Raw genomic sequence first — 274519 nt, 5'->3', positions numbered from 1 at the left:
AACACAGGCTGTGAGGAGCTGAGCCATGGGAGAGAGGGACCTGCCCCTTCCACGGTGCATCCCCCCGACCCTGAGTGTGGAAAGGCTGCCGCCATAAATGAGATTGACCATGGGGTGTGCCCTGGACAGCACCTGTCTCCCTGCTTGTCTCTCAGTGGGTGCTGGCCCCGGCAATTCCCTGTGTCTGCGATCCTGTGTGCACCGGGGTCCTCTCAGGAATCCCCTCTTAGCGTTCATAATTCTTTATTTTATTTATTTATTTATTTATTTATTTATTTATTTTTAGAAGGAGTTTCATTGTTATTGCCCAGGCTGGAGTGCAATGGCATGATCTTGGCTCACTGCAACCTCTGCCTCCGGGGCTCAAGAAATTATCTTGCTTCAGCCTCCCGAGTAGCTGGGATTACAGGCTTGTGCTACCACGCTCGGCTAATTTTTGTATTTTTAGTAGAGACGGGGTTTCTCCCCGTTGCTCAGGCTGGTCGCGAACTCCCGACCTCAGGTGATCCTCCTGCCTCGGCCTCCCACAGTGCTGGGATTACAGGCGTGAGCCACCGCGCCCAGCCGGTTCATAATTCTTTACACCAAACTTCCCCATTCAGGTTGCGGTGTAGTCTCTCTCCTGATCAAGCCCTGATTCACCATTATCATGATATTTATTCTGTGATTCCTCTTACTCTTAAATAGTTGTAAGAGAACATTTTCTTGACACTCAAGTGGCCTCTTCTAAGAGGAAGAAATAACATCCTGGTGTTTCTACCAGATCAGAGGAACACATGGCCGCTGGGCCTTCACTCTCCCTGGAAGTAATGCTTCTGCCCGGTGTCCACGTGTCCAGGCAAGGGCCTGAGCACAGAACCAGGTGAGGTTTGGGATCTGGTTCTGCTTGTTCTGAGGCTAGACTTCAGGAGGGTGGGGGTTGAGAAGGAGCCAAGGGAAGCCATTCCCGGGCACCTGGCTCCCCCTGCTGGACAGACACTGAAATAACGGTATCATTGTCGATGAGACGCCTCTGTCCCTGAGGCAGCAGCAACGCCTCGGTGACCCCTCTCCAGGGACACAGAGGACCTGTCTTCAAAGAAGGGTGATGAAGGAGATTCCAGGAAGGGATGCCTCTGACCCTCAGCTGTTTTCCACCTTCCCACGGATCAAGACACAGCCTTCCATCTCCTGTTGCATTTGTTTGCTCATTTGTTTAATTGCAATAAAAAACACTTAACATCAAATCAAGCATTTTAGGATGGGTGTGGTGACTTATGCCTGTAATCCCAGCACTTTGAGATGCCGAGGTGGGCTAATTGCTTGAGCTTAGGAGTTCTAGACCAGCCTGGGCAACATGGTGAAACCCCACCTCTACAAAAAAAAATACAAAAATTAGCCGTGTGTGGTGAGGTGCGCCTGTAGTCCCAGATACTGTGGAGGCTGAGATGAATTTCCTTTTTTTTTTTTGAGACATAGTTTTGCTCTTGTCACCCAGGAGTGCAATGGTGCCATCCCGGCTCACTGCAACCTCCACCTCCTGGATTCAAGCGATTCTCCTGCCTCAGCCTCACAAGTAGCTGGGATTACAGGCACTCCCACCACGCCCAGCTAAATTTTGTATTTTTGGTAGAGATGGGGTTTCACCATGTTTGCCAGGCTGGTCTCGAACTCCTGACCTCAGGTGATGCTCCCGCCTCAGCCTCCCGAAGTGCTGGGATTACAGGTGTGAACCACCACGCCCAGCCTCCTTCCTTCTTAAGGCTGAATAATGTTCTGTTGTGTGGATAGACCACATTTCATTTATCCATTCATCTGCCATTCATTTCCTTTTTTAAGTCAATGAAGCAAGTTTACTTTCATTTTATTTTATTTTTGAAAAACCTATCAGAAAATGTCTTGAGGAAAATACATTAAAATGTTATCTGTGGTCATTTCTGGCTCTGGAAAGATTTAAAGTGGTGTTTAATTTACATTACCTTCTGCTGGTCTCTGCTTTCTCATTTTCCTACAGTGCATTTTGTGGCATGTGGTGGGTTTTATATAATGCATGTGTTGTGAGAGTTTATGTGTGTGCACTGATGAGTATATGTACCTGTGTGGGTGTGTCGTGCAGCTCACGAATGTGTGGCATGTGTGTATGGGATGTGTGTGTACATGCTGTGAGGTGATGGTGTGTGTGTGTGGTGTATGAATGGGTGTTCACGTGTGTTGTGTGTGGAGCATATATGAATCTATGTGTCTCATGATTGTGACTGTGGTGTGGGGCATAAGTGTGTGCACACGTGAGGAATGTGTGAGTGTGTTCAGGCAGAACATTGTTGGCCCCTGCTGGACAAAATAAGCACAGCCATTTCCTGGAGCACAACCTCCCCTCTCCCACCACATCATCTGACCCTAAGCATGCTGACCCCATCCCCCTCTGCCCTGCTCCCACCAGGCGACATAAGCAAAGACTCAGAGCTGGTGCCAGGGCAAGTTTGGGGCCGTGAGCATACCTCTTGGCTTCTTTGAACCTTGGGGAGCTCAAAGTTAACTGCAACCATTTAAAACACCTGTTATGATTATTTGGGGTGTGAGTTATGAGTTTTATTGCCTGCACTTGACAATAAAAACAATGTCATTTAGGAGCGGGGTTCCTGGGTTGCTAAGAAGGAAAAGTACATTGGAGACTGGAGAGCACAGTACATGTTAAGGGTCATTCTCTTAAGAACATGTTTGCCGTCTCCTCCGAGGGAGTACAGCACAGTGACAGAGGGAGGGAGGCAGGAAGCCCCTTCCCACGTGACATAGTGAAGCAAGAAACCATGAAGCCCCAAGGTGCCAGCTCTGTGCCCAGGATCACTGTCTCAGGGTGAGGCCTAAGGAAGCACTTACCCCAGAGAGCTCAGTACCATGTGCTCCCTGTTGGTTTGGAAAGCTCAGGGCCACGCACTCCATTGGTTTGGTTGTGTGTCATGACTCCCTGATGAAAAGATGAAGCTCTGGATTTCAGTAGAAGAGAGAAAGGGAAAGATCAGTATGGTTCATAGAATAACGGCCCCCAAAGATGTGCGTACCTAATCTCCAGAACCTTTGTCACCTTACCTGGTCAAAGGGTCTTTGTGGATGGATTAGTTAATTTCATGTGTCAACTTGGCTGGGCCACGGTGCCCACATACGTGCTCAGACACTATGCTGGGTGTGCTGTGAGGGTATTTTGGATGAGATTAACACTTAAATCGGTGGCCTCTGAGCAAAGTAGATTGCCCTCTTTAATGTGGGTGGGCCTCATCCAGTCAGGTAAAGACGCGAAGGTAATGAAAAGACTGACCTCCCCCAAGGAAGGAGTCCCCCCACAGATGGGCACTGGACTTAAGCGTGGGCTCTCCCCTGTGTCCCCAGCCTGCCAGCCAGCCCTGCAGATTTTGGACTTGCCAGCCTGCATAACCGCATGAGCCAATTCCTTAAAATAAATCTCTTTCTGTATATCCACACATCCTGTTGGCTCTGTTTTAGAGAACCCTGACTGATATGAACACAGAGGTGATGAAGCTCACAGACCTTGAGGCAAAGAGATGGTCCTGGATTATCTGGTGGGGGGTGGGGGGAGGCCAATTTAATCACATGAGCCCTTCAAATCAGAGAACCTTTCCTGGCTGGATCAGAGAGTTGAGACTGGGGAAGAGAAGTGAGATGTCACAGGATTCGACCTCCCATGGCTGGCTTTGAAGATGGAGGAAGGAGTCACCAGTCAAAAAATGGGGTGGCCTCTAGAGCTGGGAACAGCCCCCACTGACGGCCAGCAAGGAAGCAGGGGCCCAGGGCCTACAGCCACAGAGAATTCCTCTCCGCCAACTGCCTGAAAAAGCAAGAACACAGACTGCCCTGGAGCCCCCAGGAAGGAGCACAGCCTGCCAAAACCTTGACTTTAGCCCGGGAGACCCACGTCAGAACTGTAAGATAATACATTCGTGTAGCTTAAGGTGCTAAGTTTGTGATAAAATGTTGTGGCAGCCCTAGAAAACTGTACCACCTAATATAACCTAAAACTCATACAACTAACACACTTCACGTCTTAGTTTGGCCTCCCCCAGAGCAACCCCTGACACCGGGAATGGAGGTGGGAAAAGCACACAGGAAAATCCCGCAGTGTGGGAGGTACACCCAGCCCCGGCAGCCCTACTCGCATCACACACGGCTCCACCCAGAAGCCACCCTCCTGCTGGAGTACAGGGTCACCCTGTTGAAAAGCCAGCTTGGAGATGATGCCCTGTGAGAGTGAGGTCCCATCCTCCACAATGCAGTGTACATTTGCCATGTTGCTGTGCAGACTCCACAGGGATGGATATCAAAGAAGAAGCAGGAGGCCCCACGCCATCACTCCAGTGGCCCACGTGGGGAAGTCGTGTTGCCCATGCCCATAACTCTGACTCTGCAGGTTGGAGGTCCTGATCCTACCAGGGGGAGAACAGAGTGACCACTCTGATAGGAGGAGCTGACCCTGATCACTGGGGAAGGAAGGGCTGTGGCTTCACACCGGGGCCAGAAAGGAAGATGGAAAACCCAGGCAGTCAGTCCACTTAGGGGTCTCCGGGCCCTTCCTGGCAGTGCTTTGACAGTAAATGTGCAACAGCTGCAGCTATGGCCTGGGAGGGGCTGGTGAGACCAGGGAGAGACTGTCCAACATGCTAGCCAAGAGTCAGGGGAACCCAGGAGGGAGAGTAGAGGGCAATGATGTGAGAGCAGTGGCGAGAGCTGTAGATGACCCCACGATCTTCCTCTTCTGAGCTTCCCCAGGGAAGAGGTCAATAGAATCCTCTCCCTGGGTCCTGCATGCCCCACTACAAAGGACACATTCTGAAACCATCAACTCCCTTAGAACAGCCCGAAACCCCTCTTGTGCTGCACTGCATCCTTGAAATTAGGCCTCACTGGTCTTAATGTGTGACTACTTCAGATACTCAGTTTACCATCCAGCCTCAAACCTGATTAAAGCGGGATGATAACACCATCATCTAGCGAATGACGGATCGGATTAGAATGTATCTTAAAAGAGGAGATGGATACTCAATAATGGAAAAAGAGTTTAAATTATTGCCTGAGTCACTTCATGTTGAATTCCAAACCTCAAAACCCATCCCCAGGACTCAGGACTTTAGTGTGTAATACCAAGGAAATGGAGGCTCAGAGAGAAGGCTTTGCCCCAGGGAACCCGGCTGGACAGTCCTCAAGTCCGTCCTCCCCTCATGTGTGCTATTATTTATTCTCATTGGTCACCCTTTATTCATACCTGGGTCCTGGATGACAATCGCCCACCCACCAGGTCCCTCTCCAATGAACGCTCGACTGTGTGCTTTCTCCACAAACAGCTTGGTTCCCACAAAGCCACACGGAAGCCACTGGGGACGGGAAGGCAGTGCAACAATGGACGGTGCTGGCCGTTGTCAGCCGACGATCAGGCTCTGTGATTTTCAAATTTCAAAAGGTCTATGGAGCCCAGACTTAAGGTGAAAAACCTTCAAAGCCAAGAGAGAGGAGAATCCCTCTGGTTGCAAAAGAGTGACACAACAAAAACCCCAAGTCACCTTTTTCTAGGTGGAAACCCCTTTTTCATTTTTTAGTAATTCTGCTCAAAGAGATTCTGTCAGCCTAAAACTACTGCCAGTGACTTCTCCTGCTACCACTCTCCACTCAACACCATCTTTCTCCACACCCCACTGTTACAGAGGAGGACGAGGTGAGGTCCTCTCTGTTAGCTGGCAAGAAGGATGGAGAGAAAGTTTCTGTCCATGCTGGGCACTCATGTCTGCCCCCTGTATCGGTGCCACACTTGATCTTCCACCCACACTAACCTTCAGACACATCACAGATCCTCTACCTTCGCTTTTCTGGCCAATAGGAAGCACCAGTGGCAGATGAAAGGGCTCAATGCAGCCCTGCCAGTGGCTTCTAGACCCAGCCCCTTTCCCCTGCTCCCTCAGGCCTGGGGCTGCAGCTGGATGGCTCCCTTTCTGGTTGGCAGATGTTAGGTGTGCTTCCCCATACAGCGCTGGCTCCCTGGACACCACAGTACACAAACATTCCCTGCTTCAATCTGCTCTTTGGAGAGTATGTCCCATCTCCAGCTAGCACGCTGACTGACCTACCATCTGAACTCCACATTTGTGATAATAGACCTGATCCTTCAATAAAAAGTAATGTCATGGCTGGGAGCAGTGGCTCACACCTGTAATCCCAGTACTTTGGGAGGCTGAGGTGGCAGGATCACTTGAGCCCAGGAGTTCAAGACCAACCTGGGCAATAAAGCAAGACTCTGTCTCTACAAAAAAAAAAATTTTAAATCAGCCAGGCATGGTGGCATGAGCTTGTGGTCCCAGCTACTCAGGAGACTAAGGCTGCAGTTAGCTGTGTTCGCACCACTGAGCTCCAGCCTGGGTGAAACAGTGAGACCCTGTCTCAAATAAATAAATCAGTTAGAGACCAGCCTAGGCCACATGGCAAAACCCTATCTCTAAAAAAAAAAAAAAAAAAAAAAAAAAAAAAAATTAGCCAGGCATGGTGGCAAGCACCTGTAGTCTAGCTACTTGGGAGTCTGGGATGGAAGAATCACTTGAGCCTAGGAGGTCAAGGCTGTGTTGAGCCGTGATCGTGCCACTGCACTCCAGCCTGGGTGACACAGTGATACCCTGTCTAAATAAATAAATTTTTTTAAATAATGTAATTTTCTGATTAATTGCCTGATTTGCTTTACTTGAAGTCCCTCAGGTAGTAGTTGGGGAGCCCCTCTTGCACTCCAGTGCTGACTTCATATTGCACTCCTTTTCCCCTTCACCGGGGAAATGAAAAGACTGAGAGGAATGAATGATGTTCAAGTTTATTGTATGCCTTCCTGTGGAATGCATGCTACCTGGGGCAGGGTCCACATCTGTCTTGTTTATGATTGTAATACAGCGCCCAGAACAATGCTTAGTACAACGTGTGCGCCTGATGCATACTTGTGTAATGAGCGAATGAACAAATGCCGTCTGCAAGTTGCGCGCGTGCATCAGGAGTGTGACATCACATGGCACTTTGAGAAGCAGTGCGGAGGATCCACCGGAAGCACAAGGACACATGCCTCCGCAGGGAAAGAGATGGGGAGATGGTGAGCCGGTGAGTTTGGGGAATAGCAGGCCCAGGCCGAAGTCTCCGCTGGTCTGCCTAGGCCCTGGATGGTGGCCGGGGCCGGCTGCAGACAAGGAGCAGTAGTGGAGGGAAGGAGCCAGGCCTGACGGGCGGTGCTGTGAGGCTGCCCTGAGCTCAGAGAGAGGCGGGCTGCCGGGCTGGACCTGTGCAGAAACCCTGCAAAAGCACGGGGCTCGGCAGTCTCGACCTTCAAAGGCCAGGACAGGAGGAGAAGCCAGCCAGGCTAAGGGGCGAGCTCTGCCGTGTCTGACCTACAGGAACGCTGCTCTTCTCATGCATGAGTGCGGTTGCCGCCGAGGAGCCGAGTACGGGCTGAGCCTGGCCCGCTTCTCTGCACAGCTCAGAGCCTGGGGAAGGTGAGCCGCGTGTGTCCTCCATCCAGGATGCCCATGTACCCTCTCTGAGCTCTCAGCGGCTCACTTCTGCCTTCTGCTGGAATTAACCGGCTCCTCATTTCGCTCTGAGACCCTCCTCCTCCAGGTCAGCTCCCCCAGCTCAGTCTCCTCCTGGCTCAACTTCACCTGTCAAGATGGAGCTGCAGGGTCACCTCCTCCAAGGAGCCTTCCTTGACTCTTTTCTCACATCTGATCTCTGGGCTGGGTGCCCTCCTGCGCTCGCCCGCAATCCCCAGCTCAGGAACTGGGTTTCACCATCAAATGCCTGGGACAGAACTAAATGAACTTTCCCTCACCCAAACACTCTGTACCTTTTTGCAGTTTTGCATTTTTTATACTTATGTGTGTCTTCATTTTCTTGTTTTAAACATTGATATACTGTAGAGTGTTTGTCACTTTTTTTACATATTTATTATAAAAATATTTAATATATATTTTATTAATTTCAATTACAATATCTTTTTGATATTTTATTTAAAATTATTTTATTACAAAATGTTTTATTACAAAATAATTTTTTAGTTACGAAAGTGCTAAATGTTAACGCCTCAGTCCCACTTGTCCAGAGATAATCAGTTAAGTTTCTTTTGTGTCTTTTCTGAAGTTTTAACAATATTTCTATTACAAAATTTATTTTTATTACATAATTTTTTAAGTTTTCAGGGCATCCCCACACACAGGTAGGGCATACATGTATATACACATCTGCACATGCATCTTCTGGACACATGACATTCCCCACCTGCCTAGGAGCTTCCTGGGGCCACTGCCCAGTGTGCAAACCAATCACCTCCAACCCCCCAGCTGAGTGTAAGCTAGTCACGTGGTGTCTCCACCTCTTCTGCATGGTCAGATGGACATAATACCCAAGCTCCTGCTCAAAGTCTCCTTGCTGGGAATCTGAAATTGGGCTGAGACTTCAGTTCAGCCTGGGACCGTTTCCCGAAACTCAGGAGGAGAGAACCCTGGCACTGCCGAGAGATGCAGCCAGAGAGGAGAGGCAGAGAGAACTCCAGTGCCCATGTACTCCCGTGCTCCAGTCCTTCTTCAGATCCAGCTGTGGGGACAGCCCTCATCCGAGGCATGCACCATTTCTCGTTGGGCTTCAGGCAAAGTCTGCTGTAGGACAGCCTAGGGGGTATTCGGGGGCAGCAACAGGGCATGCTATTCCGTGCCTAAGGCCCAACTCTTGCTCATGTCTGGTCCCAGAAGCCAGTGACTGTGTGACCGCTGCCCCCTGGCCTATTGCCCAGTAGGTGGCCCACTTGCCCTCCCTTCCACAGTCATCTCTAAGTCACACCTGGGGTTCCCAGAGCATTTAGTGCTTCCAGCCTTGTCTACCTCTCCAGCCTTGTCTACCTCTCTTGCCCTTTGACCTTGCTGCCACCTCCACCCCAGCTGGCCCCAGGACAATCGTGGCCTGAGATGGAGAGGCCTGAGACACTCAGTGTAGCCCAGTGGAGCTCAGCCTGAGCCAGTCAACTCCCGTCCACCCCCTGCAGGGACTCCTTACTTGGGGATACAGCCCATCTTGCTCTGCAGTTTCCTCCCGAGCCCAGGCCCACGGCCCTGCTCCCGGCCTGCCTTCGTTCATACTGCTCAGAGCACCTGGCTCCGCTGGCTGTAAAAGCCCTTTTGCCCCATGTTGGGTACACTGCCTGATGTCCGCCAGCCCCCCAGCCTTATGCTTACGGGACAGACAATGCTGAAGAGGACACCTCAACTATAAGTTCCAGCCCTGGGTGAGCCTGGCTCCTTTCCTAGAGGTTCTTAGGCTAGCCCCATCCTAATGATGTTCAAAAGGGCCCCTCAGAGACTATGTCCGGGCAGCCCTCAGAGCCTTCCTGACTGTGTCTTAAACCTTCCTCTCCAACCACAGGGGCCCAGCCTACAGCCTCTACACCCCCCACCCCTCCCATTTGGCTTTCTGTGTGGGGTTCCCACACTCATTAGCCATAGCCCCCAGGTCTGCATCAGGTTGTCCCAAGCCTTCCAGAAGAACAGAGGCTGAGAGGACACTTCTGTAGGGTCCCTACAGCCATGGAGGAGGAAACCAAATCCAAGGGCCCCGGGTGCAGAGGCACAGCTGAGGAGCCCCAAGCCCCAGACCGGTGCTGGAGCGATCCCCAGCACAGCAGCCTCTCCCACTGTCCCAGAGATGGTGGCCCCCCCATCAGCATTCCCTGGCAAACTTTTCCCATCCTCTGGTTTTCGGTGGGTGGCCACAAATGCCAAAGTAGCTCCCATCACCTTGGAGCACAGAGCTTTTTTTTTTGACACAGGGTCTCATGCTGTCACCCAGGCTGCAGTGCAGTGGCGCCATCATTGCTCACTGCAGCCTTAACCTCCCAGGCTCAACCCATCCTCTTGCCTCAGCCTCCTGAGTAGCTGGGACTAAGGGCACATGCCACCATGCCCACCTAATTTGTTTGTTTTTTCTAAAGATGGGGTCTCACTATCTTGCCCAGATTGGAAAATATTTTCTTGAGAATGTAGCTGACGAGCCCCGCCTACCCATGCGGCCCTTGCTGCCCTCACCCAGCAGAACTGGGGGGCCCAGGACATTCCTGATCTGATTCTCCAAGACAAGCCAGCCCTCCTTGCATCAAATCATGTATTCTGGACTCTCTAGAATCAAAAATAAAAGTCTCAGCAATACTTATGCCTGCCTTATGGGTCTCTCCATTTCATTATTAAAATGGCATCTCCCCACGCCTGCAGCAGCCCAGCGGTCCTGCTGTGTGGGCAGCCTCGTAGGAGGGCTCAGCATCGCCCCACAGCTGATCCCCTCCTAGGTATGGGGTTAAGTGTTCACGTCTTGGCTTCATCACCTCCCAACTATGTCACATGGAGAAAATTACTTGGCCTTCCTAAGCCCCAGTTTCCTGGCCTGTAAAATGAGGGTAATGTCTGGTCTGGAAGGGTTTTGTGGAGATAGCTAAGATAATGATGAAGTCTAAGGCCCTGAGCACAAAGCTCAGCCCGAAGCTCAACGAAGGACAGCTGCCTGCTATCAACGGAGACCTCCCAGTCCCCCAGAGCATCAGCTGCATTCCTGTCCCTATCACTTTCCGTGGATGGCCCTGTGGCCTCCTGTACTGGGTAAAAGTTGATGTGCTCTCTGCTCCCCCGTTTCATCTTTACACGCCTCATCTTCACCCTCCCTCCACTCCAGGGATGGTATATGGGGTTCTGTTTCCAAAGCCAATTCTGCCACGTTTGCCTTACAAACCAACTCTTGGAGTATCTACCCTCCAACCATCTTTCCCGCTACTCGCCACCTTTCATCTTAACCTTTCCCTCCAGTCTTGATATTTCCTGAAAAGGCGCCACTGAAAGCTCCAAAGTACGCTCCTGGTTCCCAACCCCTGTGAACACTGCCAGACCTCATTTTCTCCAACTTTGGCAGCATTTGGCACTTGCGGCCCCCTTACCTCCCCTCCCCCATCTCCCTACTCCCTCCACCCCACCCCCCATACTTTCTCCTTCCTGGTATTCTTCAGTCACTCCTCTCAGTGTCTTTCTCTCCCTCCCTTGCCCTAAGAACACAGGCTTTCTCCAAGACTGGCCCTTGGCAGTCTCTCTCTTCTCTCAGCACCTCTTGGCAATATAATCCGTGACCATTAAGACCGTGCATTCTGCACCCTGTGCAGACAAATCTGAAATGACCCTGACCTCTCTGCCCCCAGTCTGTCCTCTACCTGTGCCTCAAACTCAACAAGCAGAAAAGCAAACAAGGGACAGCTCCCTGAACCCCACCCTCCAGATACCCTCATCTGAGGACTGGATCACTCTGCCAGATCCTTCCCACATTCAACACACCACTGTGATCTAATTTACACTAGACACACACTAGACACACCACCCCAGCAATAGGATGGGCACACACACACTCTCCCTCACACAAGTCTGGGGCATGGATTCAAGGCAAGATCCCTTTGGAATGGTTCATTCTCGCTGACCTCCTGGTCTTGGAATAGAATCAAGTCCTTGATGCCTTATAGCCACTCATCGCTCTTTCCCCTAATCCTGCTCACAAGAGCCCAGGTTCCTGTTTAATTAAGTCAAAAACAGGACAAAAAGCTGAGAAGAATGGTGAGTCTACAACTTGGAAAATGCTCACCCCGGCTCTCAGGATAGCTACAGTCACAGTCATGGCAGATGCAAAGGCAGGGGAAATATAGTAACATAAAATACAGAGCCAGGGAGGGTGTGAGCAGGAGATGGGGCAAAACTGCAGATAGTATTCCTCAGCCATATGAGAGCGGCAATCCTGTCTTACCCATCTTCAAGCCTCCGATGCCCAGTAGAGAGCCTCGCACATAGTAGAGACTCAGATTTTTGTGGGATGAATGAATCCCTGAGTCCTCTGCTTATTCCTTTATCTTTCTCAATAGGTTACACCTCTAATGAGTCAAAGTAAATGCTGTGGCTGTGAATGGGCTTTCTGACTAAGAGCTCAAGGACACTAGCCTAACGGGGTAGCCTCTCAGTGCTGACTGTGCTTACCCAAAGCCAGACTTGATATCCTGAACTGAAAAGTGGGGAGGCCTTCATCAGAGATCTGGAGGACTTGGTGAATACCAAAGATGGTCCCTGTCGGGGAGGTGAGCATTTGGCACAAGAAGTGTTGAGGAGAAATGCAAGAGACATGGGCCATGAAACTGAAGATGGCCCTTCCAGATTTTCTTGGATGCCAGGATTTTGCTTTGGGAATCTTTTAAAATAATAATAATAATAATAAGATGAAGTAGGCCAGGTGCGGTGGCTCACACCTGTAATCCTAGCATATTGGGAGGCCGAGGCGGGCAGATCACCTGAGGTCAGGAGTTCGAGACCAGCCTGGCCAACATGGCGAAACCCCAACTCTACTAAAAATACAAAAATTAGCCAGGCGTGGTGTCAGGTGCCTGTAATCCCAGCTACTCAGGAGGCTGAGGCATGAGAATCGCTTGAACCCAGGAGGTGGAGGTTGCAGTGAGCCAAGATCACGCCACTGCACTCCACCCTGGGTGACAGAGCAAGATTCTGTCTAAAAAAAAAAAAAAAAGATGAAGTATGCCAGAAGCTCTTAGTGCATAGGCACTTAATAACTTCATTTTTGTCTGTCCCAATATTACAGGGAGAAATAAGTAAATAAATGGCTATTTGCCCAGGGCCAATGGCTGACCTGGGACTCTCCTCCTTTCTGGATGTCAGAGCAGAGCAGTCCTGAACCCTCATGATAGCGAAAGATCTGAAACTGGTGTTGGTAGTTGGGGAAAGGCAGGCTTCTGGAGAGGTGGGGGGCACAGGCCCCTGTGCAGTTCACAGACTCGGAAGGCACCTTCCGGGTTTTTGTGTTTGCATTTTCTGCACTTTACAGAAGTGGTACATGTCGTTTTGGGGGAAGAAATAAAAAATGAAGTGAAACAAAAGGAAATAAAAATCATCTGTGGCATATTGACTTTAGAAAAAAAATCATAATACCTTCCAGCCTACTTTTTACGTTTTTTAGTTAGATTCACGTGAAATCACAACCCTCCAGGCTCCCCTGCTGCTGCTCTGAGAACATGCACTGGGCACCTGGAATGCCAGGTGTGAATGTGCTCTTTGGCTTCCCTGGCTTTCTCGTGTCCCTGAGTATGACCATTCTGCCAGTACTATGTCTGCCGTGACTGGAAATCCTTTATCTGTCTTCATTAGATTTTACAACAGGGAAGATACTGATTTTTTTTCTTAGTTTGTTATGACCATTTTACTATTTGGTAATAATAAAACCTTCTATAAAGTTAAAGGAGTACATGGTGGTAGCAGTAAAGAAGACAGAAATATATCAATTTAAACCTTGTGCAACACAGTAATACATAAAGTGAAAATTATTTTCTCCTCCCCTTTTCAGCCCTACTGTAAAAAGAAGGCTTCTGGTGGCTGAATAGTATTCCTTTGTGTGGATATCACAATGGACATCACCAACTTTCTAGTGTTAGATTTTCTGTACAACAAATAACAAAGTGATTTCATGGTAAAATCTTTGCACAGGCCTATGTGTTACATTCCTGGAATAAAATGGATGCAGAGTGCAAAGGCAGCCACACACACAGCTTCAGGAAGTTCTTTCCTGGAAGCCACTGTGGGGTGAGGCCCATAGTTCCCACACTCCTGCCACCTGTTGCAAATCTGAGACCCAGAGAGGGGACGGTGGTTAAGCTAGCATGGGGTCCAGTGATCCCATTACTGGGTATATACCCAAAGGATTATAAATCATGCTACTATAAAGACACATGCACATGTATGTTTATTGTGGCACTATTCACAATGGCAAAGACTTGGAACCAACCCAAATGTCCATCAATGATAGACTGGATTAAGAAAATGTGGCACATATACACCATGGAATACTATGCAGCCATAAAAAAGGATGACTTCATGTCCTTTGTAGGGACATAGATGAAGCTGGAAACCATCATTCTGAACGAACTATCGCAAGGACAGAAAACCAAACACCACATGTTCTCACTCATGGGTGGGAATTGAACAATTAGAACACTTGGACACAGGGTGGGGAACATCGCACACCGGCGCCTGTCGTGAGGTGGGGGGAGGGGGGAGGAATCGCATTAAGAGAAATACCTAATGTAAATGATGAGTTAATGGGTGCAGCACACCAACATGGCACATGTATACATATGTAACAAACCTGCACATTGTGCACATGTACCCTAGAACTTAAAGTATAATAATTAAAAAAAAAAAAAGAAACACACACACACACAAAAGAGCTAGCGTGGGGTCCAGTTTGTTGACTCAGTCAATTGTTGGCTCTTTTCATCCCATAGCACTGCCTTTCCCAAACTTCCCTTGGATCATCTCTTCCAGTGACCCAAGTAGCACCTAAAATGGCTAAAGAGTCACCTGTGTAGCAATCAGGACAGACATAGGACCTGGAGAATGGCCATACTCTGGGTGAAACAGAAGATAGGTGGAACAAGAAAGCCCGGGAGGCCAGAGGAGTATGTTCACACCTGAGATTCCATGTGTCAGAGGAGGGGCCTGGTAGAAGGTGATTGGGTCATGGGGGCAGATTTCTCCCTTGTTGTTCTCGTGATAGTGAGTGAGCTTTCACAAGACTTGATCATTTAAAAGTGTGTAGCACCTCCCCCTTCTCTCACACTCTCTCGAGAACTCTTCTCTCCTGCCACTATGAGAAGAAGGTACTCACTTCCCCTTCCGGTATGATTGTAGGTTTCCTGAGGCCTCCCCAACCATGCCTCCTGAACAGCCTGTGAAACTGTGAGTCAATTAAACCTCTTTTCTTCATAAATTATCCAGTCTCAGGTAGTTCTTTATAGCAATGTGAGAATAAACTAACACATAGTCCTTCCTTGTGTATGAAGTTTTCTGTGCATTTCTGGGCCTGTGAGGTTAAGGCCCTAAGCCTGGATGCTGTGGCGATACTACAGTACCACTGAGGTATCCCCACCTCGTGAGGCCTCTTAGAAGACAGCCTGTTGACCTTCTAGTAGCACTCAACCCCCCTGGCCTTCTTGGCTCACAGTGCTTACAAGGACTTCTAGTAACCACTATGCCCAACGTTATACAGCATGTCACAGCCCATAGGAAGTTTTCCCATTTTCTCTTTTGAGCCTCACCATAAAATGCAATCAAAGCCGGGGCAGAATGATTGTCCTCACTCTGGTGTCAAACAGACTTTGTTTCAGACCCTGGCTCCCAGGTCCTTTTCTAAAGTTCTCAGTCCATTTCCTTATCTGCAGAACATAGATGACCCTGCTCATAGGGCTGCTGTAAAGAGCAAACGAAGAAATGCTCCTCTTCCACCCCTGAGCTGGCAGGAGCAGTGGCCGCCCCACGACTCCCACTACTGCAGGGCAGTCCCACTGTGCTCCACGTTGGCCCAGCCTAATAAGATCTCAGCCTGCAGCTTTTCATGCTTCTGAGGAGTATGGTTTATACACATAGGCAAGCAGAGGACAGAGTGAGACAGGGTGGACTCAGGCAGGAAGAGACACTGTAGGAGAAGAGGTAGATGTCTGGAGAAGAGGGACCTTGTTTGGATGTTTTGATGCATGAGTCTAAGAGCTTGAGAGGAGGAGCAGCCTAAGCACCTGTGGGCAAGGATGGGGAGCAATGGGGTCCATTGATTGAAACACAGATGTCCCCTGGGCAGGGAAGACGTGGCTCAGTACAATAATTAGCCATGCAGAACAAAGGAAACCCTACTGAAACACACATTTCATTAAAAATTAAGTCAAGCCAGGCACGGTGGCTCACAGCTGTAATCCCAACACTTTGAGAGGCCAAGGCAGGAGGATCACTTGAGGCCAAGAGTTTGAGACCAGCCTGGGCAACACAGTGAGACTGTCTCTATAAAAAAATTAAAAATACAAATAAAAAATTTTCAGAGTTCGTTTGGGAGGCCAGGAATTCGAAACCAGCCTGGGCAACACAGTGAGACCCCATCCCTACAAAAAAAATTTTAGAAATTAGATGGGCATGGTCATGTGCACCTGTAGTCCCAGCTATTTGGGAGGCTGAACTAAGGGGATTGCTTGAGCCCAGGAGGATGAGGCCGCAGTGCACCATGATTGGGCCACTGCACTCCAGTCTGGGTGACAGAGTAAGACTCAAGTCACAATTCAAACTTGAAATCCCAAAAGCATGTGTAGGAAGGAGATTCTGTAAATAACTCTGGTTGTTAAGTGAAGAACTAGTGTGCTCAGCCATCCCTTCTTAGCAGTGATAAATGTCCCTTTTACTGAAATGGATTTATGGAGAGCTTTCTAGAAGTGTATATACCACATGACAGGCAGTGGGGAGCCTTTTCCACTCCTGGTGAGATCTGCCCCCTGAGAGCCATGTTTGAGGAACATACGCTACTTGAAAGTTTACTTGAAGACTAGAAGCAGGAGGCAGGAATGTTTCAGCCTACAGAATAAAGGCAGGACAGTGGCAGCATGACTGGACAGGAAGACCAGAGGAGGAGCAGGAGGCTGGGGAGACAGAGAGAGGGCGGAGGGAGAGGGCAGGCAGGGTTATCAAAGCATTAATAATCCACTGTAAACCCAACCTAGCCAGAGCCATTTTTTGGAGGAGTGGGTAAGTGTGGAGCCACTCCAGGCAGCAATGAGTAAGGAGGAGCAGGTGTTCCAGATCCAAGTCAGGGTGGCCGCAGGCAGCCCTTGGGACCCCCTGACTTCCCTCACAGCCTTGCAGGCCTAGGTGTTTTCCAGTCGACATTTTCAGGCATCGGGGTGCAGAGAGAAAGAAGACACACTCCCTGTCTAAGTTCTCAGTCCATTTCCTTATCTGCAGAACATAGATGACTCTGTTCATAGGGCTGCTGGAAAGAGCAAATGAATTCTCAGTCCATTTCCTTATCCGCAGAACGTAGATGACACTGCTCATATGGCCACTGGAAAGAGCAAAGGAAGAAATGCTCCTCCTCCACGCCCAGCTGACATGTCTATTTTCTTACATCCCCTTCTTTCCTACCTGAAGGATAACATTTTATGGATACTTGTTTGTGTTTTGCCTTTTTCACTTAAAGTATGTCTTAGAAATACCCTCACCTCAATTGTGGAGCTCTTCCTCCTTTTTTTTTTTTTTTTTTTGTTGAGACGGAGTCTCGCTCTGTCGCCTCTTCCTCCTTTTTAACAGCTAAAGAAATATGCTTCTAATAAACCATGAGCAAACGAAGAAATAAAAATGGAAATGATAAAATATTTGAACTGAAAAATAATGAAACTACCACATATTAAACTTGTGGATTATGGGCCAGTGTGGTGGCTCATGCCTGTAATCCCAGCACTTTGGGAGGCCGAGGCGGGCGGATCACCTGAGGTCAGGAGTTCAAGACCAGCCTGGGCAACACAGTGAAACCCCGCATCTACTAAAGATACAAAAATTAGCTGGGCATGGTGGCGCATGCCTGTAGTCCCAGCTACTCGAGAGTCTGAGGCAGGAGAATCATTGAACACAGGAGGTGGAGATTGCAGTGAGCCGAGATAGTGCCATTGCACTCCAGCCTGGGTGACAAGAGCGAAACTCTGTCTCAAAAAGAGAGAAGAAAATAGACATGTATGTGCTCATTTGTGCCAAAGAAATATAGAAAAGGATAAATGAGGAGCTAAAGAGATTGGTCACCAAAAGAAGGGTGGAAAAAGGGTACCCAGGGGGATGAGAACAAAGTGATAGGATGGGGAGGGGTACACTCTGCATCTCTAGCCTTTTGTGTGACTCTTAGAATTAAAGTAGAGTTCACACACTCAAAAAACAAGCAAAACCCAAAATGGAATGCAGACAGTAGCACTTGAGCTTAACAGCACTGCAAATGAACAGCACAGCTGCATTGAAGGGAGCAGGGAGGAAAAGAGCTCACCTAAGTCATTGTGGAAAACAGTACCGGGACTGGATCCTGCATGGCTAAAGGCAAAAAGAACCGCACAGAAATCCTGCGATGGGCCAGGCACGGTGGCTCACGCCTGTAATCCCAGCACTTTGGGAGGCTGACGCGGGTGGATCACCTGAGGTCAGGAGTTCAAGACGAGCCTGACCAACATGGTGAAACCCTGTCTCTACTAAAAATACAAAAATTAGCTGTGCATAGTGGCACGTGCCTGTAATCCCAGCTACTCAGAAGGCTGAGGCAGGAGAATCACTTGAACCCAGGAGGCGGAGGCTGCAGTGAGCCGAGATCGTGCCACTGCACTCCAGCCTGGGCGACAGAGCGAGACTATGTCTCAAAAAAAAAAAAAAAAAGAAATGCTGTAATGTAGCCGGTGAATGTATTTCCTCCAAGGGTGTGGCAAGCAATTCTGAAACTACTTGAGGCATGGACTAGAACTGAAAAAATTAGTAAGAATATCATAATAATGACAGCTGGGTTTCTCACTGTTGGAAAAAGAAGTTACAAGTGAGGAAAAGCTAAAGTGAGGCCCATTGTGTTGGTTTGGAATCAGAGGTATCAGTATAAACTCAGGACTTTAATCTGCATACAAACAGATAGACACAGAAATACACATGCATGTCCACACGTGGGTTAGCAGACATGCGTATATTTCCTAGCCTGTCTGCTGATGAGAGAGCCTCAACAAGGGACACCCCAGGAGCATGGACAGCTCTGCTAGGATCTCGGCTTCTAAGCACCATTCTCCAGTAAAAAGGCACCAGGATCCTTAGAAAAATGGCTTATTCCCAGGTTGAGTCAGGGAGGCTACAAGATGAGTTTGGAGCATCTTCTCATGCCAGAAAGTGAGAAAGTGCCCAAAAAAAAAGAACAGTTGTCAAAAGAACATGGGAGCCAATCTCAAGGCACTCCCAATGGCCAAAGCTGGAACAAAGTGCTAAGTAATCTAATAAATGATGGGGCAAAGAGCAGCCCTTCCTTACAGAATAATTCCAGTTAATAAGTGTAGGAGAACGAAGACAAACTACCATCAGGCAAACACCACAGTAATAAGTGGTGCAGACAAGATCCACCAACGAATGTTAAAATTAGCGGGCACAAGTTTGAAAAGAACAAGTTATTAGTATAACCTCAAATTCAACCCCCAAGATATTTGTTAACTACAAAGGGAGAGATACGCAGAGTCACTTTTCAGTGTTAAGACTTCCAGGCGAAGGCCACCAGGTTGAACAAGTTGGGTTTATTTCTTGCTGCAGTAACAAGGGAGAACACAGGCTTTGGAGAACCATAAGGCGACTTGGGGAGAGGGTATTATAAAGGCCTCATGAGATTGGGCCTTGATTTTGGGGGAGGGTTTAAGAAAACAGGGTTTTTTTCTGGGTGGGAGGCTGTCAGGCAGCAGGAGTAATTAATTCTGTGATGAAATATCTTCAGCTGAAGTTATGGTTGGTAAAGAAGCAGCAATTGCTCACATGACCCAGGAGAGGGAGCTGTTGGGCCATTTTGTGGTTAGTTGATGTTCTCCTGAGTTACACTTGATTAGGGAGCAGGCTTCTTTCTCTGAGGTCGATGTTTTGGGTAATTGTTTGTGTTCAGCAGGAGCACCCTAAGGCATGGCCCCTGGATGTCAGGGCTGCTTGTCTCTTTCTGAGCAATGGAGACGCTCGGCAAAAATTGGTCAAGATTAATATCACCAATAGACATTGCCAAAAGAAAACTGGCAGAGCTGCATTAAAAATCGGGTGAAATGTTGTCCTCTTACATCTTACTGGGCTTTGGCGTCTAGACCTCCAGTCCAAGGACAGGGCCAGAAACAAAGTTCATCTTCAGGCTAATTCCCTGGAACTGGAAATGCCTCCAGAGCAAAAGCAGCTTGGAACGTCTAGGCTCACCCCGCTGGGTTCTTGTCTTCTTCCAGATCTTGCTAGCTTTTTGATGCTTTCAGTAAGACTTTTGGGAGCTATTATTGTTCAGCTTCTTGGGTCATCCTCAGAGGGAAAGTTGATCTGGACTGCCTAGCTGCCAAAGGTCTTTCTTCTGATTCCTCAGGAGAAACCAGGGAGAGACTGAATATCAAATAGGACAATAGCCAGGCCATACATATGAGTAGAACTTGTCCCATAGTCTGCAGCAACCAGCCGGGATGCCAGCCTGCTATTCCTATGCAGCCAAAAGCATAGGAAGTCAGACCACTCTCTCTATCAACGATCCTGGAAGGCCAAACAATAACCCCTCTAATAATCAGCCCCAAATGGCCAGAACTTGATTAATAACTGGCAGCTTCCCTAATTTTTGTCCCTGCTTCCAACTTAGGACCAGCCAGAAAAAAAACAAATATGCTCTTCTAACCAATCACATAGGCAGCCCCCTTTCTAATGAGCTGCCCCAGCTTCCCCAGGCCGGCTGCCTCCATCAGGGCTCACCTGAGCCTCCCTTTTCCACTGTGAAGCTTTCCCTCCCTTTCCCTCTGCCTGCCTCTGAGTCTTGGCCAAATGCAGTGACGGCGGCCAGCCCCCTTGCTAGAGCAGCTCTAGATGAAGAGGTTTTGCCTGTTCTCATGTGGGTGGTCTTTCTGTATTCCCACACCAGAAAGCTAGCTTTTAATGGTCCTCTAATGTTAGCAAAGAAAATAAAATTGCAAAATGTCATGGGGTTAAGTAGGCTAAAGGACCGCCATGTCTGCTGAGCATGGTGGGAGCCACTGAAATCTTTCTAGTAGGCTAGAGCACCCAGCTCTGCCACCGCTAGAGAAAGGACGGCCAAGGGGGCTTCTCCCAGAAACCTCATCTCAGAACCAGGCCTCAGTAGGGCCTTAGGCCCGCTGTGGGTCTCTGACCCTGTACGACATGAGTAGTGTGGGACAGCAGTCTGGGCCACTTTTCTAAGAAGACAGAGCACGGTGGTGCTCTGACCCCCAGCCTGGCCCTGGGGCTCCAGAGGCCAAGGGTAGTCCCAGGGCCACTCCCCAATCCCAGTGTGATACTGGCAAGTCCCTGACCAAGCTGAGCTTCAAGTCCCCCAGCTGTAAAGAAGGGGGCCCCTTGGCTGGAACAGTGAAAAGCCACTCCATTCAGAGCTCATTACCTCCTCATTCTCTACCCAAGGCATTGACCTGAGCCTCAGAATCTCCCCAGGGTCAGTGTTTCTGCAGAGTAGGGGCGTCAGCTGGGAATCAAGAGTTTATGGAGATGTAGAGGCCAGGCCGGCTGCCCTCCCTTCTACAACCCCACCCCTGCTGGACTTTCCCTTCTCAGCCCAGGAGACCCAGGCCCCGGTCCCACATACCTTCCTCCCAGGCCCAGTGCCTACCTTTGTCCAGGCTCCCCCTCTCCTCTCCTCCCACCTCCCTGTCAACTGGCAAAGGGCCTTTCTAAAACGTGTCTGATCCTGCCTTGCCACCCTGACCCCTGGCCTGGCCCCCATGGCTCTCCATGGTCCAGCCCTGCCAGCCTCCCCAGCCCTCTCCCACCTCGGTGTTGGGGAAATTGACTCCCCAAAAAGACCCTGTTTCTCTGCACCTGCCAGGCTGCATGATGTCTCAGCCTAGGACCATCCATGCTCCTTGCATCCTTGTGTAGCGCTGGACTCTTCTGAAAGCTCGGGGGCGACTCCCTGTCAGAAGCCTCGCAGCTGGGGAGGAGCCTCTGTGGGTATGCACCTGGGGTCTGCATTTCATGCGCCTGTGCCCCTGGCCACACACAAGTGTTAGCAAATGGACCACAAGTGAACAAGCTGGACAGAGATGACACCATGAGGCCTTAGCCACCAGGGCTGCGCCCAGCATCCTCTGCAGCCCTGCTCTACCTGCTGTGGTCCAGGGCAGAAGCAGAGCCAGTGGGGCATCCAACCCACCTGCCAATGACCGCAGGCCCATGAGGCCCACGGTTCTGCTAGGTACAAGAGAAGGGGCAGAGGGCCCACTGCAGCCTCACAGCCTTGCAGCCCTGGAGTAGGAGGTGGCAGTAGAGCTTTGAAAGATGGGAGGAGAGAACTTTCTAAGCAGGAGCTAGAGGCAGGAGGTGCAGCCACTGTATGCAGGGACATGACTTGGTGAGACAGGAGATGTAGGAAGGGTGTCAAAGCAGACAGACCATGATGAGGGCAGAGGGCTGAGGGCAGGACCTGCACCCAGGGTTGTGACCCCTATAATGAGAGTGAGACCTTCACCGAAGGGTCATGACCCCAATGACAAGGACAGGACATTCACCCAGGAGTCCTGACTCTGATGACAAGGGCTGAGGACCTGCACCAGGGTTGTGACCCTGATGACAAGCATGAGACCTTCACGTGATCAGAGGCCATGACCCTGATTGCAAGGGCTGAAGGCAGGTCATGTACCCAGGGCCTGTGGCAGTCACCACAAGACCAGGACACACCTGTGGAATAGCATGGCCTCCTCCATCCCTGTCTTTACTCAGAGTTTTGGAGAAAATCCTGACCCAGCTGACCCCATAGGACCAGGAGTGGGGACAGTGTGCTCCAGATGACCACAACCCGGGGCCTCAGTTCCCCATCAATCCTGGGCACACAGGAGCTGCTGGGGAGTGAAAGAGCCTGTGCATCTTAGAAGATGATAGGCTGGAGCCAGGCAAGCCAGGGGCCAACAACCTTCCCCTGGGCGCAAGATGAACCCTACATTCCCTGCCTCTGGGGCTGGTGAGCCTGGAGGAACAGCATTCCTGGAACCCTCTGGCTTCTCCATTTGGCCCTGAGGGCTCTAAGGGCAGCTGTGCACCTACCCCGAACTCCTTGTCCTGCCAACACCTCTCACTCCTCCCCACTGCCCCACACCAGCCACACAGAACATGTGTTCCCTCCTGGCCCTGCGGGCCCCAGCTGCCTCTGGTAGTTGGAATAGGTCTCATTATTACCCCATTTTACAAATGAGGAAGGAGTAAGCTGCTCAAGGTCACACAACTAGCACATCCAAGACTAGATTCACACAGGCATGCACTCAAACGCTTCCTCTAGGCCACTTCATTCAAGGTCATGAAGGGCATGAATGCCACACCCCAGCATTTGGACTTCTCCCCCCAGGTAATGGGAAACCACCAAAGAGTTTCAGATGGGGTTGTGATAGGATCATGCCCAGGCGTGAAAGGCCATGCTGGACAGAGCATTGACAACTAACTGGAAAGTGGGGAGGCCTGATATAGTCTTCCCTCCCTCCGTCCCTGCCTCCTTCCCTCCCTCTCCCACTTCCTCCCTCCCTCCTCCCCTCTCTCCTTTCCTCCCTCCCTCCCTCTCCCCCTTCCTCCGTCCCTTCCTCCTTTTTTCCCTCCCTTCTTTCCCATTAAAGGCTAATGCCCCAGATGCTGCAAATGTGCTGTTCAACAAGAAGATGAGAGAGGTCCTGTGCTCTGGAGGAGGACAGTATACAGGACATCTCATGAACAAATCAGATCGTCTGTAGTCAGACAAGTGTGTTAAGGTGGTCGTTGCAGTGGCCGGTGCCACAACAGCCCATCCCAGGGCAGCAGCCCAGAAGAGCTGACAGGAACACACTCAAGAGGGTTTTGGAGGGGCATCCACCAGTGGCCCAACCTCTTGGTGACTGATTGGATGGAGAGACACAAAAGGGAGGCCCTCCAAGTCTCTGGCTGTGGGGAACCATTCCCAGGGAAAGGAGATGTGGGAGGAGGCCAAGTTCTGCATTGGCAACAGTGGGCAGATGTGGGTCCAAGGCCTCTGAAGGCTGAACAGATGGGCGTGCTCCAGACCAGGCAGGGCCCTGGTTGTGCCTGGGAGCTGCTGCGGGGATGCAGGGGTGGGGGCCAGGGCAGGGGCTCAGGGAGTGTGGGCAGATGCTTCCCACAGGATGAGGGGAGGGGAGAGCAGAGAAAGGGGATAGTGGCGGTGCCATAGACATTCCCTGAGGAGTGAGGACTATAGAGGGACAAGAAACAGGAGGGAGGCTGGGGGAGCTGGGATGCAGGGGCAGTTTGAAGGAGGACTGCAGAGGCTGGATGCCACTGAGAAGGAAAGACCCAGCCAACCTGAGCTCACAGAACTAGCAGTTACTTTACATGTAGAATAATTTTATCTGTAGGAAAACAGCCCTGGGATTTCCAACTCCATATGAAAGTAGTAGGGGATTGGCCAGGCATGGTGGCTCACGCCTGTAATCCCAGCACTTTGGGAGGCTGAGGCGAGTGGACCACCTGAGGTCAGGAGTTCAAGACCAGCCTGGCCAACATGGCAAAACCCCGTCTGTACTAAAAAATACAAAAATTAGCCGGGTGTGGTGGTGGGAGCCTGTAATCCCAGCTACTCGGGAGTCTGAGGCAGGGAGAATTGCTTGAACCCAGGAGGCAGAGGTTGCAGTGATCTGAGATTGCACCACTGCACTCCAAACCGGGTGACAGTGAGACTCTGTCTCAAAAAAAAAAGAAAGTAGTTGGGGTTGAAACAACAAGATGTTTCAGATTTAAACTCCAACAACACAAACAATAGTAACATGAGTCCGACAAAATGTTGACAAGGTTAATCTAGACCATCGGTCTGTGAGTACCTATTGAACTATTATTTTTACTTTGCTGTATGTTTAAAATTATCATAATAAAAAGTAAAAATAAAAGCCTCCACCATTACCCATCGACCTATCTACCCAGTGGGCAGGATGAGCGTGTCTGCTCGTGAGGTGTCGGGGACCAGCCCTGCATACCCAGGTGTGCCAGCAGGGACTGGGAATCGGGCCAGATGCTTGGAGGACACTTGGGCGGGGCCTCCCATGTGGGCAAAACATGGACCCTTTGGCCCAGCATCTCCGCCTCTACACTGGTACCCTGCAGAGCTCCCTGCCCACATGCCCAAAGCTGGGGTCTTCTGTGGTAGCAAAGAATCAGAAACAACCTAAATGTCCATCAATAGGAGACTAGCAATTATGTGGACACATCCATACCGAGGGGACTAAGCCGCCACTCAGAAGCAGACGTGTGTCATTAAAACCCAGCCAAACTGAGCTCACAGAACTGGCTCAGTTTGGCTGAGCTAAATGGATGTTCTCCAAATGGAAAAAAAAAAAAAAAAAAAAAAGGAGGGGGAGACAGTGTGCACATAAGTCGCATTTCTAAGGAGAACGGACCTGCACATCCATACTTGAACAGGCTTGATCATCTCTGAAGAGAGTAGGAAATCAGCCTCCAGAAACGAGAACAGGGGTTAGGGCCGAGTGGGAACGCCACTGCCCCTGCCCTGCACCGTGTGTGTTGTCATCCTTGCATGTCTGTGGCTTTTCTTCCAGAAATAGTAGTAATGAAGGGAATAAAGGAGCGCAGAAAGGGGGATGGAACTGGGCCTGACATGACTGGGGGTGCTAGTGGTGTTGGAAGCAGCCTCAAACTGGCCGCCTGGCCCAGGCAGGAGAAAGGTCATCCCCTGAACCCCGATGACAGGCAGGAGAAAGGTCATCCCTAAGTCTTCTTAAGTCTAAGAAGACTTAGTGATGAAGAAGACTAAGTCTTCCAGAGGGTGGGCACAGCCTTGCTGACAGCCTCGCCCTCCTCTCTGAAGTCAAAGTAGGCCATTTGCTGCTGGGAGTGGGAGGTGGGGACTCCAGGGCCCTGAGAGCAGGTGAAGGTCGTGGAAGAGTCCCTGGGGGAAGCGGGGAGGGGTTGGTGGGTGTGTGATGGGAGTCGTGCCCCCGGGCCCAGGCAGACTCTGAACGCAACAGCTTTGGGGCTCCATAGAGTGAACTCATCAGAAGACGGCCACTGGCCAGGCAGAGGGTGGCTGGGGAGAAAAGGGGAAGGCAGGAGCCTGGAGCCCCAAGAGGTGTGAGGGCAGAGGCGTGGATCAGGAGGGGCTGAGTTGGCTAGGAGGGGGTCAGGCTGTGGCAGGGCCTAGTCTCTGTGGGACTTGAGACGTCAGAGTTAGAGCAGAGCTGGGGAGTAGGGGCCAGGGACAGAGGGTCTTTGGGACCCCTGGGGGCAGCCAAGACAGCGGGTAAATCAGGGGCTCCAGGTGTGTGCCACTTCATGCCAGCAGCCCACACAACCACGTGTCCCTAAGCTTGGTTCAACATTCTGCTCTCATGCCTTGAAATCCTTAATATCACCTCTCAACATGTGCTAGTAAGTGAAGTCTGGTGGGACAATGGAACAAACACACATGTGACCCACATGTGCAGCAGGCCTGGCCATCCCATGTGCACAGGTCCCAGCAAGGCACAGACGGAGTGGGGCCCTGGCTTCCCGACAGGCTGGAGCCACAGAAGGATGCGACGGGCCTCTGAGAAACACGAGCAGCCCAGGAGCCCTGCCGGCCCTTTCCTGCCTGCCTTATTCCCGTAGGAGCCAGCCAGTTACTCTGAAAAGGACAGCACAGCAGGAAAGGGGAAGACAGTAGCCAAGTGCCTTCCTTGCTTTTCCGGTAGCCAGAGAAGGAGAGCCTTGGCAGGGCATGTACATGTCAACAGGTGAAATCACCAGTGCTCACAGCGGTACTCCTCACGGGGGCCAAAAGGTGGAGACAGCCCAATGTCCATCAATAGATGAATGGACCAACAGAGTGTGTGCATGCACACCAAGGAATACTATGGTACATAAACAGGGTGAAGCACCGACACGTGCTACAACATGATGAACCTCAGCAGCCACGCTCCGTGAGATAAGTCAGGCACAGCAGGTCACACGTTCTATGATTTCATCTCCATGAAATGTCCAGAATAGGCAAATCCACAGAGACAGAAAGTCAATTGGCAGTTGCCAGAGGCTGGGGACGGAGGGAAATAGAAAGTAACTGATAGTGGGTACTAGGTTTCTTTTTAGGGTGATGGAATGTTCTGGAATTAGAGGTGGAGGTTGTATGACGTTTTGGATGTACTAAAAAACATTCAGTTGTACACTTTACAATTGGGGATGAATCTTATGGCATATGAATTACATCTCAATAAAAAATTAAAATAGGGCTGGGTGCGGTGGCTCATGCCTGTAATCCCAGCACTTTGGGAGGCCGAGGTAGGCGGATCACTTGAGGTCAGGAGTTCAAGACCAGCCTGGCCAACATGGCGAAGCCCCATATCTACTAAAAATACAAAAAAAAAAAAATCAGCCAGGCTTGGTGGCAAGCACCTGTAATCCCACTACTCAGGAGACTGAGGCATGAGAATCACTTGAACCCAGGAGGCAGAGGTTGCAGTGAGCCGGAGTTGTGCCACAGCACTCCAGCCTGGGTGACAGAGCAAGACTCTGTCTCAAAAAAATTACCCTCTCCCTCTCCCTCTCCCTCTCCCTCTCCCACTCCCTCTCCCTCTCCCCCTCCCTCTCCCTCTCCCTCTCCCCACGGTCTCCCTCTCCCGCTCTTTCCACGGTCTCCCTCTGATGCCGAGCCGAAGCTGGACGGTACTGCTGCCATCTCAGCTCACTGCAACCTCCCTGCCTGATTCTCCTGCCTCAGCCTGCCGAGTGCCTGCGATTGCAGGCGCGCGCCGCCACGCCTGACGGGTTTTCGTATTTTTTTGGTGGAGACGGGGTTTCGCTGTGTTGGCCGGGCTGGTCTCCAGCTCCTAACCGCGAGTGATCGGCCAGCCTCGGCCTCCCGAGGTGCCGGGATTGCAGACGGAGTCTCGTTCACTCAGTGCTCAATGGTGCCCAGGCTGGAGTGCAGTGGCGTGATCTCCGCTTGCTACAACCTCCACCTCCCAGCCGCCTGCCTTGGCCTCCCAAAGTGCCAAGATTGCAGCCTCTGCCCGGCCGCCACCCCGTCTGGGAAGTGAGGATTGTCTCCACCTGGCCGCCCATCGTCTAGGATGTGAGGAGCCCCTCTGCCTGGCTGCCCAGTCTGGAAAGTGAGGAGCGTCTCAGCCCGGCCGCCATCCCATCTAAGAAGCGAGGAGCGCCTCTTCCCGGCCGCCATCACATCTGGGAAGTGAGGAGCGTCTCTGCCTGGCCGCCCAGGCCGCCCATCGTCTGAGATGTGGGGAGCACCTCTGCCCTGCCGCCCTGTCCGGGATGTGAGGAGCGTCTCTGCCCGGCCGCCCCGTCTGAGAAGTGAGGAGACCCTCTGCCTGGCAACCGCCCCGTCTGAGAAGTGAGGAGCCCCTCCGCCCAGCAGCCACCCCGTCTGGGAAGTGAGGAGCGTCTCCGCCCGGCAGCCACCTCGTCCGGGAGGGAGGTGGGGTGTCAGCCCCCCGCCCGGCCAGCCGCCCCGTCCGGGAGGGAGGTGGGGGGGTTAGCCCCCCGCCTGGCCAGCCGCCCCGTCCGCGAGGGAGGTGGGGGGGCCAGCCCCCGCCCGGCCAGCCGCCCCGTCCGGAAGGGAGGTGGGGGGGCCAGCCCCCGCCCGGCCAGCCGCCCCGTCCGGAAGGGAGGTGGGGGGGGTCAGCCCCCCGCCCGGCCGGCCGCCCCGTCCGGGAGGGAGGTGGGGGGTTCAGCCCCCCACCTGGCCGGCCGCCCGGTCCGGGAGGTGAGGGGCGCCTCTGCCCGGCCGCCCCTACTGGGAAGTGAGGAGCCCCTCTGCCCGGCCAGCCGCTCCGTCCGGGAGGGAGGTGGGGGGGTCAGCCCCCAGCCCGGCCAGCCGCCCCGTCCGGGAGGGAGGTGGGGGGGTCAGCCCCCCACCTGGCCAGCCGCCCCATCCGGGAGGTGAGGGGCGCCTCTGCCCGGCCGCCCCTACTGGGAAGTGAGGAGCCCCTCTGCCCGGCCAGCCGCCCCGTCCAGGAGGGAGGTGGGGGGGGTCAGTCCCCTGCCTGGCCAGCCGCCCCGTCCGGGAGGTGAGGGGCGCCTCTGCCCGGCCGCCCCTACTGGGAAGTGAGGAGCCCCTCTGCCCGGCCACCACCCCGTCTGGGAGGTGTACCCAACAGCTCATTGAGAACGGGCCATGATGACAATGGCGGTTTTGTGGAATAGAAAGGGGGGAAAGGTGGGGAAAAGATTGAAAAATCGGATGGTTGCCGTGTCTGTGTAGAAAGAGGTAGACATGGGAGACTTTTCATTTTGTTCTGTACTAAGAGGAAATTCTTCTGCCTTGGGAGCCTGTTGATCTGTGACCCTACCCCCAACCCTGTGCTCTCTGAAACCTGTGCTGTATCCACTCAGGGTTGAATGGATTAAGGGCGGTGCAAGATGTGCTTTGTTGAACAGATGCTTGAGGGCAGCATGCTCGTTAAGAGCCATCACCACTCCCTAATCCCAAGTACCCAGGGACACAAACACTGCGGAAGGCCGCAGGGTCCTCTGCCTAGGAAAACCAGAGAACTTTGTTCACTTGTTCATCTGCTGACCTTCCCTCCACTATTGTCCTGTAACCCTGCCAAATCCCCCTCTGCGAGAAACACCCAAGAATGATCAATAAAAAATAAAAAATAAAAAATAAAAAAAATTAAATTAAATTAAATATTTTTATCTTATTAAAATAAGATAAAAATAAAGAATGCAACTTTTTATCCTTATTAATATACAAGTTCATATAGATATGAATGGCCATAAGAAGCAAAGCAGACCTGGGGTGCTAAGAGTGTCTGGCCGCAACATGTGTTACAGCAGTTTTGATGTAATGGAGGGAAAGTTTAATCTGACACATTCAGTCAACCAGTTCCTTGTGTCAGAAGAGTAAAACTGCTTAAGAGGAAGCTGTTTCCTCAGAACAAGAGATGGATCCAAAAATATTAAATAAAAAGAAATGAGAAAAAAATAAGTGGAACAAAACCAATTGAGTTAGTTTTGCGCAGCGTTTGCACTGTTGTGTACGTGTGCCCATGTGAGCTACAAGGTAAGAATTGTGTGATTGGGTGATTCTGCCTAAGAGCTCAATGCTCTTGTGTTTGCCTTTGAATTGGCATTGTGCAACATAAAAATGACTGGTGATACTCAAGTTCATAATAAGAAATTTTTATTTTCATTTACTTAAATTGACACATTGTGAAAAGCATCATGACAAGTACAGAGAGACTGTGGAAGAGAAAAATACTTTTTTATTCTACTACCTTTACCAGTACTTTTTTCCCATTTGTTGAACAAGGTGCCCTGAAAATGGCATAGCTAGCTCTGGGGGCACCCTGTGGAGATGGGAGATGCTGGTGAAGGAAGTGCCCCTCTGTGCTGTCAAGGAAGAAGGGACTAGGTGTGGGGTGGGGGGGCAGGGGGAGGGCGCTCACAGTGTGAGTCTGTGGCCAGGGATCTGAGTTCTTGGGATGGATGGGTCAGCTCTCACCTCAGACCCAGCATCGGCGACAGAAGGACTCAGATCTTCTAGCCAAATCCACTCATGATGTAGGTAGGAACGGACAGAGACAGAGAAAAGGGCCACCAAGGCCTGCCAGTAAACAATCACAGCCTTGCCACCTTCACTTCCCCAAGCCCTGGACTCCACCAGGTCTCTGGTGTGTGCGTAGCTCCCTTCCCGGGAAGATGGAACAGCCTACGTGAAGCATTGGGTAAACTTCAAGCCATGGAGAGGCACAAGAGGTGGCAAGTCACCATGGCCAGAGTGTCCATGCTGGCTACCCCAGGAAGGGCCTGGGTTGAGGCCCACTGCTTTGCAGAGGGGCTATAAGGGCCGTGATGGAGCCATGTCATGCCATGGGCACATACAGAAGGCACATTACAGCTCCGCCGAAGTAGCAGGACATTCTGGGCTGGAACATCCCGATGTTCAGTAGCAGAGGGTCCCAGGGGAAGCTTTAAGGGACTCTGTGTCCAAAGCCCAGAGGCCATAGGCCTGCAATGAGGGTCCCCAGCTGGACAGGAGTGCAGCCTGGACCTGGGACTAAGCACCAGCTGTCAGCCAGCACATGGTCACCCCGGGGTCTTCAAGGCAGATGTCCAGGTTCCACAATCCCCAGGGCCCCTTCCCTGTCCAAGCCCTCCAGGCAAAAGGATCAAGAAAATGCCCCAGAGCAGAGGAGGCACAGCGCACTGGCAGCACCCGCCCCTGCTCCGTGGCACCCACTCACTTGGCACAGAAGGGTCCCTTCTGGGAAGAGGCCTTCCTGGTGTTTGCCCCGCACAGACAGCCCCTAACGTAGAGCCTGGCTCGTCCCTCATCCAGTGCCCGGCATTCTCCACAAGGAGCTTGCAGCTCATAAGCAGAAGGCATCTCCTTCTTGTCGAAAGCCCAAAAACTACAAAAAAAAAAGAAGCAAAACACCGTCTGAGAGAGCCCCTGCGCCTGCTATCTCCCTCCTATTTTGTTTCCTAGGTAACGTACAACTTTGGGACACATCATTTCTTTTGTCCCTGGGGGCCCCTATGCAACCATTTTAAAATAGCTGCTATAGCAGTGTTTGGGATAGGTCCTATTTCTTCCTTCCCCTGTCCTTAATTTTATCAATTCTCATAATAAACACACATTACTTTCAAAATGGGGAAAAACTGGTCAACCTAACTAAGGACTTTTTTTTTTTGAAACATGACTCTGATTATAGCAGCCGCCCCAGACCTCTCAGCCATTTCCCCAGGACTGGGCCTGGCCTCTCGAGGCATTCAAGGAGGAAGTGCCTCAGTCCAGTTGGGGCCATGCCAGCCTGCCCCCTGCCCCCCGCCCCGAGGCCCTCCTCCCACCCAGGTCCTTTAAATGTAACCCATGTCCTCAGGCCACCATCTGCCGCCTGCCTACCACCCGCCACCGTACGCTGTCTCTTCAGCCTGGCCCTGGCCCTGCTTGCCCTGAAAGTGACCCTTGCTGTGGCCCCAGCGTTCATCTCGCCAGGTAACCTCTCTAGGGGACACTCCCAGGAGGGTCCTCCTGCCTGATCTCTGCTTCTGGTGGAACCCAAGGCACTGCAGGTCCTGGTGGTTTGGTGACAGATATGGGGAAGAGAGAAACGGAGGAGACTCACTCCTGGAAGTGGGTGGTGGGGAGTCCAGGGATGGCAGAAAAGCAGGGCTGTATTTCCACGTGGAGGCAGCTGTCCCCAGATGAGAAGCACCTGGGCCTGAGAGCGAGCAGTGCAGCAGGGAGATGGGGAAGTGGCAGCGGAGGATGGGGGCTATCCTCAGGCCCTAGCCAGTCTGGTCAGGGTCTTAACGTCCCACCACCTGCAGTGGGCCTGTGGTCTTGCTTCCTAATTTTCTCAGCTGACTTCCCATGCTTTTGTCAAGGCTGTCACATTCCTGGTAGATTTTTTTGGCCTTCTAAGAAACAGCGTGTTAAGCTGTTAAGGGCTGCGTTGCTCATTGCCCCTACCTTGCTTTCCCTTGAGGAGCCTGGGGATGGGGCCTGGACCCCCACCCACCTGCCCATCCTGTGTGCAGAGCAGGCCGTGTGCCCCGAGGCCAGTTCCTCCGAGGAGGTGCCCTGCGTCAAAACCTGCCTCACCGACAATGACTGTCTTGGCAACAGCAAGTGCTGCCCCAGCGCCTGCGGCCGCTCCTGCAAAACCCCACCATTGGTAACACTCCACCTGGCCCTGTGCCCCATGGTGACAGCCTGGCTCCCATCTGTTGGGGGAGGGAGGAACCAGCTTTCTCAAGGATCTTCCTGAGCTGGACACTTGGGACCACCCTCTTAGCGTCCACACAACTGCCCCACACACTCGGCCCTACATGTGAGCCCCCTTCATTTGCCGGAACCTGCCTGAGGCTGACCCACCCTCATCCACCTCTGTCCTGTGGTCCAGGCCTCCAAGGATGGTGTGGAGGTTCCTGCCATGAGATCAGCAGAAAGGAGGCCCCGGTGACACATCTGACCCCAGAGCAGAACAGAGGCTCAACTTCCCCATTTATTTTTTATTTTATTTTATTTTATTTTATTTTATGTTTTTGAGACTGAGTCTCGCTGTGCTGCCCAGGCTGGAGTGCAGTGGAGCGATCTCGGCTCACTGCAACCTCTGCCATCCAGGTTCAAGCAATGCTTGTGCCTCAGCCTCCCAAGTATCTGCCACACCCAGCTAATTTTTGTATTTTTTTTTTTTTTTTTTTTTTTTTAGTAGAGACGGGGTTTCACCATGTTGGCCAGGCTGGTCTCGAACTGCTGACCTTGTGATCCTCCTTCCTTGGCTTCCCAAAGTGCTGGGATTACAGGCGTGAGCCACAGTGCCCAGCCCAACTTCCTCATTTATAAAATGGGTATTTTTGGCATCGGGGGCCCTGGGAGGTGGGCCCAGCAAGGCTGGGAAGCATAAAAGGGCTTTGGCTTATGAAGGGCTGGCCCATCTCTCCCCTAGTATCAGCCCCAAAGATTGGCAGCTGCCCCTGGGTGCAGCCCACAGTGAGCCCAGAGCTCTGCGAGGAGCCGAGTGAGTGCTCCATGGACGGCGGGTGTTAGGGAGAAAAGAAGTGCTGCTTCAGCCGCTGTGCCATGAGGTGTCTGGCCCCTGTCCTAGGTATGTGTTCCCTTTCTCCCTGAGCTTCCCCTGGCCAGCTTGGGCCTTCAGTGGGGCCTTGAAAGTGGGTGCAGTCCATGAGCAGGCCCTGGGGGCAGATAGGGCTCGGCACACCAACCCAGACTATGCCAGCTGCAGGCCCCCAGGCACTCAAGGAAGCCACTCAGGCTGGGAGTGAGTGTCAGTGAGTGAAAGTGGCCCAGGGAGGCAAATGACTGGCAGGCCCAGTGCTGCCCGACCTGTGTGCAAAGCCTGTGTCTCTCCCACTTCACTGCAAAGAGCAGCTTGCCTCCCAAATATTGGGAGAGCTCTAGGTCAGGGGTTCCAAACATGGGTTCTGGGCTAACCGTCCAAGCCCACCTATGACCTGGACTCCCTTTCTGGCATATGAGGGTGGCCTCATCCACCTGTCTGCAGGCGAGGTGAGGGCTGGGGGAAAGCCAGTGGGGTGCAGGGCTCTGCTTGCTCCCCTGCACAACAGGAAAGGGGTCAGCAGCGCAGGTCCCTGGGCCTGTGGGTGTGAACACATTAGCACATGAACAATGGACAGCGGATGACCTCCCTCCTCCCCACCACCCCCCTGGCCGGGCTCTGTACTGCATCTGAGTTCCCCGCACCCCCCTGCAGAGAACACCTCTCAGTGAGAGACCTTCCCCTGGGAGCCCCTGCTGCCAGGAGTGACCCACCCAAGTCTGCTCGACAGAAACCGTCTCTCTTGGATCCAGAGAGTGCATGATGCCTTCTACGGCTGCTAATTTAAAAATCCACTCAGCTTCATGTGTTTGTCTTTCTGTGTATCTGTCCCGGGCTCCTGAGGGAGGAACGAAGCAAACGCAGGCCTCATCCCTGGGTGCTCCAGGCAGACAAGGCAGCTGGCCGGGAACAGGGAAACCCCGTGGCAATAAGCATGTCCAGGTGGGTGGGGGAGTCCAGCCAGGTGCACTCAACAGGAGGCTGACCTCTGGTGAGAATACACAGCCATGGTGGCATCTCTGGGCCAGGAAAGGCCTCTCCACTAGGTTCTGGAGACACTGGCCAGATCTCCCGGGGCTGACCCCCTTCAGAGGTGTTGCTAGCCCTGCTCATGGGGACAAGATCAGGAGCTGAGCCTGTGGGGGTCTGGTAGCTCAGAGGTTGCCTAGGCCTGGGCCAGTTTCAGTGGCATGGCAAGGGCAAAGGTGTGGTTACAGGAAGTGCAAAGGAAGTGAGAGGAAGGGGTGGGGTGAGTGTGGATGCTGCTCTAGGTCAGGGGTGTTTAGAATATTATGTCCCTGGAAGACAGTCGCCACCCCAACAGAGACACTGAGCTCTGTGTCCACACACGGCTGCCTCACACAACAGGACATGCAGCTCTGCTGGTCATTTCAGGGTCCACGGTGTTGGCCATCAGGCACCCAAGAAGATGGCTGTGTGGGAACTCACACCTGGCCAGATCCCTGAGGCCCCAGGGAACTGCACTTGGCTTGTGCAGTGACACAGGCCTGTTGAGCGGCTGGCAGGATCGCCAATGGCCAGTGCCTGTCGGCACCCAGCTCCAGCCCCTCTGTCGCACACAGGATGCACACTTACTCTCACACAGAGGAAACAGTTCTGTCTCCATTCGTATGGTGGTTTCATCGTTCTAACCTGTACCTGTGTCTGCTCTTTGGTTTGAGCCTGATCCCTCTAGAGTTAAATTAAATCTCTTGTCCCTTGTTCACTTTGTATCTATTGTATAGAAGAGTCATGACTTTTCCCCTTCTTTGAAAATTATCTTTTAGCAACAAAAAAGATGAACATGGTACACAACGCAACTTGAAAGAAGGGGTTTTTATTCTCCTCAACTCTAGGCTGCTTTTTCACATGTTTGAGAAAATTTGTCTAAAACGCCTCTAGTGGGATTTTCTTTCTCCAAACACTTTCTACACCCTGGCTGTGCTCCTGGCTTGGGGGTCAAGAGGAATCCAGTTAGCTCACCAGGGGCCAAGGGTCTCAGCAGAAAGAAGAAAATCAAATGATTGAGCTTAAGCAGCAAGAAGAAAGGAGCTGTACTCAAAAAAACCACCAGCCTCCCCATGTTCTGTGGCTGCATTTGAGGAGTGGCTCGAATTGGATCAAGTCCAGATGAGAGCCTCGAAAACATGAGGCCACAGCCTTGGGAGAGTCCATGATAAAGCAGAGGCATTTCGAATGGGGGTCCTCTGTGTGTGTGCTCCGGCAGGACATAGGAGGCAGGCTGGGCCCTGGTCAAGCCAGAGGGAGGGGTCCACTGCCTCACCTGCCTAGGTTTCTGCAGGAGCCCAGGGGCCCCAGGCCCAGGCCTGACCTGAGGTCAGCCCCATTTGGCTCACTGACCCAGCACATAAGGTCAAGGAGATGACCCATACCATCAGGCTGGCTGAGATGAAGGTGGGACCTGGAGATATTGCTCAGCTTCCTCCATCCCTGCCTCCTCAGAGCTTGCAAGGGAGAACAACAGGGCCAGCCCAAGCAAGCCACACTCACAGCAAGCCTAGATTCTCCAGGAGCCCACACTCATGAGGAGCCCACATCCATGAGAGCCACGCTCACTGGTTATGTGACCTGGTAAGGTCACTTCCCTACGGCTTCAGTGCCCACAGAGACCTCCATCATCATGCTCTGTCAGTGAATGGAGGAGGAAGGCAGGACTGACCTTTAACCCATAAGTGCCAGGCCTTCCTGGGTGTTGCACACAGAAGGTCCAGGCTGTCCTGGCCAAGCTGCTGCCCTTGAGGTGCACAGGGGCCTCCCAGAAGAAAGAGCCTGCTCACTGCTGATGTGTACAGGAAGAGAGGAAGGCCCCCAAAAAGAGTTCCCCAGAGCCATGTGCAGAAGGACAAGAAGGGTCCCCCTAAAACAGAGCACCCAGAGCTGTCGTGAAGGCAGGGCCCAACCAGTGAAGTGGGGAGTCTGGGGCGCCAGGGGCCATCTCAGAAGACACTGGTGTCAGAGACCAGGGACCAGGAGTGCAAGGACTGTTTGAGATGCTAGGTCTTTGCATCATCTTCAGCTTTGCTGTCTCCATCATTGCCTCTCTGTGTTCACTCAATAACTCAATACATCTTTGAGTTCACATGACATGTCAGGGGCTCGGGAGATGGGATGAACCATCCCACACATGAAGGGGTTCAACTAGTGCCTGGATTTTGTTCGTGAACAATCCTCCACTGAAAGGCAGCAGGATTCCTTGGAGAAATAGATGGGCAAAGAAGGCACAAGGGGAGTGCTGGCGTCCGCCTGACCAATGATGATCTGCTGGAGGGACACGTGAGCCTGCCACACATGAGCGCCGTGAGGGTACTGACAAGGACAGAGTACAGCACGCTGAATTTCTAAAAACCCCAGAGTTGAGAGTGATACTAAGACATGGAAGAAATGTGGTGCAGGAAGGCTTACATGTGAAAAAAATTAAAAATAGGCCAGGCACGGTGGCTCACACCCGTAATCCTAGCACTTTTGGGGGCTGAGGCAGGCCTCGAGCTCAGGAGTTTGAAACCAGTCTTGGCAACATGGCAAAACCCATCTCTATCAAAAATACAAAAATTAGCCAGGTGTGGTGGTGCATGCCTGTGGACCCAGCTACCTGGGGGGGCTGAGGTGGGAGGATAGCTTGAGCCCAGGAGGTCAAGGCTGCAGTGAGCTGTGTTTGCACCACTGCACTCAGCCTGGGCTACCAAACAAGACCCTGTCTCAAAAACAAACAAACAAATAACAACAACAATCATAGAGATTAAGGAGACAAAGGTCAATTGGGGACATTCGGATGTGGACCTGAATCAGATGGCCTTATTGGATCAATGTTAATTTCTCTAGTAGGATAATTACAGTGGGGTCACATGGACAATGTTTGCTGCTAAAGTGCTTAAGGGAGAAGTTTGTGATGTCTACAGCTCACTTTCTTTCTTTCTTTCTTCTTTTTTTTTTTTTTGAGATGGAGTCTCCCTCTGTCACCCAGGCTGCAGCGCAGCGGCACAATCTTGGCTCACTGCAACCTCCACCTCTTGGGTTCAAGCAATTCTCCTGCCTCAGCCTCCTGAGTAGCTGGGACTACAGGCATGCACCACCATGCCCAGCTAATTTTTTTTTTTTTTTTTTTGTAATTTTAGTAGGGGCAGGGTTTCACCGTGTTGGCCAGGATGGTCTCGATCTTCTGACCTCGTGATCCGCCTGCCTCGGCCTCCCAAAGTGCTGGAATTACAGGCGTGAACCACTGTGTCTGGCCAGCCTACAGCTCACTTTCAAAGGATTCAGCAAGCAAACAAACCAAGAAAACTTTTGAATTGTATATATACAGTACATACACACACACATATGCATGCCTATATTCATATGCTTATAAACATACACAAATATAAACACTTACATTGCATGGTCTGAATGTTCATCCTTCCTCTTCCAAAATTCATATGTTGAAATCTTCACCACTAAGGTGAGGTGAAGGTATAACATTCGGAGGTGGGGCCTTTGGGGGATAATTAGATCATGAGAGTGGAGCCCTCACGAGTGGAAAGGGACCACAGAGAGCTCTCTCTCTGCTCTTGGCCATGTGAGAATACAACAAGAAGATGGTCACATGCACACCAGGAAGACAGCCCAGACAGCCTCTACCAGACACCACATCTACTGCCACCTTGATCTTGGACTTCCAGCCTCTAGGAATGTGAGAAATAAATTTCTGTCATTTAAGCCATGCAGTCTATAATATTCTGTCATAGCAGCCTGAGCAGACTGTGATATACATACACACACACACATGCACATACATACATGTACACACAAGACATACATATACCCACACATGTGTATACATGTATGCACAACACACACATATACATGCATGCACACATACACACAAATTCATACACACATATGTACAGTGAGAACAAGCGGGGGTGAGGCAGGGGTAGGGATAAAGAAGGAAGACGGAAGTGTGGCCAAATTCTTGCTGAATCTAGATGACAGATTTATGGATAGTCACCGTACCATGCTCTTAGCTTTTCAAAAAATTTGCAAATTCTCTAAATAAAAAGAGGGGAACCAGAAAGGGCCTGTGGGCTGCCCTCCAGGCCAGGGAGTGTTTGGGGACCAGGATTGGTGGGAGAGGGGCAGGCCCTGAATGTGGTAAAGCACAAGGTGGGAGTGTAGCACAGAAGAGAACTTCTCATCAGAGGAATAACTTGGGTGGGCTGAGGGGGCGCCACAAGGAGGCCAGATCTATGTGGAAGGAGGACCAGCAGGTAACATGGTCACCTTGTGGCACCTGGCCCAGCAGCCTGAGACACAGGTGTGGGAAAGGTGGGTCAACAGGTCCCGTGGAGACCCTGTCAATGACGCACTGTGTTGGTGGGAAGCCAGCAGCCTGCTCTCCCAGGCCAGGACCCCTGCATACTGCTGCACCAGGCCTGCCCCTCCCCATCTCAAGGAGAAGCTACCAGGAGGTCCTGCAGGCTGGAGGCCAGCGGACATACCCTTTCCCCATCCCCATCTGTCCCTGCCCACCAAGGCCCAGCGCTCAGCCTCCCATGCTGGTCAGGTGCTGGGGAGAGGCAGGGCTGAAATGGAGCCGTACCACCTCCATGCACTGCTGCTCATGCTGGGGCCCTGAGGCCAGCCTGGGCAGCTGGAACCACCCAACCTTGTCTAGCCTGCAGCTCAGAGTGCGGCTGCAGGAGACACATCCATCCCCTGATGCTGGAGGCTCCTCCCCTACAGAGAAGTCTCGCCCTGCCCTGGCCCCTGTATTGACTATGTTTCCAGCTTCTGCAAACAATGCTTTAACATCTGCCTTGTATGTATATGCTGGACAGACTTGGTTCTGCACCCTGATGATGGGCCTGAATCACCTTGCCTTGGCCTTCTGCCTCCCTCATCAGCTCCTCACCTCTCAGGAAGAGTCCTCCTCCTGGGCAGGGGACACTTTTCAAACACAAACCAACCAATCCAATGCTCACACCGTCAAACACCTCCTCTATGGGGCTCTCACACTCTGGCCACTATGGACTTGCCCTAATCACTCCAGGGCCAGGTATCAGACAATGAGGGACAGCCCTTCTGCTCCAGGCCCTGAAGTTACTCAAACCACCCAATCCTAAACTGTCGCCCTGCCTTACCTGTTCTTTCCCACAGAAACCACAGTAAAGGCTCTTGCCCACCACTCCCTGCCCCATTCCTCTGCCTCGGGGCCAACCCCAGTGTTTTCCCATGTGGCCCCTGTGGTGTGGCATGTGCCCTTCTCTCCAGAACTGAGAGTAATAAACTAGCTTCTCAATGGCAATCATCTCCTGATCCATCAGTCTTCATGAACCTCAAAATTTTTATTAATACATGATATTTTAAAATAGTCCCAGCTGGGCACAGTGGCTCACGCCTGTAATCCCAACACTTTGGGAGGCCGCCAAGGCGGGTTGATCACCTGAGGTCAGGAGTTCAAGACCAGCCTGGCCAACATGGCGAAACCCTGTCTCTACCAAAAATACAAAAAATGAGCCGAGCATGGTGGCACACACCTGTAATACCAGCTACTTGGGAGGCTGAGGCAGGAGAATCGCTTGAACCTGGGAGGCGGAGGTTGCAGTGAGCCAAGATCACACCACTGTATTCCAGCCTGGGCAACAGAGTGAGACTCTGTCTCAAAAAAAAAAAATCCCTTTCATATTTTTCCATATAAAACACTGCTTTAAGTTTTAATGTTTTTTTCCCCCCAAGACAGCCCAGCCTGTACCCTACTTGGGTAGATTTTACAAGCTGGTAAAACAGCCCCCTTTAGAGGCTGAGCATCCATGCCAGAGAGATCCATGGGGCCACTCCACCATCTCCCACTGCATTCTCATGGCAGCTGCCACCGGAGCTCCCAGGACTCTGATAAGGTGGACCACCTTGGCCCCTTCCCAGCTCCATCTGTACCCCCAGAGGCCTTCTCACCTGCACATCTGTTAGCACGGGTACTCAATGTCAATGGCCTCCAGAGAAGGAGCCCAGGTTGACTGAAAGCCAGGAATGCCTATGAGCTGGGCCCTACTGGTGCAGGACAGGGCTGGGTCCACTGGGCTGTGGCTGTCACGACCCACTCTGCACACTGTACCACACCTCTCACCACACTGCATGAGGAGGGTGCTGTGGCCTTCTTGGTGGATGAGAAGGAAGGATGGATGAGATGTTTTGTGGATTTCTGGAAGGGTTGGCAGAGGTCAGGACTGTTGGCCCTGCTGAGAGTTTCCTGCTGGGGGTGCAAAAGACCCACCACTCTGAGTCCAGCTGGGACAGAGCCCCGGGCAGGCACAGAAGCAGGGGGAGGCCTAGGGCTGGTGGCAGAAGACCTGGACACTCACTCTCCATGTGTCCTTAGGCAAGTCCTGCCCTCCCTGGGCCTCAGTTTGCCACATAGATAGCAGAGTAGGACAGGCAGTGTATGGCCAGAGCAGGGAGCCAGGCTGACCTTAGACTAGCCTTTGGGTCTGATTCCTCCTCTTATGCAGGAATCTGAAGAGACATTGATTCCGTCAGGCCCTGAAGAAGTGCCCTTCTCTGAGAAACTCCCTCAACAGGTTTGTCAGGGGTCCCCAAGACCACCCCAAGCTTCTGTGACTCTCCAGAGGAACTCACAGGACTCAGTACACAGTCATACCCTTGGCTAAGACTTATAAGAAAAGGATACAGAGCAAAATCTGCAAAGGGGAAAGGTACATGAGGTGAAGTTGGAAGAAACCAGGCATGAGCTTCCAAGAGTTCTCTCCCAGCGGAAACAAGAGGGAGTCACTACTGGATTCCCTCAACAATTAGTTGTGATGACACATGTAGAATGCTGTCTATCAGGGAAGCTCATAGAGACTTGGTGCTCAGGGTTTTTATCAGGAGCTGGTGTCTGCCTAGCATACACCAAAATTCCAAACTCCCAGAAGAAAGGCAGGTGCTTAGCATGAGCCATGTTGTTGTACAAACAGTTTAGGTGCAGGAAAGACCCCTACCCTTTATAGGAAGTTATTATCAGTATAAGAAACTGTTTGCCAGCCAAGTTTCCAGATGCCTGTCAGAAGCCAGCCTCAGGTGCTGTATCAGCTTCTGCACTCCAGAGCTCATAGCAACTGTGGTTTGATTCCAACTGGAGGGAAGGTGAATAGACAGGAGCGGACAGAAACAGGGTGGTCAAGTATCCCAGTTGGCCTGGGACTTGAGGCGAGGAAGGGTAGGGGAGCTTCCCAGCACATGAGACTTTCTATGCTAAAACCAGCATGGCAAGTGGAGAAGTTTCAACATGTGTTTTGGAGGGGTCAAGTATTCAAACCACAACAGACGCTAACTACTTAGAGTTAGCACAGACCTCACAGGTTAAGGGCTCAGTCCCACAACACTGCCCTCACTTCAGGTGCCAGTCACAAGTAGTGGGTCCCAGACTATCCACACTTCTGTTTTACTTGGCTACAAAGCAAGGTTTCCCATGACCTGCTCTTCAGGTTTAGTAATTTGCTATAAGAGCTCACAGAAGTCAGAGAAACATTTTATCTACTGCCTTATTCCATCTGGGCTGCTGGAACAAAATACCATAGACTGAGTAATTTATAAACCCTAGAAATGTATTGCTCACAGTTCTGGAGATTGGGAAGTCCAAGGTCAAGACACCAGCAGCTTCAGTGTCTGGTAAGGGCTCTCTCCCTCATAGAAGGTAACTTCTTACTGTGTCCTCACATGGCAGAAGGAGAAAGGGACAAACATGCTCCCTCGGGCCTCTTTTATAAGGGCACTAATTCCATTCACGAGGGCTCCATCCTCATGACCTAATTACCTCCCAAAGGCCCCACCTCTTAATATCAACACTTTGCGGATTAGACTTGAACATACAAATTTTGGAGGGACACAATCAGATCATAACATCTATGTTTACCAGTTTATTACAAAGCATATTTTAAAGGATACAGATGAACATCTAGATTAAAAGGGTCTTAGGTGCCGGGCACGGTGGCTCACACCTGTAATCCCAGCACTTTGGGAGGCCGAGGTGGGCGGATCACGAGATGAGGAGATCAAGACCATCCTGGCTACCACAGCGAAACCCTGTCTCTACTAAAAATACAAAAAATTAGCCAGGCATGGTGGCGTGTGCCTATAGTCCCAGCTACTCGGGAGGCTGAGGCAGGAGAATGGCATGAACCCAGGAAGCGGAGCTTGCAGTGAGCAGAGATCGCGCCACTGCACTCCAGCCTGGGCGACAGAGCGAGACTCCATCACAAAAAAAAAAAAGTCTTAGGGCCAGGTTCCAAAGGAAACTGTTCCTCTAATCACAACACTTCTGGAAGAATCTCAAGCATCAGAGCTTCTGTTCCCATAGAGTTTGGGAGGTGACACCTTCCCAGCATGTGGATGCATTCACCAACTTGGAAGCTCTCTGAACCCCATTGTTTAATAAGTTTTTATGAAGTTTCATTACCTAGGTATAATTGATAAAATCATTGGCCATTAGTAATGACAATCAAAAGAAATGTTTTTATATGAGGAATATCAGCTTCCTCTAAATTATCAGGCCCAAAAAAAGGCATGAGAAAGAGACAGCAGTCACATCTCACTTCCTCCCTCTTGCTGAATAATCATCTCTTGAAGCTGCTTGCTATGTGGACTCTAGACTGACTGCCCCCCAAGTAGCTATAAATTAACCTAACAATACTGCATGCTGCACAACATAACTCATACCCTATCATTCAACAATGTATAGCCATCACTAATCGATGTTATTTCTGTAAACCAATGAGAATTCCTGACAAACAACTTTTTATCAGCCCCATGCCTAGTCCCCTTTTTTACCTTTAAAAACCTGCTTGTAACAAAGGCTTAATGAAGCTCATATCCCAGGTTACTTGCATGTGAGTCTTCTGGGCAGCTGTCTTCATTTTGGTTCAAATGTAAACTCTCCACTTTTGTTAATTTTGCCTCAGTTTCTTCTTTTAGATAAACTGTAATCAAATCAATCTCCAGCCTCTCTCCTGTGTCTGGAGGTTGAGAGGTGGGGCTAAAAGTTTCAGCCCTCTAATCACATGGTTGGTTTCTCTGATAACCAGCTCCCATCTTCCAAAAGCCACTTCATTAGTGGCATAAACTCAGGTATGGTTAAAAGGGGCTTATGATGAATAACAAAAGATGTCACTATCATTCAAGAAGTTACAAGTGTTTTACAAATGCCCACCAGTGATAGCCTGGATAAAGAAAATGTGGTACATATACACCATGGACTACTATGCAACCATAAAAAGGAACGAAATCATGTCCTTTGCAGGGACATGGATGGAGCTGAAAGCCATTATCCTTGGCAAACTAACACAGGAACAGAAAACCAAACACTGCATGTTCTCACTTATAGGTGGGAGCTGAACAATGAGAACACATGGACACAGGGAGGGGTACAACACACACTGGGGCCTGTCCATGGGGCGGGGGGACGGGAGAGCACCAGGATAAGTAGCCAATGCATGCAGGGCTTAATACCTAGGTGATGAGTTGATAGGTGCAGCAAACCACCACGGCACACGTTTACCTATGTAACAAACCTGCACGTCCTGCACATGTATCCTGGAACTTTAAATTAAATTAAAATACACATACACAAATGAAAAACATCACGATAGCAATTAGCTGGGGTGGAGGGATAAGAAAGAAGAGGAAACTCTCAGAAAATTGCAACAATATTGGTAATATTCTATTTCTTAAGTGGAGTAATGGGTTCACGGGTTTCTTTTCATAATTCTGCTTTGTAACTTGAGCATATTTAAATTTATATATACACTATATATATTATGTATATGTAGCAAACATTTTATAAACACAAATGATATTATCTTTATAAAATGCCTTAATGAAAACCTAAAAAAAAAAGTTACAAGAGTTTTAGAAGCTCTATGCAGAGACCACATATATATTTCTTAAGTCACAGGTGGCTTTTAGTATACTCAGTGTTGTGCAACCATCCCTATTATCCAATTCCAGGACACTTTTACAGTCTCAAAAAGAAACCTCAAACCCATCAGAAGTCACTCCCTATTCTCCCCACCTCAACATCACATAGGTGACTCTATCAATTCACCTACTCTGGACATTGCAAATATAAATGGAACTATACAATATGTGGCCTCATGTGTCTAACTTCTTTCCCTTAGCATGTTTTCAAGGTTCTTTCCTCAACAAAACTCCATTAGTTTGTCTAAAGCTTTTCTTTTAACAGATCTATAAATCTGTTGTAATACTGTCTTTTGACAGACAACTTGTGAAGGATTTGGAGTAGAATTTGTGATAAATACATAGAATCTTAATTAACTGTTAACAGAAAAATCAAACTCTGTAAATTTCTTAAAGAGGTTTATTCAGAGCCAATGAGTGACCACAGCCCCAGGAAAATACAAACCCAAAAAGCCTTAAGTGTTCCCGAGGCAGTCAGATTATAGTTTGGTTTTATACATTTCAGGGAGCCAGGGGTTACAGGCAAAGACATAAATCAATGTGTGGAAGGTATACACTGGTTTGGCTCCAAAAGACAGGATGTCTTGATGTGGGGGGTTTACAAGTTATATGTGGACTCAAATACATAGATATATACACGATATATGATTGATTGATAGATAGATAGATAAATCTCTTGGTAGGGATAGATAGGGTCTCCCTATGTTGCCCAGGCTAGTCTTGAACTCTTGGCCTCAAGCGATCCTCCCACCTCAACCAGCTTGACCAAGAGATTTTTTAATTTGCAATTGGTTAAAAGAGTGAGGCTCTGTGTAAAACTTGGAGTCAGCAGAAAAGAATGTTTAAGATAGTATGCCAGAATCAGCCACAATACACTGAGTCAAAAAAGACCTCTTCAGCAAGATTGATGGTCTGCAAGCTTGACTTAACCCTTGCCTTGCACGGCCTTAGGTCTTGTTTATAATTTGGTATCTTACCACCTACCACAAAGTCTGTTAGTCTTATAATCTCTACTTTAACATTAATGTTGGTCAGTTGTCTAAATGCCAAAAGGGAGGGACTATAACAAGGGGTGTTCAACCTCCCTTTCCAGAATGGCTGGGAACTCAGTTTTTAAGGTTTCTCTGGGGTCTCCTTGGCTAAGAGGAGGTCCGTTCAGTGCTTGGGGGGCTTACAATTTTATTTTTAGTTTACAAACACAAACAAAAGTAATTATTTATTTGTATGGTTTTTGTTTTGTTTTTTGCGACAGTCTTGCTCTGTCAACCAAGCTGGAGTGCAGTGGCAAGATCGCTGCTCACTGCAACCTCCACCTCCCGGATTCAAGCGATTCTCATGCCTCAGCCTCCCTAGTAGCTGGGACTACAGGTGCGCCCTACCACGCCCGGCTAATTTTTTTGTATTTTTAGTATAGACGGGGTTTCGCCATGTTGGCCAGGCTGGTCTCGAACTCCTGAACTCAAGAGATCCGCCCACTGACGCCTGGGATTACAGGTGTGAGCCACCGTGCGTAGCCAAAGTAATTATTAACTCCACAGAAAATAAAAGGCTGTGCAGGAAGTAAAAATTAATCAAGTCCATATATAGACCTCAGATACATTTCGTTTGGGCTATCCTGCACTTTATTTTGTAATTAAACACCACTATTTAAAAATCAGGAAAACTGCACACAAAAATCCAGCTGCAAGTGGGCGCTCTGGAGTTCCCCAGTCTCCACTCACTCGTCCTCCCAGCCCCCACAGGCCTCAACGTCGCCTATCCAACTCCACCAACCCAGTCTTTCACCGCCCTAGGAACTCTCCTACGCCTACGCAAGCCGGGAGGAATGGGGTGACAGCACCGACAACAAAGGGTCGTCTCCCGCACTCCGTATGAGGATGGGGTACTGGTCGGGGGGCAACCGAAGCCTTTCTTCCTAGGTTCTTTATCTTTTCTAAGTTTCCCATAACCTATCGCTCCGCTTGAGCCCTCAGCAAAGATGTCACCCGCCGAAAGGTGTGGCCGGAAGCCGGAGGCGTGGCTTCCGGACGTGCGGGGCGAGGCTCGTCTCGTTTCCGCCGGCGCTCCGAGTGACGTGGGGAAGCGCGCCGCGCACCTCATGGTTCCGGGGACAGTTAGGGCGGCGGATGGAGGTCAGCGGTGGTGCTCGCTGCGTAGGTCTTGTGGCACGGGGAGAAGGGGCGGCTGATCGTGGGTTTCGAGTGCACAACACAGGCGTGGCTGGGAAGGTCCTGGGATGCGGTGAAACTGGGGAGCAGGCTGGGACGCGGTGGGATGCGGTGGGCCTGGCCGTCTGCTCGTTCCGTGCTGGCTTGCCAGTGCGCACGCTTCCCCTCTAGCCCGCGCGGCCAGGCCTGGAAGACGCCGCCCCTGTTGACCGTCCATGACCCCAGCGAGCCAGTTTTCGTGACTTAGTGCAAGTTGTTTTCTCTCTGCATTTTAGAACTAAAGTTTTGGATTGCTGTTTGCCTAAACCCAAGTCTGGCTCCTGGGCTTCCGTTTACTCGGCTAAACTGCTCTTAGGGCTCTTAAAAAATTGGAAAGGCGGCCGGGCGCGGTGGCTCACTCCGGTAATCCCAGCACTTTGGGAGGCCGAGGCGGGTGGATCACTTGAGGTCATGGTGAAACCCTGTCTCTACCAAAAATACAAAAATTAGCCAGGTGTGGTGGCGCGGGCCTGTAGTCCCAGCTATTTGGGAGGCTGAGGCAGGAGAATCGCTTGAATCCGGGAGGCTGAGGTTGTAGTGAGTCGAGATCGCAGCATTGCACTCCAGTCTGGGCGACAGAGCGAGACTCCGTCTCAAAAAAATAAGTCGGAAAGATTTCTCCACTGTGCTTAGGCTCAGGAAGTGGTAGATGTTGCGTTTGGGCAAATACTCCGACTCTCTGATCTTTTTTTTTTTTTCTTTAAGTGGAGTTAGGCTAAGCTTTTTACAGCTGCTTTAAGCCCCTCATATAAGAAGAAAATGTGCTGGCCATACACCAAGTTCCAGGAAGTGGAGAAAGATCAAACGTACATTCTGCTTTGGCAGAAATGAGGCCTAGGTGAACGTTTTAGCTTGCCCTTGTCGCATGTCTTCCCTGAATCATGTAATCACCGTAGGGAGCTAGACTAGCTGATAGAATTTTTTTTCTTTTTTTTTTTTTTGTGACAGAGTCTCGCTCTGCCACCCAGGCTGGAGTGCAGTGGCGCGATCTCGGCTTACTTCAAGCTCTGCTTCACCCGCCCTAGTAGCTGGGACTACAGGTGCCCGCCACCAAGCCCGGCTAATTTTTTTGTATTTTTAGTAGAGACGGTGTTTCACTGTGTTAGCCAGGATGGTCTCGATCTCCTGACCTCGTGATCTGCCTGCCTCAGCCTCCCAAAGTACTGGGATTACAGGCGTGAGCCACCGCGCCTGGCTGATAGAATTGTTAAAAGCAACATCAAGGCGATATGTAACACATTGCTGGAGATGGCAACATTGAGTTTGGCCTTGGAAGGATGAGATGTATTTTAAAGGGTCTTATAGGGGGAGGAGGAGACCCGGATAACAAGCCCTGTAAGGTGAAGTGGAAGTGCAAGGCCTGTTTAAAATGGGGCCTTGTGTTGCTTTGAGGCAGAAAAGGCTAAGACTGAGAAAATCATTCTGGGCCATGTTATGAAGTGCTTCTTATTATTGGTTCAGAATTTTTGCTGTTAGAAATTTGGTGGGGGGTGGGGGGTTAGTAGGCTAGTGATGTAATCTACCTTGGTTTCGAGAGGCTCACACCTATGTCTACAGTGTTAAAATATCCACAGAGGCTTTGGGAATGTGAATTTTTTTTTTTTTTTGAGACGGAGTCTCTCACGCAGGCTGGAGTCCAGTGGTGCAATCTCAGCTCACTGCAACCTCCGCCTCTCAGGTTCAAGCAATTCTCGTGCCTTAGCCTCCAAAGTAGCTGGGATTACAGGCATGCACCATGATGCCCAGCTAATTTTTGTATTTTTAGTAGAGATGGGGTTTCACCATGTTGGCCAGGCTGGTCTCAAACTCCTGACTTCAAGTGATCCACCCGCCTAGGCCTCCCAAAGTGCTGGGATTACAGGCATGAGCCACCACGCCTGGCCAAGCCCGTAATTTTTAATCCTGGTTACCCTTGAAATAAAAAAATTTTTAGAAATTAATGCTGTCTAGGTCATGTCTGCAGAGATGCCATCATTTAGGAGGCCTTGGGCAGGACCTGGGAATCTGAATTATTGAACCACATCCTAGGTGATTTCAAATTACAAGCAGGATGAAAACCCTCCCACCCAGGCTGTAATGTTCCTGAGTTTTGATATTTGATGGCATTCTGTACTGAAACAAAAATCCTGTGAGACTTTTGCTTTAGAAAATACTATCACATACCTATGGATTGTCAAGAAACACTTAGTCTGATTTTACAGATAGGGTGGCTTTGACTATTTCATTTCTCAAGTTTGTGAGTCAGGAACTGCCCCTGTAATAGCCCCTTCTCTCTCCTTTTTCTCTTCAGGGTTTGGAATCACTTGCTAGGAGTCTTGTCTCTCTGCCACCCAGGACATCATGGCAGCTCACCTGGTAAAGCGATGCACGTGCCTCCTGAGAGAAGCTGCTCGTCAGGCCCCTGCCATGGCTCCAGTTGGCCGACTGAGACTTGCCTGGGTAGCCCATAAGACTCTGACTTCCTCAGCCACCTCACCCATTTCCCACCTCCCAGGTTCCTTGATGGAGCCGGTGGAGAAGGAACGAGCATTTACTCCCTACGTAGAGAAGCAGGTGGACCACCTCATCAAGAAGGCCACAAGGCCAGAGGAGCTCCTGGAGCTACTTGGTGGCAGTCACGACTTGGACAGCAATCAAGCAGCAATGGTACTTATCCGGCTCTCTCACTTGCTGTCTGAGAAGCCAGAAGATAAAGGCTTGCTCATACAGGATGCCCACTTTCATCAACTTCTCTGTCTGCTCAACAGTCAGGTGGGTGCCGGAGTGTTGTCTGAGAGCATAGACAAGAGGAAAACAGCCAGAAATGCTGGGGTCTACAGCAGCCAGTGCTTACCAAGCATAGACAGGGGCCCTGCATCTCTTGTGATATTTTTTACTTTTTTATAAATTTCAAAGTGCTTTATCGTGCTTTCTCTTTGTTTATCCTTACAAGAGCCCTGTTAGGTAAATATTGCTGTGCTCGTCTTACAGACAGCCAAGACGCATAGTGATAGAAGCATGGGAAGTGAGCTTGGTTCTTCTCAGTTCTTTGGGTGCTTTCCCCCTCACCATATAGTCTTGACTTGTATTGCTCTCTGCCAGTGTCTGGCTGATGGCAAGGCACTGTTTTTGAAGCCAAAGGAGATGCAGCATGACTGATGGAAGGTCCTTGAAACTTGAGACAGACGTGGGCATGATCTAGCCATGTTCAGACCCTCCAAGGATGACCATGGAGAGAAGCAACAAGACCCATTTGTGTGGCACTGAGCAGGGCAGAACTCAGACTGCAGAAGCCAGTTCCTGCTCACTGTGAGGGACTCCCTTCTTAGAGAGTCTTCCCCTGGGCTCCACGTACAAAAAAAGCAGTACAGACTCCTGCTGTGGCTGAACTGGCCCTAAATCCCTGGTCTGCTTTGGAAGGGAAGTGCTGGGGCACTGAAACCATGTTTCCAGTTGTCAGGTGTAATGAAGAGAAAGGCACTGTCCAAGGAAGGAGTTGCACTAACTGAGTGCTTTTCAAACTGCAGGTTATAAAATCAGTGTAGTGGGATGTGGCCAGCTGATTCTTAATGAGGTAGAGTAGTATAAAAAATACCAGAATTCATCACATATAGTAAGGGGATTCACTAATGTCTCATGGAACTTCTGTTCAAGTATGTATATATATGCATGTGTTGTGTGGACTGGGGTTACAGTACATGATTATTTCTTGCTGGGGATATAATTCATAAAATGAACTTAGTTAGGCCCCCTGTTTATTTGGCTACAATTCTAATTGCTGTTTATTGACTCTTTTTACTCACATGTGATTTAAGAAAGTCTTATGATGCAAGACTGAACATTGTAACAAAATTATAAGGCAAGTATCTGTAATGTAATAACAGCTTTCTTTTCAAAGATTTTCCTGCTGTCCATGAAACCGGAAGGTAGACACCCAGATCTTCTGTAAGATTAGAATTTACTCCAGTACTTTCTCCCTCCTCCCCAGCCCTTCAGACAGCAGCTTCTCTCTTCGCAGCTCACTTCCTTGAAGGTGTGGTTTCTGCTTCTCATTCATAAGCAAAGAGACTGAACCTGAGGGTTCAGTGTTGAGAGACTTGGCCCAGGAAAGGACAGAGCCATACTTGTTTTACCATCTGCTCTCTTCTGCGAGGCTGGATTCAGGGCCAAAGGGCTCTAGAGCCACCCATGTTGACACTGTGGGCCCTGTGGACACAGTACCTGAATAGCAGTTACCCTCTTCAGAAACAAAGCAGGCACTAGCAGAGAGGACGGGCTGTGGTGCAGGTTCTGGACCCAGAACTATGTAGAAATAAGTTCACCTTTGTTTACCTGTACAGTGGGACTGATGGTTCTCATAGGATGTTGGTGTCTCATAGGGGTACGCACACAGAAGGATGCCTGGCATTTAGTAAGAGCCTGTTCAGAGGTGCTGCTGGTAGCAGCAGCAGCTTGGTCATCCCCAGGAGGCCTCTGCATTTGGGAGTGGGCAGGGCTTAGTGATACCGGGGGTCTTTTTACCCATATGTCAAAGGCTTTCCTGCAAACCTTTGTGCCTGGGGTGCTGCTCCCTTTGCAGGCAGTTGAGGGTCTGGCATGCTTGGGTGCCACGTCCCTGGAGGGTAAAGGTGGTGGTTCACTGCCTAACGCTCTGCAGGGACTCCTGCTTATTGCAGCAGTTGCATTCCTAAGAAACTGTCACGTTGCCAGAAACTGCGAGGTTGGTTTGTTAGAGAACAGTTTAGGGGTTGGAGCTTCTCTGACTCAAAAACAAATTATTTTCCTGGAGAAAAGCCAGTGTTTTTTGTTTTGTTGTTTGAGACAGAGTCTCACTCTGTCACCCAGGCTGGTGTGCAGTGGCACAATCTCAGCTCACTGCAGCCTCCACCTTCCAGGTTCAAGTGATCTTCCCACCTCAGCCTCCCAAGTAGCTGGGACTACAGGCACGTGCCACCACACCTGGCTAATTTTTGTAATTTTAATAGGCACAGGGTTTCGCCACGTTCACCAGGCTAGTCTCGAACTCCTGACCTCAGGTGATCTGCCCGGCATACCTAAAACTTTTAATGTCATTGCAAGTAAAAGTCACAAATGATAACAAAACTGATCTTAGCAAGCCTAAGTGCCACCTTCTCTGCCATCAGGTGACATCCATGAGGCTCAACTTTTTCTCTGACCTCTTGTATTGACTTGACAGCTTTACTTGCAGCTGAAGTCTACGTGCCCACTACCCAGAGCTGTAGCCAGGACCATGTAAAAGGGTGTGGTCTCTCTTTAATCAACTACATTAGGTCAAAACTTCATTGGGGAAACTTGGAGAATTTCCCTTGCCACTCTAGAGTTCTTGCTTGCAAGCAATTGCAAATGACCTCAGCCACCTTGAGCAGAAATGTGCTATTTATTGTAGCCTAGAGGATCAGGCTCAGAGGTGTACCCTTGGATCTGACCTGTGCCTGAGGGGTGCTCTGGCTCTGCAGGTGCTTGGCAGCCATGTCAAATTCAGTGCCTGCCCTGTCTATGGTAGGCACTGGCCCAGAAGACTGCCACAGAAACAGTGACTCACGGGCCCTGTTCCTGTGTCCCAGGCTCAAGGATAAATTTGGTTACAGACACCAAGCATCTAGGCCTTGAGGCTGAGCAAGGCTGTGAGGAGCAGCCAGGCACTGGGGCTCTGTTACAACGGAGTGGGGAACTGATAGTCTTCTCTGAAGAGTTGTAGTAAATGCTCATGAAACAAGGTTCAGAGAGGTAGCCTCCAGCTCACACACAGGACTGACAGTGCCACATCATTTCTTCTGTGTCCTTTCCCTGCCTAGATAGCCTCGGTCTGGCATGGTACCCTCTCGAAGCTTCTGGGAAGCCTGTATGCTCTGGGCATCCCCAAGGCCTCCAAGGAGCTGCAGTCGGTGGAGCAGGAGGTCCGCTGGCGCATGCGGAAGCTCAAGTACAAGCACCTGGCCTTCCTGGCAGAGTCCTGTGCCACCCTCTCACAGGAGCAGCACTCGCAGGAGCTGCTGGCTGAGCTGCTCATGCACCTGGAAAGGCGTTGGACAGAAATTGAAGATTCCCACACATTAGTGACCGTCATGATGAAGGTGGGACACCTCTCGGAGCCACTAATGAACCGCCTGGAAGACAAGGTACTGGGCCTGAAAGCAGGTGGCACCCAGCCTGCCTCCCCTGGGCTTTGGGCTTGTTCTTTGGGTGACAGTGGTCTGCAGAGGGTTGCATTGTGTGCACTGGGATCAGAGTCCCGGGAGCTTCTGTCTGGAGCCTCAGGCATCACATGGGGCAGGACCAGAGGGCTCGGAGCTGCAACAGGTGGTTGCCCCGTGGCTGCATTCATCAAGCACCACTTGCTCCTCCCAACACAGGCGCTTCCCTGATTGCACCTTTATCTTTCCCCCAAACCCCATCACAGCACGATCTTGAGAGGGGGGCATGGCAGGCAGCTCCTGAAGTAACACAGGTACTGCCCAGGCCTGGCTTCTGGCTAGAACTCTCCTGGAGATGTGCTAACCCCTATCGGCTGTAGCCCTGCAGTCAAGTCAAATTCAGTGCCCGTTTCTGTCATAGCGGGGGCTGGCCCAGATGGCTGCCACAGCAAGCTCCACAGCTCATGGGCCCTGGGTCACCTACCCTGGGACCTGGGGATAAGTTTGGCTGTGGACAGTGCTCCATGTCCAGGGGTTCCCTGGGGTGGACGAGGAGGCAGGCCCTGCACAGTGGTCCTGTGTTTAGTCAGCTCAGGCCCAGTCTGACAGGGGCTGTCACAGGGGCTGCACTGGATGGGACCATGGGACCCCTGCCCCCAGCTCATCTCTGCCACCCCAGGCCATTGAGCTGACCTCTGCGCGGCTGTGGTTGACAGTGCCTGGAGTTGGTGGAGCACTTTGGCCCCAGTGAGCTGCGGAAGGTGCTGGTGATGCTGGCAGCTCAGAGCCGGCGGTCCGTGCCCTTGCTGCGGGCCATCTCCTACCACCTGGTGCAGAAGCCCTTCTCTCTGACGAAAGATGTGCTCTTGGACGTGGCCTATGCCTATGGTGAGCCCTTTGGACAGAACGGTGGAGAGAGGGGAGCGCTGGCCCTGCAGATGCCTGCAGCCGTGTCAAATTCAGTACCTGTCCTATGCATGGTAGGCACTGGCCCAGAAGGCTGCCACAGAAACACTGTGACTCATGGGCCCTGTTCCTGTGTCCCAGGCTCAGGGATAAATTTGGTTACAGACATCAAGCATCTAGACCTCGAAGCTGAGGTGGGGTGGAGCTGCTGGGTGATTGCTGACTCTCTCTCCAGCTAAACCCTGTGATCTGCTCTGTCCTGAAGGCAAACTCAGCTTTCACCAGACCCAGGTGTCCCAGCGCCTGGCCACCGACCTGCTATCCCTCATGCCCAGCCTGACTTCTGGTGAGGTGGCCCACTGTGCCAAGTCCTTCGCCTTACTCAAGTGGCTCAGCCTGCCCCTGTTTGAGGCCTTTGCCCAGGTGAGCCAGGGCCTGGCCCCAACTCAGAGAAGCTGGCTTCCTGGCCATCTGCTGGGAACCATTGCCTCAGTCGGGAAAGTAAAGCCAGTCTGAAAATGCTCACTTGTGGGGGCAAATACATATTTCTTGCATTTTGGCTTATTTTGAAAGGGCTGCTATTCATTTCTCAAAAAAGTGTTTGAGAACTGTTTCCTCTGTTCTTTCACTGACCATTATAAGTGCTTCCATCCATTTTGGGGTAGCTGTAGCAGGTAGCAGCATGGCTGGTGAGGCTGAGAATCCACTCAGAACTGTCTACTGAATCACTGATCCCCCTCGCAAAGTGGAACTGTACAGAAAGATGACACCTGCAGTTACGTTTATGTGTGACTGGTCTAAACTAAGTTTACTGGTTGGAGAATATTTCTAAATCCCTTATCAGAAAGAAGCAGCTTGTAGGTGTCCCCAGCCTCTGGGTAGTTGCTGCCAGGCGAAGGAGTGTCTGGGCCTGTGTAAGTCCTTCTCTGTGCCCGGCACAGCTCGTGGGCCCTGGATGGAGGGTCCTGCCGTTGCCCCTGGCCATGCAGGCTCTCCTCAGACTCAGAGCCGGGCAGGAGGACAGCGTGCTGGGCAGAGAGCTTATTCTGTCCCTCTGCTATTTCTGACCCACCCAGCACGTCCTGAACAGAGCGCAGGACATCACCCTGCCCCACCTGTGCAGCGTACTTCTGGCTTTTGCGCGTCTGAACTTCCATCCAGACCAAGAGGATCAGTTCTTCAGCCTGGTAGGGCCTCTGGGCTCCCACTGCTCGACCTTTATCCTCCCCTTCAGCTAATGGCTCATGAACCGTCCTCCCAAGATCAGCTCGGGCTAGGCGGAGGGGGAGGGGCCACTATGTGTGGCGTGGGAGGGCAGGGGGAGCTGGTTGGAGCCAGGCGTCCTAGGGATTACTGAGAACACATGAAATCCTGCTGTCTGGTTGACTGCCCTGCCAGGCAGCGCTGGGGGGTCCTGCCTCTGGTGCTCCTTTTAATACCCTGTTGATGCTCAGAAGCTCCAGTGGGCCTTCGTGCTATGTGCGCCAGCTCAGGGCGGGAGGGGGAGCCTTCTTTATGAAGACCTTAGGACAGCCACAGATGCCAGCAGGCCAGGTGTGACCCCAGGCTCCCTGGGATTCCATCAGGGGTTTGTCTGGCACAGTCCTGAGAACAATTAGCCAGGGGCTGGGGAGTGCTGCTTCACCTCTTGGATGCTCTCATCTCTCAGAGGACCAGAGATTCCTCCTCCCTTGTCCCAGGTGCTCACTTGGAGACACTATGGGAGAAGGGATCTTGTTCCCTGCCAGTAGGTTGGTTGTAGTAAACCTAATCAAATGCCAGCATTCAGCAGCACTCTTCTGCTGTTCAGAGTGGTCTTGGGGCATGAGGAAGATTCCTGGTACCTTCAAGCCCAGGATTGCTCCAGGCCTCACCAAGGGCCAGGGTTCTGCCTATTGTTACCTAGTAGCCTCCTCTGGCCTCATCCCAACCAGGCCAAGACCACATCATGGATTGTGTCTCACCCATGGCTATTTGCAGCCCCTAAGGAGAGCCTGCTTTCTCCACCACACCCTATCCTTGCCCAGGTACATGAGAAGCTGGGGTCAGAGCTGCCAGGCCTGGAGCCAGCCCTGCAGGTGGACCTGGTGTGGGCCCTGTGTGTGCTGCAGCAGGCACGGGAAGCAGAGCTGCAAGCCGTCCTCCACCCTGAATTTCACATCCAATTTCTAGGTGAGCCCCCTGCCCCTAGTACTACTGGAACTGGGAAACTGCCTGGTCTTGTCTGCCTAGTGCCAGGTGAGAATTTGGGGCAGATGGAGGCCAGGGCTCTCCCTCCCCCTCGCTCTCCATCCTCTCCCTGTAGGTGGCCAGCAGACCGTAACTCTGCTGCCTCCTGACCCAGAAAACTGGGCTGAGACTGGGTGTAGGGGTGCACTGCCCTCTCATCCAGGGTCTCCCCATCTCTGCCGTAGGCCCACCTCCCTCTTCTTTCTCCTTGTCTCCTAGGGGGCAAGTCTCAGAAGGATCAGAACACCTTCCAGAAGCTGCTCCACATCAACGCCACTGCCCTGCTGGAGTACCCCGAGTACTCAGGTCCCCTTCTGCCTGCCTCGGCTGTGGCCCCTGGGCCCTCAGCCCTTGACAGGAAGGTGACCCCCCTGCAAAAGGAGCTGCAGGAGACGCTGAAGGGGCTGCTGGGGAGCGCCGACAAGGGCAGCCTCGAGGTGGCCACGCAGTATGGCTGGGTGCTGGGTGAGGGCTCCCCCTGGTTGGCACAGGGCCTGGCATTGCCTGAGTCTAACGGGACTCTTCTAACCCACCCCGTCTGCAGCAAGTACTGACCTAGGGAGCTGCAGGGTGTCAGCCTGGGCTCCCCACAGTGTCATCTTTGTTCATCTTTCCTGTGGGGGGGTTTCTGAGGGATGTCCCCCAACATGTTCTCATCCCACACCCCTTCCCCAGATGCTGAGGTGCTGCTGGACAGTGACGGCGAGTTTCTGCCCGTAAGGGACTTTGTGGCACCTCACCTTGCCCAGCCAACTGGGAGCCAGTCACCACCTCCAGGGTCTAAGAGGTAGGTGGCCAGGGACCTGTTGGCCATGGGGGCACCATGGCTGTTGGACTGCATATTCTTTGCTTTCCATCTTTCCCCTCCGAGGGGCTGGGAGAGTGGAAGCATGTCAGCCACCCCTTCTTCCTTCCAGGCTAGCGTTCTTGCGGTGGGAGTTCCCCAACTTCAACAGCCGAAGCAAGGACTTGCTGGGTCGCTTTGTTCTGGCCCGGCGACACATACTGGCTGCAGGCTTCCTGATAGTGGACGTGAGTACCTCTTGGGCAGGTGGTCACTGCACAGGGAGACTCCCCAACCCACGCTAGAGAGGGGATCAGGTGGAACTGAGCCAGCAGGTATAGACACATGCCCTGCCCGTGGCCCCGGGCCTCTCCCAGGAGCCCAGGGAGGGAGTTTACTGTGGATCCTAGCTGCTCCAGCCTCCCCTCTAACCTTCCCAGCATCTCACCCCATGGGTGAACCCAAAAAGGCAACCAAGCCTGCTTATTCAGCTTAAGAGGTGGGCAGGGTAGGGCCCATTCACAGATGAGCAGCTCGAAGCCCAAGAGGCTGCACAGCTGTTGGGGCTCTGAGTGCAGCTGCTCTTCCCCCTTGGTCAGCTCCTGTTGTCAGGAAAAGTAGGACCAGTGGAACTGGCAGGAGCAGAAAGATGCAGGTCTTGGGCCTGACTCTGGTTTCACACCTGGGAGACCTTGGTTAAGATCAAAGGGGGTCACCTTCCCTGGGAAGGGCCAGTGAATGAACATGTGGCTTCATGAGCCACACAAGGGTTCTGTTTGCTTCTTTGGGTTGTTGTGAGTTTTTTAACTGTTTAAAATTCAGAAGCCCTTCTTGGGCCTCCGAGTAGTTTGCAGACCCCTCCAGCACTGACAGTGCTAGCACCTCTCCCCGCCCGCACTGCCTGCAGTTCATGGGCTCTGCCTTGAAGACTTGGAGGCCAAGGGGCAAGTGTGCAGAGCTGTTGGTCACCAGAGGTGTTGGGTGAGGGGTCAACGTGAGGACAGCAGGCAAGCAGGCAGAGCCACTGGCTGGAAGGGATCTCCTTGCCCATGTGACCTGTCTCCCCTGCCTCCTTCTAGGTCCCATTCTATGAGTGGCTGGAACTCAAGTCTGAATGGCAGAAAGGCGCCTACCTCAAGGACAAGATGCGCAAAGCAGTGGCTGAGGAGCTGGCCAAGTGACTTGTGCCAGCAGCACGGACTGCATGCCTCTCCGCCGGAGGTCTAGCTGTGGGCGGGCAAGAAGGGTCACCCTTGAGGACAAACCTCTGTGCAGGACCTTGGCCAGAGTGGGGAGGGTGGCCAGCCGCTCTGAGGGACAGAACGTCCTCTTGTGTATAATAAACCTTTAATTTTGGTGTTGGACCCCTGGGGCCTTCCCAGGCTTGGTCACCCTCTGCACTGTCAGCACTTGTCTGTCTGCTTTGTTGAGCAGGGCGTGGTTCTCGAGTCCGCCCTGTGCACTCCCCCGCCACGCCCAGCCCAAGAGGGCTGCTTTAGGGACAGACCTGGGTTATTACCTGCCTGTCTCTCCCAGCTTCTTCCCTCCATGAGTGCTTATTCACATATGCCGGCCTCTTGCATAGGGGTCTGTATCAGCCCCAGCAGACAGGTGGAGTCCTAGAATTCTGAACCTCCAGGGCAGAGGAGCTTCCCAGGGAAGCTGATTGGAGATTCAGTGCATGGCTGGGGGTTCTGATGGAGCTGTGGCTACTGAACCACAGCCATCCTGGGAGGCTTTCTCCCATCAGTTGTCTCACACTTAGCTGAGTGAAAGGCACCCTGACAGCATGTGGTGACAGGTGATGTGAGGGCTGGGTGAGCACTTGGGAGGCGCTGGCTCTGGGAGAGGAGAAGATCCCACTTGGCTGACACCACGGCACCAAGAGCCAAACTCCATCGTTGTCTTCACCACCCTGACCAGAGCCTTGTGCTGTCATCTAGGAACTGGCTGCCCAAACAGGACCCTGGCGGCCTCCCTGCTGCTGCGGGGATTACCAGGTGCTGGGAGGCAACAAGCTTTCTACCTTCCAGCCTCTCCTTAGAGACACCTATTGGCAGAACCTGACTAAACAGCAGTCAGGGAACTGGGTTGCCTCCAGCCATGCAGAACAGAGAGTAGGACAGTGGGGTGGAGCTGAGAGTGGAGAGGCCCACAGCCCTCAGCACTCTAGGCTCCCCACCCTAGGCTGCTTCCCCAAAAAGAACAAGTCTAGTCACTGCTCTTCTGATGCTTGGCCACTCACCCAAGCATTGGGGTAGTTTGTGCTGGCTTCACTGGGCACCATCAGGCACAGGTGACCATGGTCCTTGTTTGCACAGGTTTTAGGGTTACCACAGGAGTGGTCCCTCACACAGTGGGAGGGGAAAGAGCTGCCGGAGATGATTTCTGAAGCGAGGAAGAGCATCCCAAAGTGAAGAGACAGCCAGGAGAAATGCCCAGGACGTGGCAGCAACTTAGTTCTTAGAGTGGGGTGCACAGAGTCTGCAGGGGTGAGACCGAGGAGCTGAAGGAGCCAGTTCAGGAGGGCCTGATGTATATCTAACCAAGGAAATAAAAGCTCATCGTCAAGGCCCCTTTTATTTTGAGATAATCACAGGTTCCTGTGCAGTTGTAAGAAATAATCCGTGATTCGCTCCATGGCAGAGTAGGGTGCAAGGTCACACCCCAATACTGACGTGAGCACAAGTCAAGCAGAGAGCATTTCCATCTCCTAAGGGCCCTTACACTGCCCTTTATACTCACCTCCTCCTTATCCTTCACAACCAACAACCACAAGTCTTTGGTCATTCTAAGAATGTCACAAAGGGAATCACAGGATGTGACTTACGGAATTGTATTTCTTGATTTGGCATAGTTCTCTGAAAATTTGAATTCTTAAATTGCATGTATCAGTAGTTTCTTTTTATTGCTGTTGCATCTGTGTTGTGCTTTATTCCGTGATGTGGCTGTGACAACCATTTGCTCCCTTAACCCTGGGGAGACATCCTGGTGGTTTCTGGGTTTTGGCTATTACTGATAAAGTAGCCAGAAAATCTGTGTCTAGGTTTTTCTCTAAGTTTTCATTTCTCTGGGATAAAGATTCCCAGGAGTGTAACTGCCAGGTCAGAAGGAATGTATGTGTTTCTCTAAAAAATTACCATCTTTTTTTCATCTCTTTCTGATAAGTTGTTGATAAATAGACATTTATTTCCCATCTCTTTGGTGAAATGTCTTCTCATGCCTTTTGCCCGTGTTGTACTTGCATTGGCTTTTTTATCAGTCTTGAGAGGACTTTGTAAGACTTAACATTGAGATATTTTTGTTTGTTTGTGCCTCTAGATGTCAGTTTATCCAGAACCATTTGTTGAAAGGCCATCCTCTCCCATTGACTCGACTTTTGCATTTTTGTAAAGTCAGTTGGGCATATTTGTGTGGGTCTGTTTCTACATTTTCTGTACTGTACTGTTAATCTATGTTATCTATCTGCCAATATCACGTTCTTGATTACTGTAGCTGTAAAGCAGGCCGCCTTATTGGGTGGAGTGATGGGTTCTCCTACTATATTTTTAGGAATTGTTTTAGCTATTCTAGTTCCTTTGCCAGTCCATGTAAATTTTTGAAAAATCTCGTCTGTGTAAAAACAAAACAAAAGTCTTACTGAGGGTTTGATAGGAATTACATTAAACCTATAGATCAGTTTGGGGAGACATGACATCTTTACTGTGTGGAATCTTCCAATTGAAATAATAGCCATCTGTATCCAAGGGTTTAACCAACCCCAGATTGCAAAAGCAAAAAATAATACCAGAATACAAATTTAAATAACAACACAGCTTTTATACTGTGTTAGGTATTTTAAGTAACCCAGAGATGGTTTAAAGTTTACAGGAGGATGTGTAGATTATATAGACATACTATGCCATTTTCTATTAGGAACTGGAGCATGTGTGGATACCAAGGGATGACTGGATGTTTATTTAGGCCTTTACTTTTATCAGTGTTTCATAGTTTGGGTTTTTTGTTTGTTTGTTTGTTTTGTTTTGTTTTGTTTTGAGATGGAGTTTGTTCCTGTTGCCCAGGCTGGAGTGCAATAGCGCAGTCTCGGCTCACTGCAACCTCCACCTCCTGGGTTCAAGTGATTCTCATGCCTCAGCCTCCTGAGTAGCTGGGATTTCAGGCGCCTGCCACCATACCTGGCTAATTTTTGTATTTTTAGTAGAGATGGGGTTTCACCATATTGGCCAGGGTGGTCTCAAACTCCTGATCTCGGGTGATCTACCCACCTCAGCCTCCCCAAGTGCTGGGATTACAGGTGTGAGCCACCGCACCCAGCCTGTAGTTTTTGTTTTATATTACCTAAGTCAGCCAGGTGTGGTGGGATCACGCCTGTAATCCCAGCACTTAGGGAGGCTGGGGCGGGTGAATCACCTGAGGCCAGGAGTTCAAGACCAACCTGGCCAACATTGTGAAACCCTGTCTCTACTAAAAATATAAAAATTAGTCGGGCATGATGACAGGCACCTGTAATCCCAGCTACTCAGGAGGCTGAGGCAGGAGAATCACTTGAACCCGGGAGGTGGAGGCTGCAGTGAGTTAAGATTGCGCCACTGCACTCCAGCCTGGGTGACAGAGCAAGACTCTGTCTCAAAAAAAATATATGTGTGTGTGTGTGTGTGTGTGTGTGTATGTACATGTGTATATAAGTATATATATGTGTATATATGTATATATACATGTATATACACACACACCCCTAAGTCATGATTTTGGAGCAATTGTAAGTGGTGTAGTGCTTAATTTTGGCAGTCACACATTGATTGTTAGCATATAGAAATGGGATTGATTTTTATGTGATCTTGCTAAACTTTATGCATTTTTTAAATTCCTTTGGATTTCCTATGTAGATATTTATGTCTTGAAAACAGGAATATATTTATCCTTTCAAATCAATATGCTTTTTATTTTGTCATTTATGACCACTTCATTAAAATATAATTCACATGCCATACACTTCACCCATTTAAAATGTATAATTAGGCCAGGTGTGGTGGCTCACGCCTGTAATCCCAGCAGTTTGGGAGGCCAAGGCCCCCAGATCTTGAGCCCAGGAGTTCAAGACCACCCTGGGCAACAGGCAAAACCCTATCTCTATTTTTTAAAATACAAGAATTAGCCGCAGTGGCACGCACCTGTCGTCCCAGCAACCCAGGAGGCTGAGGTAGGAGGATCACTTAAGCCTGGGAAGTCAAGCCTGCAGTGAACCATGATAGCACCACTGCAGTCCAGCCTGGGCGACAGAATGAGACCCATCTCGAAAACAAAAATGTATAATTCAGTGGTTTTTAGTCTCTTTGCAGATACATGCAACCATCACCACAATTTGAACATTTTCTAAGCCTCATATACTGATGTGATATTTTGGTGTTTTGTGACTGGCTTCATTTACTTAGCATATTGTTTTCATGTTTCATTCATGTCGCATGTATGAGTATTCATTCCTTTATTTGGCTGAATAATATTCCATTATAGTTTGTGCCACATTTTGTTTATCCATTCATCCATTGATGGACATGTGGATTGTTTCCACCTTCTGGATAATATGAACTGATACAGTTTGGATATTTTGTCCCCTCCAAATCTCATGAAATAGGATCACCAGTGTTGGAGAATGGGGCCTGTTAGGAAGTGTTTGGATCATAGGAACATCTGTCATAAATGGCTTGGTGCCATCCTTGTAATGAGTGAGTTCTTGCTCTATATTAGTTCACTTGAAAGCTGGTTGTTTAAAAGAGACTGGGAACTCCTGCCCTATCTCTTCTGCCCTCTCTCGTCACGTGACATGCCTGCTCCTTGTTCACCTTCTGTCATGAGTAAAAGCTCCCTAAGGCCTTCCCAGGAGCCAAGCAGATGTCGGTACCATGCTTGTACAGCCTGCAGAACTGTGAGCCAAATAAACTTCTTTATAAATTACCATCTCAGATATTCTTCCATAGCAATGCAAAATGGACTAATACATGAATAATGCTGCTATAAATATTCCTGTACAAGTTTGAGTATAAATGTATGTTTTCATTTTTCTCTTGGTTATATACCTAGGAGTGGAATTGCTGGGTCTATGGTAACTATGTTTAGTCGTTGAAGGAACTGCTAGACTGTTTTACATTCCCACCAGCAGTGTGTAAGGTTTCAGATCTCTCTACATCCTCAATGACACTTGTAATTTGAGTTTTATTTTAGCCATGTGAGTGGGTATAAAGTGATTTCTCATTGTGGTTTTTGTTATTTCCCTAATAACTAATGATTTTCAGCATTTTTCATTTACTGATTTGGCCATTTGCATGTCTTTTGGAAGAATATCTTTTTTAAGATTCAGGGAGTGGCCGGGCACGGGGGCTCACACCTGTAATCCCAGCACTTTGGGAGGCCAAGGTGGGCGGGTCATGAGGTCAGGAGACGGAGACCATCCTGGCCAACACAGTGAAACACCATCTCTACTAAAAATACAAAAAAATTGGTCGGGCGTGGTGGCGGGTGCCCGTAGTCCCAACTGCTTGGGAGGCTGAGGCAGGAGAATGGCATGAACCTGGGAGGTGGAGCTTGCAGTGAGCTGAGATCATGCCACTGCACTCCAGCCTGGGCAACAGAACCAGACTGTCTCAAAAAAAAAAATAGATTTAGGGAGTACACTAGGTGCAGGTTTGTTACATGGGTATACTGTATCATGCTGAGGTTTGGGCTTCTAATGAACCTATTACCCACGTAATGAACATAGTACCCAGTGGTAGTTTTTCAACCCTTGTCTCCCACCCTCCCCACATTTGGAGTCTCCAGTGTCTGTTATTTCCATCTTTATGTCCATGTGTACCCATCCATTGTTTAGCTCTCATTTATAAGTGAGAACATGCGATATTTGATTTTCAGTTTCTCAGTTATTTCACAAGATAATGGCCTCTAGCTCCATTCATCTTGCTGCAAAGGTGTGTGTGTATGTGTGTGCACTGGGTAATTTATAAGAAAAGAGGTTTAATTGGCATGGGGTTCTGCAAGCTGTACACGAAGCATAGTGGCATCTGTTTCTGGGGAGGCCTCAGGAGGCTCCCAATCGTGGTAGAAGGCAAAGGGGGAACAGGCATGTCACATGGTGAAGCAGGAGCAAGAGAGAGACAGAGTGTGTAGAGTGGGGAGATGCCACACACTTTTAAGTGACCAAATCTTGGTCGGGCGCGGTGGCTTATGCCTGTAATCCCAGCACTTTGGGAGGCCGAGGCGGGCAGATCACAAGGTCAGGAGATCAAGACCATCCTGGCCAACATGGTGAAACCCCATCTCTACTAAAATACAAAAAAAAAAAAAAAAATTAGCTGGGCCTAGTGGTGCATGCCTGTAGTCTCAGCTACTCAGGAGCCTGAGGCATGGGAATTGCTCAAATCTGGGAGGCAGAGGTTGCAGTGAGCCAAGGTCACACCACTGCACTCCAGCCTGGCAACAGAGCAAGACTCAGTCTCAAAAAAGACCAAATCTCAGGAGAACTCACTGTCTCAAAGACAGCACCAAACCATGAGGGGTCCGTCCCCATGGTCCAAACACCTCGCACCAGGCCCCACCTCCAGCATTGGGGATTACAATTCAACATGAGATTTGGGTGGAGACAAATACCAGACTATATCATGCTGCTACAACAGAATACTGCAAACTGAGTAATTTATAAAGAACAGAACTTGGCCAGGCATGGTGGCTCATGCCTGTAATCCCAGCATTTTGGGAGACCAAGTCGGGCAGATCATGAGGTCAGGAGTTCAAGACCAGCCTGACCAACATGGTGAAACCCTGTCTCTATTAAAAGTACAAAAATTAGCCAGGCATGGTGGCAAGTGCCTGTAATCCCAGCTACTCAAGAGGATGAGGCAGGAGAATCGCTTGAACCCAGGAGGTGGAGGTTGCAGTGAGCCAAGATCACGCCACTGCACTCCAGCCTGGGTGACAGAGTGAGACTGTGTCTCAAAAAAAAAAAAAAAGAAAAGAATTTTATGTGATTCATGGTTCTGGAGGCTGGGAAGTCTAAGAGCATGGCACCAGCATCTGGTGAGTGTCATCCTATAGCAGAAGGCATCACACAGTGAGATAGCATGCACAAGACAGAGAAAATGAGGCCAAACTTATTCTTTTATCAGGGGCCCACCCTTCAGAATCTAAACCATCCCATGTTAACAGCATTAATGATAGCCAAGACCTCATGGTCTAAATGCCTCTTAAAGGTGTCCTACCTCTTAATACTGTTGCAATGCAGTTAAATTTCAACATGAGTTTAAGAGGGCATATTCAAACCGTGGCATGGTGTGAAGTAAGTGTCAACTTTATTTTGCATGTGGCTATCCATTTGTCCCAGCACCATTTGTTGAAAAGACTGTTCTTTCCCCCTACCCCTTTCAATGATCTTGATACCCTTGTCAAAAATCAGTCTGCTTCTGGGCTCTCAGTTCTATTCCATTTATGTTTATGTCTATCCTTCTGCCAGTAGCACACTATCTCTTGATTGCTGTTGCTTTGTACTAAGTACTGAAATTGGGAGGTGGTTTTTGTTTTCAAGATTGTTTGGCTACTCTAGGTCCCTTGCAATTCCATGTGATTTTTAGAATTAACTCATCCATTTCTACAATGAAGTTAGTTGGGACTCTGATAGGGATTGGGTTGGATCTTTAGATCTTGGGGATTTTTACCATGTGAATGTTAAGTCTTCTGATCCGTGAACATGGGATACTTTCATATTTATTTAAATATTCCTTAATTCTTTCAACATTGTTTTGGAGTTTCCAGAGTATTAGTTTTGAACTACTTTTGTTAAATTTTTTCCTGAGTATGTTATTTTTTTAATGCCAGTTTGAATGGAATTGTTTGCTTATTTTTTTATTTTTAGAAACAGGGCCTTGCTGTGTTGGCCAGGGTGGCCTCAAACTCTTGGGCTCAAGCAATCCTTCTGCCTCAGCCACCCAAGTAGCTGGGACTACAGGTGTGCACCATCATGCCTGGCTCCTGGAATTTTCATAATCTCAATGTTGGATTTTCATTGCAAGTTTACAGAAAAACAATTGATTTTTATATATGGATTTTGAATCCTGCAACCTTGCTGAACTATTATAATGTGTCTGATTATAATGTGTCTGTGGGTCTATTTTCTTTTTCTTTTTTTGAGATGGAGTCTTGCTGTGTCGCCCAGGCTGGAGTGCAGTTGCATGATCTTGGCTCACTGCAACCTCTGCCGCCTGGGTTCAAGCAATTCTCCCTGCCTCAGCCTCCTGAGTAGATGGGATTACAGGCACCCACCACCACGCTTGGCTAATTTTTGTATTTTTTAGTAGAGATGGGGTTTTGCCATGTTGGCCAGGCTGGTCTTGAACTCCTGACCTCAGATGATCCACCCACCTCAGCTTCCCAAAATGCTGGGATTACAGGCATGTGGGTCTATTTTCATATATTCTTTTTTAGTTCATTGAACTTTGTGGCTGTGTAGATTATTGTTCTTCGGTAAATTTGAGAAGTTTTCAGTCATTACTATTTCATATATTTTTCTTTCTCCTTTTTCTTTTCTCTCCTTTTGGTATTCCCATTACGTGTATGTGGGTGTGCTTAATAGTGTTCACATTCTCTGGAGTTTCTGTTCATTTTTCCTTTTTTTCTGTTATTCAGTTTGTATAATCTCCATCAATCTCTAATCTCTATCAAGTTCACTAATTCTTTCTTCGCCCACTGAAATCTACTGTTCAGCCCTCTTGTGAATTTTTTCTTTCAGATATTTTACTTTTCAACTCCATAATTTGCATTTTTAAAAAATTTATATCCAGCCTGGGCAACATGGTGAGACCTCGTCTCTACAAAAAAATTTTAAAATTAGCTGGGTGTGGTGGCACATACCTCGACTATTCAGGAGGCTGAAGTGGGAAGATCACCTGAGCCCCAGAGGTGGAGGCTGCAATGAGCCATGATCACACCACCGCACTCCGGCTGGGGCAACAGAGTGACAGCCTGTCCCAAAAAAAAATTTTTTTTAATTAAAAAAATAATTTATATCTCTTTGCTGATATTCTCTATTTGATGGAATATCATCATATACCTTCCATTACTTCTTTAATCATGCTTTCCGTTATTCTACGAACATATTCGTAGTGGTTATTTTGAAATATTTTTCTGTTAAAATCTTGTTGCTTACACAGGCAGGTTCTGTTCCTGCCTTTTTTATTTTTCTGGTATACAAGTCATACTTTCATTTCTTTGCCAATTTTTTGTTGGAAAGTGGACATTTTAATAACATTAAATAAATAATTGAACAGTACCCAATAGCAACTCTGGGTACAGGTCCAAACCCCCTCCCTTCTGGAGCTTGTATTGCTGTTTGCTTGTTTATTTGCTTAGTGACTAGCTGGATTATTTTGATGAGGTCTTTCCCACTCCCCTACAATGTTCCGCCTCTGATGGTCCTCTTCAGGGAGATGCAGCTATGTGTATGCCCACAGTCACCCTGGAATGACAGTGGTTCTGGTAAGGCTCTCCTACTCTCTTTTCCTAACCATGCCCAGCTGTTAAACTCCACTAATTGCCACTCCTAAACTCCACTGATTGCTCTATTGTTTTCGACAATACTCTGGGCAGAAATTCCTCTGCAAACTCATCCAAATTGTGGCCTCTTAGCTAGAATAGTTTCAGAGGCCAGTGTTTAACATTTTCTTTAATCCCAGTAGGGCTTCACCCAAGTGTCTTATTACCCCATTTTCTCCTGCAAACTAGCCAACCTCCAGCCTAGGCTGTATCTTCATTAGATCCATGAATCTCCTTCCAGTTGCCTTTCACCATAACCTCTACTGCTGTTGAGAATACCCTTGGGTTTAAACTTCCTTGTGTTGCCTTGCAAGTAAGGTCATTTCCTCTGGGAAGAGATCATGGGCTATCTGTTTTACAACCTGCCTCTCCCCTCCAGGCAAAATCTCTTAGCTCAGTGGCAAACTTCTGAGTCACACTCCCACTCTAGGAGCTGAGCAGTCAGTGGAAGGGAGGCAGCAGCCTCTCCTGGCATGGAACTCTCACCTCATAAGCCGTGAGAAGGGCTGTCAGGACCCCAGTATTCTCAGCATGCCACACCCGAAGTAGAGTCCACTTTCCACAAGTGGGGGCTAAGTGGAAGAAGGGAGCCCCACCTCAACCAGACTCACCCAGGACTTACTTCCACAACAGGCAGCTGGGAGCAGGATGAGATACGCTGAAGTACTCCATCCTCCCAGTAAGAAAGCCCTCTGACCGGGAGATGGAAGAAAAGAAGCCTGTGTTCTTGGCAACACCAGTCTGGTGTGGAGTCCACCTCCCTTTGCTGGAGTGAGTTGTCTTGATTCAAATACCACAGACTCTCACCTTTCTTACTAAATTCTCATAGATTTTCTTGAATAGATGTTTCTTTTTTTTCTTTTTTTTGAAACAGAGTCTCACTCCATCACCCAGGCTGGAGTGCAGTGGCAGGATCTCGGCTCACTGCAACGAACCTCCGCCTCCAGGGTTCAAGCAATTCTCCTGCCTCAGCCTCCCTAGTAGGTAGGATTACAGGTGTGCATCACCATACCCAACTAATTTTTGTATTTTTTTTAAGTAGAGATGGGTTTTCACCATGTTGGCCAGGCTGGTCTTGAACTCCTGATCTCAAGTGATCCGCCCACCTTGGCCTCCCAAAATGCTGGGATTACAGGCGTGAGCCACCACATCCAGCCTTGAATAGATGTTTCTTCATTTGCTGTTTGCCCTTCAGACCATTTCCAGAAGCTTTAATTTGTTCTCTCTTTCACTTTTATTGTTTCACTTTTATTGTTGGGCCCTTTCTTTTTTTTTTTTTTTTTTTTTTTCCCAAGATGGAGTCTCACTCTGTCACCAGGCTGGAGTGCAGTGGCACGATCTCGGCTCACTGCAACCTACGCCTCCCAGGTTCAAGCAATTATCCTGCCTCAGCCTCCTGAGTAGCTGGGACTACAGGCATGCACCACCACGCCCGGCTAATTTTTGTATTTTTAGTAGAGACAGGGTTTCACCATGTTGGCCAGGAAGGTCTTGATTTCTTGACCTCATGATCTGCCCACCTCGCCCTCCCGAAGTGCTGGGATTACAGGCATGAGCCACCACGCCTGGCTTGCTGACCTTTCAACTCAGTTTTGTTTTTTTTTTTTTAATAATTTTTACCAGGCTGGGCGTGGTGGCTCACACCTGTAATCCCAACACTTTGGGAGGCCAAGGTGGGTGGATCATGAGGTCAGGAGTTCAAGACCAGCCTGGCCAACAGGGTGAAACCCCGTCTTTACTAAAAATACAAAAATTAGCCAGGCATGGTGGGACCTGTAGTCCCAGCTACTCGGGAGGCTGAGACAGTAGCATCGCTTGAACCCGGAAGACAGAGGTTGCAGTGAGCCGAGATCATGCCACTGCACTACAGACTGGTCAAAAGAGCGAGACTCCATCTCAAATTAAAAAATTAAATTTAATAATAATTTTTACCATTTTCACTGGGGAGCTGCTCAGCAGAACTCCCCATGCTTTCATTCTGGAAGTCAATCTGCCTTTTATTTCTCCTTGCTTTATTGCAAGGGTTAGAAATTCCAATAATATGTTGAAAAGAGTGGTGAGTGCGGACACCCTTGCCTTGTTCCCAATCTTAAAAAGCATTCAGTCTTTCACCATTAAGTATGATGTTAGCTGTATACGTTTTTTATATAAGATCTTAATCGTTTATTTTTAACTTGCTGAAAGTGTTTTTTTTAAATCATGAATGATGTTGGTTATGTCAAACACATTTTCTGTGTCAACGGATACCATAATTTTTCTTCTTTAGCCTGTTGGTGTTCTGGATTACTGTTGATTGATTTTCAACTGTCAAAACAGCCTTGCATACGTGGAATAAATTCCACTTGGTCGTGGTGTATTTTTTTTATACATCATTATATTTGATTTGCCAATATTGAGAATTTTTGTGCCTGAATTCATGAGAGATGCTGGTCTGCAGTTTTCGTTTTGGGGGTCTTGGGGTGTATTGACACTTTGTTAGTTTTTTTGTTTTGTTTTGTTTTGTTTTGTTTTGAGACGGAGTCTCGCTCTGTCGCCCAGGCTGGAGTGCAGTGGCGCGATCTCGGCTCACTGCAACCTCCGCTTCCCGGGTTAACGCCATTCTCCTGCCTCAGCCTCCTGAGTAGGTGGGACTACAGGAGCCCGCTACCACGCCCGGCTCATTTTCTGTATTTTTAGTAGAGACGGGGTTTCACCACGTTAGTCAGAATGGCCTCGATCTCCTGACCTCGTGATCCGCCAGCCTCGGCCTCCCAAAGTGCTGGGATTACAGGCGTGAGCCTCCGCGCCTGGCGACACATTGTTAGTTTTGACATCAGGATATTTCTTGCCTTATAAAATGAGTTAGGAAGTGTCCCCTTCTCTTTTGTTTTCTGGAAGAGATTGTTTAAAGTTGATGTTAATTCTAATGGTGTGGTGTGTCTGATTCCTGGGGTACAGCGGGGAGAGATGCCCAGCAGGCAGCCAGGTGTGTAGCACTGAGCCTTGAGGCAGGTCTGGGGAAGTCAGAGGGCAGCCCCTGGCTTCATGAGCTCAAAGTTAGAACCCACAGAAGACTGAGGATGTTGAAACCTCCCTCCCTGCCTGTGACAATGGCTACTCTGATTCCCCCCACCCCAGTCAGGGGTGATGACAATGTCTCATTCATCTGTCTCCCTGGTGCCTGGCACGGGGGAGGAGGGGTGCTCAGTGAATCTGGGTGGCGCAGTAGCCTGTGTGAAAGCAAGAGGCATTTCAGGAAATTCACGGGGCGGGCTTCCTCCTGGGAGGTGTGGCAGAGGGTGCTGCCAGGAATAGAGGGAAACACTTTCTTCCCTTTTCCTTCTACTGCCTAGTGTGGGGGTGGAGGGGAGATGATGGGACAGATCACCGAGTTGCCAAGAGACCTGGAGACCGACCCATCCGGGCCGCCTTCCCTGGTGCGCTCTCGTCGGCTCCATCCCTGGTTGCCATGGAGACAGGAGGCGGTTGCCACGGAGACCGACGACTGCCAGGACCAGCCAATCACTCCAGAGCTGCAGCTCCAGCTCACCTTTTGGATGGAGGCATCGGGCTGGGCGGGGCCCTCTCCCTCCCCAGGCCCTGCACCCTCTGCTTGGTCAGCGGGGAAGGAGGCTGCGCCGCCAACTCCACCCAAAGCGCTCCGAGCATCCCAGAATCCCAACCACCTCCCCAGTCTCCCACAACCAGGGTTCTAGGGGCGTCCCCGCCTCTTCCCGGCCACGGGCTAATGCCACCCTGAGGCAACCCAGCTTCCAATTGGCCCTGAAACCCTCCCTCGTAAATGCTGTGGAAAGGGTGGGACCGGGCGCAGGCGCCCACCCCCGCTCCCCCTCGAAACCGCCCACAGCGAGAGGGAGGCCACAGCTGGGTGGGGTGGGGGCGGGGAGGGAGCCCCCCCCACGCCCTCCGCAGTGCCTGGCGAGCCCGCGCACGCTCACTCGCTGGGACAGGCGGGCGGGGCGGCCTGACGTCACCCACTGCCCCCACCGCCCGGCCGAGGGGCGGTGGCCGCGCAGGCTCGGCGGGGCGGCGGCACGGACTGACGGAGGGTCGGAAGGACTGAGGGACGGGCGGGCGCACGGCTAGGCCATGCCTGGGGAGGCTGCCCGCGCCGAGCTGCTGCTGCCCGAGGCGGACCGACCCGGGCCCCGCACAGGTGAGGCCGTGGCCACTCTTTCCCTGCCTCCAGCGTCTCCCCTCTCCAGCCCGGGTTCTCTTTCCATCGCTCACCTTTCACCCCTCTCCCCCATCCCCCTGGCCCCCCTCGAGTCCCCTCCCCTTTCCGCGCCCTGTCCTTCCCTCCATCTGAACCCTGCTACCGCCTCTCTCGGAACTGCGAGGAAGGTGGGGCGCACGAAGTGCCCGCCGCGAGCCAGAAAGGACGTGGGGGCTTAAGCCCTTGGCTTCCGACCCAGGGATCGTGGGGCTCGCATCCCGCCCGCTGCATCCCGTTGTTTGCACCGAGCTGCCAGCCTGCTGGGGCTGGGCCGCTCTGGACAGAGGCAGCGGGTTCTGGAGGCGGGGTGTCCGGCTGATACCCCCAGTACGATCAGGTGACCACCGGGAGGGTCCTCAGTTGCACCCGGTCTGTCCTGGGCCGGCGACTGGTCATGGCTCTGGAGGGAGGAGCAGGACTGGCCAGAGCCTAGGAAGCCCGGATGGAGGGCCAGGTAGTGGAAGAAAGCCTAAGTTGGGTCTGGAAGGTGGAAGGCCTTGGGGGAGGTGGCCTGATTAGCAATGGCCCTGGGTGTGCAGACCACCTGTCCTTAGACTGGGTCAACAAATGCTGGTGGAGGCTGATGGGGTCTACCGGGGCCTAGAAAGAGCCGAGCCTGGACAGTCCTGGCGTGGAGGTCAGCCATGTGTGGGTAGGGCCAAGGGCACCTTGCTGTGGGCAAGAAGTCACCCAGAGATGGGACCAGTGCTGGGGCCTGGGGCCTGGTTTGGGGTGACACAGGCCTCTGCTCTAGGTGGGAGGCAGGGAGTGCAGGCCCAGACTTCCCAGCCCCAGGGTCTTGTGCTGGCTCTGTTCTGGCTTGCTTGGTGACCTTGAATGAGTTCTAAAAACCTTTGGCCTTTGGTTTCTGTTCCATCCCAACAGCTCAGCCGTTCCCCTGCCCTGGGGGCCACACCACGGGCCAGAACCAAGAGCCCAGCTTCAGGGCACCCAGTGATGCCCCACCAGCCACGCCCACTCCTGATGTTGGGTGTCAGGCATGCAAGAACCCAAAGGACCCCCTTGTCTCAGGACCCCCTGGATGTCCCATCACCCCAGCAGCAAAGCCCTCGGGTGACAAGTTTTGGCTGGTGGCTCAGGGCTCAGGGCTCTGATGCTGCTGAGGGGAGCTGGAGCAGCCTGGCAACAGGGTCCCCCTTCTTTCAGCTTCAACTCTAATCCTGGCTCTGCTTTGCAGATGAGAAAGCTGAGGTGCAAGAGATGTTGTCCTGGTCACCAGTGAGTGCGGGAGAGCAGGAGCCACCAGGCAGGCATCTGCAGCCTGGAGAGCTGGCCCCTGTGTGCCGCCGCTCCCCCACCTTGGGCAAGACCTGGCCTGGGCTCTGAAGGGCCTTCATTGGATGCTTCAAACAGAGGTGCCTTTGGCCTAGGTCCAAATGAGGGAGTGGACATAATGGAGACATTTAAAATAAGGCTTATGAGCATTTAGAGCACACAGGAAAATGCTTATGAGATTAGGTTGGGTGAAAACAGCTAGATTCAAAACTGAATGTGCAATGTGATCTCGCCTGTGATAAAATACAGGCCAGTAAGAGTCCAGGAGGCAGAAAACCATAGCGGTCTGGTGTGCTGCAACCTCGGAGGGGTTTTCTTCCATCTTCCTGAGTCCCCTAAGTCCTTTCTGACCCATGAGGGCTACTTCCTACGGACTCCTTTCTCAGCTGGAGGTGTGTTAGCTCACAGACGTTTACTGAGTACCAGAGCCTCCTCATACTGAAGCCTGCCCAGGGGGTTGGGGGAGTGCATCATGGGACCCAGAGAAGGCCCACAGGGCAGGGTGGGAACTCCCAGCACCCGGGAAGGAACTGGTGGTCACCCATGGGGTGGCTGCCACCAAGGAGAGGACTCAGCCAGAGGCTGCTGTTGGCCCCCTGAAGCTGTCCTGTGCTCTTGCTGGGCTCCATGGTCTCCGTTCCTGCCCACCACTGCCCTTGTGGCCAGATGCTCCAGCAAAGCCTCCACGGGACACTTCATCTCTGTTCTCCAGAAACTTGGCTGCGTGTGGTGGCCCCTGGCTTCCCCATCTCCCTGGCTGCAGGAGGGGAGCAGGGTCGGAGGGGCCTGGTGAAACCCTGACATGTTGGCCTCAAGTGTAGGTAGCAAGGACAGCAGAGAGAGGAGGCAGAGCGAGGCATGAAGCCCAGAGTGTTCGAGCTGCGCGCATCGTGCTGGTGCCGCCTGCCTCATGTGGAGCATCTATTGGGAGGTCATGGGATGGGGCTGGCCCTGCCCGGCAGATTCCCACCACCAGCCCCTCCCACTGAGCCCAGCTGAACCACACTGATTCTGTGGAATGGAAACTGCAATCCAGTCTCCCCAGAGAGGCTGAAATGCTAGTTCTTTGCTGAGGTGTCCTTGAGAAAAGCCACCGGGCAGGTCTGTTCATGACTCCCAGCAACACTTCCCTCAAAACCCCTCTCTAGGAAACCACTAGCAGCTGCTCTCTGCTGTCAAAACTCCTGGAAGTTCTCCCTCAAACGCAGCGTGCACAGGGTCTTCTCTTTTCTCTCCTGCCTTCCTGGATCCACCTTCCTCTGGGCCCTATGCAGCCGGAATTCATCTCCCCGGGCCTGGCCCTTGCCTAGGAGATGCATCCAGGGGCACCTCATGATCTTCTCTATCTCCACAGATCTGTCCTGCGATGCGGCCGCTGCCACCACCATCCTGGGAGGGGACCGGCGGGAGCCCTGTGCTCTGACCCCAGGGCCCAGCCACCTGGCCCTCACGTTCCTGCCCAGCAAGCCGGGTGCCCGGCCCCAGCCCGAGGGAGCCAGCTGGGATGCAGGGCCTGGTGGGGCACCCTCGGCCTGGGCGGACCCAGGGGAGGGCGGCCCAAGCCCCATGCTCCTCCCTGAGGGTCTGTCTTCCCAGGCTCTGTCCACAGAGGCTCCTCTCCCGGCCACCCTGGAGCCCCGGATTGTGATGGGAGAGGAGACGTGCCAGGCCCTCCTGTCACCCAGGGCTGCCCGGACAGCGCTCAGGGACCGGGAGGGTGGGCACGCAAGCCCAGACCCACCCCCCGAGCTGTGTTCTCAGGGTGATCTTTCTGTGCCTTCCCCTCCCCCAGACCCTGATTCCTTCTTCACGCCTCCCTCCACCCCCACCAAGACCACCTATGCCCTGCTTCCTGGCTGTGGGCCCCACGGGGACGCCAGGGACTCAGAGGCTGAGCTGCGGGATGAGCTGCTGGACTCGCCCCCCGCCTCACCCTCGGGCTCCTACATCACGGCCGATGGGGACAGCTGGGCCTCTTCACCCTCCTGTTCCCTCAGCCTGCTGGCTCCGGCTGAAGGGCTGGACTTCCCCTCAGGCTGGGGCCTGTCCCCGCGGGGGTCCATGGTGGATGAACGAGAGCTGCACCCTGCAGGGACCCCAGAGCCCCCGTCCTCTGAGTCCAGCCTCTCTGCAGACAGCAGCTCCTCCTGGGGCCAGGAGGGCCACTTCTTCGACCTGGACTTCCTGGCCAATGACCCGATGATCCCCGCAGCCCTCCTACCCTTCCAGGGCAGCCTCATCTTTCAGGTGGAGGCAGTGGAGGTGACACCGCTATCCCCAGAGGAAGAAGAAGAGGAGGCTGTGGCGGATCCCGACCCAGGTGGGGACCTGGCTGGGGAGGGTGAGGAGGACAGCACGTCCGCCTCCTTCCTGCAGTCACTGTCTGACCTGTCCATCACGGAGGGCATGGACGAGGCTTTTGCCTTCCGGGACGACACCTCTGCAGCCTCCTCTGATTCAGACTCAGCCTCCTACGCAGAGGCAGATGATGAGAGGCTGTACAGCGGGGAGCCCCATGCCCAGGCCACCTTGCTCCAGGACAGTGTCCAGAAGACAGAGGAGGAGAGCAGAGGTGGGGCCAAGGGGCTGCAGGCTCAGGAAGGGACTGTGTCCTGGGCCCTGGAGGCTGCTCCTCAGACCTCAGACAGAGGGGCCTATCTGTCCCAGAGACAGGAATTGATCTCAGAAGTAACAGAAGAGGGCCTTGCTTTAGGCCAGGAGTCCACTGCCACTGTGACCCCTCACACTCTGCAGGTAGCCCCAGGCCTCCAGGTGGAGGTGGCTACCAGAGTGACCCCACAGGCTGGGGAGGAAGAAGCAGACTCCACCGCTGGACAAGAATCTGCTGCCATGGCAATGCCTCAGCCCTCCCAGGAGGGCATCAGCGAGATCTTAGGCCAAGAGTCTGTCACTGCAGAAAAACTTCCAACTCCACAGGAAGAAACAAGCCTCATATTGTGTCCAGACTCTCCTCAGAACTTGAAGGAAGAAGGAGGGCTGGACCTCCCCTCTGGCGGAAAGCCTGTAGCTGCAGCCATGATTGTCCCCAGGCAGGCTGAAGAGGACCTCACCTTACCCCAGGACTCCGCTATGACACCGCCTCTGCCCCTACAAGACACAGATCTCTCGTCAGCCCCAAAACCTGTGGCTGCAGCCACACTTGTGTCCCAGGAGGCTGAAGAGGGCCTCACCTTACCCCAGGACTCCGCTACGACACCGCCTCTGCCCCTACAAGACACAGATCTCTCGTCAGCCCCAAAGCCTGTGGCTGCAGCCACGCTTGTGCCCCAGCAGGCTGAAGAGGGCCTCACCTTACCCCAGGACTCCGCTACGACACCGCCTCTGCCCCTACAAGACACAGATCTCTCGTCAGCCCCAAAACCTGTGGCTGCAGCCACGCTTGTGTCCCAGGAGGCTGAAGAGGGCCTCACCTTACCCCAGGACTCCGCTACGACACCGCCTCTGCCCCTACAAGACACAGATCTCTCGTCAGCCCCAAAACCTGTGGCTGCAGCCACGCTTGTGTCCCAGCAGGCTGAAGAGGGCCTCACCTTACCCCAGGACTCCGCTACGACACCGCCTCTGCCCCTACAAGACACAGATCTCTCGTCAGCCCCAAAGCCTGTGGCTGCAGCCACGCTTGTGCCCCAGCAGGCTGAAGAGGGCCTCACCTTACCCCAGGACTCCGCTACGACACCGCCTCTGCCCCTACAAGACACAGATCTCTCGTCAGCCCCAAAGCCTGTGGCTGCAGCCACGCTTGTGTCCCAGCAGGCTGAAGAGGGCCTCACCTTACCCCAGGACTCCGCTACGACACCGCCTCTGCCCCTACAAGACACAGATCTCTCGTCAGCCCCAAAGCCTGTGGCTGCAGCCACGCTTGTGCCCCAGCAGGCTGAAGAGGGCCTCACCTTACCCCAGGACTCCGCTACGACACCGCCTCTGCCCCTACAAGACACAGATCTCTCGTCAGCCCCAAAACCTGTGGCTGCAGCCACGCTTGTGCCCCAGGAGGCTGAAGAGGGCCTCACCTTACCCCAGGACTCCGCTACGACACCGCCTCTGCCCCTACAAGACACAGATCTCTCGTCAGCCCCAAAGCCTGTGGCTGCAGCCACGCTTGTGCCCCAGCAGGCTGAAGAGGGCCTCACCTTACCCCAGGACTCCGCTATGACAGCACCTCTGCCTCTGCAAGACACAGGCCCCACCTCAGGTCCAGAGCCTCTGGCCACCCCTCAAACCTTGCAGGCAGAAGCAGGCTGCGCCCCAGGGACAGAGCCTGTGGCCACCATGGCTCAGCAGGAAGTAGGTGCGGCCTTAGGCCCCAGGCCAGCACCTGAGGAGAAGAATGCAGCCCTCCCTACAGTCCCGGAGCCTGCAGCCTTGGACCAGGTCCAACAGGATGACCCACAGCCAGCTACAGAAGCTGGGACACCTTGGGCCGCACAGGAAGATGCGGATTCCACTTTGGGCATGGAGGCCCTCAGTCTCCCTGAGCCGGCCTCTGGTGCTGGGGAGGAAATAGCAGAAGCCCTTTCTAGGCCTGGACGGGAAGCATGTCTGGAAGCGCAAGCGCACACAGGTGATGGGGCTAAGCCTGACTCGCCCCAAAAGGAGACCCTGGAGGTTGAGAACCAGCAGGAAGGAGGCCTCAAGCCACTGGCACAGGAACATGGACCCAGGTCAGCACTTGGAGGTGCAGGGGAGGTCCCCGAGGCGCCTCCTGCTGCCTGCCCTGAGGTCAGCCAGGCCCGGCTCCTGAGCCCAGCCAGGGAGGAAAGAGGCCTGAGTGGCAAGTCCACCCCGGAGCCCACGCTTCCCTCAGCTGTGGCCACAGAGGCCAGTCTGGACTCCTGCCCAGAGTCTTCAGTAGGGGCTGTGTCCAGGCTGGACAGAGGCTGCCCTGACGCGCCTGCCCTTACATCTGCACCAACCTCCCAGCAGCCGGAGCCTGTGCTGGGAGGCTGCCCTGATGCGCCTGCCCCCACGTCTGCACCAACCTCCCAGCAGCCGGAGCCTGTACTGGGTCTGGGCAGTGTTGAGCAACCCCACAAAGTACCCAGTGTCCTTGGCACCCCCTTGCTGCAGCCCCCAGAAAACCTTGCCAAGGGTCAGCCCAGCACGCCCGCGGACAGGCTCCTGGGCCCTGACCCTTCTGCTCCTGGTACCCTTGCTGAGGCAGCCCTACCCCCACTGGAGCCCCCAGCCCCCTGCCTGTGCCAGGACCCCCAGGAAGACTCTGTGGAAGACGAGGAGCCCCCAGGCTCTCTGGGCCTCCCACCGCCCCAGGCAGGAGCCCAGCCTGCCGCTGCTGCTGTCTCAGGAACCACACAGCCTCTGGGGACTGGGCCGCGAGTCAGCCTCTCGCCTCACTCCCCACTCCTCAGCCCCAAGGTGGCCTCCATGGATGCCAAAGACCTGGCCTTGCAGATCTTGCCGCCTTGCCAAGTGCCTCCTCCCTCTGGGTCCCAGAGCCCAGCTGGCCCTCAAGGGCTCTCGGCCCCTGAGCAGCAAGAGGATGAGGACAGCCTGGAGGAAGGTAAGGCAGAGGGTGGGAGTGAAGTGCCCTGGGGCTTGGGTCAACTGGACTCCTCCTTAGAGCTGTCCTGAGCTGGAGGGACTCTGAGGTGGCGAGGTGGGGGGCCCAGACCCCACAGCCACCATGGAGAGCTGGCACTGCTTCCTCTGGCCCTGATGTGGCAGCAGGGCCAGGGTCCTGAACCCCCTTCCCCACCACCTAGAAGCAAAAGGCCATCCTCACACCTCTCCCCTTCCCCAGACTCGCCTCGGGCCCTGGGCTCGGGCCAGCATTCGGATAGCCACGGGGAGTCGTCAGCCGAGCTGGACGAGCAGGACATCTTGGCTCCTCAGACCGTGCAGTGTCCAGCCCAGGTGCCCAGTCCAGGGAAGAGGGTGGGCCTCTGGGAGGGCCCCACACCCCACCCATGGATGCTCAGCCCTCACCTTTTCCCAGGCCCCAGCAGGCGGCAGTGAGGAGACCATCGCCAAAGCCAAGCAGAGTCGCAGTGAGAAGAAAGCCCGAAAGGTGGGCTGGTGGCTCCCCCTGGGACCTCAGGCCTGGGACCATCTGTGTGGGGAACGTCCTTACCAAGACCCTCACACTCCATGGCTAATGAAATCCCATCCATCAGGGGACCTTTGGGTCCATGCCAGTAACCCACACACCTTCCCCTAAACAGCTGAGGCTGGAATGTCATGAGAGGGCCCTTATAGACTGAGGCTCATGGGGAAGGACCAACCACCAGCCCAAGGTCTTGGGGAAGTTGGCAGTGGAGACTTTGCCTTCCTGGGCACTGTGCTGCTCTCCTCCCCCGACGTGGGTCACCACCAGGTCTGAGCCCCCCTCTGCCCTCTACTCCCAGGCAATGTCAAAGCTGGGCTTGCGGCAGATTCAGGGAGTCACCAGGATCACCATCCAGAAGTCCAAGAACATCCTCTTTGTCATCGCCAAGCCTGATGTCTTCAAGAGCCCAGCCTCAGACACTTATGTGGTCTTTGGCGAGGCCAAGGTCTGGGTGGCGGCTGTGGTGGAATGGGGGATCCGAGGGATAGGGGACAAGGGGGGGGACAGGCTCTACTGACACAGCTGTCTTCCATTTTGCAGATTGAGGACCTGTCCCAGCAAGTGCACAAAGCCGCAGCTGAGAAGTTTAAGGTGCCCTCAGAGCCCTCAGCCTTGGTCCCTGAGTCAGCACCCAGGCCCCGGGTGAGGCTGGAGTGCAAGGAAGAGGAAGAGGAGGAGGAGGAAGAGGTGAAGTGCAGGGGCTCCAGGACCTCGCAGGGGGTGGTGGGAGGCGCTACATGGGGGCTCTGCCCCAGGGACCTCAAGCAGCTCCAGCCACTTCCCTGCTCCCCCAACCCCAGGTGGACGAGGCAGGGCTGGAACTGCGTGACATTGAGCTGGTGATGGCGCAGGCCAATGTGTCCAGGGCCAAGGCCGTGCGGGCTCTGAGAGACAACCACAGTGACATCGTCAACGCCATCATGGTGAGTGAGCACTGGCCCCTTTCCCTACCCCTGAGCTGTCCCCAAGGGCCTCGAGGGGTCCTAATGTTGGCTCCACTGCGGGGTGCTTCCCCCAACATGACCATCTCTTTCTGCAGGAACTGACCATGTAGCCACTGACCGGAAGCTGGAGCCATCCTACGCCTTCCCTCAGCTCTGCTACTCAATAAATCGGTGTCCCTTCATTGCCCTCTGGTGTCTCCTCCTCGCCCTCTGGAGTCCCATCATCACCATCTGGCATCCCTTCACTTCCCTCTGGTGTCCCTTCACCACCCTCTGGTGTCCCCTTACTGCCCTGTAGTGTCCACTCATTACTCTGTGGTGTCCCCTCACTGCCCTCTGGTGCCCCCTCATCACCCTCTGGTGTCCCTTCATCACCCTCTTGTGTCCCCTCACTTCCCTCTGGTGTCCCCTCACCACCCTCTGATGTCCCCTCATTACTCTCTGGTGTCACCTCAATACTCACCAGTGTCCCCTCACTGCCCTCTGGTGTCCCCTCATTACTCCCTGGTGTCCCCTCACCACCCTCTGGTGTCCCCTCAATACTCCCTGGTGTCCCTTCACCGCCCTCTGGTGTCCCCTACTCTCTGGTGTCCCCTCAATACTCTCTGGTGTCTCAATACTCTCTGGTGTCCCCTCATTACTCTCTGGTGTCCCCTCACCGCCCTCTGGTGTCCCCTCAATACTCTTTGGTGTCCCATTACTCTCTGGTGTCCCCTCACCGCCCTCTGGTGTCTCAATACTCTCTGGTGTCCCCTCACTGCCTTCTGATGTCCCCTCACCGCCTTCTGATGTCCCCTCATTACTCTCTGGTGTCCCCTCACCGCCTTCTGATGTCCCCTCATTACTCTCTGGTGTCCCCTCACCGCCTTCTGATGTCCCCTCACCACCTTCTGATGTCCCCTCATTACTCTCTGATGTCCCCTCACCACCTTCTGATGTCCCCTCATTACTCTCTGATGTCCCCTCACCACCTTCTGATGTCCCCTCATTACTCTCTGATGTCCCCTCATTACTCTCTGGTGTCCCCTCACCACCTTCTGATGTCCCATTACTCTGATGTCCCCTCACCACCTTCTGATGTCCCATTACTCTGATGTCCCCTCACCACCTTCTGTTGTCCCATTACTCTGATGTCCCCTCACCACCTTCTGATGTCCCATTACTCTGATGTCCCCTCACCACCTTCTGATGTCCCCTCTTTACTCTCTGGTGTCCCCTCACCGTCTTCTGATGTCCCCTCATTACTCTCTGATGTTCCCTCACCGCCTTCTGATGTCCCCTCATTACTCTCTGATGTCCCCTCACCGCCTTCTGATGTCCCCTCATTACTCTCTGGTGTCCCCTCACCGCCTTCTGATGTCTCCTCACCACCTTCTGATGTCCCCTCATTACTCTCTGATGTCCCCTCACCACCTTCTGATGTCCCCTTTTTACTCTCTGATGTCCCCTGATTACTCTCTGGTGTCCCCTCACCGCCTTCTGATGTCCCCTCATTACTCTCTGATGTCCCCTCACCACCTTCTGATGTCCCCTCATTACTCTCTGGTGTCCCCTCACCGCCTTCTGATGTCCCCTCACCGCCTTCTGATGTCCCATTACTCTGATGTCCCCTCACCACCTTCTGATGTCCCTTCATTACTCTCTGGTGTCCCCTCACCGCCCTCTGGTGTCCCCTCAATACTCTTTGGTGTCCCATTACTCTCTGGTGTCCCCTCACCGCCTTCTGATGTCCCCTCACCACCTTCTGATATCCCCTCATTACTCTCTGATGTCCCCTCACCACCTTCTGATGTCCCCTCATTACTCTCTGATGTCCCCTCATTACTCTCTGGTGTCCCCTCACTGCCTTCTGATGTCCCCTCACCGCCTTCTGATGTCCCCTCATTACTCTCTGGTATCCCCTCACCGCCTTCTGATGTCCCCTCACAGCCTTCTGATGTCCCATTACTCTCTGGTGTCCCCTCACAGCCTTCTGATGTCCCCTCATTACTCTCTGGTGTTCCCTCACCGCCTTCTGATGTCCCCTCACCGCCTTCTCATGTCCCCTCATTACTCTCTGATGTCCCCTCACCGCCTTATCATGTCCCCTCATTACTCTCTGGTGTCCCCTCACTGCCTTCTGATGTCCCCTCACTGCCTTCTGATGTCCCCTTACTCTCTGGTGTCCCCTCACTGCCTTCTGATGTCCCCTCATTACTCTCTGGTGTCCCCTCACTGCCTTCTGATGTCCCCTCACCGCCTTCTGATGTCCCCTCATTACTCTCTGGTGTCCCCTCACTGCCTTCTGATGTCCCATTACTCTCTGATGTCCCCTCATTACTCTCTGATGTCCCCTCACCACCTTCTGATGTCCCATTACTCTCTGGTGTCCCCTCACTGCCTTCTGATGTCCCCTCACCACCTTCTGATGTCCCCTCATTACTCTCTGGTGTCCCCTCACTGCTTTCTGATGTCCCATTACTCTCTGGTGTCCCCTCACTGCCTTCTGATGTCCCCTCATTACTCTCTGATGTCCCCTCACCACCTTCTGATGTCCCATTACTCTCTGGTGTCCCCTCACCGCCTTCTGATGTCCCATTACTCTCTGGTGTCCCCTCACTGCCTTCTGATGTCCCCTCATTACTCTCTGATGTCCCCTCACCACCTTCTGATGTCCCATTACTCTCTGGTGTCCCCTCACCGCCTTCTGATGTCCCATTACTCTCTGGTGTCCCCTCATCGCCCTCTGGTGTCCCCTCACCGCCCTCTGGTGTCCCAATACTCTCCGGTGTCCCTTCACTGTCCTCTGGTGTCCCCTCACCTTCTGGTGTCCCCATTACTCTCTGGTGTCCCCTCATCGCCCTCTGGTGTCCCCTCAATACTCTCCGGTGTCCCCTCACCTTCTGGTGTCCCCTCACCTTCTGGTGTCCCCTCATTACTCTCTGGTGTCCCCTCATTACTCTCTGGTGTCCCCTCATCACCCTCTGGTGTCCCATCACCCTCTGATGTCCCCTCACCACCCTCTCATGCCTCTCATTACTGTCTGGTGTCCCTTCACCGCCCTCTGGTGTCCCCTCACCTTCTGGTGTCCCATTACTCTCTGGTGTCCCCTCACTACTCTCTAGTGTCCCCTCACCACCCTCTGGTGTCCCATCACCCTCTGGTGTCCCCTCATCACCCTCTGATGTCCCCTCATCACTCCGATGTCCCCATTACTCCCTGGTGTCCCCTCACTGCCCTCTGGTGTCCTGTCACCACCCTCTGATGTCCCTTCATTACTCTCTGGTGTCCCCTCATTACCCTCTGGTGTCCCTTCATCTGCTCCATGTCCTCTACTCTTTCTGCTAGCAAAGACCAGTGACTGCAGCATGGGGGCCACACCTGGGATGGACCCTGGAGGGGCAGGCATGTGGTTCCTTTGACACTCCACACAGAAGGCCCATGCAAGGCCATGTTCAACCAGTGGGATGGAAGGGGGACACTGAAACTTCTGGCACAGGGTGGGCTCTGGTAGGGGGCAAGAGCCCAGGAGACTGTGTGGTTTGTCCTCAGCCTCTCCTGATGCTTCCAGGGCATGTCCATTTTCATGTAAACTTAGAGACAGTGTCAACAGTAAAGAGCCTGCTGCCTGCCCTGGCCTGGGGTCCCATGAGTAAGCAGCTCTACAACAGCCCAGTACAGTGGGAAAACTCGCCCACAAAACACTGACCAGGGCCGGCCGCGGTGGCTCACGCCTGTAATCCCAACACTTTGGGAGGCAGGCGGATCACAAAGTTAGGAGTTTGAGACCAGCCTGGCCAATATGGTGAAACCCCGTCTCTACTAAAAATACAAAAATTAGCCGGGCGTGGTGGCAGGCGCCTGTAGTCCCAGCTACTCGGGAGGCTGAGACAGGAGAATCGCTTGAACCCAGGAGGTGTAGGTTGCAGTGAGCCAAAACCACGCCACTGCACTCCAACCTGGGCAACAGAGTGAGACTCCATCTTGAGAAAAACAAAACAAAACAAACAAACAAAAAAACACCAACCAGGCCCCTTCCTGTCCAGAAGCTGTGATACCATACAAACCCGTCTACCTCATTCAGGAAGGTGCCTGAGATACTCCAGATCCTCTGGCTTGGCCTGGACACAATCAGGGTGTCCATGGAGCCCCAGAGGCTCTCCCTGCTTCCCCAAGCCTGGGCCAGAGAAGCCCTGGGGCCTGACATGCAGCCCCTCCATCCAGCAAGGCTAGGCCCCCAGCCTGGGCAGGAGGGAGATGTGACAGCCAGTCTCCTTCCTAGATGTCTGTCCCCTTGGGGGTCTCCGCAGGGTTGTGGCTGCTCTCCGGTGGAGGGAGAGGCTCCGGACAACCTGACCCAGGTCACCTCTTCACCCCTTCCCATATCCAAGGAAGCTTTGTAAGGGCCCAAAGGGTATAGGCAAGACCAAGGCCAACAGGGTTTGGGGAGAAGAGCTCATGGGACAAGGATGGAGACAGGCCCACAATGAGGGCACAGGGAGGGTCCGCAGAGTTGCACACTGGCCTCTGAAGACCCAGCCCCCAGGCTCCAAGGTGACGAGATCTCAGATAGCATTTCTGTTCCACGGGGTAGTGCAGGCTGCTTGAGGAAAAAACCTGCAGCATGGGGTTGGGGGGAGGGGGGATGCGGGGCACAGCCAGTGACCTTGAAGGATTCAGTGCACAGGATGTAAAGATCAAGGTGCCCCCAACACACGCCACACACACTACCCTCACACACGCTGCCCACGAAAGGCCTCAGAACACTCGCTCCTGCCCCACATCCACACTGCTCAAGTCCAAATCAAGTCCTTCCTGTGGCACAAGAGGCTGTTGCCTCCTCCACCCCAGCCCCCAGGGACCACTGCCGAGTCCCAGGTGCGGCAGGGCAGACGTGGACCCAGGGACAGAGGCTAGAGCGGACACCCCTCCTGGCACCGATGGCTTTCACCCAACTGGATCAGAAACATGCTTGGCAACCAGAGATTAAATTATTCACATTGCAGTAAACTTCTTTTTAAGGTCTCTGAGAGTTACAATAGGAACATCATGTGCAAAACTGACAGCCGTCCAAGGGCCCAGCCGACAGGACTGGCTCTCCCTGCCCGCTCAGCCGGGCCCTCCCCGAGCGGGGACACACTGCAGGGCTTGGCTGAGCCCTGGTGGACAAGGCAAAGAGCCTTCCACCCCGCACTGAGGCTCGTGTCCCTCGGCAGCTCCCTGCTCCTTCACAGTAGAGGACCTGGGCCGCCCGGGGCCATCTGCGCCGGGAGCCTCTCCCTGGCCACCACCAAGGGCTGACACGCAGGTCTGGGCAGCTCCTTCTGGGAAGGCCTACGATGACTGCACGGAAGGCGTGGGTGCCCCCCATCCACTGTCCATCATGCTGAGTCCTGGTCCATGCTGCAGCCCAGCGCCTCAATGTCACTGCTGATGTCCGAGATCATGCGGTCCCACTCATCCCCCTCTGAGGGCGCCGACCGGTCATCAGAGCTGCCCGTGGCCCTGTTCCCATTGGTGGTGGAACTGGATGTGGTGCTCAGGGCCCGCCGGTGCCTGCCAAAGCTGTCGGTGATGATGCCGCGGCCATCCTTCACGCCAATGGTCTCCAGGAAGTTCTCGAAGTGCTGGCTGTCCTTCTCAGGGATGAAGGGCCTCAGACCTGCAGACATACAGCACCCAGCATGGTACCTCCAGTTCGGCTCAGCCCACTCAGCAATTCTCTCAGGGCTCAAAGCCCCCTGACAGGGCCACAGCTGCCCCTGGTGCATGGCCTTGGGGACCCTGATGCCATGCTCACTGCATCTAGCATCCTGGTTAAAATCATGCTTCCTGGGGCCAGACAGTTTGGCTAAAACCTCAACTCCTGACAGACACTGCTGCTGGCCCTGACAGCTTACTGCCTCTGCCACATGCACACTCCCTGGCCTCAAGGCACCAGCACAGGCCAAGAACCTGTGGCCTCCTCTTATTCTCTATTAGTCCTCACAAAGTCCCCATTTTACAGTGGGGAAAGCTGAGGCCCAGAGCAGTGCTCAAAGCCACCTGCTGGCACCCGGCAACAAGGGTGCAGTCCTCAGAGGCAGGCCTCATGCCAAAGTCCACTGTTTCCCTGCCATGACCTAGGTGACTGCCCCAACTCAGAGGGCTGCCCTCTTATTTGGGAAGCCTAGTGTGTCTCTCAGAATCTCTACTCCCCGCTGTGGAGGGGCAGACAGAGTCCCATGCCAGGAGGCAATGCAGGGCCCAGCACAGAAGGGGCAGGCACTGCTTAGACAGAACCTATTGTACAGACAGGCTGCCCCAGCCTCCAGCCCTTCATGCTCCTCAGAGCGGGGAGCCCTGGGCAGGCAATCCACGTTTGCCACTGCCAGGTCGGTACGACGGTTAACAAACCCACCTTCCTTGGTTTGCAGGGAAAACAGGCCAGGACCCAGAAGCCTTCAACTCGCTACTAGCAACACATTACCGCAAACTTGCTGTGTTCTAGGTGTCGGCAGAGGGAAACCACAGCTAAGTCACCGCCCCGAGAGGTGTGGGGCCAACATCCAACTCTGCTGCTCAGACCACACAGCCCTCTAGCCGCACTGACCTAATGTGCCGAGCATTTTAGGGGTCTTGGCAAACGCTGGTCCTTCCGCCTTGAAGTCCTACACATTCACCAAAACCCATGCCTCTCTGGCTCCTCCAGCACTCTTCTCCTAAATCTCAGGGTTGTGTTCACTCCCAGCCCTGCTCCTGGGGGATCTCTGCTACTTCCTGGCAGGGCCCACCCAGCTCAGCTTGAGTTCCCAGGAGAATGAAGGCCTGTCGGTGGGCCCCCAACAGTACCTGGGAAAAGCCCTTCTGACTAATCACAGCAGATTCCCCGATCTCTGGACTCTGCTCTCATGCCATCTCTGGTTCAAATCTCCCATCCCTGATGGAGCCCCTGGTGCACGCACCCACTGAGGGGTCCGTGTGTACATTCCCAGGAGGGATCAGCCTCTCCAAGAGGTTTGGACAAGCCACCCTCTTTCCAGGGCCCACTCACCAAGCAGCAGGAACTTGCGGCTGTCCCCGTAGAGCTGCCGCAGGTTGATGCAGAACTCGTGGATAGAGGCCCCATTGCGGTACTCGTGCAGCAGCGCTGCAAACTGCTGGATCTCCTGTGATGACAGCTTGGTGCGCAGCTGCAAGACAGCAGAGCCAGATGGGGGGCTGGGCACAGTAGGCAAGAGTCGGCAGTCGGGCCCACCTTGCCACAGCCATTAACCCCAGCCGGAGCACCAGCTGTCTCTGGCTTCACCTCTGCACAGGCTGGGGCATCAGAATGCCCACAATGTGTCCCCATCCTACCAGACCTGGCACGGGGCCACCCAGAGGAGACCAAGGCACCCGGGCAGCTCCACTCTCCTGAGCTGGAACACAGAGTGCATGGGAGGGACAGGAGCCAGCAGGGCAGGGTGGAAGTTGGCAACCTGGCCCGGGGCCAATGCCTGTGCCCTTAGGCTACACACAGGCACACAGGCAGATCAGGAAGACTTGAGTTTGCAATGACAGAACTATATAAGATGGGGAGGATAAAAATGTCTGGCCATGTGGCCTTGCAGGGGCCACCGTTCCCTCCCCTCCCCCAGGACCCAAGCACAGGCCCACAGTCCAGCCCTGATGGCCACAGCACTCCCAACTCAGCCCTACTGACTGATGCTCTCCTAGACTATCCCCAGGAAAAGGCAGTGATGTCAGCAAAATTGACCAAGAGTGCTCTAGGTGACCTCACTCACTGCAGCCTGCCCTGCACTGCTCCTCCTCCTCCTCCCCTTCCCCCCATCCTCCCTGGGGCACCCCCTCCCTCATGTAGCCCAGCATCCCTGCGGCGGAGGCCTACCGTCAGCATGTAGTCCTGCAGCAGCTCAGTGGCGCTGGCGCTCAGCTCGCTCTCACTGATGGTCTTGCCGTGGGGTGACGCACCACCCACATCCACAGATTCAGGGAAGCAGCTGCGAACGAATGTGGTATGTGAGCGGGTGGCTTCCCCGACCCTCCATCCCACACACGTTTCAGGAAACCTAGTCCATGCCGTGTGTGTGGGTCCCTGTCCTTGAACAGAGGAATGTAAGTGATGATGATGATGAGAGGAGAGCTGACCGGGCATGCAGGGTGGTCAGCTTGGCCTGGTCCTGGGGCTCCCCGGGGGCGTGGCTCTGAGTTGGGATCTGAGTGAAGGGAGGGAGTACACAGGTCAAGGCAGTGGGCAGCATTGTTGGGCAGGGGAAGGAGCCGGGGTTGGGGAGGTGGCAGGAATGGAGAGCACGAGTGGGTGAACTACTACAGAGCCCCAGGCGGTGGCAGAGATGGGCTGGAAGGCCAGCGCCTCGGCAGGCTTGGGCAGGGGAACAGCTCCATCCAACATGCCTATTACAAGCTCACTCTTGGGAGGCCATGGGAAGGTAGGCAGAGAGAGACAAGAGGGACAGCAAGGGCTCTAGAAGTCTACGAGGAGAGGGCGGCGAGCCAGGCCTCAGCCATTCACTAAGCTGGGGACAGTAGGTCTGGGGATGGCTTAGCGAGGGTGAGCTGAGATGGGGGAGCTGACTGGCTGCAGCCTGGACAACACCAGGCAATGCACTTGGTGCGTGTCCCACCGCAGGGCTTGGTGGCATGTGCACTCACAAAGTGCTGGCTTCCACCTCGTAGGTCTCCTTAATGTCCACTTTTGTAGAAGAGTCATCTGTAAGGAAGATGCAGAAAACTAAGATGACTTTCAGGGACATAGTGGGGAGGCATTTTGAGTCCAGCCCACTGCTGTATTTACAGGAGACAGCGGCAGCCCTGGTCTTCAGGGACCCTGCTGTCCTTCACCAAGCTGCCCGCACTCTGGAATGTGCTGTGTGCCTCAGGGCAGGGCTTCCCAGACTTGAGCCCACATATACCCCTCCTGGGGATCCTGGCAAATGCAAATCCTGCTGCAGGCTGGGCTGAAGTCCACATTCACCCATGGCCAGAGCCAACAAAAGCTGTCTTTGAGGTATCGCTCATGTGCCAGGCAGGGTTACTGGGGCTTTGTCTCCTTTAACCCAGGCACATATCACCCCTGTCTTCACTTGTAGATGAGGAAGTAAGTCAGAGAGTTACGCAACTTGGCCCAGGTCACACAGCAGAAACCGCAGTCAGAGCCGGGCAGTCTGACTCCCCATCTGAACCCAGCGAAGCCACAGGATTCCCAAGACCCTCAGACCAGCAAAGGGTCTGGCACTGAGCAGCTACATTCAACAAATGACATTAGGTCCGTGTGACACAGACTGTAACTTGCTATTTCAAACCTGAGGAAGGCACATTTCACACCAGCACAGACAGTGAGTGAAAGCTTTGTGAGCGAGGCAGGTGAGTGTTGCAGTGAGGGTAAGATTTTAAATGAAGCAGAGGCAGAGGCTGGGAGATAAAAGGGACATTTCTGGCACTAGGAACAAGGTAAGTATGGAGGGCAGAATAATGACCCCCCCAAAGACGTCCACATCCTAATCCCTGGAATTGGTGAATATGTTACCAATTTCAAAGGGGAGTAAAGGATGCTAATCAGCTGACCTTGAAATAGGGAGATGACCCTGGAGAATTTGGGTGGGCTCAATGTGATTGCAAGAGTCCTGAAATGCAGAGGAAGCTGACAGTCAAAGGAAGATGTGACTGTGGAAGAGGTCACGTGGCTGGCTGTGAAGACAGAGGAAGGGCCATGAGCCAAGGCATGCAGCCGCCTTTAGGAGCTGGAAAGACAAGGAAATGGCTTCTTCTCTGGAGCCTCCAGAAGGAACCAGCCCTGTGGACGCCCCAACTTTAGCCCAGTGGGACCCACAATGGACTCTTAACGTATAGAATTATAAGAGAATATATTTCTGCTGTTTATGCTGCTATGTTTTGGCACAGCTGTAGTAGAGAGAACACAGCAAGCAAAACTCCAAGGCAGAAATAAGCAGAGAATGCATGCATGTGTGTATGGGTGTGCATAACGTGTGCACATCTGTGTGTGGATCCCACGGGGAGGTCTTGGGAAAGGCTGGCAGGGGAAGAAGCCCACTTCAGCAACCCCCAGTAGTGGTGTTACATGATGTGTTTACTTTATGAAAATTCATTCAACTGTACATGTATGACTTGTGTACTTCTCAGTAAAAAAAAGTATTAAAGAAAAAAAGGCCCTTTGGGAATTTTAAAGCGCAAGGGCCAAACCAGTCACACTAAAACTGAATGTTTAATTACAGCTCGATAAATCATCTGCTACTCATATGGTACATTCCTCTGGATAAGCTGTTGACTTCTAAGCCTCCACTTCCCCATCTCTAAAATGGGGATGAAGATTGCACCTATCTCGCTGGGCCACCGAGGACTAAATGAGATAGAGAGGATGCCTGAGAGCTCAACAGCCGTCTCTCTCTGCAGCTGCTGGGCCAACGCAAGGCGTGTGGTGCCCACAAAGGGCTCTGGCACCAGCAGCAAGAAAGGGAAGAAGGAGGCACTGAGGAGCAGCCCTCACACCAGCACAGGCTTCTCCACCATTTACTCTCTTCACTGAGATGTGCGAGTTACTGGGGAAAGGGCAGAGGGCTGGGACTTATCTCCGTAAAAAGAAGAAATTGTACTCAACAAGCCGCACTGTTTCCAACAGCCTTTTTTTTTTTCTTGGTATTTTTTAGTAGAGACAGGGTTTCTCCATGTTGGTCAGGCTGGTCTTGAACTCCCGACCTCAGGTGATCCGCCCGCCTCAGCCTCCCAAAGTGCTGGGATTACAGGCGTGAGCCACCACACCCAGCCTCCAACAGCTTTTTATGCACCTCAATTTATATAACCCATTAATCCTCAATAAGTAATACATCTGAAAAACAGATGATGTTTTTGAAGACTTAACTCAAGTGAGCTTGCTGATGAAGTGTTTTCAATGGACTAACAGACTCCTGAAAATGCTGTGTGGGCCATGCAGGAAGAGACAGCTCTGGGGTACCTTCCATTCTTCCCCATCTGCCACTGCTCCACCACTGCCAGCTGGCCTCCCAGGGCAGCCTGAGCAGCTTCCCATGGGTCTGGCCATGGTCCTGGAAGGAGTTTCACATTAACAGCAGCCATAGTCTGGGCATACTGAAAAGGAGGCTCCCCAGACCCACTCTCAGCCTCCCCAATTCCATCACAGGCCCCAATGCTAGGAGCCTTCTCCAGGCTCTTTGTTCCGAATTAAGTGAAGTGACTTTAAGCACAAATGGTTCCAAAAGTGTTCACAGACCCCAAATTTATTCCAGGAAGCCATAGTGCTGACCTGGTGCAACCCACTCAAGGACAGGTGACACTTCTGCCTTCATGAAACCCTATGGGCTAATGTGAACAGCAAAGTCTGGAAACAAAAGGCCACCATGTCACGGCAGTAACTGCGCTATTCCAGGAGTAACTCATGGGGAGCTGGGGGCCACTGCAGTAGCCCCTCCTGTCCCTGCTCCCACCCGCTGCCCACTCTCACTCAACATACCGCTGTGCAGGGACAGGTGGTGGGTGGGGGTAGAGGCCCCATCAAATATCGCTCTGTCCAGAAAGTCGATGGTGGACTCCGTGTAAACAACCTGGAAGACCTGGCCTAGCAGACAGCAAAGCTCTTCCGCAGCGACCTGCAGTGGGGGACAGCAGCTGCTGGGTCAGTCTGGCTGGAGACTGCGCCTTCCCAGGTGGCTTCCAGGATACCTGGGGCAGCCCAGATGCTCAATAAACATGAATGAAGAGTGGATACCAGAATGTGTCCCTCTGCCTTTCACTGACCCAAAGGGGTGTCAAAAGAGAGACCCAGCCAACTGCCCCAGGACTCTATCTAGGACTGCCATGTGGCCCAGGGGTGGTATTGCAAGTGTGAGGGGACTGTGCAGGGCACAAGTGTTAGCTGCCAGCCCAACGTCCTCTTTCCATTAACCTGACCTATCAACACCCTCACAACCCTATCCCAGCCCAGGAAAGAGGTGAGAGGAGATACCATCAGTATCACAGCCCACCCACCTGGAGGCGTTTCTAACAGCTATAAAACTGTTTTATAACAGTGTGCTGTCTAAAGCAGAGGCTCTCAACTGGGGCAATTTTTGTACCCCTCCCAGGGGACATGTAGCAATATCTGGAGACATTTTCAGCTGTCACAAGGGGAGAAGCTGGGATGCTGCTCAACACCCTACAATGCACAGGGCAGCCTCCCACAATGGAAAATTATCCGGCTAAAAATGACAGTAGCACCAACACTGAGAAATGCTCATTAGAGGATATTTAAGGTGGGTGGTCACTAGTATCCATTTTACAGATATGGAAATTAAACAGAAAGGTGTTAAGTGACTGCCAAGGCCCCACAGCTATTGGGTGGCTGAGGGGGCCCCAAATCCTAGCCTACAAGGGCCCAGCCCTTGGCTCTTCCAGGTTGTGAGGAATCTGCAAGCACAGTACTTAACACCAGGGAGGTCTAGGATGCAGCCCTCAGGCAGGTGACCGCCGCTGCCCGCCCATCAGCGTGGGGGCATCTTGAAGAATGATAAGCAAAAAGCTCAGTGGCCAGGTGGTCTCAGAGAAGTTGCTGGGGGTTGGAGATAGGAGGGTCAGAAGGCACAGGGGTGGGAACCGGTGGGGAGCCTGGGCCTGGGGCAGGACCTGGGATGCAGCCATGCGTAGAGGAGCTTCGGGCAGGGCCAGGATGGGGGCAATGCCTGGGGCAGGGCTGAGCAGAGAGAGGTGGGGCTGGGCGGGGACTAGGGTGAGCCAGGGACAGGCAATGGCAGAGGAAGTAGCTGGGGCACCCAGCAGTGCCCAGCACTGTGCTGGGTGTGGCCAGGGTGGGGCCATGGGTGGGGCTGGCCATGAGCAGGGTCTGGGAGGAGCCAGTTCTGAGTAAGTGGGGCGAGAAAGTCTCACCTTGCTCTCTGCAGCCAGGATGACCAGGCAGCATGCCTCCACGGGCCCAACTGCACTCTCCGACAGGGAGCCTGCACTGAGGCCTCTGGAACTTTCCGCACACAGACTCTGGCTGGGGGAGATCCCTGGGTCCTGGGCTGAGAAGTCAACACCATCTCAGTTTAGTGCAGTGGAAGGGCAGGCATGGGGGCACTTGAGGCAACAGCTGAGGCCGCCATGGAAACAGGCTGAGAGGACCTTTACCTGGCTCAGGCACCCACAGAACGACCCAGGTGAAGGGCCTGCACCAGACACACTTCGCTTCTCTAAACAAGGGTGGGAACACGCGACCCCTGAGCTCCAAGGGCACCAGAGCTGCATGTCATCCTGCAGTTTCACACGCTTCAAGTTCATATACAACAGACCACATATACAACCCTGAGAACAGTCACCTCCAGGAGGTTTCCATGTGTTCTGGGGAGTTCCCTTCTTACAGATGGGTAAACTGAGGCATGGGAAGGTGAAAGGCCTGGCCTGAGGGCGTGTGAGCTGCACTGTCCACGTGGCAATCTAGACGGTCAGACCCCAGTGCCCTTGTTTCTAACATCCTACCCATCGCCTCCCTAGACAAATGAGGTTCTCCTGAAATACATGGAGTAACTCAGTGGTTTTCCTGATGGCAGAAGTGAGGCCAATCCCCAGGAAGCAGGGCTCTCACCATCAGTTCGGACCACCCTGGGAGGACTTCAGGACTGAAAACAAAACCTAGAAGTGCCACTAGTGCCAGGGTGTCGGAGGGCAGGCCAGCCTCAGGAGGGAGAAGAAGGCCGTCCCAGGCCAGATGCAAAGTTAGCGCATGCACAGAGACAAGGGCTCCATAAGAAACTGTACCTCAAACCCCACAGTGAGACTCCTGGGGCTGCTCTGTCCCTATGGCAGCCACTGGCCACAGGACTACTGAGTATGCAAAATGTGATGAGTCCACATTGAAACGTGTGAGTGCAAACTATACACAGGGTTTCAGAGGTAGGCAAAGAAAGAATGCTATGTAGCTCAACGATTTTTATATTGATTATATACTGATGTAATAATGTTTTGGGTACAGAGGGGTAAATAAAATATATTATTGAAAATAATTGGCCAGGCGCAGTGGCTGATGGCTGTAATCCCAGCACATTGGGAGGCCAAGGCGGGTGGATCACCTGAGGTAAGGAGTTCAAGACCAGCCTGGCCAACATGGTGAAACCCCATCTCTACTAAAAATACAAAAAAATTAGCTGGGCATGGTGGTTCATGTCTATAATCCCAGCTACTCGGAGGGCAGAGATTGCAGTGAACCAAGACCACACCATTGCACTCTAGCCTGGGCAACAAGAACCAAACTTGTCTCAAAAAAAAAAAAAAAAAAGGCAGGCACAGTGGCTCATGCCTGTAATCCCAGCACTTTGGGAGGCCAAGGTGGGCAGATCACAAGGTCAGGAGATCAAGATCATCCTGGCTAACATGGTGAAATACTATCTCTACTAAAAATACAAAAAATTAGCCAGGCGTGGTGGCGGGAGCCTGTAGTCCCAGCTACTCAGGAGGCTGAGGCAGGAGAATGGCGTGAACCTGGGAGGCAGAGCTTGCAGTGAGCTGAGATCACGCCACTACACTCCAGCCTGGGCAACACAGCGAGACTCCGTCTCAAAAAAAAAAAAAAATTTACTTGTTTCCCTTTACTTTTTTTCTTTTTTTGGTATGAGTTTGGTAAGAAATCTCTACCTTTTAAACATGTTTTAAATGTTGGCTCCCTGGTGTGTGCCTGTGGTAGTTCTCAAGGAAGTAGGGTGGGCAGCCTAAGGATGCGGGCAGCGAGTTGTGTGCCTCTCCTGTATCATCCAGGAAGTGCTACCACGGGTGCACGGGTGACCCTGCCCCATTTGGCACCAACTCAAGTCACCACCCTCCAAGCAGCTCCTGCCACATGGACCCTATTGCAGCTAGACCTGGCCCCCAACTTCCCCACTCCTGTGCTATCCCAAATACCAGCGTACTTTTGGTCCAAAGAGGCACAGAGACTTGCTTGCACGTAGCAGGCACCGAGTAAATGTTAGCTATTCACCTGCTAGTCTCTTATGCTGAGAACTCTGGATGCCTAATCCTAAATAGAGCATGGCGGCCCAGTGCAGTGGCTCATGCCCATAGTCCCAACACTTTGGGAGGCTAAGGCAGGAGGATCGCTTGAGGCCAGGAGTTCAAGACCAGCGTGGGCAACACAGAGAGACCTCATCCTTACAAAAAATTTTAAAATATTTTAAAAATTAAAAAATAAACACAGCATGCCTTATGTAACACAGGGGACACACAACTGCTCTGGTGCATCCACAAAAACAAGGAAAATGGCCCCCAGGACACAGGGATTCACTCTCTTCCTTTAAATCAGAAGTTCTCTCAAAGACCAGAAGTCCTGTTTTTCATCTATTTTTGGAAAGTTTCTCCTATAGCGCTCATTCTCTCTCCATTAAAAAAAATCTGTCATCCATTTCCTTTAGCGATGTGTTCTAATAATTAAAGCTGAGAAACTGTCATGCAGCAGAAGAAATAAAGGGGGGAGCCTATCTCCTCTCCCTACCAGCTTGAAACACCTGCAAGAAGCCAGTCAGAAACCAGTCTCCTCACTCCTTGTCCCTAAGGATGTCCCAGGCCTAAGGCCTCCCGCAGGGTCCAAAAGCAGAAAAACAGGAGGGTCACCATGGTGTCAGACAGTATGGCTGGAAGTAGCCACCAACCCAGCCTTCTAAGCCAGACAGGGTGAGTAATGTACATGTGTGTAGGTGTGGTGTGTGCCTGTGTTGGGGAGGGTGTACGCAAGTCTAAGCTACTACTACACAGAGAACAAAAGAGAGCAACAGCCACCTTCATAAACCCCGCCAGTGTTCCCTGTGTAGTTTGTGACCACAGCAACCCCAAGCATCTAGACTCACAGGCTTTCTGTGGACTGCTCTCAAGAGCACACTCAAGCTGGCAGTTTCATGGCTCAAGGGGTCAATAATGAACACACTCGCCAGATTCTCAATGAACTACTGACCTTAAGTGGAACAACAACTTCCCCTCTCTGCTACCTAAAACACAGTGTGTGGTCTAGGCAGACCCACTGTGACCCCTTCACACCCTGCCACTGGCCCTCTGGAAATGAAAGGCTTTGGGATCAACCCAGTCACCAGCAGAGACCCAAGGAGCCCAGGATACTGTCCCCACTGCAACGCCAGCCTCGAAACTCAGGACTAGGAGGGGCAAAATACAGGGAGGGTGAACCATGGTCTCTCCCCTCATCCTCAGTGGCCTGAATGCCTGGGCTGGAAGCTGCTGGAAATTAATGGGCAGCTTGGGCTTGGGTCCAGTGAGGCAGCACTGTACTCACCACAGCCAAAAATAACATTCTGCCAAGTTCTATCCCATTGTGAAAGCAGCAGACGGCAAGGACACACAAAGAGTAACCTCTATGACCAAGAGCTCCTGGGAGGTCTGGGTCTCATCTTTTCTGTCCCAGGTTTGAGGACACTGTGCAGAGCTCAAAATGTCAGTCAAGCTGAGGTGAGGTCCCTATCCACTGCACTCTCTCTAGGCTCCACCACACTTGGGCAGAGGGGCAACTCCACTGTACCCAGAGGGAGTCAATAGGAGCCCCGCCGGGCAGAGGAACAGGATACCAGTCCTAAATACTGTATCCCAGTATTATTGAGTCCCCAAAGGCTCTTAGTGTGACAGTCACCCCCAGTGTCTGGTAACTGATCTCAAGCCCTCTTCTGGCTGATCTCAGAGACAGGAAAGGCAATTACTGGTCGTGACAAACAGCAGCACCCAACACGAAGCTGCAAAAACTGTCTCCAGAACTTCATAAAATTCACACATGTACTCCTTAGGACAAGGACCCTCCTGACCCCTGACCTCCTGTACCTGTCTTCAGGACCACCAGGTGTGCAGCGTCATCCCGAACATAGGAGACAGCGGCGATGTCATGGATGGGCACCCTGAGGATGATATCCTCCCCGTCCCTCCAGGCCAGCTTGACGTTGTATGCAGACAGGCTGAGCACAGCATCGTGCTCCTGAGTCAAGTGTCCCGGAAGCTGGTGGGCTCTCTGGAAGGAACCACAGGGCGTCAGAAATACAGACTCAGCTGTCAACCGGCATGGGGCGCTTCTCCTGAGAATACTGTGCTGGCCGATGTCACACATGTGACAAATGCTGAGTGAATAAGGTCAGTGTTATTCCCCTCAGAACAGTGCTTATTCCAGGGACACCAATGTGTTCAAACCATTTGGGAGATTCTTCTGGAACTGCCTTCAGATTCAGACTTACGGCACGTGGTTTGAAATATCTTCAAAGTGTAAATTTTGGAAACAGCCCAAAATCACATGGAGCAAGTGTCGAGAATCAAGTTAATGTCCATACTAAGGAATAGTCTTTATGGCCAAGAGCCAAGTGTACCCATAATGTGATGGGACTGGCTCATTCCTCACAGCCACGAGGCCAAGAGTACAGGGACCAAGGGCTGGTGGGGGCTGAGGGCTAGTGCACAGGGTTAAGAGGATAGGGTTACCTTTGCATTGTCTATGAAATGCAGGATTTCAGTCCTACTGGAGGGATTCAGGTATCCTGGTATGGACGTTAACTGACCTAAATACTGAAAGAAAGTGAAGAAAAAAATGCCATGAGAAACGGGAGCTGAGCCAACACCACCATCACTACCACCGAGAGCACAAACCAAGTGCTTCATACTCAGGCCACCAGGCCCATGGGTCTCCATTCCGGCTCGCGTGGAGGCCCAACTCTAGGAAGAGAGTCCTGGGTTCTTACAGAAATCTCTACTGGCTGAGGACAGTGCTGCCCCATCTCCTACTATTCTACAGTGAAGGTCATCATCAAAAGTTCTGCAATGGGTATCCCAAACTACTAGTACCAAAACTACTAGTTTTGGTAGAATCTGTATTCTAAAACAGGGATGGTCAGTGTTTTCTCGTCACTGCTGGGGAAACTGAAAACAATGGCATCATGCACAACTTCACTAAAAAATAAACTTCCTCAATTGCAAATGTCAACATAGCTGAGAAATGAGCATAAATAGAGAAATGAAGTGCTATGGTTTCAATGTGTCCCCCAAAAAGCATGTGCTGGAAACTTAGTCCCCACATGCAACAGTGTTAAGGGTGGGGCCTTTAAGAGGTGATTAGGCCAGGTGCGGTGGCTCATGCCTGTAATCCCAGCACTTTGGGAGGCTAAGGCGGGCAGATCACCTGAGGTTGGGAGTTCGAAACCAGCCTGACCAACATGGAGAAACCCCGTCTCTACTAAAAATACAAAATTAGCTGGACGTGGTGGTGCATGCCTGTAATCTCAGCTACTCAGGAGGCTGAGGCAGGATAATTGCTTGAACCCGGGAGGCGGAGGTTGTGGTGAGCCAAGATTGCGCCATTATACTCCAGCCTGGGCAACAAGAGCAAAACTCCATCTCAAAAAAAAAAAAAAAAAAGAAAAGAGCTGATTAGGCCACGAGAGCTCTGCCCTTGTGAGCAGATTAATGCTGTTATCCTGGGAGAGGGTTTGTTATCTTAGGAGCAGGTTCCTGATGAAAGGATGAATTTGACCCCCTTCCCTCTCCTGCCCTTCCACCTTTCGCCCTGGGATAACATAAGATGCAGATGCAGCCCCTCACCAGCTGTGCCCTTCAACCTTAAACCTCCTAGCCTCCAGAACGATACGATTTTTTTTTTTTTTTTTGAGACAGGGTCTCACTCTATCACACAGGCTGGAGTGCAGAGGCGTGATCTTGGCTCACTGCAACCTCTGCCTCTCAGGCTCAAAGCAATTGTCCCACCTTAGCCTCCTGAGTAGCTGGTACTACAGGTGTGTGCCACCATGCCTGGCTAATTTTTGTAGACAGGGTTTTGCCATGTAGCCCAGGCTGGTCTCGAACTCTTGGACTTAAGCAGTCTGCTCACCGCAGCTTCCCAAAGTGCTGGGATTACAGGTGTGAGGCACCATGCCCAGCCTAGAAATTTCTATTCATTATAAATTTCCCAGTCTGTGGTATCTGTTATAGCAGCACAAAACATTTAGTAAACAGGTTTTTTTGGTCACACATGGCCATGAGGCACTTGGCTTAGCAAACCTCCATAATGCAGGGCCTCAGGTGTAGAAGGCTATGGGCAGCAGCACTGTACCTGCTGTGCTCCTGCCTGCATCTTACCAACCACCATAACATTTTTAATGTTTCTGTTTTTTAAAATGGGTTGCTGATTCTTCCCAAGAACAGGCTTCTTGCACTCAATATTTCTCAGTTGTTCATTACCTCACACAGTTAAGTTCTCTATTAAAAAAGAATGAAATGGGACTTTCCAATTTCCTGTCCAGCTTGTAAAGGCTCAGAAGTCATCACTCCCATCCTTACAACAAGAAAGCTGGCAAACTTAAAATCAATGACTGTTCTCAGATCCATCAGATAATTGAGGTCACATGAAAAAACAATAACCCCAAAGATGGAGAGACAGATATGCAATGCTAAGAATCACAGCTCATTGCGGGGCAGAAACCCTAGAGCCAGCACCAGCAGAGAGGAAAGGGGAACTGACAAATGGCAGAGACTGAGCATGGACCAGTATGAGACAAAAACTCCAGGGGAATAGTCACTGGGGAGGTCCCCATACCAGTCTGAGTTTTACCTCCAGGAGCCCCACCAGGGTCTCAGGGTGAGACTGGAGAAACATCTCCTCATACTCTGGTAGGAGGAGGGAAAAATACATCATTTAAAAGTATAACCAGGCCAGGTGTGGTGGCTCATGCCCATAATCCCAGGACTTTGGATGGCCAAGGCGGGAGGTTTGCTTGAGGCCAGGAGTTTGAGACCAGCCTGGGAAACATGGTGAGACCCTATCTCTACAACAAGAACAACAACAGCAACAATAACAACAAAATAGTTGGGCACGGCAGTGTGCCTGTGGTGCCAGCTACCCAGGAGGCTGAGGTGGGAGGATCATTTGAGCCCAGGAGGTTGAGGCTGCAGTGAGTCATGATGGTGCCACTGCACTCCAGTTTCCCAACCAACATATAAAGGGCTCAGAGGTCATCTCAAAAAAAAAAAAGAAAGAAAGAAAGAAAAAGGCATGACCAGAGCATTCTGTTATCCTTAACAAAGGGCTTTCCTCAAGGAAAACTATTTTACCAGAGCCTAACCACCTAGGGGTAAGGAAACACCCAACTCCTGCCTCCTCTATCATTTATGTCTCTCCTAAGGGGGAGGAAAAAAACAAAACTGAGAAGCACATGTGAAGGCCACGGCCCAGGGACACAGGCTCACTAAAACACTGAGACCTAATCCCAGGACTACAGAACACTTCCTCTCCCCTGAAAGCCACATCAACAGGACCCCTGTGTAATAACAGGGATGCACACCTATAAGAACTGCAGGCCTCAGACTCTATTTAAGAAGGAATCTTGAAGAAAACCCAAAAACAATGGAAGACAAAAACAAGGACACACAGGAGATTTTTATCCCCCAGCATCTACAAGGGCAGCAAACAGTAAACACAGCCCAACTCCCAGCCAGACAAACATACCTCACACTAAGGCCTATTAACCTGACGCCTAAGTTCCTCATATCAGAACCAGACTCAGACATGGTGGAGATTTTGGAACTACCAGATTGGGAATTTAAAACAACTACGATTAATATGGTAATGGCTCTAACGGAAAAAGTAGACATCATGTAAGAACAGATAGCATAAGCAGAGATGGAAACCCTAAGCAACAATCAGTAGGAAATGCCAGAAAGCAAAAGTCCTGTAACAGCAACGGGGACTGCCTTCAACAGGCTTAAGAGGATGGACACAGCCAAGGAGAGACTCTCTGAGCTTAAGAATACGTCAACAGAAACTTCCAAGTGTGAAAAGCAAAGGGAAAAAAGAACGAAAGAAAGAAAACAGAATATGCAAGAACTGTGGGACAGTTACAAAAAGTGTAACATATGTGCAATGAGGATATCAAGAGAAAGAAAAGAACACAATAACTATTGGGAGTAATGAGAGCTGAGAAGTTCCCCAAACTAATGTCAGACACCCATCCACAGATCCAATAAGGTCAGAGAACACGAAACGGTAAAAGCAGGTAATCTACACTGAGGCAAATCACATCAAACTGCAGAAATCAAAGACAAAAAGAAAATTAGAAAGGAAGATTATCTCTTTGCAGAAATCTGGGAATTTTTTCCACAGGGAAAAAACATCCTACCTATAAAATGGCAAGAACAAGAATGACACTGGATTTCTCTTCAGGAACCATCCAAGCAAGAAGAGAGAGGAGGGAACTATTTGATTCTGTATCCAGTGAAATTATCCTTCAAAAGTGAAAGAGAAATAAAGATTTTTATCAGAAAAACAAAAACTCAGGGATTTAACATTTCAAGAAAAGTTAAAAGAACTTCTTCAGAGAGAATGAAAATGATTTGGTCAGAAACTCTGATCTATGTAAAGAAGGGGAAAAGCATCAGAGAAGAAATAAATGTAGGTAAAATTAATATTTTATTTTTCTTATTTTAATTGCTCTAACACATTAACAGTTTGTTCAAAATAAAATTTGTGTATTGGGTGACTGTAGCCTAAGGATAAACGAAATAAATGACAGCAATGTTATAAGCAGTGGGAGGAGTGAATTGGGAATACTTGGTTACAAGGTATTTGCACTATCTGTGAAGCAGCACAGCATTATTTGAAAGTGGATTTTGATTAGTTGTGAATGTATATTGCAAACCCTAAGGCAACCACTAAAATAAATATATATATATACACACATACACATTTTTGAGACAGGGTCTTGCTCTGTTGCCCAGGCTGGAGTGCAGTGGCACAAGCACAGCTCACTGCAGCGTCAACCTCCCAGGCTGAAGCGATCCTCCCACTAGTAGATGAGACTACACGCACATGCCACCAGGCCCAGCTAATTTTTGTATTTTTTGTAGAGACAAATGGGGTTTTGCCATGTTGCCCAGGCTGGTCTCGAACTCCTGAGCTCAATCGATCCACCCACCTCGGCCTTCAAAAGTGCTGGGAATACAGGCAAGAGCCACCGTGCCCAGCCTGTATTTTTTGTTTTTTCTTTCTTTTTTTTTTTTTTTTTTTTTTAACAGACAGGGTTTCGCCACATTGCCTAGGCTAGTCTCAAACTCCTAGGCTCAAATGATCCTCCTGCCTTGGCCTCCCAAAGTGCTGGGATTACAGGCATGAGCCACCATGCCTGGCCAAAACTTTTAAACAAAAAATTAGCAAATTGAATCCAATAATGTATTAATAATTATACACCACGACCAGGCAGGATTTATCCCAGGTGTGCAAGGCTGATTCAATGTTCAAATATCAATCGTAGCGGGGGCAGTGACTCATGCCTATAATCCCAGGATTTAGGGAAGCCAAGATGGGTGGATCATCTGAGGTCAGGAGTTCAAGACTAGTGTGGCCAACATGGTGAAACCCCATCTCTACTAAAAATAAGAAAATTAGGCTGGTCATGGTAGATCACACCTGTAATCCCAGCACTTTGAGAGGCCAAGGTAGATGGATCACCTGAGGTCAGGAGTTTGAGACCAGCCTGGCCAACATGGCAAAACCCCGTTTACACTAAAAATACAAAAAAAAAAAAAAAAAAAAAAATTAGCTGGGCGTGGTGGCAGGTGCCTGTAATCCCAGCTACTCAGGAGGCTGAGGCAAGATCGCGCCACTGCTTTCCAGCCTGGGTGACAGAACAAAACTCTGTCTCAAAAAAAAAAAAAAATCATTGTAATCCATCACATCAACTGGCTAAAGAAAAATCATATGATCGTAGCAATAGATGTAGAAAAAGCATTCGACAAATCTAACACCCATTCATGACAAAAACTCTCAGCAAACCAGGAATAGAGACTTCCTGAACTAATTAAAAACACCTATTTATGAAACTGGAAACCATCATTCTCAACAAACTATCGCAAGGACAAAAAAACAAACACCGCATGTTCTCACTCATAGGTGGGAATTGAACAATGACAACACATGGACACAGGAAAGGGAACATCACACACCGGGGACTGTTGTGGGGTGGGGGGAGGCGGGAGGGATAGCATTAGAAGATATACCTAATGCTAAATGATGAGTTAATGGGTGCAGCACACCAACATGGCACATGTATACATATGTAACAAACCTGCACGTTGTGCACATGTACCCTAAAACTTAAAGTATAAAAAAAAAAAAACCACCCTAAAGCAAACATCATACTTAATGGCAAAAAAGTTAAATACCTTCCCCCTAAGATCAGGAACAAGGCAAAGATGTCCCCTCTTATCACTATGATTTAACGTTATATAGAAGTCTCAGCTAATGCAATGATGCAAGAGAAGGAAACAAAAAGTATAAAGGTTGGGAAACTGTCTTTGCTGACAGATGACCTCTCTGACTGGGAACCAAGCAAGAAGGTCACTCTGGAGATTTCCGAATCCAAGCAACGTAAACACGGTGACATGAGTCAGTCTACCTGCTGCTATGCAATGTAGCCTTCTCACTGGATGGAGCAGGAAATAGGCAGAAGAGTAACTGGCTGAAGCACACTCAGGGCACGCTGGCAAATACAAGTTCATCTTGGGCTTAGTCAGATGGGCAACCTAAACTTCAGAACTGCGTGTGCTGGGCAGCTCCATAAGGAAATGTATAGTTATTCCAAGAAGTTTTATATTTCATAAGGTGAGGATGGAAGTGGGGAGGGAAGAATGCAAAAGTATGTATTGGCTTCCCCAATCTCTATAGTGCTGGTAAGACCCTTCTGATAATTAGAGCAGTTTCAGAACAAATAAGCAGCACATCCAAGTACTGGCTCATCCTTAGCTTGTCATCAGTGAACATTTTGGAATGTTTCCACAGACCTGCCCTTAGCTGAGGCCTTTCTATCCTCTTCCTATCTGCTCATGTAAACCAAATGTAGATACTGCTTACATTTATCAGTAATAAATTTCAACTATTTTCATACTTCCTGATGTCAAAACTTACTACACCACCACAGTCATGGAAAGAGTGTGATATAAAGACAGACACAGACCAATGGGTTGGAAAAGAGAGCCCAAGGCCAGGCACGGTGGCTCACACCTGTAATCCTAGCACTTTGGGAGGCCGAGGCGGGTGGATCACGAGGTCAGTATATCAAGACCATCCTGGCCAACATGGTGAAACCCCATCTCTACTAACAATACAAAACTTAGCCGGGTGTGGTGGTGCACACCTGTGGTCCCAGCTACTTGGGAGGCTGAGGCAGGGGAGCTGCTTGAACCCAAGAGGCAGAGGCTGCAGTGAGTCGAGATCATACCACTGCACTCCAGCCTGGGTAACAGTGAGACTCCATCTCAAAAAAAAAAAAGAAAGAAAGAAAGAAAGAAAAAAAGAGAGCCCAAGAAAGACCCTTGTGTATATGGTCATGGTCAGATTGTTTTCAACAAGGGTGCCATGATGAGCATTCAATGGGGAAAAGACAGTCTTTTCAACAAATGGTGCTGGGAAAACTGGATATCCACAGGCAAAAGAATGAAGTTTAGACCCTTTACCTAACAATATTTACAAAGATTAACTCAAAATGGGTCAACTATATAAATGTAAGACCTAAAACTATAAAATTCTTAGAAGAAAACACAGGAAAAGCTTCATGATATTGGATTTATCAATGATTTCTTGGCTATCACACCAAAAGCACAGGCAACAAAAGAAAAACAAATCTGGACTTCACCAAAATTAAACACTTTTGTGTGTCAAAGAATACAGTCAACAAGGTGAAAAAACCCACAGTATGGTAGAAAATGTTTCCAATCATATCTGATAAGGGATTAATATCTAAAATATATAAAGAAGTCCTAGAACTCAACAACCAAAAACCAAACAACCCAATTAAAAACTGGGCAAATGACATTTCTCTAAAGATACACAGATGGCCAGTAAGCCAAGCACGAGAAAAGATTTTCAACATCAATAGTTATTAGGGAAATGCAAATCAAAACCGTAATGAAATACCACTTCACACCCACTAGGATGGCTACTTTTTTCTTTTAATAGTGACGGGGGTGGGGTCTCACTATGTTGCCTAGGCTGGTCTTGAACTCCCGAGCTCAACTGATACTCCTGCCTCGGCCTCCCAAAGTGCTAGGATTACAGGCATGAGCCACCACACCCGGCCTAGATGGCTATTTAAAAAAGGGAAAATTACAATTGTTGGCAAAGATATGGAGATATTGAAACCCTGTGCATTACTGATGGGAATGTAAAATGATACTCCTGTGAAAAGCAATATGGTGGTTCCTCAAAAAATTAAACATGGAATTAGCATATGATTCAGTAATTCCACTTCTGGGTATATATACAAAAGAAATAAAAGCAGGGGCTTGAAAAGACATTTGTACACCCACGTTCATAGCAGCATGATTCACAATCAACTAAAGCAAGAAACAACTCAAATGTTCATTGACAGATAAATGAATAAACCAAACGTGATCTATACATACAATGAAATATTATTCAGCCTTAAAAGCAATGGAAATGCTGACACATGCTACAGCATGGAAGAACCTTGAGGGCACTGTGCTAAGAGAAATAAGCCAGTCACAAAAGGAGAAATATTGTATGATTCCACTTACATAAGATACCTAGAGTAGTCAAATCATAGAGACAAAAAGTAAAGCGGTGGTTGCCAGGGGCTGTGGGAGGGGGATGGAGAGGCATTGTCTAACAGGAACATGGTTTCAGTAAGGGCTGGTGGGAAGCTCTGGAGATGGATAGTGCTGATGGTTGCACAACAATGTGAATTGATTTTATGCCATTGAACTCTACACTTCAAAACGATTAAGACAGTAAATCTTTTTTCTGAGATGGAGTCTCGCTCTGTCACCTAGGCTGGAGTGCAGTGGTGCGATCTCAGCTCACTGCAACCTCCGCCTCCTGGGTTCAAGCAGTTATCTGCCTCAGCCTCCCAAATAGCTCGGATTACGGGCACCCGTCACCACACCCAGCTAATTTTTTTGTATTTTTAGTAGAGACGGGGTTTCACCATCTTGGCCAGGCTGGTCTTGAACTCCTGACCTCGTGATCCACCCGCCTTAGCCTCCCAAAGTGCTGGGATTACAGGCATGAGCCACCGGGCCCGGGCGATAATAAATCTTATGTATATTTTACTACAATAAAAAATTTCATCTTATTAGCTTTATTCAATTTCATTTGCTATCCCTCCTAGTTTTGTATCATCCACAAATATTATTCTCTGTTCTCAAAAGGGTAATAAAAAATATTGACTAAGATGGGGTCATATGTCAAGTGCTTTGCTGAAACAAAAGTACCCCGGAATTATGTTTACAGAATTGTACAGGAATTCTCCCTGGCCTCCCTGTGGCTGGGGTGAAACGACATCACCATCATTATCTTGCTTTTCTTTGGTGTTATCCAAAATCTGGCCATGATGCTTCAAAAACTCAGGCTTACAGATCTCTAAAGAGGATTCACGATTCTACTTTCTTCCTATAGGGATGAATCTTTACTCATTTGAGATTTTTTTCACTGTGAAATATTTATAGTAGGAAAACAACTTTTATCAATAAAGAAAAAGTACAGCTCTAATCCTTGTTCTAATATCTGAATAGGACACGGTATGTATGCCTCCTGGACAGTTCTCACAATGGGCTCCCCATCTGCCCTGGGGAACCCTGTCTCCTGGGTGTCCCCTGGCCAACACCCAGTGCCCCTATGGCAATGCCATGCCCAGCCCACACCCACTGTCCCAACAAGCCAAGAGCACAGCTACAAGAGAGAGGACCACGGTGAAGCAGTGAGAGAGCAAGGGGACATCTGACCAGCCAGCCATCAGCTCCATCAGTTCTGGGATTAGTGAAAGAAGACGGTATGGCCAGGTAGCCTCTCACACACCCTTGCCTGACTGCCAACCACACGGCTCCACGCTGGCAGGCTCACCACCTCCTCAAGCACCTTGTCTAGGGGGTGGGGTAGGGGAGTTGGCTCTAAACAGAAAGTTCTTCTAAAAATAACTTCTGACAAGATATAAGTGGTTTTTTTTTTAAATATTGATCCTAAATCAGTCTCCCCATAACTTCTCTTTACTGGCCTTGATTGATAAAGTTCCCGTGGCAGGGTCTGGGCCCTAACAGGGAAGGAACAGGATTCTGAGATTTGGGATGGGGATAGCTGGGTAAATGCCTTTGAGAACCTTAGTCCTCAAATTCTTCTTAACACTGTGCCTACAGAAGTGACCTATCCCCTTTTGTTGTACGACAGAAGCCCCCCACACACTCCTTGCTTGAATATAACACATAGGCCTCAAATGAAATGGGAATCTCATGAGATACTGCTTGCTCTCCCCAGAATCTGCCCCGTCCTCCTCCATGGCTGAGACCGGCTACGGCATGTGTCTAACGAGTTCTGACGGAGCTGGGGAATGCACCTGGGAGAGGATCTCAAGGTGCTGGATCCAAGGGGACAGAATATTAAGCTGAATGAGAGATCTTCTCTACTAGGGCATGTACTATAACACAGCATTTAACACCCTGAGAAGGGGTCCAGAGGCCATTCTCAGATACTGCTGGCAGGCTCTTCAAAGTTCAGCCAAAGTGATGGCTCATATTAAAGCAGAGATTGTGGGACTGCTGTGGCAAAGTGGATCCAGGTATCGAAAGGCTCGGGGAAGTAGACATACTATAATCGACATACAAAATGACAGGAAAGCCCACCAGTGGCCCATGTCCCTCAGGAGAACATGATGGCATTCCATCAACCACGGCATTAATGAGTGTGCAGAAGGTCTACAGGCATCACTGGGAAGCTCTGTGCCGGCCAGCCTCCGAAGGGGAAGCTAACCATCAGGTGTGTGTGTACAGAACTGGACTCCCCAGGAGCAAGGGGGTAATAAGACCTTCCCTAGCAGAAGCCAGGGAGCAGCACTGACTCGCATAGAGCGGGTGTAGGTGTCAGCCGGTAATAGGCAGCAAAGTCAAAATAGCAGCCAGGGGAGCCTGGGATCCATGCAGGGATCTATGGAGACGGCTCACAGAATGCTGGAGTTTCCATGGGCAGGACAGATAGGAAGCCAACAAGGGTGCTGCTTACTATATATAAACAAGAAAATCAAAACGGAAGAAGCAGAAGGCTAAGGTGAGCTTCTACAATGCTAGGTATCAATCCCTGACTCCGTTTCTAGATCTGGAGCAGCTCTCAGACTCAGAAACACTGACTGAAGGAGAGACCAAGCCTGCGTGGGAGTCGACCTGCAACACCAAGGCAAGTACACACCACAGTGATTTCCCCAGCTCTTCCCAAAGGGACTTCATTCACCTGGGTAAAAGTACCATAGGAACTGAAAGTCTTCAGAGGTTTTTGAAATAAAGGGTCTGAGACAATGCATATACTTAGGGACCCAAACTGTCAAAAAGGTCCTCTGCAGAGTAGGAACATATGGGAGTCAGATAATACATGAAGCCCAGCCAGGTCCACCTGAAAGTGCATCCACTGGGTAAAGACTCAACTGGTGGCCATCTGCCCACTTCCCTGAATATAAGAGACGTAATACAAGAGGAACGGACATACTTAGCACTTTGCAGAATCCTTCCATTGGTCCTTTGTCTAAAGAATAAGAGCTATAAGTAGAAAAGGCCATTTGGAAGCCCCTGAAATTTATCCGGCCCCTGACCCCTGGCCATAGTAAATCAAAAACAGTATCATTTCCCAGTGGGAAAAGCAGAGATTAATGCTGCTCTTGAAAACATAAATGATACAGGGTAGGGGCCCCCATCTCATGCCCAGTCTGGCTCCTATAGAAACTATGGTGGATAAATTGTGGTAGATGACTGTAGACTGCCACAAACTGAGCTAAATGGAATCTTTATTCAAGTGGATAAACAATCTTGGGTACATGGTTTGTAGCTACTGATGCGGTAAACACTTCTTCCTCAAACCTATCAGGAATTGCTGATGTTCATGTGGGATGGACAACAGTACATGTTCACGTTCTTACTGCAGGACTGTGCTAACAGTGCCAGCTGCAGGAACAGGTGGCCCAAACCTAAACACTTCCCAGTGGACCTGTTCTGAAGCCTCTCCCTTAAATTACACCCACAGCCTCAGAAAGGGTTCCCAATACACAGCTGACAGAAAGAAAACCCCAAGCGTGGTTCACATACTTAGGCACAAGCAAATACACTACAGCCCTTCACCGTGGCAGACCTGCCAGCAGGATACCAATTCTGCAGCCCTGATAAGGCATCATCCCCTCAAAGAGACCAACCAGTTGTCCTGTCTGCTGGCCAGCTGAATACTTCAGAACTCCTTTGATCCTGCAATAAGAAACACTTGTTTTGTTCTGGCAAAAATTAGCATGTCCTCCACATAAGGGTTTGCCTCTCCTGCCTGCAGCAGCTGCCAACCTACTCTCCAAGGGCTTGTGGGGCATGTAGTTTCCAATGTGGGACAGCAAGTACCATCATCACCTTGGATCAAGGGACTCAGTGCTAAAGGAGGTACAGCAGTAGGCACATGACCATGGAATTCAATGTCCTATGAAATACCCTCACGCCTGTAACCCCAGCACTTCGGGAGGCCGAGGCGGGTGGATCACGAGGTCAGGAGATCAAGACCATCCTGGCTAACACAGTGAAACCCCGTCTCTACTAAAAATACAAAAAATTAGCCAGGCGTGGCCAGGCGCAGTGGCTCATGCCTATAATCCCAGCACTTTGGGGGGCCGAGGTGGGCGGATCACGAGGTCAGGAGATCAAGACCATCCTGGCTAACACAGTGAAACCCCGTCTCTACTAAAAATACAAAAATACTAGCCACGCGTGGTGGCACGCGCCTGTGGTCCCAGCTACTTGGGAGGCTGAGGCAGGAGAATGGCATGAACCCGGGAGGCGGAGCTTGCAGTGAGCTGAGATCATGCCACCACTACAGCCTGGGAGACACAGCAAGACTCCATCTCACAATAAATAAATAAATTAGCCAGGCGTGGTGACGGGCGCCTGTAGTCCTGGCTACTCGGGAGGCTGAGGCAGGAGAATGGCATGAACCCGGGAGGTGGAGCTTGCAGTGAGCCGAGACCACGCCACTGCACTCCAGGCTGGGCGACAGAACGAGACTATGTCTAAAATAAATAAATAAATAAATAAATACCCAAGCATCCTGGAGCTGTCATCCTGATAGAGCTGTGCCCAGCTGGGAGATGACACCCTGAAAGGATGCCCCCTCTCCTTTAGGATGCAGTATACATCTAAACCAATAGTTGCTACATGGTGCTATGTCCCCAGTGGGTGGAATGAGGCCTTGGGACCCACTGAAGTAGTCAGGGCTGTAGTTCATCTGGAAAGGTTTCCAGAAATCATGACCAAATGCCTCTGGAGAAGCTGAGTCTGGATGGAATGAACTTAACGTGAGAAATATGTGGATGAGGGAGTGCAGGGTGGAGTGTAGTACAGGCAGTGGTGTCTCACCCAGGATCCCCCCACTGCTCTGAGTGTGGATGGGTAACACTGTGAGCTACTTCTGTCTTCACCGAGCTGTGGCATTCTAGGCTTTAGAGCACGATCAGGTTGAAATTAACCCGAGTCTATGATTTTCAGGCATCTTTCCCCTCTGCCCTACCCTACCCCCTTCACTCTTTCTCTTGAGCATGCCCTTAACAGATCAGTGGAACATGATCCCCAGTTTCAGGCTCTGCTGCAAGAGAACCAATTGAAGACAATGATGAACAAAGACAAATGACAAACTAGGTGAAAACATTTTAAACTAACTTTACAGCAGAGGACTAACTTACCCGACACACTGAGAGCTACTGCAAAGATATAAGAAAAGAAGCAACAACCCAACAGAAAAAAATGGGCAATGGATCTAGAAAGGTAGTCTGAAAGAGACCTGACTTTTGACCATTTGAAAGACACTCAACCTCACTTATAAGTACAAACTATAATGAGAAAACATTTTAAGAATATCAGACTGGCAAAGACCAAAAAGTCTGAATAAACACTGCGCTCCTCAGAGGGTGGAGAAACAGGTACAGTTGTCCCTCAGTATCTGCTGGGGCTTGGTTCCAGGAGCCTCTTGGGATACCAAAATCTGCAGATGTTCAAGTTCCTCATACAATATGGCAGTATTATTTGCACATAACCTACACTCCTCCTGTGTAACAGTCATGCATCACTCGACAACAGGGATACATTCTGAGAACTATGTCATTAGGCAATTTCATCATTGAGTGAACATCACAGAGTGTAATTACACAAACCCAGATGGTACATATAGCCCACTACACACCTAGGCTATATGGTATTGCTCCCAGGCTACAACCTGTACAGCATGTTACTGTATGAATACTGCATGCAGGCAACTGTAACACAATAGTAAGTATTTGTGACTAAATACATTCAAACACAGAAAAGGTGATGCGTTGTGCTACAATGTTAAGACAGCTATGTCACTAGGCAATGGAAATTTTTTAGCTCCCTTATAATCTCATGGGACCATTGTCATATGTGTGGTCTGTTGTTGACCAATATGTTGTTATATGGCCAAGACTGTACTTCAAATTATCTCTAGATTACTTACACCTAATACAATGTAAATGTTATGTAAATAGTTGTTACACTGTATTTTTTAAATTTGTATTATTTTTTATTGTTGTAGTGGTTTTTTTATTGTTCTTTTTTTGAATACTTTCAACCCACAGTTGCTTGACTCAGGTGAAGAACCTGCAGAGGTAGAGGGCTGCCTGTACACTCACAGAGTCCTCACGTATGCACTGACTTCAACCCTTTATGAAGAGCAATTTGGAAACGTCTGTCAAATTAAAAAGTAACCTAGCCTTAGATCTAGAAACTCCACTTTTGTAATTTATCCTATAGGTACAGTAAAACATATATAACAGTCGAAAATAAATATGTATTAATAAATCACTGGTTAAATAGAATATGACACAGCTATCTAATGGAATATCATGCAACCATTAAAATGGACGAGGCAGTTTTATGTGTGCTAATGTGAACACTCTGCGATAAATCAAGATACAACGTTCAGTGTAAAAAGCAAGGTGCAAACAGTGTATACTGTGTAATCATTTGGGAAGCAAATGCATGTGTATGCTCATATATGGACAGACTGTAAAGACACAAGAAGCTGGTGTCAGCAATTCCTCCCACGGAGGGCGCACATGATTTCTTTTCACCAAGAATCTCTGTTATCATTTGAATTTTGAACCATGTACATAAATTACATATTCAATTAGATAAAAATAAATAATAGGCCGGGCATGGTGGCTCACACTTGTAATCTATCACTTTGAGAAGCCGAGGCAGGAGGATCGCTTGAGCACAGGAGTTCGAGACCAGCCTGGGCAACATGGCAAGACCCCATCACCACAAAAAAAATACAAAAATCAGCCAGGTGTGATGGTGCAACATGTGGTCCCAGCTACTCAGGAAGCTGAGGTGAGAGGATCACCTGAGCCCAGGGAAGTTGAGGCTGCAGTGAGTCATGACTGTGTCACTACATTCCAGCCTGGGTGACAGAGTGAGACCCTGTCTCAAAAAATAATAACAAATCTGAGAAGAGCTTCTTGGGTTTGATATCACAAATGTGATTAATTACCCTGTTCCATTATTAAAACCACACAGCAAGCCTGCTATGAGTCCATTCACAGTCACTAGGTGAGCCCACGTGAGCCTTGCACTGCACCAAATCCGACTGGGGCAAATGTCAGCTTGTGATGGAAACTACAGAAAGAATTTTTTTTTTTTTTTAGACAGTCTTGCTCTGTCACCAGGCTGGAGTGCAGTGGCACAATCTCGGCTCACTGCAACCTTCGCCTCCTGGGTTCAAGCGAATCTCCTGCCTCAGCCTCCCAAGCACCTGGGACTACAGGTGCACACCACCACATCCAGCTAATCTTTGTATTTTTAGTAGAGATGGGGTTTCACCATGTTGGCCAGGATAGTCTCGATCTCTTGACCTCGTGATCGGCCTGCCTCGGCCTCCCAGAGGAATGTTTCTACTTTATGAAGGTTTTGTGAAGATTAAATGAGAAAAATATATTTAAAATGTTAAATAGTATTGCTGAACACAGTAAGCATTCCAAAACAGAAGCTAAGATTAAATTCCTCTCAACTTGTTCATTAATGTTCATTCCAAAAACAAAATACTTCCCATAAACACCACACTGGAGTATGTGGGATTAAATGTCTCTTATCACTTGTGGATTTTATTATTGTGATTGTTTTTATTTTATGAAATGTATACAGTTTAAAAAGGCAAATAAAGTTCAAAAAATTGTAAAACAAAAAAACAGCAATCTCCTTTACTAACTGGGACAACCCCATCCACAAACCACTTCCAAGAGGCAGCCACACTGAAGTCTTCTGATTCTTCTAGGATCTAGAGCCATTTTTCTAAATAATGGGCTTATATTGCTATTGCTTATCAATTTAAGATATTATTTATTGACTTCCAATTGTATCACCATTCCCACTTTCCCTCTCTTTTCTTACAACTTAGATAATTTTTCTTAATCATTACTTAGTTTTTACATCATTTTATTATCTATATTCTCTCACTGACATGCCAAGTAGTAGTCAAATTGCAATTTCTTTATAATTAAACTTTTATTTTAAGGTAATTGTAAATTCTCTTATTATAAGAAATGATACAGGGAGATCCATCGCTCCCTTTACCCTATTGCCCCCAGCAGTGACATCTTGCAGAACTACAGCACATCACACCAGGACACGGATGTAAACAGAGCCAGAGCACCCATCACTGTGAGGACCCCTCCTGTTGCCCTTTATAGGCACACCTACTTCTCTCCACCCCTAGCAAACCCTAATCTGTTCTCCACCTCAGCAACTGTGTCATTTCAAAGATGTTACAGAAAGGAACATACAGTGTGAAACCCTTCGGAACGACTTTTTTCACTCAGCATAATTCTCTGGAGGCCCATCCAGGTTGCTGTGTAGTTTGTTCCTTTGTTGTTGCTTTAAGACAGGGTCTCACTGTCATCCAGGCTGGAGCACAGTGGCGTGATCAAGGCTCACTGCAGCCTCGACTTCCTGGGCTCAAGCAATCCTCCAGCCTCAGCCTCCCCAGTAGGTGGGACTACAGGCAGGTGCCACCATGCCCAGCCCTTTGTATTATTGAATAGTCTTCCGTGGCATGGATGGACCTCATTTTGTTTAACCATTTATCCACCAAAGGACATGGAGTTGTTTCCAGTTTTGGGCTACTATGAATACAACTGTTTTGAATATTAGTAGGCAGGTTTTCATGTGAACATAAATTTTCATTTCCCTGGGATAAATGCCTAGGAGTGCAATTGCCAAGTTGTTCGTAGTTGCACGTGGAGATTTAAAGAAACTGCCAGACTGCTTTCTAGAGTGGCAGTACCATTTTACATCCCTACCAGCAATGAATGAGGGGTCCAGTTCCTCCACATCTTCTCCAGCATCTTGTGTTCTACTTTTTTTAAACATTCTGTTAGGTGTGTATTGGCAGCTCATTATGGTTTTAATGTGCATTTCCCTGATGGCTAATGATGCTGAGCATATTTTCATGTGCTTACTGCCATCTGTATATCCTCTTCATTGAAGTATCACCTCCTGTCTTTTGCTTATGTCTTAATTGGATTGTTTGTTTTACTGTTGAGTTTTGAGAGTTCTTTATATACTGTAGATACCAACCCTCTGTCAGATATGTGGTTTAAAAATATCTCCTCTCAGTCTGTAGCATATCTTTTCATTGTCTTTTATAGAGCAAAAGTTTTAAATTTTGATGAAGTCCAGTTTATCAGTTTTTTCTTTTATGAATTATGCTTTAGGTATCAAGTCTCAGAACTCTGCGTAGCCCTGCATCCTGAAGATTTTCTATGTTTTATCCTAGAAGTTGTATTTTATATTTAAGCCTATGATCCATTTTGAGTTAATTTTTGTGTTTAAGTTGTGAAATTTAGGGCAAGGTTCAATTTTTGCCTACAAATGCCCGACTGCTCCAGCACCATTTGTTAAAAGGCTATCCTATCCTTTCTCCACTGAATTGCTTGTGAACCTTTGTCAAGAATCAGCTGGGCATATATGTGTGGATCTGTTTCTAGTTCATTTTACTCCCCTGATCTCTGTGTCAGTCCCTCTGCAGATACCACACAGTCTTGATTGTGATAGCAGTATGATCTATCTTGAAATCAGGCAGGCTGACTCCTCTCATTTTCTTCTTTTTCAAAATTATTTTTAGCTATTCTACTTATTTTGCCTCTCCATTTAAATTTCAAGAATAGCTTGAAATTTAAGATCGTGCCACTGCACTTTAAGAATATCTTGTTTATATCTACAAAAAATTCTTGCTGAAATTTTGATAGGAATTGTAAAATTCACTTTTAATAGTTACAAGCTATTCAAATTATTTCATATTGCATGACTTGTAGTAGTAGTTTGTGCTTTTCAAGGAGTTGGTCCATTTATATCAACTTAGGGACAAGTAACATACTAACTAGGTTGAGTCTTCCAATCCATGAATTCAGTGTGTCTCTCCACTTATTCAGATCTTTGATTTTTTTCATCAGTGTTCTATAGTTTTCAGCATACAAATCTTATTCGTTTTGTAAGATTTATACCCGTGTTTCATTTTTTAAGTGATTGTGAATGGTATTAATTTTGATATCCACATACTCATTGTTCAAAAACATATCTTGTTTGTCTGAGTTTGCTTTTTTTTTTTTTCTTCTTTTGAGGCAAAGTCTCACTCTGTCACCCAGGCTGGAGTGCAGTGGCGTGATCTTGGCTCACTGCAAGCTCCGCCTCCCGGGTTCATGCCGTTCTCCTGCCTCAGCCTCCCGAGTAGCTGGGACTACAGGCACCCGCCACCACGCCTGGCTAATTTTTTGTATTTTTAGTAGAGACGGTGTTTCACCATGTTAGCCAGGATGGTCTTGATCTCCTGACGTTGTGATCCACCTGCCTCGGCCTCCCAAAGTGCTGGGATTACAGGCGTGAGCCACCGCAGCCGGCCCCGTTTGTCTGCGTTTTTAATCAAGAATGGGTGCTGAATTTTGTCAAATAAACTTTCTGCCACTGATTGATATAATTATGTGATTTTTCTTCTTTAGCTTGTTAATATGATGGATTACATTTTTTTAAGCAGTGATTTTTCTTTTATTTCTGCAAACATATGGTATTATTAAGCAATTCATCTAACTTCTCATTTATGGAAATCAATACAAAAGTTCCAAGGTGATTCAAGTTCCCATGCACAATAGCAGGGCCTGAATGGAAATCAGGTGCTGATTTTTCAACTGAAACTGCACAAACTACTCTAAAGAAATTGCTCTATCAGCTGTCACTTCTAGCTGCACCTAGCAGCTATAACGATAGTGGAGCAAGTGTTCAACATATATTTGTTGAATAAGTTAATGTCAGATAGAAAGAAAAGGCTAGACATATGTAAAGGTATCTGATAAGATACAAATATTGATACAGCAAGAACACAAAGACAGGCCACAAATAATTTCACCAATTTCTATTATACTTTCAGAACAGCACTATCCAAACTAGTTTTGTAAAACCAAGAGGCTTTTCTAGTTATCTTGGGGATTGGTTAGAGTTTAGTTATGAAATCTTCAAAACAAAATTTTAATAACTTTTGAATTAAAAATCAAATTATATAGGGTATACTTAAGAGGTCTAAGGAAGGAAGGAAGGAAAATAAGAATCACTGCAACAATCACAAAGTATTATGGTTCTAGGAAAATTTGGAAATAATTATATTCTCCATAGTAATTTGCCATATGAGGTCACTAATGTCTCTTCCCTACCTCTAGAAAATGGTAATTCTCTCCATAAACTAGTAAAAAATGTTTGGTGGTTCTGTGATGTAGTCTAATTCTACTGAACATAAAAAGACAGCCCAGTCAAATTGGGCTAAATCTTGAGGACCGTAAGTGTAGTTTATGCTGTAAGGAAGTCAAGAGTCAAGATGGGGAACTTACAGCAATTGGGGTTTCCCTCCTTTGAATCTCATTCTGGAGATGCCTCAGAAGCAAGTGGGCTATAGATGGAACTCAGAATGTAATATAAAAACTACAGCTGGGCCGGACGTGGTGGCTTACACCTGTAATCCCAGCACCTTTGGAGGCCGAGGCCGGAGGATCACAAGGTCAGGAGATAGAGACCATCCTGACCAACACGGTGAAACCCCATCTCTACTAAAAATACAAAAAAAAATTAGCCGGGCATGGTGGCAGGCCTCTGCAGTCCCAGCCACTCGGGAGGCTGAAGCAGGAGAACGGCGTGAACCCAGGAGGCGGAGCTTGCAGTGAGCAGAGCCTGCGCCACTGCACTCCAGCCTGGGCGACAGAGCGAGACTCCATCCCAAAACGAAACAAAACAAAACAAAAAAACTATAGCTGATATTCTGGAGGGAATGGAAAAAATAAAGAGAGATCTGTGGAACACAGACCTCAAGCACTGGAAAGGCAAGATCACAAACTAAACAACTAATTCTGGAGGGAGAAGAACTGATGAGCCAGAGAAAACAAGAATTTACAATAATCCTAATAAATATTCTCAAGGGCATGTAGGAGGGCACTGGAAACAAATAGGGACAAGGAGTTATAAAAAAGGACCAATCAGATATAGTAGAAACAAACAATTTAATTCAGGGTTGAATGAATACAGTTGAGGAATGAATTCATAAGACGGAGAGTGGTTTGAAACATTCCCAGAAGGCATCGGGAAGAGTAAAGAATAGGAAAAATGAGAGAAAAATGAAAGGGCATGAAAAATAAAATAAATATCAGTATGTGATTAATGGGAGCCCTAGAAGGAAAGAAAAAAATAAAGTTAAATATTTGAAGAACTGTTAATTAAAATTTCTCCACAATTTTTTTTTTTGGGGGGGATGGAGTCTCACCCCATCACCCAGGCTGGAGTGCAGTGGCACAATCCCAGCTCACTGCAACCTCCGCCTCCTTGGGTTCAAGTGATTCTCCTGCCAATGGATTACATTTTCAAGTATCAAACCAGACTTGCATCCTCAGAACAAACTCTACTTGTTCATGGTGTATAATTTTTTTGTTGTTTATTCTCACAGCCACAGTAGGTATAATTCTTTTTCTATATTGCTGAATATGTTACCTAATAGTTTCCTGAGGAATTTTATGTTTGTATTGGTGTCTGTTACTTCTTTTAATTTTGCACCGTTTTTTGTCTGGTTTGGTATCAGGGCAATACTGCCCTTACAAAATGAGTCAGAAAATATTCCAAGTGCAGTGGTTCATGCCTATAATTCCAGGATTTTGGGAGGCTGAGGTGGGAGGACTGCTTGAGTCTAGGAGTTCAAGACAGCCTGGTCAACACAGTGAAACCTCATCTCCACAAAATAAAAAATTAGCTGGGCATGGTGGCAGGCACCTGTAGTCTCAGCTACTCAGGAGGCTAAGGTGGGAGGGCTGCTTGAGCTTGGAAGGTCGAGGCTGCAGTGAACCAATATCATGCCGCTGCAGTGAACCAATATCATGCCACTGCACTCTAACATGGGCAACAAAGACAGACCCTATCTCAACGAAAAAAAAAAAAAGAAGAAGAAGAGAAGAGAAAGCAGAGAAGAGAAGAGAGAACAGAAGAGTTCCCTCCCTTTCTGTTTTTCTGGAAGAGTTATGTAGAATTGACATTAATTCTTTAAATGTTTAATAGAATTCTCCAGTGAAACCATTTGGGCCTGAAGACTTTTTTTAATGGGAGTTTTCAAATTAGATACTGAATTTCTTTAATAATTATGGGGTATTCAAATGATCTATTTCATATTGGATGACTGTGGGAGGAGTTTGTGCTTTTCAAGCAATTGGTCTATTTTTTGGCCCACTGTTTGTGTGTGGAGTTGCTTGTGTTCTCTCATTATCCTTTTGATTCTCAGGGTCTCTCAGAACTTGAAGAATGTCGTGCCACTGGTCCTCATTATGTGTAACAAGAAATCTGCTTTCTGTTTTCCCCTATGAGTAAAGTGTTTCTTTCTTGCCACTTTCAAGATTTTTTGTTGTTGTTGTCTTTACTTTTCAGAAATTCTACTATGATGGGCTTTAGTAGTAGATTTATCTTGTTTGGCGTTTGCTCAGCTTTCTGAATCTTTTAAGTTTGTCCTTTGCCAAACGTTTCAACCCATAAGATCTTTGAAAAGTTTTTCAGCCCTTCCCTCTTTCTCCTCTCTTTTCAGGACTTCAACAATACAAATGCTAGAAAATTTAACCTAGGCCCTCAGAGGGGAAGGGAACGGCACCTTTTGTTTTTTTTTTTTGAGATGGAAGATGGAATCTCGCTCTGTTACCCAGGCTGGAGTGCAGTGGTGAGATCTCAGCTCACTGCAATCTCCACCTTCCGGAGTCAAGCAATACTCCTGCCTCAGCCTCCTGAGATTACAGGCGTGTGCCACCACAACCGCCTAATTTTTGTATTTTTAGTAGAGATGGGGTTTCACCATGTTGGTCAGGCTGGTCTTGAACTCCTGACCTCGTGATCCGTCCGCCTCAGTCTCCCAAAGTACTGGGATTACAGGCATGGGCCATGGCGCTCGGCAACACCACCTTTTTTACCACCAAGTAGGGGTCAAAGGTCAGATTCCCTACTTGGCCTCCTGCGTGGAGGGCTCCTTCCTCGTTACTGCTGGGTATGATAAGAGTTCTGGTTCCCCATGTGGCTTCCACTGATTCTTCCCTGGTTGGAAGGAATAGGAGGGCCTCATTACTGCCCCACCCAATGTGGTCTCCACTAACACTCCAGAACCACACAAGGTTCCTTATGGGTTTGTTACTGCCCAACAGGGATAAAAGTCCATGGTCCCTATTCAACTTTCTCTGGAGGAATAAGTGGCCCTCACTTAGCCTTTGGTAGCAGGCACAGAGGTAGGACCACAGTCCTTTCTGTCATGTTTGGTTCGCACTGAGCAGTTGTCTAAATATTCTCTGTTTTGTGCTAGGCTGCCCCTTTCCTGGTCCTTTGGTCAGAATGAGCTGGCTTTGGCAGGGGGTTCTGTCTGTATCTGTTGGTGTTTCTGGGCTGCCAGCTTCTTCGGCTCATAGTCTGGGCTACATGAGGCAAAAAGACAACCTGAAGAAATCACTACTGGGTCATTTTCTGGCTCCTGGGTGGTCTGCGTTCTCTCTACCTTTCAGAGTGTTCTTATGTTATTGCATATAGTGTCCAAGGATTTTAGATTTTAGATGCACTTAACTAGAAGAATAGGGAAAAGAATGTCTACTTCATCTTCCCAGAAACAGGAGTTTCCAACATTTAAGTTTTCATTTTTAATGATTTATTATCAATTCCTCCATACCTCTATTTGCTTTGTTTCTATGTACTATTCTATTTATTCAGCAACTTCTCAATACATTATTCTACCCAAACATATAGTCTATACTTACTTATCCCAGAGCTTCTGTGGCCTGTTTCTTAGATTAATTTCCTGGGACTTCGCTTTCCTGTCATCCTGGGAATTATCTTTGTTCCTTTCCCTGGCAGACCCCTTGGGCTATGAATCCATGTCTTCCTATTCTTGGTTTGCCCTTGTGTTTTGTTTTGTTTTTGAAGACCGCATCTCACGCTGTCACCTAGGCTGGAGTGCAGGGGTGCGATCTCGGCTCACTGCAACCTCCACCTCCTGGGTTCAAGCGATTCTCGTGCCTCAGCCTCCCAAGTAGCTGGAATTACAGGCGTGTGCCACTACACCCGGCTAATTTTTCTGGCATTTTTAATAGACACAGGGTTTCACCATGTTGGCCAGGCTGATCTCAAATTCCTGGCCTCATCTGATCTGCCCCCCTTGGCCTCCCAAAGTGCTGGGATTACAGGCGTGAGCCACCATGCCCGGCCTCCCCTTATGTTTTGATGCAGCACATCCTCCAGTAACTTCTAAGAACAGGCTTCTGTGAGTTGAGGTTTTAGAGACCTCAACTCTAGTCATCATGACAGGATCCTTTCAATAGGGGGAGTCATGTCCATCAGTCAATTCTTCAAAATGTTCTTCCTTTACTGTCTTAATAACTTCTTCTCACTCTTCCCTTCATTCTTTTTTCTTGGGAGTCAGATGTTGAACTTCCTGAATTGATCATCTAATTTCATTTCTCTTTCTCATCTTTTGTTTATTAACCTTCTTTGTTTTTTGAATAATCTTTCTGGGACTTTTTTTTACTTTTTTTTTTGAGACGGAGTCTCGTTCTATTGCCCAGGCTGGAATGGCGCAATCTGGGATCACTGCAAGCTCCACCTCCTGAGTTCACGTCATTCTATGTCAGCCTCCCGAGTAGCTGGGACTACAGGTGCCCGCCACCGCGCCCGGCTAATTTTTTGTATTTTTAGTAGAGACAGGTTTTCACTGTGTTAGCCAGGATGGTCTCAATCTCCTGACCTCGTGATCGGCCTCCCAAAGTGCTGGGATTACAGGCATGAGCCACAGCACCTGGCCTTTTTTTTACTTCTATCTTTCAACACCTCTACTGAATTTTTAAAAGATATATAAATAACATAGTTGTTTTGTTTTGTTTTCTTTTGACATACAGTCTCACTCTTTCACCCAAAGCTGGAGTGCAGTGATGTGATCTTGGCTCACTGCAACCTCCACCTCCCGGGTTCAAGCAATTCTCCTGCCTCAGCCTCCCAAGTAGCTGGGATTACAGGCGCCTGCCACCACGCCTGGCTAATTTTTGTATTTTTAGTAGAGACGGGGTTTCTCCATGTTGGCCAGGCTGCTCTCGAACTCCTGACCTCAAAGTGATCCGCACACCTTGGCCTCCTAAAGTGCTGGGATTACAGGCGTGAGCCACCACACCTGGCCTAATAGTTTTAATTCCAGAAGCTCTTCCTCTCACCTTTTTATTTAAAAGTAGAATCCTGTTGTCACTGTCAACAATATTTCCTCTTATCTTTCTGAAAATATTATATACTTTTACATTTCTTCCCCTATTTTCTGCATTGTTGCTGTTTATTCACGTTTATTTTGTGTATTTGTCTTGAGCTCTGCCTTTAGGTTGAAAGTTGTCCTCAAATGTGTACTTATACTCAGCTGCCTGTGTTTGAAATGAGGCTCCAAAAAGCTGACAGACGTCGGATGCCTGGCGGGAGTCCTGACTGTTGGAGTTTATTCAGGCTGGTTGGGTGGGTAACCCCAAGGGCCAGTATGGGCTGCTTAACTTCCCCAGTGAGCACCCTTCCAAGAATTCCTTTGTGGGAAAGGCCTGGTTGCAGGCATTCTAGAAGCTTGAAAGAAAAAGGAATTGGGAATTCTCTCCATTCCACATACAGGCTTTGACTTGACTTCCTTATCTTCTATCTTGGTCTCTCCCCACCTGCCCCTGTACCAGGTTTCTGCACGTCCAAAGCCCCATCTTCCAGTGGGTGGGGATGAATTAATCATCTGGCTGGGCCAGGTGAGAGTGGAAATCCCTCCCATGGACATTCGAACTGCCCCATGCCCCTCCTGAGCCCCCTGGACTCTGTGTCCTCTGCAGGAACTCGGGTCTGGCTGCGTTAGCTCTAACTCATCTCACCCTCAGCGGTTTCCTTCTTCCATGTTTATGGACCACCTCATCCACTGTTGTCTCCTTTCCTATTCTCTCTGACCTCATGGCTTTATACCTTTTTATTCATATATTTTCATTTTAGGGGAGGGATTAAAAATCAACTTATGCACGTCACATGGTTTATGCACAGTATTTTGGCCTCAGGCCTCTGAGACCCAATGATGAGCCTCAAACACATGGTCTGAATTCTAGGCGGTGACTGTTAGACCTGCAAGGTCATGGCCTTGACCAGGTAACTCTTTTCAACTGTAAACTACAGGAGATGTGAGTTTTCTCCCAGCTCTTTAACCCTCTTCTGGTGGAGCAGCACACACTACTCACACAGCCAAGTCTTCGAGAGAAAGAAGGTGGCATTGCTACTACAGAAAAAAAAAACTGGGGTCCGCAGACAGAATCTGGGTTTTCAGTTATCCAATTATTAAATTTATCAGCATAGACAAGACAATGGGTGGGATAATCAACTACTAAGGTGTTCGTGTGGCTGTGCCTTATAAACTCAAGAGTGTCTGGTGGATACAAGCATGACCATCACTGTCGTTTGGCAGGCACGTCCTGTGGCCCATGACGACTTACCTTTACCTCCTTCTCAATATAGTCGCTCAGCAGTCTGTCTGGCTCGACGCGCTCAGGCAATGACAACACCACAGTGTGCAGAGGGCGCCTCTCTGTCACCTTCTCATGGGCTTTCTTATCTCTACTCTTTTCACCTTTTAGGAATACTCGTTTAAATGGCGAGACAATTCCAGGCTGCAGGCAGAAACGGCAATGATTGGAGTTCATTATTTACAAATGCTTTGTGTTGTACCTATGGTTAACAAACAGAAGTAGCCAAAACTACTACCATGGCCCCCATGCAACAGGGATCACTGACTGCCAGACTGGTGAGAAAGGTACCAACAGCACACAAGCCTGAGGGACCACAGCCAGCACACAAGCTGGCAGGGTGGGGCTGGGCTGCCATGCAGCCTCCGGCATGGAGGGACCTTGTTCTTCACCTGTTCCTACAACACATAGAAGGCAGGTAACCTTATCTGGCAAGACAATGATAGAAGGGGGAGATTCCCCACAGAAGATAAAACATAACATCACTCCAGCTCTTTCCAGCTCAGCTGGGACACTTCATTTCTGAGAACTCCAGGAAGGCAGGTGGAAGGTGTGGCCAGTGCTGGCATCAACAAGTGGAGCATATGTTTTTTATGCAATTCTTTCCCAAATGGAGAACACTCCAAGTGGGGACACTGAGTGTGTTGAGCTCCAATGCAGATCAACAAGGGAGAAACAGGCCAGGCACGGTGGCTCACGCCTGTAATCCCAGCACTTTGGGCGGCTGAGGCGGGTACATCACTTAAGGTCAGGAGTTCGAGACCAGCCTGGCCAACATGGTGAAACCCCATCTCTACTAAAAATACAAAAATTAGCCAGGTGTGGTGGCACATGTCTGTAATCCCAGCTACTCGGGAGGCTAAGGCAGGAGAATTGCTTGAACCCAGGAGGCGGAGGTTGCAGTGAGCCGAAATGCCACTGCACTCCAGCCTGGGCAACAGAGCAAGATACTGTCTCAAAAAAAAAAAAAAAAAAAAAAAAGTAGGGGGAGAAGCCCTGATCAGCAGCTGGCCAGCCCCTAACTCTGATGACCTCACACCCTATCCAGCATTTCATGAGGGTTCTGAAGGCTAATCCTGCAATCAAAGTCACCTTAAAGAGTGAGAATCAGTGAGAGAGCAAGAGAAGATTACAGCAAGCCTCGCCCGCAGAACCCAGGAAAAGACCTGACACTTCATTCACAATAACTCCGTAAGAAAGCTTTTCATCACCACCTTTGACAATGGTGGCGGGGGTGGGGGTCTGGGGGGAAGCAATCCCAAATTGTGCTGAGAGATCATGCTACGATCCCTATCTACAGTCACCCAAAGGAACATAAACCCGAGAAAACAAGACACTGATGTGCAGCCGCAGCAAGGAAACATCACACAGGCCTGCAAAAACCAGAGCCGTGACTAAGAGCGAGAACTTATTCCCCACCATCTCCTCCCTAACTCTCAACAGAGGAAACGCAGGAGGAGATGACAACACTCCTTTTGCAGGTGCCTGCCAGGATAGGGTGACCCAGTGCACAGATGGCAGCCGAAACCCCCACAGTAGGCCAAGCTCAGACCCTCCTTATCACCAAACACAGAAACTAACAAAACATATATACAATAAACCACCAAACTTTCATTAAAAGCTCTCATTTCTGTCTCTCTCCAGCATATGGGAAATTCACCCATATGCAAAATCCAATATAAAACGGTGTAGCAGAACCTGTGGTCCTATAAGGACACCTCCTCAAACCCACCAATTTCACAGACAATTGCAGCCAAGGACTACACTATTCAGTAACCACTCCTGACAAAAGCAGAAATTGGTCGTCCAGTGGCTCCCAGCAGGCCCTGCAGCTGCCTCCCTAATGAGGCTGGGGTTGGACCCTACCCTGTATGAGCCCCTCCCCACCACCACCATCATGCTCAGCTCTCCAGCATTAGCGGGAAAAGTAAATAAGCAAACAAAAGCCACCCCAAATAAAACAAATCCTCAAAGAGCAAAACCCAACATTTTTCCTGACCCTGCTGTCTCCTGACAGCCAAGGCTGAGCTTTCTGTTCCTCAGCTTCCTCCTTACCTTTCTTTATTTCACCCTTTCATAGCTGGGTTCTTATTCCATTCACCCACTAAAACAGATATGGAATCAGGAAGCTCTTTCAATAAAAACGAAAACAAAAAACACAACAGAAAGTCTTGCTTCCAGAGAAGTGCACGAACGCTGCCACCACACCTCTGTCACTCTGTACCCTGTGTTTCCTGCATCTCATGCACCCCTTGCCAGCTCTCTTTCTTCTACCAGTAAAGATAGATGTTCCTCAGGTCCTAGGCATGATCTCCGCTCCTGCATGCATTGGGCTGCACCACTTACTAAGCAAACTGGTTGGATGAGCTCTCACCATCTGCACAACAGGCTAACAATCCTTAGAGAAGTGCCACAGGCAATCAACACAATAATCTACATAAAGTTCTGAGCGCATGTCTGATATGTTGTGAACAAGCAAAATATATACCAGTTAATTTTATGACTGCATTTACCTTGACAATAAGTTAAAATTTATTTCTTGAACTGCTGTCTATATATATACATATATATATATATAATCAGACTGTCTCCTACTCTTCACTACCACAGACTATAATAAAGTTGGAGCAGCATCACAGCCTAAGCTCTTCATTCGTGCCTCCAACAGGTGACACACCTGTGACCCAGGCTTAAAGCCCTATAATGTGCTAAAATGCTTCCTCTCTCACTTGGGCTGACTGGACCCACCCCTGCATCCGCCTTCTTCACCTGGAATAGCTCCCCTTGCCCGACCTGGAATAGTCTTCCCTTGACCCAGAGTGGTTCCCCATTGACCTGGAATAGTCCCTCATCTACCTGAACTAGTCCTCTCATAGACCCAGAGTAGTTCCCCGTTGACTAGGAGTAGTCTCTCCCCTTTGACCTGGAATAGGCCCCCTCCCAGGTCCCATTCTCTGCTGTTCAGTACATCCGGTGGTAGGGGAGAGTATGGAGTAAGGATGACTAAAGGTCCTCAGAGCTGGTAACAGTTGGAGCCAGATGATGTATACATTAGCTTTGTTAACTTTTCTCTGTATTTTTTTAATATTTGAATTTTTAAATATTTTTTGAAAAGGATGAATATATTTTCTGCTTCCTGCTGATTACACTTAAACTGAGGCAAAATATAAAAGCATAAAAAATTAAGATCACCAATATCCTTACAAGATGATCCGCTCTAAGACGAACCACAGAGGGGACAGAAAGTGCTCCCAGACTGGGTGCAGCGGCTCACGCCTGTAATCCCAACACTTTTGGGAGGCCGAGGTGGGTAGATTGTTGAGCTCAGGGATTCAAGACCAGCCCCGGCAACCTGGTGGGACCCCATCTCTACAAAAACTACAAAAATTAGCCAGGTGTGGTGGTTCACGCATGTAGTACCAGCTACTTGGGAGGCTGAGGCAGGAGGTTGCTTGAGCCCGGTAGGTCAAGGCTGCAGTGAGCTGTGATCATGCCATTGCACTCCAGCCTGGGCAACAGAGTGAGACCTTGTCTCAAGAAAAATAAAAACTTTTTAAAAGTGCTTCCAGAAGCTGGGTGCAGTGGCTCACACCTGTAATCCCAGCACTTTGGGAGGGTGAGGCAGGCAGATCACTTGAGGTCAGGAGTTAGAGACCAGCCTGGCCAAGATGGTGAAACTTTGTCTCTACTAAAAATAACAAAAATTAGCTGGGTGTGGTGGCAGGCCCTGTAATCCCAGCTACTTGGGAGGCTGAGGCAGGAGAACTGCTTGAACCAGGGAAGCGGAGGTTGCAGTAAGCCGAGATTGTGCTATTGCACCCCAGCCTGGGCAACAAGAGTGAAACTCCATCTCAAAAAAAAAAAAAAAAAAAGGCCAGGCATGGTGGTACATGCTTATAATCCCAGCACTTTGGGAGGCCAAGACTGGCAAATCACTTGAGGTCAAGAGTTTGAGACCAGCCTGGCCAAGATGGTGAAACCCCGTCTCTACTTAAAATACCAAAAATTAGCTGGGCGTAGTGGCAGATGCTTGTAATCCCAGCTACTCAGGAGGCTGAGAAAGGAGAATCGCTTGAATCCGGGAGGCAGAGGTTGCAGTGAGCTGAGATCGCACCATTGCACTCCAGCCTGGGCAACAAGAGAGAAACTCCGTCTCAAAACAAAAAAAAAAGTGCTTCCAGAAGAGCTTGCTGGGACTGGCCTGGGCTCAGAAAGCAGGTGGCCTTGTGCTGCCCAGGCCCTGGCTCTATGACAGCAGTGAAGACAGGATGTCCCTAAGGCACTTTCGGGCTTCATTCTCCTTAATCCCTGACAAGCTTTGAGCCCCAGGACAAGTTTGGACATGACAGGTAGTTTGCAGTGCGGGGTTCTCATGGGAGAATGGTGGGAAATGGTCACCTATGATTTGTCAGCCAAGAAATCATGGTAAACTGTAAGTTAAAAACAGCCCTCAAAATTTAGTGATGCAATTTTAGCCATGCAAAAAATCATGTTTCTCTAGTCTCACTAAAAACACACCAGGCTTTGCTTGCCTGTGATTTCCTCTCTTCTGGCACTCCCAAGTGACCAGATGGCACATGAATTACTTTTCAAATGTGTATGCTTGACCACTCACTTATTCTCCCAGGCCCTATGATGTGCAAGACCCTGGCCTGGAGGTTATGGAAATACAGAGGCATGTGGCCCATGAGCCCAGCTTTTTGGAAGCTTGCATCTCCACAGACACGGATAATCTCACATCAGCCACAGGAAAATGGCTGTCCCTAAACCATTTCTGCCTGCTAACCCCCAAAGCTCATTCCTCCTAAATGATAACTAGCTGTGTGTGTCATGGACAGTGACTGACCTCTGAATCTGACAGTGTGGGCAAGCAGCCTGGCTCCATTTTTTGGCTCTTCTGAAAGCTGCCTGTTAGCCAAACTAGTTACTAATCTACCTATGGGAGCAACAGGAAACCAACTCTGAGACAGGAGATTTGCCAAGATCAACCTCTAACCAAGAAGCCCACACCAAATCAACAGGTCCCACAAACCACATGCAACCTACACTGTTATTTTAATGTTGATGTTCAGGTCATAAAATTATAGTCTCCACACAGAATTACAGTCTGCACTGGGAAGGACTCTGGGGCTCCCCCGTCCTACAATCCCACCCCTAAAGAGAGACCCTCTGCAGTTAGGCAGTGAAAAACAGTAGGAACTCTTGCAGGGCAAGGAAACCAGGACGGCCATCTGTAGATGCCTCTTATTGCCCAAGCATCACATCAATTCTTCCCTACATCGAGCCCAGCTCTGTCCTCCTCTGGCCTTTGCTTTTTTTTTTTTTTTTTTTTTTTGAGACGGAGTTTTGCTCTTGTCATCAAGGCTGGATGGAGTGCAATGGCGTGATCTTGGCTCACTGCAACGTCTGCCTCCCCGGTTCAAGCAATTCTCCTGCCTCAGCCTCTGGAGTAGCTGGGATTACAGGCACCCACCACCATGCCTGGCTAATGTTAGTATTTTTAGTAGAGATGGGGTTTCACCATGTTGGCCAGGCTGGTCTCAAACTCCCAGCCTCAGGTGATCCACCAGCCTCAGCCTCCCAAAGTGCTGGAATTACAGGCATGAGCCATTAGGCCTGGCTGCCCTTGGCTCTTACCCAGCAGCCAGCATGGCGCTTGCACAGACTGGACAGCAATAAATGCTGGTACTGACTCTTGATGGAACGCTTGGATCAGGCTAGGCATCTGGGGAGGCCCTTTGGTTAGAGGTGACACAGCCCCTGCCCTCAACGATGTCACAGTCAAGCAGAAGTAGTAAGACCAGAGTAAAGTAACTGAAATTAAATCCACAGTAAAAACAGCCAATCAACGCTGAAGACACACAGGATGCTCCAAAGGTACACTTAGGGCTCAGCCACCCTGTTCTTAAAGCTGCTGTTCTGAGCAGCAAGAGACAAGGAGAGGAATGAACAGGAGATACAACCTTCTGACTGCTCACAGACTAGCAGAGGAGGGCGACCCCGGAACACCAAAGATAGGGCATGCCAAGGTGCTTCAGAGGAACCTGCTCCTTCTACCTGGGCCTCCAAATCATGAACATTTTAACAAGCAGATTCTGTGGACTACTTGGAGGCAGGCGTCTCTCTGGCCCTAGTCCTTAGTCTTCAATAGCAGCTACCCTAAGTTTCTTTTTTTAATGTCTCAAATAATTTTAATTGATGGGTAAGCCTTCCTAGAAAGTGGAATATTAACACTATTAAGTAAAGAAATGCATCTTTGCACATCTGCTGCAGCCTCCCTCTGCCACTCCTACCCATTCAGCACGGAATACAGGGTAGCTGCTGTTCTCGCTGAGGATGATGGGGCTTTTCAGAGGTAGTGTTTGCTCAGCTCTCAGCTGCAGGGGGCGGTAGGAGGGACAGCCGGTGCTGGGGAAGAGCTCTCTGCTATTCCAGATACAAAACTGAACAAGAAGCCACCTCAGATTTTTGGAAAAGAAGTTGCTTTTGAACACAAAATTTAAGCTGATGGCTGGGCTCAGTGGCTCACACCTGTAATCCCAACACTTTGGGAGGCCAAGATGGGAGGATCACTAGAGTCAGGACTTCAAGACCAGCCTGGGCAACAGGGTGAGACCTCATCTTTTAAAAAAAAATACAAAAATTAGAACATAAAAATTAGTGGGACATGGTGATTACAGGTGTGTGCCACCTGTAGTCACAGCTACTTGGGAGGCTGAAGTGGGAGGATCACTTGAGCCTAGGAGGTCAAGGCTGCAGTGAGCTGTGATCACACCACTGCACTCCAGCCTGGGTGACAGAGCAAGACTATCTCAAAACAAATAATAATTATTAATTAAAAAGAAAAAAGCTGAGCGTGGTGGCATACGTCTGTAGTCCTAGCTACCTGAAAGACTGGGGGGAGAGAATCACTTGAACCCAGGAGCTCAAGGCTGCAGTGGGCTATGACTGCCCGCTGCACTCCAGCCTAAGTGACTAAGCAAGGCCCTCTTTTTTTTTTTTTTGACCTGGAGTCTCACTATACAGCCCAGGCTGGAGTACAGTGGTGTGATCTCAGCTCACTGCAACCTCCACCTCCCGGGCTCAAGCGATTCTCCTGCCTCAGCCTCCCGAGTATCTGGGATTACAGGTGTGCACCACCACACCTGGCTAATTTTTGTATTTTTATAGAGATGGGGTTTCGCCATGTTGGCCAGGCTGGTCTCAAACTCCTGACCTCAAGTGATCTACCCACCTCGGCCTCCCAAAGTGCTGGGATTACAGGTGTAAGCCACTGCACCTGGGCAAGGCCCTGTTCTCTTTAAATCTAAAAAAAGAAAGAAAATAAATTTAAAGGAAAGTTCTAGTTAAAAAATAAATCAAGGCCAGGTGCAGTGACTCACACCTGTAATCACAGCACTTTGGGAGGCTGAGGCGGGTGGATCAGCTGAGGTCAGATGTTCAAGACCACCCTGGCCAACATGGTGAAACCCCATCTCTACTAAAAATACAAAAATTAGCTGGGCATGGTGGTGCACACCTGTAGTCCCAGCTACTTGGGAGGCTGAGGCAGGAGAATTGCTTGAACCTGGGAGGTAGCAGTTGCAGTAAGCCAAGATCACGCCACTGCACTCCAGCCTGGGTGACAGAGCGAGACTCTGTCTCAAGAAAAAAATAAATAAAATAAATTGAGGGCAGGCACAGTGGCTCATACCTGTAATTCCAACACTTTGGGAGGCCAAGGCAAGAGGATCGCTTGAGGCCAGGAGTTCAAGACCAGCCTGGACAACATAGCGAGACCTGTCTCTAAAAAATATTAAAAATTAGCCTGTAGTTCCAGGTACTCAGGAGGCTGAGGTGGAAGGATCACTTGAGCTTGGGAGGTTGAGGCTGCAGTGAGTTGTGATCACACCACTGCACTCAGCCTAGGCAACAGAGTGAGACCCTGTCTGGAAGGAACGAGGGAAATAATTAAATGGTTTAGAATATTTTTAATGTACAGAATCAGGATTCCAGTAAACCATCACGGGTTCTTTAACTCACTAGAATGTACTATATAGATGGACACATAGAATTTAAAAGGTGGGATTAGCCCAGGCAACCATTCTTCATTCAACATGTGTTTGATTGAGTACGCCTGTTCATCACCACTAAATGATCTTGTCACCTTTGAACCTCAGAGACCAAAGGACCAATTCAGTCCCCAGAAGGAAACCAGGCTAAGTGCTATTTCTCTTCCATGAATGGAGTCCCAGCACCAAAGTGAGGTGTGGGGTCTATCCCAGCCTAAGTCTCTCCTGAAGAAACTGAGGCTGTGAGGGTTGAAGGGACCTGCCAGAGTCCACAGTACGGAGCCAGGAGGAGGGAACACAGGGATCTGAGTCACCATGCAGCGCTGTGCAAAGACATCCATATGGAATATATGCCACCTCAGATAACTGTACAGAACTTTCTAAACTCACTCTGGAAGATGCCTAGATCCTTACAAATTCTTACAAAGTTTACGTCTTAAGCTTAAAACAACTCTTAAAGTTGGAAACCTAAAATGTACTTCTGAGTTAAAAAACTAAAACTAAATCTGGCCTACTAGGGCTTATCTAGTGAGAATGCCCTCCTCACACAAAGCCAAGGCTCAGGCTCTGGGCAAGGCTGGCCCTCAGATGCCAACTGCGGGTCTTGAGTTTTGTTAGATCTGAAGCTCAACATTATCAGCTTACTTGAGTGAACAGGATCTGGAGTAACTGGGTCTACTCAACAAATTCTCAGAAACTAACTTATAAGTCAGGGCACTTCTTTATTAATTTACAAGGAAAAATGAATCCACTAAAAGAACCAGCAAAAGCAGACTCATGAGACAGTGGCCTCTACTTGGGGACCAAAGTAAATAGTATGGCTATACCTTCTAGCTGCATTCTCCATGCAAAACATTGAGCTCAGTATTACTCTGGAGAAAGTGCTAAAAAGTCTATGAAGGAAGAAAGAGAAGAACACTTAGTCACACTGAGCAGTACCCAGCATGTCTCTGCTACAGGGTTCAGGCATTTTCATTTGCGCAAATTATTTAACCCTTATGAATAAACTACAAGGTGGGTTTTATCTAATAAAACAAAACCGCCTCTGAACAAAGATGTTTAAAGTATTATAAAAAGGCCTAGGTATCCTTAAGGCCAACATTCAGTACATCTCATGAGTATTCACTATGCGCCAGACACTGGGGCTGTAGGAGCCACCGTCCCTGCCCCCAGGGAACTCCCAGTCTAAAGAGGGAGACAGACAAACCACAACTGCACAGCCACATGAGGGCCCAGCAGGAATGAGGGAGAATGACTGGAAGAGGCACCAAACTCAGTGCCTGGGTCTGAGAAGACAGTGGAACCTGGAGCGATGATTCTGTCCAGCTGGACAGTAATAGGCTATAGTCCCAGAGAGACACCTGCCATCTTCATAAATCACACTACCTAAGGTGCACATTGGAGGCACTACGACAAATCCCTCCTACAAGCTCCATGACAAAGAACTCCTCTGTGGACACCCACATTGCACCCCTGCCTATCTGAATTTCCACAAACTTCCAGCACTCCCTGCAGTGTCAGTTGACAGATTAGCTTTTTTTTTTTTTTTTTTAGTGCTTTGGTGCCTACCAATGGAAAAAGGACCTTTCCTCAGTGCTGGAGAGGCCTAAATGATGAGTATGACACAGCCGGTGTGCACCCGCATCTCAGGACACAGCTAATTTCTTTCTTTTTTTTTTGAGTCGGAGTTTCACTCTGTCACCCAGGCTGGAGTGCAGTGGCGCAATCTCGGCTGACTGCAACCTCCACCTCCCGGGTTCAAGTGATTCTCCTGCCTCAGCCTCCCAAATAGCCGGGATTACAGGTGCGTGCCACCACACCCGGCAAATTTTTTGTATTTTTAGTATAGACGGGGTTTCACCATGTTAGCCAGAATGGTCTTGATCTCCTGACCTCCTGATCCACCCACCTCCACCTCCCAAAGTGCTAGGATTACAGGCATAAGCCACTGTACCCGGCTGACAGAGTGAATTTCAAGGGGAACCAGAGCTCTGCCCACTACTGCCTGTTTGCTTCAGTGAGAAAGGCACAGGCACCTTAGTGCCCACAGGAGGCCACACTGGTGGTGGCCAGGATCCATGCTGGTGGAGTCTTAAGCAGCACCCCACTAGTGTTGCAGGCTTCGTGGATGAAATTCCAGCTTTGGGTGCTCTCTTGCTTGGCCATCTCTCTACCTCATTTTTCAGCCAAGCTCTTGGGTCCCAACTGACCACAAATCCATAGGAAAATTACTTCTCCCTGGAAGATGTAAAACCTGTGGCTTCTTCTTCCTTGAGTCAAGATGGATGAATCCAACAACCTATACACCCCACCTGGATGGAACGGCACTTCTCCATACATGCCCCTTGCCACAGGGTCTCAGACCAGGAAGCCAGCAAATGAACCCTCCACCCACCCCATCCTCCCAAAGCAGGGGTCATGGAGACTGCGCTACCCTAGCTCACAATGGGCAAGCCCTGGGAAGCAGCCATGAAAGCCACCCACAAGGGACTGACACCATCATTCTAAATGGCGCTTTCCACACTGGACTTGCACCTACCTCATTCTCCATGGAATACCCTGTGTGAAATTCTGTTTGAGGAATTTCTTTGGAGAGATTCTGGTTCCTCCTCTGCCGACAGCTACTATGTATTCTCTATTCACTTCTGAATTTGTTGAAAAATATGGCCAGATGTTAGCCCTCCCTCTGAAAAAAACATGACTGAACAGGAAGACCAGAAACCACAGCTTCCTTCTGCAAAGCCACTGAAGCTGTTTACAATTTTTTAAAAGTTGAAAAAGCAGGCAGCACCCAGAAACTGTTGGCAAAATCCAAACCGTCTGCATGCACAAAAAGACACAAAGTAAACCAGCTCATTTTCCCTACTTCCCACAGCACGCGAACCCCACAGGCAGCCTCCCTGCATTTCCAGCAGAAACTCTGCAGTCAACGGAAGGACATTAATTTCAAAGTCCACCATTCTGCACATTCAAATGCCAAAGCTAAACAAGCAGACAGAAAGCACTGTGAGGGGCTACCATTTCCTGGAGACAACAGGCCGTGCTGTTGGTGAAGACCCATGGTACCTGCCTCATATGAAGGGTGGAAACACGCGACAAGGCTGTTCCAGTCACCCCGTTTGCAGTGCTTGCTCAAAGGCAGCAAGATCTTTACAGAGATAACTCCATTCCCAGGTGGGGCTTGGGCAGGGCACACTGGGCTCTACGGGTCCTCAGCCTACAAGTGCCTCTACCTGCCTCCAGGATTCATGAGTTTGAGTCAGCAGCACTTTGAAATTAAACAGGGTGCCTCTGGCCAAGCTCACTTCTTCAAGGCAAATTTCCTAATCTAGAAAAGCAGAAGTTGGATCTGTTGCTGGTGAAGGCTCTTAGAACTCTGAAAATTCCAGAATGGCTTGCAAATAGGGAGGGCTACTTAATTAAATACTCTGGTTGGCTGGCTGCGGTGGCTCATGTCTGTAATCCCAGCACTTTAGAAGGCTGAGGCAGGTGGATCACCTGAGGTAAGAGTTCGAGACCAGCCTGGCCAACACGGTGAAACCCCGTCTCTACTAAAAGTAGAAAAATTAGCCGGGCGTGGTGGTGGGCACCTATTATCCCAGCTACTTGGGAGGCTGAGGCAGGAGAATCGCTTGAACCTGGGAGGCAGAGGTTCCAGTAAGCCAAGATAGCGCCATTGCACTCCAGCCTGGGTGACAGAGTGAGACTCCATCACAAAAAAAAAAAAAAAAAAAAAAAAAATCTGGTTAGAGTGACTATATTCACAGATCAATAAACATAACAATTACAATACAATTTTTTAAATATTAGGTTGAACCAAATCAAAGTGCTGATTTTCAACAGTGTTTTGGCTATAAAAATGGTACTTTCATACAGTTCTATTTCATTAACCTGTAACAAATAAAGTTTAATATTTCTTGATTCCAAAAAGACTGATTGCTTCAGAATAATAATTTAGTACTTCAATTATTATTCCATATACCACAGATGTAGAAACTGTCATAAAGTTGGAAAAGCAGCATCAGAACTAGATTTGAGTCAACATCCAGTATTAACTGGACTGTCACTTTCTGTCTTTAAAAACCAGAGTAGAGTCACAATTTCAGATTGCTCCTTTCTAAAAGTTGCCTATACAGGGCAGAACCAGCTGACCCTGACCTTCAGGCAGGCTCAAAGGGAAAAAGGCAAACCAGGAGTGAGATACAGAAAGAGGTGCCACTCAGCTGAGCAGCCTCACCTCTATTTTGGCTACTGCAGGGAGGGGAAGGATTCCAGGGAAACAGACATGACTAAAAAGAAAACCCACATGCTCTGAACACTAGTCAACCCCAACCTTCCCTCACAAACACAGTGATCCCCACGGTCAGCATGAGAGAGAAAAGCCAAAGAACAAATGGGAAGAGACAGGCACAGGAACCTACATTCTAGCTAGTATATTTAGAGACACTTGAGAAGAACTGCATCCATAAAATAAGACCAGACAGCTATGAAAAAGAGAAAACGGCCGGGCACAGTGGCTCCCGCCTGTAATCCCAGCGTTTTGGAAGGCTGAGGTGGGAAGATCACCTGAGGTCAGAAGTTTGAGACCAGACTGACCAATATGGAGAAACCCCATCTCTACTAAAAACACAAAATTAGCTGGGCGTGATGGCGCATGCCTGTTAATCCCAGCTATTCAGGAGGCTGAAGCATGAGAATCACTTGAACCCAGGAGGCGGAGGTTGCGGTGAGGTGAGATCATGCCATTGCACTCCAGCCTGGGCAACAAGAGTGAAACTCCATCTCAAAAAAAAGAAAAAGAAAAAGAACAGAGAACAAGAAATATATCTTAGAAATTACAAATATGACTGCCAAAATAAAAAATTCATAGAATAATAACAAGGACACAGCGGAGAGCCCAAAGAATGATGTGAAGGAGAACTGCGGGGTTGGCCAATGCCTGCCTGCTGCTGATGGCCACAGCTGCAAATGTTTTACAGATGAACATTTGCCACCAATTCGATAAAGGGAATCACCAACTTTGAACCCTGATTAAGCAAAATGTTAGCCCCCAAAAAGAATTCCATTCTCAGTAGTAGAACCATATTACAAAAAATTGTACTCAATTATTATACCTTGAATTTCATCAATAAAAAAATTTATGAAAATTTGCTTTCTCTCTTATATAAATACCTACTTAATGGCCTCAATTTTGCCCCCTGGCCCACACAGCCTGAAATATTTACTATCTGGTCCTTTACATGAAGTTTGCCAACCCTGTCTTAGAACATAAAGTGAAAAGGTAAAAAGTTTAACGTGAGAAAAATTAAAGGCCACAGAAGCTGGGTCCATCGAGTCTAACAGTTTCCTAAGAGGAGAATAAGAGCAGGCAGAATCAAAGAGGGACACAAATATCAGAAGACAACTACGATGAACTCAATTTTATGGACAGAAAAAGCACAGTAACAAGTAGGCTGAATGTAAGAGACAAACCCTAAACACTTACTCATCTTCATAAAACTGAAGAATTTCAAGAGACTCTTAGGTTTCCAATAAGAAAATGCAAAAAAAAGTACCTGTAAAAGCAGTAAGACTCAGATCAGCATCAGATGTATCATGATAAATGGGAATATGGTAATCCCTTTAAAATTCTGTGTGGAAATTAATTTAAATCTGGAAGTTAATTTAAAACCAAACTGTCAATCAAGGTGCAAAATAGTTATTTTCACACCTGAAGTGCCTTGGGATCTTTACACTCTAAAAACCCCCTTTTGAAAAACATACTAGAGGATCTACTCCCAGCAAGAGGAGGAGGATCCAAGAGAGAAAAAGATGTGGACTCCAAGAAATGGTGGAACCAACCCAGGAAGCAGAGAAAAGAAATCCCAGGGTGACAATGACAGTGTTCAGCAAGCAAACAAAGGAAAATCTAGAAGATTCCATTATGTAAACTAAGAGCCTAGAAGTTCTTGACGATAAAAACACGTTTCTTGGGCCTTGACTAAGGGCTGGCCTGGACATGCAGAGATGAAACTCCACAATGCCTACAGGTAATCATTTAATGTTTGACTGACTGCTGAATGGTGATGCCAGAAGTTATTATCAGCTGAAGAGGCTTTCCTGAACATTATAATCAGCTGAAGAGACTTTGCTGAACTGGCTACTCAGTAGAAATCCAAAAAGTCCACACTTTAGGTGTAAGGAAAACACCCAGAACTAAATTCAAAACTGATACTGAGGCCGGGTGCGGTGGCTCATGCCTGTAATCCCAGCACTTTGGAAGGCCGAGGCAGGAGGATCACCTGATGTCAGGAATTCGAGACCAGCCTGACCAGCATGGAGAAACCCCCAACTCTACTAAAAATACAAAATTAGCAGGGCGTGGTGGCACATGTCTGTAACCCCAGCTACTACGGAGACTGAGGCAGGAGGATCGCTTGAACCTGGGAGGCGGAGGTTGCCAAGATTGTGAGCCAAGATTGTGCCATTGCACTCCAGCCTGGACAACAAGAGAAAAACTCTGTCTCATAAAAAAAAAAAAAAAAAACGGATACAGAGCTATCAAAATAATGACTAAACAAAGACGCACAGGACAAAAAAAAAAAAAAGATTTCCCAGTAATCTCACTGCCTACCATAATAAAACTGAATCTCATTCACAATAACAAGGCATTCTCTAGAAAAAGGCTGAGTAAACTGTACCACACAGGCAAGCCACCTGTTTTTGTAAATAAAGTGGGGTTTTCTTGTGTTTTGTTGTTGTTGTTGTTAGTTTTGTTTTTTGAGACGGAGTCTCACTCTGTCATCCAGGCTGGAGTGCAGTGGCACGATCTCAGCTCACTGCAACCTCCACCTCCCAGGTTCAAGCGATTCTCCCGCCTCAGGCTTCCAAGTAACTGGGATTACAGACGCGCACCACCACACCCGGCTAATTTTTGTATTTTTAGTAGAGATGGGGCTTCGCCATGTTGGCCAGGCTGGTCTCGAACTCCTCACCTCAGATGATCCACCCTCCTCAGCCTCCCAAAGTGCTGGGATTACAGGCGTGAGCCACCGCGCCCAGCCGTAAATAAAGTTTTATTAGAACATTTTTAAAAAGAAGTTTGGGCCAGGCATGGTTCTCACTTATAAGCGGGAGCTAAACTATGGGTACACAAAGGCATACAGAGTGATATAATGGACACTGGAGACTTAGGGAGAAAGTGGGAGGGAGGTGAGGGATGAAAAATTATCTACTGGATACAATGTACGCTTTTTGGGTGATGGGTACACTAAAAGCCCAGACTTGCAGGGTGAGGTGGCTCATGCCTGTAATCCCAGCACTTTGGGAGGCCGAGGTGGGTAGATCACTTAAGGTCAGGAGTTTGAGACCAGCCTGGCCAACATGGTGAAACCCCGTCTCTACTAAAAATATAAAAATTAGCCAGGTGTGGTGGTGGGCACCTGTAATCCCAGCTACTCGAGAGGCTGAGGTAGGAGAATCGCTTGAGGTCGGGAGGCAGAGGTTGCAGTGAGCCGAGATCGCACCACTGCACTCCAGCCTGGGCAACAGAATGAGACTCCGTCTCAAAAAATAAAATAAAAGCCAGACTTCATCACTATACAATTCACCCATGTAACCAAAAACCACTTGTACCCCAAAAGCTACTGAAATTTTTTTTAATTTAATGTTTCTTTTGAAAGAAAAAAAAAAAGCAATTCATCAGAAACTCTAAAGAAAAGGCCAGGCGCGGTGGCTCATGCCTGTAATCCCAGCACTTTGGGAGGCCGAGGTGGGCGGATCACGAGGTCAGGAGATCGAGACCATCCTGGCTAACACGGTGAAACCCCGTCTCTACTAAAAATACAAAAAATTAGCCGGGCACGGTGGTGGGCGTCTGTAGTCCCAGCTACTCGGGAGGCTGAGACAGGAGAATGGCGTGAACCCGGGAGGCGGAGTTTGCAGTCAACCGAGATCGCACCACTGCACTCCACTCTAGCCTGGGCGACAGAGCAAGACTCCATCTCAAAAAAAAAAAAAAAAAAAAAAAAAAAAAAAGCTGGTCCAAAAAAAAATAATGATCCCCACATGAAACATACTAAAATGTGGCCTAATTCTGAACACCAACCACAGCACAAATTAATAATCTCCATTTGTTCTCATTGCTTCACATTCACCTTCCAAAGTACAGATTTTGTAGCAAAAAGCTACATCCCCTCACTTACTGTAACCACACTACTTGACATACAATTCAGACTACAATAAAGTCCTAGGTGTGCTCACTGCTATTGGACTGTCATTGCTTCTAGGTGTTTTCCATGCAGATAGCTAAGAAATACATGACAGCTCTAATTCAAAATGAATCTAGCAAAATTTTTCCTTAAGTTCTTTAACTTTATACTTGTATCCTTTAAATTCTTACATGAAAAAAAGGTTGCTACCTACATGGTTGATTTCACATGCCACTAATGAATCATAACCCACAGTGTGCAAAACTGTGAGAAGACAGCTTCAACAGCTGTCACAGCCATGCAAGGCAACAGCAGGAACAACGACTCCACCTTCCTTCCCTCTCTCATCCCTTCCCCTCTCCTCCCCTCCTCCTCCTCCCTGGCTCATCTTCCCCTGCCCCATTCTCCTCCTCAGCTCCTCCTCCTACTCCCCTGCCTCATCTCACTCACTCTGCAAACTGCACTTCCAAAGGCATACCCAGGGGACAGGGAGATGGTGCTTGATGCATAGTTTTATTTATTTATTTTTTATTTTATTTTATTTTTTTGAGAAGGAGCCTCGCTCTGTCGCCCAGATTGGAGTGCAGTGGCGCGATCTCAGCTCACTGTAACCTCTACCTTCTGGGTTCAAGCAATTCTCCCTGTCTCAGCCTCCTGAGTAGCTGGGATTACAGGCATGTGTCACCATGCTTGGCTAATTTTTGTATTTTTAGTAGAGTCGGGGGTTTTACCACGTTGGCCAGGCTGGTCTTGAACTCCTGACCTCAGGTGATCCGCCCGCCTCGGCCTCCCAAAGTGCTGAGATTACAGGCGTGAGCCACCGTGCCAGCCTATTTATTATTTTTTTTATTTTTTAGAGACAGGGTCTCGCTCTATTACCCAGGCTGCAGTGCAGTCGCATAATCATGGCTCACTGCATTCTCTAACTCCTAGGCTTAAGCCATCCTCCCACCTCAGCCTCATGAGTAGGCTGGGACTACAGGCATGTCGCCACACCTGGCTTTGGTGCAACAGCTTTAAATCCACCTGGCCTCTGCCCTTCTGACACAGCACTCGATATTCTCGACCTCATGAGCACTAAGACCACCCTCAGACAGTGAGGGAGATTCAGGCAGACAGTGAGGGAGATTCAGGCAGGCAGTGACAGCTCCCCAAAAAGCTCTTTACACAGTGGGCACTAAGCAAGTGTTTGAAATAAATACCAAGGTAATAAGACTGTATTATTACTGCTAACACAGAAAAGCGTACACAGAAAGGAAAGCAACGTGAAAGACTCTAATAACAGTTGTTTCTAGTGGGTGTGATTTTTTTCATATAATATATTTTGCTACTTTCTTCTGAGATACAAATGTATTTTTTAGTAAGAAAACTAACAAGTTCATTTTGGAAAATACTCAAAATTTTTAGCAAATACCACTTTCACCTAATAAAAACTGTTCTCTTGAGAGGTGGGTAAAGAAAAAAAGAATAAACCTTGGTTCTACCATACAGAACAATTTGTTAACATCTACTAAAATTACAAATGCACATATGTTTCCCAGCAATTGCATTTTCGGGAATTAATCCTACAGATGCATTACATACATGACAGGTTAGAAAATTAATTGCTTCATTATTTTTTAAGCAAAATGACAACCTAAAAGTCCATAGGAGGGCTGCTGTTTAAATATAGTAGCCCACAGATAAAAATGCCATTCCACCCTAAAGAAGAATAAAGAAACTATATATCTATAATGAAAGAGCTCCAAAACACACTGTCAAGGAAAAATAAACCCAAAGAAGTTCTTACTCCCTTAAGAGAGAAGTAGACTGTATCAAAATAACTTTCTCACAGACCAAGATTATGAACTCTAGATAAAATGTGAAAAACAATCTTCTAAAGACACTGGAGACAAACAAGAAATAAAAAAGAAGCTTGAAATTTATATGACCCTTGAAAGAAGGGAACATCACTGGGCAAGATCCACTTTTATATTGCTTTACTCCTGAGAGTGTGCCCCAGTCTCAGAGGAGTGGAGCAGAGAAAAAAAAGCTGCAATTTTATTGGCCTGACAGGTTAAAGGAGGATTTGAGACTGCTAAAGAAGCTGGAAATTGAGAGGGAAATATAGGAAAGGAGGAACCCACTAAAAAAGGAACCCAAAGTCTGAGTATAAGATCCCCTCAAATCTTTGGCTGAACCCTGAACTGTGTAAGTGGAGGTGAGACTCCCACAAGCCCAGAAAGGACACGATAGCTTGAAGGTTGAAGGAGCAAGCTGATGGCTGGGTGCGGGAGCTCATGCCTATAATCCCAGCACTTTGGGCGGCCAAGGCAGGAAGATCACTTGAGTTCAGGAGTTTGAAACCAGCCTGGGCAACATAGTGAGACCCCATTTCTACAAAAATAAAAATTAGCCAGATAGTGCATGCCTGTAGTCCTACCTACTTGGGAGGCTAAGGTAGGAGAACTGCTTGAGCCCAGAAGTTTAAGGTCACAGTAAACTATGATCACACCATTGCACTCTAACCTGGGTAACAGAGCAAGATCTGTCTCAAAAAAAAAAAGCTGGGATTTTAGCTCTCCCTAGCTGCAGGGTAGATAAGAGTTTGGAGTCCAAGTCCTGCCAAGTTAAAGGGGCTTAATAAGTACCTTAAACACTTGAGACTATCCATTTGAAACCCCACAAGGGCCACATCTTAGGAGTAAAACATACATTCCAGGACTAAGAAATTTACCCTAAGAGTAAGGACAAAGATCAAAACTGATCTACCAAACCAAAGTATAAAACCCAGCCAGGTGCGGAGGCAGGAGGATGGCTTGAGGCCAGGAGTTCAAGACCAGCCTGAGCAACATACTGAGATTCCATCTATATTAAAAAAAACTTTTTTCATTAGCCGGGCACAGTGGTGCATGCCTGTAGTCCCGGCTACTCAGGAGGCTGAGGCAGGAGAATCACTTGAACCCGGGAGGCAAAGGTTGCAAGGTTGCAGTGAGCCGAGATCACGCCACAGCACTCCAGCCTGGCCAACAGAGTGAGACTCTGTCTCAAAAAAAAAAAAAAAAAAAAAAGGCCAGGCGCAGTGGCTCACGCCTATAATCCCAACACTCTGGGAGGCCCAGGCAGGCGGATCATCTGAGGTCAGGAGTTCGAGATCAGCCTGGTCAACATGGCAAAACCACATTTCTATTAAAAATACAAAAATTAGCCTGGCATGGTGGTGCATGCCTGTAATCCCAGCTACTTGGGAGGCTGATGCAGGAGAATCACTTGAATCTGGGAGGCAGAGGTTGCAGTAAGCTGAGATTGTGCTACTGCACTCCAGCCTGGCGACAGAATAAGACTCCATCTCAAAAAAAAAAAAAAAGAAATTCTTAAAACTGTCAAATAAAAGAAAAGACATTCAGTACAACAAAAATGACAGGTAACTTCTCAAGAGAAAAAATGGATGCCAGAAGATAATGAGTCTTCATCTTTAAAATGCCGAAAGAAGCTGGGCATGGTGGCTCACGCCTTGGGAGGCTCAGGCAGGCAGATCACTGGAGGTCAGGAGTTGAAGACCAGCCCCATCAACATGGTGAAACCCCGTCTCTGCTAAAAATACAAAAAAAATTAGCTGGGCGTGGTGGTATGTGCCTATAATCACAGCTACCCAGGAGGCTAAGGCAGAAGAATCACTTGAACCCAGGAGGTGGAGGCTGCAGTGAGCAAGATCACGCCACTGCACTCCAGCCTGGGTGACAAAGCGAGACTCCGTCTCAAAATAAATAAATAAATAAATAAATAAAAAATGCTGAAAGAAAACAGTCAACCTAGAATTCTATATCCTGTAAAACAGAGGTCCCCAGCCCCCAGGCCACAGACTGGTCTGGGTCCATGGCCTGTTAGGAACCAGGCCGCACACAGCAGGAGGTGAGTGGAGGGCCAGCAAGCATTACCACCTGAGCCCCGCCTCCTGTGAGATCAGTGGCTGCATTAGATTCTCATAAGAGCACAAACCCTGAACTGTGTGTTGGAGGGATCTAGGTTACGCACTCCTTACGAGACTCTAATGCCTGATGATATGATATGGAACAGTTTCATCCCAAAACCTTTTCCCCACTTTGGTCTATGGAAAAACTGTCTCCCACGAAACCGGTCCCTGGTGCCAAAAAGGTTGGGGACTGCTGCTGTAAAACTATCCTTCAAAAATGAAGATGAAATGAAGGTATTTTCAGATAATAAAAGGTGAAACAATGTGTCAGACCTACACCATGAAATATTCTAAGCAAGGTCTTCAGGCTAAGAACTAAAAATAAAATCCTAAGCACCCCAACTGACTGAACAAAGCCTGTTTTGGTTCCAGCCATGACAAGATGGCTTGGGACACACCTCATTATATTCCCTCCCTTTTGTAGTTCAGGCACAACTGACCAGCATTAATGTTAAAATAGAGACCACAAAACTGACAGAATGGACTCTGTGGCAATAAAATACCAAATTACATGTGTTCATGAAGATCATGGGGAAAAAAAGACACCAAATTACAAACAAGACCTACGATCGTGCCAGGTAAGGATTCAGCCACACAGTCTGACTCTTCAAGATCAACTCTGTTCTAACTGCCACAGGGTTCTTCTTTTTCTCTAGCAGCCAAACAAGCACTGTCCTGGATAAGCAATAGGAAAACAACTGCAGCTCACCACCAGATGCCAACTGACCTCCTGTTCCACAAGCCAAAACTATAGCTGTGACTGTATAAGAGACTGACTTCAGTAACTCTCTCCTGACAAGAAGACCACCAGCCACAGACTGGTTCTAGCCAGTTTATAGAGGCTGTGCACTTGAATGCCCTGTCTCCTTGCTTCACCTTTTGAGGTATGGGGCCTGAATATAATGTTGTCTCCACCTCAAAGTGAACATGGAATGCAAAGAACATGCCTGTCTGGAAAAAATAACTGTCAGATACTACGCTTAGTACCTGGGTGATGAAATAATCTATACACCAAATCCCCATGACAGATGTTTACCTATATAACAAACCTGCACATGTACCCCTGAACCTAAAAGTTCTTTTAAAAATGTATGTTTGGGCCAGATGCAGTGGCTCACGCCTGTAATCTCAGCACTTTGGGAGGCCGAGGCAGGTGGATCACGAGGTCAGGAGATTGAGACCATCCTGGCTAACATGGTGAAACCCCGTCTCTCCTAAAAATACAAAAAAAATTAGCCAAGCGAGGTGGCTCACACCTGTAATCCTAGCACTTTGGAAGGCCGAGGCAGTCAGATCACTTGAGGCCAGGAGTTAGAGATCAGCCTGGTCAACATGGTGAAACCCTGTCTCTACCAAAAATACAAAAATTAGCCAGGCATGGTGGTAGACGCCTGTAATCCCAGCTACTTGGGAGGCTGAGGCAGAAGAATCGCTTGAACCTGGGAGGTGGAGGTTGCAGTGAGCCAGGATCGCGCCACTGCACTCCAGCCTGGGCAACAGAGCAAGACTCCATCTCAAAAAAAAAAAAAGATGCATGTTTGGGCTAGGCACAGTGGCTCATGCCTGTAATCCAGCACTTTGGGAGGCTGAGGCGAGTGGATCACCTGAGGTCAGGAGTTCGAGACCAGCCTGACCAACATGATGAAACCCCGTCTCTACTAAAAATACAAAAATTAGCCAGGCCTGGTGGCATGCGCCAGTAATCCCAGCTACTCAGGAGGCTGAGACAGGAGAATCGCTTGAACCTGGGAGGTAGAGGTTGCAATGAGCCAAGATCGCGCCATTGCACTCCAGCCTGGGCAACAAGAGTGAAACTCTGTCTCAAAAAAAATAAATAAAATAAAATAAATTGCATGTCTGTTCAGTACACATGCATCAGGACCCCCTCCATGAATATTCATAACTCCTCCTATAACCTGTTGAATATATATATACTTGGTCAACCCATTCAGCACAAATTCCTGCTCCAACCCCTCCTCCTCTGAAGTGCCTACCTTTCAGGCTCTGCCAAAGGCTACGCTTCCCAGCCTGTGGGATGGCCAGCCTACAGGTTGCAACTCTTTGTAAGAAATAAAGTATCCTTTCCAAATATGTACATTTCTTGAATTTTAAGTTGACAATGCCAAAGGTAAATTATTCCAGATGGAAATTTTCCAGAGGAAATCAAAGTGCTAAAAATGATAAACAGTGGGATAAACAGAAAATATAAATTTTCTTTCTTTTCTTCGGTCTTTTAAAAATGTCAAATTGCGGCTCTTGGATGGGGGGGTGGGGGCAGTATCAGTCTGTCAAGCTGAAAAGGGCAGAATGCCCAAGGCCCAGCAGTGGGTCAGCATGCATGTCAAGGACAAGACGGGAAGCATGTCCAGAGATGAGCTCTCTAACTGGCTTTTTATCCTGCATCTTCTCACTATCCCTTCCCCTTCATCAGGGCCACGCTTAAGGAACCAGGATGTCCTGGGCCAGCTCTGGACTGGCACACATGCCACAGGATTAGAGAAGGCATGTCTGGGACCAACTCTGGCTCAACATGCAAGACATGGGGAAAATTGAGATACCCAGGGCCCAGCTTAAGCCAATGTGTTCAGCAAGGCACAGGAACATGTTGGTCAGGGCTGAGCGGTGTAACTGACCTTTACCCTTTTTTCATCCTCACCTCCCCCTCCCTTTCATCAAACCCAAGCTTTTGGCCAGTGAATCCAGGAAGGGGAAGGGGAAGGGAATATTTCTTAGTTCAGCTTTAGGACAGCATGCCCAACAGCAAACTGTGGGGAGGGAACAGCAGCATGCCTTCAGCTGAGTTTGCCTAGCACAGCTAGGAGTGTTAACCTATGGGGAGACTGAGCAAAAAAGCAAATACACTGAAGAAAACAGGAACCAGATTTCTCACAGTTGGAAAAGCAAGGTATAAAAGTGGAAAAGGGTAAGACTGGAATAAATTCTGTGTCATGGACTGGAATTAGAGGTATCAGTGTGAACTCTAATGTTTAATACATAAATAGATCCAGAAAAAGAGCTATTTGGTTTCCAAATACCATTTCCACTAAAAGCAAGGAGGACTCCTTGGACGACTGTCTGGTTCCAGGGCTGGGACAGGAAAGAACAAGATTAGCTGAAACATCTTGTTTTAGCAAATGTAAGAAAGTGTTTAAAGAAAGACAAGGGCTTGTCAAAAAGACGCCAGATGCACAACATGAATATTCTTGGTGCTATTGAACTGTACACTTAAAAATGGTTAAGACTGGCCGGGCATGGTGGCTCACGCCTGTAATTCCAGCACTTTGGGAGGCTGAGGTGGGCCGATCAGCCGAGGTCAGGAGTTCATAGCCAGCCTGGCCAACACGGCGAAACCCCGTCTCTAATAAAAATTCAAAAATTAGATGGGCTTGGTGGTGCACGCCTGTGATCCCAGCTACTGGGGAGGCTGAGGCAGGAGAATCGCTTAAACCCAGGAGGTGGAGGTTGGATTGAGCCAAGATGGCGCCATTGCACTCCAGCCTGGGTGATAAAGCAAGACTCCACCTCAAAAAAAAAAAAAAAAAAAAAAGGTTAAGACTGGCCAGGAGTTATAGCTCAGCCCTGTAATTCCAGCACTTTGGGAGGCCGAGGTGGGAGAACAGCTTGAGCCCAGGAGTTCAAGACTAGCGTGGGCAACATGGCCAAAATTAAAAGGTTAAGATAGTAAATTTTGTTATGCGTTTGCTTTTTTACTGCAATTAAAAATTAAAATAGGCCGGGCGCGGTGGTTCATGCCTGTAATCCCAGCACTTTGGGAGGCTGAGGTGGGTGGATCACGAGGTCAGGAGATCGAGACCAGCCTGGCCAAAATGGTGAAACCCCGTCTCTACTAAAAATACAAAAATTAGCCAGGTGTGGGTGGCAGGCGCCTGAAATCCCAGCTGCTCGGGAGGCTGAGGCAGAAGAATCGCTTGAACCTGGGAGGCAGAGGTTGCAATGAGCCAAGATTGTGCCACTGCACTCCGGCCTGGGCAACAGAGTAAGACACCATCTCAAAAAAAGTAATAACAATTAAAATAAATAAAAATACAAATAAGAGACCAGAGTCAGCTTAAAGTGCTTCCTACTGGCTAAGTTTGGGACAATTTGAGCTTCAAAATAAATAAGGATACTAGAGAACTACAGTCTTGTAAGTAAAATAAGAATAAATAAGAACTTTAAAATGAAGAAACTTGGCAAGACTATCTCAACCAAGTAACCACAGTTAACATCACCAACATGGGACAAATCGACATTATTTTCCCTGATATGATGCAATGAGAAGAATACATCATCTGTGTGGCAGTCCTATCAAAAACACATAAACTCATGAGAAAAAAACAGACCCAACTGAGAGACATCCTACTAACTGATCTGTAATCTTCAAAAATATCAATCATCAGAGACAAGAAAAGACTAGGAACCATTTCAAGTTCAAAGAGCCTAAAGAGACATGCAAACCAAATGCAACACATGATCCTAAATCTATAAAATCTATGGATCCTAGAGCTATATAAAGAAAGTATCATAACAATCAGCAAGTCTGGGTGGGGTCATGAATTACGTAGCAAGATCAAATGGATGTCAATTTCCTGATTTTAATGATGTCAGAATGGTGTGGTTAGAGTGTCCTTGTACCAAGGAAGGTACAGTTGAAGTGTTAAAGGGTCATGGGGCATTATGTCTACAGTTTATTCTTAATGGTTCAGAAATGTTAACACTTGAGGGATCTGGGTGGAAGGTGTATGAGGGCTCTGTGTACTCTGTATATACTCTGTGTGCTTTAAATCTACTACGTATATATAATTAAATCATTTCGATATAAAAAGGTGAAAAGTCGATTGTTTAAAGCAAAAAAAAAAATCTAATGTAAGATTTATAACACGTATAGAAAGAAAATATATGCCAAAAAGTGTGCAAAAAACAGGAGGGAGTACAAATGGAATGATACTGCGGATAGGTTCTTACACTGTACAAGAAAGAAATGATATTAATGGATGGTAATCTGTGACAAGACATGGATATATATAGCAATATATAGAGGAGTTACAGCCAAAAAGCCAGTAGCAATAGAACAGAGTTAAAAATAATCAAAAAGGAGAAATAAAGGAAGAAAGCACAAAGGGAAAGAGAAAACAAATATCAAAATGATAGACTTAAACATGATGACATCAATTATGTAAACTTCACAATTAAAAGGCAGAAACTATCAGACTAGATAAAAAAGCAAGCTGTAACAAAATGCTCTTTATAAAGCATGCAGTTTAAAACTCCAGACTTGTTGAAAGACACACATCATGCAAACATGCAGCATAAGAAAGTGGGGTAGCCAGGTGTGGCTGGCTCAAGGCGGTAACCCCAGCTTCTCGGGAGGCTGAGGAGGATCACTGAGGCCAGGAGTTTGAGACGACCTGGGCAACGTAGTGAGACCCCATCTCTAAAAAAAAAAAAATTAGCCAGGCATGGTGGCGCACACCTGTACTCCCAGCTACCTGGGAGGCTGAGGTGGAAGATCACTTGAGCCCAGGAGTTCAAGGCTGCAGTGAGTTATGATCATACTACTGCTCTCCAGCCTCGGCGACAGAGCGAGACTCTTCGGCAGTTCCTAAAGTCCCTAAGGCAAAAAAAGAACGTGGTGTGGCTATATTAATATCAGACAAGAGATTGGGACAAGAAGTCTTACTAGAAATAAAGATGGTCATGTCATAATGAAAAAGATTCATTTCAACAAGACATTACGGGCTGGGAGCAGTGGCTCACACCTGTAATCCCAGCACTTTGGGAGGCCGAGGCGGGTGGATCACCTGAGGTCAGGAGTTCAAGACCAGGCTGGCTAACATGGCAAAACCCCGTCTCTACTAAAAATACAAAAATTAGCTGGGCATGGTGGTGCATGCCTGTAATTCCAGCTACTCGGAAGGCTGAGACAGGAGAATCACTTGAACCCAGGAGGTGGAGGCTGCAGTTAGCCAAGATCGTACCACTACACTGCAGCCTGGGTAAGAGAGAAAGACTCCATCTCAAAAAAAAAAAAAAAAAAAAAAAGCTATTATGATCCTAAATGTGTATGTACTTAACAACAGAGCTTCAAAATACACGAAGCCAAAACTAACTAAAGGGAAAAACAAATCCAAAATAATAACTAGAGAACTTAACACCCTCTCTCTCTCAATAACTGACAGGATTAGCTGGATGCAGTGGCTCATGCCTGTAATCCCAGCACTTTGGGAGGCCAAGGTGGCTTTAGGCCAGGTGTTCAAGACCACCCTGGACAACATACTAAAATACTGATACTCTACAAAAACTTCTTAAAAAGTTAGCCAGGGCAGGGCACGATGGCTCACACCTATAATCTCAGCACTTTTAGAGAGGCCAAGGCAGGCAGATCACTTGAGATCAAGAATTTGAGATCAACCTGGCCAACATATTGAAACCTCACCTCTACTAAAAATACAAAAATTAGCCAGGCATAGTGGTGGGCACCAGTAATCTCAGCTACTTGGGAGGCTGAGGTAGAAGAATTGATTGAAACCAGGAGGCAGAGGTTGCAGTGAGCCAAGATCACGCCACTGCACCCCAGCCTGGGCAACAGAGTGAGACTCCATCTCAGTAAATAAATAAATAAATAAATAAATAAATAAATAAATAAATAAAGCAACCATTAAAAAATAAAAATAAAAATTTTTTAAAATTAGCCAGGCTGGGTACAGTGGCTCACACCTATAATCCCAGCACTTTGGGAGGCCAAGGCAGCTGGATCACCTGAGGTCAGGAGTTCGAGAGGAGCCCGGCCAACATGGTGAAACCCCGTCTCTACTAAAAATACAAAAATTAGCCGGGTGTGGTGGCGGGCACCTGTAATCCCAGCTACCGGGGAGGCTGAGGCATGAGAATCGCTAGAACTTGGGAGGCAGAGGCTGCAGTGAGCTGAGATCGCACCACTACACTCCAACCTGAGCAACAAGAGTGAGACTCCATCTCAAAAAAAAAAAAAAAAATTTAGCTGGGCATAGTGGCACACACCTATGGTCCTAACTACTTGGGAGGTTGAGGCATGAGAACTGCAGGAGTTTGAGGTTATACTGAGCTCTGACTGCACCACTACACTCCAGCCTGGGTTACAGAATGAGACCCTGTCTCTGGGAAGAGAAAAAAACAAAGAATTAGGAGACAAAAATTTAGCAGAAAGTTTGGCAGTGTCTTATAAAGTTAAACATATAGTTCCCATAAAATTCAGCAATTCCATTATTAGGTATTTACCCAAAATAAATGAAAACATGTTCACATAATGACTCATTCACAAATGTTCACAGCAGCTTTTTCAAAATACAAAGTAGACTGGGAGGCCGTGGCAAGTGTATCACCTGAGGTCAGGGGTTCAAGACCAGCCTGGCCAACGTGGTGAAACCCCATCTCTACTAAAAATACAAAAATTAGCCAGGCATCGTGGCGGGCACCTATAATCCCAGCTACTCAGGAGGCTGAGGCAGGAGAATCGCTTGAACCCAGGAGGCAGAGGTTGCAGTGAGCTGAGATCACACCATTGCATTCCAGTCTGGGTGACAAGAGCAAAACTCCGCCTCAAAATATATATATATACACACACACACACACACACACAAACTAGAAAGAAACTAAATCTCCAACAAATGAATAAACAAATCACAGCATAAACATACAACAAAATATTACTCAGCAACTGAAACATGCAGCAATATATGAATAAATCTCAAAAACATTATGCTGAGTACAGTGATCCCTGCACAACACAATGTATACTGTATGAATCCATCTGTATGAAGTTCTAGAATGAACAAAACTAACCTATGGTGGAAAAAAATCAGAACAGTAGTACCTTGGGGGAAGGACTTTCTAAGGGGCATAAGGGAATTTTCTCAGTGATGGTAGGTAATGTTTTATTTCTCAGTAGGGGTTTCAGTTACGTAGGAGTATGCATTTGTCAAAATTTAGCTAATATTCACTGAAGATGTGTATATTTGGCCAGGAGCGGTGGCTCACGCCTGTAATACCAACACTTTGGCAGGCCGAGACAGAAGGATTGCTTAAGCCCAGGAATTCAAGACCAGCCTGGGCAACACAGTGAGACCTCGTCTCTACAAAAAATAAAAAAAATTAGCTGGGCATGGTGACAAACCCATTTAGTCCTAGCTACTGAGGAGACTGGGGCGGGAGGATCTCTTGAGTCTGGGAAGTCAAGGCTGCAGTGTGCCGTGATTGCACCACCGCGCTCCAGCCTCTGTGACACAGTGAGACCCTGTTTTAAAAAAAAAAAAAAAGTGTGTTTTCATTGTTACATAATTTTACATCAAAAGAAAACTGTAAGCAAATATTGAACCCTAGTTAATGACATGCATGCTAATGTATTTAGATCAAAGTGAAACAATGTCTGCAATTTATTGAGGAATGCATCAGAAAAATAAAATGAGTTGACGGGCAGGTACAGTGATAAACAAATGCTAGATATGGGATAAAACAAGTATAGCCAGGCCGGGCGGGGTGGCTCATGAGTATAATCCCAGCACTTTGGGAGGCCGAGGTGGGCGGATCATCTGAGGTCAGGAGTTCTAGACCAGGCCCACCAACATGGTGAAACCCTATCTCTACTAAATACAAAAACTTAGCCAGGCGTGATGGCACATGCCTGTAATCCCAGCTGCTGGGGAGGCTGAGGCAGGAGAATCGCTTGAACAAAGGAGGCGGAGGTTGCAATGAGCCGAAATCACGCCATTGCACTCCATCCTAGGTGACAGAGTGAGACTCCGTCTCAAAAAAAAAAAAAAAAAAAAAAAGTATAGCCAACGTTAGTGGCAGAATCTAGGCGATGGGTGTGCAAGTATTCACTGCAAAATTCTTTCAACTTTGGTGTACTCAAAAATTTTCTTTTTTTTTTTTTTTTTTTTTTTGAGACAGAGGCTCCCTCTGTCGCCCAGGCTGGAGTGCAATGGCGCAATCTCGGCTCACAGCAACCTCTGCCTCCCGGGTTCAAGCGATTCTCCCGCCTCAGCCTCTGGAGTAGCTGGGATTACAGGCACACATCACCATGCCCTGCTTATTTTTGTATTTTTGTAGAGATAGCATTTCGCCATGTTGGCCAGGCTGGTCTTGAACTTCTGACCTCAGGTGATCTGCCCGCCTTGGCCTTCTAAAGTGCTGGGATTAGAGGCGTGAGCACCGTGCCTGTCCCAGAAATTTTCATCATAAAATGCTGAGGGTGGAAGAATGTGCTGGAAAAAGCAGACACGGAGGCTGCACACACCTCTTTCAAGGAAGACGGACAATACTAAGTGAGAGGGGGAGCCTTAGAAAGGAACTTGAACTCAGCCTGACATTAGAAGTGCACAGGCAGGTGGGCTATGGTTATTGTCTATACCCAGTAACATGAAAAGTAAAAGCTATGTAAAGGTGATGTATCTAATGGCAGTAATAAATCAGCTAGACATAATCATACCTAGGGTATTTTCAGACATCTGACAGAAAGTCAACATGCACCATAACTGACACTTAGACCTGACCAAGGCATCTCATTAAGAACATGTACCCTTGGCCGGGCGTGGTGGCTCACGCCTGTAATCCCAGCACTTTGGGAGGCCAAGGTAGGTGGATCACCTGAGGTCGGGAGTTTGAGACCAGCCTGACCCACATGGAGAAACCCCGTCTCTACTAAAAATACAAAATTAGCCGGACTTGGTGGCGCATGCCTGTAATCCCAGCTACTTGGGAAGGTTGAGGCAGGAGAATCGCTTGAACCTGGGAGGTAGAGGTTGTGGTGAGCCGAGATCGCGCCACTGCACTCCAGCCTGGGCAAGAGCAAAACTCTGTCTCAAAAAAAAAAAAGAACATGTACCCTTGGCCAGGCACGGTGGCACACATTGGTCAGGACTTCGGGAGGGCGAGGCGGGTGGATCATGAGGTCAAGAGATCAAGACCATCCTTGCCAACATGGTGAAACCCCATCTCTACCAAAAATAAAAAAATTAGCCGGGCATGGCAGCACGCGCCTATAGTCCCAGCTACTCGGGAGGCTGAGGCAGAATTGCTTGAACCCGGGAGGCGGAGCCTGCAGTGAGCTGAGATCATGCAACTGCACTCCAGCCTGGGCAGCAGAGCAAGACTCCACCTCAAAAAAAAAAAAAAAAAAAAAATGTACCCCACCACATAAACCAACAAGGGAAACATTTCGGTTTCCGCACCTGACCAGAGAGCTCATGGTGACAATACACAGGAAGCAAATTTGATTTTTTGAAAAAAACCTGCATGGAATTTTAAACTATAGAATGGACATAAAGATTTAAATAAAGGCTTCTCTCTTTTTTTTCTCCAAGGTACAAAAACAACATGTGAAATGGTATCTCCCACTCCTCAACTAGGTTTCCCTTAAGAACAGTGACACCACGGGTTTAGGCTGACCAGTCTTCTCACTTTCAGAAAAGTGAAAAACCTCCTTGGGTTACAAGACACACCATCATCCTAAGCTGCTAACAAAAGCCCAAATTCCATGTTCCTATTATGCTTATTAAAGGGGATCACTTTCATTGCACATACATCTAATGCCTATGATCAAATGCCCTAATTCTTAACATAATCCAAGCAAAAAATTGTTACTGTTTGGGCACACTTGGGAGAAAAAAAAAGGTCACATTTTTGGCACAGACACAAGGCTAAGGAAAAAAGTTCTTATTTCTACAAAACAAACAAACAAAAAATCCTAGTGGTTCCATTGACAAATCCAAATGTAAACCCCCTCATACCTGTAGAATCATTTGAAGAGCAGTTGCTGTTCTTGACTGAAAGATAAAAAAGCCAAGGAGTGCGAAGCGCGCTAACAAAGATCCACTGTTCACAAGGACACAGCGATGCATGCAGAGGACATGGCTGGGTTCACTGCTCCTGCCACAGATCCCAGAACACAAAGCCTGTCCCAGATGAAATGAATGACATCCCTGACTGTGCCAGCTCCCAAAACACCATACATGTTCTCCCAACCACAAAGAGTGTGCTGTGATTTATGGTTTACATACAGCACAGTGAGGGTTGTCCTGTCACTCTGAGCAGCTCGTCCGTGGCCATGTTGACAGTATAGACTTGGTCCTCAGAACTCACCCCAGAGACCCTAAGGCAGCCAGCAGATGAGGCCAGAATAACCAGCAACATAAGGCTTGTTACTCTTCTGTCTTGATGAGTTACTACTGCACTTCTATCTACAAACTGAACTCTAGGGTTTGCTTCAAAATCACCTGGTGCATTAGCCTTCTAGGGCTGCCAGGACTAAGTATTATAGACTTGAGTGCCTTCAATAATAGAAACTTATTCTCTTAGAGTCTAGATGCTGAAAGTCCAAGATCAAGGTAAATTTAGCAGGGTGGTTTCTCCTGAGGTCTCTCCTTGGCTTGCAGATGGCTGCCTTCTCCATGAGTCCTCAAATGATCATTCCTCTATCTCTGTGTCCTAATATCTTCCTATAAGGACATCCATCAGATTGGATTACGGCCCACACAATTACCTCATTTTACCTCAATCACCTCCTTAAAGACTCCATCTTCAGGCCGGGCATGGTGGCTCAAGCCTGTAATCCCAGCACTTTGGGAGGCCGAGGTGGGTGGATCACGGGGTCAGGAGATTGAGACCATCCTGGCTAATATGGTGAAACCCCATCTCTACTAAAAATACAAAAAAATTAGCCAGGTGTGGTGGCGGGCACCTGTAGTCCTAGCTACTCAGGAGGCCGAGGCAGGAGAATGGCGGGAACCTGGGAGGCGGAGCTTGCAGTGAGCCGAGATTGCACCACTGCACTCCAGCCTGGGTGACAGAGCAACAAGACTCCGTCTAAAATAAAAAACAATAAAAAAAAAAAAAGACTCCATCTTCAAATACAGTCACATCCTGAGGTCCTGGAAATAGGGGCTTCAGCACATGACTCTGAGAGGACACTATTCGGCCCACACAGGCAGGAAGCAGGAATGAAGAGAAGGTGCACATGAAACTGACTGCCCACACATGGGCACAGGGGACTTCATTACATGATTTTTTTTCTTTACATTTGCTTTTGAAGTTTTCATAAAGGTGTTCCTGATCACTCTTACCAAAGCCTGCTCCCACCATCCATCCCCAGGCTCCACTTCCTGCTCTGCAGCCACAGGCTCACCGTACACATTTCAGTCTCCAGCATCTGTGTCTGACACCATTGGTGCTAATAAACAATAGTTTAATGGACAAGTGAATGCATGATGTGGAACACCTCCAGTGGCTTCAAGTGCATACAGAACCAACACCCAACTTCCCAGCCCAAGGACTTCCCAGGACTGGGGGGTCCTCTCCACCTCATCTCTGCTTCTGCACTGCAGGACACAGTCCCGGTCCCAACCTGGCTGGAAGTGGCTGCTGCCTGCCCCATGTCTCTTCTGACATCCTAGGTCTGCCCTTACTCTCTAATTTTAGGTGTAAGTGACCTACTTTCCAAAGTGCAATGTCCCTAACCCTCTTCTCAGTGGGCTAAGCACATAATAGGCAAGGCATGACCAAGTTATCTCACTAAAAACTTGTATCGCCACCACGTAAACCAACAAGTAAATAAGGGTGATTTAAATGCTCAGTTAGGTTTATAGGACTTAATAATGACCATTTACTTACACTGCAAAGTGACAACAAGGAGGGGGCACTGCTGACGGAAATGAAGAAACTGGAAGATCAAGAGTAGGCGCCCCAGTGGGGCAGACTGCAGACGCCCTTCTCGTCTGCAGGGAAGCCCTTCACTGCAATAATATTGCTAAGAGAAACGTTTTGCTTTATACTATCTTCCTCTGAAAGGATGCTCAGAGCAGCCCTGGAAGGTTCTGATGTGCTTTCTGAATCTAAATTACGACAGAATCTGACAATATGTTGAAAATTAACAAATACACACTATGTAAATGGTAACTCTTCAAGACAGAAAAGTAACCAGCCTTATGTTGCCGATCATTCTGGCCTCACCTACTGGCTGCCTTAGGTTCTCTGCTGAGCACCTCCTGCCTGGTTCTCCAGCCTCCTGACCCTGAGTTACCAAGTTGCCATCCAAGAATCACTGCGATAGCTACCCAAGAGGAAAAATTAAACAAAATATAGCAGCCCCAATTCACCTTCTGAACCCAAGTATGGCTTGTGACAGTTATAGAATTGGTTTAGTGGGTCATGACCATGAGCCTTTTTTTTTTGAGACGGAGTCTTACTCTTGTCGCCCGGGCTGGAGCGCAATGGCACATTCTCAGCTCACTGCAACCTCCACCTCCCGAGTTCAAGCAATTCTCCTGCCTCAGCCTCACAAGTAGCTAGGATTACAGGCCCCACCACCACACTTGGCTAATTTTTGTATTTTTAGTAGAGATGGGGTTTCACCATGGCTGGTCTCGGACTCCTGACAGGTGATCCACCCACCTCAGCCTCCCAAAGTGCTGGGATTACCAGCGTGAGCCACCGCACCTGGCCAACCACCAGTTTTAATAGAAAGAAAAAAAAAAGAATTAAAAAATCAGAGCGTTTAAGTGTGGTTCCTTTAAACTTTCACTTCAGTTATACAGACACACACATTTATGTCTGCATCAGGTCAGCATGGAGAAGGTATGGCTTCCTGGTGCCTGCAGTGACCAAATTTTAAAAGGTACTGGTCCAATCCAAGCTTTCAGTTCCTCACAGACACTGGTCCAGCAGTGACTACAGCAGCTGATAGCTCAGGGCCTGTAACCTAGAGGATCTTTTCCCCTCCACTTTTTATTATGGAAATTCTCAAAAATACATAAAAGTAGACAGAACAATACATAACCATTACCAAAGCATTCAGCTATCCCCTTTGTTTCTTCTATTTTGAGTAAAGCAAATCCCAGAAATCATATTATTTCACCTACAAATATCTCAGAATACATGCCTATCAGATCAGAACTTAATTATCATACCCAACAAAATTAATAATTCCTTATTATTTAATAACTAGTCCTACATTTCTAGGGAACTTTATAACCTTTTTTTCTTTTTCTTCTTGAGACAGGGTCTTGCTGTCACTCAGGTGGTGGCACAATCACACTCACTGCAGCCTCGACCTCCAGGGCTCAAGCGATCTTCCCTTCTCAGCACCCCAAGTAGCTGGAACTACAGGCATGCACCACCATGCTCAGCTAATTTTCTTATTTTTTGTAGAGATAGGGTCTCACTACGTTGTCCAGGCTGATCTCAAACTTCTGGGCTCAAGTGATCCTCCCACTTCAGTCTCCCAAAGTGCTGGGATTACAGGCGTAGCCACTACACTCAGCCTATAACCTTTTTCTACCTTAAACAATGCAAATAAATTAGATCAATGTAAAAATATTTAACTTTGATCAGTGTGAAATCATAGCCACCTGGTGGGGCAACCGAACACCAGAGGCAGCAGAAAAGCTGAGACCCACAAGGTTAAGGCCACAAGATGGTTTTTTTTTTTTTGGAGATGGAGTCTTGCCCTGTTGCCCAGGCTGGAGTGCAGTGGCATGATCTCAGCTCACTGCAACCTCCACCTCCCGGGTTCAAGAGATTCTCCTGCCTCAGCCTCCTGAGTAACTGGGATTATAGGCACATGCCACCACGCCCAGCTAATTTTGTATTTTTAGTAGAGACGGGGTTTCACCATGCTGGCCAGGCTGGTCTCAAACTCCTGGTGTCAAGTGATCCGCCTGCTTCGGCCTCCCAAAGTGTTAGGATTACCTACACCCGGCCCTGACAAGACAGCTTTTTTGGGCTGTGATCTGAGTATAAAAATCCACACAACCCAACTTAAGTGCATCCAAGTTTCTAATAAAAAGGAATTACTGTCAGGTGCAGTGGCTCATGCCACCCAGCACCTTGGGAGGCCAAGGTGGGTGGATCACCTGAGGTCGGGAGTTTGAGACTAGCCTGACCAACATGGAGAAACCCCGTTTCTACTAAAAATACAAAAATTAGCTGGGCATGATGGCACATGCCTGTAATCCCAGCTACTCAGGTGGCTGAGGCAAGAGAATCACCTGAACCCGGGAGGCGGAGATTGCAGTGAGCTGAGATCGTGCCATTGCACTCCAGCCTGGGCAACAAGAGCGAAACTCTATCTCAAAAAAAAAAAAAAGGAATTACATAGTGCCACAATGCACAGAACATGAGTCCATACCGTAGGTAGGAGCCTTATTCTCCAAACCCCAAAACAGAACTTGTAGGCTAAAAAGTAGACACTCTGTAGACATCAGGACAGAAGAGCAGCCCCAAGTGGTCACTTCTACTCCCCAGGCCCCACACCTTTAGTGGCCAGAGGACTTTTCTGTCAATGCACTCATTCCTTCAGACGGACCCATGAGTGATCCATCTCCCCATCAGCTCCTGGGGGCCACAAGCTCTTCCTGCAACCCCATCACCCAGTGAGTTTCATGGGACACAAGAGGGGCTCAACAGACATTTGTTAAACAAACCATGGCCCACTTGAGGAAACCCAGGTGTACAGTCATCATAACCACATGTGCTGAGGTGACTTGAGAAAGGGCAGTGAAACACTGGGGCCAAGTTTCCGTGAGACTCACTTTGGGCCATCGGTTCTCTGCCAACTCACTGATTCCTGTGTCCTGAGGAAAATGAGCCCAGGTAAAACAAGCCTGAATCACTGCTTGGCAGACACCAACACAAGTGTCTGAGATTAAAAAGAAAAAAAAAAAAAGGCCCACCTGAGCTCAGGTGATCCTCCTGCCTCAGCCTCCCAAGTAGCTGAGACTATAGGCGAGCGCTGCCGCACCTGGCTAATTTCTGTATTTTTTGTATAGATGGGGTTTTGCCATGTTGCCCAGGCTGGTCTCGAACTCCTGAGCTAAAGTGATCCAGCCTCGGCCTCCCAAAGTGCTGGATTACAGGAGCAGCTACCTTACCCAGCCTAATTCTGCATTTTTTGAAGAAGCTAACTTAGAAGAATTTAAACGTCCAAACTGTACCTTCATAAAACTATTGTCAGTACCTCTGCTACTTATGTCTGAATTTGTGTATAAGTTTAGAGCAATGCAATTTACCTTAATGAGAATGATTTAACCACCGAAGTTATTAAACTGGAGGTGTTCTCACATTGAATGTGGTAGCTGAGCAGGAAGGTTCTGCCAGCTTGCAACTGGCAGAGTACACGAGGTAGTGTTAAGTCATGACCTGGTGAAGAATCCATGCCCCAAAGCTCCTTGTCTGGCTTGTCTACAGGAAACAAGCTAAGACAAGTGGCAGAATACAGAAAAAACACAAAACCCCTGGCTTAAGCAACTACATAACAACTGATTATCTCCTCTAGTGAGAAAATGAAATTAATAATTAACCTGTTTATGCCTAAATTTTTTCATTACCCAACTGGAAAATTCTTGATAATTTTACTGTTTTTTCACTTGTACCCCAAGAACAGTCTTACTGCTCCTCTCTCTCTCTCCCTATTGCTGGGTGTTTCATGTTTCTACCAAAGCTGATAGACAGCTCTAGAAAAAAAAAATCACTCAATTCCATCCTTGCCTATCACACACAGGTAGATGGGCCAGGTACTGTAAGTGGTGCACAATGAGGTCATCAGTCCTTAGCGCGCTCTTGGATCCCGGCATTCCACAGAGCAGATGGCTCACTTTCCGCAAAGCTCAGCATCATCCACACTCGGGCCTGATGGTCCCTGCTAAGCAGCCACCGGGTTAGCACCTCTCCTTTCCAGCTAACTCCTTTTACACTGCTTGGCTCCTCCCTCTTCTGTGCGCAGCACCCATCTCTAATCTAACACCTGCAGGCTGAATCACTATCTTGAGCTATTTTCCAGACTTAAAACATCTTTGTAGATAACCGCAAATTATACTGCACCTAAATTAGACATGCATGGTGCTAACATGAAACAATGAGTTGAGAAAGTAGAGAACCAGCACCACAGGACTCCCTGAAGGCCACCTGGCTACATTCTATTTCAAACAGGACTTTTAAATGGGGCACTCTGTCAAACAAGGTGGTGAGTAGCTGTCAATTAAAGGACACTGCCCTGCAGAGTTCAGGGTAGTAAAATCATAGTTAGGAATTATCGAGGTCTGCTTTAAACTTGTGGATAAAAGTGCGCACACACACATCAAAAAGAAAATGATAGCCAAGACGTGAAGATTATAAAGCATTTATTTGAAAAAGATACATTTTATTAAAATCCATTTTCCACTTTAATGGTAGCTCAATCCACATCGTTTTTCCAGTCTTAAAATGTTTCTTTATCGACTACTATAACCCTTTAATTAAAGCCACATTTTGTAAAACTACATAAACTGGGGTTTGACTATGAACTATGTCCCAAACTATGTCCTAAACATTGAACTATGTCCTAAATCCCACTGCCAAATGTAGCGTCACTAAAATCAATCAATGGTTTTAGGTCTGAGTGATAGTGGACGAGTGAGCTGGCCATAAGGTGAAGGCCACCCTTGCTTTTACTGGATATCCAAAAACGAAGTCCAGTGAGCAGCAAACGTCTCCACGTTAACCACACAGCCCACTAGCTCCAGTTCCAGCCCTGGACAGCTTTCTGGCCCCTCGCCGGGCCCACTTCCTCTGCAGCCCCAGGTCCCGACGCGCAGGGAAGGCCGTCTGGGGCCGAGGTCGGGGCGAGCCGCTGCCCGGGCCAGAGGAAAGGCGCGGCGCTTCCTGCCCGCCCGGCCGCGAAAGCCCACCTGACCATTGTCCGGGGTCTCGCCCTGCCCCGCCCCGCCCCGCCAGCTGGCCCACTGCCCCCACCCGGGCCCCGAGCAACACCCGCCCACCCCACCCTGGCCCCTCAACCCAGCCGCCCGCCGACCACAGCAGCAGGACGCCCCCGCGCACGCTCACCTTCTTGCCCTTCTTGCCCTCCTCTTCCATATCGCCGCGTGCGGCTCCCGCGGCCCGCCCGGCCCGCCCCGGGAGCCCCGCCGCCAGCAGCCGCTACATGCTCGACCCGGGCCCACCGCCCCCGCGCTCCCGGCGCCGCCCGCCAGCCGGGCCCGAAGTCTCCGCCCCGGCCGCGCCCCGCACCCGCACTTCCGGGCCCGAGAGAGCAGGCCCCCCCTCCGCCCCGCCCAGGCCCCACCTTCCCAAGCGCAGGCCCCGCCCACGGTTGTCGCTCATCCTCACTTTCAGGCCCAAGGGAATCGGACCCGCGGCGATCAGACCCCGCCCCTTCAGGGAGAACACGGCCCGTTGGCCCCGCTCACGGCGAGAGCACCGCCCACAGGCTGAAGATCCTGCCCCTTCAGGACGGCCGAGAACGCGCCTGCCTTGCACCACCCCCCAGCCCGCCCCGCGTCCTTCAGGAGAGCCGGAAACGCTCCTACCCCCACCTCGCTTCTGCACGGCCGCGAGAACGCACCTGTCCAGCCCCCTGTTCGCTCCGCCCACTCAGCGCGCGCGGGAGCGCGCGCGGGAGCAGCTCCAACTTTTTCAATTTGCCGCCATCTTTACGGCGGCCGACTTCCCAGCCTGCCTCGCGTCCAGGGAGGCGGAGCTCAGGTCTCTGAAAAGGGGACGGGGGGCGGGGGACGGGGGCCGGCGGGACGGGATGCGGCCGGCAGATGGCGAAGGAGGGGCGGGAGGAGGCGGCCACTGTCGAGGGGCGGGGCGTCCCGCCGAGAGTCTGGGTGCGGTGCGGTTTTCTTTTTTCTTGTGTCCCACTTTATTCCCTGAGCCACAGGGAATCCGTTTTCTGGTACTTCTCTGTTCTAAAGTCTGCCTGCCTTAGACAAACACATTTGGAAAATAGAAGTGCAACCACAAGGATGTGCAGACCCTATCAGAATAAAATCGTAGAACCTTACCAGTCATCTGGTATAATTTCCACATTTTCCAGATGAGGTCCGGGGAATGAGGTGATGCGCCCAAAAGCACACTACAAATTGGAGTCACCAGTAGGTCTGCTATTTTGCCACTAAACCAATCTGCTGGTAAGAACTTTGTAGCACAGCTAGAATGTAAACTGTGTTTTTTTGGGTTTGTTTTTTTTGTTGTTGTTGAGACGGAGCCTTGCTCTGTCGCCCAGGCTGGAGTGCCAGTGGCGTGATCTCGGCTCACTGCAAGCTCTGCCTCCCGGGTTCACGCCGTTCTCCTGCCTCAGCCTCCCGAGTAGCTGGGACTACAGGCGCCAGCCACCACACCTGGCTAATTTTTGTATTTTTAGTAGAGACGGGGTTTCACCATGGTCTGGATCTCCTGACCTCGTGATCCGCCCACCTCGGCCTCCCAAAGTGCTGGGATTACAGGCGTGAGCCACCGCGCCCAGCCAGAATGTAAACTGTTAACAAAGAGAACCAGTATTTGTCTCAACTAATTTTTTTTTTTTTTGAGACAGAGCTGAGTTTCACTCTGTCGCCCAGGCTGGAGTGCAGTGGTGAGATCTCGGCTCACGGCAACCTCTGCCTCCTGGGTTCAAGCGATTCTCCTGCCTCAGCCTCCCAAGTAGCTGGGATTACAGGCATGCACCACCACGCCCAGCTAATTTTGTATTTTTAGTAGAGACAGGGTTTCTCCATGTTGAGGCTGGTCTCGAACTCCTGACCTCAAGTGATCCACCTGCCTTGGCCTCCCAAAGTGCTGGGATTACTGGTGTGAGCCACCGCGCCCGGCCTAATAATTCTTTATATTAAACTTTTCTTTACTGTGTTTCTGTCTCCTGACTGGGCCTATGTTATACTGATATTCAAAAGAAATACTTGGTCTCTAGACCTCTCCAAAGGCATGAGTATTCCATTCTCTGCAAGATAAAGCAGAGATAGTGGAAACACCCTTTCAATCTGCCTTCTGCAATAATCCAGCTTGCCACATTTACACACACAAATGATGTAGCGCATCTGGTTGTCATTATTTTCCCACCATTCACAGAACAAAGGCCTGATATTTAAAGTCTTCCACCATCTTCCACAAATGCATATTTATCACTCCATAATACAGTAAACAACACTACTAAAACTTCTCTTAGCCTAACTCTGGATGTGCTGACTTCCTCAGGCTGTTCTTATCCATCAGAATACCTTTGCCCTGTCTTTGCATACACAGGTTCATGCTTCAAGTAAAAATCCACTGGCTAATGATCAGATGGTGATAACTGGGAATAAAGACAATAAAATGAGAAAAGCAAAAAGGCTGTTAGCTTGCTATAACAAGGGAGTCAGTCACCACCATTTGTATTTGGATGAGACTCAATGTCAGGCAGAGGAGTGGGTAAGCTTTATAGTGAAAAAAGGGAAGCCTCCAGGGATGTCCTCATTTGAGGCTGTTGGCCTGGGGAAGCAAGAGGCAGGGCATCCCAAGTGATTGGTTAGGGGCACATATTTGTCTTTCTCTGGTTGCTCCTAAGCTGGAAGCAGGGCCAAAAACTAGGAAAGCTGCCAGTTTTTTTTTTATTGACAAATAATTTTTTGTTTCTTTTGTATTTTTAGAGATAAAGTCTCACTCTGTCCTTCAGGTTAGAGTGCAGTGATGCAGTCATGGCTCACTGAAGCTTCAACTTCCTGGGCTCAAGCAATCCTCCCATCTCAGCCTCCCAAGTAGCTGGGACTACAAGGACGCATCACCAAGCCTGGCTAATTTTAGTATATTTTTGTTGAGACAAGGTCACACTATGTTGCCCAGGCTGGTCTCAAACTCCTAGGCTCAAGCAATCCTCCCTCCTCAGCCTCCCAAAGTGCTGGGATTATAGGCATGAGCCATCGCACCCAGCTAACACATAATAATTGTACATATTTATGAGGAACATGTGATTTGTGTGTGTGTGTGTGAGACAGAGTCTCACTCTGTCACCCAGGCTGGAGTGCAGTGGCATGATTTCAGCTCACTGCAACCTCTGCCTCCCAGGTTCAAGCAATTCTCCTGCCTCAGCTTCCCAAGTAGCTGGGATTACAGGCATGCACCACCACACCAGGCTAATTTTTTTTTTTTTTTGAGACAGAGTCTTCCTCTGTATTGCCCAGGCTGTAGTGCAGTGGTGCAATCTCAGCTCACTGCAACATCCACCCCCAAGTTTCAAGCGATTCTCCTGCCTCCAGAGTAGCTGGAATTACAGGCGCCCACTACCACGCCTGGCTAATTTTTGTATTTTTAGTAGAGACAGGGTTTCACCATGTTGCCCAGGCTGGTCTCGAACTCCTGGCCTCATGTGATCTGTCCATCTTAGCCTCCCAAAGTTCTGAGATTACAGGCATGAGCCACTGCACCCGGCCAAAATACATGTGATATTTTGATACATGCATATGATGTGTAATAATAAAATCAGGGTATTTAGGATATTCATCACCTGAACACTTATTTCTTTGTGTTGGGGACATTTCAGATCTCTCCTAGCTATTCTGAAATATACAGTACATTGTTGTTAACTATAGTCATCTTACTCTGCTATGGAACATTAGAATTTAGGCTGGGTGTGGTGGCTCAAACCCGTAATCCAAGCACTTGGAGAGGCTAAGCTGGGAAGATCACTTGAACCCAGGAATTGGAGACCAGCCTGGGCAATATAGTGAGATCCTTTTTCTACAAAAAATACAAAAATTAGCTGGGCATAGTGGTGTGCACCTGTGGTCCCAGCTACTCAGGGGCCTGAAGTGGAGTCCTTGAGCCCAGGAGGTCGAGGCTGCAGTGAGCTGTCATTGCACCACTGCACTCCAGCCTGGGCAACAAGCAAGATCTGTCTCACACACACACACACACACACACACACACACACACCCCACATGAGAAATTATTGCTTCTATTTAGCTGTATGTTTGTACACGCTAACCAACCTCTCTTCAGCCCCCTACTTTCCCCCAACACACACCCTTCCCAGCCTCTGGTGTCTATCATCCCAGTCTCTATCTCAATGAGATGAATATTTGTTTAGCTCCCGCATATGAGTGAGTAAATGCAATACTTGTCTTTGTTTTTTTGTTTAAAAAAAAATTTACAGGGATGAGGTCACTATGTTGCCCAGGCTGGTCTCCAACTCCTAGTTTCAAGCCATCCTCCGACCTCAGCCTCCCAAGTATTGGGATTACAGGCTTACATAGTGACCTCTAGCTCTATTTATGTTGCTGCAAATGACATTTTCATTTTTTTTCTTATGGCCAAATAGTATTCTATTGTGTATATATACTAATTTTTTTTGACATGAGGTCTCACTCTGTCACCCAGGCTGGAGTGCAGTGGTATGATCACTGCTCACTACAGCCTTGATCTCATAGACTCAAGAGATCCTCCCACCTCAGCCTCCCCAGTAGCTGGAACCACAGGTGTCTGCTATCACACCTGGCTAATTTTTTTACTTTTTGTAGAGATGAGGTCTCTATGTTGCCCAGGCTGCTCTCAAATTCCTGGGCTCAAGCAATCCTCGCGGCTCAGCCTCCCAAAGTGCTGGGATTATAGGCTTGAGTCACCACGCTCAACCTTATTTTTTTGTCTTTTATTTTTTTTTTTACAGACAGGGTTTCCCTCTGTTACCCAGGCTGGAGTGCAGTGGCGTGATCTTAACTCACCGCAGCCTTGAACTCCTGGGCTCAATGGATCCTCCCACCGCAGCCTCCTAAGTAGCTGAGACTGCAGGTGCGCCAACATCCTTATTTTTTGCCTTTTTGATAATAACCATTCTAAATGGGGTGAAATGGTATCTCATTGTGGTTTTGATTTGCATTTCCCTGATGACTCATGATATTGAGTATTTTTTTATATGTACCTATTTGTTATTTGTACATCTTCTTTTGAGAAATGTCTACTCAGATTCTTCGCCCACTTTTTAATGGATTATTTGTGGTTTTTTGCTGTCAAGTTGTTTGAGTTCCTTGTATATTCTGGATATTAGTCCCTTGCCGCATGAATAGTTTGCAAATATTTTCTCCCATTCTAAAGGTTGTCTTTTCACTCAGTTGATTGTTTCCATTGCTGTGCAGAAGCTTTTTAGTTTCGCTTAATATAGTCCCATTTGTCTATTTTTGGTTTTGTTGCCTATGCTTTTGAAATTTTAGCCATAAAATCTTTGCCTCATTCAATGTCTTGAAGCATTTCCCCTATGTTTTCTTCTAGTAGTTTTGTAGTTTCAGGTCTTATGTTTAAGTCTTTAATCCATTTTGAGTTGATTTTTGTATCTGGTGAGAGATAGGGTGCCAGTTATTAATTAAGTCCTAGGCTTTGGGGGCTGTTAGAAAAGTTACTCCTGGATTGTCACTAGAGATAACACCTGGCTTCCTGCAAGTATGACTTACAGCAGGCTTGTTTCCTGGGCTGGTTGCTGTAGATAACGAACTGGTTTCCTGAGGAGGTTTCTGCAGGTTGTCAGTCAGAGTTCTAGTTGTACAAATGGTCCAGCCATTGTCTATTTGTATATTCAGTCTCTCATAACAGACACCAATGAGACAATTATAACATAAAACAATCTTTTCTTTCTCTCCAGGTCACACCTTGGCTGTAAAGTGTCCTAACAGCCACCTACTTATGATTACTGCTTTCTTACCAATAACCTCCCCAGCCTGTTGTGTGACTCCTACATCTTGAACAAAAGCGACCAAGGTACCCAATTACTAAACTGCCCACACTTCATGAAAGCAACTTTATAGCCATGATACTCACTTCCCCTTGTCCCCTCTTCAGAATTACTCAGGGCCAGCCCAAACCTTACAAAGTCCCCTTCCTATTCCCTCGTAATGAGAAGCAGCCCTTCTTCCTCTGGGGTGCTCTCCCTGGTCATGGTAGGTTAATAAACCCAAATCTTTTTGCCCAACTAATTTTTGTATTTTAGTAGAGATGGGGTTTCACCATGTTGGCCAGGATGGTTTCAATCTCTTGACCTCGTGATCTGCCTGCTTCGGCCTCCCAAAGTGCTGGGGTTACAGGTGTGAGCCACCGCACCTGGCTTAAACCCAAGTCTTTTAGACTGCTGGTGAATTTGGCTGTTGAGCTTTGTGACCCAGCTCAATAATCACATCTTCCACTAAATTTCTGGATGCAATTTTTCCCTCCTCTAGTTTCCAGATAACTGTATCTGTATGTCTGTGATGCTAGAGTTAACCAGGTTTAGGACATTTCCTCTACTAGAATAAGCTCCTTTGAAGGTACGGACTATGTGGGATTCCTCCTTGTATCTGAAATAAACTCTAATAAGGGAAATTATGTACACTGAGCCAGACTGAGGTGGAGGGGCACTGGCAACATTACCTGAACATAGTTTCTCATAGATGCTTCCCAGCTAGGCCCTGTTCAGGTAATGTTTCCCTGGTTTTAAGAAAACCCCTAAACACTGAAAATTTACACTTAATTGGCCTATTCAAAGACAGTGTTCCCAGATTTGCATTTTTGCTAGATTTCAGCCAATTTTTTTTTTTTTTTTTTGAGACAGGGTCTCACTCTGTCACCCAGGCTAGAATGCAGTGGAACCATCTCGACTCACTGCACCCTCAACCTCCCAGGCTCCAGCTATCCTCCCACCTCAGCCTCCCAAGTAGCTGGGACTACAGATGCACGCCACCACACTGGCTAATTTTTGTATTTTTTGTAGAGACAGGGTTTCACCATGTTGCCCAGGCTGGTCTTGAACGCATGGACTCAAGCAATCCATCTGTCTTGGCCTCCCAAAGTGCTGGGATTACAGGCATGAGCCACTGTGCCCAGCCTTCCAGCCAATTTTTTTTCTTTTTTGAGACAGAGTCTTGCTCTATTGCCCAGGCTGGAGTGCAGTGGCATGATCTTGGCTCACTGCAACCTCCACCTCCTGGGTTCAAGCGACTCCTGCCTCAGCCTCCCGAGTAGCTAGGATTACAGGCATGCGCCACCACGCCCAGCCAATTTTTGTATTTTTAGTAGAGACAGGGTTTCACCATGTTGGCCAGGTTGGTCTCAAACTCCTGACCTCAGGTGATCCAGCAGCCTCGGCCTCGCAGAGTGTCGGGATCACAGGTGTGAGCCACTGCAGCCAGCCAACCAGCCAATTTTTTTAAGTGAATCTTTTCACTGGTCTCGAAACTGACTGCAGTTGTTTTCTTATTGTGCCTCTCAGCCATCTGTCCTTGAGTCTATCAATTGTCTCCCTCATATGAGAAATAGCTTGCAAATAACTAACTAGATGTCTCTGATTTTTGTTTGTTTGTTTGTTTTGAGACAGAGTCTCGCTCTGTGGCCCAGGCTGGAGTGCAGTAGCACAATCTTGGCTCACTGCAACCTCTGCCTCCTGGGTTCAAGCGATTCTTCTGCCTCAGCCTCCCGAGTAGCTGGGACTACAGGCGTGTGCCACCACGCCCTGCTAATTTTCGTATTTTTAGTAGAGACAGGGTTTCATCATATTGGCCTGGCTGGTCTCGAACTCCTGACCTCATTCATGATCCACCCGCTTTGGCATCCCAAAGTGTTGGGATTACAGGCATGAACCACCGCGCCTGGCCTTCTCTGAGTTATTCTTTGACGTATGACATGCAACACTTTGACTGTTGTGCACATGATAAAACCATATAGACTTCATTAGTGAAGGAAAGACACTTTAGAGTTGATTAGAGTGAACTATCAGTGAATTTTAATATCCAGTTTCCAGGCCTATAAATCATGAAGGACCAAATCAACTCTGGATCAGAATGACCCCTCAGAAATACAGCCACACTGTGTGGCCTCCAACGGAAGCAACCTTGCAAGTTCCATTTTGACATCTCATTAGCTAACACTGTTTATTCTTCTAGAGCCAAATTGCTAATTTTCTTTTCAGGCATACATCTGTAGGAGACCAGAATATGCCACCCCAAAATATGCCTCCTTGGCATAAGGATTATTTTGAGCTAGTAATTTTGAGAAACAGAAGCTATAAAAACAGCATAAGCTACCCCTTTGAAAGAGAAATTCACCCCGGCCACCACCCCGTCTGGGAAGTGAGGAGCGTCTCTGCCTGGCCGCCCATCGTCTGGGATGTGAGGAGCCCCTCTGCCCGGCCGCCCAGTCTGGGAAGTGAGGAGCGCCTCTTCCCGGCCGCCATCCCGTCTAGGAAGTGAGGAGCGTCTCTGCCCGGCCGCCCATCGTCTGAGATGTGGGGAGCGCCTCTGCCCCGACTCCCCGTCTGGGAAGTGAGGAGCGCCTCTGCCCGGCCGCGACCCCGTCTGGGATCTGAGGAGTGTCTCTGCCCGACCGCCACTCCGTCTGGGAGGTGAGGAGCGTCTCTGCCCAGCCGCCCCGTCTGAGAAGTGAGGAGCCCTTCCGCCCGGCAGCCACCCCGTCCGGGAGGTGGGGGGCAGCCCCCGCCCGGCCAGCCGCCGCGTCCGGGAGGTGGGGGACAGCCCCCACCCGGCAGCCGCCCCATCCAGGAGGTGGGGGGGCGCCTCTGCCCGGCCGCCGCCCCGTCCGAGAGGTGGGGGGCGCCTCTGCCCAGCTGCCCCGTCTGGGAAGTGAGGAGCCCCTCTGCCCGGCCGCCACCCCGTCTGGGAGGTGTGCCCAACAGCTCATTGAGAACGGGCCATGATGACGATGGCGGTTTTGTCGAGTAGAAAAGGGGGGAAATGTGGGGAAAGGAAGGAGAGATCAGATTGTTGCTGTGTCTGTGTGGAGAGAAGTAGATACAGGAGACTCCATTTTGTTATGTACTAAGAAAAATTCTTCTGCCTTGGGATGCTGTTAATCTATAACCTTACCCCCAACCCCATGCTCTCTGAAACATGTGCTGTGTCCACTCAGGGTTAAATGGATTAAGGGCGGTGCAAGATGTGCTTTGTTAAACAGATGCTTGAAGGCAGCATGCTTGTTAAGAGTCATCACCACTCCCTAATCTCAAGTACCCAGGGACACAAACACTGGAAGGCCGCAGGGACCTCTGCCTAGGAAAACCAGAGACCCTTGTTCACATGTTTATCTGCTGACCTTCCCTCCACTATTGTCCTATGACCCTGCCAAATCCCCCTCTCCGAGAAACACCCAAGAATGATCAATAAATACTAAAAAAAAAAAAAAAGAGAAATTCACAGTCTTAAAAGAAATCGCTCTTTGTAAGGGTGTCTCCCTCTCTGTACCAGGAAGAGAAAGATGACTCTAAATCACCAGAGACCCTTGTCAATGGAGAAGGCAGCAACTTGTTTTCTGTGCTTCTCCGGGTCTTTTTCCCAAAACTGGCCTTCCTCACTCCCTTCTTTGTTTTTAGCTGAAGATGGTACTTAAACCTGAATTCTAAGCCACTCCTTTGAGAATTACTCATTTTCTTGGGCATCTCACATGTACATGCAAAGTATACATGTTAATATAGCTCCATTTGTTTTTCTCTTGTTAATCTTTTGGGCTGGGCATGGTGGCTCCCACCTATAATCCCAACATCTTGGGAGGCCAAGGCAAGAGGATTGCTTGAACCCAGGAGCTGGAGATCAGCCTGGGCAACATGACAGGAGCCCGTCTCTACGAAATAAAAAATTAAAAAATTAGGGCCAGGCGCAGTGGCTCACACTTGTAATCCCAGCACTTTGGGAAGCCGAGGCAGGTGGATCACAATGTCAGGAGTTCAAGACCAGAGTGGCCAAGATGGTGAAACCCCCGCCTCTACTAAAAATACAAAAATTAGCCAGGCATGGTGGCAAGTGCCTGTAATCCCAGCTACTCGGGTGGCTGAGGCAGGAGAATTGCTTGAACCCGGGTGGCAGAGGTTGCAGTGAGCCGAGATCATGCCACTGCACTCCAGCCTGGGTGACAGAGCAAGACTCTGTCTCAAAAATAAATAAATAAATAGCCAGGTGTTGTGGCAAGCTCCTGTAGTCCCAGTTACTTGGGAGGCTGAGATGGGAGGATCACTTGAGCCTGGGGGTGTGGAGGTTGCAGTGAGCCATGATAGCACCACTGTGCTCTAGCCTGGGAGACACAGTGAGACCCTGTCTCAAAAAAAAAAAATCTATCTTTTGTTACAAGGACTCTAGCTGAGAATTTAGAAGGGTAGCAAGAAAATTCATCTTTCCTCCCCTAAATATGCTACTGATAGAGGCAGGAGACAGCCAAATGCCATCCAGGTCATTATGCACAGGGGGCTTGCCTAAACATGCCTACAGTGAAAAATTCTATCCCTTAACACATGTGCAGTAAGGGAAATAAATCAGTGTGGAGTGGCTCAGATTAGAGGCCTACATGTGCACTGGGGAAATGGGGTGGAGCCACCAGGAATTCATGCTTTATGCAGGGGAGGAGCCGGGCTTCTTCAGCTCCAGTATGGTGGCCTGATATTCAGTCTGTGGAGTGGGAGCCTGTTGACAGGACCGCCTCTTTGCTAAGGGCTTTCTTTTCACTTAATACTTTCTGACCCTTCAATGTGTCCATGTGCCTAATTTTTCCTGATCGGGAGACAAGAGCCCAGATTTTAGCTGAACTAAGAAGAAAAATATCGTGCGTCACTAGTTGGCCTGGAAGAACAATGGAATTACTCATTTGAGATGTGGGTTTGAAGAAAGTTATTTTTAGTATTCTGATAAGCAGTTAAAATACTGCTGTCATGTTTCTCTCTTTGTGCCAGTCTCATGTAGTTTCCCAGCAAAATCACAATTAAACTGATAATGTGATTTTTATGTTTTGGCATCCTTTCAGATTTTGTTTTTTTTGTTTTGTTTTTGAGACGGGGTCTGGGTGTGTCACCCAAGCTGGAATGCATTGGCATAATCACAGCTCATTGCAGCCTCAACCTCTGGGGCTCAAGTGATCTTCCCACCCCCTCAGCCTCCTGAGTAGCTGGGACTATCAGCGGACGCCACCATGACTGGCTAATTTTTAAACTTTTTGTAGAGACGGGTTTTGTGATGTTGCTCAAGCTGGTCTTGAACTCCTGGGCTAAAGCAATCCTCCTGTCTGAGCCTCCTGAAGTGCTGGGATTACAGGCCATGATGTCTGGCCTCTAATTACTTTGATAATAAGTAAGCATCTCCCCTTCTCTTTTTTTTCTGAGACAGGGTCTCACTCTGTTGCCCAGGCTGGATGCAATGGCACAAACTTGGCTTTGCCTCCTGGGTTCAAGCAACCTCTGCCTCCCAGGTTCAAGCAATTCTCCTGCCTCAGCCTCCCAAGTAGCTGGGATCACAGGCGTTGTGCTACCACGCCCGGCTAATTTTTTGTATTTTTAGTAGAGATGGCGTTTCACCATGTTGGCCAGCCTGCTCTTGAACTCCTAACCTGCCTTCCAAAGTACTGGGATTACAGGTGTGAGCCACCACGCCTGGCTCTTTGTTGTTTGTTTTTGAGCCAGAGTCTGGCTCTGTCACCCAGGCTGGAGTACAGTGGCGCCATCTCGGCTTACTGCAACCTCCGCCTCCTGAGTTCAAGCGATTCCCCTGCCTCAGCCTCCTGAGTAGCTGGGACCACAGGCATGCACTACCACACCCAGCTAATTTTTGTATTTTTAGTAGAGACGGGGTTTCACCATGTTGGCCACGCTGGTCTTGAACTCCTGACCTCAGGTGATCCGCTCACCTCAGCCTCCCAAAGTGCTGGGAATAGAGGTGTGAGCCACCGCGCCTGGCCGCATCCCCCACTTCTCTAGTGAATTTTTTTGGGTTATCACTGTGTTAAAAAGCTCTTCTCTTTCAGTCCCTTGGGAGAGCCCACTTTCTTCGGTAACACACCTTCTCTGGCCCTTCGTAGCTATTTACTTTCCCAGTACTCTTTCATCATCTTGAAACCACCATTGCAAAATTATAACTGAGACAGTGACAGAGATCTGACCGAACCAACTCCATCTTGCTTCTAACTTCCAAGCTGTCCTTGTTCATTCCTGAGTGTAGGCTGAACTGACTTTGGGAGGAACTTAGTTTATAGTTTAAAAGAAAGACAATAATAGGCCTTTCCCAAAACAAACCCCCATCTTGCCTGGGGACCAGAATGCCTTTGTAGGAGTAACAAATTAGCCAAAAGATTAGAAATTATGATTTAGGAGTCATGCAGCTAGAGGCTACAGGATTCTGACCCTCCCCAAATTGCTCCTGAGAATAACATCACTGAAGTCTAAGATCAGTGCTTGAGATATTTTGCAGACCTGGCACTGGATGGATCAGCTGGCACCACCCAGATCGATAAACTGGCTCATCAGATCTTGTGGCCCCCACCCAGGAACTGACTCAAGCACAAGACAGCTTCAATTCCCTATGATTTCATCTCTGACCCGATCAATCAGCACTCCTGACTCACTGGATGCCACCCACCCTCCAAATTATCCTTAAAAACTGTGACCTCCAAATGCTTGGGGAGACTCATTTGAGTAATAAAAAAAAGTCCCAGTTTCCCACACAGCTGGCTCTGCATGAATTATTCTTTCTCTATTGCAATTCACCTGTCTTGATAAATTGGTTCTGCCTAGGCAGCAGGCAAGGTGAACCTGTTGGGCCATTACAATCTCATAGCAGTGGCAGAATGGACAGACCAGTGAACCCTGTGCTAGGACAACCTGCACCAGGCCCTGGCTGTTGTAGGGGGTCTTTTTTTTTTTTTTTTTTTTTGAGATGGAGTTTCACTCTTGTTGTCCAGGCTAGAGTGCAATGGCGCGATCTTGGCTCACCGCAACCTCTGCCCCCTGGGTTCAAGCAATTCTCCTGCCTCAGCCTCCCAAGTAGCTGGGATTACAGGCAGGCACCACCACGCCCGGCTCATTTTGTATTTTTAGTAGAGACCGGGTTTCTCCATGTCGGTCAGGCTAGTCCCAAATTCCTGACCTCAGATGATCCACCCGCCTCCCCGCCTCGGCCTCCCAAAGTGCTGGGATGACAGGCATAAGCCACCGCGCCCAGCCTGTTGTAGGAGGTCTTGAACAAACCACTTAACTTGTTTGGGTGGGGCTTAGTTTCCATGTTAGTAATCTGGAAGTAACAGTTCTGCCTTATCTGTCTGTTAGGGTTTTGACACTTAGTGAAGTATGGGATTTGTATATTGTAAAGTGATTGAATGTATTTACTAGGTGCAATACATAAAATACGAGTTTCAAGCACTGCTCTGCTTTTACTTATACAACCACGTTCTCACTTTTCTAGCCTGATCATTCAAGACCCTTGAACACATCGTCCTTATCTCCCACTCCTCATTGAGACCCTTCCAGAACACTACAAACTTGTAATACTTAGCTGTATCACCAGCAAACCATGTCCTTCCCAATTTCAGGACCTTTCAATGTGCTTTCCTCTGCCTGGGGGTGGGTAGGGGGTGGAGGGTAGTTTCCTCCCAACCCATGAAACCTCTCCACAAAGGTAGAAGAGACAGAAAACCATTATTGAATAAGTATTAAACCAGATTGTGATGCTGTACATCACATGCAACCTGCTAAAGGCAACACAAAGACAGAAACTCACTTTTTCTATGCAGCTAAGTAGAGATAGCCCATCACATTATGTAGGTTTTGCAATTTGGAGTCAGGTGCCAAGTTAAGCCTTTGTCCTCCTAAGAAGCTGGACTCTTGGCCCTTTCGTCCCTTAACAATTGCATTTTTTTCTTTCTTTGTTCTTGAGACAGAGTCTCGCTCTGTCTCCAGGCTGGAGTGCAGTGGCGCTATGTCGGCTCACTGCAACCTCCGCCTCCCGGGTTCAAGCGATTCTCCTGCCTCAGCCTCCCGAGTAGCTGGGACTACAGGCACGCTTCACCATGCCCAGCTAATTTTTGTATTTTTAGTAGGGACAGAGTCTCACCATGTTGGCCACGATGGTCTCGATCTCTTGATCTTGTGATCCGCCTGCCTCAGCCTCCCGAAGTGCTGGGATTGCAGGCGTGAGCCACCGCACCCAGCGAACAATTACACTTCAAGGAGATGGCTCCCAAGAAACATTCCTGAGTTGAACCTGGCCATATAAGAAAAAGACTTGAGTACATTTGGAAAGGAGAGAGGCTGAAATTTTGAAAGAAAAAGGGAGGGGGATGGTTTCTCGTCCCTTATTTTCCTCAGGGAAAATTAAACCCTATGTATAATTTGTATTTGCCCATCCACTTGCATCACCTTTCCCACATGCTCCCACAGGCAGGCTCCTGTTCATTCCCAAGGCTCCCTGTCCACATCGTGCTTGGATTCCGCCCGGCCCCGCCTGTGCGGCCGCACCAGGAAGGCACCACCCATTAGGGGCTCAGCGCGCCCCTCCAGGCCACGCCGTCAGGCCCCCGTCGTTTTAGCTGTAGGGGCAGATTACGTAACTCCAGCCTTCTGGTCACTAAAGGAGGGTAACAAAGGGCGGTCGAGAGACTCCACTGAGTTGACACGCAGAGGCAGCCTCAGGACCCTAAACTCTACGCCCCAGCACACCCTACCAAGCGAGCGCCCGCGGCCGCGTGACGTCATCTACCCCAAACGCTGTGGCCCCGGCCACGCACGGCTTCGGGGCGGGACTACGCGGTGACGTCGAGGTGCGCGGCGCAGCGCGTGGCGTCAGTCTTGGCTGGCAGACCTGTACTCCGTACTCGGTAGTCGCAGCGGCGCGGTCTTCGGCAGTCTGGTCATCCACCGCCATCCTGGGCCCCACGTGTTGCCTGACCATTCCTGAGCCCAGGTGGGGGTCCTGGGGGATTGGGTTCAGTGGCGGGCGGCGTGGGAGGCTGGGCCGCAGTGAGTGGGGGCACCAGTGGTTCTTGGAGACCAAGCCTTCACTACACGTGCTACTTCCTCTCAAGAGGCGGTTGAGCGCGTTCGGAACATTTTACCCGAAGGAGACTCGGGGATTACGTGATGAGTAACCTCGTGCTTCTCTTTCAGCAGAGAAGTGGGGCTTCTCCTGCATGACCCGGGTGGACCCCAGTAGGTGGGATGGGACGTGTGGTCAGGAGGGACCTCACCGAAAGGCATGGGGTGGCGTGTAGACCTGCCGCAAGAGAGGCTGTAGAGTGGGCCAGGCGTTGCAAGGAGCTAGAGCTGGATAATGGTTCAGAGGCACAAGCTGAAGCTAACTGCGTTTGGAGCTAACTGCATTTGTTCCCTTCTAGGTGGGAGCCGTGGCTGAGGTGATGGTCTCAAAGTGGAAGAGCTTACTGTCACAGCAACTCCTTTGCAAGATGCCCCGGTAAATCACGTTGCAGAGACCCCAACTCTGCCTTCCTGGAACTAGGCCTGCGTTTTCTCTGAACCATTATTTCATGGGGAAAATGAAATCTACTTCATGTGCCTGGTCTACTTACTCCTTCAGAAGTGATTTCTGAGCCGTAAGATACATGAGAAAAAAATGAAGGGGAAAAGGCAGTATTTATATTAACTACATGATGATAAGGATGTTTCTGGTCACAGTGAAAAGCCATGCTAGAATTGTAGTGTCATAGAATAATGTGGAATTTTAGTTCGTGTTGTCTGATCTATTTAATAATTTAATAAGACACCTTCCCTTCTTCCTCAGCCAGAAAGGATCTTTCCCTGAGAGTCATCAGTAGCTCTGGGCTCCTGGAACCAAGCTCAGGTGCCTAGTTGAACTCTGGTCTCTTCCCACAGCCCCCAGCAGGGACTGGTGCTTAGTGAGAGTGGACTGCCAGATTCCTTGAGTGTGGGGGATTTGGGTGAATGAGGGTAGCAAGCCTCCAGCGTGCTTGGGTCTGCGGTGACCCTATGCATTCCTTCAGTGCTTGCTAGAACAGTTTTGAAACGGTTTGAGGCCTTGCCCTGCTCCATCCAGAGCAAGGTTATAGAAATTTCAGACAATGACTTCCTCCCTCCTGGATCTAGTGTGCTGGGCCTTGTATAGATCTGTGCCATCTAATGTGGTAGGCACTTGGCACGCATGAGTTCTATTTCATTTTCACACTAGCCACATTTCAGATGATCAGTAGCCACAGGTGGCCAGTGGCTACCATATTGGACCACACAGATTAGAGGGCATTTCTGTCGCTGTGGAAGTTGTTTTGGACAATGCTGGTGTGAAAGGTGAAGGGAATCCTGAGTGTTTGCTGCGCTCCAGGCTCAGTACAAATTTTATTTTATTATACACTTAAAGCAAAAGTCTTATAAAAGTTGAGGATGAAGCCAAGAGAGGTGGTAAGGGTAGGAGTTGAAACAGTGAAGAGGAATAACAGGGAAGAGTCCTGCCCTGAGAGACTCATGGAATAGGATATTTACAAGGCAAAGCAAAGAGAACCAAAGTCTCAGTTCTGCAGAGGAGCTGAGTGCCCCAGGAGCTAGTGGAGGGTGAGGTCAATGTGTGCTCATCTTAAAGGAAAAACTCATGGAAGAGGAAGGTGCTAATGTTGTTGAACACCTATTTTGCGCCAAACCTCTTAATTGTTTTAAATATCTGAGGTATCACCATGAGGTCGTTTTTAAGTTCAGTACAGATGAGGGGCCCAGGGTCAGAATTATGTGTCCAGGGTTGCCCAGCCACAAACCAGCAGATCAGGGTTTGATGCCAGGCCTCTCTAATCCTGCAGCCTGAGTGGAATATAGAAGCCGGTGGGAAGTTTGGATGGGAAGGAGATGGATGCCTTCAAGTTCTTGTCTTGGTGTTAGGTGTGTTAAAGGACTGGCTGGGATGAGAAGAGTGTTGCTGGCTTGAGCATAGCACGAGCAGCACAGCTCCTGTGTTCCTCTGGGTGGTGGGGTCACCTCTCTTAAAGGTAGAGGCTTCCAGCTGATTGTGTCTTTTCAGGCCAAGAATAGTTGCTGAACACCCCAGGCCTGCTGAGGTCCCTCCTTGAGTCTCATGTTCAAGCAGTCTTGTGAGTAAAGCACTGGCTACCCCTTTTCACTTACTATCTTTTCAAGCATGTTCTACCGCCTTGGAAGGTAAGAGGTTAGTACCTTCTTCTAGAGCAGAGGGCAGGCATTCTTGCTGTGCGTTGTGAAAGGGTAGAGTCCTGCGCTCCTTTCTTGTAGTAGTCCAATGGCCCATGCAGGTGCCTCTGACTCCCCTATGGGAACTGGGGCTTGGGAGGGTGGTGGAAAATGCTGATGCTCTGGCTATTGCTATTGTCTTGAATAATCAGTGGTCCCTTGTCCCTAATCGAGGAATTTTGTATTTTCTACCAGTGTCCATGAAACTGGGAGGCGACCGTGTTAGCTGCCACTTCCTGACAGCCACCTCTCACCAGTGGCTTCACTCTGTGTCCCTGACCCAGCACATGGCACAAGAGTGCCTGCCATCCCTCAGTGTTTCTACAGCAGCAATCCCGAGATGCCGGAGCTAGAGGGGACCTGACCTGAGAGAAGATACCTTCAGTGGCTGCCAGGCTGTTCCTTGGAACCTGTGCAGGGGTAAGTGTACAGGAAGGTCTGACCTGGCAAGTCACTTCACTCCTGTTTTATTTAGAGTCACCTGGCTAAGGAAAAGTTCAAAAACCGTCACCTTATTTTGACCTTCCCGTGTGGTAAGTCAGGTGATTGAATCCCAGAAAGGTTCATTGTCTTCAAGCTCACGATACTATTTTGGGACAAACAGTTGTCTAGTGTTTGGACTCATGAACCCTGATTCTTGAGGGTGGTATTTTACTGCTTTTGTGATTTGGTTTCAACATATATAGTCTTTTCTCCGGAGTTACCTTAGGTCAGTGGCCAGTGTTTCAGCCCCTGGAAAGGGCATGGGCTGCCACTGAGGTTGGTCACAGGCCTCTCAGCTCATGGTGGGAGTGGGTTCAGGAGTTGGTAAGTAGGGTTCAGTTCTGTTGTTGCCACCGATGGCAACAGGGGTTTGTAATAATCCCTAGTTGTGTCAATTATGTCACTTAATTTTCACAACAGGTCTCTGAAGTGTTTCTCATCTCATTTTTACAGATGAGGCCTGCCTGTGTTAATACACCTAGTGAGGAGTGGAGCTGAATTTGAATGCAAGCCTTGGCACCTTAATTGAGCAAGTTTGAAACCTCGCTTGTTGCCCTTCTGGAAGGAGTCAGGAATTTCCAGTTCTGGGCCTGGGCTGTGGGTCTGACAGACAGACCTCTGGCCCTAGGTTTGGGTGCCAGGTTCTCTTCTTCCAGAATGAGAAGCTTTGCCGTGCACCAGGACCTGGGCCCTTCTGGTATCTCCTGAATGAAAAACAAGGGATATTTAATAAATATGGATTTAAATATGTGATTTAGTCTTGCCTCTTCTTTACATATGCCAGATGCAAAGATAGGAAGACCCTGCGTCTTCTTGAAGGAGTTGTCCGCTAAGTCCAAGGGATCCCCAAGTATTTCACCATTCTCAATGCTCATGCTTGTAGATAGCCACTTGGAACTCTGATCATCTTACATGCATGTGCCACCAGTTTCAACTGACAGTGGCAAGCTGTGGTGAGAGTTCACAAGCCAAGGCCAACTGGCTGAGTTCTACAGTGAGGTGATGGTGCACAAAGGCACTGTCATCAGGAGCTTTACCTTGAGATCCTGAGTGGTTTCCAGGAACATTTGATGGTTGGCTCGATAAGACATTCTGTCTCATCAGATGGTCTTAGGTATTCACCTAAGCATTCAAACAAGTTACAGAAGTAATACCCTTAATATGTGTGATGTGCCCCAGGTTGGTGTTGGGGATGTTGTCAAGGAATGTTGCAGCAGGCCAGGCCAAGGCCTGACAAATAGAGCCAGTAAAGTACCAGTGACTTTTTTTTTTTCTTTGAGATGGAGTCTCTGTCATCCAGGCTGGAGTGCAGTGGCATGATCTCAGCTCACTGCAACATCTGCCTCCCGGATGAAGTGATTTTCCTGCCTCAGCCTCCCAAGTAGCTAGGATTACAGGCGCCCACCACCATGCCCAGCTAATTTTGTATTTTTAGTAGAGACGGGGTTTCACCATCTTGGCCAGGCGGTCTTGGAACTCCTGACCTCATGATACACCCACCTCAGCCTCCCAAAGTGCTAGGATTACAGGCGTGAGCCACCAGGCCCAGCATTTTTTTTTTTTTTTTTTTTTTTTTTGAGACGAAGTCTTGCTCTGTCGCCCAGGCTAGAGTACAGTGGCATGATAGCTCACTATAACCTCCACCTCCCGAGTTCAAGCGATTCTCCTGTCCCAGCCTCTTAAGTAGCTGGGATTACAGGCATATGCCACCATGCCTTAATTTTTGTATTTTTAGTAGACATGGGGTTTTACCATGTTGGTCAGGCTGGTCTCGAACTCCCTGACCTCAGGTGATCCACCTGTCTCAGTCTCCCAAGGTGCTGGGATTATAGGCGTGAGCCACCGCACCCAGCCTCCAGTGACTTACATCCAATTTACTACTGACAGTGAATGGAAAAGCACCCAAAGGGGCCTGCAACAGGAGGCACAGCATCTCCCCTTGTTGAGGAGCCAATTCTAGACTGCAGCTGAGCAGATTGTCTAGTCTGCAGCTATACCATGGGGGGAGTGGGGTACGAACCGGAAGTCTCACATCCCTGCTTAGAAAAAAATCCCAGGAGACAGTTAACTCCTGATAGCCTCCCAGAAGGATGGAGCGGGGAATGGAGCTGGCCTTATGGCAGCGCCTCCTAGGCCTCCACTGTCAGTTCCAGGAGGCTCAGCTGAGCTGTGTGGCCTGTGGCCTATGAGAGTATACCCCTAGGTAGAGCCATTCCCCTACAATTAGCCCAATGGTATCACCTCAGATGAGGTAAAAAAAAAAATTTTAAATAGAAATACTAAGTTATGGTACAGTTGTGTAGAGCCGAAAAAGCAACTCCCCTGAAAGGGGACATTTTTCTGGGGCTGGGGATTTGCTGCAAGGTCAGCACCAACAGAGCAAGCCTGGGATTTGAAGGTTGCAACGAGGAGGGTGAGGGCAAGGGACCTGCAGGTGCAGCCGTAGGAGCCCTGGTGGAGGCAGGCATTGTGAAACTGATCCAGATGAGATAATGAGAGTGAAACTCACCAGGGCCAGGATGGTTTCCTCAGCCCCTGCCAGGCTTGAGTTGGTGGTGGCCCCTCCTTGGTGTCCTTCCATTAGGAGCCTCTGCGTTTGTTCATCTACATGTTCTACCAGTCATACCCTGTAAGGAGCATGCCCTGGGGAAGCTGCAGATAGAGCTACCATTTGTCCTGCCTTCTGAGGACCAGGCCGTGACTCTGACTGACCGACTTTTCCCTGGGATTTGAGTAGGACCCACTGAATTCAGTGCTATAAGGGCCCAGAGGTCTGTTGACCCAGGAGGGAACTTCCTTTGTAGTGATGTCATCTCAGCCTCGGTTTTAATATATGTAAAATGAAAATAACAGTAACTCCTACATGTGTCATGAGAATCAAATGAGGCAATGCATGGCAAATTTGTGCAAACTACCAAGGAAGGACGCCCAGGGTCCCAGCAACCAGCAGCAGCTAAAGCAAGGGCGGGCAAACTCCTCCCACCAGCCAAATCTCTGAGCTAAGAGTGGTCTTGACATTTTTAAGTGGTTAGTGGTGGGGGAAATACCCAAAATAGTATGATTACGTGACAGATGAAAAGTTTGCGAAGTTCAGATTTCGGTGTCCTTAACGTTTTACTGGAATACAGCCATCTTGGTTCCACTGGTTGGCTTGACTCCCTGGGGGTTGGGGAAGTGAAACTTGAAAAGACAGATGAGCTGGCAAGAGTCTGGGTAAGAATTCCCAGACTTGAGTGTAGGTTTGGGAAACCCTTCAAAAGCACCAGCCCAAGAGCCTGGGGGTGGGGAGGAGGCCACACTTGTCAGAGTTCCGAAGGACTGACTTTGAATTTGCCCAAGAGGAGCCCCAGGTCCGGCCCAGGGTGGAGCCAGAGGCTGCCCACTTACAAATTTGGGGATTTTTCAGGCCAGTGGCCCCTTATCGCAGATGGTGCATGACTCAGTTTTATTAGGTACTTGAATAAGTACTTTCAGTTTTATCAGGAATGCATTTGCTTTAAGGTATTTGAGAGAAAAAAATAACCTTAACTTGCCTATCCATTACTTCAAAGTTTAAAAAATGGGATGACTGAAAGACAATAGTTAAACTAGTGCTCATGAGTACAACAAATCTCAAAGGCAGCACATGAATGACTGAAGTTTGGGAATTCTGGAGTCTGCCCTTTGACCTCCCTGTATGAGGGAAGGGGTGAAAGAGAAATGTCGCCAGTCTATTTGTAGGATGAGAGAGAACTGCATCCATTTGACCTTTGATGAGAGAATTGCCCCAGTGTTCCTAGAGGATGGGTGTGACCTGCCCCAGTCTGTCCTGGGATGAAAAAGAACTTTTTCCAGTCTGCCTGGAAGCTAAGAGAACTGCACCCCTCCCACTTCTTCCAGGAGCACTAAGTGTCAGGAATGCAGTGTCTGGAGATTTTGGCCACTCCCTAAATGCAGCCGCTCCCCAAATGCACTGCCTCATCTTCAAAGTGCAGGGACAGCAGCTCTGAGATGAGGCCGCAGGGCTCCAGGCATGTGCCTGGTCCTCACTGCAGTTTATGGGGGATCGGCTGGACACAAGTACAAGGCAGAGGACAGTTAGGGGCACAGGGGTCCCACTGAAGGCCAGCCCCATGCAGAGGATGCTCTGGGGTCCTCTGTCCCTCCCCCGTGGCTGGGGTGGGGAATTGCAGTGCTAGGACCACTGGCCCTTGGCAGGTCACACAAGAAGCTTTGCTCGTCTACACCCCAGTGTGGCCTTCAACTTCAAAGAAGGCTGTTGCCCCCACCCCAAAGGCCTGGGCATTAGGATCCTTTTTCATTTTTGTATTAATGTACAATGTACATACAGTATATTGCATCTAGTGTTCAGTTCTGACTTGAGAGACACACACAGCCAGGTAACCAAGATTACGTCAAAAAATCTTTCTTTAAAGTCCCACAAGTGACTCTAACGTGCTGCCAGGGTTGGAAGCCAACCCACGGAGTCTTGTCTCCTGCTTGTGGGTGGAGGGGAGCTTCCGAAGGAGGCCAGCGAAGAACCCTCCAAAGCGGGGAGGACCCAGCATCCGGCCCCTCACCCCTGGCATGCAAACGGGTCAGACCGTTAGGCACAGCCTCCTTGTGGGGCGCAGGGACAGGAAGCAGGGTTTAGAGCACCTCGAGGGGGAAGGAGTGGCAAGTGCGGAGGGCAGCCCCTCCCAGGACTAGAACCCACTTCCTACTTTACACCAGCACTGGAGGAGGCTGGTGGGGCAGGGCGGGGGCGGTGGGGCCTCCCCTAGCCTTCCCTCCCCCTCTCCTCCACTGTCCTTCCAGCAGGCACAGGAAGGTGAGGCAAGGTGTTTCCAGCCGGCAGGATGGAGGACGAGGAAGGCCCTGAGTATGGCAAACCTGACTTTGTGCTTTTGGACCAAGTGACCATGGAGGACTTCATGAGGAACCTGCAGCTCAGGTAGGCCCAGGGCAGGAGGCAGTGGCTCCCCTCCTCCAGGGTCTCCCACTTTGCGTCCTCGCAGAGACCTGAGGGAAAGAGGAAGGCACGCTGCTGTCCAAGGGAGGGGGCAGTGGCACACACCCACCCAGACCAGATGGGGCTGAAATGAGCGCCTCAAAGCACGGCCCCAGGGGACAGGAACAGACAAGAAGGCAACTGTCCCTGTCAGGGCTGGCAAGTCAGCACCGGAGCTGCCCACCACCTCAACCCACCCCTGCCTCCCACACAGTCCAGGCATCTTCTGCCCCTTCTTTCCTGCCCGACGGGGCCAGGGCATGACACTTCTTGGACAGATAGGTACCAGGCACTATCTTTCCAGGAGGGACCAGGGGCACCTCCCTCCAGCCACTTCCCAGCCAGTTGTTGACGCTCCCTCGATGCGTCTCATCCATGGAGCCTGGCCTGAGCCCTGGGGACACTGAGATGAAGCAGTCAGGCTCCACCCTAGGGTCCAAACATTCCCACCAAGTTGAGGTGACATTCTCCTGGGGTACATGGAGTATCACAGGACACAGTTGGTAGAAGTGATATTGGAGCCCAATTTACCATCAAGGAGGGCAGGTGGAGGGCAGGGAGAAGCCCGGGAGGTAGGGGCATGGCACAGTAGGGTGGCCATGCAGGCAGCTGGGCTTCCTGCCAGGACTCCCAGGGAGGGGCAGAAGGCCACTTGCTGTGTGCTCCGGAAGCTCCCTGGGGAGAGCTTGGGGACCAGGATCCCCACTAAGCACAGAAGTCAAGAGACCACGAGCCTGGCCCAAAGAGGAGGGCTAGCCAGGATGTGAGCTAAGCACTTTGTGCACATTGTTCTACCTCATTCTTATAAAATGAGCTTATGAAACATTGTCCTCTCTATTTTGATGAGGAGAACACTGAGCCCTGGAGACGTGGGTGACTTGTGCCCTCATCCCCAGCTTGTAGGAGGATGGGAGCTAGGCCCAGGAAAACCCATGTCAGAGGTGGTGGAGAAAGAGGAACCTCAGGACAGGCCCACCCAGGACAGGCTGCCGGGAGACAGAGCCATCCAGGGAAGGGTGGGTACCACACACCAAGGGGAGATGGGTCTGAGGTGCAGGCCTGCCAGTCCTCCTCCCAGGGGCAGAAAGGTCAAGAGAAGGGCAGACATCCACCCCCACTGGTGACCAGGTTTGTGAAGGAAAGGGTCAAGAAGTCTGAGGCTGTGCCAGGGGAGAGGCAGCAGCCACTGGCCACAGGCTGGGGGATGGGGGGTGCAAAGACAACGACATCAACCCCCTCCCTGTCATCTGGGTGGGGCTGGGTGGGGTCCCCTTTTGTCTCTGGGTTCCCGCCCAGGCCTTGAGACAGGAAACAGCCGAGGAGGCCCCTCCTTCCCCTCCCAGCCCAGTCACTTCTTCTCAACCCCATCTCCCCATCTGCCCTGCGGGGTTCACCCCAGGAGCCTGCCCTGGCTCACGGCACCCAGTGCAGTCTTGGGCAAGTCTGTTTCCTTTGCAAAATGGGTGGCCATGTTTCCAGTGACCTTGGGACCCCTGGGGAGACCACTGTGGACCCCAAACTCTATGCCGCAATGGAGACAGTCTCTGAGTGGCTCGGCTCACCCAGGATGGCACCAGGGAGACGCAAGGTCAACACCTGCCCCCTTCTTCCTTCTCCACTCTCAGCCCGTCAGGGTGGGAGCGCTGGCCTACTGGGGCCAGGCCCTGATATGGGCTCTGGCGAGAGGCCTGTGGGTGCCTGTAAGCCTGTGAGTGCTGAGGCCTACCCCTGCTGTGTCCAGGTTCGAGAAGGGCCGCATCTACACCTACATCGGTGAGGTGCTGGTGTCCGTGAACCCCTACCAGGAGCTGCCCCTGTATGGGCCTGAGGCCATCGCCAGGTACCAGGGCCGTGAGCTCTATGAGCGGCCACCCCATCTCTATGCTGTGGCCAACGCCGCCTACAAGGCAATGAAGCACCGGTCCAGGGACACCTGCATCGTCATCTCAGGTACCTGTCCCTGCCGCCGGGCCCCCACCCTCGGCATCTTCATTTGTGAACATTTGGGAGGGCCATTAGAGCATCTCCTGTGCCCTGTGTCCTGACGGGGGCCCTAGGACCCCATCTTGCCAGTCTTGGGGGTGTGAGTGGGCACAGGGAGCTGGGCTAAGAGAGCGAACCTGGCTGATTCTCTCAACTCTGGTCTTTCCGGCAGGGGAGAGTGGGGCAGGGAAGACAGAAGCCAGTAAGCACATCATGCAGTACATCGCTGCTGTCACCAATCCAAGCCAGAGGGCTGAGGTGGAGAGGTGAGCGGCAATGGGCAGCCCTGGGCCTCAGCATGGCAGGCCAGGGACCTCAGTGTGGCAGGAAGGGCTGGCTCTGGGGAGCGAGAGACGGCAACTGGAGTCTAGCTCAGGTCAAGTTCAGTGGGAACTTGGGAAGTTTCCAGATAATGCCAACACACCCAGAGGTGAGACAGGGTGACCCATGCCAAGGACCTCTCCTTGGGTGGGTGAGACCTAGCCAAGGTACTGGGCCTACCAGCTGGGAGGAGGCAGCAGCCACAGGTAGGATGAGGAGAAGTGCAGCAGGGCCCAGAGATGCTTGAAATGGCTCATGGACAGGACAGCAGGCGGATTCCATGGAAACCTGGAGAAGCTGGCAGGCCCTGGCCAAGATGGCCAAGCATGCCAGGTGGCTGTGTGGGTGATGGCCAGGAGCCTTGAAACCAGGAAACCTGTCCCTTATGGAAGCAGCTTCCTCTGTCAGTGCCTGTCTCTTCCTATCAAGAGGCAGCGAGATGGGATTCAGGGGGGACAAGCAATGTCAGTTCCTGAGCACATATGGCCAGTACCACTACCCACCCCTGCAGCTAGAGGTCTAAAGCCCAGTGGTCAGAACAGCCCCTCCTCCCCAGGCTGCAGCTGAGGCCTGGGAGGGGAAGAGGTGGCTGTGAGAAACAAGGACCTCAATGCTACACAGACCATGCTGAGCACAGCCAGCCTGGCAAGTGCATTTCCCAGCCTCTCAGAGGTGAAGTGACCGTCACACAACCTCAGAGGCAACACTGGGCGAGGCCAGGCCATTGGTTCCCTCTCAGCAAGTTCAGAGGAACTCATCCTGAGATGCTGTGATTTCTGTTGGGAAGACTCAGGGGCAGGGACAGCATTCCCCAGATGGGAAGTCTTTGCCTTAAGCCCCAGCCCCTCTGCCCTGACAGGGTCAAGGACGTGCTGCTCAAGTCCACCTGTGTGCTGGAGGCCTTTGGCAATGCCCGCACCAACCGCAATCACAACTCCAGCCGCTTTGGCAAGTATATGGACATCAACTTTGACTTCAAGGGGGACCCGATCGGAGGACACATCCACAGCTACCTACTGGAGAAGGTGGGCAGGTGGGCTGAGGAGACCTCCATGGGGAGCCCTGGCTGAGACCCATCCCAGGCCTGGGAAGGTACCCATCCCAACGGTGCAGCTTAGGAGGGCTGGGCTCTCTCTCCCTGTGGCCCTTCTCTGGGCCTCAGTGTCCTCATAGTCAGGACTCTCTGACCCCCAGCCTGCCTTGCACCTGGGAATGCTCAGATGGGTCCCCAGGGTCAGACTCCTTCCCAGGCCTGAGTCCATCTGCCCCTCTCTCCTCAGTCTCGGGTCCTCAAGCAGCACGTGGGTGAAAGAAACTTCCACGCCTTCTACCAAGTAAGCCCTGAGGGCAAGGGGAGGTGGAAAAATGGGGTGGGGAAAGGGAGGGCAGCAAGCTGGACCAGCTTGTGACCCTTCCGTCACTACCCCAATTCCCCCTCTCTGCCCACTCAACCCCACCTAGCCCATCGTCCTCACTCCCCACCACACTCACCCCAACCAGTACCCCACACCCCACAAACGAGGGTGTGAGCTTGCAGGGAACAAAAGCAGGATGTCCCCTTTATCTGAGACACCTCCAGATGAGGGCTCTCTGGGACCCATAAAGTGTCTCTGTGAACAATAAGCTCCCCACGAGGTGGGCTTCCCCTGGGATTACAGGCAGTGTCTCTAGTGGTATCAGAGCTCAACACTGAAGTGGTGCTCCTGGGGACACGGGCATTGACTCTGAGCACCTCTGTGAGATAGGCGTGCCCAGGGACTGTCTCCACAAGCTTTGACACCCCACTGAGGTGGGAGCTCCCTGGAAACAAACAGTGTCTCTGCAGTCTCAGAGCTTGACACTGAAGTGGAGCTCCCTCGCACACCAGCGGTGTGTTTGCAAACTGTGGGCTGCCCACTGTGTCCTCTGGGACACAGACAGTGTTTCCACAGACTCCGAACTCCCCCACTGAACTGGGAGCACCCTATGACTGGAGCAGTGTCTCTAGGGACTTGGAGCTCCCCGCTGAGTTAGGAGTTCCCTGCAGCACAGACATGGTCCCCACCAACTCTCAGCTCCCCAGTGCAGTGGGAGCTCCCTGGAACACAGCAGTTTCTCCCTGGTACACAGGCGGTGTTTCCATGGATTCTGAGCTCCTTACTGAGGTGGGAGCTCCCTGAGACAAGCACAGTGTCTCACAGACTCTGTGCTCCCCATGAGACAGGAGCTCCCTGGGTAGCGGGCAGGGTCTCCAGGGTCTATGAACCGCCCGCTGAGGTGGGAGCCTCCTGGGATGCAAGGAGTGCCTTTAAGGACTCTGAGCTTCCATGGTGTGGTGCTCCCTGGGACACCGCAGTGTCTTCACGACTCTGACTTCCCACTGAAGTCACACTCTCTGGGACACAGCAGTGTCTGTAAGGACTCTGAGCTCCATTGAGGTGGGAGCCCCCTGGGCTGTCTTTCCAGTGAGTCTGCGCTGAGGTGGGAGCTCACTGGGAAACCAGTAGTGTCTCTGTGGACTCTGACCTTTATTTGAGGTAAAAGCTCCCTGAGACACCGGCAGTGTCTCCACAGACTCTGAGCCTCCCCCTGGTGGGAGCCCCTGGGAACACAGAGGGCGTCTCCACAGACTCTGAGCTCTCACTGAAATGAAGCTCCCTGGGACTCCAGCAGGATCTCCACAGACTCTTACCTCCCCACTGAAATTGGAGATTTTGGGACATGGGCAGGGTCTCCACGGATTCAGAGTTCCCCCGTTGAAGGGGGAGTTCGGTGGCACATGGGCATTGTCTCTAATGACTCTGAGCTCCTGGCTGAGGGGATTGCTCCCTGGGATGTTGCCAGGGTCTCCACAGACTCTGAGCTCCCCATGAGATGGGAGCTCCATAGGATTTGGGCAGGGTCTCCATGAACTATAAACTCTCCACTGAGGTGGGAGCTCCCTGGGACACAGAGAGTTTTTTTCAGACTCTGAACTCCCATGAAATGGAGCTCTTTGGAGCATGGACAGTGTCTTTAAGGACTCTGAGCTACCCACCGAGGTGGGAGCTCAGTGGGACATGTGAAGCAGTGTCTCCACGGACTCTGGGCTGCCCACTCAGGTGGGCTGTGTCTTGGACACAGGCACTGTCTCTATCAACTTTGGGCTCTGCTCTGAGGTAAGAGCCCCCTGGGACAGGGGCACTATCTCCTTGGACTTTGAACTCCCACCAAAGTGGAGCTCACTGGGACAGTGGCAACGTCTCCACGGATTCTGAGCTCCTGCTGAAGTGGAGCTCCCTGGGAATCAGTCAGTGTCCAAGAACTCTGAGCTTCCCTGAGGTGGGAGCCCTCTGGAACACAAGGAGTGTCCATGCAGACTCTGAGCTTCAATGAAGTAGGGCTGTCTGGGACACTGGCGGTGTCTCTATGGTCTCTGAGCTCCTCACAGAGCTGGGAGCTCCCTCGGACATGGGCGGTGTCTCCACAAACCCTCCATTCCCCTATGAGGTGGAAGCTCTCTGCGACATGACCATTGTCTCTGTGGAATCTGAGCTTCCCACTAGTGGGAGCCCCTTGGGACACAGGGCAGGGTCTCCACAGACTCTAAGCTCCCACCGAAGTGGAGCTCTCTGGAATAACAGCAGGATCTCCACAGACTCTTACCACCTCCAGTGAAGTGGGAACTTTTGGGACACAGGCAGTGTCTCCATGGACTCTGAGCTCCCTGCTGAGGTGGGAGTTCATGTGGCACCAGTTGTGTCTCCACAGATGCTGAGCTCCCTAGGACATGGGCTCTCCCTGGGTGGAGAGCAATGTCTCCACGGAACCTGTGCTCCCTACTGAGGTGTGAGCTTCCTGGGACAGGGGCAGGGTCTCCAGTAACTCTGAGCTCCCACTGAAGTGGAGCTCCCTAGGATTCTGCAGTTTCTGCACAAACTCTTACCTCCTCACTCAGTGGGAGGTTTTGGGACCCGGGTAGTGTCTCCACATACTCTGAGCTACCCACTGAGGTGGGATCCCCCTGGGTCGAGGGCAATATCTCCACAGGGACTGAGCTCCCTACCAAGATGAGGTCTGGCACAAGAACAGTGACTTCATGGTGGAGTCATAGCTCCCACTGAAGTGGAGCTCCCTGACCCACTGAACAGCTGAATGGGGAGCTCGCTGGCACACAGAAACTGTTCACACTGTCTGACCTTCCCCCATGTTTGTTCATTCAATACTGGAAGGAAGCGCAAGTCTGTTTGTTCTCCTGCCTCTGTGTGTGTACAGGGGGACATCCTGGGAGCTTATTTGTCTAAAGGATGCCTGTGTCCTCTAGTTGCTGAGAGGCAGTGAGGACAAGCAGCTGCATGAACTGCACTTGGAGAGAAACCCTGCTGTATACAATTTCACACGCCAGGGAGCAGGACTCAACATGACTGTGCACAGTGTGAGTATGTGGGGCACCAAGGGCTCAAACTGGGCTCAGTGTCAGGGCTTGAGTGTGGTGGTAGGGAATGGGCAGCACTCAGCACAGGCCAGGGTGAAGTGAACTGTTTGGGTGAGTGGGGAGGGTGCTCGGGGTGGAGGGAAAATGGCTGATGGAGGGGACAGGGTGCAGGGGTGAGCAGGTGCTTAGGCTGGAGTAATCAGGGTTCAGGAAGGGGACAGGGGACAGGAGTGAGCAGGTGCCTAGGATGGAGGAATCAAGCCTCAAGGGGGACAGGTGTCCTGGGCCCAGTGTGGCTTTGGAGTGATGAATCCCTTCTACCCTAGGCCTTGGACAGTGATGAGCAGAGCCACCAGGCAGTGACCGAGGCCATGAGGGTCATCGGCTTCAGTCCTGAAGAGGTGGAGTCTGTGCATCGCATCCTGGCTGCCATATTGCACCTGGTGAGCCTGGCTCAGAAGCCTGGGAGGGCTACCTCCCCACAGGGGTTTCCCGGCTGGGAAGCACCCAGGGATGAGGAGGAGACTGGCTGGAGATGCCCCAGCAATGTGCTAGGCTGACTGCCTCTCCTGCAGAAGCTGAGCTGCTTGAGTGATGAGTTCAGTTGGTACATGGTCCAGACCCCATTCTTAGGGCCAGGTCAGCCAGGCACAGTAAAAGCTGAGCATCATGCAGACTGCCTCTTAGTGCAGTCATGAGCTGTGTGGCTTTGGGTGCATTTACTCAGTGCCTCTTGGCCTCAGTTCTCTCTAAGCGGCATGAGGAGTAAGTAGTGCAGGGCTCCTCTGGCTGTGGGAGGATGCGATGGGGTCATTCACATGTCATTTGGACTCGAGGCCTCAAGGCCTTGGCAGAGACTCTGGTGTGCCCATGCCCCCTTCCCCCAGTCTCTGGCTGTGTCTGTGCCCATGGTGAGCAGCTGACCATGCTGGTCTGAGAAGGGGCTGTACTCTACCGCATCCATGTCACCTGCTTTCCTTCCTCCTTGTCCAAAGTTGTCCAGGCTCTTTTGGGACATGGAGTCCGGACTGTTCATGGTTTTCCCATCACCAGGGAAACATCGAGTTTGTGGAGACGGAGGAGGGTGGGCTGCAGAAGGAAGGCCTGGCAGTGGCCGAGGAGGCGCTGGTGGACCATGTGGCTGAGCTGACGGCCACACCCCGGGACCTTGTGCTCCGCTCCCTGCTGGCTCGCACAGTTGCCTCGGGAGGCAGGGAACTCATAGAGAAGGGCCACACTGCGGCTGAGGCCAGCTATGCCCGGGATGCCTGTGCCAAGGTACTTTGGGGGCAGGCACAGGGAGGGAAGCCCAGGAGGCCTTCATGGGGGAGGCCAGGCCAGAGGCAGCAGGAAGCAGGGTGTTCCTATCCCCCAGGCAGTGTACCAGCGGCTGTTTGAGTGGGTGGTGAACAGGATCAACAGTGTCATGGAACCCCGGGGCCGGGATCCTCGGCGTGATGGCAAGGACACAGTCATTGGCGTGCTGGACATCTATGGCTTTGAGGTGTTTCCCGTCAACAGGTGGGTGGCTGGCCAGCTACATCTCCACCTCTGACACCCAGCGGCTTTGCCCACTTAGTTCTGGAAAGCTCGGCTGGGGCTGGGCAGCAGGAATGTCGGGGTTTCTCCCGGCTGGTCCCTGGGCCCAAGGCTCATGCCTCCCAGACCTGCCTCACCTGCACCCTCTGACCATTGATGTCCTGATGGAAGGCAGAATTACGGGGCATGAGTAATTCCTGGTCGTGACTCCCAAGTCCACTCCAGAACGTGCATGCAGGAGGTGTGGGTGGGGTAAAGGAGTCCAGGGCAGGGATGCATAAGCCACAGGGAAGCCACACAGGGTGCTGGCACCAGAACCCTCGATGAACATTAGCAGAGATGTTCAGGGGAGCAGCCACCCATTACCATGCACTCCACAAGCAGCGACCTCCCCTCTGAAAGGCCCACCCCACCCCCAGTTTCGAGCAGTTCTGCATCAACTACTGCAACGAGAAGCTGCAGCAGCTATTCATCCGGCTCATCCTGAAGCAGGAACAGGAAGAGTACGAGCGCGAGGGCATCACCTGGCAGAGCGTGAGCACTGTGGCCTGGAGGGAGGCCAGGCAGTGGGCTGTGGAGGGGCCTCAGCCCATGGGGAGGGGCCCGGGCTGGCCTGACAGGTGGCTGAGTGTGGGGCGGAGGAGGGGAGGTGGCCTGAAAGGCCTTAGGAGCTTCCTTGCTGGCTGCCTTTGCCCCAGGTTGAGTATTTCAACAATGCCACCATTGTGGATCTGGTGGAGCGGCCCCACCGTGGCATCCTGGCCGTGCTGGACGAGGCCTGCAGCTCTGCTGGCACCATCACTGACCGAATCTTCCTGCAGACCCTGGACACGCACCACCGCCATCACCTACACTACACCAGCCGCCAGGTGTCCCCGGCTGTCCCAGTGCCGCCACAGTGGGCTGGTGGGACCTGCCCCACAGGCACCACGCTGCCCATGCCTCGTGGGGCCTGGTTGGGGACCCAGCTTTGGTGCCATTGTCGTCACTGTGGCAACCTTCTCTGCCCTGGAGGTGGGGAGGCAGGGCTATCCCTTCATACAGACCCCCCACATACCTTTTGTGCCTTGACCTCAGCCTGTCCCCATAGCTCTGCCCCACAGACAAGACCATGGAGTTTGGCCGAGACTTCCGGATCAAGCACTATGCAGGGGACGTCACGTAAGGGCCCCCTCCCACCCACATCCCTGGCTTTCCCACAGGCAGCATGGCATGTGTCATGGGGCAGGAGCGCTTCAGGGGAGTGGCTGGGAGACAGGTGTTATGGCCCCTTCTGCCACCCCCACCCCTTTAAGACACTGAAAACATGCCGGACAGCAGATTCACAAGTGAAGAGCAGGAAACAGGGTTTGAGGATAGTGGTTAACCATGGCTGCATTCTTCTGGGAGCCTTTAAAAAATACCCACGTATCATGTCTGGGCCCAACCCTATACCAGCATCTGTGGGGTGGGGGGCTTCAGGCTGGTGATGTGGGGGTGGGGAGGGAGTGGAAGGTGCAGGGGGGCCAAGATTCTGCATTTCTAACAAGCTCCCGGGTGAGGCCTCGCTACCGTACTTGGACCATGCTCCCAGTGCCAAAGCCCAGGTGTCTTCAGGGGTTGTCATGATGGCTATTAACTTATGTGTTGCTTGCCGCATCCCAAAACGATTTAAGGTGACTCACATCGAGGTACAAGTGTTTCATGAGAACTTCTCAAGGAGAGGAAATAGAACAGATGATGACGACAAAGCAGCCCAATATCATCTACCTTTATCTGTTCGCAAAATCTACACTCATGAGGTCACTCATGCCTGTAACCCCAGCACTTTGGGAGGCCAAAGTGGGTGGATCACCTGAGGTCAAGAGTTCGAGACCAGCCTGGCCAACATGGCAAAACCTCATCTGTACTAAAAATATAAAAATTATCCGGGCATGGTGACGCGTGCCTGTAATGCCAGTTGCTCGGGAGGCTGAGGCACAAGAATTGCTTGAACCTGGGAGGCGGAGGTTGTGGCGAACTGAGATCGCACCACTGCACTCCAGCCTGGGCAACAGAGTGAGACTATTTCTCAAAAAAAAAAAAAAAAAAAATCCATTCCCTGAGCCTTCACAGGTGCTGCAGTTGGAGCCAAGATTTGGCACTGACCTTTCTAGCAGTCCAAGAACTAGACAGTGATTCTGAGGCTCTCAGTGCCCACAGATCAAAATAGGCCCAGGACTCAGGAGTTCCTAGTCATAGTTGTAGTCACTGATGTTTATCAAAATTCAGTAGGCGCTGTTCTGAGCAACCGATGTACACTGAAGCACAGAGAGGTTGAGTGGCTTAGGCAAGGTCACACAGCATGCATGTGGTAGAAGCAGGACTCGGTGCTAGGACATTTGGCTTCAGAGCTAGGGGCTTAACCACTCGATTCATCTTCCAAGAGAGAAATGTCTCCTGAGGGAGGGAGTCTTACATGATGAAAGAGAAAGCAGGTGTGAGGGGGAAGGAGGAGAGGAGCCAAGGCAGAGGGAGGAAGAGAGACTGACCTATGGGAACAGAGGCAGATGGGAAGAGAGTGGGGGCTGCTGGGGTCATTAGCACTCTGGCCTGGCAGCCCCGGCCCCTGCTCCCTCACCAGCCCTGGCTTCTGGTAGGTACTCCGTGGAAGGCTTCATCGACAAGAACAGAGATTTCCTCTTCCAGGACTTCAAGCGGCTGCTGTACAACAGGTGAGCATGGCTTGCTGGGCACCATAGGGAGGGCCAGGGCCCTGGGGCCCCAGAGACTCTGGGGTCAGGCATTGACTAGCGTCAGGACGGGGGTGGGCAGGGCTGCTCTCCCAGAGGATGGCTGGGAATTCGGCCTGTGTCTGCAGCACGGACCCCACTCTACGGGCCATGTGGCCGGACGGGCAGCAGGACATCACAGAGGTGACCAAGCGCCCCCTGACAGCTGGCACACTCTTCAAGAACTCCATGGTGGCCCTGGTGGAGAACCTTGCCTCCAAGGTATGTTCCACCCCTCTCCCACTCTGACTGTTCCGGATCCTTCTCTCTGTGCCCTCGGTGCCAAGTAGGGTCCCAACCACCTCTGTACATCATAGTGGTGGGGAGAGGGTTCTTGTCCTGTCTGTATGAGCCACATCTGCTCCAGCAGTGGACCCCACCCACTGCACAGGTGAGATGTGGGGCCTCAGGGGCTGGGCTGAGGCTTGATCAATCATGGGGAACCCAGGCTTCTCCTCGCCCCATTGTCTCTTGAACAGGGAGGGGTTTGGGGAGACCCTGCTGAGAAGCTGGCTTGGCCCAGCCCAGCTCTTGGCAAAAACCCAGGATTCTTCTGGCAGGTGGAGCCAGAGAGACAGGAAACTGGCACAAGCTTTCTTGGGGAGCTTTGGGTCAAAAGTCAGAAGAGGAACAGGTGAAGGGTCGGGGAGAGGACATGTTAGGGTGAGCTTAACAACAGAACATCCAGAGATGTCAGCCCCTTTTGGAAGCAGAGAAGGAAGGCAGATGGGACGAGGCCTGCTCCTGCCCCTGCCACACCCACCCCCCTGCCCCCCCGACCAGGGGCTGGAACCTGGCTCTGAACCTGGCCTTGCTGGCCTCTGCCCAGCACTTAGGGCTTCCAGGGCCCTTGTTCTGCTGATTTCCCTTCTTTGTTCCCAACTCTTCTCCTGGCCTGGGACCTTGAGGGGTTGGGAAGCCCCTGGTGTGGGACAGGGTGCACAGTGCTGCTGGCGCAGACCCTCTCCAAGTCCCCTCTGTCCCCGCAGGAGCCCTTCTACGTCCGCTGCATCAAGCCCAATGAGGACAAGGTAGCTGGGAAGCTGGACGAGAACCACTGTCGCCACCAGGTCGCATACCTGGGGCTGCTGGAGAACGTGAGGGTCCGCAGGGCTGGCTTCGCTTCCCGCCAGCCCTACTCTCGATTCCTGCTCAGGTACTGGCACCTGACACCCATCACTCCATGGGCCGTAGTCCCTGTGTGGAGTCCAAGGGGTAGGAGCAGAGGGTCCCCAAACAGCACGTCGCAAACATCGATACAAGCAGGAACCAGCACGCTGCTGGCCTCAAGACACCAAAATATCTGGGAGGACATGTGTGTGAGCACATGCATGTGGGGACATACAGGTGGGAACATGGGTATGAGGGCTGTGTGAGGACATGTATGTGAGGACATGTGTGTGGGAAGACACATGTGCACAGGTGTCATAAGTGCTCCAGGAACACACTCTGTATCCCTGCCATCTCCCCAGGTGTGGGGTGGGCAGGGTGGGCTCCATCATCTCTCCCCGAAGCCTGGGCCACACTGCCCTGTCCTGTGGTGACAGGTACAAGATGACCTGTGAATACACATGGCCCAACCACCTGCTGGGCTCCGACAAGGCAGCCGTGAGCGCTCTCCTGGAGCAGCACGGGCTGCAGGGGGATGTGGCCTTTGGCCACAGCAAGCTGTTCATCCGCTCACCCCGGACACTGGTCACACTGGAGCAGAGCCGAGCCCGCCTCATCCCCATCATTGTGCTGCTATTGCAGAAGGTGAGGTGGGCGGGGCAGGAAGACATCCACTATGGAGGTGGGGAAAGCTTGTGTCCCAGGGGCCACAAACACACTTGTAAGTTTCACAGAGGTCTCTGCTTGATGGAGACAGGCCAGGGAGTGCTCAATAAATGCTCAGGGCCAGGTTTGGGGCTAAGGGTTAGGGTCTGATTGAATTTGACTGCGTATCCCATCCCGCCTGGCCCACCCAGGCATGGCGGGGCACCTTGGCGAGGTGGCGCTGCCGGAGGCTGAGGGCTATCTACACCATCATGCGCTGGTTCCGGAGACATAAGGTGCGGGCTCACCTGGCTGAGCTGCAGCGGCGATTCCAGGCTGCAAGGCAGCCGCCACTCTACGGGCGTGACCTTGTGTGGCCGCTGCCCCCTGCTGTGCTGCAGCCCTTCCAGGACACCTGCCACGCACTCTTCTGCAGGTACTACTCTCAGCCCACCACACATTCCATTCAGCTGGCATCCACTGAACACCTTAACCCATCATCCCGGGCCTGCAGTGCCTGGATGGGAGATACACCAGCCCCCTTGATAGGTGGGAAGGTGGATGCTATGCCACATTAGCTGACTGCTCATGTCCCACAGTTGGTGCAGAGCCCTGACCATCTTGGGTACTGTGGTGGGCATTCAAGGTCCAGGGCTGCAGCCTGCAGGGGGAGGCCCATCAGGGCTGGGAAGTAAGGGGATTCTGCATCTGAGCGGGGTCTTGAGGGCTGAGTAGGAGTTCTCCAGAAGGAGGGGCACAGAGCATGCTCAGAACGGGAGGACACTGGGCAACTGCTGGTCCCTGGGTCACCTTCCAGGAACAAGCGTTAGGCACAAGGGGCCAAGGCCAGAGAGGCTGGCAGAGGTTGGGACATGAAAGGCAGGCAGCACCAGGCTGAGGGCTCAGCTTCCTCTGTGGAGAGGGGGCTCAGGGAGCACATGAACACATGGCCAGCATCTGTCTGACTATATGCCCTCTCCCAGGTGGCGGGCCCGACAGCTGGTGAAGAACATCCCCCCTTCAGACATGCCCCAGATCAAGGCCAAGGTGGCTGCCATGGGGGCCCTGCAAGGGCTTCGTCAGGACTGGGGCTGCCGACGGGCCTGGGCCCGAGACTACCTGTCCTCTGTAAGTGCCAGGCGAGTCCAGGGCTGCCAGGGGGAAGTGGGCTGCCAAAGAGGGCTCTCGGCTAATGCTGTGACCAGGTCCCCTCAGATGTCCTCTCCCAGGCCTGGGGTTGTCTGTCCCGGTGGCCCTGCACCTCAGCCCCTACCAGAGCTCTGCAAGGTCTCATCCTGGGCTTCAGGAGAAGTGGCCTTCAGGGGTGGGTGTGGATGACAGGAGGGCCAGGCTCAGATGCAGCCTAGAAGTCAACACAAGAGGGCTCTGTGCCCTCAGGAAATCCAGGGCTGCTCAGCTCACGCACAAGTCTGTGTGACTCAGTTTCCCGAGATGAAGAATAGCTATGCTGATTCACAGACAGCTGCTATCAATTGAGTCTGGTCCCATGACTCAATCCCAAGCAGCGCCCCCTCCCCTCCATCTGTCCTCAGGCCACTGACAATCCCACAGCATCAAGCCTGTTTGCTCAGCGACTAAAGACACTTCGGGACAAAGATGGCTTCGGGGCTGTGCTCTTTTCAAGTCATGTCCGCAAGGTTAGACAAGGGACAAGGATGGCTTCAGGGCTGTGCTCTTTTTCTAGCCACGTCTGCAAGGTTAGAAGCTGGTGCAGAGTTTTGGGGGGGCACTTGGGAGAAAATGGAGGCAACCCCAGCCCAGGCCCAGCTGCTCCTGACACTCCCGAAACTGTCGCCAGTGGGGAGGGGAGACAGTAGGGACTGCCGAGGCCTGGGGCCCTGGTGGGTGACAGGGCAGCACCAGCCTGGGTCCAGCCACCTCTCCCACAGGTGAACCGCTTCCACAAGATCCGGAACCGGGCCCTCCTGCTCACAGACCAGCACCTCTACAAGCTGGACCCTGACCGGCAGTACCGGGTGATGCGGGCCGTGCCCCTTGAGGCGGTGAGCAATGTGGGTTGGGAGTAGGGTGCAGCATCTGTGAGGGGCACTGCTGGGCTGCTCAGAGTCCTGCCTCAGTCTTCTCTCCCCTGTTTACCTGAGATGGCCCAGACCATCCTAAAACTCAGCGATGGTGGCACCCGTGCTGAAAATCCTGCAGTGGCTTCCCACGCCCACAGAGTGAAAGGTCTCATCCTGTGATCCCCACCAGCCCAGTCACCCCCCACCCCCACTCTCACACTCTAGCCAAGCCATATGGTCCCCTCTTCCAACTTGTGCCCAACTGGGGGTTCTCCCACCTGGGCATTCTGGGACCTGAGTCCCCGCCACAATGTTCTGGGTCTCCTGTGGGATACCGTCCTGGCCACTCCGTAACCTTCTGCGGAGCTCTGTGGCCTACTTGCTCCCTTCATTAGCAGCTGCTGTTCCCGTAAATTCTCTTTCCCACAAGACGGGGGCAGGGATCAAGGCCAGGCTACCTCTGGGTCTCCCACAGTTTCAGGGGTCCCATGACTGTCCCAATAGAAAGGGCGGTGAGTGCCTCGCTGTCTAATGCCACAGCCCAGAGCCGGCGTGGTTGTTTAAATGCAGTGAAAGTGACCTAGAACTAAAAACGGCTCCTCCAGGCAGTAGCACATGCAAGGGCTTAGCATCCACAGGTAAGCAGTGGCGGCCCTGTTGGACAGCAAGGATCTAGAGCCATCCGTCCTGGAGAAAATCGTATTGTGCAGCGTCCCGCCCAAGCTTCCCCCTGTCAGCAGGGCCCCGAGAGGGAGGAGGGGGCGGGGGGGGGGCTGGTGGCCCTGGCGAGGGTGGCGCTCCCCGGGTGCGGTTGGGGGTTCGGGAGAGGCTTCCTGGGGAGGGGGTGAGTCCGGCTAGGCTGGGGTGCGGGTTGAGGCGGCTGCACTCTGACCCCGCGCTCCGCTCAGGTGACGGGGCTGAGCGTGACCAGCGGAGGAGACCAGCTGGTGGTGCTGCACGCCCGCGGCCAGGACGACCTCGTGGTGTGCCTGCACCGCTCCCGGCCGCCATTGGACAACCGCGTTGGGGAGCTGGTGGGCGTGCTGGCCGCACACTGCCAGGGGTGAGTGCAGGCTGGGCGGTGGCGGGCACGAAGCCCCGGCCGCGTGGCCGCCCTGACCCCTCCTCCTGCCGCAGGGAGGGCCGCACCCTGGAGGTTCGCGTCTCCGACTGCATCCCACTAAGCCATCGCGGGGTCCGGCGCCTCATCTCCGTGGAGCCCAGGCCGGAGCAGCCAGAGCCCGATTTCCGCTGCGCTCGCGGCTCCTTCACCCTGCTCTGGCCCAGCCGCTGAGCGCCCGCACCCGCCGCACCCCGAGGCCGCCAATTGTCCGCCCCTCCCGCGCTGCAAATAAACCTTCTGAGTCAGCCCTCCTGCTCGCCGCTCCCGCCTCACCCGCAGGGGCTCCGGCCGCCTCCTCGGTCAGGTCCACCTGCGCCCGGCTCACCCGCTGGGGCCCCGACTGCAGGAGGCCAGGCGCCCCGGCTAGGGATAGGAGCTCGAGCTCTCGGAGTTAGCGCTATCCAGACGAAGCAGTGCCCTTTGTGTCCCAGCCTGCCCCGTCCACGCAGTGGTCCCCTGTTCATCTCCACAGGGCTCCTGGCCTTGTTCCTACCGGGCCACTGGCGAGGGCTTGGGGTTCATCTTCAGGCAGGGCTGGGGAGCACGCCTGGAGACAGAGCTGTCACGGGATGTGCTGCCAAGCCGCCGTGGCCCAGGGCTGACGCTATCCCGGCCGCGAGCTGTCCCTGTCCCTGCTGGATGTGGGTGTCTGAGGCGCTGGGACCGACCTCTGGAGCCTGGTAACTGAAGGACAGGCCCTGCGGCCAGAACTCCCAGCCTCCGGGAGCAGGGCCTGTGCCCTCGAAAGACCCACAGGGAGGCCTTGGGAGACCCCTGCAGCCCCTGGGCTGACCACCCCATCTCCAGGCCTACCCCAGCCTCAGCCTCCAGCAGCTCCGCCAGCCCTTCAGGGGCCCTCATGGCACCAGGCCCTCAGCCTCTCAGCCCTCAGGCCCTCAGCCCTCTGCCTCCCTCAGCCCCTCTGCCTCCCTCAGCCTCCTCAGCCCTCAGCTCTCTCAGCCCCTCAGCACCCTCAATCCCCCTCACCCCTTAGCCCTCAGCCTCCTTCAGCCCCTCAGCCCCTTCAGCTCCTCAGCCCCTCAGCCACTTCAGCCCCTCAGCCCCTCAGCCCTCAGCCCCTCAGCCCCTCAGCCCCTCAGCCCTCAGCTCCCTCAGCCCCTCAGCTCCCTCAGCCCCTCAGCCCTCAGCCCCCTCAGCTCCCCCAGCCCCTCAGCCCCTCAGCCTCCTCAGCCCCTCAGCCCCTCAGCCCTCAGCCCCCTCAACCCCTCAGCTCCCTCAGCCCCTCAGCCCTCAGCCCCCTCAGCCCCTCAGCCCCTCAGCCCTTAGCCCGCAGCCCCTCAGCCCTCAGCCCCCTCAGACCCCTCAATCCCCTCAGCCCTCAGCCCTTTAGCTCCTTCCTCTTTTCCATCAGTTGGTGTTCTCTGTGCCCCCAGAGCTGTGCTCTCCTCCTTCTTATGGGGCAACCTAAATTCAGAGAGCACCCTGGCTTGGTTTGCCACTCTGTTGTGTGGGCAGGTTCACGTCTTCCACCGGGGCCTTTGGGTGGCATATGACAGTTTGGGATTGTCCAGTCTCTGTACTTTCTGGGGCCTCTCCTGTTGAATGGCTAGGCACCTGCAGGTGTAGGGGCTCAGGGTCATCTCCGGCCTGCAGGTCAATGTCTTGCTGCTCATGTCCTGGGGAGGGCAGCTGTCTCCTAGCCCAACCCAAAAGCCCCCAGAAGCCTCCACACAGCCAGCTCCGGAGTCTGTCCCTGGCTTAGGTGGCTTCAGGGACTGGGCCAGGCACCTCCCTCACAGGGCAATCAGACATGAAGGGTACCTTTCAATCACACAATCCTAAACAGTCCTAGACATTAGGTGGGTCTTCTGCCCTCTGCAGGTGACCTCATCAGAGAGCCCGGCAGCATCTGCCCATTTCCTGTCTACATTCTCCTCCCTAGTGCACTCGGAGTGGGAGGAGAGCCCAAAGCTCCCCCAGATCTTTAGGAAGCCCCACTGTCAGGCTGAGTGGAGGGCCTTAGTGACAAGTTATAACTTCAGGGAAGTCCAGAGTGGGAGACACATCTGGGGTCCAGCTTGCTGGTGGGCACTCCCTGCTCATGCCCACAGCCTCGAGGGGAAAATGTCATAATTGACAGGTGGTTCCTGGGGTCCTGAGATCCAGCCCAAGGGATGGGACGACGTGCTAGGAAGGGGAAGGTGACAGAAGGTTCACATGCATCACACACCACTTTGACAAACCCATACATAGCGTTCACTATAGTGAATAGAAAAACTCACGAAGCACCGTAGTTCCAGCACTTTGCAAATATCCCCCACCCAATACCTTTGAGGTGAGAGTTACCATCATTGCCTAGTTACTGGTAAGAAAACAGAGGTTCCATGACGTGCCTGAGGCACTGAGGGGGATGATGTCAGGACTTGTGGCCGCACGTGCAGGCACATGCCCTCCATGTCACACCAATGCACTCACTTTGCAGATGGGGAGCGATGCCTGAGCACTGGGATGGCATCATTGGCTTGTGTTGGACAGTGCCTATATAGGAGTCCAGCTTCTACCCACTTGTTCCAGTCTATCCACATTTTCCACCAACAGAACGAGTTTACTAGAACCCTCTCCTCAAATTGGTACAAGGACTACATGACATGGCGTGCGATGACACACACACAGAGGAGATCCTTTTTCCAGGATGCGGGAAGAGGAGATCCCATACATGGGCTTGGGGGTGGCTTCCCTCACTGCAGTGTCCGGTCCCCCAGCAGCTCTGGGAGCAGGAGTGACTATCTCCGTTTTGCAGATGAGGAAACAGAACCATAAAGGTGACCTTTTTTCTTTTCCTTTTTTACATTTAAAGTTAAATTGGTCTCCCCTCAAAAAATGCTTAGACTTAATTATTTTAATTATCCTCACATATACTCCTCCGGCTTCTTTATTGAAGTGTAATTTACACACCATAAAACTTACCATTTGAAAACGTGCAATTCGGTAATCTTTAGTATATTCATAAGGTTGTGCAACCAACCAACACCATTATCTAATTTTAGAACATTTTCATCACCCCAAAACGAAACCCATACCCATCAGCAGTCACTCTTCATTACCTGGTAGTAATTACCTACCCCTACCCTCAGCCCTTGGAAACCACTAATGTACTTTCTGTTTCTTCAGTCATGCCTATTTTGGATATTTAGTATAAATGGAATCATACAATATATGGCCTCATCTGTCTGGCTTCTTTCACTGAGCATAGTGTCTTCAAGGCTCAACCATATCGTAGCATCTGTCAGTACTTCACTCTTCTATGTACTAATAATATTGCACTATATGGAGACACCACATTTTGTTTATCCATTCATCAGGTGATGGACATCTGGGTTGGCTATTATGAACAGTGGTGCTAGGAACATTTGTGTATAAGTTTTTGTGTGGACACATGTTTCCAATTCTCTTGGTATGTATCTAGGAGTGGAATCTCTGGGTCAAATGGTAATTCTGTTTTTGTTTGTTTTTTGCTTTGTTTTGTTTTGAGACGGAGTTTTGCTCTTGTTGCCCAGGCTGGAGTGCAATGGCGTGATCTCGGCTCACTGCAACCTCCACCTCCTAGGTTCAAGTGATTCTCCTGCCTCAGCCTCCCAAGTAACTAGGATTACAGGGATGCGCCAGCATGCCTGGCTAATTTTGTATTTTTAGCAGAGATGGGGTTTCTCCATGTTGGTCAGGCTGGTCTCAAACTCCCAACCTCAGGTGATCTGCCCACTTCAGCCTCCCAAAGTGCTGGGATTACAGGCGTGAGCCACTGGGCCAGGCCATCAAATGGTAATTCTATGTTTGACTTTCTGGGGAACCACCAGATGGTTTTTCAAAGTGGCTGCACCATTTTACATTCCCACAACTAATATATGGGGTTCCAACTTCTCTACATCTATGCCAACATGTTATTTTCTGAAGTTTTGGTGTTTTCTGTTTTTTGTTTTTTTCTTGAGATGGAGTCTCGCTCTGAGGCCCAGGCTGGAGTGCAGTGGCGCGACCTCGGCTCACTGCAAGCTCTGTGTGCCAGGTTCATGCCATTCCCCTGCCTCAGTCTCCCAAGTAGCTGGGACTACAGGCGCCCGCCATCACGCCCAGCTAATTTTTTTGTATTTTTATTAGAGACGGGGTTTCACTGTGTTAGCCAGGATGGTCTCAATCTCCTGACCTTGTGATCTGCTCACCTCGGCCTCCCAAAGTGCTGAGATTACAGGCGTGAGCCACCGTGTCCAGCCAAGTTTTGGTGTTTTTGTTTTGTTTTATTTTGTTTTTCTGAGACAGAATTTTGCTCTGTCTCCCAGGCTGGAGTGCAATGGCGCAGTATCAGCTCACTGCAACTTCTGCCTCCTGGGTTCAAGCGATCCTTCTGCCTCAGCCTCCCAAGTAGCTGGGATTACAGGTGCCCGCCACCATGCCTGGCTAATTTTTGTATTTTCAGTAGAGACAAGGTTTCACCATGTTGGCCGGGCTGGTCTCGAACTCCTGACCTCAGGTGATCCGCCTGCCTCAGGCTCCCAAAGTGTTTCTTTTTTTTTTTTTTTTTAATGGCCTTCCTAAAGGATGTGAAGTCTTACCTAATTGCAGTTTTGATGCACGTTTCCCTAATAATGAATTATGTTGGACAACTTTTCATGTACTTATTGGCCATTCATATATTGTCTTTGAAGGAATGTTTATTCAAAATTCTTTTTTTTTTTGAGATGGAGTCTCACTCTGTTGCCCAGGCTGGAGTGCAGTGGTGCGATCTCGGCTCACTGCAAGCTCCACCTCCCGGGTTCACACCATTCTCCTGGCTCAGCCTCCCAAGTAGCTGGGACTACAGGCACCCACCACCACGCCCGGCTAATTTTTTGTACTTTTACTAGAGACGGGGTTTCACCATGTTAGCCAGGATGGTCTCGATCTCCTGACCTCGTGATCCACCTGCCTCGGCCTCCCAAAGTGCTGGGATTACAGGCGTGAGCCACCGCACCTGGCCAGTTTATTCAAAATTCCTTGCCCCCACCCCACTTTTTCTTTTCTTTTCTTTTTCTTTCTTTTTTTTTTAGACAGAACCTTACTCTGTCACCCAGGCTGGAGTGCAGTGGTGTGATCTTGGCTCACTGCAATCTGTATCTCCCTGCAACCTCCGCCTCCCAGGTTCAAGCAATTCTCATGCCTCAGCCTCCCAAGTATCTGAGTCTACTGGTGTGTGCCACCACGTCCAGCTAATTTATATATTTTTTTGCAGAGACGGGGTTTCACCATGTTGGCCGGGCTGGTCTTGAACTCCTGGCCTCAAGCAATCCACCTGCCTTGGCCTCCCAAAATGCTGAGATTACAGGCATGAGCCACCACGCCCGGCCTCCCCCAACAACCCCCCTTTTTTTTTTTTTTTTTTTTTTTAAATTCATGGACTGTAGGCCATTCTCCAGTGGTCACCAGGGTGCTCCTTTTCCATTCAGGGAAAGGCCTGCTCTAGCCTCTGTCTGCTGTGACCCCCTCCCTGCCTGGTTGGAGAGGAGGGGCAAGCGCTCTGGCCAGACAGCAGGTTCTACAGCCATGTGGGTGCGTAAGCACCGCAGGTGGGCATTGACAAACTCATCCTCTCCAAAAACTGCTCCTGAGCCCCAGAAGGGTCAGAGCTTTGCCCACAAGCCCCCCTCCCCTAGAATGCAGCCATGTCTTCTGGAAGCTCTGTCCTGGCCTAAAGTGATGCTCAGCCCCCGGAGCTCCTGAAGAACAGATGGAGCAGTAACCCCTGGCTTGCTGTCACTCTGCTGCAGGGTCACAAGATACTTGAGCTGAAGGCCACAGAGAGCACTGTGATGCACTGGCCCTCCCAGGAGCCCAGACCCCACCTTGATGCGTGAGACGGATCTAGGGAAGATGCTGGGAGGGGCTGGAGAGAGGCGCTGCAGGCCAGGGTAATCAGAAACAAAACTGTCGTAGAATCCATTCTCTGTCTGTGTAGGTAGAAAAAAAAAAAGATGGAATATAGCATTAAGAGTGCTTGTGTCCTGCTAGTGGGATTGCAGGGAGTTTCTATCCTGTTTTTGCAGGTATTTTCCTATTTTCCCCCAAATTGCTACAATGAATGCTGCCAAGTCATGCCAGTTTATAGGTGGCAGGGTACAGAGTGGCTGTAGGCCAGGAGTTGTCTGTGCTCCCATGGTTCCCCCATGTGCTGAGCTCTCAGCAGAAGGGCAGTATTTCATCAGGGGTTGAGGCCAGCTCCATCTTGGACTAAAATAAGCAGCCTTGGACCAAGGCCACCCAGGACCAAGATAAGCAGCAGGGTGGGGGTAGGCAGCTTTCTGTTGACCCCTACCTGCCCCGTAAGCTAGCCAAAACAGTTGCCTCCATCCCTGTCAGTTGGGAGATGGTACTTTTTGAGGCTGGACCTGGGAAATTCAACCTGGCTTTGGTCAACATGCATATAATGGGGTGGGAATAGGCCTCATCTGTGGTGTGAGGCCTCCACCTCCAGCACCTGGTAGAGAAGTACAAGGGTACTGGCTCCCACAGAGCAGGGGCTGGGAGAAGTCCTGAGACTGAGAGGCCTGCACAAATCACTTTAGTAACACCCAATGCAACCAAGATATGCTCTTGCTTTTACTTTTGCTTGGAGAAAAAAATCCTTACAGGCTACAAAAGGTCAGAATATTCTAGAAAGCAAATCTGACGGAACATGACCATCTATTCAGTTTAAATCTTCACTGAGCTGAGCAAACAGAAGAATAATCCTGCAGATGGAGAAATGCCGCACATCACAAAGTCCGTATCATAGCAGTGTGAGGTTAGCTTCCCCAGGTCCAGTTCCCGTACACCATCCATTACTCTGCTCTGTTTATCAGAAAAATGTGCCACCAAGCAATCAATACATTTTCCAAGTGAACAAAACAGGACAGAAACCTCCCAGCTCTTCCTTAGCAGTAAGCCATGCTGAGTGTTCCTCCCCACACAGGGCTGACCTCACCACACTGCTGTGACCCCAGCCTGAGCAGAGGGAGACAGAGCAGAAAGGAATTGACCACAGCTGCTGCAAGGACAGGCTGAGTGTGGAGGTGAGAGCGCAGAGCCAGCAAGCAGCCTCTGAGTGTGAAAACCCATTAATCTCATGAATGAGGCTGGTGAGAAGCCACAATGGGTGGATGGGACAGGACCAAGTGTGGAGTAAGAGGCTGAGCACCAGAGAATGGCGCAGAGGCTTGGGAAGGCCAGGCTAGTCTAGGTGATTGTGACCACCCAGCTGTTCTGGGCTTGTCTGGAAAAAATGTGTTCTTAGGAAAGTGATAGTGCCATGGTTTGACTGTATCCCTTCTGAAATTCAGGTGTTGCCAATGTGCTGGTACTAAGAGGTGAGGCGTTTAAGAGGTTGGCCGGGCGCAGTGGATCTGTAATCCCAGCACTTTGAGAGGCCAAGGCAGGGGGATTACTTGAGGCAAGGAGTTCGAGACCAGCCTGGCCAACAAGGAGAAAATCTCTACTAAAAATACAAAAAATTAGCTGGGTGTGGTGGTGGGTACCTGTAATCCCAGCTAGTCTGGAGGCTGAGGCAGGAGAATCACTTGAATCCAGGAGGCGGAGGCTACAGTGAGCCAAGATCATACCATTTCACTCTAGCCTGGGCAACAAGAGCAAAACTCTGTCTCAAAAAAAAAAAAAAAAAGATGATTATGAGGACTTCTTCAGTAGTAATGGGATTAAGACCCTTACAAAAGAGGCTTCATGCAGCATTTGGCTGGTTTGCTCTCTTGACCTTCTACCTTTTGCCATGAGATGACACAGCAAGAAAGCCCCTTACCACATGCTGGTAACTTGATCTTGGACTTCCTAGCCTCCAGAACTGTGAGAAGTAAATTTCTTTTCATTATTAGTTACCCAGCCTGTGGTATTCAGTCATAGCAACACAAACAGACTAAGGCAGAAATTGATACCAGAAGTGGGGTGGTACCAAGAGTGGGAGGCTGAGGCAGGTGGATCACTTGAGGTCAGGAGTTTGAGACCAGCCTTGCCAACATGGCAAAACCGTGTCTCTACTAAAAATACAAAAATTAGCCAGGCGTGGTGGTGTGCACCTGTAGTCCCAGCTACTCAGGAGGCTGAGGCAGGAGAATCACTTGAACCCAGGAGGCGGAGGCTGCAGTGAGCTGAGAGCACGCCACTGCACCCCAGCCTGGGTGACAGAGCGAGACTCCATCTCAAAAAACAATTTTTTTAATAAAAAAAATTTTTTTAATTAGAGGAAAGGCCATCCTTGTTATACAATTGCTAAGAACTTTGCAGAACTGTGTTTGTGTCCTAGGACTTAACGTATGGAACGCAGAACTTGAGAGCTATGAACTAGGGTATTTGGCAGAATAAATCTCTAGGCAGCAAAATGTTTAGGATGGTGCATGGCTTCTCTTACCTGCTTATGGTAAAGTGAGATGCGAGAAAGACAGAGAAAGATGAAAGACAGAGTTTTTAATTAAAAGGGAAGTAGAATGTAAAGATTTGGAAAATTCCCAGCCTGGTCAGAATAGAAAGAATAAAAAAGTGTGTTTAAGAAAGAAAACTAAGGGTGTGGCCAAACAACCTTTAATCGGGAGATTATGGCTAGAAGGAAGCCAGGTACTATTCATCCAGACAATGGGAGAGTGACTTTGAAGGCATTCCAGATATCTTCAGGGCTGCTATACCCATCACAGGCTTAGAGCGATAAGGCCTTGAGGGCAGAACAGTTTCAAGGGAGGGGTCCAAGATGCCCAAGGGACCTTGGGGCTTACTGTCTAGGGCTACCTCAGGTCTCTGTTCCCCACTCTCGCACAGCAGTCCTTGGCCACCCCAGCTGTGGCTCAGGTGGGCTCGGGTGTGGCTGAGTTGCCATACCACAAGTGGGCTGCCCACTCAAGAGGACACAAGCAGTGAGCCTTGGTGGCATCAACATAGTGCTAACTCTGCAGGTGCACAGAGTGCACAAGCTGTAGAAGCATAGCTACCTTCACCTACATTCCAAAAGATGTCTCAAACAGCCTCAGGGTCCAGGTAGTGACTTGCTGCAGGGGGAGAGCCACAAATGAGAGCATCCGCTAGGGCAATGCTTAATGGAGCCATGGGAGTGGGGCTGCCCCCAAGACCTCAGACCTGTAAAGTCACCAGCGGACATGAAAATTCAATGCATGAAACTTGAGCATGGTCTGTGGCCAACAAAGCCATGGAGTCAGGGCTGCCCAAGGCCTTGGGAGCCCAACCCCTGCCCCACTCTGTTCAGATGGCAGGACATGAAGTCGAAGAAGATTGTTCTTCTTTTTTAATTTTTAAAAAATATTTTTAAATTATACATTTATTTTTTACTTAAAATTTACGTATTTATTTATTTTAAAAAATTGTTTTAAACAGAGTTTCCCCTCTGTCACCCACGCTGGAGTGCAGTGGCGCCATCTCGGCTCACTGCAACCTCCACCTCCCGGGCTCAAGCGATTCTCCTGCCTCAGCCTCCCGAGTAGCTGGGATTGCAGGCACCTGCCACTATGGCTGGCTAATTTTGTTTTGTTTTGTTTTAAGACAGAGTTTTGCTCTTGTTGCCCAGGCTGGGATGCAATGTGCGGTCTCAGCTCACCGCAACCTCCGCCTCCTGGGTTCAAGCGATTCTCCTGCCTCAGCCTTCTGAGTAGCTGGGATTACAGGCATGCACCACCATGCCCTGCTAATTTTGTATTTTTAGTAGAGACGGGGGTTTCTCCATGTTGGTCAGGCTGGGCTCAAACTCCCAACCTCAGGTGATCTGCCCACCTTGGCCTCCCAAAGTGCTAGGATTACAGGTGTGAGTCACTGCACCCGACCTATTTATTTTTAAAGTAGAGGTGGGTTCTCGCTGTGTTGTCCAGGCTGGTCTTGAACTCCTGGACTCAAGCAATCCTCCCACCTTGGCCTCCAAAGTGCTGGGATTACAGGGGTGAGCTGTCACACCTAGCCAAATATTATTAAGTCTTAAGATTTAATGTTATTTATTCTGTTGGGTTTTGGACTTACTTGGGACCTGTTACTCCTTCCTTCTTTCCTATTGCACCCTTTTGGAATGAGAATGTTTACGCTATGCCTGTTCCTCTATTGTATTTTGGAAACAAGTACTTGTTTGATTCCTCAGATTCACAGCTGGAGAACAATTTGCCTCAGGAAGAATCACACCTTGAGTCTCACTCATATTTGATTTACCTGAGACTTTTGATTTTAGACTTTTGAGTTGATTCCGGAAGGAGTTAAGACTTTTGGGGCTATTGGAATGAAATGAATGCATTTTGTATGTGAGAAGGACATAAGTTTTGGGGAGGGTATGGAGCAGAATGCTATGGTTTGGATGTATCCTCTCCAAAATTCAGATGTTACCAGTGTGCTGACATTAAGAGATGGGACCTTTAAGAGGTGATTATGCCATGAGGGCTCCTTCCTAATAAGGAATGAATACATAAATGGGATAAATAAATGAATGATATTAAGGCTCTTAAAAAAGAGGCTTCATGCTGCACTTGGCTAGCTTGCTGTCTTGCCTTTCTGCCTTCTGCCATGGGATGACACAGCAGAGGGCCCTCACCCGATGGTGGCAACTTGATCGTGGACTTCCCAGTCTTCAGAACTGTGACAAATAAATTTCTTTTCTTTATAAATTATTTAGTCTGTGGTATTCTTTTTCAAATTGATATATCATAGTTGTACATATTTGGAGGGTACATATGATATTTTGATACATGTATATAATTGTTTTTTTGAGATGGAGTCTCACTCTGTCACCCAAGCTGGAATGCAGTGGTGCTATCTCGGCTCACTGCAGCTTCCGCCCCCCTGGCTCAGGCGATTCTCCTGCCTCAGCCTCCTGAGTAGCTGGGATTACAGGTGCCCACCACCATGCTTGGCTAATTTTTGTATTTTCAGTAGAGATGGGGTTTCACCATGTTGGCCAGGCAAGACTCAAACTCCTGACTTCAAGTGATCCACCTGCCTCCACCTCCCAAAGTGCTGAGATTACAGGCGTGAGCCACCACATCCAGGCAAGTATACAATATTAATCATCAAATCAGGGTAATTGGGATATTCTTCACCTCAAACATTTATCTTTTCTTTGTGTTTGGAAGTCTGTGATATTCTTTTATAGCAGCACAAATGGACTAAGACAGAAGCTCTTCACAGATCTTAAAAAGAGGAGTTAAAAATAAAAATTTGGCAGTAGCCTCTACAGAATACAGTATGTCAGTTCCTCAAAAAAATTTTTAAAAATTCTCATATGATCCAGCAATCCCAATTCTGGGTATATGTATAAAAGAGTTGAAAGGGATCTTGAGGAGACATTTGTACATCCATACGTATAGCAGCATTATTCACAATAGTTAAAAAGTGGAAGCAAGCCAAGTGTCCATTGATGGATGAATGGACCAACAAAATGTGGTATATACACGCAGTGGAATATTATTCAGCCTTAAAAAGGATGAATATTCTGACACATGCTACAATATGGATGAACCCTGAGGATATTATGCTAAGTGAAATAAGCCAGTCACAAAAAGAAATCCTGTCTGATTCCACTTATATGAGGAACCTGGAGTCATCAAATTAATACAGACAGAAAGTAGAATGGTGGCTGCCAGGGGCTGGGGGAAGGGAAATGGGGAGTTAGTGTTTAATGGGGACAGAAATTCAGTTTGGGAAGATGAAAAAGTTCTGGAGATGGATGTAGTGATTGCACATCAATGTGAATGTACTTAACACCACTGAACTGTGCACTTGAAAATTGTTTAGATGCTAATTTTTTTTTGAGACAGGGCTTGTCCTGTTGCCCAGGCTGGAGTGCAGTGACAGAATCATAGCTTATTGTAACCTTGAATTTCCAGGCTCATGTGATCCTCCTGCCTCAGCCTTCTCAGTAGCTGGGAGTACAGATGAGCACCACCACGCCTGGCTAATTTTTAAATTTTTTGTGGAGATGGGGTCTCGCTATGTTGCCCAGGCTTGCCTTGAACTCCTGGTCTCAAGAGATCCTCCTCCTCGGCCTCCCAAAGTGCTGGGATTACAGGTGTGAGCCACGGTGCCAATTACCAGCTTCCTAGATTGTCACTAGAGATAGCACCTGGCTTCCTGCAAGTTTGACTTATAGCAGGTTGGCACACCAGGCTGGTTACTGTAGATAAAAGAGGTTGTGGCTGGGCTCGGTGCCTCACGCCTGCAATCCCAGAACTTTGGGAGGTCGAGGCAGGTGGATCACTTGAACCCAGGAGTTCAAGACCAGTCTGGCCAACATGGTGAAACCCCATCTCTATTAAAAATACAAAAATTAGCTGGGCATGGTGGCGGACACCTGTAATCCCAGCTACTCAGGAGGCTGAGGCAGGAGAATTGATTGAACCCGGGAGGCGGAGGTTGCAGTGAGCCGAGATCGCGCCACTGAACTCCAGCCTGGGCAACAGAGTAAGACTCTGTCTCAAAAAAAAAAAAAGAAAAGGTTGTTTTCCTGGGTAGGTGGCTGCAGGCTGTACTTCAGAGTTCTAGTTGTACAAATGGGCTGGTTGTCCATTTTGTATACAACTCCACACTCACAATACATTGGTGATTTGCATTATACATTTGTCTGATAGGTTTGGGTTAGTATGAGTTACTCCCCCAAAGTCTGACCAACTCTGCAAATACTCAGGACAAGTTCCAGAAATGACAAGAAATAGCCTAGGATCTGGTAATGAGATCCAGGTGTCAGAGAAGGGGCCTTATTGGAATAGACACCAATCTCTCTGAAAACCATCACATGATTTCTCTTTAGAATTTTAATATTCATAGCAAATTAGGGGGAAATGTGCCTGTCAGATGACACAGGTCTTTGAATCTGATTAGACAGTAAAATATAAAAACAGTGGCCGGGTGCAGTGGCTCACGCCTGTAATCCCAGCACTTTGGGAGGCCAAGGAGGGCAGATCACGAGGTCAGCTGTTCAAGACCATCCTGGCCAACATGGTGAAACCCTGTCTCTACTAAAAATACAAAAAATAGCTGGGTGTGGTGCCAGGCACCTGTAATCTCAGCTGTTCAGGAAGCTGAGGCAGGAGAATCATTTGAACCCCGGAGCTGGAGCTTGTAGTGAGCCGAGATCACACCACTGCCCTCCAGCCTGGGTGACAGGGCGAGACTCTGTCTCAAAAAAAGAAAAAAAAAACAGTGACAGATTTCGAATTGGATTATTTATTCAAATTAGAGCTCTGTTTCTTGTTTTGGGGTATTAGGTTTCAGGATAAATTTAGTGCTAGAGTTGGCACTGGGCTTAGGGTTATTAAAATGAGCATTAGGACTAGAGTTGTTTTTAGTTGTAGAGTTGGGGTTAGAATTAGAATTAGAGTAAGGGTTTACATAGGAGTTTTGTTAATCCAGGGTTTGCTTAATGATAGAGTTAATATGAGGGTAAAGATTAGTGCCGAGGTTTAGTGATACTATTAACAGTTAAATTGAAGGTTAACGACAGTGTTGGAGTTAGGGTTAGAGTTGGCAATTTGATGAAGTTCATGACTATAGTAAGGTAATATTTGGGGTTAGTTCAAATATTAGAGTTAGAATTAGTATTGGGTTAGGGCTAAATTTGGTGTTAGAGTTAAATTTGAATTGGTTTTGGCAATATGATTATATTTATGATTATGGTTAGGCTTAATATTTGGTTGGTATGAGGATTACCTCATATCCTCATGAGGATTAGACTTAGGGTTGGAGTTAAGGATATCGTTAGTGTTTAGGTTAATGGGGTAGAGTTGAGGTAAAGTTGATTTTCAGAGCTGGAGTTAGAGTTAGGGTTACAGTTAGTTTAGGGTTAGATTTAAGGTTAGGGTTAGTTTTGGGTTTGAAGTTCAGGTTAGGATTAAATTACATTTGGGTTAGGCTTAGTGTTAGGGTTTAGAATTAATGCTAATTTGGGGATTGGGTGTGGTTAGAGTATTGATAGTGACAGATTATGTTAAATTCAGAATTAGGATTAGAGTGTGGATGTGGGTTATTGTTATAATTAGGATAAAGTTTATTAGTAGAGCTATTTGTTGTTAGGGTCAGGAGTTAGGCTTAGAGAGAGCTCTTGGATTAAGATTTATATTCTGTTTTGGTAAGGTTATGTTTTATTTAATATAGGTGGTAACTGGGGTTTGACTAGGGTTAGGTTTAAGGTAAAAGATTAGGCTTGAGTCAGGCTTAATGTTATGGTTAGATTTATGATTAGGGATAGAAATAGGGTTAGGATTAAAATCAATGACAGACTTAGCTTTTGGGTTGATGCTAGTTAGGGTCTTGTTAGGCTAGAATTACAGTGAAAGTTAGGTTTAGGATTAAAATTGTGTTTGGAGAGTCAATGATAAAGTTACTGAGACAAAAGAATTCAAGAACATAACTGGGATATAAAATTAACACACAGCTCAGTACCATGAAACAGAGTGGAAAACATTAAAAATAAATAAATACATAAAATTGACACACAGGAATCAATAATGCCCTACATATACACAAATCTCAACCAGTCAGAGTATACAGTGGTAGCAAACACTGTATATGTAACAGCCCAAAAAGGTCATATACTTAGGAATAAACCTAAAATGTGCAAAACCTGGCTGGCTGCAGTGGCTCACGCCTGTAATCCCAGCACTTTGGGAGGTTGAGGCCGGCAGATCACTTGAGGTCAGGAGTTTGAGATCAGCCTGGCCAACATGGCGAAACCCGTCCCTACTAAAAATACAGAAATTGGCCTGGTGTGGTAGCAGGCACCTGTAATCCCAGCTACTCAAGAGGCTGAGGCAGGAGAATCACTTGAACCTGGGAGGTGGAGATTGCAGTGAGCCAAGATTGTACCACTGCACTCCAGCCTGGGTGACACAGCAAGACTCCATCTCAAAAAATAAATAAATAAAAATAAAATAAAATGTGCAAAACCTATATAAGCCTGTAAGATACAAGGCTAGGTATGAATAAATGGAAGACATTTGTCCCTTGTTCTTGGACAGACAAGTCAATATCATTATGATGTCAGTTTTCTCTAAGCAAATTTAGAGATTTAACACAGTTCCAATAAAAACACAAATTATGAATATAAACAAGTTATTTTATTTATTTATTTATTTTTGAGACAGAGTCTTCCTCTGCTACCAGGCTGGAGTGCAGTGGCATGATCTTGGCTCACTGTAACCTCCGCCTCCCGGGTTCAAGCCATTCTCCTGCCTCAGCCTCCAAAGTAGCTGGGATTACAGGCACCCACCACCATGCCCAGCTAATTTTTGTATTTTTAGTAAAGACAGGATTTCACCATGTTGGCCAGGATGGTCTCGATCTCCTGACCTTGTGATCCACCTGCCTCAGCCTCCCAAAGTGCTGGGATTACAGGTGTGAGCCACCGTGCCCGGCCCCGAATATAAACAAGTTATTTTAAAGTTCATATAGAAAAATTAGAAGGAAACAATAGCCAGGAAACCACTGAAAAAGAGAAGCTACAAGAGCCAGCTAGCCACGCCAAACATTAAAACATGCTACAAAGGCCTTTAAAATGAAAAGTATGGTACTAGAATGATTACCAGTGGAATAGAAAAGAAAGTAGAGAGCCAGGCGCGGTGACTCATGCCTGTAATCCCAGCACTTTGGGAGGCCAAGGCGGGTAGATCACTTGATGCCTGGAGTTTGAGACCAGCCTGGCCAACATGGTGAAACTCTCTTCTCTACTAAAAATACCAAGATTAGCTGGGTGTGGTGGCTCGCACCTATGGTCCCAGCTACTCAGGAGGCTGAGACAGGAGAATCACTTGAACCCAGGAGGCAGAGGCTGTAGTGAGCAGAGGTTGCACCACTGCACTCCAGCCCGGGTGACAGAGTGAGACTCTGTCTTGAAAAAAAAGAAAGTACAGGAACAGACCCAAATTCACATGAAAATTTAGTACCTGATCATGATGGTGTCTCAAACTGCTGGATCAAAAACTTTTTCCTCCATTATCTTATTATGAACATTCTCAAACACACAGAAAAGTTGAAAAGACTTGTATTTTATATTCTACTTGCTTTCTCACATATGTATCCATTTATCCTCTCTACTAGCCATCTTGCTTTTGTTTTCTGGGGCATTTCAAATTAAGTTGCAGGCAACAGTATACTTCCCCTATTCAGATGCTTCTGTTTGCACATTATTAACTGAAGTTTGTTATTTGTTTGTGGCTCTTGTTTTTCTTTTGAGGTACAATTTACATATAACATAGTACACAAATTTTAAGTGTACCATTTGATTATGTTTTTTTCCCACTTTTTATTTGATGACAAGTGTGTATACTTTTGTAACCTAACCCCTAGCAAGGGGGTTAGAGAGCATTCCCAAACCAAATGTGCCTGCCCCTTCACCAGGCAACCACTGTTCTATTTTTTTTTTCCACCATAGATTGATTATTTTTGGCCATTCTAGATGCCACACATATGGAACCACACATTAAGTACTCTTTTCTGAGGTTTCTTTCATTCAGCATATTTCTGAGGTTAAGCATGTTTATAAGCTGTTTATTCATATTTCTTGCTGAGTGATATTTCACTATAGGGATAAACCACAGAGTGTTTATCTATTCTCTGGCTACGTGAACTGCTTCCAGTGTTTGGTGATTATGAATAAAGCTGCTATGAAAATTCTCATTTTAATTAAACTTTTTATTTTGAGATAAAAGGAGATTCCCAATCAGTTGTAAGAAATAATACAGCAATCCCTTGTACACTTTGCCCAGTTTCCCCCAAGGGTAACATTTGCAAAAATATAATCTAACATCATGACCAGTATATCCATATGGATAGAATCCATTGATCATATTCAGATTTTCCTCATTTTATTTCTGCATTGTGTGCGTGTGTCTGTGTGTGTGTTAAGTTCTACACAATTTTATCACCTGTATAAGTCCATGTATTCATCATCATGGTCAAGATACTGAAAAGTTCCATCACCATAAAGATCCCTCGTGTTGCCCATTTATATGCACACCCACCTCCCTCACACCCCCATTCCTCCTCCCAGTCCCTATTCGCTGGAAACCACTAATCTGTATCCCATATCCTGTAGGGGCTATGATTGCCTGGAGAGAGCAACAGGAGCTGTTCTTGTGGAAATGGACATTCTGTACCTTGACTGTGTCACTGTAGTGTCCTGGTGTGATGCTGTACTCTCACTCTGCAAGATGTTAACCATTGGGCTGGGCGTGGTGGCTCACGCCCCAGCACTTTGGGAATGCCAAAGCGGGTGGATCACTTGAGGTCAGGAATTCCAGACCAGCCTGGCCAACATAGTGAAACCCCGTCTCTACTAAAAATACAAAAATTAGCCGGATGTGTTGACATGCACCTGTAATCCCAGCAACTCGGGAGGATGAGGCACAAGAGTCGCTTGAACCTGGGAGGTGGAGGTTGCAGTGAGCAAAGATCATGCCACTGCATTCCAGCCTGGGTGACAGAGTGAGACTCCATCTCAAAAAGTAAAAAGTTACCATTGCCAGAAATAGAGTAAAGGGGACATAGGATCTCTCTGTGTTATTTCTTACAATTACATGTGAATCTACAATTATTTCAAAATAAAAAGTTTAATTTAAAAAATTCTTTTTGAGACAGGGTCTCGCTCTGTCACCGAGGCTAGAGTGCAGTGGCATGATGGGCTCAAGCAATCCTTCCACCCCTGCCTCTCAAGTAGCTGGGACTGGGACCACAGGCGCGCATCACCATGCCTGACTAATTTTTAAATATTTTTGTAGAGGTGGGGTCTCCCTTTGTTGCCCAGGCTGGTCTCAACCTTCTAGGGGCAAACAATTCTCCCACCTTGGCCTCCCAAATTGCTAGGATTACAGACATGAGCCACTATGCCCACCCTTAATTTAAAAATTTAAAAGAAGGGCTAGGAATGGTGGCTCAGGCCTGTAATCCCAGTACTTTAGGAAGCCAAGGCAGGAGGATAACTTGAGCCCAGGAGTTCAAGACCAGCTTGGGCAACACAGGGAGATCCTGCCTCTACAAAAAATTTAAAAATTAGCCAGGTGTGGTGGTGCATGCCTGTGGTCCCAGCTACTCAGGAAGCTGAGGTGGGAGGATTGTTTGAGCCCAGGAGGTTGAGGCTGCAGTAAGTTGTGATCACACCACTGCACTCCAGCCTGGGCAACAGAGTGAGACCCTGTCTCAAAAAAAAAAAAGAAAAAATTAGGCAAAAATAAGACCAACAATCTGATAGAAAAATGAGCAAAAGCTATAAACAGACAATTCACACATACATAAAAAGACATAAATATGTGAAAAGATGTTCAATGTCACTCAAAATTAAATAACTGCAAATGAAAACTACATTCACACATCAGATTAAAAATTGTAAAAATATGACAGCGCACTCTGTTGGTGAGGCTGTTGGGAAAGAAGCACTCTCATATGTTGGTGGTGAGAATACAATTTTTTTTTAGCAAGATCTTGCTCTGTCACTCAGGCTGGAGTGTAGTGGTGGGACCATAGCTCATGGCAGCCTCAAACACCTGAACTGAAGCAACCTTCCAGCCTCAGCCTTGGAAAGTACTGAGATTACAGGAATGAGCTACAGTGGCAAGCTGATATTTTGTTAATAGATTTTCTGTTTTAAGTTTATAGAAAAATTGAACAGGTAGTACAGATTTCCCATGTATTCCCTCTCCCTACTACACATATGGCTTCCTATTGTTAACATCTTGCATTAGTGTGCTACATTTGTTACAACTGATAAACCAATATTGATGCATTAATGACTAAAGTTCACAATTTACCTTAAGGTTCACTCTTTGTGTTGTATGGTTCTATGGGTTTTAACAAATACATGTCATGTACCTACCATTACAGTGTCATACAGAATAGTTTGACTTCCCTAAAAATCCCTTTTACTCCACCTATTCATCCCTCCCCTCTTCTTTCCAAACCCCTAGCAACCACTGACTGATCTTTTTACTATGTCCATAATTTTACCTTTTCCAGAATGTCATATTGTTGGAATAATACAATATGTAGCTTTTTCAGACTGGTTTCTTTCAATTACCAAAATGCATTTAAGTTTCCTCCATGTCTTTTCATGGCTTTGTGTTATTTCTTATAATTACATGTGAATCTACAATTATTTCAAAATAAAAAGTTAGCCGAGCACGGTGGCTCACGCCTGTAATCCCAGCACTTTGGGAGGCCGAGGCGGGCAGATCACGAGGTCAGGAGATCGAGACCATCCTGGCTAACACGGTGAAACCCCATCTCTACTAAAAATACAAAAAATTAGCCGGGCGTGGTGGCGGGCGCCTGTAGTCCCAGCTACTCAGGAGGCTGAGGCAGGAGAATGGCGTGAACCCAGGAGGCAGAGCTTGCAGTGAGCCAAGATCGCACCACTGCACTCCAGCCTGAGCGACAGAGCAAGACTCTGTCTCAAAAAAACAAAAACAAAAATAAATAAAAATAAAAAAATAAAAAGTTAAAAAAAATTTTTGAGACAGGGTCTTGCTCTGTCACCCAGGCTGGAGTGTAGTGGCGTGATCACCCAGGTTCTTGGGTGATCAAGAGCTTGATCATGGATCTTGATTAAGAGCCATGGCTTGGTGGCTCTTTTTTTTCTTTAATTGTTGAATAATGTTTCATTTTATGGCTGTATCGCAGTTTGTTTATTCATTCACCTGCTGAAGAATATCTTGGTTACTTGCAGGCTTTGGCAACTATGAATAAAACTGCCATGAACATTTGTGTGCAGGTTTTTTTGTGTCTGGACATAGTTTTCAATTCATTTGGGTAAATACCGAGGAACGCAATTGCTGAAACATATGGTAAGAATATGTTTAGATTTTAAAGAAACTGCCAAACTGTCTTCCATGTGGCTGTCCCCATTTCACATTCCCACTAGCAATGAATGAGAGTTATTGATGCTACACATCCTCGCCATCATTTGGTATTGTCAGTGTTTTGGATTTTGCCTATTTTAACAGGGGTGTAGTGGTATATCATTGCTGTTTCAATTTGCATCTCCTTAATGGTATATCATGTTAAGCATCTTTTCATATGCTTACTTGACATCTGTATATCTTCTTGGTGAGGTGTCCTGATCTTTTGCCTTTTTTTTTTTTTGAGACAGAGTTTTGCTCTTGTTGCCCAGGCTGGAGTGCAATGGCGGGATCTCGGCTCACCACAACCTCCGCCTCCCAGGTTCAAGTGATTCTTCTGCCTTGGCCTCCTGAGTAGCTGGGATTACAGGCATGCACCACCATACCTGGCTAATTTTGTATTTTTAGTAGAGATGGATTTTCTCCATGTTGGTCAGGCTGGTCTCAAACTCCCGACCTCAGGTAATCCGCCGGCCTCGGCGTCCCAAAGTGCTGGGATTACAGGCGTGAGCCACTGTGCCCAGCCTATTATGTTATATTTCTATATTATATTTTATTTCTATAGAAGTTCTTTCTATATTTTGGATACAAGCCTTCTATCAAATATGTGTTTTGCAAATATTTTCTCCCAGTGTGTTGCTTGTCTTTTCATTCTCTTAATAATGTCACAGAGCAAATATTTTTAGTTTTAATGAAGTCCAGCTTATTAATTATTTCTTCCATGGTTCATACTTTTGGTGTTATATCTAAAGAATCATTACCATACCCAAAGTCATATAGGTTTTCTCCCATGTTATCATCTAGGAGTTTTATAGTTTTGTGTTTTATATTTAGGTCTATGATTCATTTTGAGTTAATTTTTGTGAGAAGTATAAGATATCTGTCTATCTGTCTAGATTCTTTTTTTTTTTTTTTTTGGCATATGAATGTCCAATTGTTCTAACACTATTTGTTTTTGTTTGTTTGTTTGTTTGTTTTTTGAAACAGAGTCTCACTCTGTTGCCCAGGCTGGAGTGCAGTGGCACAATCTTGGCTCACTGCAACCTCAGCCTCCCAGGTTCAAGTGGTTCTCCTACCTTAGCCTCTTGCTGGGATTACAAGCGCTCGCCACCACGCCCAGCTAATTTTTACATTTTTAGTAGAGACAGAGTTTTGTTATGTTGGCCAGTCTGGTCTCAAACTCCTGACCTCAAGTGACCCCCCTGCCTCAGCCTCCCAAAGTGCTGGGATTACAGGGGTGAGCCACCGTGCCCCAACACCAGTTGTTTAAAAGACCATCTTTGCTCCATTATATTGTCTTTGCTCCTGTGTCAAAGATCAGTTGACTATATTTGTGTGGGTCTATTTCTGGGCTCTATATTCTGTTCCATTGATCTATTGTCTATTCTTTCACCAATACTTTAGCTTTATAGTAAGTCTCTTTTTTTTTGAGACAGTCTTTCTGTGTCACCCAGGCTGGAGTACGGTGGCACGATCTTGGTTCACTGCAACCTCTGCCTCCCAGATTCAAGCGATTCTTCTGCCTCAGCCTCCAGAGTAACTGAGATTACAGGCATCTGCCACCGCGCCCAGCTAATCTTTTGTATTTTTAGTAGATACAGAGTTTCACCATGTTGGCCAGGCTGGTCTCGAACTCCTGACCTCAGGTGATCCACCTGCCTTGGCCTCCCAAAGTGCCACCACACTTTACAGGCATGAGCACAGGATTACAGGATTACAGGCATGAGCCACTGCGCCCCACCTAGCTTTATAGTAAGTCTTGAAGTCAGGTAGTATCGGTTTTCTGACTGTGTTCTTCTTTTTCAATACTGTGTTGGCTATCCTGGGTCTTTTGCCTTTCTGCATAAAGTTTATAATTTGTTTATATCTAAAAAGTAACTTGCTGGGATTTTGATTTGGATTTCATTAAATATATAGATCTAATTGGGAAGGACTGACATCCTGACAATAGTGACTCTTTCTGTCCATGAACATGGGGTATCTCTCCATTTATCTAGTTCTTTGATTTCTTTCATCAGAGTTATATGGTTTTTCTCATATAGAACTTGTATATATTTCTTAGATTTATACCTATTTCCCCTTTCCCCCCCTTTTTTTTGGTGCTAATATGAATGCTGTCTTTTTAATTTAAAATTTCAGGCCAAGTGCAGTGGCTCACACCTGTAATCCCAGTGCTTTGGAAGGCCTAGTTGGGAGGCTTGCTTGAGGCCAGGAGTTCAAGATCAGCCTGGGCAAATAGCGAGACCCTGTCTCTACAGAAAAAATTAAAACTTAGTTGGGCATGGTGGCATCCACCTGTAGTCCTAGCTACTTGGGAGACTGAGGGGAGGACTGGTTGAGCCAGGGAGTTTGAGGTTACAGTGAGCTATGATCACACCACTGCATTCCAGCCTGGGCAACAACAAAGTAAGACCCTGTCTCTTAAAAAATTCAATTGTTCATTACTGGTATATAAGAAAGCAATTTGACTTTTATAGATTAACCTGGTATCCTACAACCTTGCTATAATCGTTTATTAGCTTCAGGAGGTTTTGTTTTTGTTTTTGTTATTCACTACATAGACAATCATGCCATCTTTAAAAAGTTTTATCTCTTTTTTAGTTTTTATTATTTATTGATTTTGAGATGGAGTCTTGCTCTGTTGCCCAGGCTGGAGTGCAGTGGCACAATCTCAGCTCACTACAACCTCCACCTGCCAGGTTTAAGTGATCCTCCCACCTCAGCCTCCGGAGTAGCTGAAATTACAGGCGCCCGCCACCATGCCTGGCTCATTTTTGTGTTTTTAATAGAGGTGGGGTTTCACCATGTTGGCCAGGCTGGTCTTGAACTCCTCAACTCAGGTGATCTGCTCACCTTGGCCTCCCAAATTGCTGGGATTACAGGCGTGAGCCATTGCACCCGGCCTTATTTCTTTTTTAAAAAGTCATCCTGGCTGGGCACGGTGGCTCATGCCTGTAATTCCCAGCACTTTGAGAGGCTGAGGTGGATGGATCATGAGATCAGGAGTTCAAGACCAGCCTGGCCAACATAGTGAAACCCCATCTCTACTAAAAATACAAAAAAAAATTAGCAGGGCATGGTGGTGGGCACCTGTGGTCCCAGCTACTTGGGAGACTTAGGCAGGAGAATCGCTTAAATCCGCAAGCCAGAGGTTGTGGTGAGCTGGGATCACGCCACTGCACTCCAGCCTGGGTGACACAGCAAGACTCTCAAAAAAAAAAGTCACCCTGTATACCTTTTGTTTTCTTTCCTTGTCTTATTGCATTAGCCAGGTTGCCCAGTACAATGTTGAAAAAGAGTGGTGAGAGGGAACATCCTTGCTTTGTTCCTGATCTTAGTGGGAAAGCATCAAGTTCCTCATCATTAAATATGGACAATATTCATTTCTATTTCTGCCATCCATTGGGTCTACAGATATCATTAAGTTAAAACGTGACACAAACCACAGCTTGTGTTGATTAATTCCCCTGAACATTACACATTTCTTATATACTAGATTCTTTCCAACAAATGCATTGTATTTTTAAATTTTGTGTCTTCAAAAGGTCAAATTGATCTTTCTATTTCTTTTGTCACATGAATGTACATGCACTAATATATACGTGCAACATGTATATATGATCATATAGACATATATAGCAACATAGATATAGATGTTACATACATATAACCAGTTTAGCTGAAGAGCTCTAGCTCATCGGCCCCTAATGCAGAGTTTCTGGCAAGTAACTAAGTATGTCTATTCCGGACATCTATGAAGAATTTGGGAAATTACCGAAGGTGGGTTTGCAGAACACTGGGCCCACTACAGCACCACCTTCCTCAACCTCCACCTGCTCCTCTCTGATTTGTGGTCCACAGAGGTTTCTCTGGGTCTTTGCTCATTCCCCTTTCCCCAGAGCACAGCTGTCTTGCAAGCACCTCTGGAAACACCTAGGAGAGAGAGTCACAGCCCATTTCTGTGGACATGCCCCAGGGTCACCTTGCTTCAAGGGGTCCCACTTTGTGACGTGGCTCAGATTCAGGAGTGGAGAAAGAAGTCTCCAGTTTCCATTTTAGTAACTCAGAGCAGGGTAAGAGGTTTTGTTTTTACAGTGTAGATAAGACCCTGGTAGGCTGCCCAACTCACTCAGTCCTAGGATTGATACCATAATTATTTTAGTCATTGTTCTAATGGCTTCTAATAATGCTTTTATTGGTACAATACCTGCTAAGAAATTTATAGCAGATGGTATCATTAGGTAATGGGAACACACATATCTATAAGTCATGGCCATTTGCTTTTTGGTCATATTCACTAATCCAGACAATTAAGAAAATCCATTTTTATACTTATTCAGAGGTCCCCACTTCTGCTCCCACTGCCGTTCAGCTCAGACTTGTGTCTTGGAGAAGAGTTAATGTGCATGTGTCTGTGAGGGGTGATATGCCATCTCATCCCCTCTATCTTTTTTCCAGTGTCTTACCCCCTCAGGGTCTCTCATCCACCTGGGGCCCAGCAATGTTGTGGCTGAAGAGGGGATGATTCTGATTCCTGCCTGGTTGTGCCCCATCTGTCACTGACACTGTTAGAGGGTGGGAGATGCAGCAGTCTCAGCTGGCAGGGGGCTTGCTATGTGACCATGCACAGTTTTATTTGGGGGGCTGACCTCTCTCATGTGGAGGACCCCCTTCACCAGAACAGAGCAGCCACGGCCCATGGGCCCCTTGAGACGTGTGTGCCTCCAGCTCTTTTCTGTTTGGGGAGCCCTTTGCTCAGCCTGGAGGCCCTCCATGGGGCAGCAGGTCCTCTGCTCCACTGGCTACACCCTATGCTCCACCATTTTAGGCCAGAGAAACACCAGGGCCTCTCCTGTGCCCAGTGAGAAATGCAAGACTCAAATCAGAGTGAGTCCTTGTCTCTAGGGAACAGTACTTCCCATTCTCTTTGCACTCTGCCTCGATTCTTACCCTGCTCCTGCCTTCAGAAGTCTCCAGATGATCAATGTCTGTAAGTCTCACCCTCCTGACTTCATGGGACAGGTGTGCAGGGGAGGGCTGGGAGAAGGGCATTATTCTCAAGCTTCTAGAAAGTCTTTTCTTTGACTCTACTCTCACAGGAGCCTTCTTATAGAATGTAGTTACAAATCTCAAATCGATTTTGGAATTTCTAAAATATGGAGACAGCCTGGAGTATTGACATGGCATTCATGAATGTGCTGGGGAGACTGCCAAGCACCAGCCCAGAGAAAACAGCCTTCAGAATTTCAACTTATTTTGTCACATGTAATTTTATAACACAACCACAAAGTTTCCTTGGCTATTCAAAGAATCAATTCAGTAATTTTTTTTACATTTTTTTATTTTTCTATTTGCAAGACAGTTGTCTGTTAAGAGATGACGCTCACAAAACTTTTAAACTATGATAGATTTCAGTAAAATCACTGAATACTAAAATATAATAAAACATTAGGGCCAGGCACCGTGTCTTGCGCCTGTAATCCCAGCTACTCAGGAGGCTGAGGCAGGAGAATCACTTGAACCCAGGAGGCAGAGGTTGCAGTGAGCTGAGATTGCACCATTGCACTCCAGCCTGGGGGACAAGAGCGAGTCCTCAAATCAAAAAAAAAAAATTAGACTACAAAAAGCAATCAAACTCGATGCTCCCAGATAGCCTGCTCTCTGACAGTGAGTGAAGGAGCCCAGAATGTCTCCTCTGAGCTGCAGACCCCACAGTTTACTCTTTCCAAGCAATGAGCTTATTGGAGCTTATTTGAAATAAAAGGCTGCTGCATGTTTCTGTGGTCACCCACAATTCTCAGAATGACTGCCAGGTCATGGTGCAGCCATGACAGTGCTGTGACCCTGACTCTGTTCTGTGAGGTTGCATGAGGGACACCAGGCCAGTCACAGGCTGCCAGACCCAAGAACAGGGGACAAGCGGTCCTGGGCTGTCTCTCTGCAAGGGCTGCTGTGCCAGTGTCAAACCTGAGAATTCCTAAAGCTGCAAAGAGGGCTGCGAAGCACAGATGCCAGCCCCAGGACTTACAAGAAAGTATAACCTCTTTTCTCAAGCGGTTCCCCCCAAATAAACAGGGAAGAAGCCAATCCAACAAAAGCATCCATTCTAAAGACTCACCTTGGGAGAACGATATCATGGGAGTAAAAGCAGTTATCGCCATTCCTTAACTCACGCCCCTGTTTCTACACACATCACGTTTGAGATCACGGTCATTGATAATTGTCATCTTATCAACAAAAGCATAACACAATTAACAACTATTTCATGTAACAGTTACTGGCTTGACACTAGGCCCAGGTGTAGACAGAGAGATATCTATTTGCATGTACCTGTGATCACCTCCATCAGAGACAGTTCACTGTCATGGACAGCAGCCTTCTTGGTTCCATGAATTTCTTGGCGAATTGGCTGAGTTCAAATGTGGATCTTATGTTTCCCTCTCTCTGTGCCCTGCCAGAACTCTGTGGGAGGGGTCTGTGGTCAGTATCCTCTTTGCTTCCTTCCTTCCCTGCCCCTTAGGGAGTTGATGGCAGGCTTTCTTGCTCAATCAGGCCACTGCCATCACCCAGTTTAGCTCACCACCTGCAGACTCAGAGGGGACAGTGGAGGCTGCAATGTTGCTGCAACCAAAGGACCTGCGCCAAGGATACCCCCACAGCGGTAGTGGGATCCCCACTTACTGGAGCATCTCCCGTGAAGGCACACAGACCGCAGCATCAACCATCCTCAGCACCAGCCCGGGGTGGGTGAGCACTGATGGGTCCATCTTCCTAGCTCCTTGGGGACAGGGGTCTCTATGGAGTGTCCCTGCCACTCAACATCCCTGTCCACTCTCCTCAGCCCCCTCCATGCCCCAGACCCTTTCATCTCACGTTAAGACCCCCTCCCAGGGAAAGATATGTCATTTTCTCTCCTCACAGTTACCCCAATTTTAGGAGTGGTTTTCCTGGTGGCTCCCTGCTCCCTTGCCCTCAGAGAATGCCCATTTCCTAACCACTAGGCTTCTTCCATGGTCAGCCTGTCTCATGCCCCTTGCCTGTCATTATAGAGAGGAGGATGACTCCTTCTTGGCTCTGGTTGGCTGCAATGTTGGCTCCCAGTAGGTCCTGGAGGGAGGTGGCCGATCCCAGGGGTAGTTTTAAACGTGGAATGTGTTTTTTCCTTTGGGCTCTGATTGGGAACAAGGGAGTGTCCGCTCGGCAGCTTCAAAGCATTCTCTTTAGCCAGTGCCTCCCAGGGTGTCCTTCAACCTTATCTCTACTCCATCACCTCGTCATTTCTCCCTCCCCTTCTCCCTGAGTGCTGACCTTCCTCAGCAGACCCTGTGCCCATGGCACCCACCCCAGGGAGGTGCAGCTCAAAAAACATCCTCCTCAGTGATGATTTCCTCCAGCATTTTATATGAAAATGTTCAGGCCGGGCATGTGGCTCCCACCTGTAATCCCTACACTGTGGGAGGCTGAGGCAGGCAGATCAACAGAGGTCAGAGAGTTTGAGACCAGCCTGGCCAACATGGCGAAACCCCGTCTCTACTAAAAATACAAAAATTAGCCGGATATGGTAGCACGTGCCTGTAATCCAGCTTCTCGAGAAGGCTGAGATAGGAGAATCACTCGAACCTGGGAAGCAGAGGTTGCAGTGAGCCGCGATCGCGTCACTGCACTCCAGCCTGGGAGACAGAGCAAGATTCCATCTCAAAACAAAACAAAACAAACAAAAAACAAAAAAAAATGTTCAAACCTACAGAAAAGCTGATAGATTTTTGCAGTGAATGCCCTTAGACCTCCCACTTCCAGTCCACCACCAACACTGCTATCTATCCATCATTCTCTCCAGTCACAAATTCATCATTTTTCCTCTTGATGTGTGTTAAAGTAAATGTAGATTACAGTGCACTTTCCCCCAAATACCTCAGCACTCATATCATTAACTAGAGTTTAGTGTTTACAGATTTTTATTTCAATAAAAAATATGCAGGGCCGGGGACGGTGGCGCTCGCCTGTAATTCCAGCACTTTGGGAGGCTGAGGCAGGAGGATTGCTTGATGCCAGGAATTTAAGACCAGCCTGGGCAACCCCATCTCTATAAAAATAAAAAGAAATTAGCCGGGTATGGTGGTGCACACGCGTAGTTCCAGATACTCAGAAGGCTGAGGCAGAAGGATTGCTTGAGGCTAAGCGTTCAAGGCTGCAGTGAGCTATGATGGTGCCACCGCACTCCAACCTGGGCAACAGAGTGAAACGTCTCAAAAGAAAGAAAGAAAGAAAAGGCTGGGCACGGTGGCTCATGCCTGTAATCCCAGCATTTTGGGAGGCCGAGGCAGGCAGCCTTGGATTGGAAAGGGCTCACTGCAGCCTTGACCTCCCAAAGTGCTGGGATTACAGGCATGAGCCACCGTGGCAAATGTTTTCTGCCATTTTTTAATATTCATCGATATTGTGGTCTCGAACTCCTGACCTCAGGTGATCTGCCCACCTCAGCCTCCCAAAGTGCAAGATCACAGGCCCAAGCCACCGTGGCAAATGTTTTCTGTATCAGCGTTTCTTCTTTTTCGTTGTCCAAAACTAGTTCATTGTATGGATGGATCACAATTCACCTGTTGATGGAAATTTATTTGAGTTGTTACCTGTTTTTGGCTACTGTGAATAAAGCTGTGATGCATTCTCAGTACATCAGTTTGTGTAGATGAGTTTTCTTTTTTCTCAGGAGAGGAATTGCAGACCCATGGGGTAAGTCTGTATTGTTTGATAAGAAGCTGCCGGACATCTTCCCACAGTGGTCTCCACTGGTCCCACAACTAGAGAGTCGGTGGGCCCACTCCCTTGCCACTTTTGGTCTCTTGGTTATCCATGATTTTTGTTGTTATTTTTCTGATGGGCTTGATCAAATCTTGCTCATTTTTCAGTTGGTCTGCTTGGCTTTTTATTATTTAAATGTGGGATTATTTACATACCCTGGATACCAGTCCTTTGTCAGACATATGTTCTGCAAATATTTTCCTTTAAGCTATGGTTCAGTGAGGAGAGGTTTTAATTTATTATTATTTTGGCAGTGCTGGAGTCAGCCTCATGAAGTAGGGGGTTTCTTCTTGGCATCCAAGAGCTTTTCATTTTTAATAGGCTCTAATTCACCACTTTTTCTTTTTTTTTTTTTTTTTGAGACAGAGTCTCGCTCTGTTGCCAGGCTGGAATGCAGTGCCATGATCTCGGCTTACTGCAACCTTCACCTCCCGGGTTCAAGCAATTCTCCTGCCTCAGCCCCCCAAGTAGCTGGGATTACAGACATCTACCATCGCACCCAGCTAATTTTTGTATTTTTAGTAGAGACAGGGTTTTACCATGTTGGCCAGGCTGGTCTTGCATTCCTGACCTCAGGTGATCCACCCGTCTCAACCTCCTAAAGTGCTAGGATTACAGGCGTGAACCACCGTGCCTGGCCTAATTCATCACTTTTTTTTCTTTCATGGGTATTGCTTTCTGTGACCTAACTAGGAAAATTTTGCTACCCTCAACTCATAAAAATACTCACCTCTGTTATCTTCTAAAAGCATTATGGTTTTAGAGTTTCTATTTAGATCTATGATCCATCTCAGATTAGTTTTTGTAAATGGTGTGAGGTGAGTATAAATGTTCAATTTTTCCCAGGTAGACTTCTAATTATTTCAGCACAATTTGTTTAAAACATCTTCTTTCCTTGCCAGGCGTGGTGGCTCACGCCTGTAATCCCAGCACTTTGGGAGGCCCTGGCGGGTGGATCACGAGGTCAGGAGATCGAGACCATCCTGGCTAACACGGTGAAACCCCATCTCTACTAAAAATACAAAAAATTAGTCGGGCGTGATGGCGGGCGCCTGTAGTCCCAGCTACTCGGGAGGCTGAGGCAGGAGAATGGCGTGAACCCGGGAGGCGGAGGTTGCAGTGAGCCGAGATTGCGCCACTGCACTCCAGCCTGGGCGGCAGAGCGAGCCTCCGTCTCAAAAAAATAAATAAATAAATAAAAATAAAACATCTTCTTTCCTCTATAAATTGCATTCAATTTTTTTTTTTTTTTTTTTTTTTTTGAGACAGCCTCTCCCTCTGTCTCCCAGGCTGGAGTGCAGTGGCGTGATCTTGGCTCACTGCAACCTCCACCTCCTGTGTTCAAGTGATTCTCCTGCCTCAGCCTCCCGAGTAGCTGGGATTACAGGCGCGTGACACCACGCCTGGCTAATTTTTGTATTTTTAGTAGAGACGGGGTTTCACCATGTTGGTCAAGCTGGTCTCGAACTTCTGACCTCATGATCCACCCACCTCAGCCTCCTCAAGTGCTGGTATTACAGGCTTGAGCCACCGCCCCCATCCTATCCTATTTTTATCTATAGTGTTTTAAGTGTAACTGTATCTGTATATCTATAGATATATGTTTCGTGGTTGCTCTGCATATTATAATATACATATATAACTTACCACTGTTTACTTTTTACAACACTTTGAGTAAGATAATAGTGAACTTTTGGTTATTTCTCTTAGGTTTTTCTGGTATAAAGCCTTGTCTGTTGTAAATAGTACTATATTTATCTTCTTCATGATTTTAATACCTCTCTTTTATCTCTCTCCTGTGTTTTTACTCTCAAGATTTTTAGAATACTTCCAGTAGGAAAAAGCGTAATAACCTGGCCAATGAGAACCATTATCTCCTTCTTGAATTTAAGGGGATTAACATGTAATAGTATTCTAAAATCGTTGGGAAGAAATGAACATATAGTAATAGCCAGGGAACTACAAAGTCAAAAGATAAATTAGGGGACAAGCCCTACTGATGTTAACACATTGCTGTAATTTTGAGGTATCTTGATACTGAATATGAAGAATAAATCCAAATATGAAGAGCAGATTAATGAAACATATCAGGAAGCTGACAGGCAGAATTCCGTTATAACATCTGACATATGATAAATATGGCTACAAATAATTGCTGCTTTCTCAGTAAATGTTATTGAGCCAAATTGCTAGGCATCTGAGAAAACGTTTCTACTTCACACCACATACCAAAATTAATCTAGGTTGATTAAAATTTTTAATGTAAAAGAAAACAGTTGGCAGGGCACGGTGGCTCGTCTCTACTAAAAATACAAAAATTAGTTGGGCTTGGTGGCAATGCCTGTAATCCCAGCTACTCAACAGGCTGAGGCAGGAGAATTGCTTGAAGCCAGGAGGCGGAAGTTGTGTTTAGCCAAGATCGGCTCATTGCACTCCAGCCTGGGCAACAAGGGCAAAACTCCGTCTCAAAAAAAGAAAAAGAAAAAGAAAACAGTTAAATAATAGATATCTAAAACATCTTTATAAATGGAAGTTTTTTTAAGCATAAGAGCAGGGCATAAAATAGAAAAATGCATGTGTGTGTGTCTATGTGTGTATTGTGTGTATATGCGTAAGCTAAAAAGTAAAATTCTCCCTGACTGCAGTGGCTGACACCTGTAATCCCAGCACTCTGGGAGGCCAAAGTGGGTGGATCACCTGAGGTCAGGAGTTCGAGATCAGCCTGGCCAACGTGGTAAAACCCCATCTCTACTAAAAATATAAAATTTAGCTAGGTGTGGTGGTGCACTCCTATAATCCCAGCTACTCAGAAGGCTGAAGCAGGAGAATCACTTGAACCCAGAAGGTGGAGGTTGCAGTGAGCCAGGATTGTGCTACTGTACTCCAGCCTGGGTGACAGAGCAAGACTCCAACTCAAAAAAAAAAAAAAAAGTAAAATTCTCTCATCAAAAAAAAAAAAACTATAAGTGAAATTATATAGCAAATGACAAAATGAAACATTGTAACATATACAGGAAGTTTTTTATATTTATATATAGTGTGTTCTTAAAAATTATTATCACTGGCAGACATCTGGAAAACTGAATAAAGAACACATGTAGTACATTCACAAAGAAGAAATATGAATGGTCAATAAATTCATGAAAAAATAGCAAATATGGAATGTAATAAGACATGAAAATGAAAATGTGAAACACCACTTTAACATAACTTATGATAAGCACTGACAGTTCCTAGGAAAATTAAAAATAGCACATCTCAGCCAAGTGCAGTGGCTCATGCCTGTAATCCCAGCACTTTGGGATGACGAGGTAACAGGATCTCTTGAGGCCAGGAGTTCAAGACCAGCCTGAGCAACATAACAAGACCCCATCTCTACAAAAATATAATTTAAAAAATTAGCCAGGCATGACGGCACGCACCTTCAGTCCCAGCCACTCGGGAGGCTGAGGCGGAAGGATTACTTGGGCCCAGGAGGTCGAGGCTTCAGTGACCTATGATCCTACCACTGCACTCCAGCCTGGGTGACAAAGTGAGACCTTGTCTCGAAGGAAGGAAGGAAAGGAAGGAAAGGAAGAAAGAAGAAAGAAAGGAAGGAAGGAAGGAAGGAAGGAAGGAAGGAAGAAAGAAAGAAAGAAAGAAAGGTAATAACAACATATTTATAGCAATATTGACCTAGCAGAAATATCAAGTGCTGTGGTCTGAATGTTCATGTTCTCCTAAACTTTGTATATTGAAATCTTCGCCCCTAGTGTGATAGTATTAGGAGGTGTGGCCTTTGGGAAGTGATTAGGTCATGAGGGTGGAGCCTTCATACATCGGATTAGTGCCCTTATATGAGAGACCCCAGTGAGACTCCTCATCCCTTCCACCATGTGAGGACACAGCGAGATGCCATCTATGAAGCAAAGAGCAAGCTCTTGCCAGACACCAAATCTGCCAGTGCTTTGATTATGATCTTCCAGCCTCCAGAACTGTGAGAGATAAATTTCTATTGTTTGTATGCCACCCAGTTTATGGTCTTTTGTTACAGCAGACCAAGTAGACCAAGACATCAAGACACTATTGTACAGGTGGTCCCTGACTTCTGATGGTTTGACTTAATGATTTTTCACATTTACAATGGTACAACCACAACGTTTCAGATTTTAAGCACTAGTGATTCTCTGACCAAAGACTCTCTGGGCTACTTTTCTTTCTTCTTCTTCTTCTCCTTCTTCTCCTTCTCCTTCTTCTTCTTCTTTTTTAATTTAAGAGATGGGGGTCTCACTCTGTCACCCATAATCATTCCAGGCTGGAATGCAGTGGCGTGATCATAGCTCACTGCAGCCTCAAACTCCTAGGCTCAAGCGATCATCCCCATCAGCCTCCCGAGTAGCTGGGACTACAGCGCAGACCATCACGCCTTACTGGGCTGCATTTTCAATTTAATGATATTTTCAATTTAGGATGGATTTCTTGGGCCATAACCCCCATTGTAAGTCGAGGAGCATCTGTATTTAAATGTAAGACCTTGGAAAATTTCAAAATGTTTAAAAATGAATTTAATAAATTATGGTTGATCATACAAAGGAACATATGCTATCATTAAGACTGTTGAAATGATATTTAATGACAGAAATATGTTCACTCAAGCAAAATGAAATAAGTAATTATTTTTAAATTATAGCTTAGTAACAGTCTTGAAAATGTAAATGCAGGTATGTGTATGAGAGAGGAAAGAACAGGGTAGAAATGCTTTCAGCTGCGAATAGTGGCTGTCCTTTTGGGTGATGTCATTTGTGTTTATTTCTTTTTCCTCACCTCTATCTTCTGAAGTTTCTACTCTGGAACATATTGTATGTTGCAAGAAGAAAAAATTATTTTGTGCTCACATGATATCCTTGCTAAGAACTACTTGATTGAGCCCGGGGGTCCCTGTATGGAAAGGCAGTCTTGCCTAGCTCATGTCTCTGTCTCTAAGGAGAGTAGACTGTGTGCTGCAGAGAGTAGGGGCAATGTTGGGGTTCCACAGCCCCAGCCAGAGTCTGCTCCTTCTGCTGGGGATCCCCCTGTCCAAGTCTCTGCTCTCTTTTGCACAGTGGGGCTAGCACTTGCTCACTTACTCTTACGGGCAACTCTAAGGTTGGTGTGACATCCATAGACAAGGATAAGCCATGTGTCTTTTACTATTATGCACACAGTGACTATTTTTTTTTTTTTTTTTTTTTTTTGAGACGGAGTCTCGCTGTCGCCCAGGCTGGAGTGTAGTGGTGCGATCTCGGCTCACTGCAGGCTCCACCCCTCGGGGTTCACACCATTCTCCTGCCTCAGCTTCCCAAGTAGCTGGGACTACAGGCGCCCGCCACCTCGCCCGGCTAAGTTTTTGTATTTTTAGTAGAGACGGGGTTTCACTGTGTTAGCCAGGATGGTCTCGATCTCCTGACCTCGTGATCCGCCCACCTCGGCCTCCCAAAGTGCCGGGATTACAGGCGTGAGCCACCACGCCCGGCCGCATACAGTGAGTATTTTATTATTGTTGTTCCGTTAGTTTCTCAGTGTCTTTTCCTCATGGTATCTTCAAAAAGCTACCCTCTGTGTCAAGCCTCTCTCTGCTCTCTGGGAAACCCTTACACTGTAGAGAAGCTTCAAATATTATGAGAAAGGAGGAGCACTTGGCCCTCCGTGGTCTATCTGGTTTGATGCCCTTCATGGGAAAGCTGGTTTTTCTGCGTTTTCCCAGCCCGTGACCCAAACACCAGTCCAGCCTGTCTCAATCTCCCCAGCCCATTTTTCTTTTTCTTTTTTAATATTAGGCTTAACAAATACAAAGAATATAGAATTCTTTTTTTGTAAACAGCTTAATCCTTCCAAAAATACCCAGTGAAAGCTCTTCTAAAATATTCATCATTTCAGGCCAGGCGCGGTGGCTCACGCTTGTAATCCCAGCACTTGAGGAGGCTGAGGCAGGTGCATCATCTGAGGTCAGGAATTTGTGACCAGCCTGACCAATATGGTGAAACCCTGTCTCTACCAAAAATACAAATATCAGCTGGGCATGGTGGCATGCGCCTGTAGTCCCAGCTACTTGGGAGGCTGACACAGGAGAATCGCTTGAACCCGGGAGGTGGAAGTTGCAGTGAGCCAACATCATGCCACTGCACTCCAGCCTGGGCAACAGAGACTCCGTCTCAAAATAAAATAAAATACTCATCATTTCAGTGGTGAACCAGAGTACAAACCCGTCTTTACCTCTGGTCATTAAAAAAGTTAACATTTCTATGTCTAGCAAGGGCTATCTTGCCATGGAGAGAATATAACTGAATCAGACCAATCTGGTTCAACTTTTATGCAAGAAAGTTGTGAGTTGTTTTTTAGCTGCCATGGACCCCCAGGTTGAAGGTCATGTAAACTGAGCACACCTAGATGAGTCAAGTGTACGACCACAGGGGCAACCTAAACACTCAGACCAAGGAGTAGGGACTGAATTAAGGGCAGACACCACGTGGCAGGATTCAGGATCCATTCAGATGGAGTTGTGGTATCACTCCATGGCAGGATCCAGTCAGACCATGCCTTCTGGCATCACCTCACTGCAAGATCCAGTCAGATCACACTTCATTACTTTATGCTAATAAAACCCTACCTAGCCTCCAACTCCTTTTCTCAAAAGCCAAGGCCTTGATATTGGCTTGTATGCACATGGGACAGCAAGCCCATTGACTGCTTGGTAACAAGGGGAGGAAGGATAGTTTGCCGTGCTCTGACACTGCTTCAGCACCTTTTTCTTTCTCGCTCTGAAATAGATCTTCCGCTTATGGAGAATGGGCCCTTTCCTACCACCCTAGAAGCTGGGAATGGGTGAGTCTGCACTCTGTTACTAAGACATTCAAATGTGTGACCTTAGCTGACAATCACTCTATCCCTACAAGGTAGGGCATGGTATCCTTACTCTCATTTTATAGATGGAGAAACAGAAATCAGTGATATATTTCCATCTAGGTTCTTGAATGATCATTTGGAGCAAATCTTGCCAGTGCTAATCATCAGAAACCTTATCTTTTCTTTGTAGGAGCAAAAAAGGACTCCTGTTCTGATGAGGTAGTATTCCTTCTAGAGTCAGTCATAGCAGGTGGCATTTTCCTAACTAATACACTAAAGATGATTGAGAACAGGCAACATAAGTAAATGAGGATCCAGGTGAAACTGTGAAGGGATATTACTTGTTTTCAAAGTATATTTTAAACACATATACATTCTGTATTGGCAGGTGTGTGGGAAAGCAGACTCTCTGAGGCACGGCTGGAGTGAGTATAAATTGATTTAGTCTTTTTCTGAAGGTAACGAACAACATCTATAAAAATCAAGAATTCCCATAGCCTGATTCATCAGCTACTCTTTAGCAATTTACTTTGTAGTCATTCTCTAGAAGTATTCTGGAAAGACATGTTTAAAGGTATTCATCATGATATTAATGATAAAATTTGGAAAACACATCATTTAGGTACAAACATCATAGCTGCTATGTATAACAATAGTTGGCCTATTTTCATAGTATAGTATTCCATTGCATGATTATTTTATTTCATTTTTTTCATTATTTCATTTTTGTTTTCATCATTATTTTATTTCATTTTTCTCCTGTTGATGGACATTTGGCTATTTCCAGTCTAGGGCTCTGGTAAATGCTACTGCACATCACATAAGTGCGTGTTTCTATTGGGTGGAGTGGTGAGGTCCTAGCATGTGTGGATATTTATCTACTAAAGATCCTGCTGGCCAGTGCAGTGGCTCACATCTGTAATCCCAGCACTTTGGGAGGCTGAGGCGAGCAGATCACCTGAGGCCAGGAGTTCAAGACCAGCCTGGCCAACATGGCGAAACCCCCGTCTCTACTAAAAATATAAACAATTAGCCAGGCATGGTGGTGGGCGCCTGTAATCCCAGCTACTCGGGAGGCTGAGGCAGGAGAATTGCTTGATGTCGGGAGGCGGAGGCTGCAGTGAGCCGAGATTGCGCCGTTACACTCCAGCATGAGCTACAAGAGCAAAACTCCATTTCAAAAAAAAAAAAAGATCCTGCCAAACTACTTGCAAAGTGGCTGCACCAATTTAGATTCCCATCAGCAGCGGGGATGTTACTCCTGGTTTTGTCAGTCTTTTTCATTTGATGGGTCTATGGGTCTGTAGTGGTATCTTAGTGTGTGTGTGTGTGTGTGTGTGTGTGTGTGTGTGTGTGTGTGTGTGTGTGTGTGTGTGTGTGTTTGAAACAGGGTCTCACTCTGTCACCCAGGCTGGAGTGCAAGTGGTGCAATCACGGCTCACTGCAGCCTCCATCTTCTGGGCTCAAACAATCCTCACACCTTAGCCTCCCAAGTATCTGGAACTACAGGTGTGTGCCCCCATGTCCAGCTAATTTTTAAATATTTTTTAGAGATGGGGTCTCACTATTTAGTCCAGGCTGGTCTTGAACTCCTGGGCTCAAGCGATCTTCCTGCCTCAGCCTCCCAAAGTGCTGGGATTACAGGTGTGAGCCACTGCACCCGGCCTTGTGTTTTTATTTGCTTCTGCCTGATCGCTGATGAGATTGAGCACCTTTTCAGGCATGTTGGCCATCTGGGTATCCTCTTACAGTTTTGTTGTTGTTGTTGTTGTTGTTGTTGTTGTTGTTGTTGTTGTTGTTGTTGTTTTGAGACGGAGTTTCGCTCTTGCTGCCTAGGCTGGAGTGCAATGGCACGATCTCGGCTCACTGCAACCTCCGCCTCCCAGGTTCAAGTGATGCTCCTGCCTCAGCCTCCCAAGTAGCTGGGATCACAGGCATGCACCACCATGCGCGGCTAATTTTTTTGTATTTTTAGTAGAGACAGGGTTTCACCATGTTGGCCAGGCTGGTTTCAAACTCCTGACCTCAAGTTATCTGCCCATCTCGGCCTCCCAAAGTGCTGGGACTACAGGCATGAGCCACAGCGCCCCACCCCTCTTACAGTTTATAAGACCATACACTTAAGTTCCCTCCACCAGACCACATGAATAACAACATTTGTGTGTGAAAATTAAGATAACCAGTGTATAAAGGGACCAGCAAGGTGCCAGCTCCAGTCCTAGACAATACGGCATCCCTCAACCCCTTTCCCGTGTCCACAGTTCTCAGCTTGGTACCTGGCAGGCAGCAGCACACAGCCTGTGTCAACACTGGGCTATCCTGTAGATGATCGCAGGCCAGGAAGGGAGAAGCCACAGATGTGGATGCACTCCCAAGACGCTCCTTAGAGAACTCACACTTGGGTCTCCTCAAACACTCAATGATTTGTGGAAAAATAATCAAAGGGCAATAGATGAGTTTTTTTGTTTAACTCTACATTCTAACCATGGCTTCCTGCATTTCTGGTATTAAGATGACCATCCCTTTCATCCTTTCCTGATGAGAGTGTTACTTTTTAAAACATCATTAATTTCTGCAATTATACAGGCAGTAGGAAAAATGTAAATAAATAAATAGGCCAGGCATGGTGGCTCATGCCTGTAATCCCAACACTTTGGGAGGCCAAAGCAAGTGGATCACCTGAGGTCAGGAGTTCAAAACCAGCCTGGCCAACATGGTGAAACCCCATCTCTACTAAAAATACAAAAACGTTAGCGGTGCGTGGTGGCACATGCCTGTAATCCCAGCTACTCAAGAGTCTGAGGCAGGAGAATCACTTGAACCCAGGAGGCAGAGGTTGCAGTGAACCAAGATCGCTCCACTGCACTCCAGCCTGGACAAAAAGACCAAAACTCCATCTCAAAAAAAGAAAAAAAAGAAAGGAAAAGAAAAGAAAGAAAGAAATAGACAAATAGACACCATTATTTAAGAAAGTAGCAAGTTGGTAGTAAAAATATGGAGGACTTTTACTTGTTCTTGAAATCCCAAAGTCTGGGAACTGATGGTCTAGAATAGCACTATCCAATAGAAATAGAAATCGACCCACATAAGGAAGGTTAAGCTTTCTAGAAGCCACATTATAATAAAAGTAAAAAGTGTTGAAAGCAGGCCCCCCAAAATCTGGCCATAAACTGGCCCCAAAACTGGCCATAAACAAAATCTCTGCAGCACTGTAACATGTTCATAATGGCCCTAACGCCCAAGCTGGAAGGTTGTGGGTTTACGGGAATGAGGGCAAGGAACACCTGGCCCGCCCAGGGCGGAAAACAGCTTAAAGGCCTTCTTAAGCCACAAACAATAGCATGAGTGATCTGTGCCTTAAGGACATGCGCCTTCTGCAGTTAATTAGCCCAACCTATTCCTTTAATTCGGTCCATCACTTTGTTTCCCATAAGGGACACTTTTAGTTAATTTAATATCTATAGAAACAATGCTAATGACTGGTTTGCTGTTAATAAATATGTGGGTAAATCTCTGTTCAGGGCTCTCAGCTCTGAAGGCTGTGAGACCCCTGATTTCCCACTTTACACCTCTATATTTCTGTGTGTGTGTCTTTAATTCCTCTAGCGCCAGTGGGTTAGGGTCTCCCCGACCCAGCTGGTCTCGGTAAAAAAGAAACAGGTGAAATTGATTGTAATCATATTTTATTTAAAATGGTTGATCCAAAACATTATAATTTCAATGTATCATCAATATGAAAATGATCGATACTACATTTTACATTGTGTGCACTGTCTTTGACGGCCAGTGTACTCTTTACACTTACTGTACTCTTTACACTTACTGTACTTCTCCAGTGGACTCGCTGCACTTCAAGTGCTCAGAGCACGTGTGGGTGCCAGAGTGGACAGCATAGAGCCTCGGAGGCCTGCAGGTACTCCCCAAATATTTCAAGAATGAATGAATGAATGAACGTAGGCATGAACTGTGGATTGCCACAAGTTCTCACTGGGACCATGTCCTATACCCGCCTCATTAGGGACGGCCACCAGGGGGCGCGAGAGTGCTAGTTGACGGGCTCCACATGGCATTCTTGCTGAGAGCCCAGGCCTGGGGTGGGGTGTCCCGGGGCCACAGGTCTCACAGGACTCAGCAACCCAGGGCGTTGAGTCCCCATGCCCCCCCCCCACCCCCAACCATCTGCTGTGGGCCACTTTTCCATGCTTCAGCCATCCCCTGGTGAGGAGGGGGAGGAGGGCTGGCACTGGTCAGGCAAGGAGCAGGTCTGAGGGTCTCAGAGAGGGATCCCTCTGGCTGCTCAGTAAGGCACAAGCCCCTTGACTCATCAGGTGTGAGGGTCCCTGCAGAGCCGACATAATAGCTGGGAAGAAAGGCCGCTCTATGGCAGAGTCAACCCTCTTCGTGGCTCTGGCTCAGCAGTGGAGAGACACCCTCCTCCCTTTTCAGGGCGGCTCTCCCACTGGGGCACCTCCCTCACTGATGCTATCTCCTCGACAACCACTGGCTTACAGCCAGCCTGTCTCTAGCCCCATTTCTCTTCCAGGTTGTCACCTCTTGATCTTCTAGCCCGCCCACTCAGTAGGTAAGAACACCCAACCCCCACCAATCTCTCCCCACACATGCCTTCTGCGCTTCCGGGAGGTTCCTGCCAGTGGCCCTTGAGTTGCTCCTTCAGGTGCTCCCAGTAGGTGCTCCCCCAGATGCTCTTCCTAGATGTTAGATGCACCTCTTTTTTTTCCTCTTTGTTTTTAAGCACCTAGGGAATTTTATTTATTTATTTACTTATAGATGGAGTCTCGCTCTGCTGTCCATGCTGGAAAGCAATGGCATGATCTCAGGTCACTGCAACCGCTGCCTCCCAGGTTCAAGTGATTCTCCTGCCTCAACCTCCAGAATCGCTGGGATTACAGGCATGTGCCACTACGCCTGGCTAATTTTTTTGTTTTGTTTTGCTTTTTGCTTTTTTTTTTTTTTTGAGACAGAGTTTCGCTCTTGTTGCCCAGTCTGGAGTGCAATGGCGCGATCTCAGCTCACTGCAACCTCCGACTTCCAGGTTCAAGCGATTCTTCTGTCTCAGTCTCCTGAGCAGCTGGGATTACAGGCGCCCGCCAATATGCCCAGCTAATTTTTGGTATTTTTAGTAGAGAAGGGGTTTCACCATGTTGGCCAGGCTGGTTTCAAACTCCTGACCTCAGGTGATCCACCCGCCTTGGCCTCCCAAAGTGCTGGGATTACAGGCATGAGCCACCGCACCCGGCCATTTTTTTGTATTTTTAGTAGAGACAGGGTTTCACCATCTTGGCCAGGCTGGTCTCAAAACTCCTGACCTCAAGTGATCTGTCCGCCTGGGCCTCCCAAAGTGCTGGGATTACAGGTATGAGCCACCATGCCCAGCCGGAGTTCTTTATTTAATGATGTCCTACCATGAAAGTTCACATAACTCCTTTTTTTTTTCAGTTTTTATTATTCTTTTATATAAATCCTCTGGATCATAACTGCTTCTGTCAAACCATGATACCGAGCTTTATGACAACTCAGAAGTAAGGACTAAGAGAAGGCAAATATAATGCCTTCAAGATCAAGAGACGTTTATATAGTTCAACTGTTAGAAACAGCTCAACATTGAGCTAGTGAGTAGAATGTGTATGTCAGTATCCACAATATACAAACCCTTCACGGAGCTGCAAGACCTTTTGACTGTCCTTCAGGTGCTTCCAAATGCTGGTCCTGTGGAACTTCTTTCTTTCTGAGGCTGGTTTTCTTTCAACACAGTTTGGGGTCTGACAATCACGTGTTCAGATTTCCAGGAAACGTGACTACCTTCCTGTTGAGTCCTTGCTTCTCCTATGCATCTTAAAATGACACTTTCTGCCAATGAAGCTTTCCTTGTTTCTACAAATAACTTCTCTTCATCTGTTTCTTTAAGTTTCTGCAGCTCAATATACTTCACAAAGCATTGACAGGTAGGCTTGAAGCTTGGATTGAACAGATCAAAAGCTTTTGACCAGATTTGTAGGCTGAATAGAATTTTGCTCCAATGGGCTGGGCGCGATGACTCATGCCTGTAATCCCAGCTCTTTGGGAGGCCGAGGCAGGTGGATCACCGGAGGTCAGGAGTTCGAGACCAGCCTGGCCAACATGACGAAACCCCGTCTCTACTTAAAATACAAAAATTAGCTGGGTGTGGTGGCGTAAGTAGCTGGTGTAATCCCAGCTACTCGGGAGGCTGAGGCAGAAGAATCACTTGAAATCGGGAGGCGAAGGTTGCAGTGAGCCGAGATCATGCCATTGTACTCCAGCCTGGGCAAAAAGAGCAAAACTTCATCTAAAAAAAAAAAAAAAGAATTTTGCTCCAATGGGATCCTCATGATACCAGATGTCCTCCATGAGAACTTTGGCTTTGCCATATCATAAGTGGGGCCTCTGGAAGACTGGCTCCTTCCACAGGGGAAAGGTGTTATGTATGTGATACTAGAGAGGTTTCTCCTTCAATTTCTCCTACAGCACTCCTGCTCAAATCACGTACTGAGTCTGCAAAAAGATGCTCCCTGCGATTTCCAGCCAGTTATAGATGTTCCTCTTCAGTGCTTCCTGAGTGGTCCTCAAGGGTGCTCCTCCTAGATTCTCCAGATGCTCCCCAGGATACGCCTCCCATAAAAGACATCTAGGTGATTTTCCACTCCGTGAATTCTTAGGACACTTTCTTAACTGCTTCTGGTTTCTCTGTTTTCTACTTAACTTTGCGTATTCCTGTTAGATCAATCTTTCTAAAGTGCAGCTCTGAAAGGGGATATGGTGGGGGGATACTTCTGTGCAAATGCCTGAAATACCTCCAGTGGCATCTCCATCAGAATGAAACCCAGACATCTGCATAGAACATGTAATGATCAAGTCAGAGTATTTAGGATATCCATTGCCCTAAGCATTTATCATTTCTATGTGTTGGAACATTTCAAGTTCTCTCTTCTACCTACGTTGAAATAAACAAAACACTGTTGTTAACTATAGCCACCCTACTGTGACTAGATCTTTTTCCTTCTAACTGTATGTTCGTACCCATTAACCAACGTGTTCTTCCCCCCTCCCACTGACACCCCTTTCCCAGTCTCTACTATCTATCATTCTACTCTCTACTTCTATGGGATCCACTTTTTTTTTTTTTGAGATGGAGTTTCACTCTTGTCGCCCAGACTGGAGTGCAGTGGTGCAATCTCAGCTCGCCACAACTTCTGCCTCCCAGGTTCAAGCGATTCTCCTTCCTCAGTCTCCTGAGTAGCTGGGATTACAGGCATGCACCACCACGCCCAGCTAATTTTTGTATTTTTAGTAGAAACAGGGTCTCACCATGTTGGCCAGGTTGGTCTCAAACTCCTGACCTCAAGTGATCCGTCCACCTCGGGCTCCCAAAGTGCTGGGATTACAGGCGTGAGCCACTGTGCTTGGCCTGAGATCAACTTTTCTAGCTCCCACATATGAGTAAGAACATGTGATATGTTCAATAATGAGAGGATGAAAAAAAAGGACATGTGATATATGTCTTTCCATGCCTAGCATATTTCACTTAACATAATGATCTCCATTTCCATCCATGTTGCTGCAGATGACAGGATTTCATTCTTTTTTATGGCTGAATAGTATTCCATTCTATACATGTAACAAAATATCACATGTACCCCATAAATATGTACAAATATGTATCAATTAAACAAAAGAAATGTATCCAATAAAGAATGAAGATGCTAGTAACCAGAATTTGGCATATCCTGTGTTTTAGAAACCAGTGCTTACCAGATTTCTGGAAGATAAATAATCAGCTAGTTATTCTGTATGTGATGGTCTATGTGGATTGAACCCTTTCCTTACTATTTTTACTGGTATTTTGTAAATATGAAGCCATTGAAGAATAAACAAATTCTATGTTGTCCCAAAGGAAAATACAACTAATTATGTATCAGTGACTAATTAAATATGGTCATTTTTTTTCTTCTGAAACACATCAATATAGTTTAAAAATAAAATAGTTTACATAACTTAAAAAAAAATCCAGACATTTGGAAGTAGCCTGTCCCTCTGAACCCTCAGAATGTTTGTGAACTTGTCTCTCTCTGGCCAGGTACAGTGGCTTGTGCCTATAATCCCGGCACTTGGGGAGGCTGAGGCAGGAGGATCACTTGAGGCCGGGAGTTAGAGATAGGCCTGGTCAACATAGCCAGACCCTGTCTCTACAGAAAAAAAAATTTTTTTTTTTTAATTAGCTGGGCATGGTGGCCTGTGCCTATAGTTCCAGCCACTTGGGAGGCTGAGGCAGGACAATTGCTTGAGGCAAGGAGTGCAAGGCTGCAGTGAGCTATGATCGTGCTGCTGCACTCCAGCCTAGGTGACAGGGCAAGAGCCCATCTCAAAAATAATAATAATAATAATGATAAATAAATAACTAAAATTAGCTGGGTGTGGTGGCATATGCCTGTAGTCTCAGCTACTTGGGAGGCTGAGGTGGGAGGATCTCTTGAGCCTAGGAGTTTGAGGCTGCAGTAAGCTGTGATGGTGCCACCGCACTTCAGCCTGGGCAACACAGTGAGACTCTGTCTCTAAAAAAAAAAAAAGGTAGCAGGGATACTTGTTTCTTATCTCCTACTAAATGCCTATTTACCTTTCCAGAATGCCACACTTGGCTTATAAACGCTAATGACCTAACAGAATGCCTTACTCAGTGGGAGGCCAAATAAATAACTCTCGTGTTGTTCTCTTTCTTCATGTGACCCAGTCTGAGTATTTGAACCTAAGGGTAGAACTTACCCAACACCATACTTAGAAATGACTTCAGGCCGGGCATGGTGGCTCATGCCTGTAATCCCAGCACTTTGGGAGGCCGAGGTGAGCCGATCACGAGGTCAGGAGATCCAGACCATCCTGGCTAACATGGTGAAACCCCGTCTCTACTAAAAATACAAAAAATTAGCTGGGCATGGTGGCGTGCCCCTGTAGTCCCAGCTACTCGGGAGGCTGAGGCAGCAGAATGGTGTGAACCCGGGAGGCAGAGGTTGCAGTGAGCCAAGATCACGCCACTGCACTCCAGCCTGGGTGACAGAGCAAGACTAGGTCTCAAAAAAAAAAAAAAAAAAAAAAAAGCCAGGCACTGTGGCTCACACCTGTAATCCCAGCACTTTGGGAGGCCGAGGCGGGCAGATCACAAGGTCAGGAGATCGAGACCATCCTGGCTAACACGGTGAAACCTCATCTCTACTAAAAATACAAAAAATTAGCCGCGCGTGGTGGCGGGCGCCTGTAGTCCCAGCTACTTGGTAGGTTGAGGCAGGAGAATCACTTCAACTCGGGAGGCCGAGGCTGCAGTGAGCGGAGATCGCGCCACTGCACTCCAGCCTGGGTGACAGAGTGAGACTCTGTCTCAAAAAAAAAAAAAAAGAGGCCGGGCGCAGTGGCTCACGCCTGTAATCCCAGCACTTTGGGAGGCCGAGGCGGGCGGATCACAAGGTCAGGAGATCGAGACCATCCTGGCTAACACGGTGAAACCCCGTCTCTACTAAAAATACAAAAAAATTAGCCGGGCGTGATGGCGGGCGCCTGTAGTCCCAGCTACTCGGGAGGCTGAGGCAGGAGAATGGCGTGAACCCGGGAGGTGGAGCTTGCGGTGAGCCGAGATCGCGCCACTGCACTCCAGCCTGGGCGATAGAGCGAGACTCCTTCTCAAAAAAAAAAAAAAAAAGAAATGACTTCAGACATTTACAATGCACTTTCACACACAACCCTCATTTCATAGCACAACTAACCTTCAAGGTAGGTGTTCATACCGTCACGTCTCAACTGAGGAAACGTAGGCTCAGAGATGTGTAGGGATGGGGCTCCGGTTCTTTCTGTCCAATTTAGTACCGCCCAACACTTAGGTCCTGAGACCCTGGGGGCCCCTGAGATCTCCCGTCAGGAGGGACTGTTCTTATTCAGATATTGATTAGCCACTACATGAGTGAATTATATTTTTCCAATGAAGTCTTTAAGACTATATGTATTAACTATTGCCAAAGTAAAAGAAGCACTAAAATTCCTAATATGAATATAGGTAATTAGCAAAATTTTTTTTTTTTTTGAGACGGAGTCTCAGGTGCCTGCCACCACACCTGGCTAATTTTTTGTATTTTTAGTAGAGACATGGTTTCACCGTGTTAGCCAGGATGGTCTCTATCTCCTGACCTTGTGATCCACCCACCTCGGCCTCCCAAAGTGCTAGGATTACAGGTGTGAGCCACCGCTCCTGGCCAGCAAATAATTTTTATAATTTTTCAAAAGATCTATTATATTAATCATTGAGGTGTTTATATTGTTTGATATTTAAAAAGTCAAGCCACTCTTATAGATTTACCCAAATCCATTTACTGGTACAGATTCCCATTTGGAACAGTATGTGGTTGTGACAGCCACAGGCAGCGCTGAGCCTGTGGGGGCAGAATTGGGGGACTGGAGAAGATGCAGACTTCACCATCACACAAGGCTGCTTTTCTATGATTCCAGGAAAAAGAAAGACTACTTGTCTAAACTACATAACTGTCCATAAAAGCCTGAGCTCTATGTTACTTCTCCCAAACCAAATCACTATGGCAACACAAGCTACGCACACTTATGCATGCTTACGCACACACACGAGCACACTTCCTGGGACAGCCCCAAATGGGCGCTCGCGTGTCTGGGCTGAAATGTGGGCCAGAACCCACTTCAATAGCACAGAGATCACCAGAAGCAGCATTTCTAAGCAGAAATGTTTTCACTCAGCCTTAAACCGATAAGCTTTCAAAATGTGGAGTATTAATTCACTCTGCTAGTTTTATTTTATTTTATTTTACTTTACTTTTGAAACAGAGTCTCACTCTGTCACCCAGGCTGGAAGCACAGTGGCAAAATCTTGGCTCACTATAACCTCCACTTCCCGGGTTCAAGCAATTCTCCTGTCTCAGCCTCCCCAGTAGCTGGGACTACGGGCACATGCCACCAGGCCCAGCTAGTTTTTATATTTTTAGTAGAGACAGGGTTTCACCATATTGGTCAGGCTGGTCTCGAACTCCTGACCTCAGGTGATCCACCCACCTCAGCCTCCCAAAGTGCTGGGATTACAGGTGTGAGCCACCATGCCCAGCCCACTCTACCATTTTTATCAAATAATTAGAAATGGTACCTGGGAAGATGAGTGGGCAAAATATGGGATATTCAGATACCACGGTTTGAAGATATTACAATTAGAGATGTAAACCCGACATGAAAGTAAAAGGAAATTAGAATTATGTTTTATTTTCTGTCCTTTTAAAATATAGAAGTCACGCATGCTCACTGGAAGAAACCGAAAGCATGGAAAGAAAGAGGCCTTTTTGTGGCCTCCAGTCTGGGGCAGCCTAGTGTGTGGCTAAAGAATATGTGGAGATGGAGGCGACTCTGCCCCCTTGCAGCAGGCCATCAAAAGCCAGCCGGCAAGTGAGTGAGATGTCAGATGGCTCCAGCCCCAGTCTTGAGCCATCCCCTCTGAGCCTTGCCAAACTGCAGATTTGTGAGCAAAATCAATGTGATGTTGCTTTTAGCCACCAAGTTTTCAGGCAGATCAGGGGTCCTGGAATAGGTGTCATTGAAACTGGGCTCTGAAGGCACCCAAAGAGGGAGGGAGGGAAAGGGTTTGAGGAGACCATGGGTGAAGGCCTGGGGCAGGTGCACAACCGGGGGTAGGAAGAGGCAACTCCAGGTGAGAAGGCAGAGCCAGGGCAGGAGTGTGTGGAGGCTGGAGGGCCAGGAGAAGAGGCCAAACCATCTCCTTCAGGGCTTGGGAGCCATGCCAGAGGGCCTGGCATAGTTGAAATGCTCATCTAAAGGCCAGGTGCAGTGGCTCACGCCTGTAATCCCAGCACTTTGGGAGGCTGAGGAGGATGGATCACCTGAGGTCAGGAGTTCGAGAGCAGCCTGGCCAACATGGCGAAACCCCGTCTCTACTAAAAGTAAAAATAAAAATTAGCTGGGTGCGGTGGCACACTCTGTAATCCCAGCTACTCGGGAGACTGAGGCAGGAGAATCGCTTGAACTCAGGAGGCAGAGGTTGCAGTGAGCCAAGATCGCGCCACTGCACTCCAGCCTGGGTGACAAGAGAGAAACTCCGTCTCAAAAGAAAACAAAAAAGAAAAGAAAAGAAAAGAAAAGCTCATCTATACAGTCACTGTTTGGACCTCAGAGTGCACTTGGCCAGAGAAGCAATATTTTGAATACAAACTGAGTTACCACGCTACCTACAGCTCAGTTAGATGGCTGGACACAGCGACTACGGGATTCCATCAGTCACCCTACTCTCACAGCCTGTCTACCTCCGTCCTGTACAGGTTTTACTGACCCAGAATCCAACAAAGAGTAGGTGCTCAATAACCGTGGATGATTTTTTAGTGGTTCTAAATCTGAGCACTCCCATACTGTCTGAACAAATGACAGCTTGTGTCTGTGTCCCAAAGTGTGCCATCAGGAGCAGGCTCTCTAATGGATCATGCGTGTGAAGCAGCTTGTGTGTGAAGCAGGTTTGTAAAGAGAGCCACGTGGTGAGCTTGGTGGTGGCCAGAAGTCAGTGACCAGCCAGGAGGAAAGGAGCTTCAGGTGGACAGCTGATCTGAAGGCGGGGGCTGGGCCTGGGGGTTGGGGGTGGGAGGGCAGGTAGGAAAGAGGCCTGGACAGGTCCAGGACCTGCCTCACCTCGGCCTGGCCATTCTGCCCTTAGAAACATTCCTATCTCAGGGCCCGTTTCCTGCTTTCCTTCCTGAAAGCCCATGCGGGTCCTCCTCATGCCAGGGCCTATGTCCCCCGAGGCTGAAGGGAGGGCAGCAGGGTGCCTGGTGCTTCCTGGTGCCTCTATTTGCTGAATCTGGCCAAGCCACATGGAAGAACACACAGCTGGTGAGGAGCAGAGACTGCGGCTTCTGGAAATGGGATGGGAGTCGGCCCTTTCCTAATATCCCACACTGTCCAGAGCTGAGAAAGTAGATGCAAGGGTCGGGAAGATGGCAGAGAAAGCTGACCTTAAGCACAGAACTCCGCCTTGTAGTTCTGTACCTCATCAACACCAGGAATGTGATGAGCCCCTGGCTCTCAATTTTGTTTTGCAATTGAGATTTTTTTTTTTTAATTAAAAGAAATGATGTTCTTATGCCTCCTTTTAAACAGTTTCTCAGATATGGCTCAGCCCACAATGCACTTGGAGAGGTGTTGACCCGTCCTGAGCAGAGTTGAAACTGCCCTCCCTGGGGTGGGCAGTGAGCCTGAGAGCCCCAGCTGTTAGAAACCCTGGCTTTTCTCTCTCACTCGGCCCCCGGGGACAAATCATGCCATCTCTCTGGGTGTCAGTCTCTCCCTGTAGTTCTGGAGAGCTGAGTTGGCATACCTCTGAGACCAGCAAAGTCATCATAAAAAGTTCCCATTATTGGGAATGAAGCAATTTCCCAGGTCCGTGGGAAGACTATGGAATTGGGTCACAAGTCACAGATGGAAAGGCATGGGCCACAGTGGGGGACTGGGTCCCTTCTTGGCAAGAACCCACCGGGACACAGTCCCTGCCTGTCATTCTGCCTTGCTGGCTGCAGGCCCAGGACCACCGGCCAGAAGCCATGAGAGATCAGGGCAGGACACGGGCAGCTTCAACGGTCACCCCAGACTGAGACACCACATGGGCCCGGGCCTCAGCCCCACTCTGCCCTGCTGCAGAGGCCATCTGCCTCCTGGCCTTGTGACTTCCTGCTGGGACTGAGCCCAGCACTAGCCCCGGCTGTATGGGCTGCAGCCTGGATCCCCATCCACCCTGACTGCTGACCCCTGACCCCTGAACCTCCTTGGGTTCCTGCCAACGTCTTTCTTCCAAGGCCAGGCCTGAAGTTTGGCAATCAAGACGCATGGATTTCTAGGATCTAGAAGTTTGGTCAGCCAAATCATTACCATCTAAATGACCCCCCAGGGTCCCCGTAATACATTTTAAACTTTTTAATTGAAGTATAACAGATATATATCCTAAGTATTCAGTCAGTGACTTATGCAAAGTGAGCACTAGGTCCTTTCATGTGCTGTAGGCCATTTGTATGTCTTCTCCAGAGAAATGCTTTGTCAGGTCCTTTGCCATTTTTGAATTGGGTTATGTGGGGTTTTTATTGTTGAGTTTTTGTTCTTTTTTTTTTTTTTTTTTTTTTTGAGACAGAGTCTCGCTCTGTCACCCAGACTGGAGTGCAGTGGCACCATCTCTGCTCACTGCAAGCTCCACCTCCCGGGTTCACGCCATTCTCCTGCCTCAGCCTCCCGAGTAGCTGGGACTACAGGCGCCCGCCACCATGCCCAGCTAATTTTTTGTATTTTTAGTAGAGACGGGGTTTCATCGTGTTAGCCAGGATGGTCTCGATCTCCTGACCTCGTGATCCGCCCACCTCAGCCTCCCAAAGTGCTGGGATTACAGGCGTGAGCCAGCGCGCCTGGCCGCTTTTTTTCTTTTTTTTTAGTGACAGTATCTTGCTCTGTCACCTAGGCTGGAGTGCAGTGGCGCAATTATAGCTCACTGTAGCCTCCAACTTCTGAGCTCAAGCAATCCTCCTATCTCAGCCTCTCAAGTAGCTACAACTACAGGCATGTGCCACCATGCCTGGCTAATTTCTTTCTTTCTTTCTTTTTGAGATGGAGTTTCACTCTTGTTGCCCAGGCTGGAGTGCAATGGTGCAATCTTGGTTCACCACAACCTCTGCCTCCCGGGTTCAAGCGATTCTCCTGCCTCAGCCTCCCAAGTAGCTGGGGTTACAGGTGCCCACCACCACGCCTGGCTAATTTTTTATATTTTTAGTAGAGATGGGATTTCACTATGTTGGCCAGGCTGGTCTCGAACGCCTGACCTCATGATCTACCTGCCTCGGCCTCCCAAAGTGCTGGGATTACAGGCGTGAGCCACCATACCCACCCACCTAATTTCTACTTTTTATTTTTATTTATTCATTTATTTATTTTTGAGACAAAGTCTCACTGTGTCACCCAGGCTGGAGTGCTCACTGCAACCTCCACCTCCCAGGTTCAAGTGATTCTCGGGCCTAGCCTCCCGAGACTAGGAGGTGTTTGCCACCATGCCTGGCTAATGTTTGTATTTTTAGTAGAAATGAGGTTTCCCCATGTTGACCAGGCTGGTCTGAAACTCATCTGCCCACCTTGTCCTCCCAAAGTGCTGAGATTACAGGTGGAAGCCACCGTGCCTGGCCTTATTTTTATTTTTATCTTTTGTAGAAACAGGGTTTCACTATGTTGCTCAGCTTGGTCTTGAACTCCTGGCCTCAGGTGATCCATGGTGGCACAAGCCACTATGCCCAACCTCAGCTTTAATTCTTTATATGATAGCCTGCATATTAATCCCGTATCAGATGTATGCTTTGCAATTATTTTGTCCCATTCTGTGGTCTTTTTTCTTGTGTTGCCCAGTCTGGACTCATCCTCCTGAACTGTTCTGCAGGCCCCACCCACAATGACAGAGCCTGAGGCCAGGCCTTTCTGAGCCTCCTTCTCTTGAGCTGCTGTCAACCTGGCTTCTCCAATCTTGTCTTTCATACAGGATTTCTTTATTAGTAGTATTTGCACAGTAGTTAAATTGGGAAACATAGGAATTTTAAGGAAAAGGAAAAAGGCACCCACAATTCTACCATGCCTACGAATAAAATTATTTTCTGTGCTGCCTTTGAATCTTTGTCTATGTTCATAGATTAACTTTAATAAACATTGTGGGGGTGCAGCTGAACCACTGAAGTTCTCTGCCTCGCACAGAGATCTTTGCCAGGGTCTCTTGTGGATTTGTTTTGTTTTGCTTTGTTTTTTTGAGGCAAGGTCTCACTTTGTCACCCAGGCTGAAGTGCAGTGACGCAATCACAGCTCACTGCAGCCTCAAATTTCTAGGCTCAAGTGATCTCCCTACCTCAGCCTCATGAGTAGCTGAGACCATAAGCACGCACCACATACTCAGCCTCTTCTTCTTTTTTTGAAAATTTTCGTAGAATCGGGGTTTCTCCACCATGGCCAGGCTGATATTAAACTCCTGAGCTCAAGCGATCCTCCTGCCTCAGCCTCCCAAAGTGCTGGGATTACAGGTGTGAGCCATCTCACATCTCACCCAGCCTCCTGTGTTTTTTTCAAATCTTGATTCATTTTCTCTCGTATTAGCCGTTCCGGCTGGTTTTAGTTTGTCTGCACATTTTATTTATTTATTTACTTATTTTTATGCTGAGGTTTTTGGGAGTTTTCAGGGGGACAGGGTTTCACTCTGTTGTCCAAGCTGAAGTGGCAATGTTGCAGTGTTGCCGTCATTGCTTACTGTAACATCAAACTCCTGGGCTCTAGCAATCCTCCTGCTTCAGCCTCCCAAGTAGTTGAGACTATAGGTGCACACTACCACTCCTGGACAATTTTTTATTTTTTGTAGAGATATGGTCTCACCATATTGTCCAGGCTGGTCTTGAACTCCTAGCCTCAAGCAATCCTCCTGCCTTGGCCTCTCAACGCGTTTGTATAATAAGTGCAAGCCAGCCGGGTGCGGTGGCTCATACCTGTAATCCCAGCACTTTGGAAGGCTGAGGCAAGTGGATCACCTGAGGTCATCAGTTCGAGACCAGCTGGACCAACATGGAGAAACCCCGTATCTACTAAAAATACAAAAATTAGCCGGGCGTGGTGACACATGCCTATAATCCCAGCTACTTGGTTGGGAGGCTGAGGCAGGAGAATTGCTTGAACCGGGGAGGCGGAGGTTGCAGTGAACAGAGATGTCACCACTGCACTCTAGTGCAGTGGACAAGAGGGAAAGTGGGTGACAAGAGGGAAACTCTGTCTCAAAAAAAAAACAAAAACAAAAAACAGGCAGAAGCCACTGTGCTCAGCACATATACTGAGTATTTTATTGTATGCTACTGCCTGTATATGTAAAACAATTACCCTTGTGAAATAGAAATTCATGAAAATTCAGAGAGGTAGATGGTAAGGACTGACAAAAGTAGAAGTTATGTATTATGGCACATGTGTTACAGGGATACACTTTTATATAGTAGGCTTGAAATTTAGCTCTCTTTTGAATATTCAATGGTTCATGAGAAGCGGTTTGGGAACACACTTTCTGGGGTCTGAGGTATTTGTACCTGAAGAAACTCCAGGAAGCAGAGGGTCACATTGAGCATTCTGCAGACAATTGTTTTAAGACTGCAGCTGCCTGGGAAGCTTTTACACAGTGGAGACCATCCTCTAGCCAGAGCATTTCAGCCACTTTCTTCATAGATACGATGCTGGAGGAACCAGACGGGGAGCAAACAAGAGCTGGGTCAATCTGTGGATCTGCACACTTTATAATCGTGTTTTATTCAAGTCTTAACTAGAGATGCTAAGTGGGACTTAGTGAGGATAGGCCTGCACCCTGCAGCAAGACCACCACAGTGCGGCACAGATGCTGGGCCCAGGTCACACAGGAGGCAATTCAAACTCAACCTGGAGAGAATAAGAGAAGTCAGACAGGGAGCCAGGAAGGCAGGAAAGGATGCCCCATGGCACAGAGTGTGCGGGGACATGGGAGAGCGAATATGGGTTGAGCATCCCTAACCCAAAAATCCAAAATCGGAAATGCTCCCAAATCTGAAGTTTTGGGGTTGGTTGGTTTGTTTGTTTTTGAGACAGAGTTTCACTCTTGTCGCCCAGGCTGGAGTGCAATGGCATGATCTCAGCTCACTGCAACCTCCACCTCCTGGGTTCAAGAGATTCTCCAGCCCAGCCTCCCGAGTAGCTGGGATTACAGGCACACACCACCACACCCAGCTAATTTTTATATTTTTAGTAGAGACGGGGTTTCGCCATGTTGGCCAGGCTGGTCTCAAACTCCTGACCTCAGGTGATCCACCCACTTCGGCCACCCAAAGTGCTGGGATTACAGGTGTGAGCCACCCACCCCGGCCAAATCTGAAGCTTTGTGAGCAATGACATGATGTCACACATGGGTGGCTGAGATGATGGTTCAATGTACACAAACTTTGTTTCAGGCACAAAATTGTGAAAAATACTGTATAAAATTATCCTCCGGCTATGTGTATAAGGTATACATGAAACATAAATGAATTTGATGTTTAGACCTGAGTCTCATTCCCAAGACATCTCATTATGTATATGCAAATATTCCAAAATCCACAAAAATCTGAAATCCAAAACACTGCTGGTCCTAAGCATTTCAAATAAGGGATATTCAACCTGTAGTCCCGATTCTTCTTCCCGCATGTATTTCTATTTTCTCCTCATGTTTTCCCATATAGTTATTCGTTGCTGATCTCTTAACATCTACATTTGGAGGGAAGTGATCAAACTATAGTTGTGGGGCCGGGGGATTCTACAGTCGTGGGAAAGCAGATTCAGAGATCAACAACATTCGCCAGAGGATGTGGACAAAACCACTGTGGAAAGGCCGACTTCCGACGCCTCTGACCCGGTGGTCAGCCCTGCAGATTTACTGAGTGAAAACAGCTGCCCATATGAGTATTACTTATAACAAACAAAAACCTGGAAACAACCTAAATCTCCAACCACAGAGCATGCAAATATATTACATCAGCTCATTTAAATTGGTAATCACTAAGACAACATTAAACATGGCACCATGTTTTCTCAATAATGTAAAGCAGGAGGAAAAACAGAAAACAATTTTGTTTCATTATACTATATGCAGCTACATACTATAATTACAATGGAAAAACAGATGTACATGTTAGTAGAAAGTAGAAGGAAACCAGAAAAAACAAAAATGAAGACAACAGGTGCACTAGGATGGTAAGATTATGTATGAAATTTTGTTCACTTAAAATTTTCTGGCTAGGCGCAGTGGCTCACGCCTGTGATCCCAGCATTTTGGGAGGCCAAGGCAGGTAGATCATTTGAGGTCATGAGTTCGAGACCAGCCTGGCCAAAATGGTGAAACCCCGTCTCTACTAAAAATACAAAAATTAGCCAGGCATGGTGGTGGGTGCCTGTATTTCCAGCTACTTGGGAGGCTAAGGCAGGAGAATTGCTTGAACCCAGGAGGTGGAGGTTGCAGTGAGCCGAGATTGAGCCACTGCACTCCAGCCTGGGCAACAAGAGCAAAACTCCATCTCAAAAAAAAAAAAAACGGAAATTTTCTGTAATATTTTAGTAAGGTTTTAATAAAATATACCTTAAAAATATTTGGCCGAGTGCAGTGGCTCGTGCCTATAATTCCAGCACTTTCAGAGGCCAAGGTGGGAAGATTGCTTGAACACAGGAGTTTGAAACCAGTCTGGGCAACCCCATCTCTACAAAATAAAAAATAAAAAAGTTAGCCAGGCATGGTAGTGTGCGTCTGTGGTCCTAGCTACTCAGAAGGCTGAGATGGGAGGATCACTTGAGCCCGGGAGGTAGAAGCTGCAGTGGACTGTAGTCGTGTCACTGCACTCCAGCCTGGGTGACAGAATGAGACCATGTCTCAAAAAAACAAAAAAAAAGTTCTACCTCCTAAACTAAAACTTGAATTAAAGAAGCAATTCAACCAGAGGAGGACAAAGAGGTGACAGATCTCACTGCTTATCTAACCTAGCAAGCAGGAAAATAACTATGCTGCTAATTTATCAAAAAGAGAGAAAGTAGAATCCTTGCCTGAGAGGAGTTTACCTTTTTGTACTCTGAAGACAGAAGAGCAGGACACATCTTGGAAATCATGGTACATTCAAGGCTTTGGTCAATGGGCTCTGCCCCTGACTGTTGTGCTCCATTTCTGATCAGCCATGTCCTGCAGCTCAGCAGCAGATGGCGTGGCCAGGCCCCTGATGGTGGGGACAGCCAGGGTGAGTGGCTGGAGGGAGTCAGGGGGCTGGTCACAGACACATGGAGTCTGAGACAGAGGCAGGATGTGTAGCTAGAGCAATGATGCATCACAAAGCGAATGGGAGAATCCAGTAGTGACAGAAACACTAGAGCTGTCGATATGGAAATGGCCCCATTGCAGAAACAGTGAAAGCTCAAAGAGGCCATCAGATGCTCAAGGGCAAACATGAAGGAAAGATCAGGAAGCCCAAGGGGTGGCAGCACAGAAGCTGCAGTGGGAGGTGATTAAAGCAGGTGCACACAGTGGCACTGGGGCACGGGAACAGCTCTGCCAGGAACTGAGGCGACGAAAACCCAAGTCATTGTCAGCCAGGAAGGACCACACTGTCAAGAAGGTGAGGTCCTGGGAGGGGCATGAGTGTGGTGGGGTGAGGTGGGCATCCAGGACCAGCCAAGGAGTGACGTCCAGGGTGCACCACATGCTCGTGCTCCTTTGGTTCTTTCCCATGAGAAAGTTTCCATATACTGCTCACTTAACTGAAAAGATGGCACTCACACCTCAGAGTCTTGCAAGATGAGTGGGAGAAGCACATGAGAGATGCATAAGGGACCTTTGCTGAGAAGCAGGCGGGAACTGCTCAGCTGTAAACTACACCAAAGAGTCACCGGGACCCAGGGCCTACCTCCCAGCTCCCACCTGCAGGTGCGTGCTTCTCAGCTTCTACACAGTTGATTCGATGCTGGAAGGTTTCCCGTGCTCATGCTCCACTCCCCGTCCACCTTGCTGAAACTGCCTGAGTGCTGTCTTAATAAACACACATTTTCTTTATTTCTTACTCAAATTGAGGAGCCTCTCAACAGCTAGAAGTGGTTCATGGTTCTCCACTCCAGCTGCACATTAGACTCAATTGGAGAACTTTTGCAACATAGCAATGCCCCAGCTTCATCCCAGGTAATTAAATCAGAATGTGACAGATTCAGTGGGTGATTCTGAGACGAGAACCGGGAATTCAGTGATACACTGTACATCCTTTGTGATATATTGGTAAATTAATAGGCTGTTATTAAGAATATCCTGAAGAGCCTCATGCAGTTTCTATAGAAACAGTATGGAGGTTTGGTTCCTCAAAAAAAATTTTTTTTTTTTTTTTAAGCAGAGTCTCGCTCTGTCGCCCAAGCTGGAGTGCAATGACATGATCTCTGCTCACTGCTACCTCTGCCTCCTGGGCTCAAGTGATCCTCCCACCTCAGTCTCCCAGTAGCTGGGATTATAGGCACCTGCCAAGACTAATTTTTGTATTTTTAGTAGAGACAGAGTTTCACCTGTTGCCCAGGCTGGTCTCGAATTCCTGGCCTCAACTGACCGTCCCACCTCAGCCCCTCAAGTAGCTGAGACTACAGGTGTGCATGTATTTTTTGTAGAGTCGGAGTTTTGCCATGTTGCCCAGGCTGGTCTTGAACTCCCAGGCTCAAGAGATACACCTGCTTTGACCTCTCCTCAAAAAATTAAAAACAGAACTACCATATGATCTGGCAATCCCACTTCTGGGTATTTATCCAAAAGAATTGAAATCAGGATCTTGAAGAGATGGCTGTACTCACTGTTCATAGCAATACTAGTCACAATCGCTAAGCTGTGGAAATAACCTAAATGTCCATTGATGGATGAAAGGACAAAGGAAATGTGGTGTGTAAATCCAATGAAATATTAAAAAGAAAGGAAATTCTACAACATGCAGTAACACGGATGAACCTTGAGAACATTATGCTAAGTGAAATAAGCCATTACAATGTGGTTACCAGGGGCTAGGGGCAGGGGAAAAAGGGGAATTGCTAATCAATGCATATAAAGCCCTAGAGATCTTCTGTACATTTTCCCTATAGTTAACAATACAGTATTATGCACTTAAAAATCTGTTAAGAGGGTAGATACATTGTGTTCTTACTACAATTAAAAAATGTTTAAAGAATGTTTTTAAATAATAGTCTAAAGGAAATAAAAGATAAGCTACAAATAAGAGAAGACATAATCAACAAATGATTGCACTAATAACAGGTACAGGCAGGGTGAGGTGGCCCACACCTGTAATCCTAACACTTTGGGAGGCCAAGGCAGGAGGATCACTTGAGTCCAGGAGTTCAAGACCAGCCTGGGCAACTTGGCACCTTGTCTCTACAAAAAATTAAAAAATAAAAATTAGGCTGGGCATGGTGGCTCACATCTGTAATCCCAGCACTATGGGAGGCCAAGGTGGGTGGATCACCTGAGGTCGGGAGTTCCAGACCAGCCTGACCAACATGGTGAAACCCCAACTCTACTAAAAATACAAAAATTAGCTGCGTGTGGTGGTGGGCACCTGTAATCCCAGCTACTCAGGAGGCTGAGGCAGGAGAATCACTTGAACCCAGGAGGCGGAGGTTGCAGTGAGCCGAGATCGCACCACTGCACTCTAGCCTGGGCGACAAAGCAAGACTCTTGTCTCAAAATAAAATAAAATTTAATTTAATTTAAAAATAAAAATAAAAATTAGCCAGGCATGGTGACACATGCATGTAGTCCCAACTACTCAGGAGGCTAAGGCAGGAAGATCACTTGAGCCCAGGAGTTCAAGGCTGCAGTGCTGTAATTACACCACTGCACTCCAGCCTGGGTGACGGAGTAAAACTCTGTCCTCAAAAAATTAAAAATTAGAGGCAGTTGGATCACTTGAGGCCAAGAGTTTGAGACCAGCCCAGTCAACACAGCGGAACCCCGTCTCTACTAAAAATACAAAAATCAGTCGGGCATGGTGGCGCACACCTATAATCCCAACTACTTGGGAGGCTGAGGCAAGAGATTCATTTGAACCCAGGAGGCAGAGGTTGCAGTGAGCTGAGATCGCACTATTGCACTCCAGCCTGGGTGACAGAGGGAGGCTCTGTCTCAAACAAAACAAAACAAAACAAAACAAAATTTTTTTTTTTAGACGGAGTTTCGCTCTTGTTGCCCAGGCTGGAGTGCAATGGCACGATCTCGGCTCACTGCAACCTCTACCTCCCAGGTTCAAGCAATTCTCCTGCCTCAGCCTCCCTAGTAGCTTGGATTACAGGCACGTGCCCCTATGCCCGGCTAATTTTGTATTTTTAGTAGAGGCGGGGTTTCTCCATGTTGGTCAGGCTGGTCTCGAACTCCTGACCTCAGGTGATCCATCCGCCTCGGCCTCCCAAAGTGCTGGGATTACAGGCATGAGCCACCACACCCAGCCAACAAACTTTTAATTAAAAAAATATTTAAAGAACATGTGGCCGGGCAGAGTGGCTCACACCTGTAATCCCAGCTCTTTGGGAGGCTAAGGTGGGGGGATCACGAGGTCAGGAGATCGAGACCATCCTGGCTAACATGGTGAAACCCCATCTCTACTAAAAATACAAAAAATTAGCTGCGCGTGGTGGTGGGTGCCTGTAGTCCCAGCTGCTCGGGAGGCTGAGGCAGGAGGATTTCTTGAACCCCAGAGGCGGAGGTTGCAGTGAGCCAAGATCACGCCACTGCACTCCAGCCTGGGCGACAGAGCGAGACTCCGACTCAAAAAAGAAAAAAAAAAAAAGAACAGGTACAGAATTCCTAGCCCTATTTTTTTTAATGGGCAAAAGACATGAAGAGGCATTTCACCAAAGGGGGAACACATACAGCCAACAGGCACTCAGAGGGATGCTTGGCCTCCTCAGTAATCAGGGAAATGTAAACCAAGACAAGAGATAGTACTTTTCATTCATTCCACTGGCAATAATTAAAAATCTGACAATGCCAAGAGCTGAAAAGGTTCTGGATTAAAGACACCACTTATATATACATGAGGGAAGTGAAAAGTTACAATGATATGGGAAAACCACTGGGCATTTTCTCACAAACTCTGAAATTCACATGCCTGACAACTCAGAAAACCACTCTCAGGTGCATACCTATGACAAGCCCCACACATCTGCCGCAGGAGACAAGTTCCAGTGAGTGAGAACATTCACAACCCTATGCCCATGGGCAGATGATATGGTGGTGATATTTGCTCATGATGAAATAATATACAACCCAGGAGGCGGGGGTTGCAGGAAGCCGAGATCACGCCACTGCACTCAGCCTGGGCAACAAAGTGAGACTCTGTCTAAAAAATAAAAAAAAGAAAAGAAATAGTATCCAGTGGTGAACATTAATTAACTTTAGCTAAACACAAAAAGCATGGGTAAACTTTTAAACCATAATGTGGAGTGAAAAAAATCAAGTCCATCAAGCATATGTAATGGTTAATTTTATGCATCAACTTGGCTGAGCCATGGCACCCAGTTTTTGGTCAGACGCTAGTCTTGTTACTGTGAAAGTATTTTTTAGATGAATTAACATTTAAGTCAGTGGCATTTGAGGAAAACAAATGAGCCTCCATTTTGCGTGGGCCTCATCCAATCAGTTGTAGGCCTTAAGAGAAAAGACTGAAGTTCCCAAAGAGGGAACTCTGCCTCAAGAAGGCCTTCAGACTCAAGCTGCAACATCTAACATCAACTCTTCCTTGCATCTCCAGCCCGCCAATCCATCCTGCACATTTGGGGCTTGTCAGCCCCTATAATCATGTGAGCCAATTCTTTTGTTCTTTTTTTTTTGAGATGGAGTTTCGCTCTTATTGCCCAGGCTGGAGTGCAATGGCGTGATCTTCACTCACTGCAACCTCTGCCTCCAGGGTTCAAGTGATTCTCCTGCCCCAGCCTCCCAAGTAGCTGGGATTACAGACATGCGCCACCACACCCAGCTAATTTTGTATTTTTGGTAGAGATGGGGTTTCACTATGTTGGTCAGGCTGGTCTCGAACTCCTGACCTCAGGTGATCCACTCATCTTGGCCTCCCAAAGTGCTGGGATTACAGGCATGAGCCACTGTGCCCGGCCTGTGAGTCAATTCTTTACTGAAATCTCCCAGATAGATAGATAGATGGATAGGCAGATGGAAACCCAGCTCGGTGGCTCACACTTGTAATCCCGGCACTTTGGGAGGCCAAGGCTGGTGGATCACCTGATGTCAGAAGTTCGAGACCAGCCTGGCCAACATGATGAAACCCTGTCTCTACTAAAAATACAAAAACTAGCCAGGCGTGGTGGTGTGCGCCTGTAATCCCAGCTACCCAGGAGGCTAAGGCAGGAGAATCTCTTGAGCCCGGGAGGTGGACGTTGCAGTGAGCCAAGATTGCGCCATTGCACTTCAGCCTGGGTGACAGAGTGAGACTCCATCTCAAAAAAAAAAAAAAAAGGCAGATGGATAGATATCCTATTGGTTCTGCTTCTCTTGAGAACACTGACTAATACAACGTATAATATGATTCTCTTTTTATAATGTTTAAAAAATAAAACTAAATGATTTTTTAAAAATAATTTAGGATTTTGGCCACCTGAGAGGTGGGGGGAGAATAAAATATGGAAGGAACACATATAGTAGATTTGAATTATTGTCAATGTTCTAGTTCTTGAGTTGGCTGGTAATTCAAGAAGTTTTATGAAAACATTATTAGCAAATGAATGAATGAATAAATGGATTAACAATGAGAGTGTATCATGAACCAAAGATTTTGATCAGTCTAATCCTGTGCATAAAATAAAAATTTCATGTTACACATCAGTATGCATGGTTGGATCTTAGTTATGTAATACAAATATATATACTTATATATACATATTTATACACCCATATATGTGTAAATTTGCATTTAAAATTTTGCATAGGAAAAACTCAGAAGGCTAGACACTAATATCTCTGTGTAGCAGGCAGCATTCTGAATCATTTACATGTTCTTATTTTGTTTCTTTTCTGAAATTTCAAAATTTTCTACAATAAAAGCATATTTGTCAAAGAAGAACACATTTTTATTTTTTATTTTTTATTTTTTATTTTTTTTTGAGATGGAGTCTTGCTCTTGTTGCCCAGGCTGGAGTGCAGTGGCACAATCTTGGCTCACTGCAACCTCTGCCTCCCAGGTTCAAGCGATTCTCCTGCCTCAGCCTCCTGAGTAGCTGGGATTACAGGCGCCCACCACCATGCCCAGCTAATTTTTGTATTTGTAGTAAAAACGGGGTTTTGCAATGTTGACCAGGCTGGTCTCGAACTCCTGACCTCGTGACCTGCCCACCTCAGCCTCCCAAAGTGCTGGGATTACAGGCGTGAGCCACCACGCCCAGCCAAGAACACATTTTTAAATACGAGAAGAAACATAGTGACATCATCAGGATGTTCTGTTGAAACTCAGTTATGATTGTCTAATGTGTGTTCATTTTCATGTTTAATGAATGGAAAGTTGAAAATTGTGTACTTCTTTTCAATTTAATTCCATTAAATATTTAGTGAGTGTTTACAACGAAGATACAAAGATAAGAGATAGTCCCTGACCCTAAGGAGTTTGCAAGTATGCAGGAAAAGAAGACTTCAGAAATAGCTGCATCCTAAGGCAGAACATGGTAAATGCTTAAGAGTATACCAGAGGGCTGTGTGTCTCTGTCCAGAGAGAACTCACCATGGCTCAGAGGCCCTCAGAAGATCTTCATAGAGATTCTAAATAGGCAAGGGACCAATTACAAGGATTTCATGCTAAACTAGACAGTGAAAACAAAAAGAATACAATGGGAAAAAGAGCACTAACAAAATTTATTTTAAATTATTTTTAAAACATTTCAAGAAGTTGAAGGTTTTTTTCTTTTTACTTTTTATTTTTACATAATTTCAGACTTTGAGAAAAGTTGCAAGAACAGCACAAAGAATTTCTGTATATGGCTGGGCGTGGTGGCTCATGCCTATAATCCTAACACTTTGAGAGGCTGAGGCTGGAGGATCACCTGAGTTCAGGGGTTCGAGACCAGCCTGGCCAACATGGCAAAACTCTGTCTCTACTACAAACACAAAAATTAGCTAGGCGTGGTGGCGCGTGCCTGTAATCCCAGCTACTCAGAAGACTGAGGCGGGAGAATCACCTGAACCCGGGAGGCAGACGTTGCAGTGAGCCGAGATCACACCACTGCACTCCAGCCTGGGCAACAGAGTGAGACTCCGTCTCAAAAAAAAAATAAAAATAAATAAATAAAATAAAAAGAATTTCTGTATATCCTTGTTAAAAGAAAAACTTTAGAAACAAGTTTAACAGTTTATCTGAGTAAAGAACAATTCATGAATCAATTAGCACTCAGAATCAGAAGAGGTTCAGGGCCGGGTGAGGTGGCTCATGCCTGTAATCTCAGCATTTTGGGAAGCCGAGGCAGGCACATCACAAGGTCAGGAGATAGAGACCATCCTGGCTAACACGGTGAAACCCCGCCTCTACTAAAAGCACAAAAAATTAGCCGGGCATGGTGGTGGGCGCCTGTAGACCCAGCTACTTGGGAGGCTGAGGCAGGAGAATGGAGTGAACCTGGGAGGCGGAGCTTGCAGTGAGCCAAGATTACGCCACTGCACTCTAGCCTGGGCGACAGAGCCAGACTCCATCTTAAAAAAAAAAAAAGGAGGGTTCAGGGACCTCTGCCTGGCAGTGAACAGTGAGCTTTTATAGGCTGAACACAAAAATAAAGAAATCACTTGATTGGCTACAGCCAGGCATCTGCCTTATTTGGGCATGGTATGATGAGTTGGTGGCCTGTCATTTGCTGAAGCTTGGCTGTTGTGATTGGCTGAAATCTGGCTATTTATTACAAAAAACATACTCTTAAGTTTTGGTTTCTTTATATACTAAGTTAGGTTGCATTGTATTATGCAGGAATTCAAAAAACAAAGACAGCCTCAGGCTAATGGCCTCCTGCTTATTTAAATTTTTTTGGAGACAAGGTCTCACTCTGTTGCCCAGGCTGGCCTGAGCTCAAGTGGTCCTCCCGCCTCGGCCTCCCAAAGTGCTGGGAGTAGAGGCGTGAGCCACCACACCCAGCCAGCATATTTAATTTAACACCCTTTACCATTCTCCAACTGTTAATACTTTCCCACATTTGCTTTATCATTCTCTGTGAATGTGTATGCCTTTTTCTGAATGAGTGTAAATTGCAGCAATTATGTCTCTTTCATTTCTAAATACTTCAGTGTGTATTTCCTAAAAACAAAGATATTACCTTACATAACCAAAGTGCAATTATCAAAATCAGGAAATTAACATTAACGCAGTGTTATTATCTGATTTACAGACCTTAATGTTGGTTATGGCAAAGAAAAGCCCAAACACATACTGTCATTACTTCTCTTAATTTTCCTTTAATCCGAAACCATTCTTCAGTTTTTCTCTTTCATGACACTGACATTTTTGTAGTTATTTCATAGCCTGTGGTTTTGTGGAATTTCCCCCAATGTGAGTTTGTCTGCTATTTCCTCCTGATGAGACTCAGGTTTTGCATTTTGTGTGGAAATACTACAGAAGTGAGGCTATGTCCTTCTTGGTGATCGTATCATGAGGTTCATGATGCCCATGTGTCCCATTTCTGCTGCTGTTAACTGTGATCACTGGGATAAGGCAGTGAACGCCAGGTTTATCACTGTAGAGTTGCTAATTTTCCTTCTGTAATTAATATGTACTTCTGGGGAGACTATGTAATTTTTTTTTTTTTTTGAGACAGAGTCTCACTCTGTCGCCCAGGCTGGAGTGCAGTTGCATGATCTCGGCTCATTGCAACCTCTGCCTCCCAGGTTCAAGCGATTCTCCTGCCTCAGCCTCCCGAGTAGCTGGGATTACAGGCACGCACCACCATGCCAAGCTAATTTTTTTGTATTTTTAGTAGAGATGGGGTTTCACCATGTTGGTCAGGTTGGTCTCAAACTCCTGACCTCGTGATCCACCCACCTCGGCTTCCCAAAGTGCTGGGATTACAGGCGCGAGCCACCACGCCTGGCCAATGTAAATATTTTTACTCAGCAAACTTTAACCCACTGGTTTCAAATTCCATCATTTTTCCCATATTTATTATGTGGCATTCTATTATAAGGAAGAACCATTCTTGCTCTCATTTATTTATGTATATCAGCACGTATACATGAATCCTTATTTTATTCAGTAGCTGATATTCTGTTGCTATTATTATTTATTTCATGATTAAATTGTCCCAGATTTAGCCAGCAGGAGTGTCCCTTTGCCTGTTGCTATCATTATTTATTTCAAGATTAAATTGTCGCAGATTTAGCCAGCAAGAGTGTCCCTTTGACATGTCCCCTCGTTTTTTGTTTTTTTGTTTGTTTGTTTTGTTTTGTTTTTTTGAGAGAGTCTCACTCTGTCGCCCAGACTGGAGTGCAGTGGCACAATCTCGGCTCACTGCAAGCTCCGCCTCCCAGGTTCACGCCATTCTGCTGCCTCAGCCTCCCAAATAGCTGGGACTACAGGCGTCCGCCACTATGCCCAGCTAATTTTTTGTATTTTTAGTAAAGATGGGGTTTCACCGTATTAGCCAGGATGGTCTCGATCTCCTGACCTCGTGATCGGCCCGCCTCGGCCTCCCAAAGTGCTGGGATTACAGGCATGAGCCACTGCACCCGGCCATCCCTCCTTTTTTTAAGGACTTACTTTCTGACACAAGATATTCCAGGCTCAATTTACGTTTTCTCTTCTCTAGCCCAAAATCAGTCATTTCTCCAAGGAGCTCTGGTTCCTTTTAGAGCATGGTATCAACAAACCAAGATCTGGGTCCCAGGTGTGCTTGTTCCCCCCGAGGCCATCATTGCTTCTAGCACACATACATGTGTTTAAATATACACGCACCCATACCTATGTGGCCGTGTGTATTTCTATATCTGTATGCATATGAATTTGCATATGTATGTATTTCTATATCTGTCGGCATGAGTGTGAATTCGCTTATGTGTGTACTCCCATATCTGTGTGTAAATATGCATATGTGTATTTTTTTTTTTTTGAGACAGGTCACTCTGTTGCCCAGGCTGGAGTGCAGTGGCGCGATCTCAGCTCACTGCAACCTCTGCTTCCTGGGTTCAAGTAATTCTCCTGCCTCAGCCTCCCGAGTAGCTGGGATTACAGGCATGCACCATGACACCCAGCTAATTCTTTTTGTATTTTTAGTAGAGTCTGGATTTTGCCATGTTGGCCAGGCTGGTCTTGAACTCCTGACTTCAAGTCATCTGCCCATCTCGGCCTCCCAAAGTGCTGGGATTGCAGGCGTGAGCCACCGCGCCCAGACAAATTTCTATATCAATCTGTGTGTGTGTGTGTGCATGTAATGAAATCATGAGCTCCTACCAATATCTCTAAATCTAATCCAACCATAAGGTTTGTCCTAATCTTCCCTCTTTCTGTATTTGTAACTTCCTTCAGTTAAAGATGTTTTTAAAGGTCGTGGATATAGTTCAGGCTGTTATCATTAATGACAGCATCCAGAAGCCCTGCCCCTCCATCACATGGCCTTGTTTTGTGCTCAGCACAGACTTGGGCATTGTCCAGCCTGTGCGAGACCCTTGCTCTAATCAGGCAGAAGGGCAGACGGAGTAACCAGGCAGGGGTCTGGTTCTGAGCCAGAAGGCCCTTCTGGAAGGTTCGGGGGAGGCAGAAATAGAATCCCCAGGAAGTGAGGGGTTCCAGTGGAGCAAGGGGAGCGCTAGGATTTTCTGAGTGAGATGAGAAGCAAGAACAGATGGGCTGTTGGCTGTCTCCACAGAAAGACCACAAGTGACCTATGGGCGCTTGGAAAGGTCAAACCTGTTCCCCACAGCAGCTGGGACCAGAGCCCCTGACTGGAGGCTTTGTTGGCACAACAGCTGGCCCTGGCCAGGGGTCAGGGGCAGCTGGGAGTCTGGGAGGAGGCTTCTCATACTCAGCTGTTGGCTGAGAGACAGCGCATGAAGGGCAGAAGCCACCCCACAGAAGGCCATGTGTGTAAGTCCTTCCCCTATTGTTTCAGGATATAAATGAGTGGGTTCAAACACCAGTGACCCTGGTTATGACTGCCTCAGACCTGCTTATTCATCACCAGCTGATATGCTTTCCAACCACTATGTTCCTAGGCATCCTGTTCCCTTGAAGATCATTGCATTTGGGGGTTTCAACTCCCTCATCCAAGTACATCTGTGTTTTATTTGCAGGTTCTCTCCACCCAACATTAGCTGAAACCAGTAGAGTCTTATAGAATATGGAGCCAGCCAGGAGATTTATGGAGGAAGCTCAACCATATTCATGAATAACATCAATAACAGAAGCAACATATTTGAGCATGGATGTACCAAACACATCCACAAGTGGCCTGCACACAATACCTTCCTTACTGCTCAGGCAGCTCTGTAAGGTGCAAGTGCCTGCCCTCCAGGAGGGCATGACCCACAGAAGTGAAGTAACTTGTCCCAGGAACACTGGGCAGTGAAGGTTTGGAATGTTTCAAGGCTGCAGTTTTTTGTTTGTTTGTTTGTTTGTTTGAAACAGAGTCTTACTCTGTCATCCAGACTGGAGTGCAGTGGCACGATCTCTGCTCACTGCAACCTCTGCCTCCCGGGCTCAAGCAATTCTCCTGCCTCAGCCTCCCAAGTAGCTGGGATTACAGGTGCCCGTCACCATGCCCAGCTAATTTTTGTATTTTTAGTAGAGACGAGGTTTCACCGTGTTGGCCAGGTTGGTTTCAAACTCCTGACCTCAAATGATCCGTCTGCCTCTGCTTCCCAAAGTGCTGGGATTACAGGCGTGAGCCACACGCAGGGCCTCAAGGCTCCAGTCCTTTAACATATCAATCTTCCAGGGGCTCACGAGGCCCCCAGGGAGCACTAGGTGAGTGCAGACTCCACAGGGCACAGCAACTGTGCCTAACGCAGCTTCCCAACCTCTGGGCGTGCCAGATGAGGAACTACAAATCATGGAGGGCAGCTGATTTGATTGATAAGCCCTGAGGCTGAGAACTCCGCTTCCTGGAACCCAATACTAACACAAGGAATTGATTTTCTACCTTACATAAGACAAAAATCCCCAGAATAAATGGCAGGTGTGGGCCTTCTGCCCAGAGCCAGAATTAGGCAATCTCTTTAGACTGTGCAAGATGCACAAACTTCCTTTCAGCCACACAAATCCAAAAAACATCACTGGAGGCTTCAAAGCAAGCCAGCTGGATACTTGGCCCAGAGTGTCAAGCTGCAAACATTTGCAGCACGGGGTGCCTGGCCTGGGAATCTCAGTGTCAGCACCCGCTAGGATGGCATATCCTGGACACCAGTTTCTCCTAACTGTCATCTTGTCTTGTTCCCTCTAGTTCAGTTTCATGCCTGATGGGCAGGAAAGGCAAAGAAGACTGCAGCTTCTAAGCAGCTCAAAGCAGGAGGGCCCAGGAAGCACATATGCAGTCTCCATCCATCGCAATCCCCTTTTGACCATCCCCAAGCTCTCCTGCCAGCCTGTCCCTGACCCTGGGACCTTCAACCATCTCCTTGTCCTCTTCTCAGCATCAGGCACAACAGGCAGCATCTCGCGCACTACGGGGAGTTGAGCCAGCCAGGACATGAGGAGTTTTCAGATTGTGGTCAAGAAGCACTCCCCGCAAACACAAATGGGGACAAGCTACAAAATAATAGGCCTTCATATTTCAAAACGTCACTCATGTGAAAGACAAAGAGAGACCCAGGGATGGCTCCAGATTAAACAGAGTGGGGTAGCTGGGCGCGGTGGCTCACATCTGTAATCCCAACACTTTTCGAGGCCAAGGTGGGCAGATCACCTGAGGTCAGGAGTTTGAGACCAGCCTGGCCAACATGGTGAAACCCCATCTCTACTAAAATTACAAAAGTTAGCCGGGCATGGTGGCACACACCTGTAATCCCAGCTACTCAGGAGGCTGATGCAGGAGGGTCGCTTGAACCTAGGAGGTAGAGGTTGCAGTGAGCCAAGATAGCGCCACTGTACTCCAGCCTGGGTGACAGAGCGAGACTCTGTCTTAAAAAAGAAGTGGTGGTTGGGGGTGGGCCTGTGGCAGTTAATGCTGCAAAAGTCTCCTTTGCTGTAGAGGATGCAATCAAGACACTTGGCGAAATCTGAATAATAAAGTCTGCAGATTAGATAACAGTGTCAGATCTGTGCTGGTTTCTTGATTTTGATTGTTGTGCTCTAGATAGGTGAGAGAATGACCTTGAATAGACACTGAAGCGTTTAAAGTGGTCATCATATTTCAGTTTATTCTCAAATGGTTCAGGAGAAAGAAAAATGTCAAATAGCGTGTGTGTGTGTGTGTGTGTGTGTGTGTGTGTGTGTGTAGAGACAGCGATGAAGAAACATAAAGATGAAAAGCGTAATGACACAAACACCGTGATGTTAACATTTTGGGGAATCTGTGTGAAGAATACTATTATTGCAGCTGTTCTGTAAGTTTACATTTTAAGTTTAAAAGGAAAGCCGAGCTCATGCCTGTAATCCCAACTTTGGGAGGCCAAAGCGGTTAGATTGCTTGAGCTCAGGAGTTCGAGACCAGCCTGGGCAACATGGCAAAACCCCATCTCTACAAAAAATATTTTAAAAATTAACTGGGTGTGGTAGCACATGCCTGTAATCCCAGCTACTCTGGGAGCTGAGGTGGGAGGATTGCTTGAGTCCAGGAGGCAGAGGCTGCAGTGAGCAGAGATCACATCATTGCACTCCAGCCTAGACAACCGAGCCAGAACATGTCTCAAAAATAAACAAGTAAAAAGTTTACAAGGAAAAGTAATGAGGGAAAAAAGGCGTGCCCACCCTGCAATGTGCAAACCCTTCCTCATTCTCCTGGCCTGGTTCTCCTGAATGCCCAGCTTTGTCTGCCCATGGCTGGCCATCTGAGGCTACTGTCCCCAGGACCTGGCACCCCCACAACCATCTCCCAGCCCTGGCAAGGCCCACTTCCACCTGCTGCCTCCAGTGCAGACTCCCAGCTCCTCCAAGGTGCAGATATAGCCCATCCTGCTTCTGCCCTAGTCTTGGCCAGGCCCTGGGGCTGTTCAGCAGGCTTTTAGTCCAGCCCAGGCCTCACAGGTCTTTGCAGCCTCCTCCTTAATGCGGCCTCACTCTTAGGCCCTTTCAGCAAGAACTCCTCCAACTTCCCTCCTCTCCACTGGAAGCTCCAGTATCTCCTTTTCTCTCCTTGATCTCAGAAGAAAAAGGATGCCTTCTCACATTCTAGGACCCAATTCCTTTCCTGAGTGCCCAACTTCTGTGCCTACTCCAGGCCTCACTGAGAGGCTTCTGTCATGACCCCTCAGCACCCCTCTCCTCTCCTCAGCCTCAGAGCTGGCTCAGGTTTCTCTGGGGTAAAACAGGCTTCATCCTGCCTTCCTTTGCCAGTACCCACCTTTTGTCACCTTCTGCCACATGAAATAACTCCTCAATCTACACTTCCTGCCCCTGCATTTACTTGTGAGCGTTCTGACATCTGGCTTCAATCCCCTGAGGCCCCAAAGTGACACAGTGTCAGAGACACAGAATTTAGAATCAGAAGAATCGAGTTCCAGTCTCTGCTCCACCTCCTAAGAGCTGGGTGATTTGTGATGTGTTTCCAAAACTTGTGGGAAGCCCAAGTACATAGTTCATATACAGCTCACTATGAACTATCACCTGTGACCTCACAGTCTTCTGACCCCTTGGCCTTGGCCTTTCTCTCTCCTCATCCTCTTCATCTATCCCTGATTTCCCCACACAACCCTCTCTGAGCCTGATGTCCACTCCACCTGTCTGCTGGTGGCTCCCAAACCTGCATCTCTGTTACTTGCCTCTTTTCTGGACTCTGATTCTCTGAGTTCCAGAGACACTTGGAAATATCCTCTCAGGCATTCGGCCAGCTCCTCAAATTTAACATGCCACCAGTGAGATCCATCCTCAATTACGCTCAAATTGCCAAAAAGCAGTCAAAGCAGGGACTTAAGGCCACTAAGAAGTAAAAAACTTCTGAGGAAAGTATTTGATATTCCAAAAATGCATCAAAGCAGCTCATCCTGTTATGTGCCATGTATTGTGAATTACACAGGGGAGAAGTACCTAACATCTGCAGCAAGGGGGACTCTGAAAGTCTCAATTCAGTGTTTGATATCATCTTCATCTAAAGAGTTCATCCTCTTAAACAGCCTTATTTTGCTAAGGTTAGCCTTGGTCCCTCATCATCTGAGCACCTACTTCAAAATAATCCTTGGCCAGGCACGGTGGCTCACGCCTGTGATACCAGCACTTTGGGAGGCCAAGGCCAGCGGATCACAAGGTCAGGAGTTTGAGACCAGCCTGACCAACAGTGAAACCCTGTCTCTACTAAAATTACAAAAATTAGCCAGGTGTGGTAGCACACACCCATAGTCCCAGCTACTCGGGAGGCTGAGGTAGGAGAATCACTTGAACCTGGGAGGGGAGGCAAAGGTTGCAGTGAGCCGAGACCATGCCATTACACTCCAGACTGGGCGACAGAGTGAGACTCCACCTCAAAAAATAAAATAAAAATAAAAAAATAAAAAATAGGTCAGGTGTTGTGGCTCACGCCTGTAATCCCAGCACTTTTGGAGGCCAAGGCAGGTGGATCATGAGGTCAGGAGTTCAAGACCAGCCTGGCCAAGATGGTGAAAACCCATCGCTGCTAAAAATACAAAAATTAGCCAGGCACAGTAGTGGGCGCCTGTAATCCCAGCTACTTGGGAGGCTGAGGCAGGAGAATCGCTTGAACCCGGGAGGTGGAGGTTGCAGTGAGCCGAGATCACGCCACTGCATTCTAGCCTGGGTGACAGAGAAGACTGTCTCAAAAATGAAAATAAAAATAAATAAATAAATAAATAAATAATAAAAAATAATAATCCGGCTGGGTGTGGTGGCTCATGCCTGTAACCCCAGCACTTTGGGAGGCCGAGGCAGGCAGATCACGAGGTGAGGAGTTCAAGACCAGCCTGGCCAACATAGTGAAACCCCATCTCTACTAAAAATACAAAATAAAATTAGCCAGGCATGGTGGCTGGCGCCTGTAGTCCCAGCTACTTGAGAGGCTAAGGGAGGCGAATCACTTGAACCTGGGAGGCGGAGGTTGCAGTGAGCCGAGATCGTGCCACTGCACTCCAGCCTGGGCGACACAGCAAGACTCTGTCTAAATAATAATAATAATCCTCCAACTGGGTGCAGTGGTGTGTGCCTGTAATCCCAGCTACTTGGGAAGCTGAGGTAGGAGGATTACTTGAGCCTAAAAGTTCAAGACAAGCCTGGGCAACATAACAAGACCTTGTCTCCGAAAAAAAAGAAAAGAAATCATCCTCCTCTCCTTCTCTCATGCCCCACATTTAGTTTTCGAATCCTGAGCCAAAGGCCCCATACGCTCCCTCCCCTCCTACCAGCACTGCCACCAGCTGCACCCAATCCTTGCTGGCTCTTGTCTGCAACACAGTCATTGCCTCCAACTAAGAGCCCATCCTAGGTCCCACCCTAACCCACCCATGCTATCCTCTACTACGGATCACTTCCTTGAAGCACAGAGCTCGAGGTGTTACACTTCTGTTCGCACAGTCAAGTGGCTCCCCCTTGACTCTTCAATCTAGCCCAAGCTCCCTGCCTACAAGTCAAAGGCCTCCCCAGTAGGACCCAGTCTAACTACCTTCCAGATCCATTGTTCACCACTCACTCCTCATAGATGCTGGGCTCTATCCAAACTGAACTTCTCACCATCTGGGGACATATGTTCCCTCTGCCCAAAATAATCTACCCCTGTCTCCACCTGTTGATATCCATCCCTAAAGGATTATTCAGTAAATAGTACTGGAACAATTGGTTAGTCATTTGGAGGAAATTTTTTAAATTCTTCACTCATACTATACACCAAAATATATTTCAGATAGTTAAACGTAAAATGTAAATATATACTAAAATCACATATATAAAAAATAAAACCATAAAAAGCTTCTAAAAGTGTTCAAAAACATGACTACCGAATATCTGAAACAGGAGAAGATCCTAGGCTTAAAGCAAAGAATGAAATTTCAAAAGAAACAAGCAATATATCTGACTCATTAAATAGAATTTGACTTGTTAAAATCAAACTGATAAGAAATGAACAGAGCGGTCCGGGCGCGGTGGCTCATGCCTGTAATCCCAGCACTTTGGGAGGCCGAGGCAGGCAGATCACAAGGTCAGGAGATCTAGACCATCCTGGCTAACACAGTGAAACCCTGTCTCTACTAAAAACACAAAAAAATTAGCCGGGCGTGGTGGCAGGCGCCTGAAGCCCACCTACTTGGAAGGCTGAGGCAGGAGAATGGCATGAACCCGGGAAACGCAGCTTGCAATGAGCCGAGATCACGCCACTGCACTCCAGCCTGAGCGACAGAGCAAGACTCTCAAAAAAAAAAGAAAGAAAGAAAGAAATGAACAGAGGGGGCTGGGCGCAGTGGCTCATGCCTATAATCCCAGCACTTTGGGAGGCCAAGGTGGGCAGATCACGAGGTCAAGAAATCAAGACCATCCTGGCCAACATGGTGAAACCCTGTCTCTACTAAAACTACAAAAATTAGCTGGGCATGGTGGTCACATGCCTATAGTTCCAGCTACTCAGGAGGCTGAGGCAGGAGAATCCGTTGAACCCGGGAGACAGAGGTTGCAGTAAGCTGAGATCATGCCACTGCACTCCAGCCTGGTGATGGAGTGAGACTCTGTCTCAAAAAAAAAAAAAAAAGAAATGAACAGAGAGATAGAGTCCTTTTCATGAACTGAATGTTGGGGTCCTCTATGTAGGGAAGTTGCATTAGAGAGGAGAAATCAGAAAGTTGGTTAGCAAGAAACCAGAAAAGGAGCTGGGTGGACATCTTTCACAAAGGTCAAGTGATGCCTGACATTGCGTTCCTTCCTTAGGGATTTTAAATGTCCCAATCCTCTCCAAGGATTGAATTGTTCACGACCCAAAATTTGGTATCTTCCTCTGAACTCTCCTTCTTCTAGGAAACTGACGTCAAATCCACCCTACCTGCTGGCAGCTCCCACACCTAATTACTACTGACCCATGTGGATGCACCCGAGTTCACATTTATTGAGCACTCACTGTAATTCAGGCATTACGCTAAACATGTTTCAAGGATTATTGCCCAACAACCCTACAAGGTATTTTTTTTTTAGTGCAGTTGTCCCCAACATCCTCTTTGATTCCTGTTTTTCAAAATAATAATAATTACTTTATTGGGGTCTAATTTCTCTATAATAAACTACATTTGAATGAGTTTTGGCAAATCTGTGAAATCACTACCATAAACAAGACACAGAATACATCACCCTTAAAAGTTTCCTTGTATTACCCTTTCCAATCTGTCCCTCCATATTCAGGCCCAGGCAACTACTGATTTGCTCTCTGACACACACACATATACACACACCTTCCTCTTTCATATACTTTTATATAAATGGGGTCATACAAACTGTGTGATCATACTTTCACTTCCCTTGGGTAAATACCTAGAAGTGGAGGCTGGCTGTGGTGGGTCACGCCTGTAATCCTAGCACTTTGCGAGGCCGAGGCGGGTGGATTGCCTGAGCTCAGGTGTTCGACACCAGCCTGAGCAACACGGTGAAACCCTATCTCTACTAAAATACAAAAAATGAGCTGGGCATGGCTATAGTCCCAGCTACTCAGGACGCTGAAGCAGGAGAATTGCTTGAACCCAGGAAGCAGAGGTTGCAGTGAGCCAAGATTGTTCCACTGCACTCCAACCTGGGCAACAGAGCAAGACTGCTCAAAAAAAAAAAAAAAAAAAAAGTGGAAATGTTGCGTCTTATTTTATGAAAGGTATATAAGAAACTGCCAAACTGTTTCCCAAAGCGTTTATACCATTTTATATCCTTACTAGCAATGTATGAGAGTTCCAGTTTCTTCATATCCTTCTCAACACTTGATGTTACATTTTTTAATTTTAGCCATTCTAGTTGGCATTTCATTCTGACTTTAATTTATATTTCCCTAATGATGAATAATGTTGAGCATTGTTTCACGTGCTTACTGGCTTTTTTGACGAAGTGTCTGTTAAAATCTTTCGCCTTTTATATTGGGTTATCTTATTATTTGTGTTCTTTACAAGTCTATTGTTGGATTCACTATCTATGAATAACTACATTTAGGCTGGGTGTGGTGGCTCACATCTGTAATCCCAGCACTTTGGGAGGCCGAGGCGGGCAGATCACCTGAGGTCAGGAGTTCAAGACCAGCCTGGCCAACATTGTGGAACCCCATCTCTACTAAAAATACAAAAATTAGCCGGGTGTGGTGGCGGTTGCCTGTAATCCCAGCTACTCAGGAGGCTGAGGTAGGAGAATTGCTTGAACCCGGGAGGTGGAGGGTGTAATGAGCTAAAATCACGCCACTGCACTCCAGCCTGGGTGACAGAGCAAGACTCAAAAAAAAAAAAAAAATTTAAGGATGAGGACATTTTGGCTTTGGAAAAATCAAGTAACTGGTCAAGGTCACAGATTCAAACCCAGTGCAATTGCAGAGTCTACACTTTTTAACACTATTCCAATACTGCCTCTTGTTACACCTCAATGCTTACAACACAAAGACCTCATAGGAATTATTCATTTTATTGATAAAGAAACTAAAGATTGGCAGTCAATTCCCTTAACCACTTTAATATGGCTAACTGTGGGGACAGTTAACTGATCTCTGGACCCCAAATCTAACCTCATCCTAAATCTTCTTCTTTCTATATTGTTCCCACAGTGATCTTTCCAAAATGTGAACCTGATCACATATGGTGGCTCCAGACTCTGGGGTAGGCACTAACTCTCTCGCACTGCAAATGGCTTTCCTTGATCTAATCCACCCTCCCGTGTCATCTACGACCATTCTTCAGGCATACACACCCCGAGCTGCTCTGAGCTCCCAGCATCAGGCCCTGGGTGCCTCTGCACTGCCGTCTCCTATGCTGGGTGGCTCTTCTCCAGAGTTGCCAGGCCAACTGCAGTTTGCCCTTCAGAGTCAGCTCATGCCTCCTCTAGGGAACCCCACAGGCTGGTCAGAACCCGCTTCCGAGTGCTCCAAAGGATCTCCCTGCCCCCGATCGCCAGTGTATAGACTGGAACTCTGTTCCCAGCACACAACCAGCGCGGGCAGGCTGGGGCCTGAGTATGCTCAGCTAACGCCCCGGAAGCGAGAAGGAGGGAAGTGGACGACACCGGAGTCTAAAGTAAAAGTGTCACGGGAAGAGGCGCGTAGACAGACACAGCGGGCGGCTGAGTCACGCTAAGGCTGGCAAGTCCCCAGGCCTAGAAACCGAGCAGTAACACTAGCCTACTCTCAGCTTGCCGCCCGCCCGGCGCGGCCCCTGACGTCACCCCTCTGCGCCACGCCGCCACGGCGCTTCCGGCCGCGAGGCCGCGGGGGG

At 48.8% G+C, this 274519-nt stretch overlaps 7 protein-coding genes, 2 long non-coding RNA genes and 4 other non-coding genes across 41 annotated transcripts in view; 12 read left to right on the top strand and 1 right to left on the bottom strand.

Annotated features, from left to right (window-relative positions):
• Positions 1 to 45885: 45885 nt before the first annotated feature.
• Positions 45886 to 57806, top strand: TBRG4 (transforming growth factor beta regulator 4). 10 transcript variants are annotated; one of them, XM_019030859.4, is made up of 11 exons: positions 45886 to 46272; positions 48638 to 49098; positions 52143 to 52466; positions 53198 to 53369; positions 53653 to 53810; positions 54464 to 54574; positions 55415 to 55559; positions 55836 to 56081; positions 56292 to 56403; positions 56534 to 56648; positions 57480 to 57806. In XM_019030859.4, exons 2-11 carry the CDS (start codon positions 48688 to 48690, stop codon positions 57579 to 57581), a joined length of 1896 nt encoding a protein of 631 aa, XP_018886404.1. In that variant the 5' UTR covers positions 45886 to 46272; positions 48638 to 48687; the 3' UTR covers positions 57582 to 57806. The 10 variants fall into 10 exon arrangements, 9 of the variants coding, with proteins under 9 accessions (XP_018886404.1, XP_055203781.1, XP_018886403.1 ...); XM_055347806.2 differs by having other exon boundaries at positions 46162 to 46272; positions 53623 to 53810; XM_019030858.3 differs by having other exon boundaries at positions 46177 to 46293.
• Positions 51810 to 51941, top strand: LOC115935476 (small nucleolar RNA SNORA5). Its single transcript, XR_004071101.1, has one exon. It is a non-coding gene; the product is annotated as a small nucleolar RNA SNORA5 (small nucleolar RNA).
• LOC115935477 (small nucleolar RNA SNORA5) lies at positions 52865 to 53001 on the top strand. Its single transcript, XR_004071102.1, has one exon. It is a non-coding gene; the product is annotated as a small nucleolar RNA SNORA5 (small nucleolar RNA).
• LOC115935475 (small nucleolar RNA SNORA5) lies at positions 53425 to 53558 on the top strand. Its single transcript, XR_004071100.1, has one exon. It is a non-coding gene; the product is annotated as a small nucleolar RNA SNORA5 (small nucleolar RNA).
• A 12776-nt stretch (positions 57807 to 70582) lies between the features above and the next one.
• On the top strand, positions 70583 to 79695 carry NACAD (NAC alpha domain containing). Of its 2 annotated transcripts, none has more exons than XM_055347786.2 (8): positions 70583 to 71128; positions 73839 to 78023; positions 78264 to 78376; positions 78459 to 78530; positions 78868 to 79014; positions 79110 to 79256; positions 79370 to 79492; positions 79609 to 79695. In XM_055347786.2, the coding sequence occupies exons 1-8, from the start codon at positions 71062 to 71064 to the stop codon at positions 79621 to 79623; spliced, it is 4869 nt and encodes a 1622-aa protein (XP_055203761.1). In that variant the 5' UTR covers positions 70583 to 71061; the 3' UTR covers positions 79624 to 79695. The 2 variants fall into 2 exon arrangements, with proteins under 2 accessions (XP_055203761.1, XP_063564603.1); XM_063708533.1 differs by having other exon boundaries at positions 71063 to 71128; positions 72387 to 78023.
• Positions 79681 to 80607, top strand: LOC129523875 (DNA-directed RNA polymerase II subunit RPB1-like; the record flags this gene model as incomplete). Its single annotated transcript, XM_055347836.1, has 1 exon — positions 79681 to 80607. A coding segment is annotated over one exon (927 nt), but the record flags the coding sequence as incomplete, so codon positions are not given.
• Positions 80608 to 80635: 28 nt separating this feature from the next.
• Positions 80636 to 84376, top strand: LOC129523864 (uncharacterized). Its single transcript, XM_055347787.2, is given in 3 exon segments — positions 80636 to 82138; positions 82140 to 82194; positions 82197 to 84376. Coding segments are annotated over 3 exon segments (1815 nt in total). The 5' UTR covers positions 80636 to 80680; the 3' UTR covers positions 82499 to 84376.
• A 102-nt stretch (positions 84377 to 84478) lies between these two features.
• Positions 84479 to 175079, bottom strand: CCM2 (CCM2 scaffold protein). Of its 18 annotated transcripts, XM_055347790.2 has the most exons (12): positions 174712 to 175067; positions 174407 to 174556; positions 122572 to 122745; positions 96953 to 97036; positions 96308 to 96491; positions 92390 to 92526; positions 90981 to 91116; positions 89060 to 89182; positions 88148 to 88205; positions 87363 to 87474; positions 86526 to 86664; positions 84479 to 85154 (listed from the first exon to the last, which is right to left on the bottom strand). In XM_055347790.2, exons 2-12 carry the CDS (start codon positions 174407 to 174409, stop codon positions 84874 to 84876), a joined length of 1431 nt encoding a protein of 476 aa, XP_055203765.1. In that variant the 5' UTR covers positions 174410 to 174556; positions 174712 to 175067; the 3' UTR covers positions 84479 to 84873. The 18 variants fall into 18 exon arrangements, with proteins under 18 accessions (XP_055203765.1, XP_055203771.1, XP_055203772.1 ...); XM_055347796.2 differs by lacking the exon at positions 89060 to 89182 and having other exon boundaries at positions 174712 to 175079; XM_055347797.2 differs by lacking the exon at positions 89060 to 89182 and having other exon boundaries at positions 175017 to 175079.
• Positions 165042 to 169709, top strand: LOC129523865 (uncharacterized). Its single transcript, XR_008667524.2, has 3 exons — positions 165042 to 165359; positions 166204 to 166319; positions 168499 to 169709. It is a non-coding gene; the product is annotated as an uncharacterized lncRNA (long non-coding RNA).
• A 5-nt stretch (positions 175080 to 175084) lies between the features above and the next one.
• Positions 175085 to 178749, top strand: LOC101153507 (uncharacterized). 2 transcript variants are annotated; one of them, XR_010134672.1, is made up of 4 exons: positions 175093 to 175255; positions 175686 to 177398; positions 177709 to 177933; positions 178450 to 178749. It is a non-coding gene; the product is annotated as an uncharacterized lncRNA (long non-coding RNA). The 2 variants fall into 2 exon arrangements; XR_010134673.1 differs by having other exon boundaries at positions 175085 to 175255; positions 175686 to 177933.
• On the top strand, positions 176258 to 176390 carry LOC115935483 (small nucleolar RNA SNORA9). Its single transcript, XR_004071108.1, has one exon. It is a non-coding gene; the product is annotated as a small nucleolar RNA SNORA9 (small nucleolar RNA).
• A 3842-nt stretch (positions 178750 to 182591) lies between the features above and the next one.
• On the top strand, positions 182592 to 199138 carry MYO1G (myosin IG). Its single transcript, XM_004045409.5, has 22 exons — positions 182592 to 182929; positions 184728 to 184936; positions 185142 to 185235; positions 186150 to 186315; positions 186571 to 186624; positions 189573 to 189683; positions 190010 to 190126; positions 190737 to 190961; positions 191059 to 191204; positions 191642 to 191756; positions 191921 to 192091; positions 192313 to 192383; positions 193841 to 193915; positions 194062 to 194194; positions 194962 to 195128; positions 195520 to 195727; positions 195940 to 196163; positions 196711 to 196855; positions 197281 to 197385; positions 197638 to 197751; positions 198678 to 198832; positions 198907 to 199138. Exons 1-22 carry the CDS (start codon positions 182835 to 182837, stop codon positions 199061 to 199063), a joined length of 3057 nt encoding a protein of 1018 aa, XP_004045457.1. The 5' UTR covers positions 182592 to 182834; the 3' UTR covers positions 199064 to 199138.
• Positions 199139 to 272308: 73170 nt separating this feature from the next.
• PURB (purine rich element binding protein B) overlaps positions 272309 to 274519 on the top strand; it is an 11495-nt gene continuing 9284 nt past the window's right edge. Inside the window, exon 1 of the mRNA XM_004045407.5 lies at positions 272309 to 274519. This exon is cut by the window's right edge and continues 9284 nt beyond it. The gene's annotated coding sequence lies outside the window, so the exon portion shown is untranslated.

The sequence above is a fragment of the Gorilla gorilla genome, chromosome 6 (genome assembly GCF_029281585.2).
Source record: "Gorilla gorilla gorilla isolate KB3781 chromosome 6, NHGRI_mGorGor1-v2.1_pri, whole genome shotgun sequence".
NCBI lineage: Eukaryota > Metazoa > Chordata > Mammalia > Primates > Hominidae > Gorilla > Gorilla gorilla.
The sequence above is the reverse complement of the archived record's forward strand: the minus strand, read 5'-3'. Positions and strand labels throughout refer to the sequence as shown.

What these genes read in the sequence shown, in the direction of transcription:
- MYO1G (XM_004045409.5), top strand. Translation starts at nt 182,835, where the DNA reads ATGGAGGACGAGGAAGGCCCTGAGTATGGCAAACCTGACTTTGTGCTT. An exon ending in TGGCTGCCATATTGCACCTG is followed by an intron (nt 190,127 to 190,736) that starts GTGAGCCTGGCT and finishes TCCCATCACCAG; the next exon opens with GGAAACATCGAGTTTGTGGA. An exon ending in CTGGCCGCACACTGCCAGGG is followed by an intron (nt 198,833 to 198,906) that starts GTGAGTGCAGGC and finishes CTCCTGCCGCAG; the next exon opens with GGAGGGCCGCACCCTGGAGG.
- CCM2 (XM_055347788.2), bottom strand. Translation starts at nt 160,676, where the DNA reads ATGGAAGAGGAGGGCAAGAAGGGCAAGAAG. An exon ending in ATTTCATAGACAATGCAAAG is followed by an intron (nt 96,492 to 96,952) that starts GTAACCCTATCC and finishes GGTTCCTTCCAG; the next exon opens with AGAGCCCACCAGCTTCCGGG. An exon ending in TGCAGGACTACATGCTGACG is followed by an intron (nt 86,665 to 87,362) that starts GTAGGCCTCCGC and finishes GCTGTCTTGCAG; the next exon opens with CTGCGCACCAAGCTGTCATC.
- TBRG4 (XM_055347806.2), top strand. Translation starts at nt 48,688, where the DNA reads ATGGCAGCTCACCTGGTAAAGCGATGCACGTGCCTCCTGAGAGAAGCT. An exon ending in TGAACCGCCTGGAAGACAAG is followed by an intron (nt 52,467 to 53,197) that starts GTACTGGGCCTG and finishes TGTGGTTGACAG; the next exon opens with TGCCTGGAGTTGGTGGAGCA. An exon ending in TGTTTGAGGCCTTTGCCCAG is followed by an intron (nt 53,811 to 54,463) that starts GTGAGCCAGGGC and finishes TGACCCACCCAG; the next exon opens with CACGTCCTGAACAGAGCGCA.
- NACAD (XM_055347786.2), top strand. Translation starts at nt 71,062, where the DNA reads ATGCCTGGGGAGGCTGCCCGCGCCGAGCTGCTGCTGCCCGAGGCGGAC. An exon ending in TGAGGACAGCCTGGAGGAAG is followed by an intron (nt 78,024 to 78,263) that starts GTAAGGCAGAGG and finishes CCCCTTCCCCAG; the next exon opens with ACTCGCCTCGGGCCCTGGGC. An exon ending in CCGTGCAGTGTCCAGCCCAG is followed by an intron (nt 78,377 to 78,458) that starts GTGCCCAGTCCA and finishes ACCTTTTCCCAG; the next exon opens with GCCCCAGCAGGCGGCAGTGA.